Raw genomic sequence first — 288,358 nt, forward strand, 5'->3', positions numbered from 1 at the left:
TGGTTGAACCAGAGCTTTTTATGAGCCAATTATCAGTTTTTTATTTCTAAAATATACTTTTATGTATATATTTTTCTAATATTACTTCACCAACTTAGACTATTGTGTTCTGATCATTTACATATAATTCAGATTAAAAAAACATTGAACTAAAGGCTGTAATGTAACAAAATAGGTAAAAAGTCAAGGGTGGTGAATACTTTTGCAGATATGATACAAGAGATGTTCAGAGACTGCAGACATTTCACATTATATGGTCAGAGACTGCAGACATACTACAGGAGATGATCAGAGGCTGCAGACATGTTACAGGAGATGGTCAGAGACTGCAGACATTTCACAGGAGATGGTCAGAGACTGCAGACATGATACAGGAGATGGCCAGAGACTGCAGACATGATACAAGAGATGGTCAGAGACTGCAGATATGATACAAGAGATGGGCAGAGACTGCAGACACACTACAGGAGATGGTCAGAGACTGCAGACATACTACAGGAGATGGTCAGAGACTGCAAACATTTCACAGGAGATTGTCAGATACTGCAGATATGGTAGAGGAGATGGTAAGAGACTGTAGACATGGTAGAATAGATGGTCAGAGACTGCAGATATGGTACAGGAAATTGTCAGAGGCTGCAGAAAGGTTACAGGAGATGGTCAGAGACTTCAGCCATGCTACATAGTCTTAGACTGTGGTCACATTACAGGAAATGGTTGGAGACTGTTGCCACATTATAGGGGATTACCAGACACTGCAGACATACTATAGGAGATGGTCAAAAACTGAAGATATGCTACAGGAGATCACCAGAGACTGCTGACATACTATAAGAGATGGTCAAAGACTGCAAACACGGTATATAAGAAGGTTAGAGACTGCAGACATTTTGAAGGGAAAGGTCAGAGACTGCAGATATGTTACAGGAGATGGTCAGATATTGCAGCTATTGTACAGGAAAATGTAAGAGACTACAGATGTGTTACAGGAGATGATTATAGAGTGCAGACATTATACAGGAGATGGTCAGAGACTGCAGACACTGCACAAGAGATGGTCAGAGACTGCAGACACTGCACAAGAGATGGTCAGAGACTACAGACACGATACAGGGGATGATCAGTGACTGCAGACATGATACAGGAAATGGTCAGTGACTGCAGACATTGTAGAGGAGATGGTCAGAGACCGCAGCTGTGCTGCATAGTCATAGGTCATGGTCACAGGAAATGGTTAGAGACTGTTGACACATTACAGGTGATTGCCAGAGACTGCTGACATACTATAAAGCCCCATACACACTATCAGATTATCTGCTGAGTTTTTCCAAAACCATGTAGTAGAAGGGCCTGCCTGATTGCATACACATTGAAACTCCTAAGGTTTGTGCTCATTTTATATAGTTTTGGTAAATCTGAAGGAAAAACTCAGCAGATAATCTGATAGTGTGTATGGGGCTTTAGAGATAGTCACAGACTGAAGACACATTATACGAGACGGTTAGAGACTGCAGACATGTTACAGGAGATGGTCAGAGACTGCAGACACAATACAGGAAATGGTCAGGGACTGCAGACATTGTATAGGAGTTGTTGTGGCCTGGAACACGTTTCCGGAAACAGTAATATTCTAGAGACACATTACATGAGACTGATAGACATCACTGCTCTTAGGTCCCATTTACACTAAAGCAATGTAAAGCACATTAACTCTTCAGCACTCTACCACAGATTTGCTCTGTATTCTGCGGTTCCTGTTATCTGAGTGATGTGCGATCTCTTGTTGCATCAAAGAAGTACAGGAGCTTCTTTGGTGCAGAAAAGTGCTTTTTTGGCTTCATAGACTTTAATTGGAGTGGCTGAAAAAAGAAAAAAAAAAAAAGATGTACCACTCATTTTTCAGACTTAAAAACCACCTCTTCATTTTAGTAACCTGCTTTTAATTGGTCAAAACAAAATGCATTAAATGAAAAAGCCAACGCTCAAGTGTGTTCCTCACATTACAGCCCCCCCATGCGGCTTCATTTGTATTCTATAGAGGCCCTGTAAAAATGAGTTGTGCGACAATGTATATTTTTCTCAGCCAGATCCATTATAAAAGTATACCGTATATACTCGAGTATAGGCCGACCCGAATATAAGCCGAGGCCCCCAATTTACCCCCAAAAAACTGGAAAACTTATTGACTCGTGTATAAGCCGAGGGTGAGACATGGCTGTCCATCCCTGTGTGTCCGTCCATCCCTGTGTGTGTGTCCGTCCATCCATCCCTGTGTGTGTGTCCATCCATCCATCCATCCCTGTGTGTGTGTCCGTCCATCCATCCCTGTGTGTGTATCCATCCATCCATCCATCCCTGTGTGTGTGTGTGTGTGTGTGTGTGTGTGTGTGTATTCATCCATCCATCCATCCCTGTGTGTGTGTGTGTGTGTGTATCCATCCATCCATCCATCCATCCCTGTGTGTGTGTGTGTGTGTGTGTATCCATCCATCCCTGTGTGTGTGTGTGTGTGTGTGTGTGTGTGTGTGTGTGTGTGTGTCCGTGCAGCCTTGTGTGTGTGTCCAGCCTACCTGTGTCCCAAGCCTCCGTCCCGAGCCGCCGTCGTCCCGTGCCTCCTCTGTCCCGTGCCTCCTCTGTCCCGTGCCTCCTCTGTCCCGTGCCTCCTCCGTCCCGTGCCGATGGATCGCCGCTCCAGGATCGCCGCTCTTCTCGGCGGCCATTCTACAATTCAAAAGCCGCGCCTCCGTCCTCCGCCTGTGATAGGCGGAACACTCAATTTCCCAGCAGCCTGTGTTCCGCCTATCACGGACATCCTCTCATACTCGTCCGTAGTATGAGAATGAACGGATGTCCGTGATAGGCGGAACACTGACTGCTGGGAAATTCAGTGTTCCGCCTATCACAGGCGGAGGCGGAGAAGGAGGCGCGGCTTTTGAATTTTAATGTCCGCCGTCTGTCTGCTCGATACGCTGATCGAGCAGTCAGACAGCGGTGACTCGAGTATAAGCCGAGGGGGCACTTTCAGCCTCAAAAAAGAGGCTGAAAATCTCGGCTTATACTCGAGTATATACGGTAAGCAGAAAAAGGGGATGAACAGAACAAAAAAAGTTACAATGAATAAGAAATAAAAGGAGGTCCGAGGGCCACACAAGAAGTGTCAAAGGGCCACAGGTTGGGCACCTGAAGTCTATAAGGGAGAAATGACTTTACAAAATTCACTGTGTGAATGCCTCAAGCATTTGAACATCCTGGCATTGTGTCTAATATCTTTAATTCCTATGATCGTCAGCTTCATTTAGTGGCCATAATGCAGTAATTTCACAGTTGATGTATTTCTGGAAAATACTGCATTATGGACACTAGATGGAGCTGATGTTCATTTAATTTTAGTTAATTTAAATTCATTTTTTTCCTGAAATGTCATGACAGTATCTGCATGGAATTTGCATTGTCTCCCTGTGTTTACACAGATTTCCTCCCCTAATGCCGTGTACACTAGGGATGAGCTTCGTTTTCGAGTCGAACGTACGTTCCACTCGAACATTGGCTGTTCGGCCGTTCGGCGAATTCCGAACGTTTGGGCCGTTCGTGTCAAAATTCGAGTGACGCGCGCGCGGACCACAATGCACTGCGGTGGCGCAGTGCATTGCTGCCCCATGATTGGCCAAGCATGCACTGTGACCCCGCATGCTTGGCCAATCGCAGCGCCGGCAGCGAGGAGAGCCATGATGGCCAATCATAGCTCAGGCTGTGTAGTGCACGCCCCACACTATATAAGGCCGCCTTTGAGGTGGCCTCGTGTAGTGTGTTACTTAGCATTTGAAGCAGTGGGTGTTCTGTGTACCTTCAACACAGTACACACCAATAGTTTTTGGCTGATTTCCTATCTTGCTGCTGTGTAGTGGTTGTTGTCTGTGCCCTGACTGCAGTATACACCACTATAGTCACCTCACCTATATAGCTAGTGATCTAGCTTTAACCACTTAACAACTGCCCATTGCCGATTAACGGCTTCAGGGGGGTTGTTTAACTCTGAGAGGCCGTTAATTAACGGCCTCCCAGAATTCTGCTCTCGCGTGCCCCGAGGTGTGCGCACTCGAGAGCATCCGTGACCGCCGGGTCGCATCACGGATCACGGTAAACGGCCGCTCATAGCGGCCGTTTACCACGTGATTGCTCCGTCAAATGACGGAGTGATCACTTGGAAACAAACCGGCGTCATGTTATGACGCCTGTTCCTCCCTCCCCTCTCTGTACCGATCGGTACAGCGGAGGGGAAAGAGATCGGTGTCAGCAGCGATGTGGGCTGCATCTGCAGTGCCCACATCGCTGCTCACCGAATTTAACCCCTCAATTCCCTGCCAATACTCTGCAATACCAGTGCATACTCTGCAGTACCCTGCCATTACTCTGCAGTACCCGCCATTACTCTGCAGTGCAGTACCCTGCCATTACTCTGCAGTACCCCCCATTACTCTGCAGTAACCCCCATTACTCTGCAGTACCCCCCAATACTCTGCAGTACCCCCCAATACTCTGCAGTACCCGCCATTACTCTGCAGTACCCCCAATACTCTGCAGTACCCTGCCATTACTCTGCAGTACCCCCATTACTCTGCAGTAACCCCCATTATTCTGCAGTACCCGCCATTACTCTGCAGTACCCGCCATTACTCTGAAGTACCCGCCATTACTCTGCAGTACCCCCAATACTCTGCAGTACCCTGCCATTACTCTGTAGTACCCCCCAATACTCTGCAGTACCCTGCTATTACTCTGTAGTACCCCGCCAATACTCTGTAATACCCTGCCATAAATTGCCATACCCAGCCATACTCAGAGATACCCAGCCATACTCGGTGATACCCTGAAATACCCAGCCATAGACGCCCCCCACCCCTCACCGCCCTCCGGTGCTTCTACCAACTCGCCAGTACGATCAAAGCCAGAATCTTTTTTTTATTTTTTATTTCAGGCTTCCCAGCCTAGAGGTGAGATGTGGGGTCATATTGACCCCCCAGATTTCACTGTAAAGAGGACCTGTCACCCCATATTCCTATTACAAGGGATGTTTACATTTCTTGTAATAGGAATAAAAGTGATCAAAAATATATTTTTGGGGAAAAAAATGTCAAACTAAAATAAATAAAGTAAAATGAACAATAAAAAAATAAAATAAAAATTAAAGCGCCCATGTCCCCATGTGCTCGCATGTGCCACACATGTGAGGTATCGCCGAGAATGTTAGAGCGAGAGCAATAATTCTAGTCCTAGACCTCCTCTGCAACTCAAAACATGTAACCAGTAAAAAAAAAATTAAAGCGTCGCCTATGGGGATTTTTTAAGTAGCGACGTTTGGTGCCATTCCACGGGCATGTGCAATTTTGAAGAGTGACATGTTTGATATCTATTTACTCAGCATAACTTCATCTTTCACTTTATGCAAACATTGGGCTAACAAGTGGTTAATAATAGAGCTTGCAGTCAGTAGTGTTAGGAGATAGTGCGTGCTGTCTGCGTGCTCTGTACCCAGTACATACCGCTATAATATAGGGCAGGCCCCTACTTTCAAACATCCAACTTACAAACATCTCCTACTTGCAAACGCAAGGAGACAGCAGCAAGTGAGATGGAAAAAGACGGATGGCAAAACAAATTATACAGGGGTGATAACCCTTCCCTATGTTTTCCAAAAAGCTTAAAGATAGTTTTTTTGACTGGAGCTACACTTTAAAAATGTACCGGTTGAAAATGACAAACAGATTCAACTTAACACAACAAATCTACACAGTCCCTGTCTTGTTTGCACCGCCTGTATACTGCTGTTCTGAGTATATAGGGCCTGGGGGCCATACATATTTCCTTTTTTTAATATGGGTACGGGGTTCCCCTTAATATGCGTACAAGACCCAAATAGGCTGGTAATGGGCAGGGAGGGCTACCCATGCCATGTTTCTCAATGATTTTCAACCATATTGCAGGAACCAGATATAACATTAAAACCGCAAGCAGTTTTAAATGGTGTTATTTCCGTTTAATGTCATTTTGTGCAGGGACTGTTCTAAACACGGGAAACACGTGGCACTTCACAGGCATACTACAGACACCCCGCAGGCACCATATTTAAAGGAATATTTCACTTTTTTTTTCACTTTAATCGTCATTAAAATCAGTGCTCCCGCCAAAACTGCAGTTTTTAAAACTTTTTTTTGCAGTGACCCATGTCCCCTGAGGCAGGTCCCCAAACCCTTTTTAGGACACTATCTTGCATATTAGCCGTTAAAATTAGCACTTTCCAATTCGAACGTTCGAGTCCCATAGACTTCAATGGGGTTCTAACGTTCGTACCGAACGCGGGGGTCGTTCGCAAGTTCTGGTGCGAACCAAACCGGGGGGTGTTCGGCTCATCCCTAGTGTACACACGACCGGACTTTCTGGCAGACTAGGTCCGAAGGGATTAGTCTGTCGCACAATCCGATCGTGTGTGGGCTAATCCGAAAAAATGGGGGACACCACCAAGCTGGGCATTCACTATCTTTGGCTATTTAGCCTCTCAAGCTCGCATGACGCATTGCCGTATGCAGGGCCAGATTAAGAGCATCATGGGCCTGGTGCTAAGGATTTTGGTGGGCCTTTTTATGAAAATAAATAAAATGAAAATGCACACAAGGGGGGGGGGGGGGTGATACCGAGATAGGGAGCTGAAAGAGAGGGGATGAGAGGGAGGGGAAAAGAGTGAGAGGGGGTGAGAAAAGGGGGAATAGAGAGAGGATGAAAGAGAGAGAGGGTGTTGGGAAATAGGGGGTTGAAGGGGGTGAGAGAGAATGGGGGATGAAGGTGGTGAGAGAGAACAGGGTGAAAGAGAGGGGATGAGCGACAGAGGGGGTGAGGGGGTAAAAGAGAGGCGGTGAGAGTGAGGTGGCGAGTCTGTGGTGGGGGGGGGGGGGGGAGCACATCATAGTACATTACATGGGGGGGGGGGGGGGTGAGAATAGCACAGTACATTACATGGTTGGAACAACACATTACATGGTGGATACATGGATACAGCACATTTAATGGTGGGCAAAGCACAGCAAATTACATAGTGGGCACAGCACATTACATGGTTGGCACTGCCCAATACAGCACATTACAAGGTAGGCACAGTACATTATATGGTGGGCACAGCACATAACATGGTTGGTACAACACAGCACATTGCACGGTGTGCACAGCACATGCACAAGGTGGGCACAGGACCTTATATGGTGGGCACAGCACATGACATGGTGGGCACAGCTGAGCACATTACATGGTGGGCACTGCACATTACAAGTGGGCACTGCACAGCCCATTATATGGTGGGCACAGCATATTATATGTTGAGTACTACACATGGCATAGTGGGCACTGCACATGACAAGGTGGGCACTGCATGACACAACATGACATTGTGGGCACGGCACGACACAGCAGTGCACATTACATTGTGAGCACAGCACATTAAATGGTGGAAACCGCACATGACACGGTGAGCCCTGCACACCACATTCCATTGGGCACATTGTTGGGCACTGCACGACACAGCACAGGCAATTACATTGTGAGAACAGCATATTAAATAGTGGACACCACACATGACATGGTGAGCCCTGCACAGCACATTCCATTGTGGGCACTGCACGACACATGCCATGGTGGACAATGTACAGCACATTACATGGTGAGTACAGCACATTACATGGTAGGCACTGCATGGCGCAGCACATGACATGGTGGGCACTACACAGCAATTTACATGGTGGGCACTGCACATAACATGGTGGGCACTGCATGACACAGCACATTACATGGTAGACACTGCATGGCGCAGCACATGACATGGTGGGCACTGCACATAACATGGTGGGCACTGCATGACACAGCACATTACATGGTAGGCACTGCATGGCACAGCACATTTCATGGTGGGCACTGCATGGCATAGCACATTTCATGGTGGGCAATGCAACTGCACATTACATGTTAGGACCGGCATATTACATGGTGGGCACTGCTGAACAGCACAGCACATTACACAGTGGGCACAACACACTACATGCTGAGCACAACACATGGCAGGGTGGGCATAGAACAGCACATGACATGGTCGGAACTGCACATGACATGGTGGGCACTGCATGGAGCAGCACATTACATGTTGGGCACCGCACATTACATGGCGGGATAACTGCATGGCACAGCACATGACATGGTGGACACGGCAAGTTATATAGCGGGCATTGCAAGGCACAGCATATGACATGGTGGGCACTGAATGGCACAGCACATGACATGCTGGGCACTGCACATTACATGGCAGGCACTGCATGTCACAGTACATGACATGGTGGGCACTGCACATTACATGGTGGGTACTGCAAGGCACAGCACGAAATAGTGGACACTGCACATCACATGAAGAGCAATGCAATGCAACGCACAGCACATTACATGGAGGGCACTGCACATTACATGGAGGGCACTGCACATTACATAGTGAGCACTGCAAAGCACAGCAAATTACATACTGGGTACAGCATATTACACGGGGGCACTGCAATGCACATGACATGGCGGGCACAGCACGACATGGTGGGCACTGCAAGGCACAGCACAACATAGTGGGCACTGCACATTACATAGTGGGCACTGAATTACACAGCACATGACATGGGGGGCATAGCACATTACATGGTGGGTATTGCAATGCACAGCACATGACATGACATGGTGGACACTGAACACAAAAGAGAACACTACATGGGGGTCACTGGGCACAAGAGAGCACATGACATGGTGGGCACTGGGTACAAGAGAGCACATTATATGGGGGGCACTGGGTACAAGAGAGCACATTACATGGGGGGCACTGGGTACAAGAGAGCACATTACATGGGGGGCACTGGGTACAAGAGAGCACATTGCATGGGGGGCACTGGGTACAAGAGAGCACATTGCATGGGGGGCACTGGGTACAAGAGAGCACATTGCATGGGGGAAGCAGAAGTGTGTTCCCTAGCACAATAATTACATAACACCTCCCTGACAAATTGACTAACCTTATGTCAGCAGCATGGGAGATGTCCTTCCTCCCGGGCTCCTGCTATGAGGAGAACATCAGCGCCCCTCCCCCAGACAGCTCCCAGACACAGAGGATCTGTGTGAGTGTAACAGATCCTGTGATAGGAGTCAGACATCTGCAGAGACTAACACTTGTCTCCTCCATGTGTGCAGAGCACAGAGGCCTCCTCTTCCTTCAAGAAGGCTACAGATAGTGATAAGCCACTGGCATGGGCCTATATTGAGGGAGGGGCCTGGAGCTTCAGCTCCACAAGCCCCTATGTTAATCCGGCCCTGGCCGTATGGTGTATGTGTCCATCGCTTACGGTAAGAGTACCCATCCTCTTATCTGTGTGTCGTAGCAGTTTGATGTAGAAGCTATTTTGATTGCGAACCAATGGTGGAAGATAAAACCCCTTGAGTGGACTGATACCTGCAGACATTCACCTTTTGACTTATGGTCACTGTTGTTGCCCTTTTTTCACATGATTAAGGACTTGTCACTTTTTTTATTGAGCTATTATTCACAATTTTTTTAGCGCTACACTTTAACCACTTCCCGACCAGCGCACGACGATGTACGTCGACAGAATGGCACGGGCAGGCATATTGGCGTACATGTACGTCCAATATTCGTTGCCGCCGTGCCATCGGGAGCGCGCCGGCGGCGGCGCGCTCCCGCGCTGGTCGGGACCCCCGTGAGTCCGGTCGCGGGACCCGCAGACTCGATCGCCGCGGGCATCCCCGCGATCGTCTCACGGAGCGGCCGAATGGAGGAAATGCTGTATAAACAACATTTTTCCATTCTGCCTAGCAACTAGTGACGCTGATCTCTGCTCCATGTGATTGGAGCAGAGATCAGTGTACACTAAATGAAAGCCCAACCCCCCCACAGTTAGTAACACACCCCTAGGAACACTTAACCCCTACACTGCCACCCACTGGTTAACCCTTTCACTGCCAGTGTCATTTACACAGGAATCACTGCATTTATATAGCAGTGATTACTGTATAAATGACAATGGTCCCAAAAATGTGTCAAAAATGTCCGATGGGTCCCCCACAATGTCGCAGTCACAATAAAAATCGCAGATCGCCGCCATTACTAGTAAAAAAAAAAATAATAAAAAATTATTAATAAAAATGCTATAAAACTATCCCTATTTTGTAAACGCTATAACTTTTGCGCAAACCAATCAATAATCGCTTATTGCGATTTTTTTTACCAAAAATATGTAGAAGAATACGTATCGGCCTAAACTGAGGGAAAAAAATGTTTTTTTATATATTTTTGGGGGATATTTATTATTACAAAAAGTAAAAAATAATGCGTTTTTTTCAAAATTATCGCTCTATTTTTGTTTATAGCGCAAAAAATAAAAACCGCAGGGGTGATCAAATACCACCAAAAGAAAGCTCTATTTGTGGGAAAAAAAGGACGTTAATTTTGTTTGGGAGCCACGTCGCACGACCGCGCAATTGTCAGTTAAAGCGACGCAGTGCCGAATCGCAAAAAGTGGTCTGGTCTTTGACCAGCAAATTGGTTCGGTCTGAAAGTGGTTAATTTTGAAGAACTGTAATTCTTAGTATCTATTCTTATTCTGTGTGTATGGATGCTGCACAGTATTATTATTATAGACAAGACAGTTATAATACAATAAAATACAAGAAGATTAAGAGGGCCCTGCTTAGAAGAGCTTACAATCTAATAGGGTGGAGCAGTTGGTACAAAAGGTTGTAAGTGTGGGGAATGAGCTGATGGAAGTGGTAAAAGATTAGTAAGAGGTGTGATAGGCTTCCCTGAAGAGATGAGTTTTCAGGGATTGCCTGAAGGTAGCGAGAGTAGTGGATAGCCGGACAGGTTAAGGTAGCAAGTTCCAGAGATGGGAGAGGCTCTGGAGAAATCCTGGAGACAAGCATGGGAGGAGGAGACGAGAGAGCTTGAGAGCAGGAGGTCTTGAGAAGAGCGGAGAGAATGATTTCGGTGATATTTGGACACAAGATTGGTGATGTAGCTCGGGGCAGAGTTGTAAATTGCTTTGTATGTTGTGGTTAGTATTTTGAATTGAATTCACTGGGTGATTGGGAGCCAGTGTAGGGCTTGGATCGGTTGGTAAGATGGATAAGTCTGGTAGCAGCATTCATGATAGACTGAAGAGGGGATAGCCTATGGAGAGGCAGGCCAATAAAAAGGGAGTTGCAATAGTCAAGGCGAGAGATAAGAAGGGAGTGAATGAGGAGCTTGGTGGTTTCATTTTTTAAAAAGGGGCGAATTTTAGAGATGTTACAGAGGGGAATTCTACAAACTTTTGACAACGATTGAACTTGAGGCTGAAATGACAAGTCAGAACCTAGGATTACACCTAGTACCCTGGCGTGAGGGGGAGGACCGATGGTTGCATTATTGATTTTGATGGAAAAGTCCTGGAGGGGGGAACGGGTGGGGGGGGGGAATATTAATAGCTCACTTTTAGAGAGATTTTGTTTAAGGAAGTGGTGCAACATCCATGCTGATATGTCAGTTAGTAAGTTAGTAATGCGAGAGGAGATTGAAGGAGTGAAGTAAGGAGTAGATAGATAGATTTGGGTGTCATTGGCATCTAAGTAGTATTGGAAGCCATGGGTAGTTATCAGTACCACGTCTCTTGTCCTGTATGTTGGGTGTAATTCTGAGTATCTGTTCTTATTCTGTATGTATAGATTCTGCACAGTACTGCTCCTCCTGTCCTGTATGCTGGGATGTAATTCTCAGTATCTGTTGCTGTTCTGTATTTATGGAGTCTGCACAGTATTACTTTTCTTGTTTCAGTATCTGTTCTTATTCTGTATGTATGTGCTCTCGACAGTACCACTTCTCTTGCCCTTTATGCTGGCTGTAATTCTCAGTAGCTTTCCTTATTCTGTATGTATTAGCTCTCCACAGTACCATTTCACTTGTCCTGTATTCTGGGTGTGATTCTCAATATTTGTTCTGGTTCTGTATTTGATGGGGTCTGCCCAGTATCACTTCTCTTGTCTCAGTATCTGTTCTTATACTGTATGTATGGAAATTTTTATTTGTAAAAACAAACAAAAATGTAACAGACTGCAGTTGTCTGAAAATAACATGAATACAACAATTACCTACATATTCTTTAGAGCCCATTCACACAGGGGCAACTCCTGATCCGACTTCAGGTCGCCCCTAGTCGCCTCAGGTCGCCTCAGGTCGGACAACATTTAAAAAGCAATGTAAGTGAATGAGAGCCGTCTTAATGCACACTACTGAAGTCGCTCCGACTTCAGAAAAGGTTCCTGTACTACTTCTATCCGACTTGTAGGCGACCGGTACCCATTGATTTCAATGGAGATCGCCTCCAAGTCGGATCTCCGTTTATACGGAGGCGACTTTGACAGAATTATCAGCTCTCAAGGGGGAACTCCACGGCAAATTTCTGAAAAAAATTTGGCGTGGGTTCCCCCTCCGAGAGCATACCAGGCCCTTAGGTCTGGTATGGATTCCAAGGGGAACCCCCTACGCCGAAAAAACGGCGTGGGGGTCCCCCCCAGATCCACACCAGACCCTTATCCGAGCACGCTACCCGGCCGGCCAGGAAAGGGGGTGGGGACGAGCGGGCGCCCCCCCCCCTCCTGAGCCGTACCAGGCCGCGTGCCCTCAACATGGGGGGGTGCCTTGGGGGAGGGGGGGCGTGCGGCCCCCCCACCCCAAAGCACCTTGTCCCCATGTCGATGAGGACAAGGGCCTCTTCCCGACAACCCTGGCCGTTGGTTGTCGGGGTCTGCGGGCGGGGGGCTTATCGGAATCCGGGAGCCCCCTTTAATAAGGGGGCCCCCGGATACCGGCCCCCCACCCTATGTGAATGAGTGTGGGGTACAATGTACCCCTACCCATTCACCTGTGGAAAAAAAGTACAAAAAAAAAACACAACACAGGGAAAAAATATTTTATTGCACAGCTCCGGGGGTCTTCCGTCTTCGGGGGTCTTCTCGCCGGACTCCTCCGCTATCTTCTTGTAGCTCTTTTACTAGCGGAGGAGTCCGGCTTTCTTCCTCCCCGCCGCCGGCCTCTTCTCCCGACTTCGGGGGTCTTGTCCCCCTCTTCGGTTCTTCTGCCGGGCCACCGCGCCTTCTTATAGCTCTTTTACAGGCGGTGGCCCGGTCTTCTGTCGTCGCCGCCGCCGCCGCCGCCGCCGCCTTCCGTTCTTCTTCTTCTTCTTCTCCAGGAGATGTTGACACGACGCTCTCTCCGGCCGGAATGCCAGAGCCGCCCTGCGCTGCCACTTATATAGGGACAATGGGGCGGTGTCACATGGGTTGATGTCACATGGGTTGGTCACATGGGTTGATGTCACATGGTGACCCCGCCCCCTTACCATGTGACATCAACCCATGTGACCAACCCATGTGACATCAACCCATGTGACACCGCCCCATTGTCCCTATATAAGTAGCAGCGCAGGGCGGCTCTGGCATTCCGGCCGGAGAGAGCGTCGTGTCAACATCTCCTGGAGAAGAAGAAGAAGAAGAACGGAAGGCGGCGGCGGCGGCGACGACAGAAGACCGGGCCACCGCCTGTAAAAGAGCTATAAGAAGGCGCGGTGGCCCGGCAGAAGAACCGAAGAGGGGGACAAGACCCCCGAAGTCGGGAGAAGAGGCCGGCGGCGGGGAGGAAGAAAGCCGGACTCCTCCGCTAGTAAAAGAGCTACAAGAAGATAGCGGAGGAGTCCGGCGAGAAGACCCCCGAAGACGGAAGACCCCCGGAGCTGTGCAATAAAATATTTTTTCCCTGTGTTGTGTTTTTTTTTTGTACTTTTTTTCCACAGGTGAATGGGTAGGGGTACATTGTACCCCATACTCATTCACATAGGGTGGGGGGCCGGTATCCGGGGGCCCCCTTATTAAAGGGGGCTCCCGGATTCCGATAAGCCCCCCGCCCGCAGACCCCGACAACCAACGGCCAGGGTTGTCGGGAAGAGGCCCTTGTCCTCATCGACATGGGGACAAGGTGCTTTGGGGTGGGGGGGCCGCACGCCCCCCCTCCCCCAAGGCACCCCCCCATGTTGAGGGCACGCGGCCTGGTACGGCTCAGGAGGGGGGGGGCCGCCCGCTCGTCCCCACCCCCTTTCCTGGCCGGCCGGGTAGCGTGCTCGGATAAGGGTCTGGTGTGGATCTGGGGGGGACCCCCACGCCGTTTTTTCGGCGTAGGGGGTTCCCCTTGGAATCCATACCAGACCTAAGGGCCTGGTATGCTCTCGGAGGGGGAACCCACGCCAAATTTTTTTCAGAAATTTGCCGTGGAGTTCCCCCTTGAGCTCATTCTCTGCTTGGCCTCGGCAAAAGTCGCCTGGCCTGGGGCGACTTGTAAGTCGTCCCAAGTCGGGCTTGAAGTCATCACAAGTCGTTTTGAAGTCGTCCCAAGTCGCGCTGTGATCTTAACTCAAGTCGTGTCCAAGTTGCCTGACTCAAGTCGCCTACAAGTCGTGTTGCCCCTGTGTGAATGGGCTCTTAGGTCAAAAGCTCAAAATAGGTCCAAAAATTCATAAATAAAAATGTCATGGCATAAATAAACTCCATTAAATGATTTTGTATTACCTAATGTCCAGACTCTTTATCCATCTCACCTCGAATAGAACTAAATGTGCAATATTGCTGGAGAGAAGCTCTTAAATATACATTGCCACCTTAGTTCTTACATGCCCTCTGCCCATATTGTGTACTGTTGGGGGGAACGCCATAAAGCTTGTCTGAGCAGTAGACATTAGCACTGCTGAAAATTTTGCTTGTTTTAGTTTGTCGTCTTTTGTTTTTTTCAGAAATTCCAAAATTCGGAAATTCAAAAATCCAGATTTTTGAATTTTTGAAATTCGAATTTTCAGAAATTCGGAATTCGAAAATGTGGAAATTTGAAAATCTGAAAAAAAAGAAAATCTGAAAATTCTAAAGAATGAAAATCTGAAATAATAACTAATAAAAACAAACTATTAATTATTGGTATTGGAGTTTCCTTTCAAATTTGTCTGTTAGTGAATGTAGCGAATACAAATTTAACAAATATAATGGTAGAGGGAGGAATCTAGTAATGGTGCTGGCTAGGTCCATGCCGTAGGAGCTTTCGGTCTCCAATCCCCTCTAATGGAGCAGTACTAAACCTCCCATACCTTAGTCCAGCCTAGACCTGGCCCAAACCCTTGCCCTATGTTAAACCTCTCCCTGACCTCATGTGATCCGGGGTGAGGAGGCAGCTCCTTCCCATTAGTCTCGTTCGGACGGTCTCTCCCCTTCCTGCTGGGATGCGCATTGCTGCGTCGAGATGGAGGAGGTCAGAGAGTGCCTGGAGAGAGTGTGGAGATGGGGCTGAAGTGTAATTGAGGTGCTCTCCCTTCATTTAGGGCGCTGCACAGTGGCGGAACTACCGCCATAGCGACACACGCGGCCGCTATGGGCCCCGCAGCTGAGAGGGGCCCGTGGGAAGGATGAGGAATGCATACTGTGGGGGGGGGCGAGCACCTCCCGCACGGTCCCCCAGACAGTGGAAGTGAGGAGAGGAAGAGGCAAGCTGTCTGTACGAGCAGAGAGCTGTAATAGCTTTCATTTGAATGTCCTGTGTTCCCGGGGCTCACCGTCACATAGCCCCACCTCTTGGCCCGGTGCCTTTGATAGACAGAACACTGGTCCAATGCGGGACATGTGACGTCATCAAAGGCTCCGGGCCAAGAGGTGGGGCTATGTGACGGTGAGCCCCGGGAACACAGGACATTCAAATGAAAGCTATTACAGCTCTCTGCTCATACAGACAGCTTGTCTCTTCTCCTCGCTTCCCCTGGCTGGGGGACCGTGCGGGCGGTGCTCGCCCCCCCCCCCCACTCTGAGGCAGTCCCAGCAGCCATTTGAGGGCTCCAGTATGCATTCCTCATCCTCCCCGGTAGTTCCGCCACTGGCTCGCCTCTTCTTCTGCACAGGTGAGGCTGCATTGTGACTGCACATTCATTCAGCATTTCTCTAGTTGTTAAATTCTAACATTAGTCATTGGTTACATAAAGGAAAATTACCAGATCATTTAGATCTTTACAAATGCTGATCTTTTAATTCGTGCTATATCGTAATTTTTTGAATTGGCAAAGAAACCAATGTTTGAAAAAAATGTTATGTCTAAAGAACATGTAATGTATAGTGCATTTTTGCATGTAGGAATTATCTTCACTACATATTTCTGTTTTTTTTTTTTACAGCTATAAAGGTAGCAGTATTAGTGTTTGCGTTTTTAAACGATAACTTAAAGCGGGAGTCCGCCGTTTTTTTTTTTTTTTTTAAAAGCCAGCAGCTACAAATACTGCAGCTGCTGACTTTTAAAATAATGACACTTACCCGCCCAGCGATGTCGACACCCGAAGCCGATCTCTCGATCGTCTCTCGGGTGCTGCCGCCGCCATTTTGGGTATGGGAATCAGGAAGTGGAGCCTTGCGGCTTCATTTCCCGGTTCCCTACTGCGCATGCGCGAGTCGCGCTGCGCAATAAGGATGGTCCCCGCTGTCTCTGGGATCCGTATGTTTCCCAGCAGACAGCGGGGGACCTTCGGAAAGGGGCGTCGATTCTGCGGAAAGGGGCGTAGCTTCTGCAGATATCTATGCCGGAAGTGGGTGCAGATACCTGTACTGTACAGGTACCTGCACCCCCCTCCCCCCTGAAAGGTGCCAATTGTGGCGCCGGAGGGGGGGGGGTTCCAATGAGCGGAAGCTCCACTTTAGGGTGGAGCTCCGCTCTAATTTTTCATATGAATGAAAATGAGGAAAAGAAAAAAAAATCGCTAGGTTGATTGGTTGAAAAGGGACAGTTGGTAGATTCAACCTTATAATGAAAAATCTCACTTTTATTCTATCCAAGTAAAGGTATAAACCTCTGCCAAATGCAATGGGGCTGATTTACTAAATGAGTAGAGAATGTTTACTCTCAAAAGTGGTTATGCTAAGCCAGCCTTTCTCAGCCTTTTCAACACAAATGAACCCCTCAAATAACTTTTCAGTTTCAGAGAACCCCTGCTAAAAAAGGACTATATCTACAACTCATGATATACTAGTATGATGGTCAGTGGTAAGAATGCCCCTTACACTTGTGGGCATTAGGAAGAATTCCCACCTTACAGATAGCTAAAAAGATCAATGGTGTCAGTGGGAACTTATCTGAGACAGAAATTAATCAAGGAACCCATAGCAACCTCTGGAGAAACCCTAGTTGATAAACCCTGTGCTAGGCTACGGTTTAGTAATTCTTTTATTAATATTATAGTGTAGCACCCTCAACCTTAGGTAGGCATGTGCTAGGTGTAGGTTTTGTGTAATCTGCCAGCGCAGGTAAATTTAAGAAGGCCTATGCTGTGAGCTAGGTCTGTTTGATCTGGGGGCAGGGGAGTGGTTTAGTATAGCAGCAGGTGACTGATATGTGCCTCAGTTCTTGGGTGCCTCCTCTGTTTCCAGGGAGAAGGTTCTGGAAAAGGGGCATGGCAGAGGGCTGGAGTGCCATGAGGTGCATGTGGGAGCTCTGACCAATCCCCAACTAGGACTCCTTCATATACCCATGGTCAACCTGCTGTGGGAGGAGTTGTCGGCTGGATAAACTGGATGATGGAGTTTTAGACTATTGTGTCTGAGGGAACCCCCTTTCTTGGGGGGGGGGGGGTGTACCTTAGGCAGGGTGCTCGGGGCTGGGAGGGAGCCTCTCCTTACACGGTTATGGAGAGGTGTCTGGGAATAGGAGTCAGAAAGGACAGCTGGTCAGCACGTCCTGAGTAAAGTCATTCAGGAGGGATCCAGGCCAGGTATCGGTGAGTGGAAATCACAGTGGAAAGCTCTGGAAGAGACATGCCAGAAGTTGGATGTAGAGCCAGAGCCCCCCACTCTGAGGCAGTCCCACGCTTGCCAGCAGCCATTTGAGGGCTCCAGTATGCCTTCCTCATCCTCCCACGTAGTTCCACCACTGGCTCGCCTCTTCCTCTGCACAGGTGAGGCTGCATTGTGCACCGGTCACGCTGCATTGGGCACAGGTGAGGCTGCATTGGGCACAGGTGGGCACAAGTGAGACTGCATTGGGCACAGGTGAGGCTGCAATGGGCACAGGTGAGGCTGTATTGGGCATGGATCACGATGCATTGGGCACAGGTGGGCACAGGTGAGGCTGTATTGGGCACGGGCAGGCCATGCTGCATTGGGCACAGGTGAGATCACATTGGGCACAGGTGAGGCTGCATTGGGCATGGGACATTCTGCATTGGGCACAGACAGGTCATGCTGCATTGGGCACAGGTGAGGCTGCATTGGGCACAGGTCACATTACAATGGGCACAGGTGATGCTGCATTGAGCACAAGCCACACTGCATTGGGCACAGGTGAGGCTGTATTGGGCACTGGACACGCTGCATTGGGCACAAGTGGGCACAGGTGAGGCAGTATTGGGCACAGGTGAGGCAGTATTGGGCACGGGCAGGCCACGCTGCATTGGGAACAGGCAGGCCACATTGGGTACAGGTGAGGATTATTGAAGCGCTAACACCAGCTGTTTGAAGTATCTTTATCTGTTGATTGTTAAACTTTCTGGAATACGTATATTGCTATTGTGGTGTAGGATCTGGGCCTGTTGTCCCTCCATCCCTTTTCTTTGCTTCCTTCCTTCCTTCCTCATTCATCTCAGACTCGAACCACACCTCTTTGAGCCACACATTTTAAACCACGCCCACTATTTAATTTAAGCCCCACCATTTTTTGTGGGGGGGGGGGGCCCCATACAACATTTTGCTATGGGGCCCTGTGATTTCTAGTTACGCCCCCAGGCGCTGCATGTAGTGATCGCGGGTATCCGGTGGGACTCTGAGGTAACCAGAGAAAGCGAGAGGAGGCAGAAGCACTCGGGCACTCGTTTGCTCTGGGACAGTCGTGGAAATCGGGGAAAATCGGAAATAGCCAAATAGAGCCGAGTGGAAGCCCCTGAGACCTCGAGACCTGAAAGTAGAGAGAGCCCTCCATGGATACCCCACGGGGCAGAGATGTGATCCCCCACTCTTTACTGTTGAAAGCCAGGAGGAACTCGGGAGGAAGAAGATAAGCAAATAAAAAATTAAAACCTTTTGTATCTGGAAATCCTGAGACAAAAAAAAACTATATAAAAGAAAATATACAGAAGAAAATGGGAGAGGTGAGTATATCTTGTCTCTTGCATAGACTGCATGCATGGCATATAAATGAATATTCTGCATAGAGGCTCTGTACACACAGCATATTCAGGTGCATATGGTGTATCTTGAAGAAATTGCATCTTTCTAAATATGCTAATCTTGATATAATCTATATTCTTTTGTGTTCATGACGTATCTTGAGAATATTGAATGTTCTGTGGGTTCAGCAGCCATAGCCGTGAAGGTCTGATTACTAGGAGGATTTGGACAAAGACTATATAAAAGTACTGAGACTCCAAGAGACTGTAGGCTTATGGCGACTGTTGGTAAAAGGTAGAGACAGTTGAGACTCACTACTCCACCACCGTATCTTATTTGGTCCTTGTATCGCCATATCTCTGGATATATTTTATTAGAATACAGGTCCCCAAAGAAAAAAAGGAAATACATAAAAGAGAAAATATGAGGGGGAAGTCAGCAAAAGGAGGAGCAGTAGTAAAATCACCCTGCTCTAATTTAAGCCCCGGCACTGGTCTTATGAATAAATTTGTAATTCAAGGAGGGAATGGAGACAAGCAAACAACAGAAAAACAACAAGTACTAAAGGGCACCAAACTGAGACAAAGAGAAAAAAGGCCAGAACAAAATATCTCTAGAAATAAGTACACTCTCTGAATCCAGAGTGGAACAAGATTTTAACCTAGATTTGGAGGCAGGGAGAGATGAGGAACAACAGAGGAAAGCTCAACTGCCAACAAAAACACACATGTAAACTATGTTTACAGCCTTGGAAAATTCCCTAAAAACAGAAATGGCAATAATCAACAAAGATCTGGGGCATATGCTTACAAGAGTAGAGGAAGTAGAGGACGGCTCTTTTGATGGGAATTTTGCGCACAGGTCTTTTATTGTTATCCAGGTTACTGGAAGGTCTTCCTTGACATTGCTCCTCTCCAAGGGACAGCCACCGGATGCCAAATTGAGCCATCTTACTTTGGTGCGCCTTTTTGAAGGCCAGAGTCAGTCTTACTGCATGAATGTTGGATTCTGGCTCCCATGAATTGTCTTCCGGGACATACCCTTTCCATTTCATCAGGTACTGAACTTGACCATGTCTCTTCCTGCAGTCCAGGATCGACTCCACTTCGAACTCGACCTCCCCATCAGTACTGGTTCAGGCGGACTGGTGTTTCTGCCAAAGAAAGGATCTGGAATGGTGGGTTTAAGTAGAGCTACGTGAAAAACAGGGTGAATCTGGAACGATTCCGTTAGTTTCAATTCATATGTTACATTGTTGATTTTCTTTTTCGCAGGGAAGGGACCCACAAACTTAGGGCCCAATTTCTTGGAAGGACATGCCAGTTTTAGGTTCAGGGGCGACAGCCAAACTTGATCTCCAGGTTCCAAATTAAGCTCCCCCTTCTTTTCCTGTGAAAGATCTCCTTATAGTATTCCTGAGTTTTTGTCATTGTTTCTTGAAGTAATTTGTTATTGGTACTGAAAAAATTTAGAATCTCTTGAGCGGCTGGTACTGAACATTCCAGGAAGTTGTTTGACAGAAACAAGGTGTGAAACCCGTAATTTGCGAAGAATGGAGTTTGCTTGGTGGCAGAGTGGATAGAGTTATTGTATGCAAACTCAGCAAAAGGTAGGAGAGGAACCCAGTCATCCTGAGAGAATGAAGAAAAACACTGCAAGTATTGTTCCAGCATTTGGTTTGTCCTCTCTGTCTGGCCATTGGTTTGCGGGTGGTATGCGGAAGAGAAAGAGAGGTTAATCTTCAGGGAACCACATAGTGCCCTCCAGAATTTCGAGGTAAACTGTAGCCCTCGGTCTGAAATAATATCCGCGGGAATCCTGTGAAGCCGGACCAGCAGGAGAACTGGAAGCCTGACAGTGATTGGAGGTGTATCGTAGTCCAGGAGTGGGAGCCGGTAGCTGAAGACTACAGACAGCAGGGTGGTGTAACAGTGCAACAAGAACAGCAGGGAGGACTGGACTGGAAGCTGGAGGCAGCAACAACTGAGAGGTGTTCTGTAGTCTGGGATACAAGCAGGTCACAGGCAGGCTGGGTCAAACACTGGCAGGCAGGAACGGTATCGAAGCAGCAGGCAAAGCGTAGTCGTGAAGCAGGGTGGGTCATACACTGGTGGGCAGCGAGGTACCAAGGAGCAGGCAGAAGAAGCGTCAAGACAGGCCGGGATCAGAGGCTAGCAGCAATCATGGAAAAGTCAAAGACAAGTCGGGTAACAGGAATCAGATCAGCAGGCAGAACAAACAGCAGGGGGTCGCCAGACAGCTCTTTTGATGGACTCAGATTGGAGATTGGACTCAGGGCTGCTCTGCATAACAAGTGTGTGCTCGCAGTCCAAAATACTTCAGCAAGTCAGGTATGTGTTACGCTTTTTATCCTGTTTCCATTTCGGTAGCCTTATTTGATTCATTTTTGCAATTAGAATCTATATATTTCTTTTGTTTCTTGCTTTGCCTTCCTACAGCTGATCCTCCTGCCCATAATTCACCATGAGTCATTAGTCTCATAGTCAAGATCCTTTTGTATCCAATAGGTATGTGGACCACCTGTATGTGAGGATTTTAAAAAGAGTGCGCCACTGACAAACAAACTTTGTTTCAGCCCTGTTTCTTCAAAGCGGTCCAGAAAATCCTCAAGGCGCCATGACAATGACGATAGTCCTGAGCAGAAGATCAGCCGGTTTCACAAGCTACACAAGTATTGGATTTAGACCCCGACATTCCGGGTCCATCAGCTGTTAGTACTCCTTTGTCTCCATCAGGAAAAACAGCTAAACGAACTCCATCAGTAGATTCATCCGAGGAGTCCTCAGATGATAATAAACCATCTAGTTTAAATTTCTCTCTGGTTCAACACTTTGTACAAGCGGTGAGGTACACCATTGCCTGGGAAGACCCAGAAGTGCATCCTCAAAAAAACAAACTCAAAAACCTATTTCCCATTCCTCAAGAGAAGGCAAATCATTTTCCCATTATTGGGGGAGATCATAGAGGATGAGTGGAACAAAACTAATAAAAAGGTTTCTCTAGCACGTTTATCCAAACTGTGTCCACTGGCAGATTTGGATACTCAGTCCTTAAGTTTAATGCCTGTGGTTGATGCGACTATAGTGCGTCTGGCAAAAAAATTTAACGTTGCCAATGGAGGATGCAACCTCTTTCAAGGATCCCCTAGATAGGCGTATTGTCCTAGATCTCAAGAGGAGCTATCTACCGGCAGGGGCGGCTTGCAGACCAGCCGTTGCGCTGACATCTGTTTCCAATCCCATCAGGTCTTGGACGGAAAATGTTGAGACAGCCCTGCACCAAGACATTCCTAAAGATGACATAATAAAAGCTCTGGAGGTGCTTAAGTTGACTGCGGATTTTGTAGAACAGGACAATTACTGTCCATTAAAGAAAATCGCAGTAGTGCGGATCAAGTTAGTCAAGGGGCTTAGATGGCTAGGACAAATCCATCAAGGGCAGAGATTCCAGAACAGACAGATTGCACTTCCATGGACGGAACTGCAAAGGAGTCCCTCCAGAACTAACATGTAAACTACGACCTAGTCTACATTCAACACGTTGGGGCCCATTTTAAAGTGAACCCAGTGGCCTTAGCTACATTATATTTAAATCGTTAGTGGAGATAGATCTAATCCTCGACTTAAACATGTCAGCATTACCCACCCTTGTTGTCTGTTGATTTGGTACATCCCATAGGTATATGCTGTCATGCTGTGTCAGGAAAGAGGAACATTTTATACTTACCTGATGGTAATTTTCCTTTCCTGATGCTAAATACTAAGTTATGAGAATCTGGCCTGCAGGGAGGAGACTTACCTTTATAGTATAACCGGTCCTGGAATAGGGCAGGGGGCGGAGCCTACCCATACGTATATACTGTCATGCTTTGCATTAGGAAAGGAAAATTACCGTCAGGTAAATACAAGATTTTCCTCTTTATGGTCATTGCATATCTGTATTTTATTGAACAGTATATGTTGCAATCTGTAAAAATATATAAATATTTGCCATGTAAATATGGGTTTATTTGTATGTGTGGCTCTGTAATTTGTAGAATTTATTTTAACAATTCCAGTTTTAAAATGTTGGTTTTACTTTGGCACAGCCTACCACTCACCATTTTATGAAGCAACTGCTTTTTTTTTTTGGCTTTGCAGAGATTTGAATAGACCTTATCTACCTACCCATAAGTGTTAGGTGCAAAAAAATTCTAATATTGACCTCAGGTTTCATTCCAATCGTCTGATCAAGGGGCAGCACAAAAAAAGAGCTGACCCTTTAATACGCTGCACACAAGTAAACAGGTTGAGCTATACAAAAAAGTGTTATTGTATAACGCAGAGACCAATTACAGGCATAAAAAAGTGTAACAGCACCTGGAGCTCAAGTGAATAGTATTTATATGGAGACAAAGCCACACAGGTACTTTAGGCTGGCCATACATTATTCAATTTTCTTTTAGATTTATCAAAACCAGTGGCGGCCCATCCATTAGGGGTGCAGTGGGCCACCCCCCTAATCCACGTGCACAACCCCTAATCTACATGCAGGGTGCCCGACGCATGGATTTCAATGAGGGTATTATTTTTAGAGCACATGATTAGAGCCTGAGGCTCGAATTGGCTTAAAAAAAAAAAGTTGGATTACTACTTGTAGACATTCCTCCCGATTAACAAGGTGGTCCACACTCGGACCAGGTTATATGCACCCCATTGTACCCCCCCAATCTCCCTCCCCCATTTCCCCCTTATCCCTTCCCCTTTTTCCCTCCCCCCCAATTAATGTTACCCTGTTGTGAAGTCATTCTGTTTTATAAAATTTAAAAATGAAAATTAAAGATTATATATATTTAAAAAAAATAGGATTTTTAAAAACAGCTTACCTGCAAAAATCCTTTTCTTTGATGTACATCAGGGAACACAGCGCCATAGTAATTACTATGTGGGTTATATTGGACCGATAGGTGCTGGACACTGGTACGCCCCTAAAATGTGTACTCCCCTATATAACCCCTCCACCTACTGGGGGTCCTCAGTTTTGTAGCCAAGCAATACAAATGTATACCAAGAAGGGAGGGACCTCTGTGTCCCCTGATGTAAATCAAAGAAAATGATTTTAAAGGTAAGCTGTTTTTAAAAATCCTATTTTCTTTTCTTACATCAGGGGACACAGAGCCATAGTAATTAATATGTGGGATGTCCCATAGCAATGGCAACTGAAGGGGGGGAGACATAACAAAAAAGAAAGAAAGTCAGAGGACTCATACTGCAGCCTGCAGCACACCGCGCCCGAAGGCAATATCCTCATGACCTTTAATATCGATTTGATCAAATCTGGTAAACGTATGAACTGAAGACCAAGTCGTGGCCTTACAGATCTGAGCGATAGAGGCCTGATTATGCACCGCCCAAGAGGCACCAATCTCCCTGGTTGAGTGTGCTTTAACATGAAAAGGAGTAATTTTCTTCTTTAAAGCGTAAGCCTGAATAATGACTTGACGAATCCACTTGGAAATAGTGGATTTTGACGCTGCCTGTCCTCTCTTTGGACCATCTGGCAGTATGAATAAAACATCTGTTTTACGAACCTGAGCGGTCGCCTTTAAATACACTCTGACCGCTCTCATTACATCAAGGGAATGTAGTGCCTTTTCTTCCCTAGATCGAGGCTCTGGGAAGAAAGAAGGAAGAAGAACATCTTGGTTTAGATGAAAACTAATTTGGCAGGAATTCAGGATGAGGACGTAACACCACCTTATCCTTATGCATGATCAGATATGGCTCTTTACAAGACAGAGTCGCTAGTTCCGATACTCTTCTAGCAGAAGAAATGGCAACCAGAAAGACTATCTTTCTAGTCAAAAGAACCAAGGGAATTTCATGTAAAGGTTCAAAAGGCTGTTTCTGCAAAGCCGACAAGACCAAATTCAAATCCCAAGGATTTAGAGGTGCCTTGATAGCAGGATTGATTCGTGTTACCCCCTGAACAAAGCTACGCGCTAAAGAGTGAGAAGCCAGAGACCGTTGAAAAAATATTGGCAAGGCCGAGATCTGGCCCTTGATAGTATTCAAGGCCAGCTTAATTTCTAATCCCATTTGCAGGAACTCAAGGATCCTACCTATGACATATTTCCTGGGGAGCCAACCCCTGGATCCACACCAGGAAACATATGCCTTCCAGATTCTATAGTAAATGACCCTGGAAGCTGGCTTCCTGGCATTAATCAAGGTAGATATTACCAAAGGAGACAACCCACAATCCTTTAGAATGCGGGTCTCAATAGCCAGGCCGTTAAATTTAGCGTCTGTAGGGTAAGATGGAATACCGGACCTTGCGAGAGAAGGTCTGGCCGTAATGGCAGAGTCCACGGGACTCCTACTGCCATCTTTATGATCTCGGCAAACCAAGATCTTCTGGGCCACGCTGGGGCCACCAGAATCACCTCCTTTTGTTCCTGCTTGATCCTGCGTAGAAGAAGCGGAAGAAGCAGAACTGGAGGAAATGCATAGATCAGAGAAAACTGATCCCATGGGAAGACTAATGCGTCTGTTCCGCAAGCTAGCGGATCCTTTGTTCTCGACACAAAGTTGTCGACCTTGTTGTTGAATCTGGACGCGAATAGGTCTACGTCTGGAGTACCCCATCTCTGACATATCGCTAGGAAGATGTCCAGGGGGAAGAGACCATTCTCCCGGAAACAATTGTTGGCGACTCAAGTAGTCTGCCTGCAAATTCTCTATCCCGGGAATGAAAACTGCCGATAGGCAAGGGACGTTGTGTTCTACCCAAGACAGAACACGAGTCACCTATTTTTGGACTGCACGAGGAGTCGTGCCCCCCTGGTGATTGATGTAAGCCATAGCCATGGCATTGTCAGACTGAATCCTGACAGGACAGTCCCTTAGTCTGACCATCCAGGACTTTAGAGCCAGACAAACTGCCCGAATCTCCAAAATGTTGATAGGCAAGGTCCTTTCCAACTTGGACCAATTCCCCTGGACAGAATCCTCTTCCAGGACTGCTCCCCAGCCTAGAAGACTGGCATATGTAGTCACCACTTTCCAAGAGACTGGTATAAACGATTTTCCCTTTTGAAGGTTGCTGGATATCAACCACCAATTTAGGCTCTGACGCATGTCAGGAGCCAGACGAATTGGAAAATCTAAGGCCTGAACCTTCTTGTTCAAGGCCACCAGGATTGCGTTTTGCAGCAATCTTGAATGAAACTGCGCATAAGGGACGGCCACGAAGGAGGCCAACATTTTTCCCAATAGTCTCATGCACAACCGAATGGAAGGCTTTTTCTTTGCCTTGATGCGTTGAATTAGTTCTACAATGGAACTGATTCTTTTCTGGGGTAGAAATATCTTTTTCTGTATGGTATCTATGACCAGACCCAGATACTGTAATCTCCTTGATGGTTTTACGGAGAATTTTTCTAGGTTGAGAATCCAGCCTAGAGATTCCCGGTAGTTTACCGCTGCGACCAGACTGTGGTTTAGCCCTGAAACTGAATGATCTATTAAAAGTAGATCGCCTAGGTAGGCTACAACTGTTATGCCCTGAGCCCTTAATCTGGCTAAAGGAGGCGCCAGAATTTTTGAGAACACCCGTGGTGCTGTGGCTAGACCGAATGGCAGGGCCACAAATTGAAAATGATGATTTTCTACTTCGAAGTGCAGAAATTTCTGGTGAGCGGGAAATATTGGCACATGGAGATATGCATCTTTGATATCGATAGAAGCCAAAAATTCCCCTCCTCGGAGGATGGCTACAACAGACCAGATTGACTCCATGCGAAAGGATCGGATGTTCAAGTGCCAATTCAGATCTCTGAGATCTAGAATAGGTCTTACTTCCCAGTTTGGCTTTGGAACTGTAAAGAGGTTTGAAAAGTATAAAATCCTGTGCCTTGTTCCTCTAAGGGAACTTCTGATATCACTGATTTGGATAATAGATGATCCAGTGCTAGGAGAGCCGCCTTCTTCTCTGGATCCTTGGGAACATTTGACCTTAGAAACCGAGGTGACCAAAAAACTCGGAACTCTAGTTTGTAACCTAGAGAAACGTCAGAAGCCACCCATCTGTCTTGACATTGCTCCTGCCAGATCCTTGAGAATTGCAGGAGCCTTCCCCCCACCCGAGCGAGCGGGAGCGCCCCTTTCACATGGAGGCTTTAGCACTCTGTTTTGTGGGCTTTCTGCCCAAAGATCTGTCTCTTCTTTTTTTTATTATTTCTTTATTTTTGAAATTTTCATAAGGTTACAAACAGCTATAATTCCTATGTAGACCATTTCACATGATCCTAAATACAACATCATTTCTTATAAAAATTATCTCCCTTTAGCCACCCTCCCCCCCCCCCCCCCCACCCACCCCTCTCTCACTCGATCCTCCTCCGTGGGGATCCTTTCAACTAGCACTCCACCATCTTCAAATAATTTTCAGTTTTAACAAATAACACCCAGAGACGCCATTTATTCTGATACCTTTCCTCCATATTATCCAGTTTATACATTGACTCTTCGATAATTCGTATCCTTTCTAATCTTTCCGCCCATTCCCTCATCGAGGGAGGGTCAGATCTTTTCCATCTTAGCGGTATCAATGATTTGGCAGCATTCAATAAACAGGGAATCAAGGAATCCCCGTACTCTCTCTCTCCTTTATCTATATCATGAAATAAACAAGCCCACGGATCCCTTCTAATCTAATCTTACTTTATCCCAAAATGTCTGTATCTTAGGACACAACCACCATATATGAGCAAATGACCCCACCCCCAAGCAGCCTCTCCAGCATGACCGAGGGGTCGCGCTGCATATTTTATTTCCTTGTTGTGGGGTTATGTACCATCTTGTTAAAAGTTTATATGACATCTCTCGAGTCTGTGAATCTACGGCCACTGAATAGGTTCGTCTTATTATCCTATTTCTATTATAGTCATCCCTTAAAGACCCGATTTCACTTTCCCATTTTTCTAGATAGGGGGGATAATTTTGCTCTACTCTTTCTATTAGTATTTTATAAAGTTTTGAAATCCTTTTTTCTAGGCAGTGACGGTTCACTAATAGCTTCTGCAATGGTCTGAGTTGTTCCTTACCCCGTAATGGCTGTGATAAAGAGTGAATAAAATAATATAATTGATAATATCTCCATTTATCTAATGGTTTGTGACCCCATTTCCCTATAATTTCCTCATATGTGCACATCCTATTACCTTCCATCACCTCCTGTAATTTAATATTGTCTTTCTTAACCCACCTACTATAATATAAATATTCCTCTTGACCTGGGATAAAAAATTTCGTGTCCAATAGTGGCATTAATGGTGAGTTGTGTTCCCAGTTATATCGCTTATTTATTATGTCCCATATCTGAAATACATTTTTTGTGAGTGTGTTTGTGCTAAGACCTAATTCTCTGTGCTTTGCAGGGATCCATACTATTTCCCCTAATTCCCTGCTACTTAACTTAATTTCTAATTCAACCCAATCCTTTCCCTTTTTATTATGTATCCAATCTGGTATTCGTGAAATTGCTATAGCCTCATAATATTTTTGGAGATCCGGCATTGCCAGGCCACCCCTCTCTTTACTTCTTATGAGGGAATTCCGTGCCACCCTCGCCGTTTTTTTTTCCATATAAATCTATTAATCAAGATTTTTAATTTATTTAGATAGACCTGTGGTAAAACTATTGGGATCATTTGGCATGTATAGGTGAAAATTGGCAAAATGAACATTTTGACTACGTTTATTCTCCCTGTCCATGATAGGGCTTTATGTTGACACCTTTCCAAATGTTGTTTAATTTTATTTAGTATGGGAATATAGTTGGCCTCAAAGAGATTACTCATCTCCGAAGTCAATCTTATTCCCAAATATGCCAATTCCCTCCCACACCATCTAAAGGGGAGTTTGGATTGAAGGATACTCTGCTCAGTTATGGGCAGATTTAAATTCAAGATTTCAGATTTAGATATGTTAACCTTAAAATTAGAGACCTTCCCATAATTTAATAATTCTTCCATTATTGCTGGTATGGAAGACCCGGGGTTGGTGATATAAAGCAAGAGGTCGTCCGCAAATGCTGCAACCTTGAACTCCCTCTCAGCAGCCCATATCCCTTGGATGTTTCGGTTCGACCTAATGTTCAACAGCAGGGGTTCAAGCGATAATATAAATAATATTGGGGACAACGGGCAGCCCTGTCTTGTCCCGTTGAACAACTCAAGGGGACAGGACAGGGTCCCATTTACTCTTATTTTAGCTCTGGGGTGGGTAAATAGGGCTTCTATCCAGCCTCTCATCCGCTCCTTCAATCCATACCTTTCTAGGACTTCAAACAGGAACCCCCACCCCACCCTGTCAAATGCCTTTTCCGCATCAATTGACATGAGTACCGTGGGGGTCCCCCTTCTAACAGCTTCTTGGGATAGCATAATGGTCTTTAGTGTGTTATCCCGACCTTCTCTCCCTTCAATAAATCCAACCTGATCCTGCCGTATCCACTCTGGCACATGCGGTCCTAATCTTTCAGCGATGATTTTTGCAAACAGTTTAATATCTGAATTTAGTAAGGAAATTGGCCTATAGCTTTCTACTGCCGTTGGGTCCTTTCCCTCTTTCAAGATCAGGACCACATGTGTCAAGAGTGTTTCTTCGCAAAATTTTTCGCCCCTCCCTACTGCATTAAAATAGTCGCATAATTTTGGGACTAGCTGTTTTTGGAATTGCTTATAGTAGGAGATCGGGAAACCATCGGGTCCCAGGCAGCCTCCCTTAGCTGTATTTTTAATCGCCCACTCAACCTCCGCCTTTGTTATTGGGGCTTCTAGTGCTTCCATTTCTAACTGCTTGGCTCTAGGGATATTTATCTGATTTAAATAATCCTTTATCTCCACCCTAGCTCGATCCTCTGCCTTATCCTGTTGCTCGATATTGTACAGGCCCCGATAATATGTGAAAAATGTATTCACAATATCATCTGGCATATTTTGTAGGTCCCCCTCGGCATTCCTTACTTTTGGGATGAAAGTTCTATTTTTCTTTTCCTTCACCCTCCTAGCCAACCATTTACCTGATTTATTCCCCCATTGGTACCTTTCTCTTCCCAAAGTATGGTAGGCCATTCTCCTATCCTGCTCCAAGCAATCATCTAACTCTCGTCTTTTTGTTATTAAATCTTGGGAATCCCGAATCCCCCCTGGTCGCCCCATCTGTTCCAGTCTCTGAATTTCTTCGTACAATAGGGTTTTCTTCCTCTCCCTCTCTCTCTTTTTCCCTGCGCCAATCCCTATTAATGCCCCTCTAACAACTGCCTTATGCGCTTCCCATAATACAGGGCTAGAGGTTCCCGGGATATCATTCAAACTAAAAAATTGTACAATCTCATACTCAATCCTTTCTACTGTCTCTTTATCCTGTATTAGAGATTCATTCAGTCTCCAATTCCCCATCGGTCCACGGTCCCCCCCGATCTCAAGCTGGATCAGCACGGGTGCATGATCTGACACTGTTCTTATCTTTATTTCCGCCTTCCTGAGCGCCCTTAGAAATGAGTGTTCCAAAAAAATATAGTCTATTCGGGAAAAGGAACCATGGACCGAGGAGAAATATGTATAATCCCTGTCCCTTGAATGCAGTGTTCTCCAGGTATCATATAACTGATATGTAGTCAGCGCCCTTAAAAGCGTTCTCTGTTTATGTTCAGAAATCCTGGGGCCCACCCCTGTAGAGTCCATTTTAGGGTTCATACTCCAATTGAAATCCCCTGCCAGGATTAGTTTCCCTTCTTTAAAATCTTCTATTTTATTCAATACTTTCTTCAGAAATCTTCCCGTATTCTTATTTGGGGCATAGATACAAACAAATGTACATTTAAGATTAAACAGTGTGCCCTTTAAACACAGGTATCGACCCTCCGGATCCACCAGCCGCTCATCTAGAACAAATTTCATCGTTCTACTAAAGCCTATCGCAACCCCTCTCGAAAAGGGGGATGGGGAATCCCCATAAAACCACAACGGAAAACTAATCGAATTCAGTCTAACCCCAGAAGTACATGTTATATGCGTCTCTTGCAGGTATACTACATTTGCATCCATATATTGCAGTTCATCATTTATCCTATATCTTTTCCTTTTGGAATTTAACCCCCTAACATTATAAGTGATAACATTAAGAACTACCATACCTCTCTACCCCGGGGTAGTTCCCCCTCTTTTTTTTTTTTTCCTTTCCTTTCCCCCACGTTTACCTTTCCTTTTTGAGCGTCTAGTGGATCCAGTGGTGCCCATCCCCGCTAACCCCTTGGGGGGACCGAGTGAGAGTCCCAGAAAACTACCAAAAACCCTGCCCCTCCCTCTCCCTCCCCCTCCCCCCCTGTCCTATAACAAAACGTCTCGTAAGACTGGGTAGGACATCCCCCTTCCCGTTAAGCCTATGGCAATGGTGGGCCGATCTTTGTGTTCGCCTCACCCCCATAGTATCCCTGGGGCTCAGACCCTTATCCGCCCGAAGCCCCCACACACCTTCCCTCCTCCCCTCCCCCACGCTCCCCCGCTCTCCGCATGGCCTATTAATTCACCTTAAATCCCATAATCTATTTTCGGCTCCGTCTATTTGGTTGACTCTGCCATTTCCTCCCCTGGGTACTATTCCCCTCGCCCCCCAGTACATCCTCAACTCCCCATTCTATCTTCGGGACGGGGTGTATGTTTAGCTGCTCGCAAAATTCTGGGAGGTCTTCAGGGAAGCGTAGAACTGCAGATCGTCCCTCTTTCTTCCCTATGAGGCATGCAGGAAATCCCCATTGATATGGGATGTCCGCCGCTCTCAATAATTCAGTGAGTGGTTTTAGGCATCTCCTTCTACCCAGTGTCTCACCCGCTAAATCAGGGTAAATCTGCAGTTCCGTCCCCTCATAGACCACCCCAGACTGTGTTCTCCCTCTATTCATGACTTGCATTTTATCTGCAAAATTATGAAATCTCACTATAACGTCTCGAGGTGCTTCTGTTCTAATCCCCCGGGGTCGGGTTATTCTGTGTATTCTATCAATTTTCAATGGGGCTGAGTTTTCTTTGTCCAGTAGAGGATTAAAAATCTGTTGGGCTATCTCCTCAAGGGCGGACCCGCTATGTGTCTCAGGGAGACCTTTTATCCGTATATTCTTCCTTCTACTTCTATTTTCTAGGTCCTCCAACTTATATCTAATTATTCTGTTTGAACTCCGGAGGGCTGTTATCTGCTCTAATATTCCTTCCATCTTACACTCTTGAGTTTCCACTCTATTTTCTATCTCCTCCACTCTCCCCAAGACCAAACCTATATCACTTCTTATTGTTGCTATATCCGCCCTTAAGGAGATCTCCATTCTTGAGAACATCTCAGAAAGCATCTCCCCAATTTGTGGGGACTGGGGGGTCTCTTTATGGCTGTCTAAAACCACTTCTTCTGCCTCTCTATTACCCATCTCTACTTCCCCCCGAAGATTATTCTGAGCTACCTCTTCCTTCTGCGGGCTTACTACGCTTTTTTTTTTTAGGCTCACTTGACTTTATGGCGGGATTTTTTACCCCCCTACCTTCTTCCCCCTTCTGCCTACTAGGGCCCACACGAGTTAGTTTTTCTGTTCTGGGGCTACCCGACCCTTCATCCTCTCTAATACTGGAATTTGCAGCCAGATATTTTTGGATTCCAACCGGACTTGTAGCCGGGGTAATCGTCTTATTTACTTTACCTGCCTTACCCCTCATTTTGGTGAAACCAAAACCCCCCTCACCTTATCTATCAATCCCTAGGGGTTTCTCTTTGCTCCTTCCCCCCTAATCCAAGATACCTCCCACCCGAACCCCTAGAGATCTCAAGGGGTCTGAAACCACTCACAGTAAGGCCCAGTTAGAAGAAAAAAAAAGGAAAAAAGAGCAGAGTGGGACCCAATTCAACTGCTCTCCGCACCACAGGTAAATCGCTAACCAAACAATAACGTATATCACAAACAGTTCACCTATAGTGCAAAAGCATAAACAGCGCAGGACTATTAATTATTGATATTATTACAGCTGTGACACTGAAATCATTTTATATTGAAGATGAATTATCCCACTCTGACACCAAAAAAAAAAAAAAAGGGCACCAGAAAAAAAAGAAAATTTATATCAAGTATGTCCAGTCCTTTGACTATTAAATGGTAGCAAACGAAACATTCAAGCAACCAGGGAGAAGTTTTTCTTTTTTTTTTTCTTTTTTCCTTCCTCTCTTTAGAAAGGTTTTTCCTGCCAAGGTATCGCTTGCGTCAGATATCCAAAAATCAAGGAGCTTCCGATACCTATTGTTCACAGTCGCACAGCCTTCCTCCTTTGACCACAAAGATACATATCCACTTGGATTTTATATTTAAAACCACAGGAGAAAAAGAGGCAGGGAGGGATTAGCAGATAGAACAGGTTCCAGCGGCAGACAAATTGTTATTTTTCCACTTCTTATCTCTTTCCCTTCTCCTCTCTGCTTCCACCTATAGCCTGGCTACAGCCGGATTGGAGTATACGGGAGAGATACTATCCTTCAGGGTGCAATTTCAGGCACATCCAAAAACATTCAGGAACCACCTTCTTATTCCCAATGGGAGGGGGGGGTAGACACAGGTATGCCCAAACTATGATCGAGAGATATGCACCTTCTTATCTGGTATACTGTCCTGTATACTATCCTTAGCCACTTCCAGCTTTGGGTTGCCCCTACCCCCGTCTGTGCGCTTGTCTTACCGCAATTCCACCATCATAGACCAACCGCAGAACGCCACCAGGCACATACGCAGCACCACGGATCCACAGCACCTTTTCTAGCACCAGGTTCCAGATTCATCTGTCTTCTGATTAGGGGATCTCCCTCGCTGCAGGATAGGCATCTGTCAGACCTTCCACCGATTCACTGCCCCAAACAAAAGGCTGGCTATCAGCGTTCGTCCTAGCGTTCGTCCCGACTGCGCCTGCAAGCTGACTCGGGAGGATCTCGGGGACCGCCGGAGCCGAGTTTAAAACAGCGCGGCACTGCTGGAGCTCTCCGTGGGCCAATGGCGCTGAACGCAGCCCAGCATCGAGAGCGCGAGGAGAGGGAGACGGAGCGAGGCACTCAGGAGATCCGGCGTGCGGCCGCTCCTACGTCATGGCGCTCCGCCCCTCCGACAGTCCCATCACCAGATCTGTCTCTTCTGACCTTGGTTCTGCCCTTGGGGTTTTCCCCTTGAACCTGATGCTTGAGGCTGATGTCCCTGGTACAGGAGAAGAAGCCTGCTTAAAGGAGAAATGTCTGAATTTCTTCTTTACTGGTAAGAGAGCTTTTGCCATTAGAGTTCTTTTGTAGGTATTTATCCAAATCATCTCCAAATAGCCGTTCACTATGAAAAGGGAAACTGGCTAAGAGCTTTTTACATAGCGTTTCGGCTGACCAACTTTTCAGCCAAAGAATTTTGCGAGAATGCACTAGTCCAAGCATAAGCCGTGAGATCTGAATGACAGCATCTCTCATAGCATCTACTGTGAAACACAGCGTGTCTGATAAATCAGCGCAATGTTGGGCCTGTTCATCAAGCAGAACTTTAAGCATCTTCTCAAACTTGAGGTGGGATCATCAAGAGCCTGCGCTGCAGGTAGCGAAAAAGTTGAACGAACCAACTTAGTAAGAGAGTGCACAAGCAAGCTGTCTTGTGATGTTACTCCTTCTATATTAGGATCCTCAGAAGAGGATAAACCAGTATCTTCCAAATCTTTGGGAAGATCTGCCTGATCCCCAGCGTCCTGAACCTCAAAAAGAGGGTCTTGAGTACTATATGGGGATCTGCTACATTTAACCCCACTATGGAGGGGTAAAATAGCATCAATCTTCTTTTACAAATTGGCAATGGTAGAAGACAAAACCTCTCGTGTAACATACTCAGGGGTTGAAGCGTCTCATGCGACTGCAAGCACAGTTTCCCCTGACGGCTCAATCTGACTGGCCGCAACACTCTGAGGAGGATGACATTCTTTTGGAAATGGTTTTAGTTTACTGTGTAACCATTGACCCCTTAGAAGAGTTCCTGATCCCTTTGGCACTCATAGCTTAAAGCACAAAGCAGAGGCCCTACCAGCAAAAGAATGTAAACTTGCTAGGCTAAAGTACAGCACAATAGCGTCTATTAATCCCAGCTTCTTACAGTACAACGTGTCAAAGGGAAATGCCTGTGTCAAACCTGACCCAGTCAACCTCTCTGCTCTCTCCCTCCACCGCCAGGCAGCAGCTTCACTCACAGTGCTTTAAACACTTCCTGAACGTGTGGCCGGTGTCTGTTGCGGTTAGTCACGCCCCCCACACGGAATAAGGCCCCCCCTCTTCCTTTTCAAAGGATAGCATTTTCCCGTGCGAGCGCCATCTGCAGCATGGCGGGGGGGGGGGGGGTTTAAATCCTTTGAGCGGCCGCGATCTGCCCTTTGAAATTTTTTTGTTTTTTTTTCAAAAGAAAAGAGGCATGGGGCATGGGGAATAAAGCCAATCTGGGGGCACAGGGAGAGACCAGAACCCCCCTTCCTTACCAGAGGGTCTGTTCCGGCTGGAGGACAGGAGAGTGAAGGCGTCTGCTGTTTCCAGCGTCAGGACAGTGAGTGCTCAATACAGCCCCCAGTGGTGATACATAGGCGTGACATTATACATAGAAGGAGAAATTCCTGAGAAAATCTCCCTTACCTTATCCTCGCAGCAGGGTTTTATCAGAGATGAAGACCCAATCTTCACCCTTCATGGTAGGCTCCGAGACCTTTTAGGAAAGCTTCAGGAACCTGGGTACTTCAGGTTACCCACAATCCTGGACCTGCGACAGCACCCTGCCAGTAAAGACTTTATGGTCTCACTACCAAAAAGTACTGGATCACAGGGCCCAGCTCTCTAAAGAGAAGCGTTCGCAAGCAAAACCTTGTTTCTTCGGACACAAGGCCCGGGTACCATTCATTTAGCCGATGAAGACATCAGAACGGATACAGTCAGCATGGCTAGTCCTCATCAAGGATTACTACCCGTGGAGCTCAGCACAGCACATCTTTACTCATGACCAACGCCTTAGACTCTGGCGAAAAACTGAGGACTCCCAGTAATGGAAGGGGTTATATAGGAGAGTACACGCCTTAGGGGTGTCCAGTATCCAGCACCTGTTGGTCCGATATAACCCACATAGTAATTACTATGGCTTTGTGTCACCTGATGTAAGAAAAGAAAAAAAGGTTGGGCTTGGGACAGAGAGCACTGCGCCCTGAGCCCACCCAATTGTGTGACATTAGCATATTAATATTTTCTACTGTCTTCTTGTTTTTCCTCCCGGCCATACAGGAAACGGGAGTCCTAAAGCACCAATTGGCTGGGAGTCTGAAGACCCGATTGCATGAGAGGAGAAGCAGCGACCGCCAGGACACAGAGGAGGGAAGCCGGCAAGGTAGAAGCTTTGGTCCCCTACCCATCTCTTTACCTGACATTAATAAGAATCACAATAAGCACAAAGGAACCATTTTATTTGCATTGTCCTGTACTAGCATGATCCGATCATACAACTGCCTACAAGTGCATCATCCTTTGTGAAGTGACAGGTAGTTGCACAACTTTGACCACTGGCTTACTGGAGCAGCATGACGGTTGCAGAAGGGCCCCCCTGGACATCCCCTAGACTCTAGGCTCCTGCTTTGGTTGTACTGAGGACTATCTGGCTCTGCTGCAGTTGTGAAAAACAAGCTTTTAAAAAAAGGGAAAAGGCGAAAGAGCGGGATTTCCTGCCATTATTTCCACTCTGTTCATGTCTACCTGAGAGTGTTGAGTGTTCCCATTCACTTTTGTGCACTCCAGCTCCTTATCTTACATTCTTTATAAAATAAAATAAAAAGGGTCAGTCCAATTAGAACTATTTTTTAATTTGCAAGTGAAAGTGTTTCCTTCTTTCTGTCTAATGCCCCGTACACACGAGCGGACTTTTCAACATCAAAGGTCCGACGGAACGATTCCGGCGGACTATTCGATCGTGTGTGTGGGCTGCAGCGGACTTTTGATTTGCAAAAATCCGACAGACTTTAGAAATGGAACATGTTTCAAATTTTTCCGCCGGAACTCCGCGGTATCCAGTTCCTATAGAAAAATCTGCTCGTCTGTATGCTAATCCGACGGACAAACAGCGACGCTAGGGCAGCTATTGGCTACTGGCTTTAAACTTCCTTATTCTAGTCCGGTCGCACGTCATCACGTTCAAATCCGTCGGACTTTAGTGTGATTGTGTGTGGCCAAGTTCATTCATTCGCAAAGTCCATCAGAACTCCGTCGAAAGTCCGTTGGACCTAGTCCGTTGAAAAGTCTGCTCGTGTGTACGCGGCATAAGGCTTCATACACACTGGACGTTATAAAAAATGCTAGTAGCATTCACTGTAGAAAGCTGTAGAATGAGGTTTTTCAGCGTTTTTGCAGTAGCGGTTTTTAGCAAAACCATAAAAGCTTATGGCTCAAAAATGCTGATAAACACCTAATAGCCGCATTTTTACATTTTATTTTTTTTTACCGTTTTTCAGCTTTTATTAGAGTTAGAGCATTTTTACAGCTCCTCCGAAAACCCACTAGTTCTGGGTTTTTCTTCTAGCCAGAAAACACCAATGCCAAAAAACTGCCGATAACAGCCTATGTGTGCATGGACAAATAGGATAACATTCTGGGGAATTTACTGGCTGCAGAAAAAAATAAAAATTACCGAAGCTAAAAACAGCAGCTGTACAAATGTCCAGTGTTGCATGAGGCTTTAGCAACAACTTCTTTTTTTCAAATATGACATTTCTTTAAATAGAACAGATTCACTTTAACCACTTGACCTCTGGAAGATTTATCCCCTTTCATGACCAGGCCATTTTTATGCTTTTTGGCACTGCGTTAATTTAAATGACAATTGCGTGGTCATGTGACGCTGTACCCAAATAAAATTTGCCATTTTCCCCCCACAAAATGGGTTTTCTTTTGGTCATATTTGATCACCGCTATAAACAAAAAAATACAGACAATTAAAATAAATATCTATCTATCTATCTATATATATATATATATATATATCTTACTCTCTGCTATAAAACATACAAAAAAAATTGAAAGAATCAAATTTGTTAATACATTTAGGCCAATATGTATTCTGCTACATGGTTTTGGCACAAAAAATCTCAATATGCGTATATTGATTTGTTTACACAGATGTCTACAAACTATAGTGTATATATTTATGGAATTTTTATTCATTTACATTTCTATACCAGTAATCAGCAACTTACAGCGGGACTGCGATATAGCAGGCGGACAATCGAACACTAATGCCGCGTACACACGATCGGATTATCTGGCAGACAACCCGCTGGACTTTGCGGCGGAGGTCCGCCGGGCTTTCCAAACGATCGGACCTGCCCACACACGACCGGACTTTTCCGGCGGACAATCCGCCGGACTATGACGGGAGTCTGCCAGACTTTTGAAATGAACGGACTTGCCCACACATGGAGTAAAGTCTGCCGGACAATCCGCCCGTGTGTGGGCTCCGGCGGACTTTTTATTCCCAAAAGTCTGGCGGACTTAGAAAGAAGTTTTGACAATCCGCCCGTCTGTGTACTAGTCCGCCGGACTTTTGAAATGAATGGACTTGCACACACATGGAGTAAAGTGACCCCGCCCCTTGTCCCTATATATGTCGCCGCACAATGTGTCCCTGCCATTACGGCCAGAGAGAGCGTCGTGTCAACATCGGAAGAAGAAGCAGCAGCAGAAGGCGACGAAAAGCGACAAGGCCGGGCCAAAGCTAGTAAAAGAGCTGGAAGAAAAAAGCGGAGGCCCGGCAAGAAGGACCGAAGAGCGGGACAAGACCCCAAAGTCGGAAGAAGACCCCCGGACGGCGGCAGCGACGAGGGAGAAAGCCGGGCTCCTCCGCTAGTATAAGAGCTAGCAAAAGAGCAGAAGATAGCGGAGGAGTCCGGCGAGAAGACCCCTGGAGTTGTCTAATAAAGTATTTTAAAAACCTGTGTTGTGTTTTTCTTTTAATGTACACTTTTTTCCCCCCAGGTGAATGGGTAGGGGTACCATGTACCCCATACTTATTCACATAGGGTGGGGGGCCGGCATGATTCTGATAAGCTTCCCGCAGACCCCAACAACCAACGGCCAGGGTTGTCGGGAAGAGGCCCTTGTCCTCATCAACATGGGGACAAGGTGCTTTGGGGTGGGGGGGCCGCAGGGCCAGGCTTCCCCAAAGCACCCCCCATGTTGAGGGCCTGCGGCCTGGTACGGCTTGGGGGGGGGCTGCTCGCTCGTTCCCACCCCCTTTCTGGACCGGCCAGGCTGCGTGCTCAGATAAGGGTCTGCTATGGACTTTGGGGGGGGGACTTCCCCTTTAAATCCATACAAGGTGACGGGGTTCGCGAGGTGTCAATCCCACGAGGGAGGCGGCGACATAGACTTCCTTCGCTAGTTCCGTCTACCTGGAGCCGCGTTCAAAATGAACGGACTTTACTCCGTGTGTGGGCAAGTCCGTTCATTTCACAAGTCCGGAGGACTCCTGCCATAGTCCAGCGGATTGTCCGTCTGACCTAGTCCGCCAGAAAAGTGCGGTTGTGTGTGGGCAGGTCCGCTCGTTTGGAAAGTCTGGCGGACCACCGCTGCAAAGTCCGGCAGGTTGTCCGTCGGATAGTCCGATCGCGTGTACGCGGCATAACTGGCACTTTTGGGAACCAGTGACACTAAGACAATGTACTAATGACAGTGGTTGAGAAGGAGTTAAACATCTAGGACGATCAAAAGGTTAACTGTGTGCCTAGGCAGTGTTTTTGTGACATGTGTGTACTGCTTTTACTAGGGGGAGAGTTGGATTTTATTCCCTACTTTGCAGGAACACAAAATCCATCCAATCCAATGCTTATTTACATAGGCAGATCTCCGTTCTGTGTGTTTGACGCACGATCAGAGGGTGCTGGTGTTCTGTGAAAAACTGTCCGGCCATCAGATAGTGTCTGCCCAGTACTGCGCAGGCGCAGCGCTTGCGCAGTATGGAGGACAAGAAGACTCCGAAAGTCTCCAATGAAGAATGATGCCTGCGCACTGAATCCAGGTGCAAGCCCCCCATCCAAGTGGACAGACGGTAGCACATAGTGACAGGGCCCCTCGCGGGCTCACTTCGACCCGCCACGCTTCGCTTGGCTATTTTTTATTCTAACTCCATGTCCATTTGGATGGTGGGGCTTGAACCTGGACTTACTGCGCATGCGCCTGTTTATCTTCGGAGAGCTTCGGCTTCTCCTTGTCCTCTGTACTGCGCAAGCGCAGTACAGGGCGGACACTGTCTGATGGGGGAACAGTATTCGACACATCACCGGTAGACATCCAATGCCTGACACCCGCAGATCTGCTTCTGCAGTGATTAATCGTGCCCTAGGTGGAAGTGCAGAGTCATGTGTATATATACATGATTCTGCATAGGAGAGCCGCCCTGTAGCAGTAAATCTGCTATGGGGTGGACGACAAGTAGTTAAAGTAGGATAATAGCTCCCCTTTATAAAATATGTGCTGCAGCACTTGATTATAAGTGCAGCTGCATTTACAGTTTTCTCTTAGTCCCCCTGCAATATCTCACAAATATTTGTATAGCCATGGCCAAATGAGAATTTGGCCATTGAGAATAATACAAATATAAATTTTCACAAAGTCTGGTGCCTCAGTTTTTATGATGGCAATTTGCATATATTCTAGAATGTTATGAAGAGTGATCAGATGAATTGCAATTATTTGCAAAGTTCCTCTTTGCCATGAAAATGAACTTAACCCCATAAAAAAACATTTCCATTGCATTTGTAAAGAAGGCATCAGGTCCCCCAAGAAAGTCCAGCAAACACCAGGACCGTCTCCTATCGTTGATTCAGCTGCGGGATTGGAGCAATTTTCTCTGATGAATCCCCTTTAAATTTTTTGGGGCATCTGGAAAAAACCTTGGTCGGAAGAAGAAAAGGTGAGTGCTACCATCAGTCCTGTGTCATTCCAACAGTAAGGCTGATTTCACGCTGGGGCAGGCGTGGACGATAAAACGCTGCTAATTGTCGCAGCACTTTACTGTAGTTTTAGCGTCTCTATCCAGCTGCCAGTGGGGCGCTTTTAACCCCCGCTAGCGGCCGAATAAAGGGTTAAATGTGCCCGTGTAGGGCCACTGCTGAAGCGCTTTGCAGGAGTTTCGGTAGCAGTGCCCATTCATTTCCACCACCCGAAAAATGCTAGTTGCAGGACTTTTTCCAAAGTCCTGCAAGTGCACCGCCCCAGTGTGAAAGCACTCAGGCTTTGACACTGGGGATGCAGGGGAGGTGTTATTCAGGCGCTATTTAGCCCAAAAATGCCTGAAAATGCCCCAGTGTGAAAGGGGTCTAAAGCATCCTGTGTGGGGTTGCTTCCCAACCAAGGGAGTTGGCTCATTCACAATTTTGCCTAAGAACAAAGCCATGAATAAAGAATGGTACAAAAACATCCTCAGAGAGCAACTTCTTCCAACCATCCAAGATCAGTTTGGTGAGGAACAATGTCTTTTCCAGCATGATGGTGCACCTTGCCATAGGACAAAAGTGATAACTAAGTGGCTTGAGGAATAAAACCTTGACATTTTAGGTCCATGGCCAGGAAACTCCCCAGACCTCAAATCGCATTGAGAACAGTTTCCTGTGATGGTGTGGCAACAATGCTGCACTGCTCCTGAATTCAGAGCAGATTTGGCCTTTGCATGCAGCCTATGCTTGCTTGAATCGCAGTGGAATGAAAACAATTTGCAGGGGGTGTAGCTATTAGCATTGTCACTGTTAATTTAGAAGCCTGTAGATTGTCAATCAGCACCTGGCCACACCTAGTCCTGCCCACTGCTTTCTGGATGGACAGCACTGCCTCTGAAACCTTCCCACCATAAGCTGCAGCGTCTGGGAGGGGGAGCATGTGAGATACATATGAAAGAGGATTTGACTCAGTCAAGGAAGACAAAGGAAGTTCTTCATTTACTTTCCGAGACTTGTGCATCACAAAAACTGTATTTGGAACCCGTTTAGGCTGACATACAGGAGCCTTTAGTACATACATGCAGAGATTACTGACAATTTGAGTATGTTGCAATTGGTTGTAGAAATGACAATATATTGTGTTTTAACCCAGGTCAAGCTCACCCGCTACACCAAACCCAGACATCACTTCTGCCAGGAAATTAGGCCGTGGACTCTACCAAAAACATAAATTATACATGTTTTGGTGGAGTGGCCTTTGAACACACTACATATCACCCACCAAAAAAATAAAAATAAATGATTAAGAAGAAAGATGGCAAGAACACACAGACACACACAAAACACATTGGTAGCATATTACCTTATAACAGAGTACATACAAAAAAAATAAAACCGACAACTTGTTTAAAATTTATTAAAATATTCGCTCAGTTAACAATCCACACATGTAAACCAAGATATTTTCAGCTTCTAAGAGCACAACACGTGTGTGAGTGTGTTAGATGGGAAGGCCAATTGATTCAAATGGCGCAGCGATCCCACAGGATTCACAGTGATCAGGACGGAGGATTGATTGTCAGGCAGAGAGTATCGCTTTCTTGGATGGAACCAGCTGCCTTATGGATGGGTGGCTCCCAATCCATTAACTGTTTCAAGTCCTTCACATAACAAGGGCACTTACAATAAAAAAACCTTTATGGCTTCTGTAACCGTAAATTGGAGACATCATGTCAGACCTGTTAAAAAAATGCAGTGTAGTGATTTTACTTCAGGATGTATAGTCACCAAGGAAGGATGTGAAGGCAGTTTTCAGACACCTGGAGATACTCTGTATCACTATGTGGTGTGACATGGCACATGATAATGCTGTGTATTTATGTTGTGGCCTATCTCAGAGAGATGACCTAACCCCCTGAGTGCGACACACAGATACCCTTGTCTTGCAGGGTCAGTGAGGTAGATGCACTGTGATTTGTTGATTTTGGTACAGATCAGGGGATAAGTGACCTGGCATGCATGAATTCTCAAGGGAAACCGCTGTATTCCCCAGCGACTGGTGTACAGGACTGACAGCCAAGGTCCTGCAGTTACCGAGACACCAAAGAAGAAGGAAGCAACACAAAAACAGTGATTGTAGTGACTTCTTGCAGCAGCTGGGGGGATGGGGAGGTGATTCTGGGCTGGGGGCACTTTTTTGGCATACATTATCTTGTCCTGCAATGACTGAGAGTCCCTCTCTCCTCTTGGCCAGCTGCTCCTGAATTCCGCAATGATAACCAATATTCTGATCTTGATGTGGTCAACAGACCTGTCCTTTGAGCCTACACAGGTTTCAGGAGAACTGGCCTAATGTCCTTATCCAGTGGGAGAGGGGAACCAAGTAGGGGTTAGTGACCCCCGACGTTGCTTTTTCCCGTTGTCGTCCAGTCCACAATGATAAAACTCAAACTCATGATCATGAATACGAAGCCCAAGGCGGCAAAGATAGCAGCCTGTGGAAAGAACAGAAGACTGAGTTCAAGTCATGGGGCATGAATGAAGACAAGAGTAGGGGGAAAAAACAATTTACTAGCAGAAAGTGGGTATTTGTGATTCTGACTTACTGCGATAGAGAATATTGTTAGGTCCAGCAGTTTGAATTCAACTAGCTATGGCTAGAATCGGGGTGCTAACATTGCAAATTTATGTGTTCCCTAGCTGTAATGTTTATCCTCAAAATTTGCTGTTTAGCTTCAGAAAAAGTTTTCACAAAAAATGAAATGGTAAACACTGTACGACCCCCCACCAACCCCCAGGCCCCTGCTGAACTTACCTTTGTGGGTGATGAACTATCAATGCCCATGCAGCCGGTGCAGCAGTTGGGGAATTTGACATTTCCGCTTGTCTCCCTCTTTTTTCTTCAGTATTTCCAGGATAGATCAGAGCAATTCGGATTGGTCAGCACCATCACAGAGCATCGTTCTGATCGGTCCCGGAAGAGCTGCAAAAAGAAGAAGAGGGAGAAGAGCGGTGTTTTCCAATCCCTGGATGACTATATCAGCTTCTTGGATATTGACAGCTCATCACCTGCAGTGGTAAGTATAGCGAAGATGGGGAGGGTGTACCGAGTTAGTTCAGTTTTTTTTTCTGAAAAGGTGAACTAACCCTTTAGGTGGTTCAAGATACTAAATGGGGTAAGACCACATGCTAGCAATGAAAAATCTACATTAGCCCTCTGCACCTTTCTATACACCCATACATATTTCTAGCAAGCTTTTGCATACAAATAGGGATTTTTGGTTCGCATACTGTATATTGCAATAAAAGTATTTGGCATTTTGCATTTTTGTGTAAGGTAGGGTGTGGCTATAGAGAGATCACTTTGATACAGCTGACTATCTTGACAATGTATTTCAATATTAGCGAACCAAAAATCCCTGTTTTTAAGCAAAAGTTTACTAGAAATAAGTATGGTTGTACAGCAGTGTGCAAAGCATCAATTTATATTTTAGTTATAAAATATTTTTTCAACGACTGTCATACTGATCAAATGTAAAGAAATGAAATTCTTGCGAGCCTCAATCAACCCAATGCCTGATTGACACCACTACTCAGCTGCGTGCATTAAACACGTCTCAAACTCGTGCAAAAAGCAAAAAAAAAAAAATTATACGCTGCGCTAAAATGTGCTACACAATATAGGCATACATCATAGCGTGTATTAAAATGAATAAACACATGAAAATACCTTCAATAATTAATATAAAAAAAAGATAATGACAATATATATATATATATATATATATATATATATATATATATATATATATATATATATATATATATATATATATATATATATACACATATACATATACATACATACACACAAGTAAATCAAAAAATGATTGAATAAGATCTGTGCGGCACAGAAGCACTTTTGAAATGAATTTGTGCATACGCACTTTTACACGTTTTCCCAGCAAGACTGTCACATCATTTTTTTTAAAACAAACTTGCTTTACCATATGTTTGGCACAGAAGCACTTTTCTGGAATTTATCTATAGGGGGATTATTGATCATTTCCCCCACTGGACAGTACCAGAATCACAGATCACTTTGATGCACAGGAGCACTTTATTATTAATTTTGGTTTGATTTACTTGTATAAATTGTCATTATCTTTTTTATATAAATTTTTATATTAATTATTGAGGGTATTTTCATGTATTTATTTTAATACGCACTATGATATATGCCTATACTGATCAAATGTGCCCACTACTGTCTGAATCTCTGAAACTGAACCAGTAGGCAAATTAGAACTTTTCAAATTTCACTTTGACTTATTTGTAAATTCTTACACAGGTTAAGAGTCACAAGGCTACATACATTGTTAATGGTCCACTACTACCAGGAGAACAAGTTACCAGATTTGGTTCTATCTACTCTAACTTGATGCCACCTGGTAGGGTGATTTTGTCCAGGTGAAGCGTGGACCCCATTTTAATAGATATATAAATTAAGTGAACGGTAGCGCAGAGGGCAGGAGTTCAAATGCAGGCAAGGCACATGGCCACACAGACCTGAATCTTTGGACGAGAAAGCAGTGGCTCCTTTTCATTAGGAACAATTCTTATATAGAATATGCTTGGAAGGATAAAAATCAGGCTTGGTGCTGAAGTGGCTCCTGTAGTAAGAGAGAGGAAAAGTTACCAAGAGTAGTTTTTGATTCAGATGCAGCACCTTAAATACATTGATAAATAGGCTACGTTATCCACGTGATTTCCAGCAATAGCAAGGCTGTGTGGACAAGAGTTCAGATGAGCGAAAGCTGATCTGTTTTGCAGCAACGGAACTAAAATAATGGGATGGCTGTGCAGCGGCGTCTCCTGAAAAGCACACGCTATGCGTTTTTCAAAGTTAAGGTTATGCCTAAACTGCAGTTTTGTTTGGGTACAATTGTCTAAATTTGGACTTCTGCATCAGTCTGACTGGACTGTGAGATGTTCAGCCTGGCCACAGGGGGCACTGCCTCTTCTGGCAGACATGGAACTATGGTCTGGTTGGGTACTTCGGTTACTCTCTCGGAGCCCGCCCAGTGGGAATGGTCACTCTTGCTGTGCTTTCTGGGAGAAGGTACTTAAGATGCGGACGTCAGGTGGTTCGGGGTTCCGGTCCAGAATGATGTACTGACTTCATGGTCCTGGTACTCCTGACCAGCCCCCAGGAAGGCTATGGCCTGGGGAGCGGATCTCCCCAATCTTTATGTCTCGGGGCTGGCTAGCCTGAGGCAAGGAAACTAAAGACGGATTCTGAGGTGGTTGGGTGCCGTCTCCAGTTTGGGAGAGACCCAGTGACTTCAAGCATTCCAGGGGAGGACTCTTCAGAAGAAGACCACGTATGGGTTGGTTTCTTAAGTAAGAGCCTGGAAGGGCTGAAGTACCCAAGAGAATCCGGTCTCATGGATATCGCCAAGCTGGCTGAAAGATCCAGGTATCCTACAAGTGTTTTTCAAGTTTAGTTACCCTACGTGTTCTACAACAACATCTGTGGCAGAGACATTATCTTGTATGTTCTACAACAACGTCTGTGGCAGAGACTTGTTCCTGAGTAAGCACCTTGTTGGCTGCTGGGCCTTGAGAGAGGGACTGTCCAACTTGAGTGAACATCCAGTTGCGAATGGCTATTCTCTGGATGCAGTCAAAGTAAGCAAGTTCTTCAACATTTTGACTTTGGCACTAAGAGTACCTGAACTTCCTTTCCAGCCCTCTAATCCCAATTTAAGACACTGTTCATTGTCAACGTTTTGCAAATAAAAATTCATTTAAGTGGATCTGTTGTCAGTCTCTCGAGTTACTGGGCCATCTACCACGGGACACCCCTATACGTGAAGCGAGTGGAACAAAAGGTAACGGTAAGCCCAAATCTGATCAGCAGCTCCTTCAGGTGTTAGTGCTACAGCTGTCTTTAGAGATGTACACATAAAGCTGGCCATACACCTATAGATTATCTGCAGATTTTCTATGGTTAGATGGAAAAAGTGGAACAGATTTCTCCTCATGTATGCTAAACTGTGTGGATCGAGGAATCTCTCACTGGGCCAAGCTTCAGTATCTTGCTAGTTGCCCCCCCTGGCTCTCAACCTAAACAATGCCTGCACCCAATCAGAATGTTCAGGTATTGTGAGAGCCAGGGGGGCTGACTAGCAAGATATGGAAGCTTGGGCCAGTGGCAGATTCTTCCATTCACACAGTTCAATGTAGATGGAGGAATCTGTTCCACATTTTCCATCTGATCATGGAAAATCTGCAGATAATCTATAGGTTTATGGCCAGTCTTAATCACCCAATCAGTGCACCCGTCTCTGCACAGGGCACCTCTACAACTCTTTCTCTGATGTACATTCTGGCACTGAGCCTGTGTGCTGGGATGACTGCACTTCTGCGCATACACAGGAATGGCGTCATCCTGCATCATCCAATGGAGACAGCCACAAACTGACATTGGGATGAAGATGGCGGTGCCAGTGAGGGACGTTGGACCATTGAAGAAGAGGTAAGTTTAGCTGCGCTTTAAGTATTAAATCCCAACGACTAAATCACAACAGCCAAAACTTTTTCACTTTGGATAGATATGGGAAGAGTAAATACGTATGCTAGCCTATTCATTTTGTAAGAGACACCAATGGGAAAATTTCTCCACGTTTTTCTGTCCATTTTATTTACCAAAGCTGCATGGTAGCCAAAAAACAAACAAACAAAAAACACACAACTTGGAAGCTGGTTGGCTACTATGCACAGATGCACCAAATTTTGCACTCTTCAGTTTTGGTAATTCAACCCCAGGGATAAAAAGGCGCAAGCATAAAAGGCATAACAAAGCTTGTAATCTTAAATTCACTTTAAAAAATGACTTTAAATACCCAGTACAACAATAATTCTAAGAAAGTGCTTACTGATATTATAATATGCGTTCCCTGTAGGTGTCACTTCACCCCACTAGCCTTCCTTTCCACTCAAACTAAAAATTGCCAGACCTCCACTGGGTCAAAGGGTTGCCCTTCCAGGAACAAACAATACATACTTCACCTCACCTTAAATCATTAAACTATAAATGCACGCATTTTACCTTCTATGGGGAGGAAACTACCCGCTATCGTAAGAATACAGTATCTTACCAATGACGCCAAAAATATCTTTGATGTTTGGAATAAAGATCACCAGCAAGTTGACCAGAAAAAGCAAGCACACGGCAATAAGGATGTGTCTCCACCAACGAAAGTCCTGTCCTGGGCAGACTAGCTGCTGGATGGCTCTGCGGATCTGAGAAAGGAAAAGCCATAAGTTATAGGAAGGTTTGACACACTGAGCAGGAAAAAGCGAGGAAAGCTTCTCTTACCGGAAACAAGACAACTGGCACAGTGAGGGTGACGGCCACCAGTACAGCAACGCGAACACACAGCATCAGCTTGTCAAGAGGGTCCACCTTCATGTATGTGTGCAACATCTCTGATTCCACATCACCTAACAGAATAGAACACAGGCAATGTTTCTTTAATAAGACAGAGAACTTGTATTTCAACTGTTAGCCTAAAGTTCAACTTCCATTTTCCTCTAGCATTCATCCTGTATTTTCACCTGCATCTTTATTTCCTGCATCTTTCTTAAAGCAGAACTAAGCCCACCAATTATCTGTTTCCCAAACGAAAGCTCAAATTAGAAATTGCTAACAAATGTTATTACATCCTTAAAGTGGATGTAAACCTCAGACATGCAGTATGAACAAAGCATATCCCCCTATAATGTGTACCTGTTTCAATTAAGAGCACTAAGTGTAAATTCTGTCTGCTGCTTCATTCCTCTGCTATCTTCATGAACCCCTCCTGACAAGTTTTCCTGACACCAAGAGAAAAATGGTAACAGGGGAGGGATCTCCAGCTGATTGATAGCCTCAGCTCTGTTCCTGTGTGCTTTGTGAAGGTGGGTGTGCCCCTTCTCTCCAATCAGCTCTTAGAGCTCGCCACACTGAGCTCTGCACAGTGTAACTGCCGTTCCTCACCCCCTTTTTTCCGACAGCTCAGACAAGCTTTGTAAATTATGAAGCAATGTAGAGCAAAGTGCAAATAAACAGGTATAAGTTATGTAGGAGGAGGCGTTTAATCTTTGTGTATCACCTGAGGCCGGGCACTTCGCTGGGTATATGTAAAGCCTAGTATACATGGGCCAAATGTCAGGCGACATCAGCTGGTTAGAAAAAGAAAAAAAAAAAAAAAAAAAAAGTGTGCGTGGCAGCTGGGCCAGCTTCTGTTGAATGAGCATGCTGGAGAAGCAGTAGCCAACCGTCTCCCAATCAGAGTGTTCTGGCGGGGGGGCCATCCCCCTGTCAGAACACAAATGCCAAAAGATTACGTGTGCTGGCTTGTTCAAAGACTATGCAGTGCACAATCTCTCCTTCCCCGAGCCCAGCTGCTGTGGGGAGAACTGTCACTGTTTTCAATGTGCTTATGTCAGCTCTCAGTCATCTCTCAAGTCCACTCGATTGGTTCATGTCATAGCTGATCACATCTGCAGCACCATGGTAACTGCAGATCTAAATAGAGGCCAAGGTAGAACCATCCTTTACTTCCAAAGGATAGGAGGGTTTAAAGTAGTTGTAAACCTCAATGATACTAAAAACCTCACTGATACTAAAAACATTCTTGAATAACCAAATTTAAGCCTTTAATGACTCCATGTTTAGATTTTTAACCCCTTTAAGACCAGGCCTTTTTATTACATTTGTTGTTTTACAAAATTACTTACTATACTTTTTTTTTTTGCAGAGATTCTAGAGAATAAAAAGGCGGTCATTGCAATATTTTATGTCACACTGTACTTGCGCAGCAGTCTTTCAAGTGCTTTTTTTTTTTTTCTTTTTTTTTTTTTTTTTTTTTTCGAAAAAAAACATTTTAATGAATTAAAAAAAAAAAAAACAGTAAAGTTAGCCAAATTTTTTTGTATAATGTGAAAGATGTTACGTCGAGTAAATAGATACCGAACATGTCATGATTTATAAATTGCACGTGCTTTTGGGATGGCGACAACCTGCGGTACTTAAAAATCTCCATAGGTGAAGCTTTAAACATTTTTACAGGTTACTTGTTTACAGTTACAGAGGAGATCTTGCACTAGAATTATTGCTATCGCTCTAAAGATCACGGCGATACATCACATGTGTGGTTTGAACACCGTTTACAAATGGAGACGCAACTTCCGAATTTGTTCGCTTCTGTGCGCCTGCTTGGAGGGATGAGCGCTTTCCTTTTTTTCTTATTTATCTTACTTTTTATACTGTCCCTTTATTTTTATTTTTTTAATCACTTTTATTTCTAGTACAAGGAATATAAACATCCCTTGTAATGGAAAGAAGCATGACAGGTCCACTTTATTGAGAGATCTGGAGTCAAAAAGACCTCCAATCTCTCATTTACCTTTAAAAGCAAAAAATAAATAAAAAATCCCTTTAAGCACGAGAGGCGGAAGTGACGTCAGACGATGCTCTGATCCTCCAAGGGCATAGACCTGAATGGGGCTATCTTGCCCTCAATTGGCTTACTGCCTAGCCACTGATTGGACCAGATAGCTTCCAGCTTTACCAATGGCTCTAGTAAACCCGCACGACCCTGGGAAGCGGCGGGAGGGGTCACCTCTCCCGCCATCTATCAAAGTGATCCCGCGGCGAATGTGCCACTGGGACCACTTATTGGAAAGCTGGCTGTCTGCTGTAAATAAAGATACCGGGGTTATGGCTGCTGCCATACTCTGCATTTAACATCAAAGTAATTATGTATATTTACAGTTAGGCAGTCAGTAAGTGTTCTAGTATACATTTTGTGGCTGCTCAAGTGCAGGTCACATGATTGCTATTGATTCCTGAGCACTCCTCCTTTCCCCTTTGTGATGTCAGACATATCTGCCTAGCGCTATACATGTCCAACAGCAGGTCCGTTAAATTGTGTAGCAATAAACAGCGATCACGTGACCCGCTGGTGGGCATGTATGGAGTCTAACATGTCTGAGTAGAGGAGGAGCGGCTGGAGGAGAAGCTGCTGTCAGTAAAGGCAGGAGTGATGGGCGGGGGGAGGGAGCGTGGTCTACACCTCGGAAGATGCAGACATGCTCTGTGATTGCACAGTGTGTCTGCATCTAAGTGTGGAATGAAAGAGGATGTAAACTGACCACGCTAACATGTGTCAGCTGCCAAGCTAAGCATGGCTAGTTTACTATCAGAAGGAGGGGCATAGGCAGGGCCAACCATGTAATAGAGAAGAATAGCAAGTACTAATAACAAAAGCAATATGAAAAATAAAGTACAAATACATTAAAGATACAGTGCAATGATTTTTGTTATTTTTAGGTTTACAAACACTTTAATTCCCCTTTAACATAAAGCCAATGACAATTTAGGTTGAGGGTTACGCAGATCTGAGTGCCATCTTCTCTAGCTCTCAGAAGACAAATCTGCACACAGTGCAGAGTCATAAAAAGAAGCAGACGTCCCATACATAAGCACTGTGAAGAGCCTGCTTAAATCGGGCTACTTTTTGAATCACATTCACTTCTGAGAAAGCATTTTTTTTTTTTTTACTTTTTCAATGACACAAGCTGTGAAATTCCTTTTGAGGAGGTTGTATTAAAATGGTCGCTACTTCCACCACCCTTGACCCAGCCAGGCAAAAGGATGCTCACCATAGAAAGTCAAGTAGCCAAAAACTGCAGTCAACAGGTACATGATGAACATGGCAAGGATGGATACGTTGGCCACATTCTGCATCCGGGACTTGGTAGCTCTGGATGGGGGAAAGAAACAAACATGGATGTAAATATATATATTGTCTGAATATTTTGTCCTATGTGTAGTGCTTATCTATGCAGACTTATACAAGCATTTCATAACAGTGATTTTCTTCACCTACGGTGTGTTATTGCCAGCTATTGGTGTAAAAAACAAAAAAAACAAAAAAACACTGTCCAGCAGAGGGCGCAAGGTGGCTTAGAAGTAAGGTAAGTAAGTAACAAGTAAGGATCGAGGCACAAACTGTCAAAAATCTTGAAATACAAACTGCATGGTTAATCACAGCAACCAGTCAAATTACAGCCCCCATTTTTTCTAGTGTTAACGGAAATCTTTCAAAAAGCAGTATCAGAAGAAGCCTTTGATAGAAGCTACTGTTTCAAAACCATTCCACTAATTGTACCTTGTAGGTAGACTGCATAGCTGAAACTTCAACTGTAAGATTATCCCAAGTCTATTTTTAAAAATGTTCCCTCTGCCCTCCTACTTATCCTGCACAACCTGTATAAAAAATAAAAAATAAAAATAAATAAATCTGTATACTTGCCTATTTTTATCTGCACTGGAGCAGATTAAAAATAGGCAAGTACACATATTTTTATTAATACAGGTTAGGCAGAATAAGTAGGAGAAGAGCAGAGGAAATATTGTTAATAGGTAGTGAGGCTTTTCTTCCACCTTCACTATGCCGGAACAGTTTTGCAGTCTGTGAGTTAACTTCTTGAGTCAGAGATAAGCAAAAAAAATTAGATTTGTCTCGCAATCCCTTCTAAGAGAAAACTATAAAGGTTTTGGGTCAAATTATTTTTCTAGGTTGCAAATTTTTTAAATTCTTTGCTTATCATTGCTTTGCATGACAAAGGATCCTCAGAGCAGTATGGGCTTGCTAGAGAGACAATACAGCATTAATGATCTTTCAGGAGGCTAGCTCTTGTGAAAACTTTGGACAGAGCTATCTGATTAATGCAGGAGTCGTTGCTCTCACTGTTTCATTTGTACGTTTAAATCTAGGCTGTGATCAAGGCTTACTGCCGAAACGCCATTTGCTTTTACTCATGGTCATGTATCAAAAAAAAGGATTCAGAAGGATTTTTGTAGTTGCTGGCTTTTTCATTAATTTGGTGTTCTATTAATTGCTGGATGAGGGGACCTCTGAGCTTGAGCACCTGTGTGGCTTCTGTTATACATTTATCCACTCTACAGGTCCACTGTTCAGAGCTGTGCGCCTGTCTCTTCTCTTTGCTATGGGTGCACTCGGAGAAGAGGAGGAGGAGGAGTGAAGAGCGCCGGCCGGGGACCTGAGAGAAGGATCAGGGCTGCTCTGTGCAAAACCACTGCACAGAGTAGGTAAGTATAAGATGTTTGTTATTTAAAAAATAAAAAAAGTAACCTTTAATATCACTTGAATTCATTTTAACCCCTTCCCGGCCTTTTAAGGGTTCTAAAAGCTGGGAGGCAGGCATTCGGGTGATGTGACTGATGTGATTGGCTGTCACAGTGGTCACATGATCAGAAAGCTCCTCATCGCTAGTATGCATGGAGTCGTTGCTCTCACTGTTTTATTTGCATGTTTAAAGTGATTGTAAAGTCTAAAAAAATATAACAAACATGTTCTACTTACCTGCTTTGTGTAGTGGATTTGCACAGAGCAGCCCAGATCCTCCTCTTCTTGGGTCCCTGTTCTGTGATCCTGGCCCCTCCCTCCTGTTCAGTGCCCCCACAGCAAGCAGCTTGCTATGGTGGCACCTGAGACAAGCCACAGCTTTGTGTGTCCATTTAGACACAGAGCCCCAACCCGGCCCCGCCCCTATCTCTCCTGATTGGCTAGCTGACTTTTATCGACAGCAGCGGCAGCCAGTGGTGGCGCTGCTGTCTCAGCCAATCAGAGAGGGAGAATCTCAGACAGCTGAGACACTCGTGGACATCACTGGATCTAGATGGGGCTCAGGTAAGTATTAGGGGTGTTGAGGGAGGCTGCTGCACACAGAAGGCTTTTTTTCTTCATGCATAGAATGCATGAAGATAAAAAATACAAAAAAAACCTTCTGCCTTTACAACCACTGTAAATTTTAGCTTGGGCTATTGAGCTTTTTATGATGGGTCAAATAGAGATAAATAAATGAAAAGGAGCCTAGAGCTCCACCAGCTGGCATGGCTTAAAAAGAAAATCAAATACAAACTATTAATTTGAAATATTGTGTATATACCTGACTACAAAAAAAAATAAACAAACAGAAACATTACATTTTTTTTAAATTGTATGCTTTTAGTCCTTACCATAAAGCTATGTATAAAACTATTGCACATTCCCTATACATTTAATATAGCACTAAAATGAGCTGACCCCTTCTTTGTGCTTGTTTTGAGTTTCTTGGCAATCTCAAAATGCACAAAAAATAAAGCTTCAAAAGGCAGAAGCAAACATGTATAAAAGCGCATTTGCAAAGACATTGTTCTCTTTTCCTGGGTTGACACACTGTACATAAAATGCCAACCGCGCATAAAATATACGATGCAACATCACACGAATGAAACACAAAGACGCGGGTTTGTACAGCTTCACAGGAAATACCCCAGGGCGATTTTTGATGCATCCAATTTCTTTCCAAATATATGCATGCCCTCTAGCAGTAGGTAAAGGTGTACGAAGACAGCTCAACCCTGTATAAATCTGGTTTCCCAGCAACCAGCAAAATCACAGCCCTTTCATCTATTTGCAAATCTTAAAAAATAATAATAAAAAATACCCAGCAGCCCTTTGTAGGTATACATCAAATTCTTTATTAAATGAAGTTCAAAGACTATAAATAGGGAGTTTGTATATATTTCTGTCTTTATTTTTGAAGAACAAGACTAATGTAAAAAAACAAACAAAAAAAAACCCATAATATGCATTTTTTTTAAAGATAATTACATATTAAATATAGCCTCTTAATAATATTTTATGCTCTTAGTTTTAGTTAGCAGGTTCCTTTTCACTTGTTTCCCCGTCTCTTTTGCTTCTTTGTTGTAAAAAGTTGAACTTTATACACAGAAATTAAATTAGTTGACTTGCTTTATTGAATGGCTCTAAGAATTAAAGTTGAACTCCGGGTAAACTAAAAGTCTTCCCTTATCTTCTGCTCCCTAGACTGGTCCCTGTAGCCTCTTCTCCCCTGCACTCTGATGGTCTAAGGTCCATTGATGTCATCAAGACCATTGCAGGGATTGGAGGATTAGGTAAAGTGGAACTCAACTGTATCTGAGCACCAAACTGAAAACACTAAAGTGGTTGCACAAAGGTAAAAAGCTCCCCCCGAAGTCCCCCCCCCTTACTTACCAGAGCCCGATCATGATCTAGTGATGTGCACAAGAGTGGGTGCTCTCCTGGGTCTCTCCCTCCACATTGGCTGAGACACAGCAGCAACAGCCTTTGCCAATCATAGCCAGTGAGCCAATGAGGCGAGAGAGGGACAGACTGAGCCCCATTTTGTGTGTCTTATGGGGCTCGGGAGTAAGCATGCATGAGTGCCCCCATAGCAAGCGACAAGAAAAGGAACCAAGAGCGCCGGAGGAGGAGGAGGAGGATGAGGATCGGGGCCACTCTGTGCACAAGAATTAGTTAAAATCTTTGCAGTGTACAGTACATAGATCGCCCAGAGAATTTTTTTCTCTCAACAAAAGTGGAGTTACCCTTTAAGTACACTAAACAACATGAAGTCAAGGACTGGCTGTGCTGCCAGACAGAAAATTCCTGGATTAGAAAACTGGCTGAACAGAAACACTAATATGCTGGCAATAAGACAGTTCACAGTTATGCATTTCAACAGTGAATACAGCTGAATTCTGACCAGGGAATCCCACACACTCTCGCTCTTTGCATTGCTTAGGCTCCATTCACACTTGTGCGACTTGTCATGCAACGTTGGACACTATAGTTGCATGACAAGTCGCACACCATGTTTTTTCCCGCTCAAATATATGCGACTTACAAGTTGCAACAATGTTCCTGCACTACTTTGGTCTGACTTTCATGCGACTTGCCAAAGACTGCAATGTAAACCTTCAAAAGTTGCATGAAAGTCGCAGTAGGGACGTTCTACATGTGACAGTTGTGCATCAAAGCCAAAGTCGCATCCATCCAAAATTGCGTCAAAGTTGCAGTAAAGATGTCACAGGACTTTGGAGTCACACAAGTGTGAATGGAGCCTTACTCAGATAACCTCACAGAGTGCTGTTGTGTGTGTACAGAAGTTGCGGCATTGGTGTGGTGTATCACGTTAGACCATTATAGATCCACATCTTCAACACAATCAACCCATTGTCACTTTACCCCAGCTACCTACCTGCGGAGCTCGGTGTATATGGGCAGAACTTCAGGGTGGCAAACAAAAGCAAAAGCGACAATGGGGATGGCATATGCAGTCTGGAATAAAATATAGAAAAATTGTCTTACTTTGGGAAAGTAGTATCTACAGGGATATTGGGGTTTATGTTAATAATCATATCAGTATGATGTTAAAGAAAACAAAGAAAAAAACAAAAAACCCCCAAAACCACGTGTTTCTGTCCAAAGTGTATACTGTGATAAGGGCAAGAGGGCCATCATCATCATCATCTCTTTACATATACAGCCTCTTGTTTTGTAGCACCATACAATGGCTGTTCCCCATGGGTCCTCCTATCTTATTGCGTGTTTAAATGTCTGAAAAACAACAGACTCTCTAAAGTCTCTAATGACATGAAACATCCACAATGCTACAAGAAACTAGACACCAAACAATATATAGCAAAACAATATTAAGTGTCCATCCACTAGATGACAGCTGAATGTAAATAAAATAATTACTTGAGAAAAAAAAAAAAAAAAAAAAAAAAAAACACTGTGCCCCCAAATCCATACCAGACCCTTTGGTTGGGTATGAATTTTGAAGGGAACCCCCACACCAAAATAAAAAAATGGAGTGTGGGCCCCCCCCCCAATGCATACCAAACTCTTATCCGAGCATGCAGGAAAGGGGGGGCAAGCAAGCGCCCCCCACCCTCCTGAACCATACCAAGCCACATGCTCTCTGCATTGCCACCACACCATTTTTTTTTTACATTTTGGTGTGGGGTTACACTCAAAACCCATACCAGACCCAATGGTATGGATTGGGGGGGCGCACACTGTTTTTTCTCAAATGTGAATTGCCAGCATTTCTTTTGTTTACATTCAGCATTCCCAGCTGATGCGTCATATGTTAAGGATGTGGTGGCCAGCTTGCTGGCCCACTCTTTAACGGCAAGCTATTTACCGACGCCGGTGGCGGCCTGCTCCTTACCAAAACACTAGCGCTCCTAAACACTGCTAAACGTCATCAGAAAACGCTGAATATTAGCATTTCTGGTCGGTTTTTAAGCTGCTAGTGTGCATGGAAAAAATAAAAAAAGTTAGTTCTGTTTTACTTATTTTTGTGAAGTGTGATTTTTATTGATTGGTCCATTAACCATTTGTTTAGGATAGGAGTGGAAAGGATTAAACTTTATGTCAGTCTGTGAGCCCACTGGGTAGATATACCCTTGTTTCCTGTACAAAAAATAGGGAAGTAGTTGTCACAGGGACAGGAAGGAAAGGATAGCTAACAAGGCTGAAACGCACGGAGAGAATAGCAGAAATGGAAAATCTAATACACCAAGCTAAAGACAACCCAACCAAATACCGTAATACATGGGCCTGTTGGCTACACTTTAGGGATTCTCCAGAATTTAAGGCATTACTACTTGACCCATTACCAAGCCCCCCATTATGAATTGATCAACACCTCATGTACATAGTAGGCATTTGCTTATGGTTGGATTGTCCGCCATTCTTCATCCTTTATCGCTTTAGTCTCCCCTTATCCATCGCTCACCCCCCCCCCCCCCCCCCCCGAGTTCCTTGAAAGCTTAAGCATCCTGTTCTCATTCACTGACATGGTCTATACATCAACGTAGGATCATACCCAAAACTAATCGCACCCCTGGCTCTTTCCATATAACCTTCGCCACACATGTTTTGTCCCCCTTTTAACTCCTCTCTACTAGTAGAGACATAGACGCACCCTAATAGACCTAAACAGACCTGAACATTGGGCAGGGGCCAAAGGGAACTATGCCACTCCTCATAGACCAACCTTGATAGCACTTTACTTTAGGTGTCTACAATCCTCCCCCCTAGCACAGTTTGTTCCCCTTAGGGTTGCTTGGGTTGGGAGTTGATTTATACAGGTCTCCCTACCATTTCTGGATGGTTCCTCTGATACTCGTTACCAGATGACGCAGACTAGTCTTTAGATATGTTCTAGCCTTCCACAACAGTTTACGTTAAGTATAAGCTACATACCAGTGTGTTTGGTAATATATTGACCAATCGATATATGCCTACGACTAGCATCTTTTTGATACCACACTGTAATGCTTTTTTAGAACACCTTACTTTGGATGTTTAAAGGTTTTCTTGTCTAGTATGTTTTTTGCTATATTTATGTAACAAGTTACCATATACAGTATTGTTATCTGTAGGTCTCAATTTCTCATAAATAAAAACGTATGAAACAAAAAAAATAAAACAATAGCTAACAAAACTATTTCAAACGTTTCCACACTCCTACTAAAAATGTTTTCTCCCCTTCATAGATATTACCAAGTACTTCCTGTCCTAAAAGGAAGGGTAAACCTTCCCTATATCGACACAGCCAGCAACAAAACATATTACAGACTCTTGTCCTTTCCTTCACTATCAAAAGCAAAACTAACTGTTTCAGCTGCAGTTGATACCAAATTACAGTAAACCAACAGAAGCTAGTGAAAATTCATCGACCTTTCTAAACTGGGATCTTGTTTCTTCTTGCCTATAGTACTTGGTGTTCAGTCATTGATGAAACTAGCAGGGGGCGGTAAAATTAAACAGACATACCTGAGTGTTGAGAGTAAACATCTTAGCTGTGCACACCTCCCCTGTGGCAGTAGTAGTATTGTAGCCATTGGTGTAAAGGTTATGCTCTGTGGTTGTTGAGTTGCTCAAGGGACAAGGTATTAGAGACTTCTTGTATATGACCTGAACAGGATGATCAGAGGACACAAAGAGGAGATATCAATAGGCATGAAGACAAAGGGCTAAAATCCAGGAAATGTGATCCACATTTCATAATCCAGAGGCATAAGCCGCAAGTGCTGGATTTTTTTGGAGCTGGTTTTGGCCAACTACACCTTAGTCTACAACAGTGGTCTCCAAACTGCGGCCTTTTGCTTGACCTTATCCGGCCCTTGGGGCACTTTTTCTCCCACTGATACGAGGCACTATTCCTGCCACTGACACCAACAAAAGGGCATGATTACTCCCACTGATATAAATGATGAGGTACTATTCCTCCCATTGACAACAATAATGGGGCACAATTCTTCTACTGACACCACAGATAGGGCACTTTTCCTTCATCTTACAACATCTGTCTGGAGATTAGTTCTTATTGATTAGGAGAAATTCTCATAAAGGAATATCATTAATAAACACACTAATAAAGGAGGAAAAAACTTTTTTTCAAGGCATTTCTATAGCTGTCAGTAAAAAGCCATGCTCCATGGCTCCTTAGAATTTCCTGGATGGGACAGAAAGAACTGATGTGGAAGTTTAGGAAATTATAAAATACTATTTAGAGAAATACCGGAACTGCAAAGTCTGTTTGTTATAAAAGTCAAATATTTAAGCTTACCGCACACAAGAAGAAGACCATACAGCTTAGAGAGAAGCCACTTGTATAGCCCAGATAACCTGAAAGAGATAGAGAGATTATCCACATGAGGATTCGGTCACACACGTTAAGCAGAACTCCGGGAACAAAATGTTTCATTTAAATATGTTCCCCAATATCCAGCAATGATAGGAGTCCACTGTGAACATCAAATGTCTTTGTATACCAAGGTATTAAAGGAGAAATATTGGTTTAGTTCTTCACTTCTGTGACCTGTTTTCAGCTGACAGCAGGCTGAAGCCCGCATACAGCTGTGAGTGACAGTCACCAGCTCTCTGCTCACGGAGCACAGAGAACTGAGTAATCAGTGGTGTTAGATCACTCGGTTCTCAGTCTTAGAGCCATCGGGGGGACAGAGAGAGCATTGGACCAATACTGCATGCATCTAGGCAAGTATGATTAAAAAAAAAAAAATACTACACTTTAAACTTGGAAATGTGTCAGAGACATCATCACTATGCTGTACATAACTTGTGCACAGAGTAGAGCTGTGGGAGGGGCCCAGCAGGCTGCCTGTAAAAAACTACAGGAGGGGGCGGAGACAAGACCAGTCATCCTGCACAATGAGAGAGTACAGCAGCAATTGGTCTTTATTACAGGAAGCTCCCACACAGAGAGAGGAGTTGTTTCATGTGGAATTACTGCATAGATCTAAAGTAATACACAAAGGTCATCAAGATCTATGTAAGATTCTTCACCCCCCTTCTCCTTTTTCTCTTATGCCTTGAAGACCTACACACTGTGATGGTATATATCAGCACTTTATAATTTTTCGATCTTTGTTGCCTACTTTGTGACTTTTGTGTGATTTCTACAGATTGCACATTCCTATACATAACATGGTAACGTATGGTACTTGAACTGTGGTATTACTATTGTCATCTGTTGATATTTTGTACTTTGAAAAGACCGTACACCAGGTAAAACACCCAAACCAGACTGTACACCAGGTATAACAGCCAGCACAGACTGTACACCAGATATAACACTCAGCACAGACTGTACACCAGATATAACACTCAGCACAGACTGTACACCAGATATAACACTCAGCACAGACTGTACACCAGATATAACACTCAGCACAGACTGTACACCAGATATAACACTCAGCACAGACTGTACACCAGATATAAATACCCAGCACAGACTGTACACCAGATATAAACACCCAGCACAGACTGTACACCAGATATAAACACCCAGCACAGACTGTACACCAGATATAAACACCCAGCACAGACTGTACACCAGATATAACACTCAGCACAGACTGTACACCAGATATAACACCCAGCACAGACTGTACACCAGATATAAACACCCAGCACAGACTGTACACCAGATATAAACACCCAGCACAGACTGTACACCAGATATAAACACCCAGCACAGACTGTACACCAGATATAAACACCCAGCACAGACTGTACACCAGATATAAACACCCAGCACAGACTGTACACCAGATATAAATACCCAGCACAGACTGTACACCAGATATAAACACCCAGCACAGACTGTACACCAGATATAAACACCCAGCACAGACTGTACACCAGATATAAACACCCAGCACAGACTGTACACCAGATATAAATACCCAGCACAGACTGTACACCAGATATAAACACCCAGCACAGACTGTACACCAGATATAAACACCCAGCACAGACTGTACACCAGATATAAACACCCAGCACAGACTGTACACCAGATATAACACCCAGCACAGACTGTACACCAGATATAACACCCAGCACAGACTGTACACCAGATATAACACCCAGCACAGACTGTACACCAGATATAAACACCCAGCACAGACTGTACACCAGATATAAACACCCAGCACAGACTGTACACCAGATATAAACACCCAGCACAGACTGTACACCAGATATAAATACCCAGCACAGACTGTACACCAGATATAAACACCCAGCACAGACTGTACACCAGATATAAACACCCAGCACAGACTGTACACCAGATATAAACACCCAGCACAGACTGTACACCAGATATAACACCCAGCACAGACTGTACACCAGATATAACACCCAGCACAGACTGTACACCAGATATAACACCCAGCACAGACTGTACACCAGATATAAACACCCAGCACAGACTGTACACCAGATATAACACCCAGCACAGACTGTACACCAGATATAAACACCCAGCACAGACTGTACACCAGATATAACACCCAGCACAGACTGTACACCAGATATAACACTCAGCACAGACTGTACACCAGATATAAACACCCAGCACAGACTGTACACACCGGGGCGAACACCGAGCACAGATTGTTCACCAGATATACCACCCAGCATAGTCTGTACACCAGATATAGAATAGCACATATGGATTTTATATAAAGAACCGATTTCAATACAACTACACATGACATTCTTTATGAAAGTGCCTGGAAGGAGAATAATCTACTGGTACCAAACAGATACTTTCTTCCACTTAATTCGGTTGTACTGGACAGTAGAGATCCTTATTTCAGTTAGATAAATCTGGCCCATTGAGGAGCAGCCATGAGAACTTTATACGTGTTTGCAGAAGGTCCTTAGATTTGGGTCTTACCAAGATGTTTCATGAGAGCGAGGGGGAGAATGATGAGGATTGTGACAATGATGATGAGCAGGTTGCCTTGGAAATACCAAGCCCTGTGGAGAAGAAGGGATTCAGACAGTGGTAATGTATAACGGTGAGCCCAGGTAAACATGCACACGCACATGCACACAGACACACACACACACACACACATATACAACCCTTTATAATCTTACTCGGTTTTCGCAGTCAACCCCATGAAAGTCTGGATGACGAGTGGCAGCTCGTATTTAATAATGTATAAATAACTGGACATAGCTGAAATAGAAAGGAAGGGTCGGGTTACACTATTCATTAGTCATCACACAAGGTACACTTATTCCCGATTTGCAAAGATGCTGCAGAGACAATGAGGTGCATGTGTAAAACGTAATTTGTTCGGTGCAATTTAAAAACGTACCACACAATATGACTGTTTTCTGATCTTCAGCATGGCAAGTTTCACGTTCTTTATACAACCTATTTTAGTGCATTTGGAGTTATTGCAAAATCTATTTGAGCAGCTGTAACATTTTTTTTTTAATATTCAGAGTTTTGCACTTTACATAAAGATGTGTACATGCTCTGTCTAATGTTTTTTTTTTTTTTTTACCACAGGGAATTAGCATCCCTGCTTAATGACTGCAGACATTAGCCAAGTTCATCTTATGTATGTAAAGCCAAAATTTTGATTTGTCGCTGGAACAGGAATAGAAGGGAAATTTAAAACTAAGACACTTATTCAGATGACAACTGTCAAAGACATGATTTCAAAATGTTAGACAAAAATTGCAGTATGTGACCAGAAACTCCATGGCTCTCAACTGGCTAAGCCTGCCCATATACCTGCACTGTGGGTGGGGAGCAATTAAACACAATCGCTGCTCTGCACTACCGGTCGCGCTCTGTTTCATATCTATATATTTTTTTCTGCTATAAAACATATCCAATAAATAAAAAATAAAAAAATTTCTTCATAAATTTATCCCTGTATGTATTCTACTACATATTTTTGGTAAAACAAAATCCCAATAAAGCATATATTGATTGGTTTGCGCAAAAGTTACAGCGTCTACAAACCATGGGAGATATTTATGGAATTTTTAGTTATTTATTTACTTTTATTAGTAATGGTGGTGATCATTGACCTATAGAGGGAGTTCGATATTGCGGCAGACAAATCAGACAGTTTTGACACTTTTAGGAAACCAGTAACACTAATAAAGTGATCAGTGCTAAAAATATGCACTGTCGCTGTACTAATGACAATGGCTGGGTAGGGGTTAACATCAGGGGCGATCAAAGGATTAACTGTGTGCCTAGCTGGTGTTTTAGTGTAGTGTGGGAGGTGCTTTTATTAGGGGAAGGCATGGATTGCCGTTTCTGCTTTGCAGGAACACAGGATCCATGCCTTCTGTACTGACATAATGGCAATCTGCCTTGTTTACATAGGCAGACGGCCGTTCTGTCTATGTACAGAATGATCAGCAGGTGCCGGCGGTCATCGAGCCCGTGGGACCCGCTGATTGGCTCCCGATGAGTAGAATCACTGTCTGTGATGCTCACTTGTGCCCGCTACTCGGAAGTGCAGAATCGCGTATATATTAGACACTGTGGATTTTATTTTTTGAGCTATAAACAAAAAGAAGAGTGACAAATTTAACAAAACAAAAAACAAAAACAAAAAAAAAACACACACACGCACACACAAATATCTTATACTTTTTTCTATAATAAATATCCCACTTTTTTGTTTTTTGATAAAAAAAAAAAGTATTCTTCTACATATTTAAAAAAATCCGCAATAAGCGTAAATTGGTTTGCGCAAAAGTTAGTGTCTACAAAATAGGGGATAGATTTAGGGCCTTTTTATTATTACTTTTTTTTTTTTCTTTTTTTTACTAGTAATGGTGGCGATCGGCGATTTTTAATCGGGACTCTGACATTATGGTGGACACATCAGACACTTTTGACACATTTTTGAAACCAGTAATTATACAGTGATCAGTGCTATAAAAATGCACTGATTACTGTGTAAATGTCACTGGCAGGGAAGGGGTTAACACTAGGGGACAATCAAGGGGTTAACGGTGTTCCCTAGGTGTGCTTATAACTGTGGGGTGATGGGACTGTCTAGGAGGAGAGAGAGAGAGAGAGATCGATGTTCATACTTAGTATGAACATACAATCTGTCTCCTCTCCCCTGAAAGAACCGGGATCTGTGTGTTTACACACACAGATCCCGGTTCTCGCTCTGTTACGAGCGATCGCGGGAGCCCGACGAGCCCGAGCTCCGGGCCGTGCCCCTAGTGGCCAAAAGGCATAAGGCAATGGTGTTTCGCCCAGCTGTGGCATTCTGCTGCTGTAAAACTGTGGCAACTGGTCGGCAAGAAGTTAATAAGCAGCAAATATGGCTGCCCCACATTTACTGTGGTTGGGCCTGGTGACTTGCTATTTAGGAAAATTGCCAACTGCTATCACATTCATATAAACAGGGCCAAGGATAAATCAAAGGGAAAAAAAACAAGCTTATTTAACGACCAGCTCGCAGACAACTCAATCAACCTAACAGTATGTGTTAAAAGCAGGGGTTTAGTCTGCACACATTTGCAAATGCATGCATAAGCCACAGAGCCCGTTTTGTATCACTGTATATTGGTCAGGCAACACACTGGTCGGTAAGTAAGCTTGCTATCACATTCAGCAGGGAGATTTGTAGCCCTTTGTAAAACTCGAAGGCTAAAGTAGCTGTAGGGGGGAGGAACGGGTCTGTTTTTAGCATACTGGCACTCATGGGATAGAGACTAGTACAGCAGGGTATGGAGGAGCAAGGGATCTCAAAGCGAGTCAGCATGCTCTCTATGCTTCAGCATAAAATTGCATGCTGCCATCAATAAAACTATCTAGGAGTAGTTTTTATTGATATAACCATGGCACAAGGGGCAGAGCTTGTACAACAGCATGTCAGTGTTGAAGCGTGTCAAGGGCTACATGGTGTCTGAAGAGAAAACCACCTGCTTGTTCAAAGGCTGACTGGTTCCTGAACTCCTCATGCAAGAGTGTCAACCACTGCCTTATTCCTCATTACAATCAAAGATCTGATGATTCTTAACATTTCCTTTTGAAGTGGTTAAACAGAATATAGAAGAGAAATAGATTTCTTACCGCCCACATTATGAATGGTTATAATTAACGCTGCCATAACCTTCCCCACGGGTCCAAATGCTCTCATTCCAAGCTGCTCGTAGGCACGTATACCTGAGGAGGAAAGATTGAGAGAGGAAATTGGTGGGAAATGGTCACTGCATGTGTAAAACGGAGAAAAGAAGATGGTGTGAGTATAAATGGAGAGGTTGCAGGAAGCTCAGGGAGAGCAGATGAAAGAACGGATGTTGAAGAGTGATTAGATATGTGATATTTCTAAGAGAACTCCACTAAACCCTGCACATACAGGTATGTGTACCAAAAAATAAAGTTTGGACCAAACAAAGGTAAAAGTGTGAACTACAGGTATTCTGATGATCTCACTGTTGGTCAAACCTTGCTGCAGAGGTTAGTCCTAGTGTCACACTGGCACAATCATGACTGAGGGACCTGCAGAATGCAGAGGTCTCAAAAACATTAAACACTTGACCAATCCCCCCTTCCAAAATGACCAGAAGACACATGTTCTTTGGAGTCGAATTGCCATAATGGCCTTTTATTACAAAACCATTAAATATAACATTCACAAGAAAACAAGTTTAATGCATATAATTTAGTCAATGCATAACAAAATATACCAACCTCAGCTTATGCCCGATCTAAGGTCTTTGAAGGCCTATATACTGACAATTAACCGGTTGTATCTGCCACCCAATCAAAAGCCCCCAGCCGCAACTACACCAGCTCGGGGACAATTAACCACTTATGTACTACCAGCTACAACCTAATACCCCGATGTTACCACCGTATTGCTAGGAAGGGACACCCATAACTCAGATGGGCCCAACCTACAATTTTCCCCAATTTTTTTAACCAGCACCGCCTTCAAAGACCCAATAGATCTCCTGCCTGCTACTATGACATGGAAATAAAAAGGACATAGAAATTGAATGGAAAGCTAACAACATAAGACCTGAAAAACCACTACAAATACCCCATCATCTTGAGAAAGTAGGAGGCTCCATCAAACCAAAATTAACAAGGGAGGGTGTGAGAAAACCGTCTGGTGTTGTGATAAGCTTCGACTGAGCTGTGACATGATCCCCCTTCCTCTCTACCCATTGCCATGAACTCTTCATTTTGCTAAGCAGACTGCATCACTCTAAATCACCCACTAATACTCTGCCTCTTCTGCAGGCCCCAGTCATGCTGGCCCTCCTCCTAGTTTCACGTACTCAGCTCCAGGCCATATACAGTACTAATTTCGCCATTCTGGAGCATTGCTTTATGTTGTGCGTTAAAGTGGAAAGTAAACATTCCCAAACCTAAATCTCCAAAAGCAAGTTCCAGTTTGAATTACTGTAATGCCCCGTACACACGATCGGAAATTCCGACCAGCAAAAGGCCGATGTGAGCTTTTGGTCGGAAATTACGACTTTGCATATGCTCCATTCGACTTTTGCTGGCGGAATTCCCGCCAGCAAAAGATTGAGAGCAGGGTCTTAATTTTTCGGTTGAAAAATGTTCCGTTTGGAAATTCCGATCATATGTACAAATTCCGACGTGCAAAATTCCTACGCATGCTTTGAACAGAAGCATTGAACTTAATTTGCTCGGCTCGTCATAGTGTTGTACGTCATCGTGTTCTTGACAGTAGAAAGTTCAGAGAACTTGTGTGACCGTGTGTATGCAAGCTAAGCTTGAGCGGAATTCCGTCTGAAAAACCATCCAAGATTTTTCCAGCGGAAATTCCGCTCGTGTGTATGCGGCATAAGACTTTGATTTGGACTGCAGGGCACAGCTCTCTTCTGCCCCTAAAAGCCAGTGCCATCTTAGATTTTGGTGCCGCCTTCCTATGGGGGGCAAAATAGGCATGTCAAAAACACATGCTTTTGCCAGAGTGGATGCTTGGGTACCTGATGTCTTCCCTGGAAGGTGATTGAATCCTCACACTGTTAAGATGCTGGGAATGCAGGAAATAGTGTGCATACACTAGTCAACATCAGAAAGAAAAAGAGGGTATGAAACAGACTGAGGACTGATTACGGTGACCAGAATATGATCCATGGACAGTAGTTATGGTCACTTTCAGATTAAGAAATGTTTAACTGGTGAGTTTAACTCTGCTTTATGGCAGCCCATCCAAACAAATGGACAAAAACCAGACATGCACCATTTTGTTCAATGCAGCACAACACAATGTACAATGTGTTACTGTGTGTGTTGTGGTATGCTGCATCACATGGGCATTGAATGTCTTCTGGTTTTGTGTGTTGGGGTTTCACACTGTAGAGGTGTGAATGGGCCCAATGACATTCAAAAACACATCCAACCTAGATGGCAAATCTAGAAGAGTGAAAACCAACCTAATTATATACCGAATTTCTGCTTCTAATGCTACCTGTCACTTTTAGGGAGGTTTATCTTCACATCCTGTCCCAGTGATTTATGCTGTCCAATAATAAAAGTGATATTTTGGTCAGATAGGGTAGCAGGGTTTGCTCAATTGTTAGCAACCTTGGCTGGTGTCAGGGGTTCTGCTTAAACCTACTAAGGGCACAAATTGTATGAATCGTCCCTCTGTCTTTGTGATTTTCTCCTAATGACTCCATTATCCTGACAAATCCCACAAAATACAGCTTCCACCTAAAACTGCCCTTGTGCATGCCTGTGTATATAAATGTGGTGGGACAATAGAATGTGAGCTTCTTAAAGAAAGAGACTGTTAAAAATGCCTTTGATTTTTTTTTAAACTCTGTATAAATGAATAAAATATATAAAATATTGGTGACTTTCAAAAGCACTGTGTACAGGAGAGGCAGTACACAGTATAAAGAAGAAATAATAATACAAAAAAAGAGAAGGCTACTTACCAACAACACCTGAACACTTGAGGAGGAGGTGGATGGAATAAGCAGACAAGACAGCAATGCATATTAAAAGGATCCTATAGAGAAGACCAAAGACACATTTTAATGTTCAACAAGCATTTGCAATCTGCAGCTCTTTAGCTGCTGAAGAACTACAAGTCCTAGTACACCCTGCTAAACGCCGAATAATGAAGCATGATAGGGCTTGTAGTCCTGCTGGCTAAAGCAGATCTGGCCTACGAGGTCTAAGACTCTTATTAGAAACCTGTCCTGAAATATGGGGCTGACATTGCTGTCCTCTTTTTTTTTTTCAAAATTTGCAGGCTTTTTTTGATTTATTTTTTTTTAAGCAAAAAATAAAAAACCCAGCAGTGATTAAATACCATCAAAAGAAAGCTCTATTTGTGTGAAAAAATGATAAAAATTTAATTTGGGAACAGTGTTCCACGACCGTGCAATTGTCATTCAAATTGTGACAGCACCGAAAGCTGAAAATTGCCCTAGGCAAGTGGTTAAAATACATTCAGTGGTGGTGGTGCTGAAACTGCATTCTCAATGTTACCAGTGTTGAAAATGTAGAAAAAAAAAAAAAAAAGTTTCTTTGTGTCTGTTATAACATTTTGTAAATAAGTAAGGGTACTTATGGGTGGCACTGATGGGCAATGATGGGCGGAAGCACTGGCAGGCAATACTGATGGGCACTGATTGGCATCCTCTACATTCAGTGCTGGTGGTGCTGAAACTGCATTCCCAGTGTTCCCACTGATGAACAGCCTTGGAGATATCTATACTGAGTGAGGACAAGATGGAGTTTTAAAATTATTTTCAGTTTTCAGCGCTGTTGCACTTTGAATGACAATTGCGCGGTCATGCAACACTGTACCCACATGAATTTTTATCATTTTGTTTCCACAAATAGAGCTTTCTTTTGGTGGTATTTGATCACCTCTGAGGTTTTTCTTTTTTGCTAAACAAAAAAAAAAAGTTTCTTAGGTACTTATGGGTACTTATGGGTGGCACTGATGAGGAAGCACTGGCAGGCAATACTGATGGGCACTGATTGGCATCGTATATGGGCGCTGATTGGCATCCCTGGTCATCATGGGTGGCATACCAGGTGGTCATCCTTGGTGGCCCTGGTGGCATCCCTGGTGGTCCTGGATGGGCATCCTCGGGGGGGCTGTGCGGATAATCAGTGCAGACCCCCCTCCCAGGCAACCTGCTGATCGGCTCTCCTCTACTCGCAGCTGTCAGATGCGAGTGAGGAAAAGCCGATACCAGTCTCTTCCTGTTTACACTGTGATTGGACACAGCTGATCACATGGTAAAGAGTCTTCCTCAGAGACATCTGAGCATGCGCTGGCTGTTATCCTGAAAGACATCATTTGACATTCAGTCTGTATAACGGAACCACCATCATTTTGCTATAGGCCGGACGGGAAGTGGTTAATGTCTGTATGTCTTTTTCAAGGAAAGATTAATAAAGGAATTTGTAACAACACCTGTTAGGAATTGTCCAATCTAATTATCGGCGTAATCTCAGCGAAAGTGAAATTTGAATCAATATTTGTAGAAGTATAGAAGAAAGTTTAGCCAAGATCCATTTTATTCACTTTTTGAGTTATCCTGCCAGCCCCCCAACATTTTATACAGTGTGTCCAGAGGTGTCCCTGGACTTTAGAAATGAACCTACAACAGATCGTTGCCCTTCTAAAGAGCTTTGCTGTTCAAAGCTTGAATTTCTGCTTAGCGTCATGTCTCCAACCACCGACCAATGGTGTCCTGTAGCCTCATAGCAGCCAGCTGATGGAACCACGGTGGTCAGCATCTTCATTTGGGTCTTCAGAAGGCATAGCTCTCCAAGGAAACAAAGACATACGGGTATATGGAAATCAGGAACAGGTAAGTATTAATAATCTTCTATTACAGGCCTTTTTTTTTTTTTTTTTTTTTTAGGTGACAAGTCACTTTATGGTGGCCATAAAAACGCAGCGTAGAAGAGTCTAACTGTTCAGAAAGGAAGGACCAGAATCTGATATGTGCAGCTTCTCTTTTTCTCCTTACTGCTATGTGAAATATGGCAATGTAGCGTGCCAGACCATGGGTGTTCATCTCCACTTAGACTGATCCGCATTGATCTGGCTCATTGAACTGAAATCTCTAGTAAAAATGAAGCTGGTTATTCAGGATTAAGGTGAAATAGTGGCTTTAAAGTAAGCTCTACCTTATAGTTCCTGTAGAAGCACTCTGTTTATGAATGCCACATTGTATAGTCAGGCGTAGCTCTACTTAAACACGTGCATTGGCACACAAAAGGTAGCAGAAGCTGTAGTCATCTGCTTCACATGTCATGCAAACAGAACGAGCTGTGTCCAAACAAAGCAGATCAAGCGTGTCCTTGGAACGTCATTATAGCAATGGAAAAATGAAGACTTGTGCTTTTAAACACACATCAAATGTAGGAAATGGCGTCTCCAGCAGTTGGAGTATACAGAGATGTTTTTACTGCACCAATGGATTTGAAGAATAATGCACATGCTCTTTTAAATCGCTCACCCCTCTTGTGCTATATGGATGTATAGCTTAAAGCGGGAGTCCACCGCTTTTTTTTTTTAAAAGCCAGCAGCTACAAATACTGCAGCTGCTGACTTTTAAAATAGTGACACTTACCTGTCCAGCGCGCCCGCGATGTCGGCACCCGAAGCCGATCTCTAGGTCGTCTGTCGGTTCCTGCCGCCGCCATCTTGGGTATGGGAATCAGGAAATGGAGCCTTTCGGCTTCATTTCCCGGTTCCCTACTGCGCATGCGCGAATTGCGCTGCGCAATAAGGACGCTCCCCGCTGCCTCTGGGATCTGTGTGTTTCCCAGCAGGCAGCGGGGCACTTGCGGGAAGGGGCGGGCACTTGCGGAAAGGGGCGTAAGTTACGCCCCTTTCCGCAGAGAGCTATCCCGGAAGTGGGTGCAGTTACCTGGATTATCCAGGTAACTGCACCCCCCTCCCCCCTGAAAGGTGCCGATTGTGGCACCGGAGGGGGGGAGGGTTCCGATGAGCGGAAGGTCCACTTTAGGGTGGACCTCTGCTTTAAAGCCGTTTTTAACACACCAAACCAAAAACATATTACATTGCAGCTTATCATTAGATATGGTGGCTGCATTAGTTCTTTTTTTTTTGCCCTTTTCCCCTCTGTTTTCACCAGGTGACCCTTGCCAGTAATGCCCCGTACACACGAGCGGAATGTCCGTCAGAAAATGTCAGATGGAAGCTTTTCATCGTATATTCTGATCGTGTGTATGCCTCATCTGACTTTTTTTTTTTTCGAAAATTCTGGTGGACCTAGAAATAGAACATGTTTTAAATCTTTCCGAAGGAACCAATTCCTAACGGGATAACCGATCCCCTGTATGCTGTTCTGACGGACCAAAAACGAGGCATGCTCTGAAGCAAGTACGAGATGGAAGCTATTGGCTATTGAACTTCCGTTTTCTAGACCCGTCGTACGTGCTGTACGTCACTGCGTTCCTGGCGATCGGACTTCGGTGTGATTGTGTGTACGCAAGACAGTTTCAGCAGAATTTCGGCGGAACGCAGACGGAAAAACCTTCAGAGTTATGCGGCATAACACACCTCCTGTATTAGGAAGGGGGAGAGATCACCGCTCCAGGAGAACAAACAGATGGTAAACCTCTCTCTCTCGGTTTGGAAGCTGTAGGTGCTGGCAATTGCTAGTACCAATAAACAGGAACTGATTCTGGACCGCTGCACTCTTGAAAAATTGCCTTCTTTTATTTAGAAAAGTTCACATCAAAATCAAAGATGAAAATCACAGTAGACAAAAGAGCTGAAGTTTCGCAACAGTAGTGCTTATTCATAGCTATGAATAAGTGACGTTCGTCAGCTGAATGCTTACTACACATGCACAGCAGGTTTGCTGATCAGACAGAACACCTGCACTAACTCGGAAGCAGCAGCAGACATCTTACTACACCCAGCTACGTCTTGAATTTCAGTCATTTTAGCTGTAAACTGAACGGATAGAAATAAATATAGTATATTGACATCTGTGATGCTGGTGTTAATGTTACATTTTCAAAGAATCTGGATGCCAGCAGTAGGAAGGTGACAGAGGCCATCTTGGTACACCCCACGCTGGACAGCACTAAATGTTTACGCTTTGAAAATATAATGTGAAAACAGCATGATAGATCTGAATATACCATGTTTATTTATATAGGCTCACTTAATTGGTAAAATGACTGTGAAAGTCAAGACATAGCTGGGTGTGGTAAGATGTCTGCTGGTGTCTTATGACTGCAGGCATTCTGTCAGATTAGCAAACCTGCACATGTGCAGTAAAGCCCCATACACACTATCAGATTTTCTGCTGATTTTTCTTTCAGATTTACCAAAACCATATAATATGAGGTCAAACCTTACAAGTTTCGAATTGTATGCAACCAGGCAGGCCCTTGCACTACATGGTTTTGGTCAATGTGAAGACAAAAATCTGCAAAAAATCTGATAGTGTGTATGGGGCTTTAGTATTCAGCTGACGGAACATCACTTCTGTTACCTAATCTGATGGGTTGTCGATTCTGATGGAACACACTGTCAAAAGGGCCAACTTGTCAAAATCTGCAATTACGTCACTTCCGCTTTCTCTCCAGCAGCACTAATTGCAGATTTAGACGACTTGCCTGTTTTCACAGAACACCGGCAGCGTATACACTACAGGTATACGACGACTTGGAAGTTTTGATAGAACAGGTAAGCAGTAAAAAAAAAAAAAGTTGTCGCTGCCTTGGAGGTGGCCATGTTTTTGGTTAGTAGTGGACAGACTAACACTGCCCACTCATTATATTGTCTACTGTACGTCAATTGTGTCACTTCCACTTTCTCTACAGCAGCTGTAATTGCAGATTTCAATGCCTGTTTCCCATAACACAGGCAGCGTATACACTACAGTAGACAATATAATGAGTGGGCATTGTTAATCCGCCCACTCATTATATTGTCTACCGTAGTCTATACGCTGCCGGTGTTCTGGGAAAACAGGAAAGTAGTTGAAATCTGCAATTACAGCTGCTGGAGTGAAAGTGGAAGTGTTGTAGTTGGAGATTTTGACAGAACACCGACATCCGGCTCAGGCTCTCAATGACCTGCTGAGAGCCTGAGCCGCACAGTCCAGCGCTCCAGTAAGCGTGGAGGGGCAGTGAAGAGGGCCAATGGCTTACAGTCACCAGGTCTCTGCACAGAGAGCACTGAGAACTGAGCGATCAATGGCGTTTGATTGCTCGGTTCTCAGTGTTAGAGGCGCTGGTGGACAGATGCTGCATCTACCCAAGTATGATTATTAAAAAAGAAACTAAAAAAAAAAAAAAAAAAGTGTTCTTTTATTAAGAACACTTTTCACAACCTGCTTTTTGCTCCTTGGACTGCTAGTGAACATTACCATATGCACGTTCTTTTCCTCCTGTAAGCTCCACCAAAACACCCACCATTTCATCCATCAGCTAACAGAGCAGATAATTTAACTGCAAGCCTGATCTCATTTTTCACTTGGTGTGTGGTACACTCAATATGAAGAAATATTTCAATAATTAAAAAGAAAGAACTTTGCAAGAATGTATAGGAGAAGTAATTGGTGTGTTTATGGTTTACTAGCGTTGCTCTTTAATTACATAATTGGTCAGTATAACATGCTATGTAAGGTGGTCTTTGTGCATGTATATAATCCAGGCTTGTCTGTATATTGAGTCCAGGCTGTTCTCAGTGTGGGAATATGAGCCTGCAATCTCTCCAGCTGCAGCTGTTTAGGGCCATTACTCTCACAGAAGCTGTTCATGGAAAGGACTTTCCCAAACTGATAGGAACCTGGATCTGTGCCAGGAAACACTGTACGGTTAGGAGGGTAGGAATACTCACACGAAAAGAATGATTCCTGTGTTCGACATTGCATAGGCCAGGCCTAAGATCCCACTCCCCATAATGGCATTGCTCAGGTTAAACACTGACATCCCAAATGACGTCTTGCCTTCGAACTGTGGGAGGAACAACAAATGGTCAGCCAAAGAGAGAGCAAGAGCGAGGCCCACAACATATCTTTCACAACACTAGCTAGTTTCAAGTAGGCATCTACACGTTATCCATGTTCATATACAAGAGTGTCAAACCAAAAAAGGACACCACAACTTTTAAAGGGCCAACAAAAATCTACAAAAAAAAAAAAGTTGATACTGAAGCCTCTCTACACTTGGGCACCATATTGTTTAAGGTTACAAAGTAAGCCAAAAAGTTTTTCAGCATTTAACACCACTTTTCGGCATAGGCTGAGACCTTTATCCTACGAGGACTACCATCCTTTACATTGATGCAAATCAACGTTTAACAAGAACTATCGTTAAAGTTCTTTCCCCTATGAGACAAAGTACATGTAGAAGGTACTACATGTACTTTGTCCAATATGGGACAGAACATCAAAAAAAAAAAAATTAACCGATGGGACTTTAAAGAAGAACTATCGTTAATTTTTTTTTTGATGTTCTGTCCCCTATGGGACAAAGTACATGTTGGACCTTCTTCATGTACGTTGTCCCATAGGGGACAGAACATCAAAAAAAGTTAATGATAGTTCTTCTTTAAAGTCCCATGTTGCTAGGCATTTGCTAACTGCCTAGTTATTACATCCGACCTATTCCCCTCCTACTTAGGCTGATCCAACTGTCTCAGCTGTGAGCCCTTTGATGTGATGTATTGTACAATTGCTTTTTTATTCTTTTTCGTATCAAATTATAAATGGATAGCAATTTTTATACTTTTTGTAGGCACTGTAAAAGTCTGTGTCCTTGTGCTTTGATTTTTTTATATTTTTATATTTTATATTTTATATATATTTTTTGGGATGTTGGTGCAACAGGCACATTGTACAGTAGTAAAAAAAAATTACATATTATATATACACATATATATATATATATATATATATATATATATATATATATATATATATATATATATATATACACACATACACACACACACACACACACACACACATACATACATACATACATACATACACACACGTGTGATAAAAAGGCTGCAGACATTTTGGGTGTAAAAGAGGAACAAAATTTGCCTAGAGATGTGTTTGATTATTTTTTAGATAAATATGTAAAAAAAAAAAAAAAAAAAAAAAAAAAAAAAAAAAAGAGATCAGTCGGAAGCAAGTAATGTTTTTACATTTTGTTAATTTCTTTAAATTGTTATAGTTAGTAATTTTTTTTATCATGGGTGGAAGGGAAGAAAATTGCTTCCCCCCATAGTGCTATTGCCATGGGGGAATCCCTCCGACAATGCTGTTGTGTTCTGCTGGCAGGGAGTCTTCCCTGCCAGCAGAACACAAGGAGGTTGATTTGCAAAAGGCAAATAGACTGAGCACTTTGCAAATTGCAGTTGGTCCAGGAGCTTAGTAAAATGATCAGAAGCTCTGCTGACTTCAATCATCCAGTCATATGTAAGCAAAAATTGTGTTTTTTTGTTTTTTTTTTCCTTGCATATGATTGGGTATTCTTTGCAAAGTGAAGCTTTACCTCATTTACCAAGCTCTGGAGCAACTGTACTTCCAGGGGGGACAGTCTATTTGCCTTTAGTATATCAACCCCTATGATCACTGCTAGCAGCTATAGCCGCCGCGAGTGATCGCATGTATAAAATCCAATTGGCTGGTTGTACTGAAGTCGATCCCTGATCCCTGCCAAGATTCGATCCATCTATGGCTAGCTTTAGTGCCATTCTCTGGGCTCTTTCTAATTCAAGGACATCCTTTTTACCAATTAGTAACAAAAACTGCACTGGATTTTCATAAGTCACATAAGACTGAGCCAGTGTTTTATAACAGAAACAGAATAATGGATTGAGCACTTGAATATGTGCCCATTTTTTTTAAAGAAGTATTTTGCTAGCATTGTTAGCTTGGCATTGCATGCTGTTGATAAATCTGATCTACAAGTACCTCCAAATCCTTTTCCATCACCCAGGGGAGCGCCATTTATGTTCAATGTACATACAAGATATTATTGCTTTAAAGCTGCCCTTACCCCAATATCATTACAGTTAAAAGAATTCTATTCTGCTGATGCTATGCTTTTATACTAATGCTGGCCATACACACTATACGAAAAATCGTCCAAACCCGTCTTCAAAGAACGAAGTGGACATAAATGAAAGCATTTTTTTGTTCTTTTTTTTTTTTTTTTACATATACCTAGTGCAGACAGTTCAATTTATCATTCGTTAGAAAATTTCCAAATTTGAACTTTTTTTGGCTCAAGGATTATTGATTTACTGCCCAAAAAGACAAATGTACTGTCTAAATGACCAAATTTTGCCCGATTTTTTGTATAGTGTATGGCCAGCATAAGACCCACATTAATCAAAGTATTGATCACATTGCCATACAAGATGCAAACAATCGGCAATGAAATTTTTGTTCCAAATGCTACTAATCTGGAGCTTGTAACCCGTTGAAAAATGGCACAGCAAGACTTCAGCTTGTAGACAGTGAATTGGTGTATCTCCGCAGTGTGCCGTGTATGTTTATTTCTGTCCCTGCCGACTGGTCAGTTAAATAAAAATGACTGTGGAGAATTATATGTTTTTCCAAAGCTGCCTGGTGACCAGCGGAGCCGGATCACGACAGCTTTCTAGAATAGCTCTTTGTATTCTTATGATAGATGGATGCAGCATGCTGAAGTCCCAGTGGGGAGAGGATCATCAGCACTATAAAATAACTGAGCTGAAGTTGAGCTATGAATGCATGATGGGGGAATGACATAACCTTTTTTTTCTATTTATGGTTTTTATTTATCTTCCAAGAAGGTTTTGACATCTAAATCCAGATGCACGTACCAAAATTCCTGCTGAACCAGCTGAATTTCGATTTGTGTGTACCCCCCTCTGACTAACAGAAGCCGATTATTAGACCACTTTCTGTTGAATGGTCCTGCTGGAAAACAAGCATTTAATCAGCTGCTGCAGCGCTGATCAGTGGTTGGTTGTGGGAGTCCCTGCTATCACAATACAATAGAGCGGCATGGGAGACTCCTGCATCCACATCGCTTATAAAGATGCAGGAATGTGAGCTGTACAGAAAAAAAAAAAAGGTTTTTTAAGGTTTTAGGTTTAACCACCACCCCCCCTAAAAAATAAAAAAACATGAAAAAAAAATAAAAACAGAAAATCAGCACAAGGGACATTACATGACATCTTGTGCTGTCGACTTCTGCGTTAGTTTAACCGCTTGCGGACCAGTCGCCACAGTTTTGCTGCCTACGGGGATACCCGCGATCGTCTTATGGAGAGGAAGAACGGGGGAGATGCTGATGCAAACAAGCATTTCCCCGTTCTGACTAGTGACAGGACACTGATCACAGCTCCCTGTAATCAGGAGCAGCGATCAGTGTCATGTCACACACAGGCCCGCCCCCCCACAGTTAGCATCACTCCCTAGGACACACTTAACACCTGCAGCGCCCCCCTCTAGTTAACCCCTTCACTGTCAGTAACATTTAGGCTGGATTCACACCTATGCATTTTTAGTGCTTTTTGCATTTTGCAGATTTGTACTACAGTCCATTCCCCATGGTTTCCTATGGAACACGTTCTGTTGTGCAAATCTGCAAAATGCAATAAAAATGCATAGGTGTGAATCCAGCCTTACACAGTAATCCGTGCATTTTTAATCGCACTGATCGATGTATAAATGTGAATGGTCCCAAAATAGCGGCAAAAGTGTCCGATCTGTCCGCCATAATGTCGCAGTCACGATAAAAAAAAAAAATCGCTGATCGCTGCCATTACTAGTAAAAACAAAAATATTAATAAAAATGCCATAAAACTATCCCCCATTTTGTGGACACTATAACATTTGCGCAAAACAATCAAACGCTTATTTTTAGTTTAAAAAAAAAATCGCAATATGTAGAATGCCCATTGTCCTAAACTGAGGGAAATTATTATTTTTTATATATATTTTTGGGGATATTTATTATAGCAAAAAAACAAAAAACAAAACAAAAAAAACAAAATAAAACCCGCAGAGGGGATCAAATACCACCAAAAGAAAGCTATTTGTGGGGAAAAAAGGACGTCAATTTTGTTTGGAAGTCACGTTGCACGACCACACAATTGTAAGTTAAATCGACGTAGTGCTGAATCACAAAAAGTGCTCTGGTCTTTGGCCAGCCAAATGCTCCGGGGCTGAAGTGGTTAAATCTTCCATCCTCTGATCTCCTCTTCTTCGCAGTTGTAATCTTCTGGTGCAGCAGGGGATAAAAGAGCTGAGGGACTTAACAGTGAGCACTATGCCCACCCTTTTTGCCTCCCGTCTCCATTCATTGAAACCATACTACAGATTCTATGAATGAAAAACAATCTATGAATGCAGGAGGCAGATCTTTTGCTCATTCACCCATCCTCTATTTAGAAATTGAATTTTATTTGTGGAAGCTATAAATATAATACAGCTTCTATGGATGGATGGATGGATGGGAGGTGGGCAGAAAGGGCAGAAATGGTCAGGCACCCTTGGTGTATAAAATAAATAAGTATCAATACCGCTGCGGCCATTATGGGCCTTGTTTGGAAAATGCTGCTTGCTAGGCTGACCTTCTAGCCTCAGTACTTTCAAAGTCATTGATCTGGAACATGTATCCAATAAAGGCAGTCGGAGCAAACTCAGATGCTATTTACATAAGTATTCCAGATCATTGACCTAGAATAATAAAATAAGATCAGCAGACCAGCCAGACAGCCTCTGTTTCCTTTAAGGCCTAACTCTGGGCGTCTGGCTGAGTACCAAGTACCAATTTTTATTCGGTACCTGATCCCACCTCCGCAATCCTTGTCTAGGCAAAGATGATATTTCTTGTCTAACCCCCTCCTGCTGCCTCCTGGACATGTCAGATGTCTCAGAAGGCTGCAGGACCATTTATAGTGTTTCAAGCAAGCTTGGGCATGGTTCCTCAAGAAGCCATAGCCGGCTTCCATGTCCAAGATGGCAGCTCTGAGGATGAGAAGAACCAGCTGGGAAGACAGCAATGGTAAGTCTCTGATTTTTAAAAGTTAGCAACTACAGTATTTGTAGCGGCTGACTTGGGGGGGGGAAAATAAATAAAAATGAAGTTCCTCTTTAACCTCTTCCCGTCCAGCGACATACCCATACGTCGCTGGGCTTTTCGCTGGTTTGCTGGGATGATGCCTGCAGCTGCAGTATCTTTTTTTTTTGGAGCTGGCGGTTGGCTCTCTTGTAATAGCAATTGGTGTGGTTTACCAGCTGCTCAATTGCCATTACAAGCAGCGGGAGCGAGGGGACATCCCGCAGCCTTCCATGGCTCTCTCAGGCTCTCCCAGCCGATGCAAGCTGGCCAGACAGCCAAGCAAATCCAAGATGCTTTGATTGAGTGTTCATTATAGTATACCGGAAGCAATGACATGACATCACTTCCGGTTTACTCAGAAACCATCTGCGCCATTTAAAAATAAAATAAAAAATAAAAAGCATTCAGAAACTTGGCGATTTGAATGCTTTTAAAGTGCAGAGAATGGATTTGGGGTCTTATAAACCCCAGATCTCTCCATAAAGAGTACCTGTCACATGCCTATTGCTATCACAAGGATGTTTACATTCCTTGTGACAGCAATAAAAGTGATAAAAAAAAATAATAGCAACAGTATAAAAATAAAAAAAGTAATAATTAATGTGCCTCTGTCCACCTGTGCTTATGCGCAAAGGTGAACTAATGCTTTGGTCCCGCACACAAACAGCGATCGTCCCGCCCTCGTATCGCCACGAATATCAGATCATGGGCAGCAATTCTAGCACCAGACCTTCTCTGTAAATCTAAAGTGGCAAACTATAAAGGCTTTTTAAAGCGTCGCCTATGGATAGTAAAATGTACGCCGGTTGTCGCTGTTGCACGGGCGTGTGCAATTTTAAAGCATGACATATTGGGTATCTATTTACTCAGCATAACTTCATCTTTTATAAAATTGGGTTATGTATTGTGTTTTTTTGCATTGAATTGCAAAAAAAAGTTTATTTATTTTTTATTACCCTTTGACATAAAAAATTGCCAAACCCACTACTTTATTCTCTAGGGTCTCTGCTTTCAAAAATTTAAAAAGTTTGGGGGTTCTAAGTAATTTTCTAGCACAAAATACTGATTGTTACATGTGAAAAAAAAGTGGCAGAAAAGGCCCGGAATGGAAGTAGTTAAGCTACTGAATGCCCGTTCAATATTGAAGCGTGATGTAGTGGGGGTCCTAAAATGGACACATTAGGACTCTCACTGCTTTGGAAAGAATATCTCCATATACTGCCTGTTATAACAAAGAAAGTATAAAACAAAGTTTCATAACTTGAACTGATGGAAAACATTTTGTAAAAGTGATAGGTCCTCCTTAAAGACTAGGTTGTGTTGACAGCAGGGCCATTCTAATAAGTGGGGGAAAGCGGGCCACAATGACAGCTTTGGTGAGAATGCAGCTGGATGGCTGACATTGATAAATAGGCCATATCTAAAATAGTTTATAGCTCAGCGCTGGGCAATACAGCAAGAAAAAGTGATTCTGCGTTTTACAGGAGAGATGTCTCTTGCTGGAAATAAAAGGGGGAAGTATAGTATATTTTTTAGAAAACACAATCTACAGTATGTTATTATTACAATTCATATGTTAAAGTCATTACTGACGTCAACATGTTTTGCTTGTTTATCTTATTTACTTATTTATATACAGTGCCAAAGCTTAAAAGTAGTTGTAAACCTTAGACATGAAAAATGAACAAAGCATATCCCTCTGTAGTGTGTACTTGCCTAAATTAAGAGCTGTGAGTGTCATTCTATCTGCTGCCTCCTTCCTCTGCTATCAGAATGAGTCACTTATGACAAATTGTTCTGACACCAAGAGAAAAAAGGTGACAGGGGAGGGACCTCTAGCAGGTTGACAGCCTCAATTCTGTTCCTGTGTGGAGGAGGGTGTGTCTCTTCCCTCCAATCAGCTCTCAGAGATCTCGTCACTGAGCTCTGCAGAGTGCAACATCAACTTTCCACCCGCTTTTATCTGGCAGCTCAGACAAGCTTTAAAATTCAGCATTTTGAATGGCTGTAGAGGAAAGAAGGCTGCAGATAAAACACTTAGCTGAAAACAAAGCCTCTGTCACCTCTGAAGGCACTTCCATCTTCACTTAGTCTTCCTTTCGGGTTCGCCGACTGTGGCTGTGTGAGTGGCTGGAGCAGCGATGACGTCACTCCCACACATGTGCACGGAAGCCGCTGTTTACCACACAGGACTCTGAAGGAGGGGCACAGGCATCCCGTTCCTTCAGAGTGCATGCGCCGATAACATCACCAGTTCCATGTACTGTAAAGGTCTCTTAAAACGGTGCGAGTTTAGGAGATATTTACAGTACCCATTAGGGAAGCCTTAAGGGACCCTTGCTCAGCTCCTCCATCGACATATGTCCCAGAATGACTTCCGGGTACTGCTGTGACTGGCCAGAGCAGCGATGATGTCACTCCGGCGCATGCGCGTGGGAGCCGTCAGTGACGGCACAAGCCCCTTCACTAACGGCACGCTCGTGCATGCGCTGTAGACATCGTGCCAGTTTATTGGAAAATATCTGCTTAACCGTGTTGGTTAAGGAGATATTTCTTGCACCTACCTTAATCTAGACTTACCTGTAGGCTAAAGTTGTCTGTAAGGGTTTACAACCACTTTAACAGCTGTCGAAATATCAGCTTCACAGGGATTGCATTGTTTTTGATTTTTTCTTTTTAACCAACAAGTTTTGGGATGTTGCTGCAAAGACAATTTCCCTATAATAGACACAGACACACACACACACACAGACACAGACACACGAAATTGTCTGTATTGTCAAAAGTATTGAGATACCTGCCTTTACACACATGAACTTTAATGGCATCACTGTCTGGGGTCTGTAGGGTTCAATACTGAGTTGGCCCACCCATGGCAGCTTCAACTCTTCTGGTTTAGGAGTGTGCCTATGGGAATGTTTGACCATTCTTCCAGAAGCGCATTTGTGAAGTCAGGCACTGATGTGGATGAGAAGGGCTGGCTCTAATTGATCCCAAAGGTGTTCTACTGGGTTGTGGTCAGGACTCTGTGCAGGCCAGTTCAGTTCCTCCACCCCAAACTCCCTCATCCATGTCTTATGGACCTTGTTTGTGCACTAGTGCTCAGTCATGCTGGAACAGGAAGGGGCCATCACCAAACTGTTCTCACAAATTTGAGAGCATGAAATTGTCCAAAATGTCTTGGTATGCTGATACTTTAAGATTTCCCTTCACTGGAACTAAGGGGGCCAAGCTCAACCCCGCACCATAATCCCCCCTCCACCAAATGATTTGGACCAGTGCACAAAGCACATAGACACATTCCTATACCTTGTGGACAACCTTCCCAGAAGAGTTGAAGCTGTTATAGCTGCAAAGGGTGGGCCAACTCAATATGGAACCCTACAGACTAAGACTGGGATGCCATTAAAATTTGTGTGTGTGTGTGTGTGTGTGTGTGTGTGTGTGTGTGTGTATATAAAGGCAGATGTCCTAATACTTTTGGTAATATAGTGTAGCTGCCCCATATACATAAAGCTTTACAAATTATACATAGGACTAAAGAGTTTATGCATTAAAAACCGGACAGGATTATCAACATTAGGGTCATTTATTTTACTTGTATAGATAGCAAAAAGTCTGTAACTAAAGGGATATTGGCTGAATCAGTAGGATGAAAATACAGAAGTATTAGCTTTCCTGCCCTACAAAGTAACCAAATATGTATTAAAAGCTTGCTTTTTCACTTTATTGTTGACCTGGAGAAGAATAAAAATAGTCAGAAGGTCCACAGGAAGTGAGGTCTCACTTCCACAAAAGTCTACATCTTAACCCCATCATGACCCATTTCTCCCCTTAGTCCTGTGGACACTCTGTCTTTGTATTCTTCTCAAAGTCTATTGAGAGTCAGATGAGGAGCCGCAAGGGCACAGGCAAAGCTGGGATTTTATTTTGGAAGTTTGGGGCAAAGAGGGACAATTTAGGCCTGACAATTCTGAAAGGGGGATGGTGGAAAGATGGGTGCGTAGAGGGATCTTTTGGGTCAGCTGAAGAGTTTGGATTGTAAATAAAAAACCCCAAAAAACAAACCAAAAAAAAAAAAAAACACTATCTGCCCATCTGGTGGTATGAGGCTTCACCCTGGCCAGTTTTCCCCGGAGCTAGATCTTGTTGCCGCCCAATTCTGTAATGTGCTCAAGCAGGGGTGATCTTGGTTAAGGCTCGGTTCACACAGCGGGCGGCACGACTTGCAGCGACGCGACCTGCACACGATCAGCGGCGACTTGCAAAACGACTTCTGTATAGAAGTCAATGCAAGTCGCCCGAAGTCGCCGCAAAAGTAGTACAGGAACCTTTTTTCTAAGTCGGAGCATCTTGAGTCACTCCTATTAGAACGGTTCCGTAGTACAGAACGGAGCGCGACTTGTCAGGCGGCGAAGTCGCCTGGACAAGTCGCCCCTGTGTGAACCGAGCCTAAATGTTGTCTTTCTGGACATCCAAAGGCCAATTAATGGTAACCTCCTGGTAATTCTTGCCAATAATTGTTTATTTGGTTAAATATTAATTTATCATTTTTGACTTGTTAACCTCTTGGTATGGCTGTCATGGCCAAATTGTCAGGGCTGGGCTCAGCCCTTCCTTCTCAGAGCTGGCTGCTCAGCTGTCGGCTAATTACCAGCCCCTATCTCTCCACAGTTACTCAGCTGTTGATGATATCCTGCTAGTCAGTCCTGTCTACTTAAGCCGTTTAGCTCAGTAGATCTCTGCCTTCACCTTGGTCAACATCACAGAAACTATGCGATCCTGTTCAAGACTTGCTTTGCCGACATCCCTTCTGGCTCCAGATCCTGCTTGCTGTTCCACTACATTGATCCCTGACTTCTGGCTTGCTGACTATCCATTCCGATTGCTGAACTTTGGCTATGTATTGACTATGTTTGTTCTTTTTACTTTTATTCTTAAACAAGTGTGATTTACCTGTACTTCTGTCTCGGCTCAATTTCATGGTTTCTGACACAAATATAATCCATGTCACTCAGTCAATGTCATTATTTAAAGTGGAACTTTAACCAGAAAATTAAGTCCTGCTTGATCACTTCAGGCTGGCCTGTTTGCAGGTATAGGAATGCAAAACATTAAAAATAAGTGCCTATAATGTTTAAAATCCAGTAATACACCTTCTCATCCTGCTCTGCACATGCTCAGTTGCTCTCTATTTTTAGGCACTGTGCCTTATTTGTAGAGGTCTCTGGGCACTGGGCTTCAGCAAAACGGCAGCCTCCAGCAAGAAGAAACCCGGAGCAATGTTGGAGGCAATTTACAGCACACACTAATTTTCATAGCATAATTATTAATGTGGAATGTATGCTCCTTGCTAAAGAACATTATTTTTATCAAGTTGTTATGAGTACAGTTCCACTTTAAAGTTGAGTACCAAGGACCTCAATTGACAAATCCATTAGTTCTGCGTTATCCACTTAATGGTATTTTAACGCCACACTTTCTGCTTGCATTATTGGATAACCTGGTGTGACACGCAACCGGTAATGGCATTTCCAAAGTGATTGGAAAGGCTTTAAACACAGAAAATAATGATTTTTCAACTTTTACTGCAAACATAAATCCCAGGACACGGTCCTTTTTTTTTATTATCAGATTTTCCTCAGATGCTAAAAACCGAGAACAACAATGAGAAACGTTCAATATAAATAGTTTGCCCTTTAAACTCCTATTTTTGTGCAGGTCTCTTGGGATACATCATACATTCTTCCCCTGGGACACAAGTGTTTCTAAGAGCCTCTGTGACTTATATTTGCTTAAGGTGTTTGTGCATTACCATCCAAGTCTATGGGTATGCAAAAGTGTTTGAAGCATGTCAGATCCAGGTCAGAAGTTGGTCAACTGCTGGTCTAAGGCCCCTGTCAAGAATTCTGAATGAACCCAAAAAGTGACCACAGCACATTGACATAGACCCCTAGGGTTTTAGAGATACAATTTATTACTTTTGTTTGCCTGTGCCCTCTTATAAGGTACCAATTTTTTAACGAAAATTAGCCCTATGTTCTATTTGCAGACCGAAGGTCATACTGTGTCTTGTTCTTATTTTACTCTTCCTGAAAGACAGGCCATTCGCTACAAAGCGCATGCCATTTTTACTTCATAACGTATAACTGAGTGCCTGTCCTATGAGGAAATGGTTCACTTATTATACACAATGGACCAAGACATGGGTAAGATAGCCAGCTTAGTGTAGGATGGAGCTTAGGGAATGTACAGTTTTATGATCTGGGATCTTTGATAGAGGGAAAGGTCTAGGATAAGCAGTACAGGATATTGCGCCACTTACATCGGTGAAATGGGTTTTCTGACTGGAGACATGTTTCAGGAATCCCTCCTGCTCTTGGCTGGCTGGCTCTTCAGCTTCATATCTGGAATATATACAGAAATTTTACTAAACACGCAAAAACATACGTCATCCCTATCTCAGTCCATGTGCAGACTATTCACTGTACAAACCAGCCAATATTCAACTGCAAATATTAGCTCACAGACAACTTTGTTTACCAAGAAAATGAATCTAGATATGAAGGACATAACCAGTGATCCATCTTTCCCCCTTGACAAGTCAGAATTGGCAACGTCCCCTCATTTTTCCACTGCCATAGTTTACCTAGCCCAGCTTAGAAATGTATGACGATGGGACCTCCTATGTCCCAACTATAGTCAATGACCAATACATTTGCACATTATAGTATCTCCTTCTAAGCACCAGAGATTGTACTTGTGTAACTGAAAAAGTCTTAATTTTTCAGAAATGATTGCCATTTTTGCTAATTGCATTGGAATCAAAAGGGTAGGTGGATTTAAGATAGCTTTCTTGTAGTACATTATTGGAGTTTTTTCTTTAAGGTGCAATGGGCTTGAATAAGATGAATAACGATATAGATAAATGTTGGAGATGCTTTTAGGGATGAAGGAACAATGACACATATTTGGTAAGAATGTCATGTGGTGAAGGAATTCTTGTATAAATTATTGGAGATATACAAATTGGCGTCTGGAAACAAGATGCAAGCAAGCGTAAAGGTCTCGATACCGTCTACAATACCTGGATCATTGAAGTTAATAAAGATGGATATTCTTCACCATATGTTAAATACAGATAGCACAATAATAGCCCAAAAATGGAGAAAAATAAAATGGCCCTACAATAATGGAATGGCTTTATGAAATGAACGAAATACAATATATGGAAGAACAGATAAGGAGAGAAGGGATGGAAAAAGATCAAAAGCCCATAATGTGGCAACAATGGGATACGTTTCGGACCTCGATAAAAATTATTCAATTTTTGTGAATGGGAAGAGGAAACACCATAAAGAGGTGGAGGGAAGAGAAAGGGAAAAGAGAAGGAAGGAGAAATTCTTTTTTTTAATGGAAATTATTAAAAGTGTAATAGTATAGAATGGATGAATGGCGGGGATGAATGGTTGGGAAGAATAGAGTATGGACATGGTAAAAGAATATATGTCAGATGGTATAGTTTAGCATAGGTAGTATATGTCAGATGGTATAGTTTAGTATATTATAGGTAGGATGTAAAAATGATATATAATACTAGTTCTGATGAGGAAAGTAATTTATATGTATTTGTATAATTGTTTTAAATTTAATAAAGATTGAAAACAATACATTTGCACATTATAGTATCTCCTAAGCACCAAAAATTGTACCTGTGTAACTGAAAGTCTTAATTTTTCAAAAATGTTTGCAAAATTCAGCAGATTTTGCCATTTTTGCTAATTGCATTGGAATCAAAAGGGTAGGTGGATTTAAGGTAGTTTACTTGGACTACTTTTTTTGGATCTTTTTCTTTAAGGTGCAATGGGCTTTAAATGGCTTCTAAGGGTTAGAAAAGCTTCTATTCATTTATCCTGGACCGGTTCGTGTGTCAAAACATTACCCCTCATTATTTCGCAGGAGACAAAAAAACAGAGCAATAGGTGCCCCCGTCTGTGGTACCCCCCCCCCCCCCCCTTCTCTTTTTCCCTTTCCTTCTTTGTAAATACTTATTTTGAATTGAAGACTATATGGGCTTCATAGGGCCCTCCAGAAAACATACAACAAAATTCCCAATAAGCGCCTGGAATCACTTTCCCTTAAAACAAGCTTCTGGATCCCCTAACTCCTAGACTTTCCATTGTGGAATTACTTGAAACCAGGCCGGACATATGTCTGGCCTTCCACTTATTTTTATGATGTTCTATGGACTTTGTTACATGAGGCCTAATGGTCTGTTATTGTAGATGATACAATGTTGTTAGACTCCAACTGTTTTATATGGAGTGTTTTACTTTCCTTGATTTACCCATTCCCACTCTTCCTTGTATTCTTTGTTTTTCTCTGGCCTTTGTACTGAAAAATGCATGAATAAAAGAATGCAAAAAACACAATTAATTACACAGAAAAAGCAAAAAAAAAAACAAAAAAAAAAAACACAACACACAAAAACCCACTAAGCTAAATAAAGAAAAGACAGAAAGAATCTCTGCAATGTATATTATATACATATATATATACACAATTTATTAACTTGACCCTTCCTTTTTTTCTATTTTATATTCTTTTTTTGTGCGTAGTGTCTGTTCTTTGTTAGTTTTGTTTGTTCATTTTTAATACAAGGGTAAAGATAATTCCAATCATTATTTGTTGGAACATAGATATTAATTATTGACATATGGTATGGGCTAGATATACCTTACTTGGGTTCGTAGAGAGACATGAGCTTTACGGTTATAAATTTAGATTGAGAGATAGAGATAGAAAAAACCCATTCAGTTAAACTTACAAAAAAAAAAAGAAAGAGAAGTTAAATTTTAACCAAAGACAGACAGTACAAAAAGTACCAGTTAATTACAAAAAAAGGGCAACAACAAAAATACAAAAAAAACACTAAGTTAAATAAACTAAGCTATCCTAAATACACAAAATAGCACATTTTTTTCCAGCAATTTTCAACCAAGTATCTCAACGAGTAAAACAGTTTCCGCTTGCGTGAAATTTTGTAAGAATCACTCCTCGTATCCCTACTTTTCCTCAATGTTTTGTAAATTTGATCTACATGGCAGATATCTCACCAAAGGGATGGTCAGACATTTTCTGGGATCTGTGGGACACAAAAACTCACTATGACCCGCTTTTAGTTTAGCCATGCAGTGAATGTGGTGCAGGTGTGATGAGAGCTTTGTTTGGATTTCTTCATTAGAAAGGGAATTATATGCCATCAGATACAAAGAAATTTTCCAGAATTTTGGAAAAACTGAGACAAGATTAATAACTGCATTTAGTGGTTGGGCATGGTGGTCACTGCCCATCTACATTGCCTGATCATCTCAGGAGATGCTTGGTATGGGTGCATTACTTGCTTTTATGGATGCTCAAAGGCGAGAGACGATGAGGCAATTACGGTCTGAATGGAAAACAATTGCAGTGCCAATATGGTGCACTCCCTGTTCCAATGTTCTCAGAGTAAGACTCAACCATCTAAACTGGTCTTTCTGCTACTGTCTATGGTACATTATTATTATGACTAAGTTACCTACTGTACAAATGCAATAAAAAATATATTGAAAGCATCCCTAGAAAATCCCCATTGTTACTTGAATAAACATTGAAAGCTCATTGACATGACACATCCCTAGATCATTTGCAATTTTGTGGAGAGAGTTATTGTTAGCATACAACGTGTGATTCATCACAACCATCATTAGACACCTCAAAATAGGAAGAGCACAAACCCTGTGATGGAAAAGACGTTTATTGTGTGGGATTGTCAAAAAAATTGGAGTGTACCCACTTCAGCCTCTTGAATTTCTTTTAAATCTAAAATTCGATTTCCTCTTTATATTTCCTGTTTGATAACAACACCTGCATATATATAGCGGAGACAGATACAACAGCATCTTTTCCGGGTAAATACAAGGAAAGGTCCAATTCTATATCAGAATCCTGTAAACATCATCAATCATTTTGTTTAGAAAAACGTGGTTAGTCCAGCAGAAAAGATGTCCTCATATCTGTAGCTATAAATAAAGTAATACAGATGTATTAATAAAAAATAAAAAATAAAAAAATAAAAAGAGAAGGCCAAGCGAACTGATAAATGTACAGTTGCAATAGGCATGCGTGATTTGTTTTATCTGTCATAGGATCCATAGTTCGGTTGTGCCATTCTGGTAATGCACACCTGCCAGACTGTACAGCTAGGACCTAGACCTTTCTGCAGACTACACTGCATTTAAATACAATCTGATCCAGGACGTTACCTGGTTTGTGACTGGACAATACATACTTAAAGGGGTTGTTAAGGCAGTGTACACAAGCACTGCCAGCCCCACTGCTAGTATAACCTGTAGTATATACTGTATGCCGTTTTTTTAAAACTCATCCTCTAAATACCTTATTCCTTCTCCCGATCAGCAGTCATGTGACCGTCCATCACACTCTCTCCTTCCGATGTATGTACTAGGGAGGGAGGTGCCGAGCTCTCCCTCTGAGGTCTGCTGAGCAATGGGTGGTCACATGACCGTTGATCAGGGAGCAAGACTAAGGTACTAAAGAAAAAAAAAAAAAAACACAGCATACAGTATATACTACAGGTTATACACTTGTATGATTGTGAGCAGAAATGTTTGTACTGCTCAGAACAGTGCCAAAAGGGGAGCGGCAGCTCACACACAGACTAGCTGACAGGCAGGGAGGGGAGGACACAGGAGGCACATAAACGGACCATGGTGTCAGGGCTCAGCAGCCACTATTAAAACGTGGTCAGTTTATGGGGGGGGGGGGGTCAGAAACTGGCATGATCAGCCAGGTATTTTAGGTGATACAGGGGGCCATTATTACACAATCACTGTGCTGTATAGCATGCTTTAAGGTAACATAATCCTTTTTTCTTTTTTTAAAGGGTAACAAGCCACCCCAAACCCCCCCCCCCCCCCCTTCTATTGATACTGGCTGCTGAAGGATCTACTCTGCCTGGAGGGGATCTATTCTTACTGGTGGGGGACCTATTGTTGCTGGGAGTGGGTCTTATATCACGGAGGGGTCAGTTATGGCTGGGAGAGATCTACTGTTGAGGGAGGGGACTATGGTTGCTGGCTGCTGGAGAGTCTATTGATGCTGGCTGTGAGGAGATCTGTTTCTGCCGAGGGATTTTGTTTCGGGTGGCCCATTGTTAATGGGTGGGTGGGGGTCTATTGTTGCTAGAGGAGGCTTTATTGTTACTGGCTACAGGTAATCTATTTTACTGCTTTTCTTGTTATTAACAAATTCCATATCACAAAATTATACTTGGTTCTGTATTCTCTAAAAAGGGCAGTAATGGGAGGTAGGTAGGTAGGTAGGTAGGTAGGTAGGTAGAGGGTGCTCGAAGGTGGGTAGAGATGGAGAAAAGGGGCGACTCCGTAAGGGGGTATTCCAGCACCTATTCTCTGATAGTGGCTATAGCTGCTGGAAATAAGTGCATGCTAGAAATCCGACATGCTGGTTGTACCGGCGTCAAATTGATGGGTACAGTTTACCCATACATGGATTGGTCAGTCCCTCATGAAGCTGCTGAGATTTGAACCATTTATGGTCGGCTTAACTGCAAAAAGTAGCTTGTTGTTATAGCTCAAATATATATATATATATATATATATATATATATATATATATATATATATATATATATATATATATATATATATATATATATCTTGTTAGTAGTTTCCATATGGTCACGTGACAGCAATACCCCCCCACTTGTTAAAGCTGAAATAAACCCTCCCTACCCTTTACAGCCAAGGAAACGCTCATCCAAGGCTGGCCATATGCTGATGGACATTCAGCCAGTTCAGTAGGGATCAGCCGGATTTCAATCAGTGTGTGGCCAGTGTGTGGCAGTCCTGCTCGACTGATGTTGAAGGGAGACGCTAGAACATTTTCCACCAGCTATTTCATGGCTTGACAGTTTGGTTTTGAGCAGAAGCAACTGTGACAGTTTTAATTCATGGCATGCTTTGAATGTAATTGTTTTGCGACACATGTAAATCAATGGGTTTAGTTCCGCTTTAACACTGAGACAGAGTATATTGCTCCATGCGGTTGTGCAAGTTCTATGTCACCTGCATATACCATTTCTAAACAAGGAAAAGAAGATCTGTTCAGGAGAGGTTTACACAGTCAGGGTGTGTCCTCATTCATGAGAAAGCATCCGACATGGGTGTGTCACCTGAACAGGAAGAGAGAGAGATAAGGGCTCCGACAACGCTGCTAGGAAGCATTTTTAGCTTTTTAGCTGTGGCAAGCTAGTGTTATCGGCCAGAGTGGGGGCATAGATTGGAGCGGGGCAGAATGAACTGGAAAATGGTCAGTGGCGATTACATAACAAAGAATGGATATTACAAAAAAGGTGATTTATGGACTTGCGTATAGAAATACAAAAGTGAGATTTCAGTTTTTGCCTCGAATTCCACGTTAATGGCAAGTGTTTAAAGTGATCTTTTTTTGTCAAAAACAAACATGTTCTACTTACTGCTCTGTGTAGTGGTTTTGCACAGAGCAGCCTGGATCCTCGTCTTCTCCGGTCCCTCTTTGGTGCTCCTTGCCCCTCCCTCCTGTTGAGTTCCCCCACAGCAAGCAGCTTGCTATGGGGGCACCTGAGGTGAGTCACAGCTCCGTGTGCCCATTCAGACATGGCAATGTAGCCCGGCAATGCCCCCTTTCTCTCCTCATTGGCTCTCTGACTTTGATTGACAGCAGCGGGAACCAATGGTGCCACGTCGCTGTTTCAGCCAATGAGGAAGGCGAGTCCTGGACAGCTGAGTCTCTTGTGCAGCATGGCTGGATCAAGATGGATCTCAGGTAAGTATTTGGGGTGGAGGGGGGCTGCTGTACACAGAAGGCTTTTTTATCTTAATTCATAAAACTTATTAAAATAAAAAACCTTCTGCCTTTACAACCACTTTAAAATAGCATGTGTAGCTTAGCCCTGGATATGTTCACAAGTAATAGAGAAGTTATAAATGTACTGCAAAAGGGCAAAACTTTTTTTTTTTAAAGCTGTGGGTAGAGTGGGGAGGGATTAGAACCCCTGCCAGGTTTTTATTGCTGTCTGGGTCCCTCTAGCGGGAGATTCACCCTCTCAGTTTTCCTGGTGAATGTCATCACCAAGTGAAGTGAAGTGAAAGAAAAAAAAAATAAAAATCACAAGTTTTGGGTCGTCACTAGAACAGGTATAGAGGGGAAATCTTCCAATGGGGACATCTGTTATGGTGACAACCCAGGATTTCCCCTAATTTGGAGGGATAACCTCAGCCCCCATTTTGGCTATGGGATAGGACAGGAAGTGAAGTGAAGTGAAGGCAAGGCAAGGCAAGGGGAATACCTCCCCCCCTCCCCACCAATCTCTTTACTGTACCAAAAATTAACAAAAATAAATAAAATATATTGCCAGAACCCCCTCCTCTGCTCACCCTTCCTCCAGTGTTGCTCTTGTATTCAGGCTTTCCGACACACTTCCGTTCAACATATGAACATCTTCTCCATCTGCCAAGTTGTCCATCTCCATAATGGGTACACGGCACGCCTATGTGTGAGCGGATAACAGAAGCAGGAGTGTAAAGACCGCGATGTGTAGAATACTGACCTGGTACTGGAGAAGAGACAGCAAAATTAGTGAGGATCAGGATGACACCCCACTGGTCTACAGACAGAAGACGCCAATATCTTATTATATTTACAGCAACAGAACATCTCATAGTTTTTCTAATGTCAGCATTGGTTGTCCCATAGATGGATCGAATCCGGGCCACTCCCTGCTGAACATCTATGGCCAGCTTAACCACTTCACCCCCGGAAGAATTTACCCCCTTCCTGACCAGAGCACTTATTGTGATTCGGCACTGCGTCGCTTTAACTGACAAATTGCGCTGTCGTGCGACGTGGCTCCCAAACAAAATTCATGTCCTTTTTCTCCCACAAATAGAGTTTTCTTTTGGTGGTATTTTATCACCTCTGCGTTTTTTATTTTTTGCGCTATAAACAAAAAAATTGCTATAAAAATATCCCCCCCCCCCAAAAAAAATATATATATATATATATATATATATATATATATATATATATATATATATATATATATATATATAAAAATAAATAACATTTTCCCCCTCAGTTTAGGCCAATACGTATTCTTCTACATATTTTTGGTAAAAAAAAAAAAAATTGATTGGTTTGCGCAAAAAAGTTATAGCGTTTACAAAATAGGGGATAGTTTTATTTTATGGCATTTCTATTACTTTTTTTTTTTATTAGTAATGGCAGCGATCAGTGATTTTTATCATGATTGCCACAGTCACATTTATACAGCAATCAGTGCAATTAAAAATGCATTGATTACTGCGTAATTGTGACTGAGACTGAAGGGGTTAACCACTAGGTGGCGCTGTGGGGGTTAAGTGTGTCCTAGAAAGTGATTCTAACTATAGGGGGGGGGCTATGTGTGACACTACACTGATCACCGCACCTGATTACAGGGAGCTGTGATCAGTGTCACTAGGCAGAACGGGGAAATGCTTGTTTACATTAGCATCTCCCCGTTCTTCCTCTCCGTGAGACGATCGCAGGTATCCCCACGGACATAGAGTCCACGGAACCCACAATCACGCTCGCGAAGCTCCCGACACGCACGCGCCCGCAACCTGCCTCTTAAAGGGCAACGTACAGGTACGTGATTCTGCCTGTATGTGTCCTTCTGCCGCAGTAAATCTGCGTGAGGCAGTCGGGAAGCCGTTAATGACATCATGCACAGCTCTCTCTCGTGAGAGTTTGCCAGGAAGGGAGGGGGGATGAGTCACAAAGGGGCCAATGAGAGCTGCAGAGCTGGAGGTGTAAATCCAGGAAGTGAACAGGCAGCAGCTTCAGCTGCCCACAGTTAAAATAGATGCAGTCAGACTCAGTGGAGGGAGATTTCTGCAGCATATTTGGTAAGTACAGAATCACAGTATATAGAAAATAATATGCAAAGTAGTTGGAGTGAAGCTTCAGAATGGCAAAGATGTTTTTATTACAAATTATGCGAGCAGACTGCAGTTCCTCTTTAAGCTTTAATGTTGTGTGTGGCCTTAGAGTCTTCAGTATGAAGCGAAAGCACAACGTACTGCACTTGGCTGAGCAGCTGTCACTCCCCGTCTGAGCTTCCTGTGTGTGATTGGTGCACAGAGGTCTGCAGGTGTCACAGTGCGCCACTTCTCCGGGCAGTTATATGGATAGAAATAGGTTTGTACAGTACACCATTAGAGCTTTTCTCTTTTCCCCAACCACAATACAGTATTGATGAAATGTCATAACAAGTGTAAATTTGTCTCTTCTGCTTCCTGGACAGCTGTGACATGCTGAAAAGCCATCATAAAAACAAAAAACCGCTAATACTTGTTTTTATTTGATCCTACATATAAACAGTCACAGCCAATACATTAAAGCAGAACTCCTGCCAAAAATAACAATCTACAAATAGGACTGCAACTAAGGATTAATTTTTATAATTGGACTAGCTGGCCGATTTTTTTAATCAGATCACTCTTTATTATTACTTTTTAATACAATATACAAAAACATCACAGACAACATACACCTAACATACAACTCCGGACCGAAATAAGATGGGGGTGTAAAAAAAAAAAAAAAAAAAAACACCCCCCCCACACAAAAAAATAAATAAACGCCTCATAAAAGCACCCCCCCACCCTCCTCTCTCCCACTACATTATATATCCAAAATGTCCGTCCATCTTCTCCATATCTTTTCAAAGTTCCCTGGGCAACCTCTGGGTAAAAACATATACTTTCCTTAACTAATATTTCCCTTATTAAGACGGCTTTCACACCAAGCCACCCATAGCGTCGGCGGTAAAACGCCGCTATTTTTAGTGGCGTTTTACCGTCGGATTTGCAGCGAATTTAGGCTGCTTGCGGGGTGCTTTTATCCCCCGCTAGCGGCCGAGAAAGGGTTAAAACCACCCGCAATAGGCCCCAATAGCGGCATTTTGCCGGCGGTATGGCAGCGCTGCCCCATTGATTTCAATGGGGAGCAGCGGTGGAGGAGTGGTAAGCACACCGCTCCAAAGAAGCAATTTAAGGGTGGATTGCAGGCGCTATTTCTAACACTATAGCGCCTGCAAAACGCCCTCGGTGTGAAAGGAGTCTTATATCTTCCATTCCGCTATTGTAGGTGGGCTTGATGATATCCACTTTTGCGCTATGAGCTTACGCGCCTGAAATAAGATCCTAGTTAATGATATCATGTATTCCCCCGGGATATCCCACTCATCTAAGATACCAAAGGCAGCCTCCCGGTTCAGGAGACATCTTGGTCCCAAAGCACTATTAATCATTGACATCACTTCATGCCTATCGCGATGGGGCTTGGGGCATCTCCATAATATATGGATTAAGTTTGCTGGACTCCCTTTACATCTAGGGAATTGATGGTGAACCTTGGCCCCCCAGATGTTTTTGAACTACATTTGCCATGATGCTGTATCTCTATGTTTCCATTTAAATAACTTCTCTGGTGTGCAATGAGCCCTGTGTAATATGAATATGTGTGTTAAATTTTGTGTTGGGGATAGAGATATTGTTTTGATTAATCGGATAAAAACCTAAAAAAAAGTTTGCTGTATAAGTGAGTCATTATGCAAAGTTAAAAGGGGTTGTAAACCCTCGTTTTTTTTTTTTTTCCTAAACAAACGTGACACTTACCTCCACTGTGCAGTTTGTTTTGCACAGAGTGGCCCCGGCCCTCGTCTTCTGTGTCCACATTGGCAAAGTGATCGTCTAAGGTGGACACCCGTGTGGGCACGCCCCCGAGTACTGCATCTGTGACCATTCATTCATACAGAATGCAGGACTCGGCCCCGCCCTCCGGCACTGCGTCATTGGATTTGATTGACAGCAAGAGCCAATGGCTGCACTGCTATCAATGTAACCAACCAGGACACGAGACACCAGCTAGAGCTCGTTCCCGGCCAGAGGATGACATTATTCAGGTAAGTAAAAAAGGGGGGGCTGAAGCACTACAGACGTTTTTTCACCTTAATGCATTAAGATGAAAAACCATGAGGGTTTACAACTCCTTTATAAAGAAAAGATCATTTTTTCTTTGATTATCTATATGACATATATATATAAATGTAATTAGATATAGGAAATGAAGGATATTTTAACTGGGAGTCAGCCATGAAGCTATATGAAGGGTAGAGGGGGAAAATAAATCTTTTATATTAAAATAGTACTAAAGGCTGAGACTTTTTTGCATGGATATAATCATTTAAAATATAAATATACAATCCTGGTAAACTTTTACTTTAAATGTAATAGTAATGCCGTAAATTACCTCCAGCTTATCTGGGTTCAAATGCAGCTTTTCCCTGCACAAAGACCCTAAAGTGATTGTAAATGTTGGATTTTTTTTTCTTTTAAACAACAAATTTGTTATACTTACCTGCTCCGTGTAATGATGTTGCACAGAGCATCCGTGATTCTCCTTCTGGGGTCCCCTGCCGATGTATAGTATAGAGTGCCCTTATAGCAAGGTAAAAAAAACTGCCTGTAGAATCACTCACTTCTTTCTCCTGCCCAGGACTACATGTCCCAAAGGGCATTGCTCTTCACACATTCACATTCATAAGTTTTCAGTCATTTACTGCCATGTACAGACGATGTACTGAGTTGTATGTGTGCTGCATTGCATTTTCTGATTCTGTAATCAAATAATGCATTCTGTATGCAGGCCAACTAATAGATTATGAAAATAGTTGACAACTATTTTCATAATCCATTATAATCAGTTATGCCGATTAGTTGTGTAGCAAGGTCCCAGGCCTCCTTTGGTCTGATGAGAACCTCCAGAGCCAGGGATATATGGTGGGTGTAGGTTAGTTAAAGTTATTAGGCGCCAGACACTTCTTGAATGCAAAATAAAGTTTATTTCTTTAACAAGCTTCTTTACCAAGCTTGGGGGAGAGAGGGTTAGGGCCAGGACACCCTTAAATAGTTGCAAGGTTAATTGGCAGACTCTGAGACTTCAATAGGAGGACAGCCATGCAGGGAAAGGCATCCAGCAAGATGTCACATCTGCATGTGCACGATTGCTGTCTATGGCAACAGTCTTTAACGGTCCCTAACACAAAGCGTAACAGTTCCTTTACTTTCCCTACAATTGCTCCCTGTAGTTCTTCAGCCCACTGAGCTCCTGGTCTCTCACTAGACCCACTGATTCACTGCCACTGAATCCCTTGAGCGCCTCCAATCTTCACAATGGTATCTTCCACAAGAGTCATCCACGCTTCTCTGCTGGGTCCCTAGATTGACATTCTAGATACCTCTCAAGCTTCACCCCACTGGCCTGCTCAGCCCCTGGCTTGACACAAGCGGCTGTGCAAGCGTCACCTCCACTGGCTGGGTCCTTGGCTTGATTCCCACTGAAGTTTCCCGATTCTTCACCGTCCCCGGCTGGTGAGAATGCTGCTCCATTACTTGCTTCAGTTACTCACTGTGGTCCATGTGGCCTAGTCCCTTACTGGCAATAGTTTCCCCCTTTACCTCAGACCACGACAGGTTCTCCGGCCAGCAGAACCATCACTTCTGGTTGGATTGCAAGCCACAATCCCATCCCTGTGCTGCACTCTTGGTTCTGGATAGGCCCTCAGACAGCCTAGCAGCCAGACGTGCCCAGGGCAGGCCCAATCTCCGGCCTAGCAGCCTGGGCAATACGACACGCGTCCACCCAGACACCCATCCAGGTGATACAGAACATTGAACACCTGACTCCACCCAAATATATATAGGCTCTCTCAACAGCCCAAGGGATTCAAGAAAACCCCTGCCCAAAGGCTGGGATACCCCTATACCCATAACCTGACCTTGGGTTGCCCTTCTATCTAGTACCACCAAGTACCCGGCCACCTAGTGGTACAAGAAAAAAGTGCAACAAGGCCAAACTTAGGGAGAAATCAATGGATCTCTAAAAATCAACCAGGATGACTATTCCTAGTAAGTAAATTTATGAGGAGCAACCCTGCCTAAACACCAGGGTGCTACAGTTGTTTCAGCCCTATATACAAACAAATAACTAATTAAAACTACCAAAACCAGCTTTTACTGCAATTTTCAACATCAATCCAGAGATTTCACAATCCATATTCTTTTTTGGCTGCTAGATGTTCGGTCCAGTCTGGTGGCCTGCATCTGAGCCCAGGTCATTTTTGACCCACCTGAGCCTATGAGTGCACAGTGAAAGGAGAAGTAGCACAGCGATGAGCTCATCTCTCTGTCAGTTTATGCCTCCTAACCGCATGCTTCTTTTCAACATACAAACTGTTTGGCTTCTTATGCTGCTTATTCCTCTCACTCTTCAGTTCTGCTGTACAGAAACTGTAAGAGGTGGATATATGCATTTAGAAAATATATGTAATGATGTATTAAAGTGGCCCTAAATGATATCCTTCCGTAATTAATCCATACGCATCAACTACATAAAGGCCTTGTAATCTATTTTTCATTAAATCAATTCGTACTTTGTTTTTCTGCTTCCTTATAAGTTCATAAACTTTTACCATTTCCCCTCACTTTCATTTTAACCACTTCAATACAGTGCACTTATACCCCCCTCCTGCCCAGACCAATTTTCAGCTTTCAGTGCTCTCGCATTTTGAATGCCAATTAGTCATGAAACACTGTACCCAAACAAAACCTTTATATATATTTTTTTTGCATAAATAGAGCTTTCCTTTGATGGTAATTAACCACCACCGGGTTTTTTATTTTTTGCGACATAAGTGAAAAAAAAGAGCAAAACTTTTGAAAAAAAAATAACTTTTTAGTTTCTATGATAACAATTTTGCAAATAAGTAATTTTTGTTCAAATTCAAATTTGGCCAAAATGTATACTGTTACATCACTTTGGCAGCAATAATCCAAATAAGTGTATATTATTTGGTCTGTGTGAAATTTCTAGACTACAAGCTATGGTGCAAATCATTGAAAATTGATCACACCTCATTTCTTGAGGCCCTGAAATGTTAGGAAAGTAAAAATACCCCCCAAATGACCCCTTATTTGAAAAGTAATCAGTCCAAGGTATTTAGCAAGAGGCATAGTGAGTTTTGTAATTTTTTCCCAACATTTTTGGGAAAATTAAGAAATGATTTATTTTACACAAAATTATCATAACAACAAGTTATTTCTCACACACAGCATATGCATACTTCCAATTACACCCCAAAATACATTTTGCTACTCCTGAGTATGGCGATACCACATGTATGTGACTTTTTCCCAGCCTCGTCACATAAATAGGTCCAACATGCAGGGAGCACCATCAGGAGTTCCAGGAGCATAAATTACACATAAAATTTCCTAACGACCTATCAACTTTTGAAGGCCCTGGAGCACGAGGTCAATGGAATTACCCACAAAATGACCCCATTTTGGAAAGCAAACACTTCCACGTATATTCTATAAGGCATTAGGAGTCTTTTGAACGGTTAATTTTTTTCCACAAGTCTTCGGAAAACCTTGATAGAAAAAGGAGAATAATATATAAAAAAAAATATATATATATATATATATATATATATATATATATATATATATATATATATATTATCCCTTATGTCTATGTGTCTGCTGGGTCTAGCCTGCTTCTTTTAGGAGGAGGATAACCCACATAAGTACAATATCGCTGTTCATTATTCATCTCATACAGGCATGTATACAAATGGGAATGCCCCAAAAATCACTTAGCACGGGCATATACTTGAGCCATCATGCTCCACATAGGAAGGTGTATATGTATCCCTGGCATCCCAGCAGAAACAATATAAGCTGGGACTATGTTCCCAGCCGACCTTATTACTTATTATATTATTATTTTACTTATATGACTTATTACTTTTATATACAAAGCGGATTCCATTCCATGGAGGTGATCAACCCTACAATAGGGGTGTTTATTATCTCGATTTGATCACCATTCAAAATATAATTATGAAGTTATATTCTAAGACATTATCCATCAATCAACAGTTCTGATCCACTAATCCAAAGGCTTGATCTATAAACCCACAGTTCTAGTAAGCTTATACAAAGTCTTGATCTATTTACCCACAGTTCTGATCCATTCAGCCAAGAAGATGTTCTATTGGCTAACAGTTCTTAATCCCTTGCAATGGCTTGATTGATCAATACACAGTTTAATCACGTGTCCAAAGACATGATCTATCAAACCACAGTTCAGATCAATCCATCTAACATGGTCAACTGACCCAGTAATCACTTTATCCAGAGACATGATCTACGAATTCACAGTTCTAATCTACGTGGTCTGTCCACCAATAGTTCTGATCCACTTATCAGACATCCTGACACAAAACCTGATTACTAATCTATAGTCTTGATTAGTTTGCCTATTGAAATCAAGTTTTCAGATTTCCCCAGGGAATTTAAGTGATTATACCCATTCATTACTCTTTAATGCTAAGGAGGTACCGAAGCTGCAGGGTACAATAACCTACTCTACCAGCACGCACCATCCATGTGAAACTCAGTGGCCACGTGTGTGAGTCATGCCTGTGGTTCTCATAGGAGAAGATAAAAGGACTTCTATGTGAAAGTACCTGAGCCATTACTATGGAGCACACCCTTGTACAGACGCGAGGAATAATAATAAAAAAAAAAAGTGTGCATAATTATTCACGTTAATCACGCACGTACAGATTATCAGCCAAAATTTTAATTATTATTCATAAAAAGTAGCAATATATGAAACTGAAAAAAAAAAAAAAAAAAAAAAAAAAAAAAGCAGGTCACCGCAGGACTCCAAATTGCTGTTCTCTGTGAAGGTGAACAATCCCAGTAAGAGCACACCTTAGCCCCCAGCTGATGGCAACATGAAAAAAGACACCATGTCCTTCCAGCTACAAGGAGGTAGAAGTGGCACTGAGGGACCTTCAGACTTGTCTATCCCCGTGCTTCCTGTTAACACATGCCTGAACGTACATTAATATGAATGCATCAGAACAGCCCAAAAATCAGACATGCAGTGATTTTCTTATATATATATCTATCTCCCCCCCCCCCCATAGTTTGTAAATGCTATAACTTTTGTGCAAACCAAGCAACATACGCTTATTGGAATTTTCTTTTTTACCAAAAACATGTAGCAGGATATATATATTGACCTAAATTTTATGTTTTTTCTATTGGACTTGCTTTATAGCAGAAAGTAAAAAATAAATAAATAAATAAATAAATAATAATAAAAAAAAATTTAAATCAAAAATTGTCTTTGTTTATAGTGTCGCATGTCCACACAATTATCAGCTAAAGTAATGCAGTTCTGTATTGCAAAAAATGTTCTGGTCTTGGGGGGGCTTCAAGAGGTCAAGTGGTTAAGAGAGGAGCCAAAAAGCCCAAATAACTTAAAAAAAAAAAAAAAAAACCTCATGTACTGTTCGAGTGCAGGGTATGGATCATAGGGCAACATAGTGCACAAGTGTGAACAGGGACAGTCAAGCCCCATACACACTATCAGTTTTTCCTTCAGGTTTACCAAAACCATGTAGTGCAAGGGCCTTCCTGATTGCATACAAATTGAAATTCCTAAGGTCTGACCTCATATTATATGGTTTTGGTAAATCTGAAGGAAAAAAAAAAAAAAACTCAGCAGAAAAACTGTGTATGGGGCTTAAGAAAGAAGGGCATTCTACATGCTGAACATAGTCAGGCTCACGTGTGAATGGGGGGCTGAGGTGCTGCTTTAGCCCCTATAAAAAAGAATGGCATTTAGCCATACCCACCAGTTTGAAGACGGGGTGGGGATGGGTGGAGGGCTAAGCAAAGTCCTCTTTGACAAGGTTGCTTATATCAAACTGTTCATATAAATTAAAGCAAGTAAATCACCTGAGGTGTTTGGCGGGATGGAAAATAGCGAGTAGAGTAGAGTTGTTAATATTCTCTACAGCGGCTGAAGATTTTGTCCATCCTAACCTGCAAGACACAAAAACACCAAGTCATTGAGTCAGTCATTAGCACTTCACCTCCACAATTCTCACATTAGACATCTGAATGTTGCATACACATAGCAGGCTGAATGTCACATGTACACCATTCTCCGACGCTCTACATCACGCACTTATTAGATTTCATGGTATGCAATGTTCAAGCTGTCATGGAGGGCAGCATTGTGGTCACATGATTCGCCTCCTATTCCCAGTGCCAATTTGAACTTTTTAGCTGATTTTGACCGATTCTTCTCCAGGGATAAACGCTCTTACTACACAGCTGTAAAAAATGTATTATTGTGGGGAGACATGTTCCAAGGCAGAGTCAACGTCTTGTCCAAGCTCAAAACCACTATTCTGCCAACTGACACTATTAAAAAAGGAAACCAGAACATGAGACAACGGTTGTCATTTCTGACCTTCTTATGAAAATGTTCGCTGCCGACCACTGGAACAAGGATGCAGCTTGTAGAGTCACAAAAAATCCCAGGTCTGCATACGTGTTCTAGGCCAATGACTCAAAACACTGAAGCCTTTGGATTAGCAGCTAGTTTTTTTTTTTTCCAAAAGAAGAGTTCAGCAATTTCAGTTTAACTAATAATCTGCTATAGTATCCTATAGTGAGGATTGTAGCCGTATTAGTACATCTGCAACAGAAACTACTGAGTACTGTCCCTGGTACCATCTCATTTGTGCCAACATCCAATTTTGTAGGACAAGCTTTTGAGGTGTGTGCCCTTCTACTAATTGGGCCTTACAAAAGGAGACATACCCTGAAGGCAACATGAGGCAAAAAGGAAGTTCTGGACAGCCGCACTCCGGAATATAGCCTTTATTTGTAAAAAGTCCAACAGATACAAGCCACAGCAAAAAAATAAAAAAGGAGGACAAGCGAGCTAGCTCCAGTTCCAGTTCCGAGGAGAGTTGTAGATCCCCATTTCCACCCGGAGCCATCCCCTTCCCATACCCCGAAAGCAAGTTCTAAAAAAATTGGATGTTAGGCTCCATTCATACCTGAACGTATCAATTTAACTGTGTTTTTCTGGCATTTTTTTTTAAAGCATTTTAGAAGTTATTAATATTATTATACAGGATTTATATAGTGCCAACAATTTAGTGCAGTGCTTTACAACTGGAGGGTAGACAGTACAAATACAATACTTTAATACAGTAGGAATCAGAGGACCCTGCTCCTTAGAGCTTACAATCTAAGCGGGAAGCTCAAAAGATACAAGAAGTAATAAACAGTGGTGGATGTGCTGATGGACAAAATAAATGTACAGTTGTTAGGTGTGGGCCAGATAGGCTTCTCTGAAGAGATGAGTTTTCAGGGATCATCTGAAAGTGGACAAAAGTAGGAGAACGTCTGATGCCACGTAGACACGATCGGAATTTCAGCCAGCAAAAGACCGAGGAGAGCTTTTCATCGGAAAATGCGACCGTGTGTATGCTCCATCGGAATTTAGCTGTCCGAATTCCCGCCAGCAAAAATTTGAGAGCATGTTCTCAATTTTTCCGATGGAAAAACTTTCTATGGGAAATTCTGATCGTGTGTATGCAATTCCAATGCGCAAAAACTCATACATGCTCAGATTCAACTATGAGATGGAAGCTATTGGCTAATAGGTATTGAACTTCCTTTTTCTAGTCCCGTCATACGTGTTGGACGTCACCGCGTTCTTGCCGGTCGGAATTTGGTGTGACCGTGTGTAGGCACGGCAGTTTGAGTGGAACTCTGTTGGGAAAACCATCAGAGCTTTTTCCAACGAGAATTCCGATCGTGTGTACGCAGCATGACAGATTGGGATAGATCAACAAACCTAATATCTTTAAAAGCGCCCTAAGGCTCCAGTGTTATAAAGAATGCATCTTGAATCACGTTTTGCTACGTTTTACATGTGTTATGTAATTTTGTGTTGTGGTTTTAAAGGAGTTTTTTTTTTTTTGCTTTTTTTTTAATCATGGATATTAAAATGCAAGCAGAAACTTACCAAAATGGACTAAAATAAATATTAAAACCCAAAAGCAAACATATTGAAGCTTATCAATTTTTTATTTTATTTTTTTATTCTTTTTATTAGATTTTGGTGTAGTTCAACATACAACACAACAAAACCATCCAGTTTCAGGCACTAAGCCCATGCAGGGGCGCAAAGGCAGAAACGTTAGAATATAATACACAGAGGCCTTGAGGACTGTAAAAACAGAACAAAAAGAAACAAACACACACGTGGAAGGCTCCGCTAGCCATTTGGCCCAGACTCTGTCATACTTCCTTGGGCAACCTCCATGAGCATAAGTGTCTTTGTAATAGGAGAGTGCATTATTAACCAGCGGTTTCCAGAAAGATGTGGGAAGGGGCCTGTTTTCTAGCATAGCGTAATAGCTTTCCTGGCATAAAATGTGAGACCAATCTGTGTTCTCTCTGCCACTTTGGGAGCCAGATCCTCCAGCAGACCTAGCTGGCAAACCCATAGGGAGGGGGAAAATGGTGATGTTGGTCACCAATTGAATAACAGAGAACCTGTGTCCAATATAACATTATTCCTTGACAGGCCCAAAATATGTGGATAAAGTCTCCCTGAAGACAGCCACAACACCAGCATGCTGAAGAAAGGGCGGGTCTCATTTTATGCAAATTATAGTGGGTGCGATAGGCCCTATGTACCAGCCTAAACTGAATAAGGCAATCTCATAGTGAAACAAGAATCTTGAATGGTTAATTCCGTATGTCTTCCCAGTCCTCAGAATCCAACTCAGGAGCATCAATGGATCAACGCTTACGAAGCACCGATGGCTCCGGAGTGGATACCCTGAGGAGATGCGCATAGAGAATGGAGGTAGGTTTCGCTGAGCATTCATAGCATAGGATTCTTTGCAGATCCGAAAACACCATCTGAGCTCCCCCAGAGGAATTGACTTCTGAAAGCATGAGACAACTGAAGGTAACAAAAAAGGTATTGTGATTAGAGGTCGACCGATATATCGGCTGATATTTGGCGTTTTTTAATTAATCGGCATCATTCAGCGTGACTTGCAAATGCCTTCAGTAATAGAAGTCAATGCAAGTTACCTGAAGACAGCAGTGAAGCAACTTGTCTCCTCTCTGGGCAGTCTGCCAAGAAAAGATCAAATAGATACAATGTTTACACTTCTGAATGAATTCAACTCAGGGTGTAGAAGTTCTCAGTTTAACTATTTAAAGACTAAATCTTTTTTGACACTTGATGCTTACAAATAAAAATCCTGTATTTTCTGCTAGAAATTCACTTAGAACCCCCAACTTTATATTATATATATATATATATATATATATATTTTTTTTTTTTTTTTAGCAGAGATCCTAGGGAATAAAATAGCGGTTGTTGCAATATTTTATGTCACACGGTATTTGGGCAGGTCTTTCAAACGCAATATTTTGGGAAAAAATACACAGATTTAAAAAAAATAAAAACTAAAAAAACAGTAGTTAGCCCATTTTTTTTTTCACCCAAAAGTTTTGATTACCTGTTTTTGTGTAATTTAATATTAAAAATTTTTTTTTATCTAAATTATACATAAAAGTGAACTGATTGGATGTTTGTTTTGTTTAATAAATGTTTAAATGTAAGAAATTTTCTGTATCACTTAAAGTGGTTCTGCACCTAAAAAAAAAATATTAAAAGCCAGCAGCTACTAATATTGCAGCTGCTGACTTAATAAAATCACACTTACCTGTCCCAGGGTCCAGCGATGTCGGCGGCAGATGACGAGCGATCGCTCGTCTCGCTGCTGCCCCCGCCGCCATCCTCTGTCAGGGAATCGGGAAGTGAAGCATTACGGCTTCACTGCCCGGTTCCCTACTGCGCATGTCGCTCTGCGCGTCTCTTCTGGTTCCCCGCTGTGTCCGGGGAACTGTGCGTTTCCCAGAACACAACGGGGGGGGGGGGGGGAGGGGCGTCTGCGGGGGTCTGCCCGGAAGTGGGTGCAGATACCTGGATTATCCAGGTAACTGCACCCCCCTCCCCCCTGATTGTGGATCAGTGCCGATTGTGGGGGGGGGAGGGATCAGATTAGTGGAACTTCCCTTTTAGGGTGAAGAACCGCTTTAAGGCCGCTTTCACACTGGAGCGGGCAGGCGTTGATGGTAAAATGCTGCCAGTTTTAGCGGCTCTTTACCATCATTTTAGCGGCGCTATTCGGCTGCTAACGGGGCATTTATAATCCAGCTAGCGGCCGAGGAAGGGGATAAATGTGCCCGTGAATCGCCGCTGCCAAATCGCATTGCAGGTGCTTTGGCAGCAGTGCCCATTCATTTCAATGGGCAGGAGTGGTGGAGGAGCGGTATACACCACTCCAAAGATGCCGCTTGCAGGACTTTTTTTTTTTTTTTTTTTAACGTCCTGCAAGCGCATCTCCTCAGTGTGAAAGCACTTGGGGCTTCCACACAGACTGCCGGGGAGCCGTTTTGCAGGCACTTTACAGGTGCTATTTTTTGCCCAAAAGCGCCTGAAATAACGCCCCAGTGTGAAAAGGTGTCTAACTGTTAGATTTTATGAGATGAAAGGGAGGGGGGGGGGGGGGGGGGGGGGAAGGCATCATACATCGGCCGTGGCGATTTCTAAATATCGGTATCGGGCAGAGAAAAACCCATATCGGTCAACCTCTAATTGTGATTAGAAACAAAATAATCAAAAGGGTGAATGGAGAGGTCTGATGTGACCTCTTTCACTAGCTTGACATTAAATTTGGTCCATGCCATAGGCTTGGCGAGTTTAAAGATATGAGGTAGTGTGGGGTTATTCCATAGAGGGATATTAGGGGAAAACTATGGTTTGTGGATACCACTCGCAGGAAAGTCCTGCCTTTCAGGCCTTAAGCATGGAGGGCGTTAAATCTTAAAGAGGGATTCCACCTACAAAAAAAATATTAAAAGCCAGCAGCTATAAATACTACAGCTGCTGACTTTTAATAAATGGACACTCACCTGTCCCGGGGTCCAGCGATGCCGGCAGCCGAGGCCGATCGATCGCTCGGCTCTCGGCTGCTGCCGCCACCATTCTAGGTGAGGGAATCAGGAAGTGAAGCGAATCGGCTTCACTTCCCGGTTCCCTACTGCGCATGCGCGAGTCGCGCAGCGCAATAGGAATTGTCCGCGCTGCCTCTGGGACCCGTGTGTGTCCCAGCAGGCAGCGCGGCAGGACAGGAAGAGGCATAGAGTCTATGCCCAGAAGTGGGTGTAAATACCTGTCTTTGACAGGTATCTCCACCCCCTCCCCCCTGAAAGGTGCCAATTGTGACACCGGAGGGGGGGAGGGTTCCGATCAGCGGAAGTTCCACTTTAGGGTGGAACCCCGCTTTAAGGAGCTCTGGGACCTCAGAATCTAGAATCGTGGATGGGTTGAAAAGATCCAGATTTAGCCACCAGACAAAAGTGACCAACAATATTTGTGGCAATCCAGTAATGCTAGACCACCTTGAGAGGTGGGTTGCATCAATGTGGGCAAATTAAAATGAGGAGGGTGTGGACCCCGAAGAAAGAAGACAGACTATGCATCTGCGTGAAAAAGGATTTGGGAATCCATTGCGGGGAATTCTGAAACAAGTAATTACATTTGGGAAGCATTTTTATTTTCAGGTTAACACACCCTAGAAGGAACAGGGGGAGGTTCTCCCATGCTTTCAATTCAGCCTTTACAGTTTGCACCACAGGAGTCAGATTCTGAGGAATATAGCTTGTAATGCCTCGTGCAACTTTCACCCCAAGATAGGCAAGTTCATCTACCCATTGCAGATGTAAATCTGGTGAAGAACCAGTCACTACTAAAAAGGAAATCAAGACCTGCAGCACGCCCTGTAGAGAGTGACTGGCATCCTTAAGAAAAGGGCCAAGGAAGACGACAGCCCTGCCGAGTACTCCGAAAGCAAATGGAATGAAGATGACAGGAGACTCCCTAAACAAATGGCCGCTGTTGGAGAAATAAAATTACCTGCAGCCACTTCATGAAAACCAGGGGGAACCCCATTCTCCGAAGGGCCTCTCACAGGAAAGGCCACTCCACAGTAGAGCTGCAACTAACGATTAATTTGTCTGTCGACTAATCTATCGATTATTTTTTCGATTAGTCAACGACGATCCGATTATTTTTATTTTTTAATGAATCTAGTGTTTTTTTTTTTTTGATTAGCTAATTAATCCTTTGGATAACCTTGAGAGTATTGTATTGCAGAGTATTGGCCGGCAGTGTATTGGCCGGCAGAGTATTGGCCGGCAGAGTATTGGCCGGCAGAGTATTGGCCGGCAGAGTATTGGCCGGCAGAGTATTGGCCGGCAGAGTATTGGCCGGCAGAGTATTGGCCGGCAGAGTATTGGCCGGCAGAGTATTGGCCGGCAGAGTATTGGCCGGCAGAGTATTGGCCGGCAGAGTATTGGCCGGCAGTGTATTGTACTGCATTGGTTGGCAAAGTATTGTATTGCAGAGTACTGCATTGGCTGGCAGAGTATTGTATTGTAGAGTATTGCATTGGCTGGCAGAGTATAGTATTGCAGAGTATTGCATTGGCTGGCAGAGTATAGCATTGCAGAGTATTGCATTAGCGGGCAGAGTATTGGTGGGCAGAGTATTGGCGGGCAGTGTATTGCATTTGCTGGCAGAGTATTGTATTGCAGAGTATTGCATTGGCTGGCAGAGGATTGTATTGGCTGGCAGAGTATTGTATTGCAGAGTATTGCATTGGCGGGCAGAGTATTGGCGGGCAGAGTATTGCATTGTATTGCATTGGCTGGCAGAGTATCGGGCTGGCAGAGTATTGGCAGGGTATGGAGGGATGGCTGCTTCCATCCGACCTCTCCCCTCCACTGCACAGATCAGTACAGAGAGGGGAGAGAGAAACCGGCGTCATGTCATGACGCCGGTTTGTTTACAAGTGATCGCTCCATCGGAGCGATCACATTGTAAACGCCTGGGTGTAGAAAGATGGCCGCCGCTTCGGAGCTAGGCCGAAGCCGCTGCCTCTCCTAAGGCCGAGACCGCGGAGTGCTCCGCGGATCGTGGCATGTGCGCTCAGATCACGAATCGGTGGCGATCCGTTGCACCCCTAGGGACGGCGGCACGGAGGGGGGAGAAGAGAGGGAGACGGCGGCACGGAGGGGGAGAAGAGGGGGGGCGGCCCGGAGGGCAGTGGCAGATACTAAGCACTGCCCCCACTGTGACGCATCGACGCCCTGCACGCACGTCAACGTATTTTCTTAGTCGACGCGTCGTGACAGCTCTACTCCACAGTATCAAACACTTTCTCAATATCTAGAGAGGCAATAACTCTGGTGCCCTGGTTATCGTGTTTGGTATGAACATTGGTGAACAATCTGCACAGATTGATATCTGTATATTTATGGGCCATAAATCCGGTTTGGTCGATGGAGGGCAATATAGGCTTTAGCCTGTTAGGAGATTGGTTAAGATCATTGTTAAGAAGTGCAAAAGGCCTACAGAAAGCACACAGTTTAGGTCTTTAGGGGATTTATAAATAAGAATGTGGGAGGAGAGGGCACTTTCAGTTATACAATATGTGTACAGGGAGGCAAGTAGGAGGGGCCAGCAGTTCATTGTGAGCTTTATAGAACTTTGTGGGAAGGCCATCAGGACCCAAAGAATTCCCCCCCCCCCCCCCCCCCGAAAGGGTGTGAATTACTGACAAGACTTCCTCTGAGGTAATTGGGCACACCAGGTGTGACCGTTCCTCATCCGAAAGCCATAACAGAGCTACTGGGTCTAACAGGGAGGCTAAGGATTCTGGGCTAAAATCAGAGGGCAATGTAAAGTCATACAGCCATTGGTAGTAGCATTGGAATTCTTGTAGGAAACCTGTGGAGGAGATAGCCTCCCCTGTGGGAGAGGCTATCTGGGAGATTACCATGCAAGGGGTGTCGTACTGTGACATCAAGGCTACCCTTTTTATCTCCTGCTCAAAAAAAAACACTTTTTTTTAGCGTTATATAGATCTATATGTGTAATGCCCTCTTGGAGGCCTGCAGTAAATCAAAGTTAATGATCGAAGGGTCTAAGACATACTAGTCAGATTGGGTTTGAACCTCGGACTGTAAATGTACCCTTGAGGCCTGTTGGTTCAGTTTTACCGCCTTATTGTCCGATATGTAGTGGCCTCTAGTAAAAGCCTTGAAGGCATCCCAAACATTTTGGAGAGGACTCTGCATTAATGTCCCAGGATTCTTGCATGTAATTTGCTCAGAAACATCAGGGTTGCAAATCCAATGGGCGCCTAGACGCTACATGGAGCCACTATGTACTGAGTGGGAATGCAATTACAGCTAGCCTAGGATGACTATGTTTAGACAGCCCACTGGGTAGGTAGCTAGGTGACACCACATCTACCAACAGTATAGGATTAGCGAAAGCTAGATCAATTCTGGAAGAGGTTTTCTGGAAGAAAGTGAAATATAAATACCAGATGGGCAGTATGACAACACAGGTCTGCAATAAAGTAAAGTAAAAAACAAAACAAAAACCATGAACATATACAGAAATAAACATCCCAAGCACATAGTGCTATCCTGCTGGTGCCTGACACCCCCAAAAAACAAGGGGAGATCAGGCAGCGGCTTGTACCCAAAACTAGGGGAAGTCTATCCCTGACATACCAGCACATGCTTTAAAAAAAAAAAAAAAAAAAAGAGAAAGAAAGGAGGAGTGAAGAAATCGCCGGCGGACCCGATACCCAAAAATTTCAACAAAATTGCGCTCAACAGGGGAATGTGGGCATAGAAGAAATGGCCGCTTACCGCTGTATATCAGCTAATGACTATGAGCATGTAAAGTGTCCGATACGAATCTATCCAGCATTCTGATGCCTGTAATTTTTGGGATGTCCAAATAAAGAGGATTTTGATCTACAGTGGTGTGCAGCCATTTCTTCTAATTTAATTGTGTGTGGAGGCCAGCACCTGCTGGATCATTAGGCTTCCTTATCTCACCTGAAAAAAAAAAAAAAAAAAAAAGAAGTGGAAGTGTCCCCCGGCTCCCTGAGTGAGCCCAATGCAAGTCCAAAGTTTTTGGCAGGATTATGGTTGGGCCTCAGGGTAAGGTAGTGCATACCAAAACACAGAGAAACAGTCAAGTACCCAGCTGGGAAAATAATGCAATATGAAATGTATGAAGAAACTTACAGGAAAAACCGCCCATACATGCTTCCAATGTACTCAGGTTAGGGCGTCCAGCCACTGAGCAGAATCTACAGGATTCTCAAAGAACTTGATGGAATCAAGGTACTCCACGTGTAACTTACTGGGATACAGCATACTATAAATTAGCCCCTTTTTTCTGAGCCGCGTGCGGACATCCACAAAAGTGGCGATGCAGTGGAGATGCTGTAGCTCAGGCGAAAAATCCAACAAGTGTAGGGTAGTGTTTTCATAGCGGAGATCAGGACGATTCCTTGCTTCTGCCAGGATAAGGTCATAGGAGTTCAGGAACCGAACCAGGGACGGTCTAGGGGGGCACCCCGGTGGCCTGGGTCCAGTGGGCACCCTGTGAGCCCATTCCACAATGTAAGCAGGAGAGACTTGTTGCAGTTTGAGAAGCTGTTTAAAAAAGGATTCAGCAAAGGTCACTGAATAGGAGTCGTCCGGGGGCCCCACAAACCTTACATTATTCCGACAAAGCCTGTTCTCAGCATCCTCCAACTGGGTCATCAGGGTCTTAACTGTACGTGGAGCTCTGCCAGAGACTGAGCATTTGTGGCTGCAGTATCTTCAACTGTAGAGATTGAGGACTCCATCACTGACAAGCAGCCCAGAATTTTATCAAGATCTTGACGGATAAATTCCCACTCTATGGTCAGAGTGGCTATCTGGCTCATGAGTTGTGGCTAGAATCGCTGCTGTGGACTCAGAGGCTGGTGGAGCAGCTGAAGCCTCAGGCCGTTTGTCTGCCTCATGCTCCACATCCATGGAGGAGAGCGGCCAGAGATCTGTCTGGATAGAGCCAGATGCTGCAGAGCTTGGGAAATGGGGCAAGATGACCACCGCACATGTCCCTGGTGGGGAGCCTCGGGACATGGGTGGAGGTTATTTCCTATTCGAGCAACCTTTCGTAGGAATGGATGGCTCCAGGGGAATTCCCCGACCCAGCGGGAGTAATTTGCTGAGCAGGGTGGCCCGGATAGCTGCAGGATGACACAGGATTAGAGGATCAGGCAGAGGGAGCACTCACCGTGTCCTCTCACGAGTCCATCCAGCCATGCCCCAAAGCTTACAGATTCTTAGATGTGATGGCTGTATTTGTTTTTTTTGTTTTTTTTTAAGTCTGGTGATCCTGCCAATAAAGTTTTTCAACAGAAGAAGCTGTCCTACCGATGCAGCGGTTAGAGGGTGGAGACAAACTATTTACCACTGACAGGGATGCATACAACATTCAGCTTTTAATTATGCAAATCCTTTATTAAAAAAGAAAAAAAAACACACTGCTGTAATTGGTTAGGAAGTGTTAGCTGAAGTTTTTCTTCAATTTGTTAGTGTATTTAAATCTGCTAGTACATCAAACATTCTCCTCCCCGAGACGGACAAAGCTGCTGTGACAAGGTATCTCTGTTGCTCCTTTATTCAGAATGGAGGTGCTCCAGGTAAATACAGAGGTGGGGGGGGGGGGAACTATATAAAAAAAAAAAAAACACACGAATGCAGCCACCACATCCAATGATTGGTAAGCTGCAATATATATACAATTTTGAGTAAAAAAGTTTAATACCGATTTAATGCCCTCCATTTTATATTTCCTGGGCAGTATGGGAGAATTTTTTTAATAATGATTTGTTGGAGGGTTCCGCCTTTAGACACGGATATAAATGAGGCCAGTTGGTTTTATCTTATGGCTGTTGGAGGACTTATCTCTCTGCAACAGTTAAAAAATAAATAAATAAATCGTGGTGTGTTTTTGTAATCCCTTATTAGGCCTCATGCACACGAGACGCAGTTAAACGCGCGTTCAGATGCAGTTGGACAGTTTTTTCAACTGCACCTGAACTCATTCAATGTTATCCTATGTGTCCATGCACACAGTCTCGTTTTTTTGCGTTTATATGCAGTTGCGTTTAATCACGTTTTTCCAGAAGCAAAAAAATGCGTTCAGAGACAAAAATTTCTGCGTTTCAGACGCAAAACGGGGCTAAACGCGGCTAAACGCGGCTGAACGCGGCAACCGCGTTTAGCCGCGTTTGCGTTTATATGCGTTTTTAAAGGTGACCTTTTTTTTTACATTAAAAATCTCAAAAATGATTGCAAATGATGAAAAACCATTAGAAAAATATTTTAAACAATTGCAATTGCAAGTGGACAATCCACAACTTGTGGCAAGTGACGTGGCAAGTGGACAATCCACAACTTGTGGCAAGTGACATGGCAGGTGGCAAGTGATGTGGCAAGTGGACAATCCACAACTTGTGGCAAGTGACGTGGCAGGTGAAGTGGCAAGTGACGTGGAAAGTGGACAATAGACAACTTGTGGCAGGTGACGTGGCAAGTGACCTGGCAGGTGACGCGGCAAGTGACTTGGCAGGTGACGTGGCAAGTGGAAAATCAACAACTTGTGGCAGGTGACTGGCATGTGACGTGGCAAGTGGACAATCCATAACTTGTGGCAGGTGACGTGGCAAGTGACGTGGCAAGTGGACAATCCACTTGTGGCAGGTGACGTGGCAGGGGACGTGGCAAGGGACGTGGCAAGTGGACGATCCACAACTTGTGGCAGGTGATGTGGCTGGTGACGTGGCAAGTGGACAATCCACATCTTGTGTCAGGTGACGTGGCAGGTGACGTGGAAAGTGGTGTGGCAAGTGGACAATCCACAACTTGTGGCAGGTGATGTGGCTGGTGACGTGGTAAGTGGACAATCCACAACTTGTGGCAGATGGCATGGCAGGTGACGTGGAAAGTGGACAATCCACATCTTGTGGCAAGTGACGTGGCAAGTGGACAATCCACAACTTGTGGCAGGTTATGTGGCAAGTGATGTGGCAGGTGATGTGACAAGTGGACAATCCACATCTTGTGGCAAGTGACGTGGCAGGTGATGTGGCAAGTGGACAATCCACAACTTGTGGCAGGTGACGTGGCAGGTGATGTGGCAAGTGACGTGGCAGCTGACGTGGCAAGTGGACAATCCAAAACTTGTGGCAGGTGACGTGGCAAGTGACGTGGCAGGTGACGTGGCAAGTGATGTGGCAAGTGGACAATCCACAGCTTGTGGCAAGTGACGTGGCAAGTGGACAATCCACAACTTGTGGCAGGTGATGTGGCAGGTGACGTGGCAAGTGAACAATCCACAACTTGTGGCAGGTGACGTGGCAAGTGACGTGACAGGTGAAGTGGCAAGTGACGCGGCAAGTAGACAATCCACAACTTGTGGCAGGTGATGTGGCAAGTGACGTGGCAGGTGATGTGGCAAGTCACGTGGCAAGTGGACAATCCACAACTTGTGGCAGGTGATGTGGCTGGTGACGTGTCAAGTGGACAATCCACAGCTTGTGGCAGGTGGCATGGCAGATGACGTGGAAAGTGGACAATCCACATCTCGTGGCAAGTGACGTGGCAGCTGACGTGGCAAGTGACATGGCAAGTGGACAATCCAAAACTTGTGGCAGGTGACGTGGCAAGTGACGTGGCAGGTGACGTGGCAAGTGACGTGGCAAGTGGACAATCCACAACTTGTGGCAGGTGACGTGGCAGGTGACGTGGCAAGTGAACAATCCACAACTTGTGGCAGGTGATGTGGCAAGTGACGTGGCAGGTGATGTGGCAAGTGACGCGGCAAGTAGACAATCCACAACTTGTGGCAGGTGATGTGGCTGGTGACGTGGCAAGTGGACAATCCACAGCTTGTGGCAGGTGGCATGGCAGATGACGTGGAAAGTGGACAATCCACATCTCGTGGCAGGTGATGTGGCAAGTGACGTGGCAAGTGGACAATCCACAATTTGTGGCAGGTGACGTGGCAGGTGATGTGGCAAGTGGACAATCCCCAACTTGTGGCAAGTGACGTGGCAAGTGGACAATCCACAACTTGTGGCAGGTGCCGTGGCAAGTGACACGGCAAATGCAAGTGTACAACTGCTCTCTATGCTGCTGCTGCTCACTCTGATCAAAATAGCAGAAATAGTTAAAAAAAATGCTTTGAGAGCTTGGGGAGGGTCTACATGATGTTATCTTTATAAACGCGTCTAAACGCAAACGCGTCTAAACGCGTCTAAACGCGTCTAAACGCGACATGCAAACGCGGCAAAACGCGCGTTTCTAAACGCGCGTTTCAGCTTTTTTTTGACAGAGGTTTCATCTGCGTCTCGTGTGCATGAGGCCTTAGAGGAAGGAACAGTGTCTGGTCTCTGTTTGTTCTGTTATTTACTCAGCTACCTTATATATTCCATTCCCCTTCCACGTGCTTTCAGGCAGAGAGTTGGCTGTGCCAGGAATATTATTTCTTTATTGGAGACGGTGATATCCGATCACTGATACGTATGTTGGAGAGCTAAATTGTATCCATGGTCAAAACTTTTTTTTAGGTTTGGATTGAGCAGGAAATGGTTAAAACCCCTATCAAGCTTTTACTGCGTGCTGAAAAGAGCTCTCTGGTGACCATTGTCACTGAGACAAAGTGTCTGTAAATCTAAAAATTTGACAAATTGTCACCAAAACAGAAGCAATTTTCCAGAAGCAAAATTAAGAAAAATAAATGAATAAATCTTAATTACTTACAATAATAAAAAATTAAAAAGTACACAAATCCTATAAGCATTATATGCCATTGCAAATACACAGCTGCACTACCACAGAATCCCTGTAATATACGGTATAACTTCCCATACCAGAAACAATATCTGTATACGTTACGGTTTGTGCATAAGAATTCACAGAAAACATAAATTTTTTTGCAATGGTGGGCTGTATTTAGTGTGCAATGAATGAAGGTATTACTTGTGCATTTTTCTGTGAAGGCCACGTCACGGGTCAAAGTTCTAACATCCTTTTTTTGTATTATGATAGGTGCACTGGGCTGACTCACTACGAAAATGCTTTTCTTGTGTTGTGTAAAATTGTAGCTATACTGCATTTTTTTAAAACACAAGTCATCTATCAACATGGTACATGTCTTCAGCCAGTATTAACTAACACAGATCCATGAAGTTCAACGGACATGGTGTAAACAAGCCCTTACAAATGCCCTAAAGGTGGCAGGTCAAGGTAAATATAATTAGAGTTCACCAGTATGAATCACCATGCAATGGATCCGGTAATCAACTAAGTGAGGACGGGTGTAGTTGCTTGAAAGACAGGCCACCCAGAGGCCAAGTTAGGCTGGTTTCAAGCCCACGTCGTGCTTTGATTGCAGCTTTGCAGGGGTGAAACACCATGGCTCAAACTCCATCATACACTTGGACAGGTTCTAGAAAATCCTAGGCCCATGGTCGATACTTCTACATTAAGGTCTTGATTTCTGTGGTAGTTCAAAGTCCAGTCCCATCTGGGGGGCATAGAGTGATGACCCAGGTATACTGTGAGTGTGCATGGTGAACGTGCCTGGCCACTGCACTGATGAGCCCTCCATCTCCTGACCACCACTAGCTCCCAACCTCAGCCAGCTCCTAAGCTCCCTCAGGTGTTGGCAGCGTTCCTCACCTCCAAGAAGCACGTCATATCCCATAGCATTGTCACTTGTTATAACATACAGTACATTTGTAATGTAATGTAAATCTGTAATGAGGCACTACAGCAGCTTTAATGAACTTTACTGAACGTTCCATAGAGCATCTCACAAACATTCCATGGTATAGTGTACATTATTGTCCCAAACACTTGGTGACTTCCTTCCAGACTACATGGTGTAACTTCCAGTATTTGGTAAGTAATGTTTTTTAAAGTCCTGCTGGTTACAAATTAGGAAGAACTAGTTGTGGTGCTCACCTGAGGCAATAAAAAAAATATTTATTGTGTGGCATCTTCAGCATTAAGGATGAGCTGTTTGCATGATCCACATGCAGAGCCTGCCAGGAAGTTGGCGCAGCGCTGCGCTAATCACAGGCAGTGAGACATTGCCTGATTTCTGCAGCCGCGCATTGGGCAATGTCTCACTGCCTGTGATTAGCGCAGCGCTGCACCGACTTCCTGGCGGGCTCGGTACGTGGACCATGTGAACACGCCAGAGCTCATCCCTATTCAGCATCTAGGCCTTACAGGCTAGACATGTGTGATTCAATTCATCATTCAGATGTTTCCGAATCACAATAGTAACAAATGTAAACAAAGCCTCCGAAATAATGAAATTAAATTTACACGAAATTTGAATATAAAATGTAAATATATTGCAATTCTTATGCCACGTACACACGATTGGAATTTCGGCCCGCAAACGACCAATGAGATTTTTTCGCTGGAAAATGCAACTGTGTGGAAGCTCCATAGGTCTTTTGTTGGCCGAATTCCAGCCAGCAAAAGATTGAGAGCATGCTCTCAATTTTTCGGTCGGGAAAAGTTCCTATCCGAAAATGCGATAGTCTGTGGAAATTCCAACGTGTAAAATCCCTACGCATGCTTGGAAACAATTTGATGCACGCTCGAAAGCACTGAACTTAATTTTCTCAGCGCTAAGTAGTGTTGTACGTCACCGCATTGATGGTCGTAATTTCACCGAACTTTACCGTGACTGTGTGTATGCAAGGGAAACTTGAGCGGAAACCCGGCAGAAAAGCCGTCATATCTTTTTCCAATGAGAAATCCGATCGTGCGCACGCGGCATTAGATGTGAATAGTTTGTCAGCCGCATTTCAAAGCGAAGAAAATTTGAATGTCAATTCAAAAACAAATTAAATTAAACTTGACTAAACAAAAATTAGTTAATTTAAAAATTGAAAGGAAACAAAAACGTTTCATTCTCCACATGTCTATTACAGGCCTCTAGGCCTTGTAGTGTGTCTCTCCACTCCACCCCACCCCTCCCCCAGAAAGGAACGCTCCAACATTACTGCTTCTATACGACTGCTCGTTCTTTCCATCTCAGGCCTTAGACAGGCTCCTCCTCAGCCACATATAGCAATGGGGAAGGACACCCGAAGAACACTCGCCTTGTCAGACAGGGACTGTATTAAAGGGGTATCCCCCCCATGTTTGTGAAGGTGTGCGTGATCAGAGTTCACCGATATATGTCCCCATACAGCTCTGGAACATTGATAAATAGAATAGCAACTAATAGAAGGTGTTTGTAGTTCTTCATAATAAATCTCCTGGATTCTTGACTTGTCTATATGAGTGTTTATTAGTACCCTTGCAGTGAGCGTAGTGATTGTAATAGCCATAAATCTAAAATGTAGAGCTCTTCAATGTGGTACTGTCACATTATCAATCAGAAGACAATACAAAGCATTCAATCCTTGAAAAGTACAATACTTTGCAAATGTTTTAGGCATGTGTGAAAAAAAGGCTATAAAACAAAGCTTTCAGGAATAAAAATGATCATAGTTTATGTATTAAGAAAATGAGTAAAAAGGAAAAGAAAATGAACAGAAGAGAAATCCAAATCAATAATATTTGGTGTGACCGCCCTTTGTCTTCAGCCAGCTTCGATTCTTCTAGGTACACTTAGCCCTTGTACACACGGTCGGACATTGCGACAACAAAATCCGTCGGATTTTGTCCGACTAATTTTGTCCAAAACTGGTGTTGCATACACACGGTCGGACAAAGTTGTCGGAAAATCTGATCGTTCGTAACGTGATGACGTTATTTAGTTACAATGGGACTACGTTCAGGCTAGTAGCCAATAGCTTTGGTCTAGGAATTTGATCTGAGCATGCGTGGCACTTTGTCCGATGGGAATTCTCTACAAACGTTTGGACAAAGTCCGATCGGATCATGTTGCTGGAAAATTTTATAGCCCAGCTCTAAAAAACTTTGTCGGTCGGATATTAAGACGGAAAAAGTCTGATGGAGCCCACACACGGTCGGATTATCCGACAACACAGTCCGATCAGACATTTTTCCGTCGGAATGTCTGAGCGTGTGTACAAGGGCTTACACAAGTTTTTAAAGGAGCCTGGCAGGCAAGCTGTACCTGACCTCTTGAAGAACCACAGATCTTCTATGGACGTAGGCTGCCTCCGAGCCTTCTGTCTCTTCATGTAATCGCAGAAAGACTCTATGATATTGAGATCAGGGCTCTGTGAGGGCCAAACCATCCCTTCCAGGACTCCTTGTTCTTTACTTTGAAGATAGTTCTTAAAGGGCAAGTTCTCCTTTACAGAAAAATCTGTAAGGTGAACTTACACAGGATGCCCTTCTGGGCCCCCCCCCCCCCCAGTCCCACCAACCTGGAGTGTGGCAACCACCAGCACTGACACATTGGGTTATCGCCTCACCGGTCCGGGACTTAGAAATCCCCCGCAGCTTAATCTCCAAATCGTACCTCGTCAGGAGGTACATTTGGGAGCATTCTAATTGGTCAGCGCTGTCACCGCAGGCAAAAAGGAGAGAAATCCGCACGTGTCGCGGGGCGGGTTAAGTGTAAGTTCACTTTACAGATTTTCTGTAAAAAGGTGAACTTACACTTTAATGACATTGACTGTGTTTGGGGCTGTTGTCTTGCTGTAAATTACTTTTGAAACCAGTCACAGTCCTCTCTGATGGTATAGCATGATGTGTAAGTATCTGTCTGTATTTCTTAGCATTGAGGATACCATTGATCCTGACCAAATCTCCAACTCTATTTGCTGAAACGCAACCCCCAAACTTGCAAGGTACCTCAGCCGTTGCCTGCAGACACTCCTTATTGTACTGCTCTCCAGCGAACAAATGGCCTCCTGCTACAGCCAAAAATGTCACATTTTGACTGATCAGGGACAGCACCTGCTGCCATTTTTCAGACCCCAGTTCCTACGCATTTGTGTATAGTTGAATTGCTTGGCCTTGTTTCCACATCGGAGTATGGCTTTTTGGCCACAATTCTTCCATGAAGTCCACGTCTGGCCAGAGTTCTCCAAACAGTAGATGTACCTGTGTGCCACTAGTTTGCACCAGTTCTGTGCTGATGTCACTGCTGGACATCTTCTGATGTTGAAGTGAAGTAAGCATGATGTGTTGCCCAATAACTGGTGTCCTCAATGTCAAGAAATACAGCCAGATACTTTTCCATCATGCCATACCATCAGGGAGGTGTGTGATTGGCCCCAGATGTATTCTGCAGCAGGACAATGAGCTCAAACAAACATACAGCCAAAGGCATTAACTATTTTCAGTGTAAAGAACAAGGAATCCTGGAAGTGATAGTTTGGCCCCCACAGAGCCCCGATTTCAACATCATAGTCTGTCTGGGATTACAAGAAGAGGCAGAAGGATTTGAGGCAGCCTACATCCATAGAAGATCTGTGGTTAGTTCTCCAGAATGTCTGGAACAACCTACCTGCCAAGTTCCTTAAAAAAAAACTGTGTGCAAGGGTGTCTAGAAGACCTGATCCAGGTTTGAAGCCAAAGAGAAATCACACCAAATATCGATTTGACTTTGATTTTTCATCTGTCGCCTCACTTTGCATTTTGTAAACTGTACATATGGTCACTTGGATAGAAACCAAAGCAAATCAGTGATCGAATACAAAATCCCATGCATCAGTCCACAGCATAAACAGGGAGTCTCATGAAGGGTACAGATCACTAATTCCTGTGATATCAGAATTCTTCATAAACAGAGTGCAGCAAACAGAAAATTGCAGGCGCACCTTCCAAGCTCCAAGAATGGTATCAATGTATCTTCGCATTCCCTTATTGACAAAGAGCTCTCAGACTTAACTAAAAGAATATTGTAAAACACGGGGTGTCAAAACCAGCACTGCACACCTAAAGTCAACTCGAGATCACTTCAGTATTGATTAAATATGTGTGCCCAACTCCAGGAAGAATTATAAAGAAAGATCACAATGTATTTTTGTTAATCCTTACTCTCTGTAACATTGTGCAAGCTGTCACGCTCACGCATAAGCATGCACATATTCGTGTGCAGAAGCACCTAAGTGAACCCCATGGCTATGCGCATGTCATGGCATGCGTGCACATCCACCATGGATACTGGCACCAAGTGGGCTATTTTTTTATGTAATCCTTATTAAAACATATATATAGTATACAAAAACAAGGTAACCATCAGCCCGTTTGTTGATAAACAAAAGCATATAGTGATAACACGTCTCAAATCACCGCAAGGGTGCAAGAAATAAAAAATTTTAAAAAGGAGAAGAAGAAGAAGAAGAAGAAAAAAAAAAAAAAAAAAGGGAGGAAGTACCACGCAACATGGGCAGAGATGGTAACCAGGGATCAACAGTGACATTAGGTAGAAATGATTGGTAAAGGCCAGTCCAATAGAAAAGTGGGGCCATACTGGTCAAAATAGTAATCAGTGAACCGTAGGAGCCAAGTGGGCTATTTAAACCTGGGTTCTCCATTGGCTCATTGTGTAATGGTCTTTCAGTATTTGTTACCCATGACCATGGCTTCCACCTGACCTGCTCTTGGATTACCCTTAGCTGCGTCTGACTGCGGTTCTGTTGCTGGCCCCGGACTGGATGTCTGAACAAGATTATACTTGTCGACTCTCCTCATTGCCTGCACATTGCCAACCTCTGCTTGCCCGGACCTTGGTTCTGCTTACAATTTGATGTTCACCAATTATTACTGACCCTGGATTGTGGCCTATGTCATTTCATTGAAGATATTCTTTACTTTTGGACAGGTTTGGAATCCTTCTTGAAAAAAAAAATTGGAGAGTTCCTATATACCAATGTGGACGATCCTCAATTCACTTTAGAATACGATATTAAGACTTAAAGCAGAACTTCACCCAAAAGGGAAAGTTCTGCTTTTCCCATCACCCCCCCCCCCCCCCGCTTTTGGATAAAAACATTTGGGGGGGGGGGGGGAGCGAGTACCTACTCACACTTCCGATCCGAGTGGAAGTTCGGACCCCTCTCTTTGCCTGCAGAATTCTGAGACAGGTCACAGGTAAGGATGAGCTCTGGCGTGTTTGCGCACCCCGCATGCAGAGCCCGCCAGGAAGTCAGCACTGCCCTGCGCTAATCACAGGTAGTGAGACATTGTCCCAATGTGCGCCTGCAGAGATTGGGAAATGTCTTACTGCCTGTGATTAGCGCAGCACCTGTGTACGTGGGGTTTGCAAACACGCCGGAGCTCATCCTTACTCACAGGTCCCAGGAAGCTGCGAGACCATTCACAAAGTGCAGCAAGACTCGAGCATGCACAGTGGTAAGCTAGCTGTGAAGTTGCAAAGAACCGGCTTCCCAAAGTAAACATGCCAGCACAGGGGACCCAAAGTCCAGCAAAGAACCGCTCCGAGTGGGGACAGTGATAGATCCCTGGACAGGTAAGTGTCCTTTTATTATAAGTCAGCAGCTACAGTATTTGCAGCTGATTTTTAAATTTTCTTTTTTGGGGGGCTGAAGATCCTCTTTAACTTTCCTTGATGTAATCATTAGGAAGGAACCAGGTGGTTCCATATTTACTACATTATACTCGTTTCAGCCAATGCCATTCTACATGAGCAGTCTCCATCACTAGGACAGGGATCTCCAAACTTTCTAAAAAAAAAAAAAAAAAAAAAAAGGGCCAGTTTGCTGTCCATCAGACTCTCTGGGGGCCAGAATGTGGCCAATGTGAGTAGAAAACGCTTTGGCGTCATCATTGGTATTAGTGGGAGGAATAGTGCCAATTGTTGGTATCAAGGGAAGAAATAGTGCTCTTTCATTGGTGTCAGTGGGAGGAATGGTGCTCCATTGTTGGTGTCAGTCTGAGGAATAGTCCCATGTATTAGGAGGTGTAATAGTGCCAATTGTTGATAAAAGGGGAAGGAATAGTGCCCCCTCATTGGCGGCAGTAGAGAAAATGGTGCCCAATTTTTTGTGTCCAAGGGCCGAATAAAGGCAAGGAAAGGGCCACATTTGGCCCCCGGGCCACAGTTTGGAGACCATTGCTCTAGGAATTCCATTGGGCAATATCAATTTCTAGAGATTGTACAAAGGAAGAAGCTTTTGAATATAAAGTGGAACAGTGAGGATATAGGGATAAAACCTTAAAGCGAAGTTCCACCCAAAAGTGGAAGCTCTGCTTATCTGCCTCCTCCCCGTGTACCCATCCCCACTTCCAAGAGATCTCGCCGCGGCGAGACCACGCGGAAGTTTGACCCCCTCCTCCTTCCCCGCCAGACCATTCAGAAAGCGCAGTGCACTCTACGCATGTGCAGTAGGGAACCAGCGGTGAAGGCGAACGGTTTCCTCGCCGGTTTCCCGTACCACGAATGGCGGTGGCAGCACCTGAGAGCTGATGGAAACACCGGCTGGAGTGCCTGCATTGCTGGATTCCAGGACAGGTAAGTGTCCCAATATTAAAAGTCAGCAGCTACAGTATGTTTAGCTGCTAAATTTCCGCTGCTGGAGGAAATCTGCTTTAAAAAAAAAAAAAAAAAAAAAAAAAAAAAAAAATGAGAAAACAAATGCAACCACCACATCACTTGCATATTGGAAAGGTTGCAAAAAGGCAATCAAGCTAGATGCAAAGAATTTTGAACTGACAATGGTACTGGCTAATGAAGGATCCAGTAAATTACGACACGTCTGCCCTCAATCACCAACAAAATCAACCAGAGAAGTTCCGGACCATAGTCATTTTAAGAATTCAATTCCTTCTGTTATAAAAGAATAGGGATGTACAATGTGCATATATATTAAAACCTAATTTTAAATTGACTTTGAATAGTTGTTTGACTTTGAACCAAGTTGATCTAAAGAACTATTTCCCTCATTAAGCCGGCCATAGATGGTAGAAATCTCGGCTGGTTTAATGGGGACCGGCTGAGATTTGAAGACTGTATGGGCTGATTATACCAAAGTTGCAGGAAAGCAAATCGCACCATCTATGGCCGGCTCCAATCATGGACTCGCTGGGAGCTCAGTTTAATCTGTATATAGCATCATCTACATCCTGTATATGGCTCTGTATTCCGGCAGCGGTACTGGGACTTCCTATACTTATTCAAGTTGAGTCGGCAGAGGGCTGCTCAGCCAATCACAGAATGTATTGTATTTTATGAATGAATACAAGGCTTCCTCTATTTGATTGACATCACGATCTGCACCAGCTTGGTCCAAATTAACTATTCAAAAAGGTAAATCAAACCTTTAAAAGAAGGTATTTAATAATATATACACTATATTAACAAAAGTATTGGGACACCTGCCTTTTAATCACACATGAACTTTAATGACATCCCAGTCTTAGTCCTGAGGGTTCAATATTGAGTTGGCCCGCCCTTTACAGCTATAACAGCTTCAACTCTTCTGGGAAGGCTGTCCTTAAGGTTTAGGAGTGTGTCTATGGGAATGTTTGACCATTCCTCTAGAAGTGCATTTGTGAGGTCAGGCACTGATGTTGGACAAGAAGGCCTGGCTTGCAGTCGTTTTTCTAATTCATCCCAAAGGTGTTCTATCAGGTTTAGGTCAGGACACTGTGCAGGCCAGTCAAATTCCTTCACCCCAAACTTGCTCATCCATGTCTTTATGGACCTTGCTTTGTGTACTGGTCCAAATCATTTGGAAGGGTGGGTATGGTGTAGGATTTTTGTTTTCAGGGCTTTGGCTTGCCCCTTAGCTCCAGTGAAGGGAACTCTTAAGGCGTCAACATACCAAGACATTTTGGACAATTTTATGCCCCCAACTTAGTGGGAACAGTTTGGGGATGGCCCCTTCCTGTTCCAACATGCATACTAGCTCATTATGAAATGCTTACCTTAGCATGAGGACCCGACATCTGGCCCGATCTGAGGGAGCCGATATGTTCCCTCGGCGTGTCTTCCGGTATCACGGCTCCGGCGATGTGAGTGGCCGGAGCCGCGATATCGTCACTCCCGCGCGGGAGATTTCTTTTTTTTTAACCAAAATCAAGTTTATTGAGCATAGAAATAAAGAATGTCATCATACATATATATATAAACCCTGGTGCAACAAGCACCAATATACATGGTACCCAATATCATAAACATCTTACGTCTGACATACAAAAGTGAAACATATTGACTGCTGCACATACAAGCATTTTAAACTGATGTGATCAGGAACAAGTGCCCCAAGAGGCCATGGTAACGTAGGGGAGTAGAGGGGAGGCCGGGCCCCGCAATGGCACGGTAGGTGTTCTTCAACCCGAGCAGCTATCTGCATTTTCCATCCAGCTATCCCACACTTTACCAAATTTGTCTGGGCACCCCCGGTTGGCATACATTACTTTTTTAAACGGTAAGACATTGTTCACTGCCCCTCTCCACTGCTGTATCGTAGGGGGGAGTAGGCCTAAGCCACAAGCAGGCTACAAGCAGGCGAGCAGTGAAGAGGACCTCCTGCAAAAACGTCCTAAAGTATTTGTCCTCCTCCGGAAGAGGAAGAAGACCCAGGATACACTGCCGTGGGCATAGGGCAACGGGGGAGCCCATGTGGTCATGCAGGAACTTAATTACTTGCTCCCAGAAACCCTGGACAAGCGGGCAAGCCCAAATGAGGTGGTAGAAAGAGCTGTTGGTGTCCCCACAACGGGGGCAAGCAGGGTCAAAGTCTGGCCTGAACTTAGATATGCGGCCCGGGGTAAGATACGTGCGGTGAAGCATGTAGAGATGCGTGAGCCTATCTGACAGCCTCGGGGACACCACCTTAGATACATTCAGGACATCACTCCACTGGTCATCCTCCAAGGCCCCAACATCAACCTCCCAGCGTGTTTTCAACCTGTATGCTCTAGCCGTGGCCTGGGGGGTAATGAGAGTCTGGTAGAAACAGGAAATCAATTTCCTCGAGTCGTCCCCAAACACCAAATCCGCCAAGGCTGTGGATTCCAGTAGTGGGGAGGAGCGCCCAAATTGGGTCTGAGCCGCGTGACGGACCTGCAGATAGCGAAACAACATAAAATTCGGAAGGTCATACTCCTCTTTTAGCTGCTGAAAAGTCTTAATGCCCTGAGCCCCGTACAACTGGGACAAATACACTATCCCTCTGCATATCCACAGCTTATAATCCGGCACCCTCAGCATCTCGGGCAGGGAAGGGTTCTCCCAGAGAGGTGTGTGGGCATGTAGGGTGGGAGCCGCAGTCGCCTTCTGGGCCCCACTCCAGACTCTGCTATGGTGCAAAAGCATAAGCTGTCCCGACCCCGAGCGGGAAAGCCCCCGATGGCTACAAAATAGAATCTGGAAGGGGTGCGCCACCACGTCCGTTACCGGCGTACATACCAGAGTAGAGTAACGAAGTCTATCATAAGTGTTGATATAGAAAAGGTGGGACAGTTGGGAAGCCATGTAATAAGCCGCCAGGTCCGGAAGCGCCACCCCGCCCAGATGCACAGGACATTTGAGAGTCTGCCAAGCCAACTTGCGCCTGGAAGACCCCCAAATAAAGGAGTTTAAAATAGATTCCATATCACGGAACACATGGGCCGGGACAGATACTGGAGCATGCCAGAAGACATATAGTAGTTTAGGGAGGAGGATCATTTTCACCAGCCCCACCCGTCCCATAACCCCAAGCGGCAATCTAGACCAAACCTGAGTCTTATGTTTAAGGATGGGGAAGAGTGGCTGTATATTCAAACGGATATAGTCTGCAATGGAGCGGGAGCACTGTATTCCCAAGTATTTGATCCGGTCCGTCCGCACCAGGGGAAGCGCCGCCTGCACCGACGTGGGGGCAGTCACATCTATGGGGAGGATTTGGGATTTAGACCAATTTATACGTAAGCCCGAAAAGTTGCCGAATCTCTGAATCAACTCCAATGCTGCCGCCAATGAGGGGCCAGCATCCTCCAGGTACAGCAGCATATCGTCAGCGTACAGGCTGAGAACCTCTGACACCCGCCCCCTGCAGAGACCCCGGATGTCAGGGTGAGCTCTGATGGCGATAGCCAGAGGCTCCACAGCCAGCGCATACAACATAGGCGATATAGGGCAACCCTGACGCGTGCCGCGGGATAACGGGAAGGAGTCGGACATCTGTCCGTTAACCAAAATACGAGCAGTAGGGGCCTGATAAAGAAGCTGAATCCAGCGAACAAATTTAGGGCCGAATCCGAATCTGCGGAGGCACTCCCACAAATACTCCCACTCCACAGAATCAAACGCCTTTGCGGCATCCAGGCTAACCACCACCCGGGCACCAGCATTGTCATGAGGGGCCTGTAGATTCATGAAGAGCCTCCGCAGGTTAAACGCCGTGTTTTTCGTAGGCATAAAGCCAGTTTGGTCTGTGTGGATAAGATGTAGAATTACTTTGTTTAGTCTAAGGGCTAGAACTTTGGCTAATATTTTAACATCCAATTGCAATAGGGAAATCGGTCTATACGATTCAGGGTATAGGGGGTCTTTGTCGGGCTTCGGGATAAGAATAATCAGGGCCTCACTCATGGATCGGGGGAGGGAGCCGGTCTCAAACACATGGGAATAAAGCGCTTGGAGCCTGGGAATCAATACCTCTTGGAACTGGGAATAAAACTCCCGAGGGAGGCCATCGGAGCCCGGAGCCTTAGCCGGCGCCAAGCACGCCACGGCCTCCGCAATACATTCTTCAGTAATGGGTGCTTCCAGGAGCTCAACCTGCGAGTCCGTAAGAACAGGGAAATCTATCTCATTCAACAAGGCATCTAACTGCTCTCGAGAGCCGTCAGCTCCCGAGGCATAGAGATCCATGTAAAAGCGACGGAACGCACCCGTCACCTCCACGGGATCAGACAATAGCTCCCCCGCAGCCGAAGTCAACTGAACGACTACAGGGGGGCTATGGTCCATTCGAGCCAGATATGCCAATATCTTCCCCGCTCTCTCCCCATATTCATAGGTTTTTTGTTTACTATAGAATATGGACCTGTCCGATTTTTCGTAGTGAAGTTGAGCTGTAAGCCTGGACTGCAGGCGCAAACTGGCAGAGTTCGAGGGCGTAGGATTCGCCACAAACTCCTCCTCAAGCTCCCGCAGCGTCTCCTCCGCCTGTCCCAACACCATACGCGAGGAGGCCTTATGCCGGTTAATACGGGCAGACAAAATCGTACGGGCATGCAATTTAAAGGCCTCCCATACTGAGCCAAACGAGACTGAGCCCACGTTGGTATGAAAATAGTATTCCCACTCCCTCTGAATCTCGTCCAGATCCGGGAGGACCGTTAGCCAAAATGGGCTCAGCCTCCACAGGCGAACAGCGGAGCCAGATGGCACTCCAATACGGACCCAATAGGGCGAGTGGTCTGACAGGACCCTATCTCCGAAACCCACCTCCCGCAGATGCGGGAGCAGGGCAGGGGAGAGCAGGACCATATCTATACGGGACATGGCATTGTGCGCTGGTGAAAAGCAAGAATACGCCCTATCAGTAGGGTGCCTATACCTCCATGTGTCCGTCAACGCGAGCTCAGAGAGGAACTTACCAAATCTAGTGAGTGATGGACGGGACGAGTGACCGGCAGAGTGAGTAACTCTATCAAGGGCCGGATCAATCACCGCATTAAAATCACCTGCCCATATGGCAGGCAACACAGGGTGTTGCAGCATATATTGGACCCCCTCCTGAAGTACCCCAAAATGAAAGGGGGGGGGTATGTAAAAGGCCAGCAGGAGGAACTCCAGCCCCCCCACCGTGACATGCAAAAAGAGGTACCTCCCATGTCTATCCGATTGCAGGCTGTGTAGTTTAAACTGAGTACCCTTGGCCACCAGGACAGCCACCCCCCTAGAGTTGCTCGTGTATGAAGTATGGTATGCCCAGCCCACCCACGGTCTCTTGAGGGATAGCTGTAGCTGCCCCGTCATGTGAGTCTCAAGCAAAACCACTATATCCGCCCGCATCTGTTTAACACACGAGAGGACAGCCACTCGTTTCCGTCTGGTTCCCAAACCCCTCACATTCCAGGTGACCAACTTAAAAGTTCCCATCACCATTCAGGCAACTCACACAGATCCAGAGCCCCATCTGCGGGTCCCCCCACCTCGAGGCCCAGATATGCACCCGGACAGAGGGAGCTAACCATATCCTCCCCACCTCAATCTCCTTCCCACACCAGGTAAAACAACATAGCAACCACATAACACTTGAGCAGCAGTCAGATACAGTGCATAGAAAAACAAAAAAAACAGACTTATAAAATCTAAACAGTGCAAAAATATCTTTATCAACTCTGGACCGACAAAACAACTCGTGCTCCACGCCACCCTCCACCTCCGCGTGGGCCGAGGCCGGCCAGGGAAACTCATCTTGAACATGCCGTGACGCCCGCATCGGTCCACAGTGGCTTACGGGGAAAGCACCGGATGACAAATAAAGATGAGGGCCCGGTGCGTGCGCCAACGGCAAAAGGGACGAACAAAAGTTAACTGTGCTGCACAGCCGGGTGATGGCGTACGGCTCCAACACCAACAGAGGACGGGGTGCAAGTGTCCGGCTGTCAGAAACGGTTGTGAAAAAGGGGGGGACCGATTCAATGTGTAAAATTGTAAAAGTCAAATCAAAAATAGAGGGGGGGGGGGGAAGAGGATAAAGGATAAAAATAAAAACAAAATAATGGGGGAGGAGGGGGAAACAGGTAGGAGAAAGACCCCCCGCTGCCACCCTACACATAGGGCCAGGGTAAGTATCATGGAGTACGGAACCACATATGGACAGGTGGCATCAGGACCCAAGGCAGTCATAAGGGCCCGTCTCAGGGGGGCAGCAGTCACGGGTAACTTACACGGTGAGTAACATGTCTCCCCCTCCACAGCCTAAGGGCATAGTGCAGCAGACGCACAAACATCCTTCGGGGGCAGCAGTTCACTCTGGGACAGCTGCAGGGGCCTGTTCCAGCCAAGAGAGCACCGCATTGGGATCTTCAAAAAAATGCGCTTTTCCATCCCGGATGATCCGTAATTTAGCAGGGAACAGCATGGCATATACCAAATGTCGGGCTCGGAGCCGGCGCTTCACCTCTGAAAACTGTGCCCTCCGCCGCTGCACCTCGGAGGAGAAGTCCGGAAACACTGCAATGCGCTGGTTTTCAAAGGGGATATTGCCTTTCTCCCGGGTAAGGCGCAAGACAGCATCCCGGTCGCGGTAGTTAAGCATCTTCGCAATGAATGTGCGGGGGGGGGCTCCTGCCGGCGGGGGTTTGGATGCCAAGCGGTGCGCTCGCTCCACCGCGAAAGTAGTAGAGAAGGCCTCCCTCCCAAATGTGGCAATAAGCAGGCGTTCCAGAAACCCAGGAGGATCCGCTCCTTCAGCCCTCTCCGGCAACCCCACAAAACGGAGGTTACACCGGCGCAGCCTATTCTCGATATCATCTTGCTTGCTCAGTACAACCTGAAGTTGATGCTGCAGCCGTTCCGTGGTAACTTGGAGGGGGGGGATGTCATCTTCCACCTGCCCAATCCTGCGTTCCGTTTCGCTGACTCGTTCCCGCAGCTTATGTAGGTCCTGGCGGATAAGGGAGATGTCCACCTTCACCTCCTCAATTCTGGAGGTAAGAGTCGTGCGGCAGAGCGTAACAGCCTCCAGGATCCGCGCGGTGTCACCCGATGGCGCGGCGTCCTCGCCCGGGCCTGATGCGGCGCCATCTTCCTCCACGAGGTCCGGACCATCCGCCCGGAATTTCCCGAGCTTCGCGATCGCGCTCTGGGCCCTCTTGGTCGGTGACATGCCACCGGGGTATGCACCGAAGGTAAGTAGTCCAAATCGCCCCCAGGGAAATCAGAATCGGTCCTCCAGGATAATAGTAGGATAACAGGCAGCCGGAGCTCACACTAGAAGCGTCCTACGCCATGCAGCTTCAGGCCACGCCCCCGCGCGGGAGATTTCTGTCCTGCGACTGCTGGTCTTTCAGCCGAGAATCCCCTGTGCGCATATGCCACTGCAGTCAGTGGCGCATTGCGAGGGGGATTGCGAGGGGAATATCTCCTAAACACACCATCTCTCAGCATGTCCCATCAGACAGGGGCTGTGCGCTCACTGAAGGACTACATCTCCCAGCATGTCCCATCATACAGGACTACATCTCCCAGCATGCCCCATCATACAGGGCTGTGCGCTCACTGAAGGACTACCTCTCCCAGCATGCCCCATCATACAGGGCTGTGCACTCACTGCAGGACTACCTCTCCCAGCATGCCCCATAATACAGGGCTGTGCGTTCATTGCAGGACTACATCTCCCAGCATGCCCCATCATACAGGGCTGAGCACTCACGGCAGGACTACATCTCCCAGCATGCCCCATCATACAGGGGCTGTGCGCTCACTGAAGGACTACATCTCCCAGCATGTCCCATCATACAGGGGCTGTGCGCTCACTGCAGGACTACATCTCCCAGCATGCCCCATCATACAGGGCTGTGCTCTCACTGAAGGACTACATCTCCCAGCATGTCCCATCATACAGGACTACATCTCCCAGCATGCCCCATCATACAGGGCTGAGCGCTCACTGCAGGACTACATCTCCCACCAAGTCCCATCATAATGGGGCGGTGCGCTCACTGCAGGACTACATCTCCCAGCACGTCCCATCATATCTGCTTGATAAACAAGAGGAAGAAATGATATCAGCGCTACCTGCTGTGTGTTCTCAGCAATCGGCAGCTCACCATACACATTACAATCTGAACAATCTGTACAATCGCCTTTCGATTTACCAACAAGCATGTAGTACACGGGTCTGCCTGGATACAGAGTGATTGGTTAAGGCAGGTCCTCAAATTATATTGTTTTGTTAAATTTAAAGTTGATTGTATGGTCAGATTATAACGTTTGACACCATAGATGGACCAATTTTCTTTCCTGTAACTAGTCAGTGCTGATGGGGGGGAAATCGTTCCCGCAGAGCTATAACAGCCGCTGCAATAATCACATGTAAAATCCGACAGGCTGGTTGTACCCAGTTAATCGATCATCTTGGGTACAATCAGCCTGACATGGTTCGAATCGTGGTCAGTCCTTGCTGAACGTCTATGGGCGCCTTCCTAAATGATCAATTTATTTTCCTACTAACCTCTAATGGTAATAACCAATTTATAGTCAACAAGCCATTCAATCGATAAGTCATGTATGTGGGGAGTGAATTGTGCCGATAACCAAGATATGGTCATTTACCAAGTTATCGATAGTTTCTCTGTTTCCACCACACAATCTCAATCTGAAATACAATCATATTTATGAACAAAGTATCTCACTGTTGCCATTTGATGAAAATGATCGATAATTTTTCCGCCCTGGCCGATCAGTCTAGTTTTTAATCGAATCCAAATCTAAAGTTTAAAAATCAATCAGCAAGGAAGTTATGGCTATTTAATGGTTTGTTGATTTAAGATTTTTGATTGGACCACACATTAATCAGAAAAAAAAAAAAATATATATATAATAAAATAATAATAATAATAAATATGGAAGCGTGAGCGGCCACCATTAGCTAGTCAAATAAAAGGGAAAGGTATGAAACTCTCTGCAAGTTGCTGATCCCGTCCAGATCTAAGCTTGGCCATACATTATACAATTTTCTTTTACATTTACCAAAACCATATAAATAATAGGAGGTCACACCTAAACACTTTCAATTTGTATGCAATCAGGCAGGTCCATGTACTACATAGTTGAGGGTAAATCTAAAGGAAATTGAACAAGAAAATTGTATAATGTATGGCCAGCTTAATGTCCGGTACACACGATGAGATTTTTTTTTTTTATTGCATGCTAATCTCAGATCGAATCTGATGAGTTTACTAAAGTCAAGAAAATTCCCATAAAAAAAAAAAAAAAAAAAAAAAAAAAAAATCTAAATTTTATATTATATATATATATATATATAAAATTTGATTTTTTTTTTTTTCTCGGAAGTGATGTCATGTGTTGTAATGCATTCGTATTGCATTTTCGAACTATAGCTGTACTCATTAAATGAAAATCATACAACATTTTTTTTATGTGCATGTCCAATAGAATGATAGCGGATGAACTGTCATGATCGGCTCTCGAAAGCTCTGTACTAACGATCCGATTATCGTACGATCGATACGAAAGCGATATTTTTTGTACATGTATTTTCTGATCGGGGCATTAGTTGTGAACTGAAAAGCTTGAGTCCATCAATCAATCCATCTGCATTGTATAGAAAAGACAGCTCCTTGTACACTGCCATAGAGAACGATCGCTCTGCCGTCTTCACTAGGTAAATGGCATAAAGACGCCTTCGCTGTTTCAGCCAATTATGGCACAGAAAGAGATCCAATTTATTTTCCTAGCACAGGATTGGGTATTTTAACTGAACACAGCTTTATTTATAAGCTCAGCGAGCATGCTATCTAATTCCTGTATAACAACAAAAACAACAATAAATATTATTATGATTAACAACAACATTCACTTTCTAAGTCAACAGCTTCTATTCCTTCACTAATCAGCCCCTTTGTGTGAGATTGTTAGCCTCATGGTGGCCATACATACTTCAATAAATGATCGATTCCCCCCCCCCCCCCCATCAGTCAACAACCCAAATCGATCGATATGAAAACACACAGGGAAGTAGATTTGGACATTTCATTACAAATTTGTACCATTTCCTGAACTAAAACCACATTCACAACCGGAATTTTGTTCGTTCAAGAAAAACTTTCCAACTTCTTCCATTAAACTGAATCGATATTGCAAGAAAAAAATAAAAATAAAAAAAAAAACACCAGAATCATAGGTTTCTAGGAGTGGTTTCTTTTTTTTGAAGCACATGATTAGAGCCTGAGGCTCCAATTGGCTTCAAAAAGGTTGGGATCAGGGCGCAGAGCACTGCGCCCTCCGAGCCCACCCACTTGTGATATTAGCAAATCAACATTGCCTATGGTCTTCCTGCTTCTCGTCCCAGCCAATCAGGACAGGAAGCAGGTCTTAAGACAATATTGGATGGGAAGAATAGCTGAGACCTTGATGGGGTAAGTGCGGGCCGGGCGGGGGTTTGTTTGCCACCCCCCTCCCCCAAAAAAAAAGAAAAAGAAGGGGAGCACTAGCCACCACTGCACCTGAAAGGAATAAATCGATCTCTGACGGACTACCCTATCGATCGATAGAACACACACACAGAAAGTGTGGATTTGGAAGTCTCATTACAATATGTACTCCCCCCCCCCCCCCCCCAACTAAAGCCACATTACAGTTGGAAGTTTGTTCATTTGAGAAAAATTGCCCATCTTGTTCTTCAGATCTTTCTAGTTTCTGCAGTCAAAAAACGAACGTCGCTCTGACCTCAGTAACCATTAGAAAATCGAATGAATGTTCCCTTTATCTTAGATTGCTAGCTTAATGGTGGCCACACATGCTTCAAATAATTATCAATTTCTGTTCCAATCAATCACTCCCAATAGGAAAAAAATGTAATAAAAAAAATTCCCATCTTTTTTGCTTTGAATTTTCCGGTTACTCGTGTCAAATACGAACGTTGATCTGTCCCCACTAGCCATTAGAAAGTCGAACGTTCCCTTAGTGTTAGATTGCTAATCTAATGGTGGCCACACACGTTTCAATAAATGATCAATTTCTTTTGCATTCGAGATCTCCTAATGGGAAAAAATAAAATAATTTTTCAGCTTGTTTCTTCAGATTTAACCAAATGTCGATCTGACCCCACTAACCACCATAAAATTGAAAGAACATTGCCTTTCTATTGGATTGCTAGTCTTAGCCCTTGTACACACAGTCGGATTTTGTCTGAAACTGTTGTATACACACGGTCGGACAAAGTTGTCGGAAAATCCGACGTGATGACGTTATTTCGTTACGACGGGACTATGTTCAGGCTAGTAGCCAATAGCTTTGGTGTAGGAATTTGATCTGAGCATGTGTGGAACTTTGTCCGATCGGAATTCTCTACACATGATCGGAGTATGTCCGATCGGAGCATTTTGTCAGAAAATATTTACGCAAGTTGGAAAAGTTGGTCCGACGGATATTCCGACGGAAACAGTCCGATGCATACCACACACAGTCGGAATATCTGACAAAACGCTCCGATCGGACACATTCCGACGGAATCTCCGACCGTGTGTACAAGGGCTAATGGTGGCCACACACACACACACACACGTTTCAATAAATGATCAGTTTATTTTCCAATTGGCGATAGGAAAAATAAAAATAAAAAATTCCATTTCCTTAGAAGTTTCTTGTTATACTGCAGTGAAAAGCGAATGTCGATCTGACCCCACTAACCACCAGAAAATTGAACGAATGTTCTCTTTGTATTAGATTTCTAGCCTATTGCTGGCCACATGTTTCAATAAATGATCAATTTATTTTCCAATCGATCTCTCCTGATAGGAAAAAATGTTTAGTTCGTTCCTTCAAATTTTTTCATTATCTCAGTCAAAAACGAATGTCGATCTGACCCCACTAACCACCAGAAAATTCAACGAACATTCCCTTTGCATTGGATTGCTAGTCCAATGGTGTCCACACAAGTTTCAATAAATGATCGATTTCTTTTACAGTCAAGAGCCCCCAATGGGAAAAAAAATAAAAAAATATTCAGCTTGTTCCTTCGAATTTTCTCTTTACTGTAGTAAAAAATCAATCGCGATCTGACCCCACTAACCACCAGAAAATTAAACGAACGTTGCCTTTGTATTGGATTGCTAGTCTAATGGTGGCTACACACGTTTCAATAAAATTATAAAAATGTTTCCCCCCCCCAATAGCCATAGGAAAAACATTTTCATCTTTTTCCTTTGAATTTTCCTGTTATTGCAGTCAAAAAATGAAGGTTGATCTGTCCAGACTAACCACCGGAAAATTGAACGAACGTTCCCTTTGCATTGGATTGCTAGTCTAATGGTGGCCATACACGTTTTTCAATAAATGTAAGTAGGTACATTTCCCCCCCCCCCCCTTTACGTTTCAATAAATGATCGATTTATTTTCCAATATTTTTGAGCTCGTTCCTTTGAATTTTCTTACTACTGCAGACAAAAAAAAAAAAACAGACAAAAACACGAATGTCAATCTGGCCCCTCTAACCACCATAAAATTGAACGAACAGAACGACATTGGTGTTAGATTGCTAGGTTATTGGTGGCCACATATGTTTCAATATATAATATATGATACATTTCTTTTCCAATTGATCTTCCCTGATAGAAAAAAACAAAACAAAAACATTTCCATTTGAATTTTGTAGTCAAAAACTAATGTTGATCTGTCTCCAATAACTATTAGAAAATTGAACGAACGGTCCCTTTGCATTGGATTGCCAATCTAATGGTGGCCATACACGTTTCAATAAATGATCGATTTATTTTTCAATTGCCGATAGGAAAATATTTTTGATCTGGTTCGTTTGATTTTTCTTATTACTGCAGTCAAAAAAAAAAAAAACACAACACACGAATGTTGATCTGGCCCCTCTAACGACCATAAAATTGAACGAACGTTCCCTTTACATTAGATAACTTAATAGTGACCATACAGTACATGCTTCAATAAAACGATCAATTTCTTTTCTGACCAATCTCTCTAGATAGGAACAAACAAAACAATGATCAAAAACCCATTTGTTGGACATGTCAATATATCATATCGATCGTATCTCTGTTCTCCCCATACAATCTCATAATCTGAGCAAAATTCAATAAAATTCACAAGAAAAAAAAACGATTGATCGTTTCCCGCCTTGGCCTGATTAACTCAGCTTGATTGAATCTAACATCGATCGGAAAGGGATCCTGCCTATTCGATTTTAAAAGCGAACGCACTAAATCCCCTATGAATAAAATAAAGCGTGCTTGAAAATACATTTCTTTGTGAGTTTTTTTTGTGGCGGAATCACGAATATTTAAATACGCCCATTCGATCGTATGACGGTTCGATCCTGTTTAATCAAATTACACATGGATTGGAGAATAGAATCAAATGGCACGTGGCCACTATGACATGTATGTATAATACGAATGGAAACTCCCGAGCTTGGCCGTTCCAGCTGTTGGGGATTCAGGCAAACGATCGCTGTGTGTCCCTGTCCTGCTGGGACTTTTAGTTCATCCTCAGCCAGGATTACTGAGCCTGCTGCAGGGATGTCAGCAGAAGGGGACCAGACACATGGTGCTCAGAACAATAAGAGGCTCCTCTTTATATCCCAAAGACCCCACTTCCAATCAGCTCCCCCCTCCCCCTCCTACATGTCATGGGGGAGGGGCCCCTGAACTTCAAGCTCATGTGTCTGATGCAAGAGAAGCATGGAGTTTCATCAAGTCTGTAGAGGGGACCCCCCCAGCCCCTCCCCCACCTCTCACCCCAGCACTCACCCTACACATCTCAGGGAAGGGGTGCTCCTCTGGTTTGGGGGGGGAGAGTTCCTTGAAGTTTTGGCAGTAGGAATAGAAAGGGGGACAGAGAGCTGAGTGCTGTCACCCTCCACTCAACTCATAACACACGGCAAGGGGCCTGACCAATCAGGGTGAGTGTGACACAGGCCGGCCACGCCCTCTCTAGTTCTAGTTCTCTGACTGTGGGCTGGAGACAGAAGAAGAAAAAGGATACTATACTAGACACAGCCCCGCCCCCGCCCCGCCCTGCCATCTCCCTCTTTCTCTCTCTGTGTATGTATATATATATATATATATATGTGTGTGTGTATACAGCCCCACCCCCTCCTCTCTCTCTCTCTCTCTCTCTCTCTCTCTCTCTCTCTCTCTCTCTCTCTCTCTCTCTCTATATATATATATATAGTTCCGCCTAGGAATTCACCTACAACTTTACTACAAAAAAAAAAAATGCAGACGAGTGAAAAATGCAGCCAGCGCTGCAGGATCGCCGCGCCGACTCCCTTTTGGCGGATATTATTAGGTCATTAACCTGTATTCTCTATGATGCCTTTCCTCCTGGGGGGGGGAGGTTTTAGCAGCCGTAAAAAAAAGTCGCACAAGTGTGCGTTTATGTGATCCCGCGCGTCTGGCGTTTTAATGCATGCTGTAGGCCCGCAATGTACATTTATTCTGGCCCATTACAAAGTGTTAACGTGCAGACGCGCGCTCATATGCGTGTATGCGCATTCAGGGCCAGTTCACTCCGGGGGGTTCTGCATCAAAAACGCATGGAAAGTAGGTTAGATGGTTTTCAATGGCGTCGTTCACACTGGTGCTTGCAGTTTCAGAAAAGGAAAAGGACGTGCTGAATTTTTCCTGCTCTGTAACACCACAGAAATGCACTCCAGATCCATATGCATTCCGCATGCACGTTTTTACTGCGTTTTTGGTACATTCCGGTGCGTTTTTTGGTGCAATTTTGATACGTTTCCGGATGCATTCTAGGTGATTTTTTCCCTTTTTTTTTCACCATACTAGGGTCCAGTGCATTGCTAATGCGTTTTGGATGTGTTCCAGTGCGTTTCAATGCATTTTACTGCATTTCAGGGCGTTTTTGATGCATTTTACTGTGTTCCAGTACAGTCCAGTGCAGGAAAAATGCAGGAACTGAAAATCCCTGGAACTGAGTGCACTGGTGTGAACTATGCCATTGACAACCATATAACCTACTTTCCATGCATTTTTGATGCAGAACAAAAATGCACTGGACTGCATGTGGTGGACTGGCCCTAAAAAGCATCAAAAATGCACTGGAACGCACCTACATGCACCAAGGGCCAATTCACACCACATGCAGTCCAGTGCATTATTTTTTTGCATGAAAAACGCATGGAGAGTAGTTTATATGGTTTTCAATGGCGTAGTTCACACCAGTGCTTGCAGTTCCAGTGCGTTCAAGTTCCAGAAAAAAAAGATGCTGCATTTTTCCTGCATTGGACTGTACTGAACTGTACTGGAACACTGTAAAGCACATAAAAAATGCACAGAAACACACCAGAATGCACCAAAAACGCACTGCAACACATTTATTCTTATTTAAGTTTAAGAAAAAAGAGGGGGGGAATGCACTGCACTGCATCAAAAACGCATCAAAAATGCACCAGAACGCATCAAAAATGCGCATGCAGAAAAGAACCTGGAACGCATACGGACTGCGTTTCTATGGTGTGAACTGGCCCTTACCGTGTTTTGATGTGTTCCAGTGCGTTTCAGGGCGTTTTTGATGCATTTTACTGCGTTCCAATACAGTCCAGTACTAAGTCATTGGCAACCGTATAACCTACTTTCCATGCGTTTTTGATGCAGAAAAAAATGCACTGGACTGCATGTGGTGTGAACTGGCATAGTTCACACCAGTGCTTGCAGTTCCAGAAAAGAAAAAGTAGAACATGCTGCATTTTTCCTGCACTGGACTGTACTGGAACGCTGTAAAAAGCATAAAAAATTCATGGGAAAGCACCTAAACGCACCAAAAACGCACTGGAAAACCCATGTTCTTATTTAAGGTTAAGGGGGAAAAAAGAGGGGAGGGGAATTGCACTGGACTGCATCAAAAATGCATCTAATATGCGCATGCAAAAAAGCATCTGGAGGCATCCAGACTGCGTTTCTATGGTGTGAACGGACCCTTAAGCGATTTCTGCATGAACGTTTTTGGCACGTTCCAGTGCATCCCCCCTTTTTCCTTAACCTTAAGGGCTGGGTCACACTATAGAAACGCAGTCCGAATGTGTTCCAGATGCTTTGCTGCATGCACATTTTTGACGCTTTTTTGATGCGTTCCAGTGCGTTTTTGATGCAGTCCTGTGCATTTTTCCCCTCTTTTTCTTAAACTTAAATAAGGACATGTGCATTCCAGTGCGTTTTTGATGCTTTTTACAGCATTCCAGTGCAGGAAAAATGCAGCATGTTCTACTTTTTTTTCTGGAACTGGAACGCCCTGGAACTGCAAGCACTGGTGTGAACTACGCCATTAAAAACCATATAACCTACTTTCTATGCGTTTTTGATGCAGAAAAAAATGCACTGGACTGCATGTGATGTGAACTGGCCCTACTTTTTTTTGTGCTCAAAAGCTCCTCTCCTGAACTGGATTGCATTTTCCCAGTGCGTTTTGTGTTTTTTTTTTTTTTCACACGCATTTTCAATTTTGCAGAAACGCACCACCTTTTTTGGATAGGTTGATGGACTTTTTTGGATAGGTTGATGGACGTTTTCGGGTTGGGGGCTTTTCTATCCTGCAGCCGGTTGCATTTTTGGTTCTGTAGACTTCAATGGAAATGCAGCAGAAACACAGCAAAAATGCGCTTTTTGATGCATTTCTGGTGTTTTTTCTGGTCTGTCCCAAATGGCACTTCCAAAAAAACACAAAACACATCAAAAATACATTACAAACGTGTAAAAAAATGGATGTAGAAAAACACAAAAAATGCACCAGCAAAAACGCATCGACTGCAATCAGCATAGGTGTGAACCAGGCCTTATTTTTTATTATTTAAAAAAAAAATGCTATGCATTTTTGAGAGCTGTCTGTCATGAAGGGTAAAAACAGCAAAAAACACAGTGGAAACGGATAAACAAAAAAAACAGTCCCTGCATTTTTGGTGCGTTTCTGCTGCAAGCAAAAAAAATTGTGTTCCAATAAAATGCAGAAACGCACTACAGTCCATGTAACATGATTTCCTATGGGTCACATTCACATCTCTGCGCTTTCCACCGATGCATTTTTTGGAAAGGGTCAGGGGCTTTTTTTCCCCCTGCAAATTGCCTTTTTTTGGTTCCATAGACAATAGTAACGCATTAGAAACGCATCAAAAATAGATGCAAGTGGTGATGAAGTTGCCCCAAAGTAGTGCAAGAACCTTTTACCAAGTCACTGTGACTTGAGCCGCACTGATTAGAACGGTTCCATTGCAGTAAATGGAGGGGAATTGTCAAACGGCTTTGAACGCTCAAGCCGCATGACAAGTTGCGGCAGAGTGAACCGAGCCTTAATGTGATAGGAGTCCACAGTTATAATAGTGAAGTGGTAGCTAAAAGGACACAGGTGATCCGCTGTAGAGATAAAAACGCATTGGAACGCATCAAAAAAGTGTCAAAAACGCACATGCAGAAAAGCATCTGGATCGCATCCGGACTGCGTCTCTATGGTGTGAACTGGCCCTGAGGAACGCACTGGAACTGCAAGCACTGGTGTGAACTGTGCCATTGAAAACATATGACCTACTTTCTATGTGTTTTTGATGCAAGAAAAAAAACGGATGTAGGTGCATTCCACTGCGTTTTTGATGCTTTTTAGGACAAGTTCACACCACATGCAGTCCATTGCATTTTTGTTCTGCATCAAAAACGCATGGAAAGTGGGTTCTTTGGGTGCCAATGGCGCAGTTCACACCAGTGGAGTCAGTTCCGGGGCTTTCTAGTTCCAGGGAAAAAAAAAATTCCTGCACTGGAACGCAGTAAACCGCATCAAAAATGCATGAGAACGCATCAAGAACACACTGGTCACTAGCATTGTGAAAAAAAGAAGAAAAAAGCGCCTGGAATGCATCTGGAAACGCATCAAAAACACGTTAAAAACGAACAATGCAGAAACGCACCTGGAACGGATCTGGAGTGCGTCTCTATGGTGTGAAGTGGCCCTGAAGGATTCTCCTCTCACTTCCTGTTTTGGCTTTGGGACAGGAAGCCTAACCTCCCCAATGGGACACAGATGGCAGAAAAAACACCGACAGGGGTTATAACCCTCCATTACTCTATCCAAAATGCAAAAAAAAAAAAATTCCTATAGTTCTACTTGAAAGTGTAACTAGAGGTAAAAAGTGAAACATTGTGAACAGCAAGGCTTCTTATTAACCACTTAACCTCTGGAAGGTTTTACCCCCCTTCATGACCAGGCCATTTTTTGCTATTTAGCACTGCGTTGCTTTAACCGGTAATTGCGCAGTCATGCGACACTGTACACAAACATTTATATCATTTTTTTTTTCACACAAATAGAGCTTTTCTTTTGGTGGTATTTTATCACCTGTTTTTTTTTTGCGCTATAAACAAAAAAATTATTATTTTTTTAAATTACTTTCTGCTATAAAACATTTCCAATAAAAAAAAAAAATAATAATAAAAAAAATCTTCATGAATTTAGGGGCAATATGTTGTAGCGTGCTGTGCAGTGACAAGTGCATTGCAGAACATTTTTTGTGTACTGCCCCCCTCTGCATATCACACGGCGATAACCACTTTAAAACCGACCCCCCTTTTTGCTAGAAAATTATTTAGAACCCCCAAACATTAAACATTTTTTTTCTAACATCCTAGAGAATAAAATGGCGGTTGTTGCAATACTTTCTGTCACACCATATTTGCACAGCGGTCTTACAAACGCACTTTAAAAAAACAAAAAACTTTTTTGCATTAAAAAAATAAGACAACAGTAAAGCCCAATTTTTTTTATATTGTGAAAGATGTTACGCCGGGTAAATTGATACCCAACATGTCTTGCTTCAAAATTGTGCCCGCTCGTGGAATGGCGACTAACTTTTACCCTTAAAAATCTCCATAGGCGACATTTAAAAAATTCTACAGGTTGCATGTTTTGCGTTACAGAGGAGGTCTAGGGCTAGAATGATTGCTCTCGCTCTACCGATCGCGGGGATATCTCACATGTGTGGTTTGAACACCGTTTTCATATGTGGGCGCTACTCACGTATGCGGTCACTTCTGCATGTGAGCTAGGCGGGACGGGGCGCGTTTATAAAAACATTTTTTTCTTATTTATTTTACCTTTTACTTTTTATTTTTACACTGTTTAAAAAAAATAATAATACAATTTGTCACTTTTATTCCTATTACAAGGAATATAAACATCCCTTGTAATAGAAAAAAAGCATGACAGGACCTCTTAAATATGAGATTTGGGGTCAAAAAGACCTCATATCTCATATTTACACTAAAATGCAATAAAATAAAAAAAAATTGTCATTTAAAAAAATGTAAAAAATAAAATGCCCCTTTAAGAGCTATGGGTGGAAGCGACATCATAACGTGCAATGTCATGGAGACGGGCGAGGGCATCTTCCCCTCACTCGTCTCCATGTCAGCCCAGGAGAACAGACGCCATCGTCTCCGCTGCTGCCGACGGCTCCGGTAGGCAGCGGAGGGCACCGGATCATGGCGGGAGGGGGATAAATAGATAAAAGCGATCTTGCGGTAAATCCGCTGCAGAGACCACTATATCTTGTACCGGACCGCCGGCCAAACAAGGGGATACCGGGATTATGGCAGTTAGCAAAGTAAGGACGTACATCGGTGTGCAGCAGTCAGCAATTGTTTTCTATGTGCTTTAATTGGGACCTGTGTTTCTCAAGTGTGGAAAGCCAGCACACAGGCAGCACAGGGGTTTAGTGGTTAGTAATTCAGCTTAGCAGCACTAGAGTTGTTGGTTCAGATCTCAACCACGGCATTACCTGCCGGAGGTTCCACGCTCTTCCTGTGGCTGCGTGGGCTTCCTCTGGGTACTCTGTTTTCCTCCCACACTCCAGAGACATGCTTGTAGGTAAACCAACCCTACTATGTAGAAGTATGAATGTGAGTTCGGGACCTTAGATTGTAAGCTCCTTGAGTACAGGGACTGATATGTGAATGTATAACATAGATATATGCAAAATGCTGCACATATTGATGGTGCTGCTATATAAGTACCTGAAATAATCCAATATAGTGTGAATGAGCCCTTCCATTAAAAGCATGCAATAAATGCTAGCTGTCACAGTTGCTTGTGTTCTTTGTCAAGCCATTAAATGTCAGGTGCCATAACTGATCACATGTGCAGCACTATGGCAGATCAAATAGATTATAGTGGCTATAATGGCGGCTTCCTTTGCTGTAAAGATGAAAAGCCTTTAGTTCCACTTTAAGGACTGGTCCACACCACGAAACGCATTCCAGATCCGTTTCTGCGTGCATATGCCAGGTGCTTTATCTCATCTTTTTTTCTGTATTTTTCTTAATTTTTTTTCACTGGGTCCGGTGCGTGTTTGATGCGTTCCAGTGCATTCCGCTGCTTTTTCTATGTGTGTTACTGCACTCCAGTACAGTGCAAACTGACCGCACTGGCGTGAACTATGACATTGGAAACCATATGGGCCAGTTCACACCACATGCAGTCCAGTGCATTTTTTTTCTGCATCAAAAACCGCATGGAAAATAGGTTATATGGGTTCCAATTACGTAGTTCACATAAGTGCAGTCAGTTCCAGGGCTTTCCAGTTCCAGAAAAAAAAAAGTAGAACGTGCTGCATTTCTTCTGCACTGGACTGTACTGCAATGCAGTAAAACGCATCAAAAATGCACCGGAATGCACTGGAACACATAAAAAATGCACTGGAATGCACTGGAACACAGTACAGTGAAAAATAAACAGGAAAAAAAGAAGAAGAAAAGCATCTGGAATGCATCCGGAAATGCATCACAAACGCACCGGAATGCGTCAAAAAAACACTAAATACACACATGCAGAAATGCATCTGGAACAGATCTGGAGTGCATTTTTGTGGTGTGAATCAGCTCTATACCCAACTTTCCATACATTTTTGATGCAGAAAAAAAAGCACTGCTTGTGGTGTGAACTGGCCCTAAGGGCTTGTTTTAGGGATCGACCGATATAGTTCTTTTCGGTGCTGATACAATAGCGACATTTCAGACACCTCTTAATAGCTGATATTTTGTACATTTAAAAAAAGAAAAATTTACACTCATTTTACTTTTTTTTTTGCTTTTTATCATTGTTATTGCTGTCACAAGTAGGGATGCACCTATACTTTTTTTTTTTTATAGTACTTGCCGATACCAATTACCAATACCTACAGCAACCATTTTGTTTTAACTTCAGCTGTCAGCAATGGTACAAAGCATTGAAAAGTTATTTACAAATTAAATAATTTTTTTTTTAAATGTAGTGCTTTTTCAATGTGAAATGTGTAAATATATGTTAATATATGTGTAAAAATATTCACTAACAAAGCAAACAAAAAAAAAGTTTTAATTGGTTATCGTTTATAAAATAGACGTGAACAAAAGAAAAAAATCAGGAAATAATAATTAAATGGAGGAGAATAGGGAGTTAATTAAGGCTAATTAGAATACATTAAGGGTTATTAAGGGGTTAAACAGAGGAACGTTTGTTCATCCCTTTGATCTGCAGATGAAGAAACAGAAAGATACAAATAGAAACAATGTTTCTTTTTATTTTAGTTTCTTTTTAGTTTATTTTTAGTTTATTTTTCAGGGCTGTGCAATGTTGTTAATCACTTCCCACCCGGCCAATGCATATATACGGCCGGGTGGGAGCCGTCTACTCCTGATAGGACGTTCAGGAACGTCATTCAGGAGTAGCGGGATCGCGCGCGCGCGTGCCCGCGCAGTGGCGCGATCCCGATGTGCTCGTGTCACCCGGACACGGCACATCTCAGATCGGCAGGAGGGCTCTGTGATTGGCCCTCCTGATCACATGACGGCCGTGTCCAATCACGGCCGTCATGTGATGTAAACAAACAGCCGGTTGCTAGGCAATCGGCTCTCCTCTCCTCACACGGAAGTCACCGCTGAGGAGAGGAGAGCAGAACGCTGCAGCCGGCTGATGATCAGTGAGTATGGGCTGCTTTTTACAGCTTTTTACTCACTGATCATCAGTGTAGTGTAAACACACAACACACCACACAGTACAAACACAGTCCCCACATATGTCCCCAAAACACACATGTCCCCAAAACATACATGTCCCCAAATAATAAAAACACATGTCCCTAATAATAAAAACATGTCCCCCACATATGTCCCACTAAAATCACATGTCCCAATGATTATCTGCACACATATGTACGTGATCACCTGCACACATATGTACATGATCATTTGCGTACATATGTCCGTGATCACACAAACCAATTATTATACACTTAACGGAATTTTTTTTTACCAAAAACATGTAGCAGAATACATTTTGGCTTAAATTTATGACAAAATTTGATTTTATTGGATTTCTTTTCAAATAGAAAAAAGAAAATATTGTTTTTTTTCCAAATTTCCGCTTTTTTTGCGCTTATATCGCAAAAAAAAAAAAACGGAGTCGTGAATAAATACCACCAAAATAAAGCTCTATTTGTGCGAACAAAATGATAACAATTTCATTTGGGTACAGTGTAGCATGACCGCGCAATTGTCACTGAAAGCGCTAGAGCGCTGAAAGCTGAAAATTGGGCTGGGAAGGAAGGGGGTGAAAGTGCCCTGTATTGTAGTGGTTAATAAACATTGCTGGCTGCTTTTTTTTTTTGACAGCTCCAGTTATCGTAATTCTTTAAAGCGGGGTTCCAACCTAAAGTGGAACTTCTGCTGATCGGAACCCTCCCCCCCTCCGGTGTCACAATTGGCACCTTTCAGGGGGGAGGGGGGTGCAGATACCTGTCAAAGACAGGTATTTACACCCACTTCCGGGCATAGACTCCCGTGGGAGTCTATGCCTCTTCCTGTCCTGCCGCACTGTCTGCTGGGACACACACGGGTCCCAGAGACAGCGCGGACAATTCCTATTGCTCTGCGCGACTCGCGCATGCGCAGTAGGGAACCGGGAAGTGAAGCCGATTCGCTAAACTTCCTGATTCCCTCACCTAGAATGGTGGCGGCAGCAGCCGAGAGCCGAGCGATCGATCGGCCTCGGCTGCCGGCATCGCTGGACCCCGGGACAGGTGAGTGTCCATTTATTAAAAGTCAGCAGCTGTAGTATTTATAGTTGCTGGCTTTTAATATTTTTTTCCCCAGTACAGTCCCGCTTTAACACGGGGGAGACCCACTGACAGCTCAAAGAACCGAGCCTGAAAGTATCGGTTTCACGTATCGGTGCATTTGCACGAGTACCAATATTTGTGCAAATACTCGGCATCGGCACCGATACTAGTATTGGTGCAACCCTAGTTACAAGGCATGTAAACATCCCTTGTGACAGTAATAGGCAGTGACAGGTCCTCTTTATGGAGAAATCTGGGTCTATAAGACCCCAAACCCCTCCTCTGCACTTCAAAGTATTCAAAACATCAAGATTGGCGTTTTTGAATACTTTATATTTTAAAACGGGTGCCTTTAAGATGCCAGTAATCCAGGAAGTGATGTCATGATACCGCTTTCGGATTACTAGATCTGAGACCCGAACGAAACATTGGCTCTGTTCGAATCTTCGGGCAGCCGATGGATGTGCCGGCTGGTTGGTCAAGATGGGATAGCTCGGATTAGCGGCGGAAGGTTGCGGGAGGGGGGAGCGTCTCCTCCCACTGCTTGTAATAACAGCCGACCAGCTGCTGAGACACATCAATTGTTATTCCAATAAATATGATCGTCCGCTCTATGCTGCATGCATCACCCCGGTAAAACCCCTTGAAGCAATATTGGTAAAATCGGTCAGTTTTTTGACCGATATTACTAATAAAGTGAATATCGGCCACCGATAATCGGTCCCTAGCTTGCTTGCACAAAATGCGTTGGGCGGCTATTCCAGCGCAGTCCCACTGCGAGAAAAGACAAAATTCCTCTTCTCCCATATAGCCAGTTCACGCCATTGCAGTAGCGTGCGCTGGAAAAAGTACGGCAGCGATTGCTTTTTTTTTTTTTTTTGCAAGGTGGCAAACAGAACTTTATTAAATACTATATAATATTTCAATAAAGTTTGTTAAAAAGAAAAGCGTGATAGGTGCATCAGCACTGCAGTTATCCTGACGCACCGCACTGCGCACCGCACATCGCACTGCGCATCGCACTGCACACCAGACACGGCATTGTAGCGCAGAGGCTGGTGTGAACACCCTAAATGACAGTTTAATCTGCTTTATTATTTAGGGTGATGACACAGCAGCTTCTTTATTTCGGCTGATTTTATTCGAGCAATTTGTCACTTAGATTTTTTATGGGATTGCTAACAGTAACATTTTTAAAGGCATCTGTCACTCTAATGCTCAGTGATCGACATTTATCAGCGTTTGGGCTTGCAAAATTGAAAGGTTGCAGCAAATTGCAATCACTATTCTGAAGGACAGCGATTTGTAGCAGAGCACAACCCAATATTGTCATGTGACGTTGGACACATAAAGTTGCATGACAAGTCGCAGTCCATATATTTCAATGGAAGGCCTTCAAATATTTGCGACTTAAAGCGGAGTTCTGCTTGTTTGCTTCCTCCCCTCCCCCCTCCAGTGCCACGTTTGGCACCTTTCGGGGGTGGGGGGGGTTACCTGTTTTTGACAGGTATCCCTCCCCACTTCCGGGAGACCTGGCTGCGGCAAGATGCGGCAAGGTCCCCTGGAAGTTCGGTCCCCTCCTCTTTCCTCCACCGCCAGGCCAGTTAGAAAGTGCAGCACAGCAGGGAACTGGCTGTGAAAGGCTTCACTGCCGGTTTCCCTTACCACAAATGTCGACGGCAGCACCTGAGAGCTGGTTGGGAAAACGGCCGCCGTGCCGACATCGCGGTGATCCCTGGACAGGTAAGTGTCCTCATATTTAAAGTCAGCAGCTACAGTATTTTGAGCTGCTAACTTAAAAAACATTTTTTGGGGGGGCTGGAGCTCCGCTTTAAAGTCACAGCACCTTTAAAAAGGTTCCTGCACTACTTTGATGCAACTTTCCTGCGACTTGAATGCCATAGATTTCAATGTAAAGCCTAAAAAGTTACATGAAAGTCTCATCCTAATGTTATTAATACAAAAGTTCTGTAACATCCAAAGTCACACCCATCCAAAGTCGCATCAAAGTTGCATTGAGGCTGAGTTCACACTGTGAATCGCATGTGGCTTTCCTCGCATTTTTCCTCTCTATGGAGCCGCTTCACACAGCTCCGGGGCAGCTGCGGAATGAATTGCACAGGAGTCCTGTGTGTCTTCTGGTCCATTTCAGGTCTGAATTCAGCCCAAAATTCGGACCGAAACCGGACCTGAAACGGTGAACAGGGATGCCCCAGACCCCGGCTGTGCCGCTCTGTGCAGAGGTGTGAACCTAGCATGAGGTTCACATTGATGCGATTTGGCACTTGACATCGCATGCCTAATCGTCGGCTATCTGAACCATCTGAATCGGCGTGAGTGATTCCCAAAAGTAGTCTCTGTGCTACTTTCTGCAACTTTGTGTGCGATTTGTATAGACATCTGTGCAGGAACCTGTCCAGACGTCTCTGAAATTGCCCCTGAAGTCGGACTGACATGCGGGTATGAAATCGCATAAGTTCAGCTGAACTCACATGATTTCAATCCCGCAGCAGTGGGAACCTGGGCTCAAGGTGCAATGTAAAGTCGCAATAGAAATCGTACAACTTTGGAGCAAAAAATCTGCCCTTGTGTCATTAGCCTAATTACTTTTCTTACTTGTTTTCTTTGAACATTTTGTTTATTTGTATCTTTTTAGTTAAATTTTTGTTTGTTGTGATCTTTTTATTGACATATCCTGATAATTTTGTCATGTATCAATTTGTAAAGTTAACAGTTTTTTATTGACTGTTCAGTTCCATGATACAGAGTCAAAAAACATATTGGATAATGCCGGCTTGTATTCACAATCTAGGAGAAATACATGCCTTTACCTAGATCGGTAATGAGATGACAGCTCACAGATGAATCAGCTACACAGACCAAAGCCTCGTACACACGATCGGATTTTCCGCAGACAGAACCCCTCTGACTTTGCATGTGCTTGGATACAAATGGCAAGGAATTGTCAGCCAACAAACACGAATGTAGTGATGTACTAAGTGGTTTTTCAGCGCTTTAGCGCCACCCTTTGGGCTCCTTCTGCTAATTTCGTTTTAGTAGAAGTTTGGTGAGCGTTGATTCACGCTTTTTATTTTGCACTTTTCAGTTAGTTTTTGATTGCTGTTCGTCAACCAGACATGTTGTGGAATCGGAAGAGATAACGTGTTATTATTGGAGTTATTGCTTTGACCCAAGTCCAGAAACAGGAGGAGGAGGAGTTCTTGGACCAAACATTGGTTGCTTTATTAATTGTGACCAATTATGTTATATGCCTTTGCTGCGGGAGCCCCAGGAGAATAATCCAGGTGATTTTTGGAATTATCTCCGGATGACGGACCCCTGCTTTCACCAACTCTTGGCATTGTTGACCCTCTATATTAAGAAGCAGGACGCATGCATGAGGCTTTTATTTTTTTGTGGTTGAATAATAATGATTTGATTTATTATATTTTCTATATGTTTGGATGCATAGAATGCACTTTTTGTTAAGTTCTATTGGCAGATAGCGTGTTTAATTTTATTTGTTTTCTTTTTTTAATGCGCAATAAAAAAATGATGTAGAATAATACTTGGCTATGTGTTTTACTTCTAATGACAGTTTGGAAGTAGGCGGTTACATTTAAAAAAATACAATGTAAAATTAACAAGGGACACCAACATAATTGTATCTTTGATTTTAAAAACTACAGGATAATGGTGTTGTGGTAACATGCCCAAATAAAAAAAAAAAAAAGAAAAGCATAATAATATTATTCTTTATATCACTACAAAATAAAAGCCTTTTAAAATACGTTTGCCATAACTCCATCAGTATCACCAGCAAAGCAGCTTCATTATTATCCCATTAAAGAAGAAGAGAATGTGCGCTGCATTTGGAGATTTCATAATTTGCCACGTCACGAATGTTAATTCTCCATTGCGAATGCTAGTTGACAAGACCGACCGCTTCTGGCTTGTCCTTGCTTCTGAGCATGCATGTTTTTACTTTAGACTTTTGTCTGATGGACTTGTGTAAAATCTGGAAAAAACAGACATTTGTCTGTGGAAAATTTTAAAGCCTGCCATCCAACATTTTGTCTGTGGTAAATCCGACAACAATTGTCTAATGGAGCGTACAAACAGTCAAATTTTCTGCCAACAGCCTGTCATCACACATTTCCCATCGTTTGTACGTGGCTATAGGCAGGCCATAGATTTCTTTCGAAAATCTTATCTAAGAATTTTTGTTCCTATTTCGCACCATTAATGGGCTACAGCAACAGCTGATTTTCATGCAGCCATCGAATTTGAGTAATTGGATATGTTGGAAATGTTTTGACAAACGAACCCTTTCCTAATTAATGATGGGAGAATTGTGCGAGAAAAGTAATCAAAAAAGAAATGCGCATGTGCAAGAAAAGAAAACTTGCGGAAAGAAAAGAAGATTCCCGGCCACAAAAATTATTTTCTGTAGCAACATGAGGTGAAATTGAAGGCTTGGTTGGTCACATTTCGAAATCAATGGCCATCTGATCACAAAACGCATGAATTTTCTGATTTTCAAAAGAAAATTATTTTGAAATTCGACCATGTATGGCCAGCCTAAGCCCACGTACACACGGTCGGAGATTTTGCCAACCAAATCCGTCGGATTTTGCCCGTCGGATTTAGTCCGACGGATTGTGTCCGAAACTGTTGCATACACACGGTCGGGCCAAGTTGGCGAAAAATCCGATCTTTCAGAACGTGATGACGTAATTTCGTTACGATGGGACTACATTCAGGCTAGTAGCCAATAGCTTTGATGTAGGAATTTGATCTGAGCATGCGTGCCACTTGGTCCGATCAAAATGCTCTACACATGATCGGATTAGGTCCGTCCGGCCCAGTTGGTCGGGAAATATTTCCAACATGTTGGAAAATTGGGTCGGACGAGATTTGGATGGAATCAGTCCGATGCATACCACACACAGTCGGATTATCTGACGACACGGTCCGATAAGACTCATTCCGACAGATTCTCCGACCGTATGTACAAGGGCTAAGAGGGTTGTTGACTATAAGATCCCGGGATGCTGAATATATCTTTTTTAATTACAGGGTTGCTTATGCACTTGAAGAGCTCCTGGGGTTCCCGTTCATTACGACATTACGATATATGGACGGGTCACACACAGACTCAATATCAATAGTTTTATGACATTCTTCTGCAAATAATATATACCTACCTGCTGTTTTCTCAGGCACATCGCCGGCATAGTACCTGTGTGCCAGATTAGTGTGCATGAGCAGGAGTGACATCACCCAGTCAATCAAGATGGCTGAAGATTGGCACCCAGAAGGAGATGCCCTTGCCAGCGAGGTATGGGGACCGTTGAAGGTAATGTTTAGCTCTGCTTTAAGGCCTCATACACACTGAGCATTTAGCCCATGCACACTATATTACCAAAAGTATTGGGACACCTGCCTTTACACGCACATTAACTTTATAGGCATCCCAGTCTTAGTCTGTAGGGTTCAATATTGAGTTGGCCCACCCTTTGCAGGTAGAACAGCTTCAACCCTTCTGGGAAGGCTGTCCACAAGGTTTAGGAGTGTGTCTATGGGAATGTTTGACCATTCTTCCAGAAGCACATTTGTGAGGTCAGGCACTGATGTGGACGAGAAGGCCTGGCTCACAATCTCCACTCTAATTCATCCCAAAGGTGTTCTATCAGGTTAAGGTCAGGCAGGGGTCAAGTCCTGGGAAAAAAAGTGTGGGAACTCCCACCCAAGATCCATTCCCCCACCAAAAAAAAAAAAAAAAAAGGTACGCTCATATGCATATATACTTCACAGAAAATACAGTACAACATGTATTGTAAAGTGCCAGTTTACAAAAACAAAATAACGTGTCAAACAAAACAATCAACACAATGGGTGATGATCTTTCCCTCGCAGGGAATTTCTACCACAAATACACCCTGTTCCAAATTCTGTTACACAGCCCATTAGAAAATATCCCACAAAAGGAATAAGTATTGGCAGAGTATTGAAGAGTATTGGCAGGGTATTGCAGAGTATTGATAGGGTATTGCAGAGTATTGGCAGGGTATGTATTGAAGAGTATTGGCAGAGTATTGCAGAGCATCGGCAGGGTATGTATTGGCAGGGTATTGCAGAGTATTGATAGGGTATTGCAGAGTATTGGTAGGGTATGTATTGCAGAGTATTGGCAGGGTATTGCAGAGTATTGATAGGGTATGTATTGTAGAGTATCGATAGGGTATTGCAGAGTATTGGCAGGGTATTGCAGACTATTGGCAGGGTATGTATTGGCAGGGTATTGCAGAGTATTGATAGGGTATTGCAGAGTATTGGCAGGGTATTGCAGAGTATTGGCACAGGTTGCAGAGTATTGATAGGTTATTGCAGAGTATTGGCAGGTTATTGCAGAGTATTGGCAGGGTATGTATTGTAGAGTATTGGCAGAGTATTGGCAGGGTATGTATTGGCAGGGTATTGCAGAGTATTGATAGGGTATTGCAGAGTATTGGCAGGGTATGTATTGCAGAGTATTGATAGGGTATGTATTGTAGAGTATTGATAGGGTATTGCAGAGTATTGGCAGGGTATTGCAGACTATTGGCAGGGTATTGCAGAGTATTGGCAGGGTATTGAAGAGTATTAATAGGGTATTTATTGCAGAGTATTGGCAGGGTATGTATTGCAGAGTATTGATAGGGTATGTATTGCAGAGTATTGGCAGGGTATTGCAGACTATTGGCAGGGTATTGCAGAGTATTGATAGGGTATTGCAGAGTATTGGCAGGGTATTGCAGAGTATTGATAGGGTATTGCAGAGTATTGATAGGGTATTGCAGAGTATTGGCAGGGTATTGCAGAGTATTGATACTGATAGGGTATTGCAGAGTATTGGCAGGGTATCACAGAGTATTGATAGGGTATCGCAGAGTATTGATAGGGTATTGCAGAGTATTGGCAGGGTATTGCAGAGTATTGATAGGGTATTTCAGAGTATTGATAGGGTATTGCAGAGTATTCGCAGAGTATTGCAGAGTATTGATACTGATAGGGTATTGCAGAGTATTGATGAGTATTGGCAGGGTATTGCAGAGTATTGATAAGTATTGGCAGGGTATTGCAGAGTATTGATAGGGTATTGCAGAGTATTGGCAGGGTATTGCAGAGTATTGATAGGGTATCGCAGAGTATTGATAGGGTATCGCAGAGTATTGATAGGGTATCGCAGAGTATTGGCAGGGTATTTATTGGCAGAGTATTGGCAGGGTATTGCAGAGTATTGGCAGAGTATTGCAGAGTATTGATAGGGTATTGCAGAGTATTGGCAGGGTGTTGCAGAGTATTGGCAGGGTATGTATTGCAGAGTATTGGCAGGATATTGAAGAGTATTGGCAGGATATTGAAGAGTATTGGCAGAGTATTGGCAGAGTATTGAAGAGTATTGACAGGGTATTGCAGAGTATTGGCAGGGTATTTATTGGCAGAGTATTGGCAGGGTATTGCAGAGTATTGGCACAGTATTGCAGAGTATTGATAGGGTATTGCAGAGTATTGGCAGGGTGTTGCAGAGTATTGGCAGGGTATGTATTGCAGAGTATTGGCAGGATATTGAAGAGTATTGGCAGAGTATTGAAGAGTATTGGCAGGGTATTGCAGAGTATTGGCAGGGTATGTATTGGCAGGGTATTGCAGAGTATTGGCAGGGTATTGCAGAGTATTGACAGAGTATTGCAGAGTATTGATAGGGTACTGCAGAGTATTGGCAGGGTATTGCAGAGTATTGGCAGGGTATGTATTGCAGAGTATTGGCGGGGTATTGCAGAGTATTGGCGGGGTATTGCAGAGTATTGGCAGGGTATGTATTGGCAGGGTATTGCAGAGTATTGGCAGGGTATTGCAGAGTATTGGCGGGGTATTGAAGAGTATTGGCAGGGTATTGCAGAGTATTGGCAGGGTATGTATTGCAGATTATTGGCAGGGTATTGCAGAGTATTGGTGGGGTATTGCAGAGTATTGGCGGGGTAGTGCAGAGTATTGATAGGGTAGTGTAGAGTATTGATAGGGTATTGCAGAGTATTGGCAGGGTATTGCAGATTATTGATACTGATAGGGTATTGCAGAGTATTGATAGGGTATTGCAGAGTATTGGCAGGGTATTGCAGAGTATTGATAGGGTATTGCAGAGTATTGGCAGGGTATTGCAGAGTATTGATAGGGTATTGCAGAGTATTGATAGGGTACTGCAGAGTATTGGCAGGGTATGTATTGCAGAGTATTGGCGGGTATTGCAGAGTATTGGCGGGGTATTGCAGAGTATTGGCGGGGTATTGCAGAGTATTGATGAGTATTGGCGGGGTATTGCAGAGTATTGGCGGGGTATTGCAGAGTATTGGCGGGGTATTGCAGAGTATTGGCGGGGTATTGCAGAGTATTGATGAGTATTGGCGGGGTATTGCAGAGTATTGATGAGTATTGGCAGGGTATTGCAGAGTATTGATGAGTATTGGCAGTATGGATGAGTATTGGCAATTTGGCAGGGTATTGCAGAATGCAACTTACTTACACACTACTAGTGACTGACCTCCTGGTATTCTCTTCCCTTCTGTTCTGGGGGGAGAAGAACTAAGTAAACTCAAAGTGCAGCGGCTGTTTCCACAGGAGGCACTGGGTAGAGGGGAGCGGGAGGACAGTCCGGCGCGCGTGTGTCACACTGACGGTCTCGTGCCTGTGCGTGCCCACGCCGAAGTCATGTGACCGGTTGCTAGGCAGGGGCCGCTCCGCATCTATCAACCGGTCACATGACTTCGGCGTGGGCACGCACAGTCACTCGGCGGCTGAGGAGCGGCACGGACTACGCGCTGCATAGCCTTAGCCGGCCCGGCTCAGATAGCTAATGGGAACGGCGTTCCCGCTGTGGAAATAGTACGGGAACGCCGTTCCCATGCGTTCCCGCAGCACTCGAGCCCTGAGGTCAGGCCAGTCAAGTTCCTCCACTCCAAACTCACTCATCCATGTCTTTATGGACCTTGCTTTGTGCACTGGTGCGCAGTCATGTTGGAGCAGGAAGGGGCCATCCCCAAACTGTTCCCACAAAGTTGGGAGCATGAAATTGTCCAAAATGACACCTTAAGAGTTCCCATCACTGGAACTAAGGGGTCAAGCACAACCCCTGAAAAACAACCCCACACCATAATCCCCCCTCCACCAAATGATTTGGTGGAGCAGCAACGTAGCAGATTGTCACTTTGCCTGTACAGTCCACTCATATGCAGTACATTGCAGGTGAGCGGGCAATGCAGAAGTAGTTAATAAGATTTTTTCTGCAGAAAACTTAGTAATAAGGAGAACTCACATATCTATGAAACTCTTTATCGCTCAAAAAAGTGAGTACGCGAACAACACATAGGAAAAAAAAACAGATAGAGAAGTCAGAATAGCCCTTCTAGTGACGTAGAACTTGTGAAAACATCGAGATAAGATCAGAGGTCAGCAATGAAAGGTCCTGTATTGCTGTCATGATCCTTTGAAAAAGCAATTTTCAGCACAAAATTTGTCAGAGATGACCCTTGCTACTGTTCAATAAACAAGAGTTGCTGCATCCTGGAGTGCGGTGATTCATTCTCTTTTCTAGCTGATGTGCCAGAGTGCAGCGACCTGGACCAGCACCCACCACTCACTTTGGGCGCTACACATACTGTATCTTCTTGTGATCTCATGGCACCCTTACTACCACTTAAAGACCGCAATACATATAAAGTATATGTTGAGGCTATGAAGTGGTTAATAGGGGTTATGACTGAAGCTGGTATATTTTTTATTTTTATTTTCAGCCAGACATTTTCTTTTTCATAAAAGCGATACAAGCAGCTGATTAGCCACTGGATCACTTTTAGGAGCAGCGGGAAGACCCCTCCTCTTCCACTTGTGTTTATCGGGCTTGCCATTCTTACCGGCAAGCCCAGGAAATGATCCTACGGTTCATGCAGCTGGTCACAGAGGTGAGACCCCTCTAAGCCAGAGCTGCATTTCCCTAATGCCGCGTACACACGACCGGACTTTCCGGCTGAAAAGATCCAATGGAATCATTCAGATCGCGTGTGGGCTTCAGCTGACTTTTTTTTTTCAAAAAGTCTGACACACCTAAAAATAGAATATGTTTTAAATCTTTCAGACGGAATCAATTCCTATCGGGAAAACCGTTCGTCTGTATGCTGGTTTGATGGACCAAATATGACGCAGGGGCATCTACAGGCTACTGGCTACTGAACTTCCTTTTCTAGTCCCGTCGTTCGTCATTGCGTTAGAAACGAATGGACTTTGGTGTGATCGTGTGTAGGCAAGTCCAGAACTCCGTCGGAAAGACCGTCAGAGTTTATTCTGATGGAAAGTCCGGTCGTGTGTATAAGTGTAAGTTTGGATATTGCTTTCTAAATAAACTTGGTAACTTTATATTAATCTAGCGCCTTGGCTGCTCTGTTTCTCTTACAATAAAGAGAATCTGTTTCTTTTCCCATCCTGGGCAAAGTGCAATTCCACTTCAAAATCTCTTTTGGATGAATCATTTTCTAAAAATTGTGTCTTTAGGCAAAACGGCCTTTTACACCCCCGATACAGAGGAATGTATAGGAACATTCATGGGTTTGTGGTGGAAATGGCTTGGGAACTCCCATTATGGTGAGCCAAATGTAATTTCAATTGTTGAGAGAAGCTTCACAAACCAGTTCTGCTGACGGGTCATGCTGACTTGTGCGATGAATATCTTTTCAGTGACATCACCATTGAGGTTTCTCATAACACAGTCATAGTAGCTTCAGGACATGAGGAGTCCTTCCTGTGCTCATTTATAGATCCTAGCAATGTATGGCTGTCTAGTGCTTGAGGAACTACAAGTCACAGCGTTCTCCAACAGCTTGTTTGGGTACAGCAAGAGCCAATTAACCTTCAGCTGGTCAGTATCCCCTGTTCCATGATCATTGTTCCTGAAGAACTAGAGGTTGCAGACTGTCCAGCAAATGAAACCTAAATCCTGAGGAACCACAAGTCACAGACTTCCCAGCAGCTTGTTTGGGTACAGCAAGAGCAGATGAACCTTCAGCTCTTCAGGACCATCATCACTGTTTCTGAAGAACTAGAGGTTGCAGATTGTCCAGCAACCTGAACCTAAATTGTGAGGAACTACAAGCCTCAGAATGTTCATCAACCCACCCTCAGAACCTCAGGATCTCCAATTTTCATTATACATCAGTTTGTAGTGAAAAATCTGAGGAACTGCAACTGCCAACATGCTCAGCAACTTGATGCCAGTTCCTGAGGAACCACAGTGCCCAGCATGCTCTACCACCTGAGTCTACAGTACTTTCGGAGGGACATAGTTCCCAGGACATTTAGCAACTTGACCCCTGAAGAACTGCAGATCCCAGCATGCTCAGCAAAATGATCCCAAATTCTGAGGAACAACATCTCTGACCCCAGATCCTGAATAACTACAGTTCCCAGCATGATCAGCAACCCGACCCAACATTCTGGAACCAGAAAGTCCACATATGTTAAAGAATTAAAACCCACAACAGCAAAATCAGTGTGTATATGCAGTAAAGCATGCGTGTTATATACGCTGTGAAACCTAAGGGGTTAATCCTCTGCATTGTGTAAAAATGCTGTTTGATCCTGTCTTCTCTGATCCTCCCCTTCTTCCACACTCCCCAAATCATCTCCTGATACAACAGAGCCTTGGGGACAAGGTTCACATGTTCAGTTTGGTGTGTGCTGCTAGAGAGTGTGTTTTTTTCCTTTGAGAAAGTGCATGTGATCAGCACAGGGCCAATCAAAACACAGTCAGAGGAGAATTAAAACTCCTCCTACAGGCTTTACCCAGACACTGATAGAAGTCATACGATTGCTATATACTGCTGACAAGAAAAGGTAATTAGCTGTTTATATTTAGTAATATAATTGCATTTCAGTGTTCTGTGTACTGTGGGAGGCCAGATATAGTGAATGCCGGTTCTGGGTTCAGTAATACTTTAGGTTCCTGAGTGACTCCAATCCCTGTTTACTTTACTGTACATAGAGTAAGCCCTGGTTTACACCACTCAATTATGAAGCGTTAAGGATTTCAGCAAAACTATAACCTTTTCTGTAAGGCTAGGGTTCACACTTATGTGGTCCGGGAAACCCCTCGCGATCCCTGTGCGGTTGCTGCACCACGTTCAAAGCGCACTGCCCTTGTGATCTGGTGTCAATACAAAGTTAACGCTGGTCGTAAACGTAGTACAATACGACCACGCGATCCGGCTCACAAAAAAAAGGGATTGCTTTTTTCGTGCGATGCGGTATGATTTGCGCCCATTCATTTCAAATCGCTGCGTACTGAATGGCATGTGAATTGAACAGAAATGCGGTGTGATTCCTGTGCGATTTACATGCAGTTTATAGAGCTACAGGTCAGTCTTGTTACTAAAAACAAATCAGTAATGCGCTAGTAGATCAAACAAAAAGAGCCGCTAGCAAAGACACAATCGGATTGGATTGCAAACCGTGTGTGTGTACATGTGTGTGTATATATATTATATATATATATTATATCATTTTTTTTTTTTGCCGCAAGGATATGTGAGACTTTGGAATGATTTGCTAAAATTGTTATACATATTTACATGTTTGTTTCTTACATCACATAACAACACCCATTTCTGGGTTGGGTATCGCTATGGTACTGGTTATCCCAACACAAGGGTTATATTTTCTTTGTCTTTTTTCATTTCGTACAAATAAAATATATTTTTTAATACACTCAAGTCAGCTTCTTTAATCATTTCCCGCCCGGTCAATAGCAAATTGACATACAGGAAGATATACTGTTATCCTGACTGGGCGTCATATGACGTCCTTCAGGATAGCATACATGCGGGCACACATCATGGCGATCGGTGGAGCGGCGTGTCACACCGCTCCAACGATCTTGGTAAAGAGCCTCCGGCGGAGGCTCTTTACCACGTGATCAGTCATGTCCAATCACGGCTGATTATGATGTAAACAGGAAAAGTCGTGATTGGCTTTTCCTCACTCAGACGCAAGTAGAGGAGAGCCAATCAGTGGCTCTCCTGACAGGGGGGTTGATTGTTTATCAGTGCAGCCCCCCCTCAGATGCCCACACTAGACCACCAAGGAAGCCGCCTGAACCACCAGGGAAGTGGGCAACATGTGGATGGCCAGGTATGTACCCCATGGCCATCCACATGTGCAAATGATGCCCAATTTCTGCCAGACTGGCACCATCATGTAGCAAAATAAAACAGTGATGCCCAGCAATGCCACCCACCAGTGTCATCAGTGCCACCCATCATTGTGCAGCAGTGCCACCTATCAGTGCCCATCTGTGTCCATCAGTGCCCACCTATCAGTGCCAATCGATGCCACCTATCAGTGCCACCCATAAGTGCCCATCAGTGCTGCCTATGAGTGCCCATCAGTTCCGCCTATGAGTGCCCATCAGTGCCACTTATGAGTGCCCATCAGTGCTACATACCAGTGCCACCTATCAGTGCCCATCATCAGTGCCACCTCATCAGAACCACCTCATTGGTGCCACCTTATCAGTGCCCATCAGTGCCGCCTTATCAGTGCCCGTCAGTGTAGCCATATCAGTGCCCGTCATTGAAGAAGAACTTACTTATTTACAAAAAATTTGGACAGAAAAATATTCGGTCTTTTTTTATTTGTTGCGCAAAAAATAAAAATCGCAGAGGTGATCAAATACCACCAAGGAAAGTTCTATTTGTGGGAACAAAATGATAAAAAATTTGATTGGGTACAGTGTAGCATGACCGTGCAATTGTCATTCAAATTGCTACAGCGCTGAAAGCTGAAAATTGGCTTGGGCAGGAAGGTGTCTAAGTGCCTGGTATTGAAGTGGTTAAACGTATAGGGTTCCTATAGTTTCCATGTATATGCTGTCAATCAAAGTCCATGAGCCAATGAGGAGAGAGAGGGGTTGAGCCACGGCTCAGTGTCTGAATGGACACACAGAGCAGCGGCTCAGGTGCCCCCATAACAAGTTGCTTGCTCTGGGGGCACTCAGCAGGAGGGAGGGGCCAGGGGCTCCCATGAGGGACCCCATAAGAGGAGGATCCAGGCTGATCTGTACAAAACCACTGCATAGGGCAGGTAAGTGTAATATGTTTTTTATTTTTTAAACAAAAAAAAACAGAGACTTTAGTATGACTTTAACATTGACACTGGCGGCTGATCACATGAACGGAGTTGGATTTCAGTGCGGTGCACGTGCGCAAAATTGCAGCAACATTCAGAGTAACTTACTGCCATGCGTTGCAGTGGGAAGTCCGCGCTTCTTTTGTGGGATTGTCAGAGCAGCCCATTAAAATGAATATTTAGAATAAAAAGTGTGTTCCGCTGTCTCTTTATCAAAAAAATTTCAGTATAAATAATCACCAATAAAAATAAAAATAATAGCCGACATATCGCCAATCGTAAAAGATAAAACACATTAAAAAGTGCTTTGGTGGTGCTTATGTGTTTTATGTCATGTGATGTTGTACGCACTTTAACAGGCATTTTTATATTTTTCGTGGTGCTTATAAATATTGGCTTTTTTGGGGACATTGCAACACATTTTTCATTTTACATGTTTTGGGTATTATTGTATTTAGATACCAGGAGTGCTGCTGTCGGTAAACACTACTTATTTAAACTATATTACATATGTATTATTTTATTGACATTATATGCAGGGCTTCTATTTCAACAGACCTGTGCTCAATTTGACCGAATTCGAAAAATTTAATCGATTTGAATTCCATTTGCAATCAAATTTTTTTCTATTTGAAATTTGGAAGATGTTTACATTCTTTCTATTCAATTCTATTCTATTGTTTTTTCTATTCTTTTATTTTCTATTCTATTCAGAATTATAATTCCAGAAGATGGTTATATTCTTTCTATTTTATTCTATTCTATTCTATTATTTTCTTTTCTATTTTAGTATATTCTTTTCTATTCTATTCAAATTCTAATTTATTCTATTTGAGATTCGAATTTTGGAAGGTTATATTCTTTCTATTGTATTGTATTCTATTCTTTTTTCTGTTCTATTCTTTTCTATTCTTGTATTTTCTATTCTACTCTTTTCTATTCTATTCAAAATTAGAATTCCGGAAGTTGGTTATTCTTTCTACTTTATTCTATTCCGTTGTTTTTTTTTCTGTTCTGTTCTATTCTATTATTTTATTTTCTATTTTAGTATATTCTTTCCTATTCTATTCAAATTCTAATTTATTCTATTTGAGATTCAAATTTTGGAAGAAGGTTATATTCTTTATTCTATTCTTGTATTTTCTATTCTACTATTTTCTATTCTATTCAGAATTAGAATTCCGGAAGATGGTTATTATTCTTTCTACTTTATTCTATTCAGTTGTTTTTTTTCTATTCTGTTCTATTTTATTATTTTCTTTTCTATTTTAGTATATTCTTTTCTATTCTATTCAAATTCTAATTTATTCTATTTCAGATTCGAAATTTTGGAAGAAGGTTATATTCTTTCTATTGTATTCTATTCTATTATTTTTCTATTCTATTTTTTTCTATTCTAATCTTGTATTTTCTATTCTATTCTTTTCTATTCTATTCAGAATTAGAATTCAGGAAGATGGTTATTATTCTTTCTACTTTATTCCATTTCATAGTTTTTTTTCTATTCTGTTCCATTATATCATTTTCTTTTCTATTTTAGTATATTCTTTTCTATTCTATTCAAATTCGAATTTATTGTATTTCGCATTCGCATTTTGGAAAGAGGTTATATTCTTTCTATTTTATTCTATTCTATTCTTGTATTTTCTATTCTATTCTTGTGTTTTCTATTCTATTCTTGTATTTTCTATTCTTTTAGTTTCTATTCTATTCAGAATTAGAATTCCAGAAGATGGTTATATTCTTTCTACTTTATTCTATTCCGTTGTTTTTTTTTCTATTCTATTTTATTATTTTCTTTTCTATTTTATTATATTGTTTTCTATTTGAATTCAAATTTATTCTATTTGAAATTCGAATTTCAGAAGATAGTTCTATTCTTTCTATTTTATTCTATTCTATTCTTTTTTCTATTCTATTCCTTTCTATTTTATTTGAATTCAAATTTATTCTATTTGAAATTCAAATTTCAGAAGATGGTTATATTCTTTTTATTTTATTCTATTGCTTTATTTTATATTCTATTTTATTGCTGTTCTTTTACATTCTACTCTATTTTGTTCTGTTTTACTCTATTCTATTATTTTCTATTCTTTTATTTTCTATTAAATATCTTTATTTTCTATTCTATCCCCTTAATTTCCATTCTATTTTTTCTATTCTTTTATTTTCTATTCTGTTCTGTTTTTCTCTATTCTATTCTATTCTTTTGCTTTATTTTCTAATCTATTTTATTCTCTTCTGAAATTTGAATTTGAATTTTATTCAAAAACTATTCCAAAAGGATTAAAAATGTATTCAAATTTGATTAGAAAACAATTCGAATTTCGTTCTTTGCTTTATTTTCTATTCTATTTTATTCTCTTCTGAAATTTGAATTAGAATTTTATTCAAAAACTACTCCAAACGGATTAAAAATTGATTCAAATTCGATTAGAAAACAATTCGAATTTCGTTTAAAGTTTTCGTTTTGTTATTTCAGATTTCTATTCTTGTTTCTAGTCTATTCCTTTCTGTTTTATTTGAATTCAAATTTATTCTATTTCAAATTTGAATTTCAGAAGATGGTTATATTCTTTTTTTTTCATTCTATTGCTTTATTTTCTATTCTATTTTATTCTATTGCTTTATTTTCTATTCTATTTTATTACTGTTCTTTTACATTCTACTCTATTTTGTTCTATTCTTTTATTTTCTATTAAATTCCTTTATTTTCTATTCTATCCTCTTAATTTCTATTCTATTTTTTCTATTATTTTATTTTCTATTCTGTTCTGTTTTACTCTATTCTATTCTATTCTTTTGCTTTATTTTCTATTCTATTTTATTCTCTTCTTAAATTTGAATTAGAATTTTTATTTCAAAAACTATTCCAAACGGATTAAAAATTTATTCGAATTTGATTAAAAAACAATTCCAATTTCGTTCTTTGCTTTATTTTCTATTCTATTTTATTCTCTTCTAAAATTTGAATTAAAATTTTATTCAAAAACTATTCCAAATGGATTAAAAATGAATTAAAATTTGATTAGAAAAAAATTTGAATTACGTTCCAAATTTTCGTTTCGTTATTTCAGATTTCTATTCTTATTTCTATTCTATTCCTTTCTATTTTATTTGAATTCAAATTTATTCTATTCGAAATTCGAATTTCAGAAGATGGTTGTATTCTTTTTATTTTATTCTATTGCTTTATTTTATATTCTATTTTATTACTGTTCTTTTATATTCAACTCTATTTTGTTCTGTTTTACTCTATTCTATTATTTTCTATTCTTTTACTTTCTATTAAATTCCTTTATTTTCTATTCTATCTCCTTAATTTCTATTCTATTTTTTCTATTCTTTTATTTTGTATTCTGTTCTGTTTTACTCTATTTTATTCTATATGTTTGCTTTCTTTTCCTTTCTATTTTCTTATTCTCTTCTGAAATTTGAATTCGAATTTTATTCAAAAACTATTCCAAACGGATTAAAAATTGATTCGAATTCGATTAGAAAACAATTCAAATTTCGTTCTTTGCTTTATTTTCTATTCTATTTTCTTCTCTTCTGAAATTTGAAGTAGAATTTTATTCAAAAACTATTCCAAACGGATTAAAAATTGATTTGAATTTGATTAGAAAACAATTCAAATTTCGTTCTTTGCTTTATTTTCTATTCTATTTTCTTCTCTTCTGAAATTTGAAGTAGAATTTTATTCAAAAACTATTCCAAATGAATTAAAAATGTGTTCAAATTCGCTTAGAAAACAATTCGAATTTCGTTCTTTGCTTTATTTTCTATTCTATTTTCTTCTCTTCTGAAATTTGAATTTTAATTTTATTCCAAAACTATTCCAAATGAATTAAAAATGTATTCAAATTCGATTAGAAAACAATTTGAATTTCGTTCTTTGCTTTATTTTCTATTCTATTTTCTTCTCTTCTGAAATTTGAATTTGAATTTTATTCAAAAACGATTCCAAACAGATTGAAAATTGATTCGAATTCGATTAGAAAACAATTCGAATTTCGTTCTTTGCTTTATTTTCTATTCTATTTTCTTCTCTTCTGAAATTTAAAGTAGAATTTTATTCAAAAACTTTTCCAAATGGATTAAAAATGTATTCGAATTTGATTAGAAAACAATTCGAATTTTGTTCTTTGCTTTATTTTCTATTCTATTTTCTTCTCTTCTGAAATATGAATTAGAATTTTATTCAAAAATGATTCCAAATGGATTAAAAATTGATTCAAATTCAATTAAAAAATAATTCGAATTTCGTTCAAAATTTTTGTTTTGTTATTTCCGATTTGTTTAAATTCGTTATTATTGTAACGAATTTTTGAATAACAAAGAATTTGTTCCGAATTTCGATTCGGAACAAAACGAACCTCAATGTCTTTATTTCAACATTGAAATGAATAGGCTGCCCTAAATAGGCAAAAATGCCACCTGCATAGGTGTGAGCAGATCTAATAGAAGTCCAATGCATCTCCAACACATTTTGCAGCATGCCACAACCCGTGATAAAATAGTACCTTGCATTACGGCGCGCTGTGTTGCCAAAAATGGGGCGTGTCAATTTATTAAAAAAAAATATATACTACATTGCCAGTTATTTGAAAAGGTCTCAAAGAAACTCAAGTGAAAAAACGAGTGATAACGCATGTGTGATAATACAACACATTGCAATAGAAAAGTGAGAACCCAGCTTAGGGACCCGTTTGCACTTTTGGTGGTAACGTGTCGTTGTGATGCAATATTATCCACTTGACTGGCAGCCCGAGACAGACGTGTGTTGCAATGCAATACATAGTGTGGCAATGCAATGTGCGTTGTGGAGCGCTCCCGGTAAATGGTTCATGCACACTAAAAGCAGAACCTGAAAAGGGAAGTTCCGTTCATAACTCCAGCCCCCTCTCAGCATTGCAAACGTTTTTTTTTGTGGTGGGCACTTATTTCGGACAGTTCAGCCCCCCCTTCCCACCTGCAACCTCCTGGAATACGTCACTCGTCACGTGTCCCAGGAGATTGCGGAACCATGGAGAAGACGCACCGCGAATCGCATGCACGTAGTGGGACACTGGCAGTGAAACACCAGGACGTCATCGATGGTGCCGCCGGGACCAAAAGACTGGACAAGAGCCGGCCCGAGTGATAACAGCGCTCGATCCCTGGGCTGGTAAGGCTCTGTATACTGAAATATATATATTTTAAAAATCTGCACTTAGGTTCACAGCACAAAAATGCACTCTGGATGTGCTCTGGATGTGTTTTTGCTTACAGTTCCCACAATAAAAAAAAAATAACTCAGTTTCTGCATGCACATTTTTTATGCGTTTTCAATGCGTTCAGGACATTTTTTCATGCGCTTTGCCGCATTCCAGTACAATTGTGTGCTGAAAATATGCAGCTTGTTCTACGTTTTCTTTCTGCACTGGAACACTCTGGAACTGACTGCACTGCTGTAAACTATGGGGGTTATTTACTAAAGGAAAATCCACTTTGCACTGCAAGTGCACTTAGAATTAAAGTCGCTGTAGATCCGAGGGGGACATGCAAGGAAAAAAAAACAGCATTTTAGCTTGTACATGATTAGATGATAAAATCAGCAGAACTTCCCCACATTAAAGATCTACCCCTTAGATTTAGAGTGACTGCACTTCCAAGTGTACTTTGCAGTGCAAAGGGGATTTGCCTTTTGTAAATAACCCCCAATGGAACCCATTTAATCTACTGTCCATTGCATTTTTGATGCAGAAAAAAAACGCACTGGTCTGCACCCTTAGTGTAAAAAGTGTGTTTAGTTGCTGCACCCACTTACTATCTAAATACTACATGATAATAATTGTATAAACATATAATAAACGTGCATCAAACGCAAATACATTGCAATTAGCAAAATTATGAAACATCATACTCAAAGGGGTTGATTTACTAAAAGCAACTAGACTGAGCACTTTACAAAGTGCAGTTGATCCAGAGCTTAGTAAATGAGGTAAAGCTTCACTTTGCAAAGAATATCCAATCACATGCATGGAAAATTTAAAAAACAGCATTTTTGATTTCGCATGATTGGATGATGGAAGTCAGCTGAGCTTTTGATCATTTACTAAGCTCTGGAGTAACTGCATTTTTCAAAGTGCTCAGTCTATTTTCCTTTAGTAAATTAACCTCGGACTGCAATTGCTCCGGAGCTTAATAAATGAACAGAAGCTCTGCTGACTGCCATCATCCAATCATGTTCAAGCAAAAATGCTGTTTTTTTTTTATTTTCCTTGCAAGTGATTGGGTCAAATAAATGTTTACCTCATTTACTAAGCTCTGTAGCAACTGCAAAGTGCACAGTCTATTTGCCTTTAGTAAATGAACCCCATAGTGTACACTTTGCAAAGTGCAGTTGCTCCAGAGCTGAGTAAATGAGGCAAAGATTAATTTTGCAAAGAGTACCCAATCACTTGCAAGGAAGATAAAAAAACAGCATTTTGATTGGATGATGGAAGTCAGCAGAGCTTCTGTTCATTTACTAAGCCCTGGAGCAATTGCACTTTGCAAAGTGCACAGTCCAGTTGCCTTTAGTAAATCAGCCCCATAGTGTGAATAGACCCAGGTAAATCTCCAGCTGAAAATTAAGCTTATGCCCCCTACATACGAGCGGAATTTCCATTGGAAAAATCTTGGAAATTCCGCTCAAGCTTGGCTTGCATACACACGGTCAAGAACGTGGTGATATACAACACTACGACGAGCCGAGAAAATTAAGTTCAATGCTTCTGAGCATGCGTCTAATTGTTTTCGAGCATGCGTGTTCTTTTGCGCGTCGGAATTTGTACAGACGATCGGAATTTCCGATCAGAACTTTTTCAGACTGAAAAATAGAGAACCTGCTCTCAATCTTTTGCTGGCGGGAATTCCTCCAGTAAAAGTCAGATGGAGAATACACACGATCGGACTTTCTGACCAAAAGCTCTCATTGGACTTTTCCCGGTGGAATTTACAATAAAAATTCCCAAACCCACCCAATGCATGCTGTTTTGTATCTCTCATAGACAGTGCCATAAAGCCACCAATCACATTTAAAGCTGCTTTGCTTTGTAGAACCTGATTGGTTATAAATAAAGCAGACAGAGAGGAAGCTACACAGGCTTCAGGACATACACTCCCACTGACCCTGTAAGGTGCTCTCTGGAATTTTGGCTGCAGTGAATTACAGATCCAAATGAAGGTTAAAGGGGCGTTCCAACCGTTTAAAAAAAAATAAAAAAAGTCAGCAGGTACAAACACTGTAGCTGCTGACTTTTAATAAGGACACTTACCTGTCCAGCGAGTCAGCGATGTCGGCCGCCCAGAGGCCGATCCATCCATCAGATCGATGGCCGGCGCCGCCATCCTAACTAAGGGAAATAGGCAGTAGAGCCTTGCAGCTTCACTGCCCGTTTCCTATTGCGCATGCGCGAGCCACGCAGCGCATTGTGAATGGCCCCGTTGTTTCCTGGGACACACACACATGTCCCAGAAGACAAGGGGGCCGCTCGCCGAGGAGGAAGTGTTGAAGAAACAGCGCAGTGGAATAGGAAGAGGCAGATTAGCAACAGGGGTTTCTGGTGAGTAAAACATAATTTTTTTTTCAAATGTTTTTATTTATATTTTTTTAAGAATATTAATGTTTTTTTTTTTTTTTTTTTAGGGTGGCCCTCCACATTAACTGATCCCTAATTTTGCTACATTCTAGTTCTTCTGCAGCTCATTTTCCAAATGATGTCTTTACAGTTTCCTTCTTCCTAGAAAACATTTAGTTGTGTTGAATGTGGTGAAAACATTCACTGCGCTCGTGGTTTGTGCTTGCAAACCCAAATGTCCTTGTCACTGTTATCAGTGAAATGTCTGTGCGATAACAGAGTGATAATCTATGGCTACCGGGTGTGAAGGCGTGTCGCTTTCTTATAGGCCTGTGTGCAGGAAGCAGCCTGCTCTCTGTTAGGTCTGCCTATGTTTGTGATGACGATATGTGTATGCCAGCACAGCGTCTAGGTCAGCGGCTGAAAAATAAAACATTTTTGGACCTGCCAACACTCTGAGATGGGAAATAAGAGATGTCTTAACATTTTACATCTGACGCCATCACTTGCGATTTTTGCTTTCACTTTCCAGCAATTTTTTTTGACACTGAAAGTGATCAGATTGATGTAAGCAAGCCAGCAAAAAAGTATAGATATATTTTTTTACATTGTTTCAAGAACACTGTGCTAATGGTAAAGGGTCAGAAATGGAGGAGAAAATGCCTGTACTCAAATCCAAATAGCTTATATATATATATATATATATATATATATATATATATATATATATATATATATATATATATATAAACACATTAGGTGCTAAAGAAAATGATGTAACCATATGTTAACCCTAAAGCCTCATACACACTGTTCGATTGTTCGCAAGGGATTGTCCATTGACAGACTGTTGTCCTAAAATCTGACCGCAAAGCCTCGTACACACAATCGGATTGTTGGTAGAATTTTTTCAAAGCGCGTTGGCCAAAACTTGTCTTGCATACACATGGCCCACAACTGTCGGCCAACAATTATGAACGTAGTGATGTACTACGTTGTTTTTCAGCACTTTAGCGCCACCCTTTGGGCTCCTTCTGCTAATTTTTATGTTAGTAGAAGTTTGGTGAGTGTTGATTCTCTCTTTTCTTTTAGCGCTTTTCATTTAGCGATTTTCAGTTCGGGTTTTTCATTCACGCTTTTCAGTTTGTGCTTGTTTCTGAATGGCCGTTCATCAACCAGACATGTCGTGGAATCAGAGGAGATAACGTGTTATTTATTATTGGCCTTGGAGTTTTTGCTTTGACATTATTTTTTGGTTGAATAATGATTTGATTTGGTATATTTTCTATATTTTTGGATGCATAGAATGCACTTTTTGGTTAAGTTCTATTGGCAGAAAGCATGCCTAATTTTCTTTTTTTTCTTTTTTTTAATGCACAATAAAAATCGGCTATCGTTTTACTTCAAATGACAGCTTGGAAGTAGGCAGTTACATTTAAAAAAATACAATGTAAAATTGACAAGGGACACCAACATAGTTGTATCTTTGATCTTAAAAATGACGGACAATGGTGTTGTGGTAACTTGCCTAAATAAAAAATAAAAAAAAAAGCATAATAATATTCTTGATATCACTAGAAAATAAAAAAAATAAAAGCCATTTAAAATACGTTTGCCATAACTCCATTTTATATAACGACATTTCATAATTTGCCGTGTCACGAATGTTACTTATTACAAACGCTAGTTTACAAGACCGACTGCTTTTGGCTTGTCCTTGCTTTAGTACGTTCCTTTTGACAATTGTTGTCCAACTTTCGGCTAATAAATGTTGAATAACAGGCTAGTACATTTTCGGCAGACAACGGTTTGACGTCAGATTTTCATATGGTCAGTACATAAATCCGTCACACAAAAGTCGAACGTACAAGCACGCATGCTCGGAATCCATGCTCACCAAACACGAAATTAGCAGAAGGGCAAAGACCAATCAGATGCTCTGTTGTCCAACAATCGTACCGTGTGTACAAGGTTTTAGGCTCCATTCACACCTGAGCAATCCGAATCGCCATGATACAAATTCGCTGCAAATTGTGGGACGCTTGTGCAATGCCATTATTTCTTAATGGCACCCGATAAATCGTGTTGCAATCGCGGGAAAAATGGAAGAGCTTGTCGTTCAAAAAGGAGCAGGAGCTTCTTTTGAGCGACAGCATTGCGCGTTGCAATTTGCTGTGATTTTTCCACGACTATCACAGCGCAATTTATCGTGTGACAATTGTGGCAAATTAATGCCACGATTAGGGTGCCATTAAGATGTACTTGCATCGCACAAGAACCCCTGCCATTTGTTGGGATTTTGAATCGCTGGCAGAGTCGCAGAAATTCCACCTACGATTCAGATCACTCAGGTGTGAATGGAGCCTGATAATTCCGAATTAACCCTTTCCACACTCTACACCCTTAGATACTTCTAGCGAACAGATATTTGGTTCACATTTAATGCAATACATCTTCAAGCTAGTCTAATGCATTAAAATGATTCCTCCCTAGCCAGTTCATATTCCAATTATGCAAAATGGCAAACACTTTGCAGAGTAGAACTGGGATTGACCAAGACCCTTTTGATGAACATGTATTGCAATATACTGTATGTGTACCAAATTTCTATTTGATAGACGTGTCCCTATCAGAGTCCCCCTTACACCAGGGTCTCCATCAGAGTCACCTTACATCAGGGTCTCCATCAGTCAACTTACACCAAGGTCTACATCAGTCACCTTACACCAGGGTCTCCATCAGGGTCACCTTACACCAGGGTATCCATCAGAGTCACCTTACATCAGGGTCTTCATCAGTCACCTTACACCAGGGTCTCCATCAGTCACCTTACACCAGGGTCTCCATCAGAGTTACCTTACACAGGGTCTCCATCAGTCTCCTTACACCAAGGTCTCCATCAGTTACCTTACACCAGGGTCTCCATCAGAGTCCCCTTACACCAGGGTCTCCATCAGAGTCACCTTATCCCAGGGTCTCCATCAGAGTCACCTTACACCAGGGTCTCCATCAGAGTCACCTTACACCAGGGTCTCCATCAGAGTCCACCTTACACCAGGGTCTCCATCAGAGTCCACCTTACACCAGGGTCTCCATCAGAGTCCACCTTACACCAGGGTCTCCATCAGAGTCCACCTTACACCAGGGTCTCCATCAGAGTCCACCTTACACCAGGGTCTCCATCAAAGTCCACCTTACACTAGGGTCTCCATCAGAGTCAATTTAAACCAGGGTCTCCATCAGAGTCACCTTACACCAGGATCTCCATCAGAGTCACTTTACACCAGAGTCTCCATCAGAGTCCCCCTTACACCAGGGTCTCCATCAGAGTCACTTTACACCAGAGTCTCCATCAGAGTCCCCCTTACACCAGGGTCTCCATCAGAGTCACTTTACACCAGAGTCTCCATCAGAGTCCCCCTTACACCAGGGTCTCCATCAGATTTGGATCCTCAGTCTGTGAATATCAGCCAGATAAAATCTTTTAGCGGGCCGGATGTGATTCAATAGTTTGAAGATCCCATTGCTAGGGCAATACATTTTTAAAATGAATACATAGTGTTTTCATATCTTCCTGAAGTTCTGATTTCAAATAAATGTAAAAATATTTAGACACAGATGCAGTATATGAAGTGTGGCCCTATGTCCACTTATTACCCTGCAAAATTACTGCCTACTAATGCACTACTAAATGCAAATTTTTTTTTTTTGCTTTTGTTCTTTTTTATTATTGATGGTATTTATTGATTTTATGCTGCACATTCCTCTACTTAGTCCCATTCACAGCTCATGAAGTCTCTGATCACCTCCTGAAAATTGTTAGTGGTATTTGGGAAAGGGCTCAAGGAAGATGGAATCTACAATCCATTGCTATGTCCAGTTGGTGTTCACACAGAGAGGGCAATGCTTCCAAATGCTGGTGCTCCCAACTGGCAACACTTATGCCCATACACACGATCGGAATTCCGGCCAGACAAATACAGATGAGAGTTTTTCATCGCAAAATGTGACCGTGTGTATGCTCCAATGAAATTTAGCTGTCCGAATTTGCACCAGCCAAAAATTGATAGCATGTTCCCAATTTTCCCGAAGGAAAAACTTTCGGAAATTCCGATCGTGTGTATGCAATTCCGACACGCCAAAAATCACGCATGGTCAGATTCAACTACGCGACGGAAGCTATTGGCTACTGGCTATTGAACTTCCTTTTTCTAGTCCCGTCGAAGGTGTTGTATGTCACCGCGTTCTAAACGATCGGAATTTGGTGTGACCGTGTGTAGGCAAGACAGCTTGAGCAGAATTCCGTCGGGGGAAACCATCAGAGCTTTTTCCGACGAGAATTACGATCGTGTGTATGTGGCATAAGAAAGAGAAGCCAGTGCCAGGTCACAGGCTTCTGGGAAACTCTTACATAACAAAACCACTGCTACAGAGAATGACACCAAAATGCTGTTGTCACTGGCCATCTAGTGCATTTTGCATAGGAATTTAAGGAGAGCACACTTTAGAGAAAGGTGCCAGGTTGTTGGACTCAAATCAGACCCTGACTATCAAGTTTGTGATATGGGTGGGGTAAAATCAGGGCTGGTGCAAGGATTTTTGACACCCTGGGCAAAACCTAATTTTGCCGCCCACAATGGTTCCACCCCTGACTCCACCCCTTTTCCCTGCCCATGTATACCACTCCTTTTTAAATGCAGCTTCACCAGCGCCCATCAATGCAGTCTCACAAGCGCCCATCAAATGCGGCCTCAACAACGCCCATCAATGCAGCCTCAACCACGCCGATCAATGCAGCCTCACCAGCGCCCACTAAATGCAGCCTCACCAGCGCCCGCCAAATGCAGCCTCACCAGCGCCCACCAAATGCAGCCTACCAGTGCCCATCAAATGTAGCCTCACCAGCGCCCATCAAATGCAGCTTCACCAGCGCCCATTAATGCAGCCTACCAGCGGCCATCAAATGCAGCCTACCAGCACACATCAAATGCAAACTACCAGTGCGCTTCAATGAATGTTTGCTTGCTTCCATTCATTCAGGAGTCAGGACACAGACACAGTCCTCCGCCGCCAATGCGTCTCTGACACTATGTGCAAAAGGAGGGGTGGCTGCCTGCTGATGCTGAGACTTAGTTGCTTGCTGCAGAGAGAAGAGATTAGGAACACCAGTAGCCAGGCTCCCTAGGCGACTGCCTATTTTGCCTAGTGGTAGCACCGGCCCAATGGTGGGCCACTCTACCAATATATAAAAAAAAAGTTATTGGGTAGATTTTTGTTTCATGTTGACATACATTGGAAAACTCTTAGACCCTTTTCACGCCAAGGGCGTTTTGCAGGAGCTATAGCGCTAGAAATAGCACCTGCAATCCGCCCTTAAACTGCTGCTCCGTTGTCTCCAGTGTGAAAGCCCGCGGTGCGCTGGCAGGACGTCAGTAAAAGTCCTGCCAGCAGCTTCTCTGGAGCGGTGAAGGAGTGGTGTGTTTACTGCTCTTCCATCGCTGCTCACCATTGAAATCAATGGGGCAGCGCTGCAATACTGCTGGCAAAACGCAGCTATTGCAGCGTATTGCGGGCAGTTTTAACCCTTTCTTGGCCTCTAGCGGGGGGTAAAAGAGCCCTGCTAGCGGCTGTAATGCACTGCAAATCCGACGGTAAAACGCCGCTAAAAATAGCTATGGGCGGCTTGGTGTTTTTTTTCCTATTTTAAATTCTTAAGACTGCTTTATTCGGGCCACAATTGTCTACCCATAATCAAAGTGTTCGATAAAACTTGGCTATTCCTTTAAATGATCTCAGGCAAGATCCTATACAGAAAAGAAGCATTAGAAGACTCTGAGATGGTCCTTCAGCAAGACAGGGATGAAGCCACACTATGTAAAAATACATATTTCTCATTAATGTGAATTCCCCTGTGCCCTGTTATTTCCAGAAATACTGGGATATTAATAGAGGAGAGCTGGGGAGGTCAGGGTAGACTGTGCTCCCTGTGTAGGAGCCTGTGGAAATGATAGGACAATACCGCCAGTTATTTCTGGCTGGGCCGCACTGAGCCGCCTCTGTGTGTGCTTTACTCTGAGAGCCCATCTCATCAGCAACTCTTCAAACATTCATAAAAGGCTTTCAGTTCCCAGGTAACTCTCAACAAGCCGGCCAGATCAGCTCATAAAAAGCTAGAGGGACTGTCAAGATTTTATTCAGATACACATAGATAAAAGGAAATCATAGTCTTTTAGGGTGATACAGTATATACAGTGGGGAAAATTATTATTTGATTCCCTGCAGATTTTAGAAGTTTGCCCACTTACAAAGAAATGAAGGGTCTATCATATTTATATAATCAACGTAAATAATCAGCAGGGGATCAAATACTTTTTTTCCCTCACTGTAGGTGTATTTTAAATCATAGAGATAATATAAACCAAAAATCCAGAAAAAACACAAATGTTATAAATTGAGTTGCAGTTCAGTGAGCAAAATAAGTATTTGATCCCCAAGCAAAGCATGACTTATGCCGCGTACACACGGGCGGACTGTATGGTGTACTTAGTCCGTCGAAACACATTTCAGCGGACAGTCCGCTCGTGTGTGGGCTTCAGCTGACTTTTTCAGCGTGCAGTCCGGCGTACTAAGAATTTCGGATTTTTCGAAATTCTGTCCGTCATACTTTGGTTTCAGCGGACAATCCGCTCGTCAGTAGGCTAGTTCGACGGACTAAGAATGGCGAATGCCCAGAAAGGATTTACACGGCGGAAGGGTGCTTTGCTGTGTATTGGACTTCCTATTTCTAGTACCGTCGTACGTGCTGTACACGTCATCGCGCAAGCTTTCGTCGGACTGTTTGGGTATCCGTGTGTGGTCAAGTCCGTTCAGTGGAAAGTATGACGGACTGTCCGTCGGATTGTATGACGGACTAAGTACGCCATACAGTCCGCTCGTGTGTACGCGGCATTAGTACTTGGCGGAGAAACCCTTGCTGGATGTTTCTTGTAGTTGGTGACCAGGTCCACTCTTCTTTACAGATCTTCTCTAAATCCTTAAGGTTTCTTGGCTGTCTCTTGGCAACTCAAAGTTTCAGCTCTCTCCATACATTTTCTATAGGATTAAGGTCTGGAGACTGGATAGGGCCACTCCATGATCTGTGCTTCTTCTTGAGCCACCCCTTTGTTGCTTTGGTGGTATGTTTTGGGTCATTGTCATGGAAGACCCATTCACGACCCATCTTTAGTGTTCTGGCTGAGGGAAGAAGGTTCTCATCCAAGATTTTACAATACATGGTCCCATCCATTGGCCCCTCACTGTGACAAAGCCGGTCTATACCTTTAGCAGAGAAACAGCCCCAAAGCATAATGTTTTCACCTCCGTGCTTAACTGTAGGGATGGTGTTCTTATGGTGTTCTTCATAGTCATCATTTTTCTTCCTCCAAACACTGCAAATTGAGTTAAAGGGGTTGTAATGGTTTATGTTTTTTCACCTTAATGCATCCTATGCATTAAAGCAGAGGTCCTCCAATTTTGTTTTTTAAGTCAGCAGCTACAAATACTGCAGCTGCTGACTTTTAAATTAAAGCGGAGGTCCACCCTAAAGTGGACCTTCCGCTCATTGGAATCCTCCCCCCCTCCGGCGCCTAAATTGGCACCTTTCAGGGGGGAGGGGGGTGCAGGTACCTGTAGAGTACAGGTATCTGCACCCACTTCCGGCATAGCTATCTGCGGAAAGGGGCGTAGATTACGCCCCTTTCCGAAAGTCCCCCGCTGCCTGCTGGGAAACACACGGATCCCAGAGGCAGCGGGACCATCCTTATTGCGCAGCGCGACTCGATCGATCGAGAGATCGGCTTCGGGTGCCGACATCGCGGGCGCACTGGGCGGGTAAGTGTCCTTATTTCAAAAGTCAGCAGCTGCAGTATTTGTAGCTGCTGGCTTTTAAAAAAAAAAAACGGCGGAACTCCCGGCGGACTCCCGCTTTAAGGACACTCACCTGTCTAGGGCATCCATGATGTCGAACCATCCCTCGGTCCTCAGATGCTGCCACTGCCATCTTCGGCTTCACTGTGCATGCGCAAGTCACGCTGAGCAATCCGAATGGTCCCTGCTGTCTCTGGGACCCAAGTGTCTCCCAGCAGACAGGAAGGGGGGGGGGGGGGGGGCGGGAAGAGGCATAGACCTCCTTCGCGGAGGTCTATGCCCGGAAATGGGTGCAAATACCTGTCTTATACAGGTATCTGCACCCCCCTCCCTCATGAAAGGTTACAAATGTGACAACAAAGGGGGGATGGTTCCGAAAAGCGGATGTTCCATTTTTGTGTGAACCTCCACTTTAAGGCCCCCCAGCCCCCCCCCCGTTTTACTTACCTGAACCATCGAACTTGTCCCAAACGCTGTCTCTCTGCTAGGGGGTTCTCAGCTGTTGATTGGATAGATTGATAGCAGTGCAGCCATTGGCTCCCGCTGCTGTCAATCAAATCCAATGATGCGGCCACTGGAGGCGGGGCCGATTCCTGCATTCGGCATCTATGGACGCCAAATACTGGACTTGGGAGTGCGCCCACATGGTAACCCCCCGGGAGAGAGCTTCTCCTAGGGGGTTATCTGTTGTGGGGAGGAGCCAAGAGAGCCGCAGAGGGACCCCAGAAGAGCAGGTTCGGGGCCACTCTGCAAAACAAGCTTCACAGTAGAGGTAGGTATGATATGTTTGTTATTTTAAAAAAAATTAACCTTTTATGCTGGGTTCACACTGCAGCGGTGAGGAGATCAGATGTGATTCGCACCGCACTGCAGTGCAAATCACATCCAATCTCTGTGATACAGATAGTATGGCTGAATTCGCATCGCACCCGGCCCAAACTTGCACAGGACCCTTTTTTTGGTCCGCAGCAGAATCAGATCGCATGGGTGTTCACACCATGCGATCCGATTCCTGTCTGAGTTTGCAGATCGCACTGCGATATGCGAACTGATCTGGGGGTGTCATTAACGTTTCATTGACACTCCCAGCAGTTCGCATAGGGCAGTGTGAACTGCCGCCAGGAGGCATGCGATGCGGGAACCCGCAGCGGATTCGCAGCGTTCCCGCATCGCTGCAATGTGAACCCAGCCTTAGTGTAACTTTAAAGTGGAGATCCGCCCACCGCTGCAAAAATGAAAAGCCAGCAGCTGCAGTTGGCTTTTAATAATCGGACACTTACCTGTCCTGGAGTCCAGCCATGTCGGTACCGCAGCTCATGTTTCCATCAGCTGTCGGGTGCATGCCCCCTCCATTGTGAATAAGGGAACCAGGCAGTATAGCCTTATGGCTTCATGCCAGGAACCCTACTGCGCATGTTTGAGGCTCCGCTCCTCTCTCCTACTGGTGGTGGTACTGCCTACCAAACGCAACAGAGGGCCTAAGTATTGCTGTGGCTGTGCCATGTGTGCAACACTGTCCAGCCTCTGTGCTAGGTTAAGGGGGACGGTCAAACTGCAACTCAAATGCCTATTTTTACCACTCCCCCTCTCATCCACAAGTGTGGATTGGATTAGTGCAGGAAAGTGTTAAATGTTTCCCAAAACATTTTTTGTGCTTCAAAGGAATGCATGTTGTAGCCTTTTGTATCAGTGATAACAATGTCGCATCAGAGCTAACTGCTTTACCTAATAATAAAGGAAAAGCAAATATAAACATAGCAAGAGAGAAAAATGTAGATTTTTAGATAAAAGTAACCAATGTCACAGATGCAGGCATTGTATACAGTGACGGTCACATGAACGAAGTGTTCAATAGAAGTGACTCATTCACTCAGATTAACCCCTCCCCCCCCCCCCCCCCCCCACAGCCCTCAATAGTGGGAGTAAAAGTGCCTCCCGCACCATGATGTAAACCTGCCCTTTTTACGTTATCGTTATTTACTTTGTTATTATTAAAACGGAACTAAACCCATCAATTTGACTGTTTGCCCAAAACAGTTACATTCAAGGCATGCCATGAATGAGAACTTTCACAGTTGCTTGTGCTCTAAACCCAGCTGTCAAGCTATCAGATGTCTGGTGTCATAAATGATCACATGTGCAGCACCATGACAGCTGCAGATCAAACAGAGGCTAAGATGGCAGCTTCCTTGGCTGTAAAGGACAGGAGTGTTTAGTTTCATTTTAAATAGGAACTTCAGTCCCCTCTTTAGTGGCTCCACCCCCCTTAGCACTGCCATTGTGGTACAGAGGGCGGGTGCAGGGGTTTGGTGCGGGGAGGGGTTTGGCGATGGAGGCGGTTTCCACGGCCAATTAATCAGGAAATGGCTGCTTCAATTATCATGACACCATGTTTGACATGGTGTCAGGATTATTGTAGTGAAATATTTCTATTATAACACTATAAAATATAATGAAATAGTTCAACTCTCTATAATGCAGAATCAGTGGGAGCCTTTAGTGTGTACTTGTCACCGTCGCCTGCCACCAGATACAGGGTGTCACTTGTCACCCGGCACGTGTCACCAGATGCAGCGTGTCACTTGCCATCATCGTCTGCCACCAGATGCAGCATGTCACTTGCCATCGTCGCCTTCCACCAGATGCAACTTGTCACTTGCCACCATCAACTGCCACCAGATGCAGCTTGTCACTTGCCACCATTGTCTGCCAACAGATGCAACATGTCACTTGCCACCATCGCCTGCCACCAGATGCAGCTTGTTACTTGCCACCATCGCCTGGCACCAGGTGCAGCATGTCCCTTGCCACCGTTGCCTGCCACCAGATGCAGCATGTCACTTGCCACCGTCGCCTGCCACCAGATGCAGCTTGTCACTTGCCACCATGCCTGCCACCAGACGCAACTTGTCACTTGCCACCGTCGCTTGCCACCCGATGCAGCTTGTCACTTGCCACCATCTCCTGCCAACAGTTGCTGCTTTTCACTTGCCACCGTCACCTGCCACCAGATGTAGCTTGTCACTTGCCACCATCTCCTGCCACCAGATGCAGCTTTTCACTTGCCACCGTCGCCTGCTACCAGATGCAAGGTGTCACTCGTCACCCGGCATGTGTCACCAGATGCAGCGTGTCACTTGCCACTGTCGCCTGCCACCAGATGCAGCATGTCACTTGCCCCCGTCATCTGCCACCATATGCAACATGTCACTTGCCATTGTCACCTGCCACCAGATGCAGCTTGTCAATTGCCATCGTCGCCTGCCACCAGATACAGGGTGTCACTTGCCATCCGGCACATGCCACCAGATGCAGCATGTTACTTGCCACTGTCGCCTGCCACCAGATGCAGAATGTCACTTGCCACCGTCGTCTGCCACCAGATGCAACATGTCACTTGCCATCATTGCCTGCCACCAGATGCAGCTTGTCACTTGCCACCATCATCTGCCACCAGATGCAGCTTGTCACTTGCCACCGTCACCTGCTACCAGATGCAACATGTCACTTGCCACCATCGCCTGCCATCAGATGCAGCTTGTCACTTGCCACTGTTGCCTGCAACCAGATGCAGGGTATCACTTGCCACCATTGCCTGCCACCAGATGCAGCATGTAACTTGCCACCATCGCCTACCACCAGATGCAGCTTGACACTTTCCACCATCGCCTGCCACCAGAAGCAACTTGTCACTTGCCACCATCGCCTGCCACCAGATGCAGCTTGTCACTTGCCACCATCTCCTGCCAACAGTTGCTGCTTTTCACTTGCCACCGTTACCTGCCACCAGATGTAGCTTGTCACTTGCCACCATCTCCTGCCACCAGATGCAACTTGTCACTTGTCACCATCGCCTGCCACCAGATGCAGCGTGTCACTTGCCACCGTCGCCTGCCACCAGATGCAGGGTGTCACTTGTCACCTGGCACGTGTCACCAGATGCAGCGTGTCACTTGCCACTGTCGCCTGCCACCAGATGCAGCATGTCACTTGCCCCCGTCATCTGCCACCAGATGCAACATGTCACTTGCCACCATCGCCTGCCACCAGATGCAGCTTGTCAATTGCCACCGTCGCCTGCCAACAGTTGGTGCTTTTCACTTGCCACCGTTACCTGCCACCAGATGTAGCTTGTCACTTGCCACCATCTCCTGCCACCAGATGCAACTTGTCACTTGTCACCATCGCCTGTCACCAGATGCAGCCTGTCACTTGCCACCGTCGCCTGCCACCAGATGCAGGGTGTCACTTGTCACCCGGCACGTGTCACCAGATGCAGCGTGTCACTTGCCACTGTTGCCTGCCACCAGATGCAGCATGTCACTTGCCCCCGTCATCTGCCACCAGATGCAACATGTCACTTGCCACCATCGCCTGCCACCAGATGCAGCTTGTCAATTGCCACCGTCGCCTGCCAACAGTTGCTGCTTTTCACTTGCCACCGTTACCTGCCACCAGATGTAGCTTGTCACTTGCCACCATCTCCTGCCACCAGATGCAACTTGTCACTTGTCACCATCGCCTGCCACCAGATGCAGCGTGTCACTTGCCACTGTCGCCTGCCACCAGATGCAGGGTGTCACTTGTCACCCGGCACGTGTCACCAGATGCAGCGTGTCACTTGCCACTGTCGCCTGCCACCAGATGCAGCATGTCACTTGCCCCCGTCATCTGCCACCAGATGCAACATGTCACTTGCCACCATCGCCTGCCACCAGATGCAGCTTGTCAATTGCCACCGTCGCCTGCCACCAGATGCAACTTGTCACTTGTCACCATCGTCTGCCACCAGATGCAGTGTGTCACTTGCCACTGTCGCCTGCCACCAGATGCAGCATGTTACTTGCCATTGTCGCTTGCCACCAGATGCAGCAAGTCACTTGCCACTGTTGTCTGCCACCAGTAAGCCTGGTATTTTTTTACTCCCGATATTAGATCAGCATTGTGATGCGTTGGTAAAAAAAAGTGCTGCATGCAATACCTTTTTTTCAGCACACACCTCAGTAATTTGATGTGAACTGAAAACATAAGAATTAAGGCAAGTCGTCTTGTCTACGCTTCAGGGCTGAACTGGAAATAGCATCCAAGGTAGCCCCAACAAATATGGCGTGATTGGCCCTTAATGATTGGTAAGCTGCTTCTCGTTTTCTTCTTGCTGGATACCTCAGGGTTCCTTTCTCCTCTACTTACCTTTGAGGACCACCACCCTACAGACACTTTAAATTGTTTGTTTTTGGGTTTAGATATGCTATATAAAAAAACAAATAAACAATTTAAGTTGTCTATAGGGCAGTGGTCCTCAAAGGTAAGTAGAGAAGAAAAGAACTCCAAGATATCCACCGGGAAAAAAAAAAGAGTAGACGGGTGAACCCTTATTGTTTAGTGCATATTGTGTTCTGGAAAATAGGATAAATATACCTGACATTTGAAGGAGTTGCAAATAGCCACGCGTATGATAAATGCAACCTTCCGAGAACACTTGTGGAGGATGCTCCTGTCTCCACACCAGATGTGGCAGGTTGCTCTTGATGCCTCAGGAAATATTCCTGGGTCTTGGGGTAACATCAAAATGGTACGAATAGGGCCAGTTTAGACTTTGGTGGGGATCACGGTAGTTAAAGGGGCTGTAAAGTCTCAAGGTTTTTCACCTTAATACATTTAATGCATTAAGGAGAAAAACCTTCTGTGCTGCAGCTGCCCCCCCCCCCCCCCCAGATCCCCTAATTTTTCAGAACCAATTTCGTTCCAGCGACGAGCACGAGCCCAGCGACTCCAGCCAATGGCTCCTGCTGCTATCAATCAAATCCAGTGACAAGAGAGTGGGGTAGAGTCCTGCTGTCTGTGTCAATGGACGCAGCAGTGGGACTCGGGAGCGCGTTCGCACAGGTGCCCACATGGAAAGCGATGAAGAAGAGGGACCAGGAGTGCCGCAAGGGCACCCCAGAAGAGGAGAATCGGGCTGCTCTGTGCTTCAGGCACCAAAATTAGTTTTTAAATATTATACAATATATCAGTTCAGAGTAAAAACTTTTCCCGATGATGGTAGCCAAAGTATTACTTCCCAAGATACATTTAATATTTTATTTTTTAATTACAGGTACTTCTATAGAGCCATCAATTTACACAGCGCTATACTTATATATTGTACATTCACATCAGTCCCTGCCCTTACAGAGATTACAATTTAAGGTCCCTAACTCACATTCGTACATATACATACATATACATACTAGGGCCAATTTAGACAGGAGCCAATTAACCTACCAGCATGTCTTTGGATGTTGGAGGAAACCGGCATACCCAGAGAAAACCCACGCAGGCACAGGGAGAACATGCAACCTCCAGGCAGGTAGTGGCATGGTTGGGATTCGAATCAACGGCTCTAGTGCTGCTGGGTGGAAGTGCTAAACACTTAGGCTCCATTCACACCATGGCGTCCCATTTTGCAGGGTAATCAATGCGATTCTTCGTCGCCCTGCACAATTGTCGCCCAAAAGAAGTTGAACTTCTTTTGGGCGACAGGAATCTCGCGATTCTGTTTGCGTGACTTTACACCGATTAGTCTGGCGACATTCGGGGCAAAATTGCACCACGATTACGTAAAGGAGAGCGCAAGAGCGATTTACGGTGTTTTTGTTTTGCCGTCATGGTCTGAATAGAGCCTTAGTGCTGCACTTTCTTAATAAAAGAAAGTAAAATTGTATTATATATATTTTATACTTTTTATCATTATTTGTTTTGTCTTATTTTATATATTTTATTTTATATTGTTTTATATTTTTTTGTATAGAGGGTGGCCCTTTGGTTGGGGGGCCTGGGGCAGTTGGGCCTTTTGCCCCCTTATAAATCCAGTACAGGGTATCAAGAACTTGTTCATGTTAGAGAAAAAAAACTGTCAAACACTTGTATGGCAGAGGAATCAGTGTTTTGTTTTCCGGGGGTAATGAGGGGTTACGTTAAAAGGGGTTGGAGTCATTGTAGTAGGGTAATACATTTATAAGAGTATACATTTGTTTTTTGTTTTTTTTACACCAAACACATTTTTGGGTAATAAGTATAATTGTATTTTTACAACAACGCATTTCAAAGCTTTTGTAGTGGTGGTTAAAGAGGCGTTTGAGTAAATATAGTTGGGGTAATGAGCAAAAATGTATTTACTACACCACACTGACACATTTTCATAAATTCAACAGTATTACACAGAAGATTTGCAATTAACAGTTGCTGGACAATCATCAGCATGATTGCCCAGCAACTAAGAACCCCAGATGTTCTACATGACACTGATAAACTGATGAAGTGGTGTTTTAGCCACGAAATGCGTCAGCTTGATGTAATATATACATTTTTTCCCATTACCCCAACTATATCTACTCAAACCCTCTTTAACCCCCACTACAAAAGCTTTGAAATGCGTTGGTGTAAAAATAAAATTATACGTATTACCCAACTACAATGACTCCAACCCCTTTTGCTACAAAAAAAGACACTGATGCCTCTGCCATGTTCTGGTTTTGCTAATTTACTAAGCTCTGGAGCAACTGAAAACGTCTATTTGCCTTTAATAAATTAGTAAATTAACCCCTGTATCTGCTACTTTTGCTTGGCAGCTTGGCTTGGTAAAGAAAGTGGAAAAATCAAAGATCTACTGGCAGGATCAATGGATAAATAATAAACTATTAAAGGTGGAACTGAAAAAAAAACTGCAGTAATAATGCTATTGACAGACTACACTGTATTGATCATTTTTTGATTTTGCCTGTAGTTACAACTAAAGGCATACCTGTGAAATATCTATGTGGACAGGCTGATAGCAGAGCATAAGGCCCCTTTCACACTGGGGTGGTGCGGGTGTCAGCGGTAAAGCGGCTCTATTTTTAGCGCCGCTTAAGGCCCCGTTCACACTGAGGCAGTTTTCAGGCGCTACAGCGCTAAAAATAGCACCTCTATAGCGCCTGAAAAAAAACGGCCCCTTTCACTCCAGTGTGGAGTGAAAGGGGCCGTTTTTTTCAGGCACTATACAGGCGCTATTTTTAGTGCTGCGGCCCCTGAAAACCGCCTCAATGTGAAAGGGGCCTTGATGGAGGTATATCTTTATTTACATATGAAGTGAACGTAAAGGAGCGCCCAGTGTCCAGTGAATGCAGGTATTAACCACTTCAGCTCCGGAAGAATTTACCCCTTTCCTGACTAGAGCACTTTTTGCGGTTTGGCACTGCATTGCTTTAACTGACAATTGCGCGGTTGTGCAATGCTGCACCCAAACAAAATTGATGTCCTTTTTTTCCCCACAAATATAGCTTTCTTTTGGTGGTATTTGATCACCCAAAAATATATAAAAAAAACTTTTTTTTTTCCTCAATTTAGGCCAATATGTATTCTGCTACATATTTGTGATAAAAAACAAAAACCCAATAAGCGTATATTGATTGGCTTGCGCAAAAGTTATAGCGTCTACAAAATAGGGGATAGATTTATAGCATTTCTATTTATTTTTTATTTTATTACTAGAAATGGCGGCGATCTGCGATTTTTATCGTGACTGTGACATTATGGCGGACACTTCGGACAATTTTGACACATTTTTGGAACCACTGGCATTAATACAGCAATCAGTGCGATTAAAAATGCAGTGATTACTGTAAAAATTTCACTGGCAGTGAAGGGGCTAACCCCAGGGGGCAGTAAAGGGATTAACTGTGTTCCCTGGGATGTTATTCTAAATGAAGGGGGAGGGACTAACTACAGGAAGTGATGGATCATGGTTCCTAGCTAATAGGAACACACGATCTGTCACTCCTGTCAGAACAGAACAGGGAAGTGTGTGTTTACACACACTCGTCCCTGTTCTGTGTCTGGTCACAATTGCTCGTGGCCGGCGGTCATCACAACCGTTGGCCACGACCATAGGCACCTCTGCTGTGTATCATGCACACTCTCGCATGCCTGCTATCCGGACCACGCAAGATCATGTATAGTAACGTGATTTCGTGCAGGTGAGCCAGCCTGCCGCAGTAGAACTTTGGCACATAGATCGGACCGATAGATGTCCAAATGCTGACTGTGTGTTCAGAGGAGCCAAGCCACCCAGAGCTCCGAAGTCAGACCCAGGCAAGGCCTCTTGTTTGGTTAGATGGTTTGGTTTTGGGAGATTGTGAACAGGAAGTTGGAAATTTGTTGATGCAGATCAAGTTAGGTGCACCCACCTGGATGTGCCTTCATTTATACTCTGCTGTTTTGTGACGGGTCCCCATTAAAGGAAACCGGTATGAAACATTCATTCCATAGGTGAAAGATTTGGGTTTACCATTAACTTACATATACGCTCTATAGATTCTGAATGTAGCCCCTTTTCACTTACACTGAGTTGCATTCAGGGAGCTGCCATGATAACTGCAGGTGCACTCCCATATGTTCACTTTGGGTCCCATGCCCACTGTCATCATATTTGGATGCAAGTCTTTTAGCAGTCTCCCTTCCCAGAAGAAGATCAATATACATGTTTGAGGTCCATGTACACTGGGCTTAAAAAAAATGACAGTTCTTTTGGCAGAAAAAAAACAAAAACGCTCATATAGAGGGTTTTTGTACAGACGTTTAGGAGCAGTTAGCATTTTTTTCTGACAGAAATTAATATCAAAAATGCAAGATAGAAGCCGCTTTTTTCTTCCTCTAGAGCAGGGGCCTCCAAACTCTAAACAAAGGGCCAGTTTACTGTTCTCCAGACTTTATGGGGACGGACTGTGGCCATTGGGAGTTGAAATTATCCTGGCATTTGGCACAATGCATCTCAGTGGGAGGAATAGTGCCCCATCACTGGTCTCAGTAGGAGGAATAGTGCTCCATCGTTGCTGTCAGTGGGAGGAATAGTGTCCCATCGTTGGTCTCAGTGGGAGGAATAGTGCCCCATCACTGGTCTCAGTGGGAGGAATAGTGCCCCATCATTGGTCTCAGTGGGAGGAATAGTGCCCCATCACTGGTCTCAGTAGGAGGAATAGTGCTCCATCGTTGCTGTCAGTGGGAGGAATAGTGTCCCATCGTTGGTCTCAGTGGGAGGAATAGTGCCCCATCACTGGTCTCAGTGGGAGGAATAGTGCCCCATCATTGGTCTCAGTGGGAGGAATAGTGCCCCATCATTGGTCTCAGTGGGAGGAATAGTGCCCCATCACTGGTCTCAGTAGGAGGAATAGTGCTCCATCGTTGGTGTCAATAGGAGGAATAGTGTCCCATCGTTGGTCTCAGTGGGAGGGTTAGTGCCCCATAATCGGTCTCAGTGGGAGGAATAGTGCCCCATCATTGGTCTCAGTGGGAGGAATAGTGCCCCATCACTGGTCTCAATGGGAGGAATAGTGCCCCATCATTGGTCTCAGTGGGATGAATAGTGTCCCATCACTGGTCTCAGTGGGAGGAATCATTTCCCCATCGTTGGTCTCAGTGGGAAGAATAGTATCTGTGACAGAAAGCATTCCCCACACTCCGTATCCCCCACACTCCGTATCTCCCAAGTCCTGGAACACGAGTCCAATGGATCTGGCTATAGGAATCCCCAGGAACTAGACAACACCAGTCTTGGAGTACATCAGGAATATTCTTTTATTTGAGATCTTACACAAATATATACAGCAGGATGGCTAAAACCTAACCTAATTACCATTTGCTAATGATCTAATCCTTGACCCAGACTAGTTGTCTGAGAGATAAGACTTTTCAGGGTAAGACTTTATGTCTCCTATCGTTGGTGTCGGTGGGAGGAATAGTGTCCCATCGTTGGTCTCAGTGGGAGGAATAGTGCTCCATCATTGGTGTCAGTGGGAGGAATAGTTTCCCCATCGTTGGTGTCAGTGGGAGAAATAGTGTTCCATCGCTGGTCTCAGTGGAAGGAATAGTTTCCCCATCGTTGGTGTCAGTGGGAGGAATAGTGTCCCATCGTTGGTCTCAGTGGGAAGAATAGTATCCGTGACGGAACGTATCCCCCACAGTCCGCTTGAGTGTTTCCATGAGTAAACCGCTTCCTAAGTCCTGGAACACGAGTCCAATGGATCTGGCTATAGGAACCCCCAAGAACTAGACAACTCCAGTCTTGGAGTACATCAGGAATAGCCTTTTATTTGAGATCTAACACAAATATATACAGCAGGATGGCTAAAACCTAACCTAATTAGCATGAGCTAATGATCTAATCCTTGACCCAGACTAATTGTCTGAGAGATAAGACTTTTCAGGGTAAAACTTTATGTCTCCTAGCTCACTGACCGACGATTCAATACACATTACCATAAACATCAACATAGGGTTAATTAGCACAACAACGTGTGGAATACTCTTACAAGCCAGACTAGACACATTTACACAACAGACAGGTGGCTGGAATTGATGATATTAGCATCTAACAGTTTTTGTCCAAACAGTATGATTCAGTCACTATTGATAATATGGCAAATACATATCCAGAGTCTGTGTATCTTGGGGGGGGGGCATGGACCTGAATCCAAGTAACACCACCTCAGAGGTCCCCAGGCATACAGCTCACAAAGAGCACCGTTCCCCCGAAATGCCAGGGCCCATAAATGGTGGGCAAGAGGCTGGCATTCAGTCCCCTCCAAGAGCCTCGGTCCTGGCTAGGTCTGTCACAGTATCCCATCGTTGGTGTCAGTGGGAGGAATAGTGTCCCATCATTTCATTGGTGTCAGTGGGAGGCTTAGTGCCCCATCCCTGGTGTCAGTTTGAGGAATCGTGCCCCATCATTGTCACCAAGGGAGAAATAGTGCCCCATTGTTAATGTCAGTAGCACGAATATTGCCCCGGCTCCTTGTTGGTGTCAGTGGGAGGAATAGTGTCTTGTATCAGTGGGAGGAGAAGTCCCCCAAGGGCCAGATAAAGGGAAGCAACGGGCCACATCTGTCCTCCGGGCTGCAGTTTGGAGACACCTGCTCTAGAGCTTAAAGCATTTGCTACCCCAAAACTTCATATTCCTAAAATGTGCCCGCTGTACCATGTACTTGTATAAAAAAGAATCCTGCACTCTTAATATTGCTTCCTTTATGTGAAATCCCTGGTGTTCTTGCCAGTCCCTCTGCTTTACTAATAAAAACTGACCACTCTAAGCAGGAGAGCACATGCTATGCTGGGAACTCTGTGTACTGTCCTCCAATGATCAGACTTGTCCTGACAAGCCATTAACTGGGGAGATCAGTGTGCTGCTGCTTCTCATCCCCCGGCTCTTATGCAGTTGGGAACAGATGGAATGCAAGGGAAAAGGGTATTTATGATGTTTTTTTTATATCTATACAAAAATGTTTTTCCTTTCATTTCTATTTTAAACTGAATGGGTTGCTTTACAAGGTGATCATTTACAATCACTTTAAAACGAACACTTAGGATAACAATAGCTGCTTCTACAGGAAAAAAGCTAAACTCCTCTAGAAGCAGCTTTAAAAAAAAAAAAAAAAACAGTGTGCATAGACCCTTAAAAAAATGTGTGCATTTACATGCGTTTACATTTAAACCAACACTGAATAGGTCAAAAACACAACATTTTTCATAATTTGCAAGTTGTATCTAAATATTTCTATTGTAATTGTTTCTGAACTTTGAGCGGACAATTTACATAAAAAACCATTGTTGAAGAATGTTGGTCTTACAAACCTGAACACTCCGTATTTAACACTGGCGTGTATGAAGCCTGAGTGCTCAGCAACTTAAAGAAAGCCTCAAGTTCACCTTCAGATTGTTCCGACAGAAGGTCTGCCTATGCCTGTTAGTAATTCACCACCATAAATGATCAACTTCATTTGCCATTGGAATATATACATGGATAATCAAAAGATACAAATCCATCTACTTCAACCAATAGAAAAAATAAAATAAAATATTGAATAAATAAATAACCTCTATTAAAAGAATCCTATACATACAAATGATCCAGAGGAAGGCAAAAAAAAATCCTATAAAGAATTGCCCAAAATAAATTCCATTTGATCCCCCCGGAAGGCAATTGCATTTAACCTGCACCAACAATCTCTGGTGTTATTACCTATAAATGTTAATATTCTGTTATACTTTATGTATTTAGGAATGCATCCAGGTGGCCAGAACTACTTTTTTCTGGGGGGAGTCTAATGTACATTTTTCCAGCTCTTAGGGACAGTTCACACCACATGCAGTCCAGTGCGTTTTTTCTGCATCAAAAACGCATAGAAAGTAGGTTATATGGTTTTCAATGGCATAGTTCACACCAGTGCAGTTCCAGTGTGTTTCAGTTCCAGAAAGAAAAGTTGAACATGCTGCATTTTTCCTTCACTGGACTGTACTGGAACGCTGTAAAAAGCAAACAAAACTCACGGGAACGCACCAAAAACGCACAGGAACACCCATGTTCTAATTTAGGTTGGATTCACACTTATGCAGTTTTAGTGCTTTTTGCATTTTGCAGATTTGCAATACAGTCCATTTAACATTGTTTCCTATGGAACACGTTCTGTAGTGCAAATCTGCAAAATGCAAAAAGCACAAAAAATGCATAGGTGTGAATCGGGCCTTAGGGCCAGTTCACAACAGATGCAGTTCCGTTCAGTTCCCTGCGCTTTTTTTCTGCACAAAATGCATGCACAGTGTTTTCCATGTATTCCAATGGCTCTAGTTCAGTTCACGCAGTCAGTTTCCGGTCAGTTTCCAGTGCAGAAACTGATTGCATGGTGTGAATTAGAGCCATTGGAATACATGGAAAACACTGTGTATGCATTTTTTGTGCCATTTCACACCAGACGCAGTTCCGTTCAGTTCTGTGTGCTTTTTTTCTGCACTAAAAATGCATGCACAGTGTTTTCCATGTATTCTAGTTCACACCATGCAGTCAGTTTCTGGTGCAGAAACTGACTGGAAACTGACTGGAACTGACTGTATTGGTGCAGAAAAAAACTGAACTGCACTGAACTGCATGGAACTGCATTTGGTGTAAACTGGCCCTTAGGCTCAATTCACATCTATGCATGTTGCTTTTGAGCGTTTTTGCAGTGCTTTTTGCGGTGCTTGCCGCGTTTTTGGACGCATGTTTTTACTGCAATTTTGCCGCATTTTGCTGGGGTTTTTTTTCTTTTTTTTTTTTACGCTTAGCAACTAGATATATACAGTGAAAAAAAATGAAAAAAAATGCAAAACGCAAATCGCTGCAAAATTGCGGCAAAACGCGGTAAAAACGCGGTACTTGTGTTTTTGATGCAGGTCCATTGACTTCTATTACATGCAAAATGCTGCATTTTGCATGAAAAAAAGTCCCCGACCCTTTCCAAAAACGCAGAGGCACAAAAATGCATTGATGTGAACATGTTCCATAGGAACCCATGTTAAAAAATTTCCTTGCATTTCTGCAAAATGCAAAATGCATCAAAGAACGCGCTAGTGTGAATCGAGCCTTAGTGCAGAAAAAAGGCGCACGGAACTGAACAGAACTGCGTCTTGTGAAAAATGCACTGGACTGCATCAAAAGCGCATCAAAAATGCACTGGAACGCATCAAAAATGCACTGGAACGCATCAAAAATGCACATGCAAAAAAGCATCTGGAGTGCATCTGGACTGCGTTTCTATGGTGTGAACTGGCTCTTACTGTAAAGAAACCTTTACATATGTGAAGTTACATTTCTTTTCCTCCAGACATACAGAGTACCCCCTTGCCCTTTTTGTAATGACCTGGAAGTGAATAACTGTACACAAAGTTCACTAAAGCCAGCCATACATGGATCGAAAATTCAGTCGGTTCAGCAGGGACCAGTTGAATTTTGATCCATGTATGGGTAGGCTGATTGTACCCAAGTTGATCCAACGATCGACTTGGGTACAACCAACCATTTCCGACGGCTATAGCTACTAGCAGTAATCATTGTGTTCTGCCAGCCGGGAAGGCTCCCGCTGCCCCCTGCTGGCAGAACACAATAGCACTGCAGAAAGTATTCACCCATCAACACATTCAATTGGAATCAAGCTATTGTCTTTCCTTCCACCTGTGTTGGAAGGAAAGAAAATCAAATCATCTATGGCAGGGATATGGACCTCCAGCTGTTGCAAAACTACCCATCATGCCTCTGCCTCTGGGTGTCATGCTTGTGGCTTTCAGAGTCTTGCTATGTCTCATGGGACTTGTAGTTCTGCAACAGCTGGAGGTCTGCTAATTGCATATCACTGATCTATGGGCTGCCTAAAGCCTCGTACACACAATGCGATTGTTGGCAGGGAATTGTCTGTTGAAAGACTGTTGTTCTAAAATCTGACCGTTAGTACGCTACTTTTGATATTTGTTGTTCAACTTTCTGCCAACAAATGTTGGATGACAGGCTAGCAAATTTTCGGCAAACAACGGTTGGCTGTCAAGATTTTCGTATGGTCAGTACACAAGTATGTCACACAAAAGTTGAAAGTACAAACACGCATGCTCGGAATCAATGCTCACCAAACAATAAATAAGCAGAAGGGGCCCAAAGGGTGGCGCTCAAGGGCTAAAATTCCTCATAGTACATCACTACGTTTGTGTTTGTTGCACAAAAATTGTGTACCTTTAGTATGCAAGACAAGATCCAGGCACATGTCCTTAAGACAAAAATCTGACGCTCGGCTGGCCAACAAGTGTGTGTACGAGGCTTAAGACCGAATACACAGTATACAACTTTTGTCATCCGGTTTCCTTTAGATTTACCAAAACCAATGCGCCTGCCTGATTGCATACAAACTGAAACTCTTAGCCCTTGTACACACGGTCGGAGATTCCGACGGAATGTGTCCTATCGGAACGTTTTGTCGGATATTCCGACTGTGTGTGGTCTCCATCGGACTGTTTCCATCGGAATATCCGACGGACCAACTTTTCCAACTTGCTGGTAACATTTTCAGACAAAATGCTCCGATCGGATATACTCCGATTATGTGTAGCCTACTCTGACGGACAAAGTGCCACGCATGCTCAGATCAAATTCCTAGACCAAAGCTATTGGCTACTAGCCTGAACATAGTCCCGTCCTAACGAAATAACGTCATCACGTTAAGTACGATCGGATTTTCTGACAACTTTGTCCGACTGTGTGTATGCAATAGTTTTGGACAAAATCCGTCTGACAAAATCCGTCGGACAAAATCCGACGGATTTGGTTGCCGGAATGTCTGACCATGTGTACAAGGGCTTAAGGTTTGACCTCATATTATACGGTTTTGGTAAATCTGAAGAAAAAATCTACAGAAAATTGTATAGTGTGTACCCAGCTTAAGGCTGCCCATACATGGATCAGTTGGTTGATCGAAAAAACTGAATGGATTCCCCCATTTACACATGTGACATGAGTGGAGGAATCCTCTCTGCTGTGTTATTGTATTCTGACAGCAGGTGCTACTCCACTGTCAAATACACTGACCTACAGCTGCAGTGCCCATTGAAATTTTTTTTTCCAACAAGCTTGCTCCTAAAAAGTTGATCATTAGACTTCTAACAAACGGGAACAGCCACAGATGGATCAAAATTTGATGGTTCCTGCTGAGCTGACTACATTTCTGTCCATCTAAGGTCAGCTTTAAAGAGAGGCCTGGAGTAAAGGCAAAGACTAGACTGAGGGCCAACATGACTGGGTCAGAAGGGGTTTGAGAATAGAAGGAGTAGTTACTAGGTGGGGAATTCAAGTGTGGGCACTTACCTGGTTGGTAGAGTGGTGGTCAGGCACTGGGTCAAGGCCTCTTTGGTACCCTAGTCATGGACCACCTATGTATTTATACATGACAATCATATTCCCCCTTAATCCCCACTTCTGAAAAGAGAACTACAAGACCAAGGATGCCCATGTATGCCTCGTATCTCTGCAACATCTGTATTGCATGCCAGCTCTGCACGGCTGCGCAAAAAACAACAGAAAACCAAATTTGTTTGAAAATGCAAGGCTCACCTTTCTCTGAGATCCTACAGATGAATCAGATCCTGAGAACAGTTCTCATCCACACAGTAGCAGTAATCCAGGACAGCAGGGAAGGCTATTTAGCAGCTGGAACTGTTGTACAGGATTGTTACAGTGCTTGTGCAAACTTTTAGCACGTGTGCCTGCAGACAGTTCTTGATGACTTTACAAAGTGGTGGGAGGGGTTTCCTGACCACATGGGGCTGCTGGTGGGAGTGGGAAAACAAAAACCATCTGATCTAACCAAAGCCGTTACAGCTCCACGTAGGTATACAGCGGGGAAAATTATTATTTGATCCTCTGCAGATTTTGTAAGTTTGCCCTCTTACAAAAGAAATGAAGGGTCTATCATTTTTATCATAGGTGTATTTTTTATGCTAGAGACAGAATATCAACCAAAAATGCAGAAAAAAAACACGTGATACAAATGAATTGATTTGCAGTTCAGGGAGTAAAAAAAGTATTTGATCCCCAAGCAAAGCATAACTTAGTACTTGGTGGAAAAACCCTTGTTGGCAAGCACAGAGGTAAGACGTTTCTTGTAGTTGGTTACGCGGTTTGCACACATCTCAGGAGGGATTTTGGTCCATCTTTCTTTACAGATCTTCTCTGAATCTTAATGGTTTCCTGGCTGACGCTTTGCAACTCAAAGTTTCAGCTTACTCCATAACTTTTCTATAGGATTAAAGTCTGCAGACTGGCTAGGTAACTCCATGACCTTAATTTGCTTTTCTTGAGCCACTCCTTTGTTGGATTGGTGGAATGTTTTGGGTTATTGTCATGCTGGAAGACCCATCCATGACCCATCCTCAGTGTTCTGGCTGAGGGAAGAAGGTTCTCATCCAAGATTTTACAATTCACGGCCCTGTCCATTGGCCCCTCAATGCAACAAAGTCAGTCTGTACCTTTAGCAGAGAAACACCCCAAAGCATTATGTTTCCACTTCCGTGCTTGATTGTAGGGATGGTGTTCTTAGGGTCATAGTCAGCATTTGTTTCCTCCAAACACAACGGGTCTCATCTGACCACAGTACTTTCTCCCAATTCTTCTCTGAATCATTTAGATGTTCATTGGCAAATTTCAGATGGGCCTGTACATGTGCCTTTTTGAGGACCTGTGGTCCAAACTGCCTTGAGATCATTCAGAAGCTCCTCCCTTGTAGTTTTGGGCTGATCCCTTACTTTCCGCATGATCATTCTTACCCCATGAGGCGGAATCTTGCATGAAGCTCCAGGCCGAGGGCAATTGATAGTTATTTTGTATTTAGTCCATTTGCGAATAATCTCTCCAACAGTTGTCTCCTTCTCACCAAGCTTCTTGCTGGTGGTCTTGTAGCCCATTTCAGCCTCGTGCAGGTCTATGATCTCGTCCGTGATGTCCTTTGACAGCTCTTTGGTCTTGCCCATGGCGGGTTTGAATCAAAGAAAGAGATTCTGTGGACAGGTGTCTTTTATACATAGTCATTAGGAACACCTTCTTAAATTTACAGGACTAATCTGTGTACCACATGAGCACATACGGTAGCCAGTCTATGGGAGCCAGAATTATTGTTGGTTGGTAGGGGATCAAATACATATTTTACTTAGTGACTGCAACTCAATTTATAAGATTTGTATTGTGTGTTTTTTCTGGCTTTTTGGTTGATATTCTTTAAAATGTGCCTATGATAACAATCATTGGCGGTGCGTCCATAAAGGCGCACGGGCGCCAACCCCTCTCTCCAGCCACCCCCTCTATGACTAATGGATAGATTTTCCCTACAAATTATTTATTTTTTGGTGGTATTTGATCACCGCTGCTTTTTAATTTAATTTGTTTTGGTGCTATAAACAAAAAAAGACAAACAATTTAGAAAAACTTACTTACTTTCTACTATAAAACATATCCAAAAAAAAAAAATCATAAATTTAGGCCAATGTGTATTCTGCTACATATTTTTGGTTAAAAAAAATCCCAATAAGCGTATGTTGATTGGTTTACACAAATATTAAAGCGTCTACAAACTATGTGATATATTTATAGAATTTTTCATTTTTCATTTTTTTTATACTGCAATATTGCAGCGGACAATCAGACACTAACTGAAACCAGTGACACTAATACAGTGATCAGTACTTGAAGTATGCACTGTCACTGTACTAATGACACTGGATGAGAAGAGGTTAAATATTTACCGCTATCAAAGGTTTAACTATGTGCCCAGCCAGCGTTTTTGTGTACTGTATGTGCTGCTTGTATTAGGGGAAGAGATGGATTTTATTACACAAAATCCATCCATTCCCTGTCAGAACGGAGATCTGCCTTGTTTACATAGGCAGATTTCCTTTCTGTGTGTTTTACACACCATCAGCAGATAACAGTGGACATCCAGTGCCTGGGATCCAGTGCACACGCCCCCTGCAGGCGGAAGAGCAGAATCCCATATATATATTATATATATATATATATATATATATATATATATATATATATATATTTATTTATTTATTTATACATGATTCTGCTAAGGAGAGCCGCACTGTAGCAGTAAATCTGCTATGGGGTGGACGGCAAGTGGTTAAGTTGATCAAAAGCAATAGGTTACTTTAATACTGGTCCAGCAGAAGCCATCCTTTGCTCCCCTGATGAACAAGAAGTTCAGAGAAGTTCAGAGTCAATTCTATTTACAGCTTACACAGGGCCAGGGATATCCCCGCCCCCATATAACAGTGCTAAGCCAATCACTAAACACCTGTGTATTCACACCTGAGGAAGGAGAGTAGGCCACATGCTTCTCCACATTCATAAGTCCAAGTATTTGGAGTTTATAGTACTTAGTAGTAGGTAAATAAAGTGCATGGAGCAAATGTAAGGTGAATATATTTTGAAGGGAAGAAAAACATTTGGCAACTCATTGTTTTACCACGCAATACCAAAAAACAGGTTCAATTTGAAGGGTCTGTCCACAACTAACAGTTGCATTGTGGGCAGTGGCGTCGCTAGGGGGTGGCTTTTGGGGCTATAGCCCTGAATCTGTGCCCATAGCCCTGAGTCTCTGCAGGGGTCTCCAAGGGGAGGCTCTCTGGGGGCCCTGATGTAAGTGGGGGCCTCTCTGGGGACCCTGATGCAATGGGGAGGCTCTCTGGGGACCCTGATTTTAAGGGAGAGGCTCTCTGGGGACCCTGGTTTAAGGGGAGGCTCTCTGGGAACCCTGATTTAAGGGGGGTTCTCTGGGAACCCTGATGTAAGTGGGGAGGCTCTCTGGGGACACTGATGTAAGGAGGAGGCTCTCTGGGGACCCTGAAGTAAGGGGTGGCTCTCTGGGACCCTGATGTAAGGGGGGGCTCTGTGGAGATTCTGATGTAAGGGGGGCTCTCTGGGGATATATATACACACACATCTATATTACTGTATATACATGTGTATGCCTGCCCAAACGTATGACTTTCTTTACTACGCTGCTATGGGCTGTAGCCCCAGATCTTTTGTAGACCTAGCAACGCCCCTGATTGTGGGTAAAGAAATACTCTGACTTGAGATCCCAACTCCTCCCACTTGATGCAGTATTTAGAAGGGATCTAGCTTTACCTGTTGGATTTTTCATTTATGCCAAGTCATGGGGAACTGAGCAGGAAACAAGATAGGCAGGAGTCTGCTGTTGCAGTGCCAGAGAAACAAAAGCCCAAGGGAGATTTAGGTCTGTGTGCTCCACCGATAAACAAAATGTTAGATAAATTAATGATGTCACTTCTATGTAAAACTTTATTCAGCCACAGTTCCATCGGGGAACTGTCCCTACTGACGCATTTCACTGGAATGGGATCTTAATTGAAGAGATAAAGATAAAGTTGTATCTAGCAATGATGTCATCAGTGTGCGTCCTTCGATTTACTGTAGTCACAGTATTAGGAGTGAGGATAGGCTCCTTGGTGGGCACTTCAGTGAAGGACAAGGGTTGTTTAGCGTCTGGTGTGGTGCCGTTCTCCTTGGATGATCTAAGAATTAGAAAAAAATAAACTACAGACCACATAAATCCTTTCTTTGTTTATCCTTTATTAAAACAATTTCTTATTTAATCCATCTCATTCCCTGGAAAGTTCATCTCCGTAGGGCACGGTTTTATTTTATCAGAATGATAAGTAAATTTACTTATGAGGCCATTTTTCGCAAAGTAAATATTAATCTTTAGCTTTCAACCTTTCGAGTGGGAATAAAATAATGGTACTCTGATAAAACTGAAGCAGGAAACAATCAGCCTGGGAGGACAAATTTGTCATCTGAGTGCGTTTTATCAAATTCAAGGCGGACAGCTGTGCAGCCTCTCGTCACATGACTCTGTCCTTTCTTGTTTCAATTTGTACAGGGAAGCTACCAGGGTTTTAGAGATAACCTTAAATTTTGATAATCATATTAATTTTACCATTCTGGTCGGGTTTATGAATAAACAACTTTTTATTTTCTGACAATTTTGGTTAGAAAAATGACTATTAAACAAGTTAGACAAGTCCTGATTATCTTTAACCATTTAAGGATCGCCCGCCGTCATTTTACGTTGGCTGTTTGAAGGGGAATACCACTGCTATGGCAGCAGCTAGCTGCCAGTATCCTCTTCATCAGCGGGCAGTGCTTTTTCAGATAAAACTGGTCTCTGCGGTATATTCGCTACGAGATCACTTTTATCGTGGGTGGAAGAGGGGCCCCCTCCTCCGGCTCTGGTGGTCTCTGCAGCTTACCGGAGCTGTCGGTAGCGACGGAGACGATCAGGTCCTCTTCCTTGACAGGCATGGAGCCGAGTGAGGGAAACATGGCCCCTATTCGGCTCCACACCATTCAATGGCGGAAGCGATGTCAAATATCACTTCCGCCCAATAGTCTTAAAGGGGAAATATTTTATATTAGTAGAAAGGAAATACTGGAAACCATGTGATGAAGAGTGTTTGAGATTTCATGTATAGGAGACTAGATAATCTGGAAATAATATTTCCAGAAGGAGAGGCCAACAGTGGCCAGAGTCCATTTAATAGTAGTTTTATGTTGGGAGCCAGCTGACTGACGCATGTAGATTCTGATATGCTCTGACACAGGTGTATGGAAACTCAGGCCGTCACATTTGTGTATGTTAGGGTGGGAGGTCTCTCCCCAAACCGGTCTGTCCACTTCCTTATCAACCACTGTCGCTGATTGACTGCTTAGGACAACCTGATGACATGGAACACTGGAGGGGGGTGGGTGCCGGAGCTGGGTACACGTGGTGAGGAAAGCACCACTTTCTTGTGCACAAAGGTGTGGAATGGTGGAAAAACCAACAGCGAGCAGCCATGACAGTTCAGCAGCATACCTACAAAATAAATAATATATAAGTAACCATTTCCACTCGTAAATCTAGAAACCAATGTCCGCGTGGGCCAGTGACATTAATTAAGTGGCTACTTAGGTGTTTGATATGGTGATCGCACCCGGCGCTATTGGCTGAGCATATCTTTACATCATATTATTACTCAGGGTGGGCTCTCCTCTAAATTATATTTTTACACAGTATGGGCTATTTTCTCAATGATTTTAGTTTGCAGTATGTTATATTCTTTTGATTATATTATTGCAAAGTGTGGGCTATTCTCTAAATTATAGCCTGTCCTCTTAATTATTATAATTTATTATTACATAATATCATTCTCCATATGGTATTATTACATGGCATGTACTGTTCTCTATATAATAATATTACATGGTATAATAATCATTTTTAGGAGCTATTCTCTACGTGACATGTTTAAATAGTATGGACTATTCTCATTATTCATTATTAAACAGTATTAATTATTCTCCCTGACATTTTATCACACAGTATGGACTATTTTCTATATGATATTAAACACAATAGGGAATATCCCTTATAAATTATTGCATAGCATGGGCTATCATCTAAATATTATTAACACGCAATAGAGACTATCCTTTATATGATCACTGTACAGTATGGACTGTCCTCTATATGATACTATGAGATGGTAGGGGCTATATGCCCTGTACACACGATCAGACTTACCGATGGAAAATGTGCGATCAGATCATGTTATTGGAAATTCCGACCGTGTTACTTTTTCCGTTGGAATTTCCGACACACAAAGTTTGAGATCTGGATCTAAAATTTTCCGACAACAAAATCCGATTGTTTAAATTCTGATCATGTGTATACAATTTGGATGCACAAAGTGCCACTCATGCTCAGAATAAATTACAAGACGAAAGCTATTGGCCTCTTTATAGACCTGTGGCATGTGATTTACATCACCTCATTCTGAACGATCAGATTTTCCGACAACTTTGTGCGACCGTGTGTATGCAAGACAAGTTTGGGCCAAAATCCGTTTGAAAAAATCTGACGGATTTTGTCGTCGGAATGTCCGACCGTGTGTACAGGGCATTACTCTACATCAGTGGTCTCCAAAATGTGGTCGGAGGGCCAGATGCAACCCTCTGCTTCCCCTTATGTGGCCCCTGGGGCACTATTCCTCTTATTGATTCAAGGGATTATTTCCTCCTACTGACACCAAAGATGGAGCACTATTCCTGCCACGGACCAATGATGGGGCACTATTCCTGCCATGGACCAATGATGGGGCACTATTCCTGCCACTGACACCAATGATGGGGCTCTATTCCTCCCACTAACCAACGATGGGGTACTATTCCTCCCATTGATACCAATGAAGGGCACAGTTCCTTCCACTCACACCAATGAAGGGATACTATTCCACTGACGTCAATGATAAAGCATTATTTCTTCAATTGCCAACAACAATGGGCCACTATTCCTCCCAGTAATACCAAGGATGGGGCACTATTCCTCCCAGTAATACCAAGGATGGGGCACTATTCCTCCCAGCATTACCAAGAATGGGGCACTATTCCTCCCAGTAATACCAAGGATGGGGCACTATTCCTCCCAGTATTACCAAGGATGGGGCACTATTCCTCCCAGTAATACCAAGGATGGGGCACTATTCCTTCCAGTAATACCAAGGATGGGGCACTATTCCTTCCAGTAATACCAATGATGGGGGAATACTCCTCCCACTGATACCAACAATGATGCACTATTCCTCCCAGTAATACCAATGATGGGGCACTATTCCTTCCACTGTTACTAACGAAGGGACACTATTCTGCCTCCTACAGACCATGGGCACAATGTCATTTTTTCTACTCCCATTGACCATGAAGCCGGAGGCATTTCCTACTCCCACTGACCCATCTAACATCTATATGATATTATTGCACAGTATGGGCGGTTTCCTATTTGATATTACACAAAATGTGCTAAATTCTATATGACTTTATTACAAAGCAGGGGCTAGCCTCTATATTATTATATTACAAAGCGGGGGCTAAGCTCTATATGATTTTATTACAAAGCGGGGGCTAGGCTCTATATGATTTTATTACAAAGCGGGGGCTAGGCTCTATATGATTTTATTACAAAGCGGGGGCTAAGCTCTATATGATTTTATTACAAAGCGGGGGCTAGGCTCTATATGATTTTATGACAAAGTGGGGGCTAGGCTCTATATGATTTTATTACAAAGCGGGAGCTAGGCTCTATATGATTTTATTACAAAGCGGGAGCTAGGCTCTATATGATTTTATTACAAAGCGGGGGCTAAGCTCTATATGATTTTATTACAAAGCGGGGGCTAGGCTCTATATGATTTTATTACAAAGCGGGGGCTAGGCTCCATATGATTTTATTACAAAGCAAGAGCTAGCCTCTATATGATTTTATTACAAAGCAGGGGCTAGCCTCTATATGATTTTATTACAAACCGGGGGCTATGCTCTATATGATTTTATTACAAAGTGGGGGCTATGCTCTATATGATTTTATTACAAAGCGGGGGCTAGGCTCCATATGATTTTATTACAAAGCAAGAGCTAGCCTCTATATGATTTTATTACAAAGCAGGGGCTAGCCTCTATATGATTTTATTACAAACCGGGGGCTATGCTCTATATGATTTTATTACAAAGTGGGGGCTAGGCTCAATATAATTTTATTACAAAGCGGGGGCTAGGCTCAATATAATTTTATAAAAAAGCGGGGGTTAGGTTCGATATGGTTTTATTACAAAGTGGGGGTTAGGTTCGATATGGTTTTAGTACAAAGCATGGGCTAGGCTCGATATGGTTTTAATACACAATATGGGCCCTCCTCTATATTATTCTATTACACAGTAAAGGATGTCCTCAATATGACATTATTTCAGAGTATATGATATTCTATATGATATTATTACGTTCTTCCCATATGAAATTATTAAAAAAAATGCTGTTTTCTGTATCATTTTATTACACAGTAAAGACTATCCTCTATATGATATTTTTATATAGTATGGACTGTATATAATAATATTACATTAGGCCTTAGGCATCTATATGTTATATTATAAAGTTACGCATATAGCTGTGGGCCCCCTGCATCTTTGAGGCGTCACCCCCCATAGTCCTGCTGTTTCCCATTTTAGCACTTGGCACTGGAATAAAGGGATCTGGAACAATGCTCAGGTGTCCTGGCCGAGGTCAGCGCTCAGCATCAGTCCTTTCTTATTTTTTTTTAAACCTTCCTTTAGCAGTGGTGTTCTGCACTGTTATGTATATATGGCGTGGACGTGGATGTCATACGGGTCACCAGCCCATGGTATGCATTGTGTGCCTGCTCTATATAATATTACACGGAAATTTACAAGGATATTTGCATCGTTTACATTCTTCTTTTATTCCTGGAAAAAGCTCTTCTGTTACACTTGTAGGTATTCAGACTAATCAGTTGCATTCATCTGATTGATCATTTTCCCTATAAACTTAATGGTATTAAACCCGAAACCAAACATTTTATATATCACAGCTTATCAATCATTAGATGCAGTGGCTGCTTTAGTTTTCCTTTTTTAAGTTTTTTCCTTCTGTTTTAACCTGGTTACCTGGCAGTATCACAACTTCTGTATTAGAGTGCCTCCACTCTGGATGAAGGAGAACAGGAGGCACAGTAGACAGTATAATTGTTTATTGAGGGGGAGGGGGTGTTAAATGAATTATCACATTTAAATACACTATAGCTCGCACTTTATGAGCAGTTACAGCAACATTTTTTTTTCTTTTGGGATAAAAGTTTTACATAAATTAATAAAAGCTGATCATTGTAAGAACCACTGCCAGTGTTGAATGGTTTGTCTCATAATTGTAAGGCCTCTTTCACATGGAGCTGAATTAATCCAAGCAGATTCTCCTGATTCGGGGGGATCTCTCTGCTGTTCCCTGCTGAGCAGGTGGATGACAGATACGTTTCTGCTCTGCTATGCAGAGCTGACACCAACACAACCCGCTGTTCTCTATGGGGTGGTCAACTGTCATCCGATCCGCCAGACGTATGGTGAACGTATCCCCATCTGTCTGATTTTAGTGGACCAGATCGGATCACATGCCGGCGGGTGACAGCGGACACATCTCCACTGACATCCGCCGCCCCATAGAAAACAAAGGGTGGTCTGATCGGGTCCGCCTGAAAAACAGACAGGCGGACCTGATCGGTCCATGATGTGAAAGGGGCCTTACTGATAACTCTGCTGAGGAGCTGGTTCTTTTGGAAAACAGCACACTTACTGACCAGATCACCAGATGAAAATAGAAGAAAGAAAGCCTAAAAAAGAAAATGAATGCAGCCTTGATATTTAAGAAATGGTGAGCTTCATTATAATAAACCGTTACTTTTAGTTATAATACTGGTCTAAAGTGGTTTCAAAGGCTCAATGTTTTTTACCTTCATCCATTCGATGTATGCAGGTAAAACACCTTCTGTCAGTGGCGTAACTAGAACCTTCAGGGCCCCAATGCAAGAAACCATGAAGGGCCCCCCTGAACCCCAGCCAGGGCCCTTCCCTCCGAGTCCGGCGGTGGAACTCCAGGGCGTGGTCACAGGTATGACCTTTGTGAGCCCTGTAGTTCCACCACTGGTATCAGTATTTTTATTTATTTTTAGGTGCACCATTGGGCGACTGTCCCTAGGCAGGATGGGGTCCCCGTCCCCAGAAGAGATGAGGTCCTTTTCTCCAGGGCAGATGAAGTTACTGCCCCCAGGTGAGAAGGGGTCCCTGTCCCCAGGGGAAGTGGGGGTCCCTGTCCCCACGTGAGAAGGGGTCCCTGTCCCCAGGGGGAGATGGAGGGGGTATGTAATGGTGTGTGGGGGATGGGGTCCTCTCACTCACCATGACCAAGCTGTAGGCCATGCACTCATCCATGTTAGCCTGGGCTCCATCCAGTGTGCTGCACGGGCGATCAGCTTATCTCCCAGAAAGACCTTTCATCATCTATGTATGACAGGGAGGAGGGGGGGCTGGCAGACAAGCCTGCAGTGTCCTCCGGGGAGCCGGCTCTCATAGGGCTGCACTGCATCTGTGTGCTTAAAGTTTGTTTACCCGGAAAAAGTTTGCAGTGCAGAGTGGGCCGGACTCGGGGTGGGCGGGACTCTGGCTGGGGAGAACAGACATCGGACTGAGCAGCAATGCATGGAGCAGGAGAGGGGTACTCTGAGGAGCCGGCTGAGGTCACAGGTCATGCGGGGAATGCACAACTAAAGAGCAGCCATATGTAGAGGGGGCTGCATGGGCCCCCTGCATCACAGGGCCCGGTTGCGGTCGCAACTGTTGCACCCCCTATAGTTACGCCCCTGCCTTCTGTGTGCAGCACCCCCCCCCCCACCTATTTTTGACACTTTTTTTGTGAATTGGTAGGGGTACAATGTACCTGTTACCAATTCAGATAGGGAGGGGAGGGATCTGGGGGTTCCCTTGTTAAAGGGGGCTTCCAGATTCCAATACCCCACAATCACCAGGCAAGGGTTGTGGGGATGAGGCCCTTGTCCCCATCAACATGGGGACAAAATGCTTTGGGGGGCTGCTCCAAAGCACCCGCCCCATGTTGAGGGCATGTGGCCTGGTACAGTTCAGGAGGGAGGGGAGTGCCCCCCTGTCCCCCCTCTTTTCCTGCAGCCTGCCAGGCTGCGTGCTGGGATAAGGGTCTGGTATGGATTTTGGGGGGACCCCTACACCAGTTTTTTTTATTTTGGCATAAGGGTTCCCCTTAAAATCCATACCAGACCTGGCAGGGACCCCTACGCCATTTTTAAAAAAAATAGGCGCAGAGTTTCCTTAATATCCATACCAGACCTGAAGGGCCTGGTATGGATTTTGGGGGGGATGCCCCACGCAATTTTTTTTTTATTTGCCGATTAGTTGCTTTTGCAATGACTTTTTTTCCTTTAGAAATTTTGCATTGGTACTGTACTTTACAGGCATACTATAGACACCCCCAGGCACATTTAAAGGAATATTTCATTATTATTGTTTCATGTTAAGCACTATTAAAATCACTGCTCCTGAAAAAACTGACATTTTTAAAACTTTTTTTTTGCACTGATTCATGTCCCCTGGGGCAGGACTCAGGTCCCCAACACTTTTTATGGCAATAACTTGCATATAAGCCTTTAAAGTGAGCACTTTTGATTGTTCATGTTTGTACCCTATAGACTTTAATGGTGTTCGTCCGAATTTTTTTGCCTGTCCGCAAGTTCTGGTACGAACCGAACCAGGGGGTGTTCGGCTCATCCTTACTTGCCACCGGTCCCGTCACCAGATTCAGCATGTTACTTGCCACCAGTCCCCTGTCACTAGGGATGAGCTCGATGTTCGGGTCGAACATAAGTTCGACTTGAACACCGGGTGCTCACCTGTTCACTGAAGAGCGAACATTATGGGGCGTTCTCGGGAAATTTGAGCGACGTGGAACGCCCCATAATGCACTGCAAGATCGCAGTGTGTTGCTGTATGATGATTGGCCAAAGCATGCACCTGACCTGCATGCTTTGGCCAATCACAGCACACTCTGTCTTTGGCCAATTATGGCTCAGGGGGATTAAGTCCATGCCCCACACTATATAAGGCTGCCTACACGGTGGCTGTGTGTGGTGTTGTTGGCATGGAGATAGCTTGAGTTAGCAGGCAGGTTATTCAGTTATTGGCAATGTATTTGATATATATATATATATATGTCAGTCTAGCAGTTGCGGCTGGTGCTCAAAATTTTAGGGGGGGGGGATGGCGCAAACAAACTGAAAAATTCTGAAAAAAAAACATCAATTGCAGCCTCACTGTACCATCAACCGCCGCCACTGTGCCATCAATCACAGCCACCATGCCATCAATCGCGCAGCCACTGTACCCATCAATTGCTGCCACTGTGCCATCAAACGCAACCACTGTGCCATAAAATGCAGCCATTGTGCCCATCAATTGTCACCACTGTGCCATCAAACGCAGCTACTGTGCTATAAAATGCAGCCACTGTTCCCCACAAAATGCCATTGTGTCCATCAATTGCCGCTACTCTGCCCATCAAACGCAGCCACTGTGCCCATCAATTGCCACCACTGTGCCACCAAATGCAGCCACTGTGCCCATTATTTGCCACCACTGTGTCCCATAAAACGCAGCCACTGTGCCATATCAAATGCTGCCAGGGTACCCCCCGCCTTCCCGACATCTGCATTTACCTGTGTCGTGGCTGTCAGAAACCATGAACCAGACCGGGACAGAAGTACAGTAAAATCACACTTGTTTATTAATAAAAACAAAAAGGTAAATAGAGTAAGCGTAGTCAAGCATAGCCAGAGTCTAGTAACCGGATCGAGTAGTCAGCCAAACCAGAGTTCAGTAGCCAGATTGGGTAATCAGCCAAGCCAGAGTTCAGTAACCAGATCAGGTAATCAAACTCATGGTGCACAAATAAACCGCCCCTCCTTGTGTACCCCACTGCGCTTGTGGACAAGTGAAAAAATTCTAACTATAGCCGCCACTTAATAAATCAAAAACTGTGAACATATATATATACCTAACTCCCAATAAAGAAAAGATATATGGTGCTAAATAAAAACATAACCTAGATGGTAATTAAATATAGAACCAATACATGCTGCTAAATTAGGTGCAAAACCACATAGAAACAGTAAATGCAGCTAAAGCCACATCTCACTGTATCATGGAGTGCATACAAAACAAAGAAAAAATATGTAGTGCTGAAATATAACAATGTGCAACATAAATATCAAATGGTGTTGACAAATAAACTGAAACAATGTGTTAATGCTCTTAGTAAAATCACCCAGTGTACAACAAGTGACAATATTCCAGTCTCTTATATGTAAACATTAGTATCCCAAAAAGCTGGTGACCAGAACATATGAAATAAAAATAAATATAAATAAACAGTCCGATGAATGGTGAAAAAACAGATGAATGATCTGGCTATAATTTCCACCACACCGCTGTGCTCGTGCTTCCACTCTCCTTGTCCAATCACATTCACCAAATCAATTTGCCTCCCACTCTCGTGTTTGGCTTAATGAATATTCATCCACTCCTGGCCAAATGTGACACACTGCCCTAAGTGTCACACACCAGTTTGCTCCACATGTGAAAAATAAAGAAATGCTCCAATAGTGTAACAAAGTCCCACACCACTTTATTAAAAGCACTCTCAAATATTGCACTTGTGTCCAAAACAAACAGCGTCAAAGACATCACAGCATAACCAAACATTGGTGATTAAATTAGAACCGGTCACGGCGGACCCAGGGGGTGCGGTAAATCTTCAATGATCTCACCCACTCCTTGTCCCCATGAAGCACAAGCCGATGCAGCAGATAGCGTCTACCAATCCTACACTCCACTCAATAGATTGCCATGAAGCCACCCCCGGACATGTTTCGTCATAGGAAACTAAGGGAGGCGCTTTTCTAACACAGCTGACTGACTTGTGAGTGCCCAGCATGGCGCTCACAGGTCACCTTTTTTGACGCCTACTAGAGCCTATGGCTTTAATCAGGTGCATCGAAACCACCACCCCTACCGCTGTAATTCAGACTCCCCTGCGCCCGAAAAGGGGCTGGGTGCCTGAATAGGGGGTGTCAGTGGTGGCCATAGTTAGATTCATGCAATGCATGAATCTATCTATTGGTGCTAGAGGAAGGTGGGGGCAGCACCCGTTCGCCCGTAATGCACAGGCCGCCACTGCAGTCTAGTGTATTATATACATATATATATATATATATATATATATATATATATATATATATATATATATATATAGCTATATATATATATGTATATATATATATATATACTCTGCATTTAGCATAGACTATATATTTAGTGTTTACTCGATATTCAGTCAGTGCAGGCAGTGTATTAATATATATACTCTGCATTCAGTTTAGCTTATATCTACAGTGCATTCTGTGGTGTACTGTTTCTAATACACTTCAGGTGGTGTATTAATATATCTATCTATCTATCTATCTATCTATCTATCTATCTATCTATCTATCTATCTATCTATATATATATATATATATATATGATCTGCATGCAGTGTAGTCACCATTCTGTGGTGTACTGTTTCTAATACACTTCAGGCAATCAGGCAATGTACACAGTATCTAATACAGTGTGTACAGTCTCTATTACACTTCTGGTGGTGTACACAGTATACAATACAGTGCAGCCATTGTACAGTTGCTAATACAGTATGTACAGTTTCTAATACACTTCTGATGGTGTACATAGTATACAATTCAGTACAGCCGTAGTACAGTTTCTAATAAAGTGAAGGTGGTGTACACAATATCTAATATAGTGTGTACAGTTTCTACTACACTTCTGGTGGTGTACACAGTACACAATACAGTGCAGCCGTAGTACAGTATCTACTACTTTTCTGGTGGTGTACACAGTACCTAATACAGTGTGTACAGTTTCTACTATACTTCTGGTGGTATACACAGTATACAATACAGTGCAGCCATTGTACATTTGCTAATACAGCGCAGGCAGTGTACACATTATGTAATACAGTGTGTACAGTTTTTAATACACTTCTGGTGGTGTACACAGTACACAATACAGTGCAGCCATAGTACAGTTTCTAATAAATTGCAAGCGGTGTACGCAGCATCTAATACAATGTGTACAGTTTCTACTACACTTCTGGTGATGTACATAGTACACAATACAGTGTAGCCGTAGTACAGTTTCTACTACTTTTCTGGTGTACACAGTATCTAATACAGTGTGTATAGTTTCTAATACACTTCAGGTGGTGTACACCGTATCTAATACAGTGTAGTGTGATGTTGCAAAACAAAAAATACATTGTGTCCGAAAGGCCACCAAGGAGAGGCAGACGCTCACATGCCACTAAAAGAGGACAAGCATCCTCTGCAGGTGGACGTGGGGCACGCTTGTCCTTTTTTTCTGCTGCTGGCTGTGTTATTGAGCCAGAACATGCAGAAGAGTTGGTGGAGTGGATAACAAAGCTGTCCTCATCCTCCTCATCCTTTGTCACCCAGGCTCAGAGTAGTTTGCCTTCCAACGCAGTTGCCAAAGTGGCTTATTCCACTGGGTCCTTGTCCACAGTCACTCCTTCCATAGTCCCATTATCATGCACAGAATTATTCAACCACAGTGTCGGGTACATGCTGCTGGACGATGAGCAGCGATTTGAAGGCTCCAATGTTGGTTCCCAGGTTGAGGAAGGGAGTAACGTGAGCCTAGAGAGTGGGGGAGCCCAAGAAGGACAAGAAACTGGCAGTCATGTTCCCCCAGCTGCAGCATACTGCCAAGTTTGCTCCACTGACAGGGAGGGGATGATGAGGTCACTGGCTGTACTTGGGTGACTGAGAGAAGAGAGGAGGAGGAGGAAGAAACACAACTCCAACGAGGCAGGATGTCCTCTAGGGGGCAGCTTAAGGGCAGCCACCCTACTGCATCACACCGCAGAACTCCGCAGGTGCAGGGCGCTGCTGACTCCCCTCTGACTTTTAAAAGTTCCTTGGTGTGGGCCTTTTCAACGTGTGTGCAGCAGATCACACCGTTGCTGTTTGCAACCTATGTCTGAAGTGGATCAGGTGTGGCCAGAACAGCAGCCGCTCGAACACCACATGCTTGACCAGAAATACGACGACCTGCAATGCAGTCCATTGACAACAGCACTTGAAGGACCCACATAAAAAAAAGGTGGACTTCTCCTTGCTCCTCATCTGGGATCTCCAACCCTACTATACATCCAGTCCTCTCAAAAACATGCACTGAGAGGAATGAAGGTATAGTAATAGGTGTCCCAAGTACTTGCAGCCAATCTGCTAGCAGTACACCACTATCTGATTTTAGCAGGCAAATTTCCCTACCCAGTTGTTGAACCATAAAAAAAATTTGGTCCCAACCATTCACATGCTTAGTGTCGAAATGCTAGCTTGGCCAAATTGCTAGCACTGCAACTGCTGCCTTTTCAGCCGCTAGGCTCTGCCCCCTTTCATGAATTTGTGGTATACTGTAAGCTGTACTTACAGTGGCAGGTTCCAAAACACCATTTCTTTTCACGGAAGGCCATTCCGGCTCTCTACCAGCATGTGAAAGGCAATGTTTTGGCCTCATTAGACAGGGCGGTCAGCAGTAAGGTTCATATTACCACTGACTCATGGTCCAGCAGGCATGGGCAGGGACAGTACCTTTCCTTCACGGCGCACTGGGTAACTCTGCTGGCAGCTGGGAAGAATGCAGGGCAGGGTTCATTGTTGTTGGAGCTTGTTCCGCCACCACACCTCCAAAATGCTAGCGGTGATTCTGCCACAGCTCTATGGTCCACCCCCTCCTCTTCTTCTTCCTCTATGGCCTCTTCTACAGATTTGTCCTCTGAACCAGTGGTGCTCCGTAAGCGTTCAAGGGGCTACGCAAGCAGTCAGGCTAAAAGATGCCATGCAGTGATTGAGTTGGTCTGCCTAGTGGACAGGAGCCACACTGGGGCAGAGATTCTGTCAGCTCTGCAGGGGCAGGCTCAGAGGTGGCTGACACCACGCCAGCTTCAGCCAGGAATGGTTGTATGCAACAAGGGCACCAACCTTCTCTCCACCCTCCAACAGGGACACTTGACAGGGACACTTGACCCATGTTCCATGTTTGGCACACGTCCTAAATTTCATGGTGCAGCAGTTCTTGTGCAGGTACCCAGGTTTACAGGATCTCCTGGGGCAGGCCAGAAAAGTATGTGGTCATTTTAGCCAGCCATACAATGCCAGAGCTCGGCTGGCTGACATTCAAAGGAATGCTACCTGCCCACCAACCGCCTCATTTGTAACATACCCACCAGGGGTAACTCAATGTTGGCAATGCAGCAGCGGCTGCACACACAGCAGAGGGCCATCAATGAGTACCTCTGCGAGTATGGCACCAGGACAGGGTCAGGAGAGCTTGGCTACTTTTCGCCACGCCAGTGGCTACTGATCAAGGATGCATGCACTGTCTTGTCACTATTTGAGGAGGCCACAAGGATGGTGAGCAGTGACAATGCATGCATGAGTGACAATGTCCCTCTAGTCTTCCTGTTGGAGCACACGCTTCATGGAATCATAGACAGGACACTTGAGGCAGAACAGCGGGAGGAAGAGGAGGACTTCCTTACCTCTCAAGGCCCCCTTTATCCAGATAGCATTCCTGTGGGCCCGCCAAACACACAGGAAGAAGAGGAGGAGGAGGAGGAGGAGGATTGTCTCAGCATGGATTTCGAGGATAACACTCAGCAGCAGTCTTTAAGGGATGGTTTTCAGTCCCCAGAAACCCAAGGAGTTGTACGTGGCTGGGAGGAAGTAGTTCTTAACAATGCCATCCTCAGTGACCCAGAGATCTCAGAATCTAGTGCCTCTGCAAACTTACGCTACAAAGACTTCAAAAGGACCCTAGGATTCATGGTATCAAGTAAAGGGATCATTACTGGCTAGCAACCCTTCTTAATCCTCGTTACAAGGGTAAGGTTTCAGAACTCATCCTGCCTTTGCAGAGGGAGCAGAGGATGAAACATCTTCAGGAGGCCTTGAAGAAAGGTTTGTGCAATGCATTTCCAGACCCTGGGAAGTTACAATTACCAGGTGCTAGTCAACGTGTTGCTGAGGCTTTGTTCAGTCAGAGGAAGAGCAGTGGAGAAGGCTGACCGGTGCCTTTAAACAATTTTTCAGTCCTCAGCACCAAGGTCTGATCGGTTCAAGCAACCATCGCTAGCATCTGCATTACATGGTGCAGGAACATCTTAGGGGCAAGAGCAAACTTGGAGGCCTTTCCAACAGAGCATCCACTGGGTTACTGGGTCTTGAGGATGGACTGCTGGCCAGAACTTGCTCAGTATGCAATTGAGCTACTGGCCTGTCCTGCATCCAACGTGCTTTCTGAGCGCACATTCAGTGCTTCTGCAGGGTTTGTAACGGATCAAAGAGTGCGCCTGTCCACAGACTCCGTCGATAGGCTCACATTCATACAAATTAATCAGTCTTGGATCAGCATCTATCAAGCACCTGATACTGATGTAACTGATTGAATTTGCTATGGATGTGGGATCCCTTGAAGGCTGCCTATGCTGACTATCCTATTCCTCCTCAATCTCGATGATGCTAGCTTCTAACAATATTTTTGGTTTACGGCACCACAACCACCACCCAAGGCCCAATTTTTCTGCCCCTATTTAATAGGGGCTTGTAATTACATTTTTAATCTAATATTTCACAGCAGGGCCTGTTCCTGCACCCAACAAGAGTATCTGTGAGGGGTTACAGTGTTGTGGCACAACCACCACCGCCCAAGGCCCAATTTTTCTGCCTCTGTTTAACAGGGGCACGTAATTAAATTTTTTTATATATTTCAATACATGGCCCGTTCCTGAGCCCAACAAGAGTAACTGTGAGGGCTTACAGTGTTTTGGCACCACCAACACCACCAAAGGCCTAGTTTTTCTGCCCCTGTTTAACAGGGGCATCTAATTCCTGCGCCCAACAAGAGTAACAGTGTTCATTGTACCACCAACACCTATGCCCATTTTTCTGCAGCGTATATAGGGCAGGCCATATAGTATGTATACTGCTGTTCAGAGTATATAGTGCCAGGGGGCCTAGGGGACCCCCACACCATTAAAAAAAAATTGGGTGCGGGGTTCCCCTTAATATCAATACCAGACCTGAAGGTCCTGGTATGGATTTTGGGGGTGACATCCACACCATTTTTTTTTGGTATTTTTATCTATATTGCTGGGTAGTGATGGACGAACTTCCGATGGGACGTTTTCGCGAACGCGAACCGCGAACGCGGCCGATAGTTTGCGAACCGTAACGTTCGCGGCGGGCCCCACTGACTTCAATGAGAGGCGAACTTTACAAACCTACAGGTCAAATTTGCAGCCACAAAATAATTACTAGCTGTGCATACATAGTCCCACCACATGGCCAATGACATAACACATGTATGAGGTGAATATGGGATCGACAACTACAAGCATTCTTTTTTTATATGTGAAATTGTGACAATTCAGGACTGTGGAGCGCATGAAGGCAATGGAGGAGAGGGAAGGTCAGGGACCAGGGTAGGCAAAGAAGAGGGTGGAGGAGATGATCAAGCGCACCATGATAGAGAGCACTGACATCAGCAGCGTAACATACAGCAATGACACCTGCACCGTGATAGAGTGATCTGACACCAGCACCGTGATAGAGAGCACTGTCATCAGCAGTGTGACTAACAGCAATGACACCTGCACCGTGATAGAGTGATCTGACACCAGCACCGTGATAGAGAGCACTAGAGGTCGACCGATATATCGGCCGATATTTGGCATTTTTTAATTAATCGGCATCGGCCGATTGTGCTGATAAAAAAGCCGATTACATGTTCAGCGTGACTTGCAAAAGACTTCTGTAATAGAAGTCAATGTAAGTTGCCTGAAGACATCAGTGATGGACTTTCCTCCTCTCTGGGCCGGCTGCCAAGAAAAGATCAAAGTGATACAATGTTTCTTCTTCAAGGGGCTGAACTCCCTGTGTAGAAGTTCTCAGTTTAACCATTTAAAGACTAAATCTTTTCTGAAACTTGTTGCTTACAAGTAAAAATCCAGTATTTTCTGCTAGAAAATCACTCAGAAGCCCCAAAAATTATATATATTTTTTTTAGCAGAGACCCTAGGGAATAAAATAGCGGTTGTTGCAATATTTTATGTGACGCAGTATTTGCGCAGAGGTCTTTCAAACGCAAGTTAGCCCTTTTTTTTTTCGTCCAAAAGTTTTGAGTGCCTGTTTTTGTGTATTTAATACATTTTTTTTTTTTTTTTTTAACAAACCAGAATGTTTCTTTATTGCAAACAATTAAGGCACGTTACATCAAATTAGTCCAACATGGACCAAATCCAAAGAAAAGAGAAAAAACATAATACGTGTACAGTAGGCAGACATAACATGGAAATACACAACAGAAAAAAGAAGGTTACAAGGAAAAAGGAAGAGAGGGGGGAATGAAGACACCAGTTCACATCCATATTTATCCGGATTCGGCCCACCCTCCCACATATATCCACATTCCCCCTGCAAGAATTAATTAGAAGGATGTGGGGCTCCCACGCCCCCACCCTGCATCCCCACCTGCTAGCCCGTCCATGCCATCCATACCTTGGAGAATTTTTGGGGACAGTGTCTGTTCATGTAGGTGAGTTTATATAACGGGAGCACTTCTCCCACATACCAACCGTAGGGGGGGAAGGGGTGTGCCATCTCAATATAATTTCCCTTTTGGCATAGAACAGGAGGTAAGTCAGCAGCAGTTTGGTATATCTGGGCCTTTGATCATCGTCCTGAATCCCCAGCAAAGCCAGCTCCGGTGATAGGGGGAGCTCCAGCTGGAGACGACCATTAATAGAATCCATTACCTGGGCCCAGTACTCAGCGACTTTGGGACAACCCCAGAACATATGTAGATACGTGCCCACAGACTGTTTGCATTAGGGGCAGTCCCGTGATCGCTGGGGATACATTTTATGAAGCCTTTGGGGGGTGTAGTAGACCCTGTGCAGGAATTTAACCTGAATCAGCCTTTCCCTGGAGGATATCAGGATAGCAGCGCTATCCGCCAGACAGTCCTTCCAGTCCGATCTATCCAGGCCAGGTAAGTCCGCCTTCCACAAGTCCCATAATTTGTGCACCTTAGCAGAGTCAGTCCGCAGTAGGCCAAGGTACAGAGCCGAAAGGGGCCTATCCACCCCCTCCTGCACTAGCATCTCCTCAATAGGGTCCATCCGCAGTCTAATCGGGGAGGGGAATTGGGCCCTGACGGCATGGCGTAGCTGGAGGTATCGGAACACCATCCAACCCGGTAAGCGGTACTTCTCTTGGAGAGCTGAGTAGGAGAGCAAGACTCCTTCCACGTATATGTTCCCTAACGTCCTGACCCCACATCTAACCCAAATCCGTGGATCCGGTACCCTCTGCACATGGGAAAGACTAGGGTTACCCCAGAGAGGACAATGAGGGGACCAGTCCTGTGGGCCAACAAGCCCCCACCTGGCCACCATCCATGCCCTGAGGGTAGTTTTTGTAGGCACCGGGAGCTCGCTGTGTGCCCGCCTCCCCTTATATACCAGGTCGCTCAGCTCAGTAAACGACCCCACGACCTCTGCTTCCAAGCACACGGCAGCATTCCCTCTAGGGAGCGTGAGCCACCACCGAACCGACACCAACACCGCAGCCCAAAAGTACGCCTGATAATCCGGTAACGCCAACCTCCCACAGCGGGCAGGGAGCATCAGGGTGGACCTAGCCAGCCGGGGGGTCCCCCCTCTCCAAATAAAGGAGCCCACGCATTTGTCAACCTCCACAAAAAAGGAATTGGGTACCCAGGTAGGCCTTTGGCGAAAGACATACAAGAACTTGGGGAGGAAAATCATCTTTAGCAAATTGATACGGCCCATAAGGTTCAGAGGGAGGGTAGCTCATGCCGCACACCTAGTCCGAAGCTGGGATAGGACCGGCTGTAGATTAAGCTCCCCAAAGCTTGACAACTCCCTCCCAACCTGGATACCCAAGTACCTGAATTGATCGACCCAGTGAAGAGGCATGTCTACATTAAGGTCCTGGACTTGCGGGTCAAGCAGAAATAAGTTGGATTTTGACCAATTGATGCAGATACCTGAAAATCTACCGAAGGTGTTAAAAATCTCAAGAGCCGCTGACAGGGAGTCATCTGCATCCTGGAGATACAGAAGGGCATCGTCCGCGTATAACGAAATTTTTTCTTCTAGCGAACCCATCCGCAACCCCCGCACCCTCTCCGAGGCCCTAACCATCACCGCCAGAGGCTCAATCGCCAGTGCAAATAGGGCCGGGGAGAGGGGGCAACCCTGCCTTGTGCCCCGCTGTAATGAGAAGGATGTCGAGAGTCTATCGTTGGTCCGGACACGGGCCCGAGGCTCCCGATATAGTATCCGTATCCATCTGAGAAATCTAGGCCCAAACCCAAAGCGACCCAAGAGTTCCCATAAAAAGACCCATTCCACCGAGTCAAACGCCTTTTCGGCGTCCAGGGAGGCGATGACCCATTTCCCGCTATTACTATGCGCTATGGACATATTAATAAAAAGGCGCCGAAGGTTGATGTCGGTTTCCCTTTCCGGGCACAAACCCGGTTTGATCTGAGTGGACCACCTCCTCTAATACCGTAGACAACCGGTTAGCTAGGATTTTCGCCAACACCTTGACATCCACATTCAAGAGTGATATTGGTCGGTAAGAGGAGCGGTCCTCAGGATCCTTACCCGGTTTGGGCACCAACACCACCACAGCCTCGTACATAGATGCCGGTAGTGCCTCCAAACGGAAGCACTGAGCATACAGGGACACCAGCCGGGGGGCCAGTAGATCTGGATACTGTGAGTAGAATTCCTTAGGCAGGCCATCTGCCCCAGGGGTCTTCCCTGCCTGCAATTGCGACAGGGCAGCCTGGACTTCCTCCAAAGCAATATCCCTCTCCAGTACCGAGCATGCCTGAACACTAAGGGTCGGGAGGGGAATGCCTTCCAGGTATCCAGACAGCTCCTGAGAGCTGTAGTCCACCCTGGTCGAGTAGAGGTGCTGATAGTACTGGGCAAATCTTAGATTCACCTCATCTGAGGACCGCAGCAGTGTCCCGTCCAAAGCCCGCACCCCAGTGATGTGGTTTACTGCAAACTGTCCCTTAGCCAGTCATGCCATCAGGCATGCCATCAGGACTAGCAGACTGTACCTCAGTCCCTATACTGATAAAGGACTGCTGTAGAATTGGGCAGCAGTCAGCAGTAGTGCACCTCAACCCTATATATTGTGGACCTATACCAGTCCTTAAGGATTAGCAGACTGTACCTCACTCAACCCTATATACTGTAGTACACTATACCTTACCAGTCCTTATAAGGACCTTTGTGGAACTAGTAGGTTGTAATTAGCAGACTGTACCTCAGTCCCTATACTGATAAAGGACTGCTGCAGAATTGGGCAGCAGTCAGCAGTAGTGCACCTCAACCCTATATATTGTAGACCTATACCAGTCCTTAAGGATTAGCAGACTGTACCTCACTCAACCCTATATACTCTAGTACGCTATACCTTACCAGTCCTTAGAAGGACCTTTGTGCAACTAGTAGGTTGTGATTAGCAGACTGTACCTCAGTCCCTATACTGATAAAGGGCTGCTGCAGAATTGGGCAGCAGTCAGCAGTAGTGCACCTCAACCCTATATATTGTGGACCTATACCAGTCCTTAAGGATTAGCAGACTGTACCTCACTCAACCCTATATACTGTAGTACACTATACCTTACCAGTCCTTATAAGAACCTTTGTGGAACTAGTAGGTTGTGATTAGCAGACTGTACCTCAGTCCCTATACTCATAAAGGACTTCTGCAGAATAGGGCAGCAGTCAGCAGTAGTGCACCTCAACCCTATATATTGTGGACCTATACCAGTCCTTAAGGATTAGCAGACTGTACCTCACTCAACCCTATATACTGTAGTACACTATACCTTACCAGTCCTTATAAGGACCTTTGTGGAACTAGTAGGTTGTGATTAGCAGACTGTACCTCAGTCCCTATACTCATAAATGACTGCTGCAGAATTGGGCAGCAGTCAGCAGTAGTGCACCTCAACCCTATATATTGTGGACCTATACCAGACCTTAAGGATTAGCAGACTGTACCTCATTCAACCCTATATACTCTAGTACGCTATACCTTATCAGTCCTTAGAAGGACCTTTGTGCAACTAGTAGGTTGTGATTAGCAGACTGTACCTCAGTCCCTATACTGATAAAGGACTGCTGTAGAATTGGGCAGCAGTCAGCAGTAGTGCACCTCAACCCTATATATTGTGGACCTATACCAGTCCTTAAGGATTACCAGACTGTACCTCACTCAACCCTATATACTGTAGTACACTATACCTTACCAGTCCTTATAAGGACCTTTGTGGAACTAGTAGGTTGTGATTAGCAGACTGTACCTCAGTCCCTATACTGATAAAGGACTGCTGCAGAACTGGGCAGCAGTCAGCAGTAGTGCACCTCAACCCTATATATTGTGGACCTATACCAGTCCTTAAGGATTAGCAGACTGTACCTCACTCAACCCTATATACTCTAGTACTCTATACCTTACCAGTCCTTATAAGGACCTTTGTGGAACTAGTAGGTTGTGATTAGCAGACTGTACCTCAGTCCCTATACTCATAAAGGACTACTGCAGCAGAAGGGAAGCAGTCAAGTATAATATTCTTTCTACATTTGGAAGAAAGAATATTATACGTGTACAACCCTATTACCATACCAGTCCTGAAAAGAACCTTTGTGGACCTAATAGTAACAGCTACTGATTAAACTGACTGTCCCTCACTGCCACACACAGCTTCCTGTTTGTCCCTATTTAAACTGACAAAACACAGGCTGCTGCAACAATAACTTGAATAGCTGTCACGTACCTTCTAGTAGCGAGCCCGGATTGCGGAGAGAGGCCTCCCTTACGACTCCCACTACCGGTTTCCTGACAATGTAACAGGGAACACAGGAGTAAGGAGGGGTACAGGTGCCTGGCAGGATCAACAGATGGGTAGGATGGGTAGGTGGAGTTCAGTGGAGCAGGTAATCACAGTGAATGGATCAGCAGGTAGTTTATAGCAGATAACACAGTTCAATGGAATAGGTAACTTGATGATAAGCAGTGCAAGAAAGTAGGCAACTTGTAGCAGATGAACAGTGCGATATACACAAGTACTTGCAGCAGATAAACAGTTCAATATGAGCAGGCACTTGCAGCAGGTGAACAGTTCAATAAGACAGGTGACTTGAAGCAGATGAACAGCGCAATATGACAAGTGGCTTGAAGCAGATAAATAGCGCAATATAAGCAGGTACTTGCAGCAGATAAACAGTTCAATATGAGCAGGCACTTGTAGCAGGTGAACAACTCAATACAAGCAGGTTACTTGCAGCAGATGACACAGTTCAATATAAGCAGGTTCACCTTTAGCAGACGGATGGTCAAAGCAAGCCGGGTCGGATATCAGAGAGGAAACGAAGTACAAGGGAACAGGCAGGAGAATCGTCACAACAAGCCGGGGTCGGGTGCAGGCGGATAGCAGATGGGTCACAGGCAGGCCGGGTCAAACAGGAACAAACACTATGGATCAGGTCTCACAGGTATAACGCTGTAGAGCAGACAGCAGAGACCATTAGCCAGAGGCTAGTTTAAATAGGCCGTTTGGCGCCAACACGGACGCACGCACGCGACCACGTACGTGCCCGCGCACGCGCACCTGCGTACGAACGCACGCATGGTCTCTTCATGCGATTTTCATGACATTGCCCCCTCCCAAGGGGCAGCCTCCGGATGCCCCTTCGGGCAAATTTTTCCGGATGGGCCCTTTTAAAAGATTGAATTAAGTTTTTTGCATGAATGTTGTCCTCGGGCTCCCAGGAGTTCTCTTCGGGACCATATCCTTTCCATTTGATTAAAAACTGGTTCTGGTTTCCTCTTCTTCTGAAATTTAGGATGGCTTCTATTTCAAATTCTTCTTCACCATCAACCAGGATCGGATCAGGAGGAGCGGTCTTTCGGTTAGGAAATGGATTGGGAGTGAAAGGTTTCAATAAGGACACATGGAACACCGGATGGACCCTTAGTGAGTCTGGAAGTTCTAGTTCGAAAGCAACTTCGTTAATCTTCCTTTTGACTGCGAAAGGTCCTAAAAACTTGGGACCTAGTTTCCTTGAAGGGCACGCCATTTTCAAGTTTACCGTGGATAGCCACACCAAATCACCAGGTACCAGTACTAACTCCCCTCGTCTCTTCTTGTCAAAGGTTGCCTTGTTGTGCTCTTGAGTTCTAGTCATTGTTTCTTGCAGAAGTTTGTTGTTGGTTGAGAAAAAGTTCATCTTATGCTGGACTGCTGGTACTGAGCATTCAGGAAGGGAGTTGGGTAGAAACGAAGGGTGGAAGCCATAATTGGCAAAAAAAGGGTGTCTGTTTGGTGGCGGAATGGAGAGAATTATTATACACAAACTCAGCTACTGGAAGCAGGGAGATCCAATCATCTTGTGCAAAAGAGGAAAAACAGCGTAAATATTGTTCGAGAGTTTGGTTCGTCCTCTCAGTCTGCCCATTGGACTGAGGATGATAGGCGGATGAGAAAGACAGTTCAATATTCAAGGCCTTGCAGAGGGACTTCCAAAATCGAGAGGTGAACTGTACCCCTCGATCCGACACTATATTGGCTGGTACCCCATGGAGCCTAATGATTTCCTTGATGAACACTTGTGCAGTTTCAGAGGCTGAGGGGGTACCCTTCATGGGAATAAAATGTGCCATCTTTGACAGACGATCAACCACCACAAAGATAGTGGTATGATCGCCTGCCGGAGGCAATTCAACAATGAAGTCTAGAGACAGCAGTTTCCATGGCCTTTCCGGAACAGACAATGGTTTAAGGAGGCCCCAGGCCTTAGTTTTACAGTTCTTACTTCTAATGCACGTAGTGCAGGTGTTCACGTATTTCTTGCAATCCTCCCGTAACTGAGGCCACCAAAAAGTACGCTGTACCAAATCAATAGTTCTAGTGATACCAAAATGTCCGGCGAGTGCGTGGTCGTGACACAGCTCAAGGATAGATACCCGCAGAGTTTCGGGGATGTAGATCTTGTCTTTATACCACAGTAACCCACCTTTGGTTTGTAGTTCTGGTTCTGAAAAAGGTCTTCGTCCCATGGAGGCTTGTCTAAGCCGGGAGAGAAGATCTTCCTGAAGCAGAAGGAAATTCCCAGGAGCGAGAATGGTATCTGGAGGAGAAATTTCCTGGGACTTGTGGAACATCCGTGACAAGGCATCTGGTTTTATATTCTTAGACCCTGGGTGATACGTCACATGATAAGAGAACCGGGAGAAAAAGAGTGCCCACCTGGCTTGTCTTGGTTTTAGTCTTTTTGCAGATCTTAAGTACTCCAGGTTTTTGTGGTCGGTAAATATTAAAATTGGATGAGAAGCTCCTTCCAACAAATAGCACCATTCCTCTAATGCAGATTTAATTGCCAATAGCTCCCGGTCTCCAACATCGTAATTTTTCTCGGCTGCTGATAGTTTACGCGAAAAGAAAGCCACAGGATGGAGCAGGGCCTTAGTTCCTTGTCTTTGGAATAATATAGCTCCTACGGCGATTTCGGATGCATCCACTTCTAAAACAAATGGCAGGGAGGAATCTGGATGTCTTAAAATAGGAGCGGAGGTGAAAAGTCCCTTGAGAGTCTCGAATGCTTCTTGAGCTTCAGAGGTCCAATGAAAACGGGTTCCTTGTCTGGTTAGTTGTGTGATGGGTGCGACAATAGCCGAGAACCCCTTAATAAATTTGCGATAGAAGTTGGCGAATCCAATAAAACGTTGGATTCCTTTCCTGTCTACAGGAGTTGGCCAGTCCAAAATCGCAGCGATCTTCTGGGGGTCCATTTTTATACCCTTACTAGAAATGATCAGCCCCAAGAATGGTATACTTTCCTGTTCAAACAAACACATGTCTGCTTTTGCATATAGTCCGTGTTGGCGGAGCCGACCCAACACGCTTTTGACGTGCTTGCGTTGGGCTTCAAGGGAGGAAGAAAAAATTAAAATATCATCTAAGTAAACGACAGCGAATAAGTCCAGAAAGTCCCGGAGCACATCATTGATAAAGTATTGGAAGGTAGCGGGGGCATTACACAAACCGAAGGGCATCACCAAATACTCAAAGTGTCCAAATCGGGTACGGAAAGTGGTCTTCCACTCATCTCCGGCCTTGATACGGATCAAGTTGTAAGCCCCGCGGAGATCGAGTTTAGTGAAAACCGTAGCAGTGCCCAGTCTTTGGAATAACTCTGGAAATAGAGGAAGAGGGTACCGGTTCTTTATAGTGATGTTTTTTAATTCATGGTAGTCCACGCAGGGTCGGAGAGTGTGGTTCTTCTTCTCAACAAAAAAAATACCCGCACCTGCTGGGGACGTAGACGGGCGAATGAACCCCTTCTTTAAATTTTCTACGAGGCATTCTTTGAGTTTTTCCTGCTCTACCTCTGTTAAGGGGAAAACCCTTCCAAACTGAATTTTGGCTCCAGGAAGTAACTCAAAGGGGCAGTCATAAGCTCGGTGGGGCGGGAGCACCTCTGCCTTTTGTTTACTGAATACGTCCAGGAATTCATGGTAGACTTCGGGAATGGCCTGACGTAAATCGATCTCTGAGTCAATAGATAATAAGATTGCTGGTCTCAGGAAACCGGAGGAACCACAGAACTTCTGGCAATAGGGTGAAGAAAAAGTAATTTCTCCTGTAGCCCAATTTATGGTTGGATTGTGGGCCTGCAGCCAGGGCATCCCAAGTATTACAGGAAAAAGTGGGGAGGTGATAATGTCCATCCGGAAAAGTTCTCGATGCAAACCAAAGATAACAGTAGATAGAGGTGCAGTTTCTTGAGTTACAGGACCAGATTTAATAGCGGAGCCATTGGCCAAATGAATAGAGAGTCCACTGGTCTTAGGTAGGAGAGGAATTTGATGTTGGGCAGCAAAGGATGAATCCATAAAACAGCTGCATGCCCCGGAATCAATAATGGTGGGCGTCTGTAAAGTCTTTCCTGGGAACTGGAAGGAGACAGAAATGATAAGGTGAGACGAAAACTTTATTAAAGAGTCTGGGAGATCAGGAGGCATAGATGGACACTTACGGAGCTTAATAGGACAGTTCCTGACGTAATGTCCAGATTCCCCTTAATAGAGACATAAATTGTTATTCCGCCGACGTTGACGTTCTTCGGGGGTAAGAGATGGTCGCAAGACCCCAAGTTGCATAGGCTCAGGTGTGTCAGACGTGGCCCCCGGGTCGGGCGGCAGGTACTGGATGTAAATGGCTTGGGGCCTTTGGAAGCATCCAGGTTGGGCGAGAGAAACCTGTGGCCCTCTCGGCTCTCCTCTCTCTCAGACGACGATCGATCTGTATCGCCAAGTCAATTAGTGCGTTTATGGTCTGTGGAACACCGACTCTAGCAAGCTCATCTTTCAAAGAATCAGAGAGTCCCATGTGGAACTGATGACGAAGGGCAGCATCATTCCAGTTCGTATCCGCGCCCCATCGCCTGAACTCGGCCACATAATCTTCCACCGCCCTTCGTCCCTGCTGGAGGGTCCGCAAGGCGGTTTCTGCAGTCGCTGAAAGTTGGGGATCTTCGTATATTTGAGCCATTGCATCAAAAAAAGTGGTAAGATTAGCCAACGCTGAGTCCTTCTGTTCTAATAGGCGGTGGGCCCAGGTCTGGGGGTCTCCAGAGAGTAAAGATACCACAAAACCCACCTTGGTAGCCTCTAGAGAAAAGGTCTGTGGTTGGAGGGCGAAATATAATTCGCAGGAGTTGCCGAAGGCCCTGAAGCCACTGCGATTCCCAGAAAATCGCTCGGGTGTGGGAACTTTAGGTTCTGGTGGTAACATCACAACTGTAGGTGCTGGTCCTGCTTCAGCTGAAGAAACTGATGGTTGAGTTGCCCCCAAGGATCCGGAGGGGTTGGAAAGAGCAATCACCCGTTCTTCCAGCCGGGTGTAGCCTTGCTGGAGGCCCTTAACTGCCTCAGAAAGTCCTGCCAGGTGCTGACAAAGTTCTTCCATGGCGGAGGCTCCCCGCTTGGGCTCAGACATTGGCTGTCTGCTACTGTCACGTACCTTCTAGTAGCGAGCCCAGATTGCGGAGAGAGGCCTCCCTTACGACTCCCACTACCGGTTTCCTGACAATGTAACAGGGAACACAGGAGTAAGGAGGGGTACAGGTGCCTGGCAGGATCAACAGATGGGTAGGATGGGTAGGTGGAGTTCAGTGGAGCAGGTAATCACAGTGAATGGATCAGCAGGTAGTTTATAGCAGATAACACAGTTCAATGGAGTAGGTAACTTGATGATAAGCAGTGCAGGAAAGTAGGCAACTTGTAGCAGATGAACAGTGCGATATACACAAGTACTTGCAGCAGAAAAACAGTTCAATATGAGCAGGCACTTGCAGCAGGTGAACAGTTCAATAAGACAGGTGACTTGAAGCAGATGAACAGCGCAATATGACAAGTGGCTTGAAGCAGATAAACAGCGCAATATAAGCAGGTACTTGCAGCAGATAAACAGTTCAATATGAGCAGGCACTTGCAGCAGGTGAACAACTCAATACAAGCAGGTTACTTGCAGCAGATGACACAGTTCAATATAAGCAGGTTCACCTTTAGCAGACGGATGGTCAAAGCAAGCCGGGTCGGATATCAGACAGGAAACGAAGTACAAGGGAACAGGCAGGAGAATCGTCACAACAAGCCGGGGTCGGGTGCAGGCGGATAGCAGATGGGTCACAGGCAGGCCGGGTCAAACAGGAACAAACACTATGGATCAGGTCTCACAGGTATAACGCTGTAGAGCAGACAGCAGAGACCATTAGCCAGAGGCTAGTTTAAATAGGCCGTTTGGCGCCAACACGGACACACGCACGTGACCGCGCACGTGCCCGCGCACGCGCACCTGCGTACGAACGCATGCGCGTTCGTACGATCGTGCGCACCTGCGACGATCGTAAATCAGAAGACCTGGAGGTCAGTCTCTTCATGCGATTTTCATGACAATAGCACTCAAAACTATATCCTGTACTACTTTACCATACCAGTCCTGAAAAGGACTTTTGTGGACCTAATAGTAACAGCTAATGATTAAACTGACTGTCCCTGCTGCACACAGCGTCCTGTCCCTCTCTGCACTGACAAAAGACAGGCTGCTGCAACAATGACTTGAATAGCAGTGCCTCAAACCTATATCCTGAACTACACCTATACCATACCAGTCCTTAAAAGAACTTTTGTGGACCTAATAGCTAGCGATTTGAGTCACTGCAGTCTCTCCCTGCTCCACACAGCAACCTCTCTCTATAGTGACATACAAAAGAATGTAAAATGGCCGCCGGATCTGATCTATTTATAAGTTAGGGGAAATGTCCAAGTGTCCATGTGCTGTAATGTCTCCATTGGCTGTCCTGTACCAGATGATGGATGTGTCATCATAGGTCAAAGTTCTTTTACACAGTAAACACGTAAGTCCGCTGGGCGAACAGCGGCAATAGTCCGCCGATCGGGCAGACCGCGGACAGCCGAAATTCGCCGCGAACCGACCGCCGGGCAAACCGTTCGGCCATCCCTATTGCTGGGATCCAACCATACATTACATCCGTGAGCAGTTTGAAATTCTAATTTTTCCTTTAGAAATGTCATTTTGCTGTGGCACTGTTATAAACATGGCAACTTTACAGGCATACTAAGGACACACCCCAGGGATGATATTTAAAGGAATATTTAATTTTTTGTTTCATTGTAAGCATTATTAAAATCACTGCTCCCGAAAAAAGTGAATTTTTAAAACTTTCTTTTTGCATTGATACATGTCCCCTGGGGCAAAAGCCAGGACCCCAAACAGTTGTTACGGCAATAACTTTCATATAAGCCTTTAAAATTAGCACTTTTGATTTTTCATGTTCGTGTCCCATAGACTTTAATGGTGTTTGTGTGTTCGAAATCTTTTTTGCCTGTTCGCATGTTCTGCTGCGAACCGAGGGGGTGTTCAGCTCATCCCTACCTGTCACCAGATTCAGCGTGTCACTTGCCACCTGTCCTCTGCCTCCAGATTCAGCGTGTTACTTGCCACCATCCCCTGTCACCAGATTCAGCATGTCGCTTGCCCCCTCTCCCCTGCCTCCAGATTCAGCATGTTACTTGCCACCGTCCCCTGCCTCCAGATTCAGCGTGTTACTTGCCATGTCCCCTGTCACTAGATTCAACGTGTTACTTGCCATGTCCCTTGTCACCAGATTCAGCATGTTACTTGCCATTTGCCCTGTCACCAGATTCAGCATGTCGCTTGCCCCCTCTCCCCTGCCTCCAGATTCAGCATGTTACTTGCCACCGTCCCCTGCCTCCAGATTCAGCGTGTTACTTGCCATGTCCCCTGTCACTAGATTCAATGTGTTACTTGCCATTAGTGATGGCAGAACGGTTCGCCCCCGGCGGTCGTTTCGCGGTGAATTTCGGCTGTTCGCGGTCCGCCTGTTCCGTGTTTACTGTGTAAAAGAACTTTGACTTATGATGACACATCCATCATGGGGTACAGGACAGCCAATTGAGACATTACAGCACATGGACACTTGGACATTTCCCCTAACTTATAAATACACCCGATCCGGCGGCCATTTTACATTCTTTCTTCTGTCACTATAGGGAGAGGTTGCTGTGTGGAGCAGGGAGAGATTACAGTGACCCAAATCGCTAGCTATTTGGTACACAAAAGTTCTTTTCAGGACTGGTATAGGTGTTAGGTGTAGTTCAGGATAGGCAGTGCTGTGCTAGTGATTGTTGCAGCAGCCTCAGTGTTTTTTGTCAGTTTAGAGAAAGGGACAGGACGGTGTGTGCTGTAGGGACAGCCAGTTTAGTCATTAGCTGTTACTATCAGGTCCACAAAAGTGCTATTTCAATTATTGTTCCAGTAGCCTCTGTTTTGTCAGTTTATATAGGGACAGGCAGGAAGCAGTGTGTGAGGCAGTGAGGGTCAGTTTAATCAGTAGCTGTTACTATTAGTTCCACAAAGGTTCTTTTCAGGACTGGTATCAGTGGTATGGTAATAGGCTTGTACACGTATAATATTCTTTCTTCCAAATATAGAAAGAATATTATACTTGACTGCTGCCCTTCTGCTGCAGTCTGCTAATCATTCACAACCCACTTGTTCCATCAAAGCTCCTTATAAGGACTGGTAACTTGGTCTGTCTAGGGTGCTACAGGAAATAGGGTTGAGTGAGGTACAGTCTGCCATTCTATAAGGACTGGTATCGGTCCACAGTACATAGGGTTGAGGTGCACTACTGCAGACCGCTGCCCTATACTGCAGCAGTCCTTCATCGGTATAGGGACTGACGTACAGTCTGCTAATCACTCACACACAACCTACTTGGTCCACAAAAGTCCTTATAAGGACTGGTAAGGTATAGGGTGCTACAGTACATAGGGTTGAGTGAGGTACAGTCTGCTACTCCATAAGGACTGGTATAGGTCCACAATACATAGGGTTGAGGTGCACTACTGCTGACCGCTGCCCTATACTGCAGCAGTCCTTCATCGGTATAGGGACTGACGTACAGTCTGCTAATCACTCACACACAACCTACTTGGTCCACAAAAGTCCTTATAAGGACTGGTAAGGTATAGGGTGCTACAGTACATAGGGTTGAGTGAGGTACAGTCTGCTACTCTATAAGGACTGGTATAGGTCCACAATACATAGGGTTAAGGTGCACTACTGCTGACCGCTGCCCTATACTGCAGCAGTCCTTCATCGGTATAGGGACTGGCGTACAGTCTGCTAATCACTCACAAACAACCTACTTGGTCCACAAAAGTCCTTATAAGGACTGGTAAGGTATAGGGTGCTACAGTACATAGGGTTGAGTGAGGTACAGTCTGCTACTCTATAAGGACTGGTATAGGTCCACAATACATAGGGTTGAGGTGCACTACTGCTGACCACTGCCCTATACTGCAGCAGTCCTTCATCGGTATAGGGACTGACGTACAGTCTGCTAATCACTCACACACAACCTACTTGGTCCACAAAAGCCCTTATAAGGACTGGTAAGGTATAGGGTGCTACAGTACACAGGGTTGAGTGAGGTACAGTCTGCTACTCTATAAGGACTGGTATAGGTCCACAATACATAGGGTTGAGGTGCACTACTGCTGACCGCTGCCCTATACTGCAGCAGTCCTTCATCGGTATAGGGACTGAGAGTTTTGTCACAGGGTCATTTAAAAAATGACAGGCAGAGGAAGAGGCAGGCCCTTCCGCAGGGGTGGTAGGGGTAGGGCAGGAGCAACAGGCTTGAGCCAAAGTGGGAAGTTGCAGAAGGTGCGTTCAATTACTTTAAAGGACGCACCAGACTTGGTTGAGTGGCTCGTCAGCCTTACTCTTCTGCACCCTCCTCATCCTCTCGATCTGCACCCTCTTCTTCACTCTCTGCTATGTGCACCCCCAAAGACACTACCACCAACAACACCACCACCACATACCTTCCGCTTGAGTCACAGGAATTATTTTCCGATCCATATCAAGACATTTCTGATGTGCAGCCACTCTTGGTATTGGATCAGGAAGAGGAGGCAGCAACAACCGCTACTCAGCAGTCTGACGACAGTACCCAGATCAGCCCAAGGAGGAGGTTGGTCCCCGGTGTTGCTGCCTACTCCGAGATCTCTACTTATAGCGGTGGGGAAGGTGACGTTGATGATGACGTGTCTAGTGATGTCACGTGGGTGCCCACAAGAGAGGAAGAGGAGGGGAGTTCAGAGGGAGATATGGACCAGCAGATAGGGAGGAGAAGCAGGAATAACTTACATTGCACAGGAGGGACAAAGCAGACTGCAAATGTATCAGGAGCGAGTCATCGACCATGTACGGTCACATCTGGCGCTCCCAGGACACCGGCACATGGCTCCGCAGTGTGGGCTTTTTTTAACGTGTCCGTTGCTGACAATAGCGTTGCCATCTGCAATCTTTGCAGTCAACGTATTAGTCGCGGTAAGCCCAACACTCACCTAGGGACGACGAGAAGGCACATGAGCAGCCATCACCGAGCCGAGTGGGAGCAACGGAACACACAAAGCCACACTGCAGGCTCTCACCATCCAGCCTCGTCTTCTACTTCTCCTTCTCCTCTCTCCTCACAATTGTCCTCCACTCCACCTTCCATCACGCCAAGCTCAAGTTTTTCTGCAAAAAGGCAGGCTTCCATGGGCCTAATGTTCGAGCGTAAAAAAGTGATGACGCCGGATAATCCTCTTGCCCAACGGTTGACGGCTGGCTTGTCAGAACTGATAGCCTGCCAACTACTGCCATATAAACTGGTGGACTCGGAGGTCTTTTGCAAATTTGTGGCCATTGGAACACCACAATGGAAGGTCCCAGGAAGGAAGTATTTCTCAGAGAAGGGCATCCCAGAGCTATATGGCCATGTTCAGCAGCAAGTGAATGTATCTCTGGCACACAGTGTCGGTGCCAAGATACATCTGACCACAGACACGTGGTCTAGCAAACACGGGCAGGGAAGGTATATCACTTTTACTGCCCACTGGGTGAACCTTCTGACGGCCGTCAAGCATGTAACCCGTGGCACCCGTGTAGATTTGGTTTTACCGCTACGGATTGCATGCAGGCCTGACTCTTCTTCTCCTCCTCCTCCTACTCCATCCTCCTCCCTCTCCTCCTCGGCTGACTCCTCCTTTTCTGCTGCTAGCGTCTCTTCCACTGCGCCGCCCAAGCTCCCCAGAACCTATTCGACATGCCAGGTGAGACGTTGCCATGCTGTGCTGCGTCTGTTGTGCCTGGAAGCCAAGAGCCACACTGGCCCGGCACTCCTTTCAGCTTTGCGTTCACAGGCAGATCAGTGGCTAACACCGCTCAATTTGACAGTTGGTAAAGTGGTGTGTGACAACTGTGCCAATCTGCTTAGCGCATTGAAACAGGGAAAAATCACGCACGTGCCATGCATGGCACACGTCTTAAACTTGGTCGTGCAGTGATTCCTTGTCAAATACCCTGGGGTCCAGGACATCTTGCGGCAGGCAAGGAAATTCTCGGCCCATTTCAGAAGATCTTACACGGCCATGGCTCGCCTTGCTGACATTCAGCAGCGACACAATCTGCCGGTCAGACGTCTTATTTGCGATTGCCTGACGCGATGGAACTCAACCTTCTATATGCTTGATAGGCTGCTCCAGCAGAAACGTGCAGTTAACGCCTACCTGTATGAACTCTGCGGCAGAACAGGTTCTGGGGAGCTGGGTTTTTTTTCACCGCGCCAGTGGCTGCTCATGCGCGACGCATGCAGACTTCTGCGCCCATTTGAGGAGATCACCAAACTGGTCAGTCGCAGCCATGGCGCCATCAGTGACATGGTACCTTTTGCCTTCTTTATGGAGCGTGCATTGCATCGTGTCATTGATCAAGCTGTGGAGGAGCAGGAGCGGGAAGATGAGGAAGTCGCAATGCTGGATGAATTCCCCGGGGGGGCTACTCTATCTGAGACAAGTGAACAACAGGAGTCTGAAGAGGAGTCAGAGGAGGATGGTGCCGGGGCGGATGAGGAGGAGCAAGAAGAGCATGCTTTAAACCTTTCTGGGATCCCTGTTGTGCATGGATGGGGAGAGGAGAATGAAGAGGACGACATTATCCTGGATGATGAGCAGGAGCCAGGCCACCACACCGCTTCCACTTTAGTGCAAATGGGGGCCTTCATGCTCCAGTGTTTTAATAGGGACCCCCGTATAAAAAGCATAAGGGTCAAGGACCAGTACTGGGTGGCAACGTACTTAGACCCCCGGTACAAACACAAAATGGCGGAAATGTTACCGCCGTCACAGAGGGCTGTCAGAATGCAGCACTTCCAGGCCTTGCTTCGAGAAATGCTGCATTCTGCTTTTGCGTGCGCTGGCAGAGGAGCAATTCCCACTCCCAGAGAAGGATTTGCGGGTACCAATCCAACAGCGCCTGCAAGAAGAGGCCGGTTTGAAGATGTGTTGGTGACTTCGGATATGAGGTCATTCTTTCAGCCGACCCATCGACAGGTGTCATCCGGATCCAGCATCAGGGAACGCCTAGACCGTCAGGTGTTCGACTACATCGGGTTAACGGCTGATGTGGACGCTCTGAGGAGTGATGAACCCCTGGACTACTGGATGGGCAGGCTTGACCTCTGGCCAGAGCTTGCCCAATTTGCAATCGAACTGTTGGCTTGCCCCTCATCCAGTGTCCTGTCCGAAAGGACGTTCAGCGCAGCAGGGGGTATTGTGACCGATAAGCGTACTCGCCTAGCTCACGACAGTGTTAACTACCTCACATTTCTAAAAATTAATGAGGCATGGATCTCGGAGGAATTCAACACATGTGACCAGTAGACCATGTATATGTCTATAAACAATTTTTTTAATCGAGCACAGAGACCTTCTTTCTTCATTTGGCTCACTTCCTTGTCCGAAAAAAGCACACCGTACTATATGCCCGTACCCTCCTCTTTGAAGAGGTTGAGCGGTGCCATATTTCTACTGGGGCTGCTTATTATGAGGGGCTCCCACCATCCCTGTGCTGTGCTGACATCCTCCTGGGGCTGTACCTCTGCTGTGCATATTATGAGGGGCTCCCACCATCCCTGTGCTGTGCTGACTTCCTCCTGGGGCTGTACCTCTGCTGTGCATATTATGAGGGGCTCCCACCATCCCTGTGCTGTGCTGACATCCTCCTGGGGCTGTACCTCTGCTGTGCATATTTTGAGGTGCTCCCACTATCCCTGTGCTATGCTCATTATGAGGGGCTCCCACCATCCCTGTGCTGTGCTGACTTACTCCTGGGGCTGCTTATTATGAGGGGCTCCCACCATCCCTGTGCTATGCTGACATCCTCCTGGGGCTGCTTATTAGGAGGGGCTTCCACCATCCCTGTGCTATGCTCATTATGAGGGGCTCCCACCATCCCTGTGCTATGCTGACTTCCTCCTGGGGCTGCTTACGGTGCAGGTGTCAGTGCTGTATATCACGGTGCTGATGTCAGTGCTCTATATCACGGTGATGATGTCAGTGCTCTCTGTCATGGTGCTGCTGTCAGTGCTGTATATCACGGTGCTGGTGTGAGTGCTTTATGTCACGCTGCTGATGTCAGTGCTCTCTATCACGGTGCTGCTGTCAGATCACTCTATCATGGTGCAGGTGTCATTGCTGTATGTCACGCTGCTGATGTCAGTGCTCTCTATCACGGTGCTGCTGTCAGTGCTGTATATCACGGTGCTGGTGTTAGTGCTTTATGTCACGCTGCTGATGTCAGTGCTCTCTGTCATGGTGCTGCTGTCAGTGCTGTATATCACGGTGCTGGTGTGAGTGCTTTATGTCACGCTGCTGATGTCAGTGCTCTCTATCACGGTGCTGCTGTCAGATCACTCTATCACGGTGCAGGTGTCATTGCTGTATGTCACGCTGCTGATGTCAGTGCTCTCTATCACGGTGCTGCTGTCAGTGCTGTATATCACGGTGCTGGTGTTAGTGCTTTATGTCACGCTGCTGATGTCAGTGCTCTCTATCACGGTGCTGCTGTCAGTGCTGTATATAACGGTGCTGGTGTGAGTGCTTTATGTCACGCTGCTGATGTCAGTGCTCTCTATCACGGTGCTGCTGTCAGTGCTGTATATCACGGTGCTGGTGTGAGTGCTTTATGTCACGCTGCTAATGTCAGTGCTCTCTATCACGGTGCTGTTGTCAGATCACTCTATCACGGTGCAGATGTCATTGCTGTATATCACGCTGCTGATGTCAGTGCTCTCTATCACGGTGCTGCTGTCAGATGACTCTATCACGGTGCAGGTGTCATTGCTGTATGTCACGCTGCTGGTGATCATCTCCTGCACCCTCTTCTTTGCCTACCCTGGTCCCTGACCTTCCCTCTCCTCCATTGCCTTCATGCGCTCCACAGTCTTGAATTGTCACAACAATTTCCCATATAAAAAAAGAATGCTTGTAGTTGTCGATCCCAGATTCCCCTCATACATGTGGTATGTCATTGGCCATGTGGTGGTACTATGTTTGCACAGCTATTAATTATTTTGTGGCTGCAAATTTGACCTGTAGGTTTGCGAAGTTTGCCTCCCATTGAAGTCAATGGGGCCCGCCGCGAACGTTCCGGTTCCAAACTATTGGCCGTGTTCGCGGTCCGCGTTCACGAAACGTCCCGTCGGAAGTTCGTCCATCACTACTTGCCATGTCCCTTGTCACCAGATTCAGCATGTTACTTGCCATGTGCCCTGTCACCAGATTCAGCATGTCACTTGCCACCTTTCCCCTGTCTCCAGATTCAGCGTGTTACTTTGCCACCGTCCCCTGCCTCCAGATTCAGCGTGTTACTTGCCACCCATCCCCTGCCTCCAGATTCAGCGTGTTACTTGCCACTGGTCCCCTGCCTCCAGATTTAGCGTGTTACTTGCCATGTCCCATGTCACCAGATTCAGCGTGTTACTCGCCATGTCCCTCGTCACCAGATTCAGCGTGTTACGTGCCACTGGTCCCCTGTCACCAGTCTCATCGTGTTACTTGCCACCGTCCCCTGCCTCCAGATTCAGAGTGTTACTTGTTATGTCCCCTGTCACCAGATTCAGCGTGTTTTACTTGCCATGTCCCCTGTCATCAAATTCAGTGTGTTACTTGTCACCCATCCCCTGCCTCCAGATTCAGCGTGTTACTTGACATGTCCCCTGTTACCAGATTCAGCATGCTACTTGCCATGTCCCCTGTGACCAGATTCAGCATGTTACTTGCCACCGGTCCCCTGTGACCAGATTCAGCATGTTACTTGCCATGTCCCCTGTTACCAGATTCAGCATGTTACTTGCCATTGGTCCCCTGTGACCAGATTCAGCATGTTACTTGCCACTGGTCCCCTGTGACCAGATTCAGCATATGACTTGCTTGCCATGTCCCCTGTCACCAGATTCAGCATGTTACTTGCCACTGAATCCCTGTCACCAGATTCAGCATGTTACTTGCCGCCGTCTCCTGCCTGCAGATTCAGCGTTACTTGCCATGTCCCCTTTCACCAGATTCAGCGTGTTACTTGCCACCCGTCCCCTGCCTCCAGATTCAGCATGTTACTTGTCATGTCCCCTGTCACGAGATTCAGCATGTCATTTGCCACCCATAGCCTGGCTTTCTCTCCCTCCCCTTCAGCTTGGCATGCTGGGGGCTGCAGTTTCCCTCATAGGATTGTTAGGGCTTGCCAGTCCTCGGACTTCATGTCCCATGATCCTCCTTTTTTATTTTTTTTACCTGGCTAATAGGAAGGAGAGGGCTCCATCCCTGAGTACAGCAGCATAAGGAGGAGAGGGGGGGGGAAGAAAAGCCCACAGCCGCTCTCCCCACTGCTGACAGAAAGAGGGATGAGGATGGATAGGCAGGAAATAGAGCCCTCTTCTGACAGTGGCGGCTCGAGAGGGGGGGGGGGGGGTGGTCGGGCATGGCAGCACAGTTTCTTTTCCTCTGACCCACTTGCCGCCAGCACTCCTATTATTTGCCTGTCAGTGGGGAGAGCACACGGAAAAGGGATCCGCGGCACTTGAGCCCCTCCTCTGCCTTATCACTAGGGATGAGACCAATGTTCGAGTCGAACGTAATTTCGGCTTGAACATCGGGTCAAAGTCATTTAAAACTACTGACGGCTATAATGAATTGTCGGGTCTCAGCAACACAGATAAAAGTCATTGACAAAAATGGCATGGGAGTCCCCCCAAATTCCATAATGGGCCCTTCAGGTCTGGTATGGATATTAAGGGGAACCCTGTGCCAATTCTTTTTTTTAAAAATGGCGCAGGGTCCCCCTCAAAATCCCCTTAATATCCATACCAGACTTGAAGGGTCTGGTATTGAATTTGGGGGGACCCCCATACAAATCTTTTTTACATTTTGGTTCGGGGTTCCCCGATTTTTGGGGGGATCCCCATGCGTTTCTTTTCAATGACTTTTATCTGTATTGCCGAGACCTGACAATTCATTATACCTGGGAATAGTTTTAAATTACTTATTTTCCTTTCGAAATGTCATTTTGTGCAGGGACTGTTCTAAACACGGGAAAAATGCGTCATTTTACAGGGCATACTATAGACACCCCCAAGATACGAAATGTAACCACCCAAAAACTGACGTTTTTAAAACTTTTTTTTGCATTGATAAATGTCCCCTGGGGCAGGACCCCGGTCCCCAAACCCTTTTTATGACAATGCCATGCATACAAGCCTTTAAAATTAGCACTTTTGACTTCTCCCCAAACACTTTTTATGAAAATAACTTGCATATTAACCCTTGAAATTAGAAAAAGGGGAGAAGAATCGCGCTACAGTGGTTGCAATAATTTCTATGCACAATTAACAAAGAGATTAATAATAAAATCACTCAATTCATATGAGGGCTGCAGTTCTGTTATGTACCAACTATACAAAAAATAAGAATTAAATAGAGAAGAACCGCGCTCCTCCCAAAATGATCAACATAAATGATCCAAAACCTCCACCCCTTGGGTCTAATATCCAAAAAAGGGGAGTTGTATCGAATGGTCACAGCATACAAAGGATAGAGCCAAAATAGTGAAAGTTATACCCATTAACCTTTTATGAAAAATTCAAACTTCAGTGACTTACTATAATAAAATATACTCTACCATATGCTGAAATTATGTAAAAAAATATATAAAAGTGAAATATTAGAAAAGCAAAAAACCTGTGAAGAAAGCAATAAGTTAAATAATTCATATGCAATAGTCCTCAAAAAAAGTCCAACTTTGAAAAAAATCCAAATTTAAAAAGCACCACGTAGCAAATGGGTGATTGAAGAAGATAGAGTCCTTCACTTCATATTCCTGTTGTTATTGTGAAACGTGCAAAATTTCACCACCACCAAAAGACAAGATGGCTCCTTACCAGATACTTTAAATCAATTCACGAGACGACGTGAATTGTCACGAAACGCGTAGAGCGGTGTATCACGCTGTTATCACCTTGGAAATTCTCATTCGTACGGTTTGGGGAAGATAGGTTTGTGAAGTTGTGCGTATGGCCGGCGCTACCTACCTGAATAGCCATATCTTGTCGCATGTCTGTAAATGCAATTTTTAATTTTCTTTTTTAATTAAATTAGTGATTTTACACTATTAGAGCGTTTTTCTCTTTTATGGTGGAATATCAGTCAATATAAATTGGGATCTGTGTCATTGAGTCACTGTTTGAAAGCTCTATTGCCATTGGAAGATTGGGGAGTGCATACAGGCTCCCTTGCCTATACATGCAATTTGATTTAAAGTATCTGGTAAGGAGCCACCTTGTCTTTTGGTGGTGGTTAAATTTTGCACGTTTCACAATAACAACAGGAATATGAAGTGATGGACTCTATCTTCTTCAATCACCCATTTGCCACGTGGTGCACTATTGCATATGAATTATTTAGCTTATTGCTTTCTTCACAGGTTTTTTGCTTTTCTAATATTTCACTTTTATATATTTTTTTACATAATTTCAGCATATGGTAGAGTATGTTTTATTATAGTAGGTCACTGAAGTTTGAATTTTTCATAAAAGGTTAAAGAGGAAGTAAACCCTGATGGGTTTACTTCCTCTTTCATTCCCTGCAAAGGCAAAGCATAATGGACAACTATGCATCGCATAATAGCCCATTATGTGTCACTTACCTGACACAGGAGCCAGCGATGTCACCGCTGTCCCCTGTAGTCCGCCGCATCCATCTTCTCGGTGGGTCTCGCAGCTCCGCTGCTGTCATTCGGCGAAGCCGCGATGACGTCACTCCTGCGCATGCGCACGGGAGCCGAGACACGCGGCATTGCGCGGAATCTTCGTTATCGAGGATGCCACGCTCAGTGCACCTGCGCCGCTGTCTACGGCGCATGCGCCGAAGACAGCGGTGCCCGTCTTCGGGCAAATATCTCCTAAACCGTATAGGTTTGGGAGATATTCCTTGGACCTACAGGTAAGCCTTAATCTAGGCTTACCTGTAGGTGAAAGTGGTTTGTAAGGGTTTACAACCACTTTAATGGGTATAACTTTCACTAGTTTGGCCCTATCCTTTGTATGCTGTGACCATTCGATACAACTCCCCTTTTTTGCATATTAGACCCAAGGGGTGGAGGTTTTGGATCATTTATGTTGATAATTTTGGGAGGAGCGCGGTTCTTCTCTATTTAACCCTTAAAATTAGCACTTGATTTTTCACGTTCGTGTCCCATAGACTTTAACGGTGTTCGTGCAAATGTTTTGCCTGTTCGCATGTTCTGCTGCGAACTGAACCGTGGGGTGTTCGGCTCATTCCTACTTATCACGCATTGCCTGGGCTTTTTGCACCCACCCAGGATCGGCCCTGCCTGGATGGGCAGCAGGTGGAGGCGGAGCCGTCAACATTCAGCAATGATTCATTACAGACACAGTCACTCAGGGAGGCTCAGGAGAGGTGGTGACAGCCAAACTGGCAGGCGGAACCAATGATGCTGCCGCCGCTGGACTGCCCTTGCCCCACTGCTAGTGCTATTTGTCCAGCTCTGATGGGGCACCATGTGAACCTGGGGACCCCAGGCAGTGTCCAGGGGCACATGCCCTCTCAGTAAGATGTCCCTGTATATAGCTGTATACCTGCAGTGTGAGATCATTTAAGACACTGCTGCCTCTGACTGCCAGTGTCACCAGTGCAACCCACTGCAGTGTCAGAAAATACTATCTGCCTTTTTTTCTCATTTGCATGTCAGTGTGAACTGACACTACAGGAAATAAAGAGGTTTGCCTTGATCATGTGCTGGAACAGTATTTAGTAGCAGCCCAATGCAGGTCCTGGGAATGAGCCCTGAGGGCTTCAATCTTCATTTTCATACAGGAAAATCCACACATTTTTTCTGAATGAATGAAAATACATTTACCTAGAAATCCATTTCTTACCTCTGTGTGTTTGGTTAACATCCATGCATTGTGTTTAGTGTGTTTTGGAAAGGGAAAATACACTATATTGTCAAAAGTATCAGGACGCCTGCCTTTACACGCACATGAAATTTAATGGCATCCCAGTCTTAGTCAGTAGGGTTCAATATTGAGTTGGCCCACCCTTTGCAGCTATAACATCTTCAACTCTTCTGGGAAGGCTGCTCACAAGGTTTAGGAGTGTGTCTATGGGAATGTTTGACCATTCTTCCAGAAGCGCATTTGTGAGGTCAGGCATCGATGTTGGACGAGAAGGCCTGGCTTGCAGTCACCTCTCTAATTCATCCCAAAGGGGGTTCTATAGGGTTGAGGTCAGGACTCTGTGCAAGCTAGTCAAGTTCCTCCACCCCAAACTCGCTCATCCATATCTTTATGGACCTTGCTCAATAAAACTGCGGCTGCTGGTCGGCAAGTGGTTAAAGTAGAACTATAGGCAACACTTTTTTTTTCATTTTGGATAGAATGAGGGAGGGTTATAGCCCCTATCAGTTTATTTTTTTTACCATCCCTGTCCCATTTAAGAGATTTTCCTTCACTTCCCCCATAGCCAAACAGGAAGTGAGAGGAAATATATGCAAATTAAGGCACTCCATCAACCCCCCCGCTAGGCCCTCAGAACCAGGGCCAGATTAGGAGCATCATGGGCCTGGTGCTAAGGATTTTGGAGGGCCGTTATTATATTAACTGTGTGGGAGGTGCTTGTGCTATGGGAAGGCAGAGATCCATGTTTCTGCTTTGTAGGAACACAGGATCACACCCTTCCCTTCTCAAAGAATGACAATCTGCCTTGTTTTCTGCCTGTGTTCTTAAGTAGTGGTCCCGGCAGACATCGTGTCCAATCAAAGCCGACCGCCAGCGGCACGTGTGCACACCCCAGGCTCGGGAGTGCAGAATCACGTACAGGTAAGTGATTTTGCACAGGAGAGCTGCCTTGCCGCTGTATATATACAGTATACGGTTGGCAAGCGGTTAAAGGGACAGCACTTGGCACTTCAAAAATTGCATGATTGTTTATCACATTCTGCATGGATGAAGATACAAGAATATGGACTAATCTATGAATGACACATGTTTATTTACAGTGCCTTGAAAATGTATTTATACACCTTGAAATTTAAATTTTTGATTGTAATATAATAAAATGTGGAAAATTTCAATGGCCATTGATCGGGCTGCATTGATGGGCATTGGTGAGGCTGAGCTGATGGGCACTGATGAGGCTGCATTGATGGGCATTGGTGAGGCTATGCTGATGGGCACTGGTGAGGCTGTATAGAAAGGCACTGGGGAGGCTGCATTGATGGGCACTGATGAGGCTGCACTGATGGGCACAGGGGAGGTTGCACTGATGGGCACTGGTCAGGCTGCATTGATGGGCATTGGTGAGGCTTTGCTGATGGGAACTGGTGAGGCTGCATTGATGGGCACTGGTGATGCTGCATTGAGGGGCAATGATTAGGCTGCAATGATGGGCACTGATAAGGCTGCACTGATGGCCACAGGTGAAGTTGCACTGATGGGCACTGGTCAGGCTGCATTGATAGGCATTGGCAAGGCTATACTGATGGGCACTGGTGAGGCTGCGTTGATGGGCACTGGTGAGGCTGTATTGATGGGCACTGATGAGACTGCTCTGATGGGCACTGGTGAGGTTGCATTGATGGGCACTGGTATGGCTGGATTGATGGGCACTGGTGAGGCTGGATTGATGGGCACTGATGAGGCTGTATTGATGGGCACTGATGAGGCTGCTCTGATGGGAACTGATGAGATTGCTCTGATGGGCACTGAAGAGGCTGCGCTGATGGGCACTGATGAGGCTGCGCTGATGGACACTGATGAGGCTGCGCTGATGGGCACTGGTGAGTATAATACACTTTTCAAATGTGCTTTAAAATGAATGGTTTTCCCTTTATGAACAAGAAAATAATGACGTGATGCTGTTGGGCTGGTATAATAATGCTATGGGACTGGTATGAAATTATTCCCAGGGCTGTTTTTTTCCCAGCCTGGCCCTGGAGCTATAGTATGCAGTTTGCAACATCACTGCTCACTCACCAGGCAGTTTCTAGAACGAGAATAGCAGAAACCATATGAATAATTTAGGGGGGGGGGGGGCGGCTTTAGTGTGGCCTCCATCCAGTTCTGGTTCCTGGGTCTGTTTTACATAGTTACATAGTTAGTAAGGTTGAATAAAGACATCAGTCCATCCAGTTCAACCTGAGTGAGTGTCTACAATTGTCCCTATCCCTTTACATTGCACACTCACATTGGTCCCTACCCTCAAGGAGCCACAATCCAAGATCCCCAGTTGTATACTAGGGCCAATTTTAGACAGAAGCCAATTAACCTACCTGCATGTCTTTGGAGTGTGGGAGGAAACCGGAGTACCCGGAGGAAACCCATGCAGGCACAGGGAGAACATGCAAACTCCAGGCAGGTAGTGTCATGGTTGGGATTTGAACCAGTGACCTTTTTTACTGCTAGGCGAGAGTGCTAACCACTACACCACTGTGCTGTGTTTAGAGCTCTCCCCTCCGCATCTGCTGTGCTGCGGTCCTCCCCCAACAGGACAGCACAGCGGGCCGCAGCAGCACACATTCACAGCCAACTCAAGTGAGCCCTCAGCCCAGACTCAGTGTGCTGCTACTGAGATCCCATGGAGAGCCCTGGAACAAGTCACAGCCCAGCCCAGCCAGGCAGCAAGCAGCAAGTGAGCCTAGCCCCCCCCCCATGATGCCGGGCTTGGGCTGGACTGAGATTTCCGCCAGCTGGCCCTGGATCGTGATTATAAAAAAATAATAAAAATCACGGCTTCCCAGCCAAGGCGCCAAGGTTCATTTGAATGCAGAGGCCCGCCGTGACGTCATAACATCGGGCTCAGCCTCTGAGCGATCATAGAGACTCCGGCCATGATTGTTATTATTATTTTTTATTTCAGGCTTCCCAGCCTAGAGGTGAGAAGTGGGGTTTTATTGACTCTATATCTCACTGTAAAGAGAACCGATCATGCCATATTCCTATTACAAGGGACGTTTACATTCCTTGTAATAGAAATAAAAGTGATCAAAAAAAAATAAAAAATTTGTTTTAAAGTTTCAAGCTTTTTTTTTTAAAAACGTCCCTGTCCCCGTGTGCTTGCACGCAGAAGTGAATGCATGCGTAAGTCCCGCCTACATATGAAAACGGTGTTCAAACCACACATGTGAGGTATTGTCACGAACGTTAGACCGAGAGCAATTATTCTAGACCTAGACCTCCTTTGTAACTCAAAACATGTAACCAGTAAAAAAATTTAAAGCGTCGCCTATGGGGATTTTCACTTACCGAAGTTTGACGCCATTCCACGAGCGTGTGCAATTTTGAAGCTTGACATGTTAGGTATCTATTTACTCAGTGGAACTTTATCTTTCATATTATGCCAAAAAATTGGGCTAACTTTATTTATTTATTTATTTTTTTAAAGCATGAAACTGTTTTTTTTCCCCCAAAAAAACGTGTTTGAAAAATTTCTGCACAAATACCGATAAAAAGTTGCAACCACCGCCATTGTATTGTCTAGGGTCTTTGCTAAAAAAAACATATATAATGTTTGGGGGTTCTATGTAATTTTCTAGCAAAAAAATTATGCATTTTACATGTAGGAGAGAAACGTCAGGATTGGCCTGAATGGGAAGTGCTTAAGGGGGTGTGGCAGGGGGCATGTCCTATGCCTACATACATTTGTTAGTAGGTGTTCCTCATTCCCATCACAAAATGCTGGGAGGTATGCTGACAGTGACAGGACAGGGCTTTGCCTTGTTTACATTGGCAGAGCTCTGTCCTGTGTGCCTAACTTCTGGACAACTGGCGGGTGCCAGGGGTAATCTATTGGCCAGCACCCGGTGATCGACATCTGCTGTGTAAAATCACCCGGAGGTGCCAGATCACGTACTAGGTACAGTATGTGATCTGGTGCAGCAGAGACACCTTCCTGCCATATATATGTATGTTATACGGTCAGCAAGTGGTTAATGGATTCCTCCATCCATACAAGTGAAGTGGATGGAGGAATCCTCCCCAGTCCCAGCGGGGACTCTGATCGCCTGCAGCCACTGATTGGATGAAAAATCTCCAACATTTGTTAGATCAATTTCTGTTGAGTGGGAACAGCCATAGATGGATAGAAATTTGTCTGGTCCCTGCTGAACCAGTTGATCATCGATCCATATATGTCCAGCTAAAAACTGTTTAAGACAAGAGTGCGGCTGGAGCACATGGCCGGGCTCTGCTCCTCCAAAGCTATGGGTGGAGGCCTCTGTGCAGGTGGTTTGCTGCCAACCTATTTGTAAGCAGCAATATGTAAGTCAGTGATTCATAAAACGCTTTCCAATACACATTTTTATGTGACTGTAACTGCTGGATGAGTCATAAGAAGTTCAGAGAAAGCGTGACGTTTTTTTGTGCTTGTTATAGGAACAGTCACTGACATCTCTTATAATAATGTATCCATTTTAAAATATGTAATTCCTTGATCATTTCAGTGCAGAATGTATCCATTTCTAACTGAATCTGCTGTTTTCACAGCAATCTGTTTTCATAGATCGGTTCCTACATTTGCCAAGCTGACGGGAAGATAGAATAGGTGGCCTCCTGGGAGGCTTCAAAGACCAGCAGCCTATACTCCTGCGGTAGTTGAAGCTCATGTACAGTGAGGGAAAAAAGTATTTGATCCCCTGCAGATTTTGTACATTTGCCCACTGACAAAGAAATGATCAGTCTATAATTTTATTGGTAGGTTTATTTTAACAGTGATAGACAGAATAACAACAAAAATATCCAGAATAACACATTTCAAAAAAGTTATAAATTGATTTGCATTTTAATGAGTGAAATAAGTATTTGATCCCCTATCAATCAGAAAAAATTCTGGCTCCCAGGTGTCTTCTATACAGGTAACGAGCTGAGATTAGGAGCACTCTCTTAACCACTTCAATACAGGGCATTTATACACCTTCCTTACCAGACCAATTTTTAGCTTTCAGCTCTCTCACACTTTGAATGGCAGTTACTCAGTCATGCAACACTGTACCCAAACAACATTTTTATCATTTTTTTCATACAAATAGAGCTTTCTTTTGGTGGTATTTATTCACCACTGGGTTTTTTATTTTTTGCGACATAAGTGAAAAAAGAGCGAAAATTTTGAAAAAAAAAAAAAAAAACACAGTCCAGCCCAAGCCTGGCATGGTGAGTTTTTTGAAGTTGTCATTTTTTCCCACAATTCTTGGGAAAAAGAAGAATGTTTTTTTTTTTTTTTTTTTTTTTTTTTTATAAAATTGTCATAATAACAAGTTATTTCTCATACACAGCATATGCATACTTCCAATTACACCCCAAAATACATTCTGCAACTCTTTTTCCAGTATGGCGATACCACATGTGTGGGACTTTTACACAGCCCGGCCACACAGAGAGGTCCAACATGCAGGGAGCACCGTAAGGGGTTCTAGGAGCATAAATTACACCTCTAATTTCCTAACGACCTATTACATTTGTGAAGGCCCTGGAGCACCAGGACAGTAGAATTACCCACAAAATGACCCCATTTTGGAAAGCAGACACACCAACGTATATTCTATGAGGCATAATGAGTCTTTTCAACAGTTAATTTTTTTCCACAAGTCTTCGGAATACATGGAAAGAAAATGAAAACATTTTTTTTTTTTTTACACAAAGTGGTCAGTTTATAAGATATTTCTAACTCAAAGCATGTACATAGCAAAAATTACACCCCAAAATACATTCTGCTACTTATCCTGAGTATGGCAATGCCACATGTATGTGACTTTTACACAGCGAGTCCACATACAGAGGCAGGGAGCGCCGTCAGGTGTTCTAGGAGCATGAATGGCACCTCTAATTTCCTAATGACCTATGACATTTGTGAAGGCCCTGTAGTACCAGGACAGTAGAATTACCCACAAAATGATGCCATTTTGGAAAACAAACACCCCAAAGTATATTCTATGAAGCATTATGAGTCTTTTGAATGGTTAATTTTTTTACACAAGTCTTCAGAAAACGTGGAAAGAAAATTTAAAATCTTTTTTTTTTTTTACACAAAGTTGTCCATTTATAACACATAGCATTAACTTAGCAAAAATTACACCCCAAAACACATTCTGCTACTCCTCCTGAGTATTACGATACCACATGTGTGAGACTTTTACACAGCCTGGCCATATACAGAGGTCCAACATGGAAGTGGTACCTTCAGGTGTTCTAGGAGCATAAATTACACATCTCATTTCGTTCCTACCTATCACACTTTTGAAGGTCCTGGACCACCAGGACAATGGAATTATCCACAAAATGACCCCATTTTGGAAAGCAAACACCCCAATGTGTATTCTCGAGGCATGGGCTGCAAATAGGTACTAGGGTACTCTAACGGGCTGGTGACAGGTACTCTGTTACTCCGACGGGCTGGTGACAGGTACTCGGGTACTCTGACGGGCTGGTGACAGGTACTCGGGTACTCCGACAGGCTGGTGACAGTTACTCGGGTACTCCGGCGGGCTGGTGACAGGCATTCGGGTACTCAGATGAACTGTGACAGGTATTCGGGTACTCAGATGAACTGTGACAGGTACTCAGATGAACTGTGACAGGTACTCGGGTACTCAGATGGACTGTGACAGGTACTCAGGTACTCAGATGGGCTGGGACAGGTACTCGGGTACTCAGATGAGCTGACAGGTACTTGGGTACTCAGATGGGCTGCGATGGGTGATGACAGGTACTTCGATGGGTGATGTCAGGTACTTTGATGGGTGGTGACAGGTCCTCTTTATTGGGGGGGGGAAGTAATCAGTGTGATTAGTGTGTACACTAGGCGGTAACTAAATGTTACCGCAATCTCCTCCTCACACACGATCAGTGTGATGAGGAGAACCCAGTAACATCTCGTTACCGCGGTTTGTTTACATTCTGTGACCGGCTGTGATTGGACACAGCCGGTCACATGGTAAAGAGCCAAATTTATTGGCTCTTTACTGCGATTGGGGTTGGGCTGTGTCAGGGTGACAAGCTGCATCCCCGATCGGCGCTCTGCAGTGCCCTAGGCGCGTGCACGAGCACTGTAATGGCACAGTACATGTGACCGGCTGTGATTGGACGGCCAGTCACATGTATGGGGGGGGTGGATGGGGATGAAAATCCTACAGATCGGGGATGGGCTGTGTCCGAGGGACACACCTCATCCACGATCACCGAGCAGCGAAATACCGAGGCCATCCACCCAGGATGTCCCGAGGACGTCCACCCAGGATGGGAGATCCCATCTGTGGACGTTGTATGACTATGGCCGGGTATTGAAGTGGTTAAAGAGTGGACACCTGAATCAATTAATCAAATTACAATCTCTCCACCATGACCAAGACCAAAGAGCTGTCCAAGGATGTCAGGGACAGGATTGTAGACCTACGCAAGGCTGGAATGGGATACAAGACCATCACCAAGCAGCTTGGTGAGAGGGTGAAAACAGTTGGTGCGATTATTCGCAAATAGAAGAAACACTAAATATCTGTGAATCTCCCTTGGTCTGGGGTTCCATGCAAGATCTCACCTCATGGCATTTCAATGATCATGAAAACGGTGAGGAAACAGCCCAGAACTACACGAGAGAATCTTGTCAATGATCTCAAGGCAGCTGGGATCATAGTCACCAAGAAAATAATTGGTAACACACTACGCCGTTGTGGACTGAAATCCTGCAGCACCCACAAGGTCCTCCTGCTCAAGAAAGCACATGTACAGCCCCCTCTGAAATTTGCTAATGAACTGAATGATTCAGAGGAGAACTGGGTGAAGGTGTTGTGGTCAGATGAGACCAAAACCAAGATTTTTGGCATCAACTCGACTCACCGTTTTTGGAGGAGGAGAAATAATGCCTATGACCCCAAGAACACCGTCCCCACCACCAAAAACATGGAGGTAGAAGTATTATGCTTTGGGGTAGTTTTTCTGTTAAGAGGACAGGACAACTTAACCTCATCAAAGGGACAATGGATGGGGCCATGTACTGTCAAATCTTGGGTGAGAACCTCCTTCACTCAACCAGGGCATTGAAAATGGGTCATGGATGGGTATTCCCGCATGACAATGACCCAAAACACATGGCCAAGGCACAAAAGGAGTGGCTCAAGAAGAAGCACATTAAGGTCCTGGATTGGACCAGCTGAGGATCATCATTTCAACAGTAAATATTCGCTGTCGTAACACATCTGGATGAGCTTCGTTTGCACTCTTTGCGACCCGAGCCCATCCTATTTTAAGGCCTATTAGAGGCTCTGGCTCTAATCGGTGCTTCAAAAAAAAAACCTGGCCGTTGTAATTCATGTACCTGGTGCCCTGAAAGGGGCCAGACGCATGAATAGAGGGGCCCCCGGCAACCGTGGATAGATTCATTCTATGCATGAATCTATCCATTGCATATAGGGAGGGGGTGAGGTGGTGAGAGGGAGCGGCTCTGGGCGCCCCTAATGGACAGGCCGGCATGGCTATTCGGTGCTTTGTTCCTCCTGACTCCTGCAGGAACAAAATTGAATTGTCCTGAATGCTTCTAAGCCTTTCATGAGAAGCCTTATTCTTATCAATTAATGCAAGGCTTCCACTGATTGGTTGAGGTGGGCATTGTGACATCATCCGCCCATCTCTCCATCTCGACCAATCTGAGGACGCCTTCCATTCATTGATCCAGACTGATTCGATTTTGTTTCGGCTGCAGATGGGAAGTCACTGGTTTTGCTACAGAACACAGCACAGGCAGTGGCAAAATCACTTAGTAATGGAAATAGTTTGTTTGGGCCAGCTTGACTGAAATAATTTAAAGTGACAAGAAACATTTAATTCATTCAGATTCAGAATACTTTATTGATCCCAAAGGGAAATTACTGCAACACATGCCACACTCAACAAAGACAAAAAAAGATCACAACAATGAACAGAACAAGACATATAACAAAATTTTTACTAATTAAAACTACCCTCTAAAAAAAACTATACAAATAAAATACAACGTAGAATAAATAAAACAGATTAAAAAAACAAAAATTCAAACCGTTCTGTCTAGCATTACCCCAAATGATAATTAACATAATACCAACATACTCTAAAAACTATATAAAAATACTGATCATAAACCATTTTTTAATTTTCCCCTCCAGCCCCATATAAGAATTGTATAATTTGATGGCCACAGGCAAAAATGATTTCCAATGTCTTTGTGTTGCATCGTGGTTGTAGCAATCTTTCACTAATGGTACTCCGCAGACTGGCCAGCATATTGTAGAGCAGGTGGGAGGAGTTGTCCAAGATTGAACATACCTTAAACAACATTCTCCTCTCTAACACTGATGTTAAAGGGGTTGTAAAGGTAAATGTTTTTTCACCTTAATACATCTCACACTGCCAGCGCCCCCAGTCCCCCCGTTTTACTTACCTGACCCCTTGAAAGTCCCGCGCTCGCCCCCGCCCCCGCCGTCCTCTTTGCCGCTCAGCCTGGCCGCTGATTGGCTTGCGCTGCTGTCAATCACATCCAATGACGCAGGGCGCCGGCAGTATCACAGGAGCGCGCCCACGGGTGCTTCTCACCATGCGAGGGAGCTCGCATGAACGTGAGAAGTACCTGCGGGAGGAAGCCGAGACAGCCGCCGAGGGATCCCAGAAGAGCAGGTTCTGGGCCACTCTGTGCAAAACGAGCTGCACAGTGGATGTAAGTATAACATGTTTGTTATTTAAAAAAAAATTACTTTACAATCCCTTTAAAGACTCCAGCTCCAATCCAACAACATCACTGGCCTTGAAAATCGGTTTGTTGAGTCCATTGGTGTCAACCACCCTAAGCCTGCTTCCCCAACATGCCACTGCATACAGGAGAGCGCTGGTCACCACAGACTCATAAAACATCTTCAGTATTGCCCAGCAGATGTTAAAGGATCTTAGTCTACTCAAAAAATAGAGGTGGCTCTGACTCTTCCTATAGAGCACCTCAGTGTTCTTGCTCCAGTCCAGCTTATTATCTATGCGCACACCCAGATACTTGTAACTCTATTGTACCTCCACATCCACTCCTCGGATGAATATGGGGGTCACTGGTGCATTTCTCCTACTCAAGCCCACAATCAGCTCCTTTGTCCTTGTCACGTTTAGATACAGATGATGATCCCCACACCATGTGACAAAGTTCTACACCACAGTCCTATACTCAGTCTCTTCCCCATCCTTGATACATCCCACTAGTACAGAGTCATCAGAAAACCTCTGCAGATGGCAAGACCCTGTCTGTTAACTAAAATCAGTAGTATAGACAGTAAAAAAAAAGAAGGGAGAACTGTCCCCCCCCCCCCCCCGTGGAACCCCAATATTGCTGATCACCCTATCTGACACACAGTCTTGCAAATGCATACACTGCAGTCTTCCCGTCAGGAAGTCTACAATCCATGACACAAGGGAAACATCAACCTGTATCGCTGTTAGCTACTCGGCTAAAAGATGCGGCCTGATAGTATCAAAAGCACTGGAGAAGTAAAAAAAACATGACTCTCACAGTGCTTACAGTCCTATCCAGGTGTGCATACATGCGATTTAGCATGAAGTTAGCGTCCTCAACTCCCAGTCTCGGCTGGTAAGCAAACAGCATGTCCATATCCCCGGCTATCCTTTGACCCCTATGTAAGTGCAGGATGCATCAGGGAACCTTCCTTCATGATTTTCTTTATAAACATGACATTTCACTATGAGTTACAGACACATCCAGAGAAAAGTCAAAATTCCTCATTTATATGCCTGTCAATATTCTTCAGAAAGCACTGAAGCCAAAACATTAGCATGACAGACAGGCAATTAGCATCCTCATGGGAGGTCTATAATATGTAATAATACATTGCACAGGAAAGAAAAGTGAATTGTCCTGAAATGGGCCTTGTAGACCGAGTTTCAGGAAAGAGTCAGGATGACTGTTTATATGGGGCCTCTAAAATGAATCAGTTTTTGTAAATAAAGTTAGAAGTTTTTATAATTGCAACAGACTGATTTATGAACAAAAGTAAAAGGTCTTCTATAAAGCAACCCTGTCAGGTAAATCGGTGCTAAAGTGCAGGCACCAGGTAGCTCCCATAATTCTCCAATCAGTTTTCTGGGCAGTCCATGGATCCTAGGCACACATTATGTAGAGAAATTTCACCACTGTCTAAAATGGAGCTAAGGCCCTCCCCTGCTGAAGAGATAGTCTGCCCCCGCAGAGCAATGTTTTATTGTCAGGGCCCTTTCTGCCCACTAAAGCTTTGGCAATGGACTGCTGAATGGGGAGGCTAAACTTTGGGGGGTCTTTAACTTCAATGAGTATTCTGGTGCACAAAAGCTGCATGTTAATTGAATAAAAAAAATATATATACATACATACATATATATATATATATATATATATATATATATATATATATATATTTTTTTAATTATTTTTTTTTGTGGAACATTATGCCCCCCACCTCTTAAAGAGTTTATTCACAAGATTTGGGAATATCATAATTTCCAGGATTTGATCAGAGGGACTATGACATCACCCCCTTCTAAGCACTATGGTCATAAAGCAAAGGGGAAAGTAGTTTTTTTTATGTGGGACATTATGTAATAAGTGGACTTTGCTTTTTTATTTGCAAGAATCAGGAGAACAAGCCGCTTACTAGACAGCTTTTTCCCAAAATAGAGATTTGGGTCTGGCTCCGGTGTGCAAGTTTGCTTTCCAATATGGCGTCAGGAGCACGAGCACACATTGCTTGTATAAACATTTATAAAAGATTTGGCAAGATGGTGCTGAATATGCTTCTAAAACTTTAATTTTGCCAGAAACATCAAATAATTAACCACTTAAGGACCAGACCTTTTTCTGACACTTGTTGCTTAAAAGTAAAAATCTGTATTTTTTGCTAGAAAATGACTTATGCCGCGTACACACGGTCGAACTGTTTGACGTACTTAGTCCGTCATACAATCCGACGGACAATCCGTCGTACTTTCCACTGAACGGACTTGACCACACACGGATACCCAAACAGTCCGACGAAAGCTTGTGCGATGACGTACAGCACGTACGACGGGACTAGAAATAGGAAGTCCAAGACACAGCAAAGCACCCTTTGGGCTCCTTCTGCTGACTTTGCGTTAGTGAAAGTTTGGTTAGAGACGATTCCCGCTTTTCAGACTTCAGCTTAATTTGTCCGTTTTCTGCGGCGTAGTCTGCCTGTGAGGTTTGTATCTGTCTTTCGGTACGCGTGGATCAGTTGGTACCTGTTGTTAGGCACTTCTGGTCCGCTCGTTTCTGGGTTTCAGGTCGTTCTTCATAGGTCTGGCTGTTCTTCAGTGCGTTCAGTTAAGCTTGTTTGTCCAGCCGACCGTTTCAAAGCCATGGAGAGTGGACGTACTCGTTCGCGAGTTCGTGCTATATGGGGGCTTGGTGTTGGGGTTAATACTTTGACCCGAGCCCAGTCTGTCAACAGGGCGAGGAGGAGTTCATGGACAAAGAATTGGTTGCGACCAATTCTCGCATATGCCTTTACTCCGTGAGATCCGTGAGAATAATCCTGATGATTTCAGGAATTATCTCAGGATGACGGACCCCGTTTTTCACCGTCTGCTGGCTTTGCTGACCCCTTATATCAGCAGGCAGGATACCTGCATGCGGCAAGCCATCACTCCGGAGCAGAGGCTCGTCGCCACGTTGCGCTACTTGGCGACAGGGAGAAGCCTTCAGGACCTCAAGTTCTCTACAGGCATCTCCCCCCAGGCTCTGGGGATCATTATTCCAGAGACCTGTTCTGCCATTATTCGGGTCCTGCAGAAGGAATATATGAAGGTAAGTTTGTTCTTTTAATATTGCATTATATGCATTGTATGTTTGTATTAATTTCATCATGACTTTTAATATCCATGACAGGAATATGCTGTGAATGTCCCCTTTATATGAATACATGCAATTGTTTTTTTGATGTATTTATTTATTTTTTTGGTGTCATTTTTTTATTGCTTTTACCTTTTTGTGTCCCACGTGCATATTCGCTTTCACTAACGTCCCCAGCATGCAATCCTGGGCCCCTATACACCCACAGCCGAGACTGTTTTTCTCTAATTCATATTGTCAGCTCCATTGTACTGTTTTACTGCCCCCCACCCTTTTGGAATTGGTTTCAGGGATTGTATGCTCATTAATTAGGCCCCCACCCCACTCAAATTGGTTTCAGGGATTGTATACTCATTAATTAGGCCCCCACCCCACTCAAATTGGTTTCAGGGATTGTATACTCATTAATTAGGCCCCCACCCCACTCAAATTGGTTTCAGGGATTGTATACTCATTAATTAGGCCCCCACCCCACTCAAATTGGTTTCAGGGATTGTATACTCTTTAATTAGGCCCCCACCCCACTCAAATTGGTTTCAGGGATTGTATACTCATTAATTAGGCCCCCACCCCGCTCAAATTGGTTTCAGGGATTGTATACTCATTAATTAGGTCCCCACCCCACTCAAATTGGTTTCAGGGATTGTATACTCATTAATTAGGCCCCCACCCCACTCACCCACATAACTTATGTCCCCTGGTCCATCAGAGTGCTGAGTAATCTGGGAATTGGGCCGTCTATTTGTTTTTTTTGCAGAAAAACATTTTCAATATTCATGTTTAACTGCTGTTCCAAAATGTTTTTGAGTTTTATTTGTTATAAATTGTTTTGATTTAATGACAAATTTTTTTTTTTTTTTACCTGTGTTTGACTCCCCAGTTTCCTTCCACGCCACAGGAATGGCAGACTGTGGCTTCCCAGTTCGCTGCCCGTTGGGACTTTCCCAACTGTGGAGGGGCGATCGACGGGAAACGTGCGGATTGTGCCCCCACCCCATTCGGGGTCCTACTACTGGAATTATAAGGGGTTCCATAGTGTGGTGTTAATGGCGGTGGTGTCAGCAAAATATGACTTTCTCTATGTGGATGTGGGGAAGAATGGCCGGATGTCAGACGGAGGAGTGTTTAGGCAGACCGAGTTCTGCCACCGTCTCATCACTGGTGGCCTGGACTTGCCACCAGATGCTGATAATGTGGAGGGTCTACCTTTTGTTTTTATCACTGATGAAGCGTTCGGTCTGAGTGACCATTTGATGAAGCCCTTCCCCCAAAGGACCCTCACCCCGGAGAGGAGGGTTTTTAATTACCGGCTGGCCAGAGCAAGAAGGGTTGTGGAGAATGCCTTTGGTATTATGGCCAGCCGGTTCCGTCTGTTTTTGACAGCAATAAACTTGGCAGAGTACAAACTGAACTATGTCATTCTCTGCTGCTGCATTTTACACAACTTTTTAAGAAAACATTCTGGAACCCATTACCTGCAGCCAATTGGGCCTGAGGCCGGACTAATGTCAGAACTCACAGGGCTGGATCATGCCCATCCTGGCTTAGCCCCCCAAACAGCATGTGAGGTGCGTGACCAGTATGTCACCTATTTTAATGGTAGGGGGGCTATTCCAATGCCAGCTGAGCAATAAAGATTTCCTTTTGTTTAAATATATATTGTCTGATCAAATTTTTAAGTTTGGTTCTTGTTTGCTTTTCAAGGTGGTTGTCTCCTACATTCTCCTAATTCAGGGATATGCAATTGGCCGACCTCCAGCTGGTGCAAAACTACAAGTCAATCATGCCTCTGGGTCTCATGCTTGTGGCTGTCAGTCTTGCTATGCTTCATGGGACTTGTAGTTCTGCAACAGCTGGATTTCCACTAATTGCATATTCCTGTCCTAGTGCATTTGTATTGCAAAGTGGTTTTTGCCAATAGTAAATAAGGCCCTTTGTGACAGAAAACACAAAATGACTTCCCAAACTGGTATTGAGTATTGAAAGAAGGAGACACACACACACACACATCTTTTTTTAAAAATTTTAATAGTGCACATTCCAACAAGTGCCTCTTTTTTTTGGTATTTTTCTTTTTGTTTTGTTTTGTTTTGGTAAACAATTTTTTTTGTAAACATATATATATAGGGGGGGTTGCAAACACAAAATGCGTACATTGCGATCCTCTGATGGCACATAGCACATGTTGACACACACACCGTGTGCATCTTCAAAATTTGGCCTCTAAAAACACATAAAAACAATGTTATAAAAACATTAAAAACTTTTTTACAAGGAATGAGGAACATGATCTTTCGTTTTAGGGAAAAGGGGCTTAGATTCTCCCTAAAACATCGATCATGTTCTTCATTTCCTGCTCCATAGTGTCCAGTTGTCGTTGCATGTTTTGCATATGGTTCCGCATGTGATCAATCTGGCCATTCCAGGCCATGATCTGACCAATCAGTCTCTGGGCACTGTCTGAGGAAAATGGCTCCGCGGCTTGTCCTTCCACAACCAGATCATCACCTAAAAACATGTGTAGATAAAAAATTTTGTTAAAATATACAGCCATTAATTGTTTACCTTAAGCTGGGTTGTCAGACACTCACTTTGTGGGGTGCGTATCTCCACCACCTCTTCCTCCTCCACATCTAGCCCTGGGCTGGGCTGCTCCAGCTCTGGCAATGGGCTGGGTTGCTCCAGCTCTGGCACTGGACTGGGCTGCTCCAGCTCTGGCACTGGGCTGGGGCTAACTGCCCAATCAGGCTGGTGAGGTCGGGGGGTCCTGGGCTGCTCCGACTCTTGTCTGAGTCTTTGTTCCCCTATGAGAATGAAAAAACAAAAAAAAAGGTATACTTTTAAGCACAGTGATATTTGAGTTCAGAAATTGGAATATGAAACATTGGTTTGAAGTGGTGTACAATTATTAGCTGGTTGTTACAAGATCCTAGTTTAATACATCATTTAAATCAGGGCTCGACAAAACCCGGTCGCCAGGTCGCATTGGCGACTAGAAATAGCGACCTCGCGCCTGGGGCAGCACAGCTGGGGGTATCCTGTGTCTGTGGACCCCCCCAGCCTGATCGCGTCGGGCCGTTCCGCCGGCGGCCGAAAATTTAGGCCGCGGCTTTGAGGCCTTCTGCGGTCCTATGATTCCTTATGGAATCTGGCGCCCTCTTGTGGTCGCCGTTGGTATGACAAACCAGCAATGTTAATGAAGATTCCTCTGCCTGTATTATATTACCTGCCTCTTCTTCCCTTTATTTAGAACCCCCTAAACATTATATATATTTTTTATTCTAACACCCTAGAGAATAAAATGGTGGTTGTTGCAATACTGTCTGTCACACCGTATTTGTGCAGCGGACTTACAAGCGCACTTTTGTTGGGAAAAATAATTTAGTTAATAAAAAAATAAGACAACAGTAAAGTTAGCCCAATTATTTTTTATATTGTGAAAGATAATGTTACGCCGAGTAAATTGATACCCAACATGTAACGCTTCAAAATTGCACCCGCTCATGGAATGGCGACAAACTTTTACCCTTTAAAATCTCCATAGGCGACGTTTAAAAAAATTCTACAGGTTGCACGTTTTGAGTTACAGAGGAGGTCTGGGGTAGAATTATTGCTCTCGCTGTACCGATCACGGCGCTACCTCCTATGTGTGGTTCGAACACCGATTTTTATATGCGGGCAGGACAGGGCGCGTTTAAAAATTATTATTTTTTCTGCTTTATTTTAACTTTTTTTTTTTCCACTGTTCTTTTAAAAAAAATGTTGTGTCACTTTTATTCTTATTACAAGGAATGTAAAAATCCCTTGTAATAGAAAAAGCATGACAGGTCCTCTTAAATATGAGATCTGGGGTCAGAGAGACCTCACATCTCATATTTACACTAAAATGCAATTGAAAAAAAAATTGTCATTTGAAAAAAATAAAATGTCCCTCTAAGAGCTATGGGCAATGACTTGGAGACGGGGGGGCGGCGACGGCGCTGCTATCTTCCCCTCACTCGTCTCCATGTCAGGCCAGGGACAGGTCCGGATCGTCGTCACGGACCTGGCTCCTAACTTTTTAAGCTGGCTCCTAGATTCCAAGCAAATTTGTCAACCCCTGATTTAAATGACATTTTTTTAGTTAGGCTGTGTTCAGACTGCTGCGATGTGCGAACGCTGCAAATCTACTGTGGTTTCACGCATCGCATGCCTCCCGGAGGCAGTTCACACTGCCCTATGTGACCTGCTGGGAGTGTCAGTGTAAAGTTTTATTGACACCTCCAAATTAGTTCTCATATCACAGTGCAATCTTTAAACTCGGACAGGAATCGGACCACATGGTGTGAACACCCATGTCATCCGATTCTGCTGTGGACTAAAAAAAGGGCCATGTACAAGTTTGGGCCGGATGCGATGCGAATTCAGCCATACTATATGTATGGCTGAAATCGCATCACACAGAGATCACATGTGATTTGCACTGCAGTGCGGTGCAAATCACATTCGATCTCGTACATTGCAGCAATGTGAACCTAGCCTTTAACCAAACTGCGATACTTTATATCTTTTGTCCAAGTTTCACAGACGGACACACTCGAATCATCCCCTGGAGTACCTGTGTGTGATTATGTCAAAAAATGTTCTATGATGTCCCAAACTACACTAAATGATTCCCAGTCCAGATGTTGAACCAGCATTTTATCTATCTATCTATCTATCTATCTATCTATCTATCTATCTATCTATCTATCTATCTATCTATCTCATTTTTTTATTTAGACTACATTACACTGAATAAATTTATGAAACAGCTGCAGCTATAAAGACATGTACACAAGGATATCCTAAACTGAGTGTGACAATTCAGTTTATCATGAACAATACAAACAAATTAATAACTAATTAAAATCGAATCCAACACCAGATAAATTTACACCATATACAAATGCACGCTATTTACGTCCACATATACGAACGAGCATATTCGCTCATTACATGAACGATTAACCACACAAACGATCAAATTCGCCAGATTTACAAATATATCGTATACACCTATACGAACGATTATGTACGACCGTCACGATAAGCGCAGAGTACTCACTTTTTTTCAGTGCCTTTTTGATTCTCCTTTATTGGTCCGGCTCCCTGAATTTGATGTCGGACCATCGTTTCCGGAGCTGATCTTTGGCTCTTCGGACCCCAAATTTGCTCTCCAAAGTGCTCACAACTGTCGCCATGATGCGATCTTTTCGGATATTGGGTTTGGGATACGGGCCATTTTTCCCATCGTAATCCTCCCTTCGAAGTATATCCACCATCTCCACCATCTCTTCAAAGGCCATGTTTGTGGCCTTAAACCTCTTCCTTGCTCCGGAAGCATGGGGTTCAGGGCTTTCCTCCGCGCTGCTAACTGAAAATCCGTCTGCCATCTTTATCTATTCAATCTCCCACAGCGGAACGTGGGGAAGAGGGGCGGGGAAATTCGGGCACAAGGAACGTCAGGGGCGGGCGACGTGGGCGACGCATGCGGAGCTTGACGCATGCGCTGTATATAAAGCGTTACTGCGAGGCCTTACGTTTGTCCGAACGGAAGCAGCGAGTGATACACGCGACGGTAAGATGGTTATCTTTTTATTTTTAGGGTTTTAGGCCTGCATTAGGAATGTATATAGTGGGATTTTACCTTGTGGATGGTTAGTTGATTTTAATGTGGGTTGGTGATTGAGTGGGGTTGGTGTTTTGTGTGGGTGTGTGTGGGGGTGGGTGTGTGGGGGGGTAGTGTGTGTGGTAGTGTGTGTGTGGGGGTGGGGGTGGGTGTGTGGGGGGGTAGTGTGTGTGGTAGTGTGTGTGGTAGTGTGTGTGTGGGGGGGTAGTGTGTGTGGTAGTGTGTGTGTGGGGGTGGGGGTGGGTGTATGGGGGGGTGGGGGTGGGTGTGTGGGGGGGTAGTGTGTGTGGTAGTGTGTGTGTGGGGGTAGTGTGGGTGGGTGTAGTGTGGGTGTAGTGTGTGTCTCGCCTACATTGTCACAATATAAATAGTGTGCGTTTGGTCTGACATTAGTATTTATGTAATTTTTTTTTTTTTTCAGAACTAAAAATGCAAAAGTACAGTCCAGACCCCTTTAAGGAGGAGGCATTCCTGGCAAAATTCATAGAGATGTTTGAGATGCACAGGAACCTGTGGGATGCCAAGCACCCACTATATTCAAGCCGTCCTGCCCGGAGGAAAACACTGGGGACACTTTTGAAGTTTGTGAAAACCCGACTCACCCAGGCAGACCTTAAGTTTGTGAGCTCCAAAATTCAGGTCCTGCGTTACATGTATAGGCGGGAGCGCAACAAGATCCTAGACTCCCAAACATCAGGAGCAGCAGCAGATGAGATATATGTACCTAGGCTGTGGTATTACAACAGGCTGCGTTTTCTGGATGACCCGTCAGAAGCCAGGCAGTCACTTTCCACTCTTCCGTCTACCCTTCCCTCCACCCTTCCCTCCACCTCAGGTGAGCCACCCCAGGAAGATCCAGACCCTTCCTTCCTGGAAGAAGTTGATGCGCCCAGCTGGAGCCAGGTATATTTTAGTTTATAAAGTTAGGATTGCTCAAATATTAATGATGTAAAGTTCAATGTTTGAATTGCTTCCAAATCTAGGATTTCATCACAAATTAAATTAGATATAAGGATACAGTAGTTTCCACAAATGTGGCTCAAATCTTGGTGAACTGATGGAAAAATGATGGTGTCAAAATGATAGCCTTTTGTATTTCAAGACAAATGTATTTGCAAGTGAGAACTGTAAAATTGTCAGTGATTGATGATTTCAAAATATATACATATTTTATTATATATACATATTTTATTTATTTATTTTTTACACAGGATGAGCTCACCCAGGAGGAGGCCGGGACCAGTGGTATGGAGGAGGAGGAGGCCGGGACCAGCCACACGCAGGAGATAGCTGGGCCCAGCAGGAGTCGGACAGAAAGTCAGGTCCCTCCCCTCCGCCTAGCCAGCAAAAGGCCCAGGAGGATGACACAGACAGAGGAGGAGTCATTGGCGCTTATACGTCAAGCCAGCCAATTGCTTAGTAAACCCCCCAATCCTGAAGAGGCCTACACTACTTATTTGGCCAGCAAGTTGCTTGTAATGGAGAAGGGACAGCGCAACTTGTGCGAGGCTATTTTCTTCGATAGTATTCAGCGGGGTCTGAAGGGTGAGCTAACACCAACCACCAGACTCTACAACACAGACCCTACTGCTCCTCCTCCTCCTCCTCCTCCTCCTCCTACCACAAGTCCACCACCAGAGGCACAGCCTCCAGCGAAGCGTGGAGGGAAGGCTACACGGAAGAGTCGGAAGTGACTGCCTGGCTTCAGTCTGCTCTGAAAGAAGACGCAGGCTGTTGTAGTACCACAGTCTGGGGACATAGATGTCATCTGCTGCTGTTCCTGGTCTGTGGGATTCTAGGACTATGTTGTGCTCCCTATTTTCATGTTTACACAGGATCTGAATTTTGGTGGCCACTGACTTGATGTGTGCTTGGGGGACAAAAGGCTTCACAAACTTCAAAAGTGTCTCCAGTGTTGCCTCCTTCTTGATTTTGTTTTGTACAAACTAAAAATAAAGATTTATTTTTTCCAAAAATATTGTAATTTTTTTTATTTTGGATTAAAAAAACAGAGTTTATTTGGGAGTAGGCAGGTACATGTCAAAAGACTATGGGGGTTATTTACAAAACACACGTTCATGTTAATATAAATATGCTAACTACAAGTGCAATTTTTAAAGCACTGCAAGTGCACTTGAAAGTGCAGTCGCTGTAAATTTGAGGCTAACATTTGAAATGAGGGGAAGCTCTGCTGATTTTGAACATTCAATCATGTGTAAGCTAAAATGCTGGTTTGGGTATCTATCTATCTATCTATCTATCTATCTATCTATCTATCTATCTATCTATCTATCTATCTATCTATCTATCTATCTCTACTTACATAGTCTGCTTGGACAAAAAAAACGCAAGTACATCTAGTTTAACCCCCCCCCCCCAAAAAAAAAGCAAAATAAATAAATAATTTTAAACTAACAATAGTAGTTCCAAAAATATATAGTAATAGATAAATTATAAAATTAAATATATATATATATATATATATATATATATATATATATATATATATATATATATATATATATATATATATATATTTTTTTTTAGTTTTTATATATATAATATATATTATAATATTAATCATAGGATGAGGATGAATAAAAACATTTGTGATAACTCAACAAAAACACAAAATTAGCAGCATGACGAATATGCTAGCTTCAATACGAACACTAGTTTTACAAGACAGAGTGCTTCCGCCCTGTAAATCCTTTCTGGGCATGCGCCATTCTTAATCCGTCGGACTAGCATACTGACGACCGTATTGTCCGCTGAAACCAAAGTACGACGGACAGATTTTTGGAAAAACCGAAAATCTTAGTACTCCGGACTGCACATTGAAAAAGTCAGCTGAAGCCCACACACGAGCGGATTGTCCGCTGAAATGTGTTTCAACGGACTAAGTACGTCAAACAGTTCGGCCGTGTGTACGCGGCTTTAGAACCCCCAAACATTATATATATTATTTTTGCAGACCATAGAGAATAAAATGGCAGTTGTTGCATTTTTTTTATGTCTCAAAGTTTTTGCGCAAATGCTTTTGAAAAGAGCAGTGAGAGGAAGGGGTGAGGAGCGCCAACGGGGGACCTTGAGAAGAGGAGGTTCAGGGGGCGCTCTGCGCAATTCCATTGCAAAGAGCAGGTATGTATAGACATTTTCGAAGAGCAATGCAGGCACAAAATAAGCCTAATATTGATTTCTAACACAGCATCTATTCAATTCTACCTTAACCAGTTTCTCCCACAGCTCATAAATATACTCTGTTCATAAACAGGAATATGTTTGCTAAAATATTAAGGGAAACGTATTTGCAAAAAATCACATTACTGTCTTCAGTATTTCCAAGTTGGAATTTCAAATGTTCACTTCAGTAATTGTAGCAGAAAAAGCATTTAGATCATTCTTATGTGTGAAAAATTTATAGGTAAAAATAGATTATCTGTCTTACCTGATTTTCATACTTTCTGGAACAGCATTTCAAGACTTTACCAAAAATACTTGTATATACCAGACTCAACAATAAGGGCTATCAGTCAGACTATCCTCTACTGCCATCTAGTGGACAAATTGTGTCAGGACTCCAAAGAGCCACTAATAAGACATACAGTAGATATAATGACTGATTATTGGAATCCTGGCTTGATCCTTTGTATAGTTTATAGTTATATAGTTATATCGTTTATAGTTATATACACTTTTAGCACTTAACCCCGAATGTGCTGTTGATGTATTGGCCCTCTAGCTGCAGATGACAACAAACTTTCTGGCAATGCCACATTTTTTTACACACAAAGGCTAAATAAGGAAGATTATTTGGGAAATACTCCCAACAAGGCAACAAAACAGTATGACAATAGCAATAAAAACAGGGTTTGTTTACGCCAGATGCATTTTTAAAAATGTATTTTAATGAGCCTAATTTACACAATTGCAGTGTTTTCATGTGCATTTAAAAAAAAGTACACAAGGGAAGAGAGAAACAACAGGCACAAAGGCCACCATAGTGTAGTATTAAAAAACAAACACTTTATTAAAACATTGCTACAAGTTACACTCACAACAAGTAGGAGACGGAAGTGACAAGATTGACAGCACTGGGCCTCAGTGGTGATGACTGATGAAGAGGCAGATACACCCGGAAACACGTTGAATGACTCTGCATGCTCCTTGTCAGCCCCAGGCGGAGGAGGCCGTTTCCTGTCTTTCCCGAATGGATGAGTCTCGGCTTTTATACAGTAACACCCGGTGCCCTACGCCCTCTCTTTGATTGCCCTGTGTCAGCTTCCCTCGTGGTCAGGTGCTGAGCCCCGGTGCTGCAAATCTTGTCACTTCCCCCTGTCTCCTAAATGCTCTTGTGCAACTTACAACATTTTAATAAAGTTTTTGTTTTTTTAATACTACACTATGGTGTAATTTGTGCGTGTTGTTTCTCCCCTTGCATACATTCTAGATGGAGTATCTCGTCCTGATTTGCAGGCTGCAGCACCCACCTGTTAGTGTAGCATTTATTTGTATAGTGTTGGCTACCCACTCAACAGAATAAAATTATGTATTAACTATATATTGATTTGTGGTATCGCATTCCCTTTTTGAAATTTTTATCCACTTCAATACTGAACACTTTTACCCCCTTCCTGCCCAGGCCAATTTTCAGCTTTCAGTGCTGTGACACTTTGAATGACAAATACAGGGTCATGCAAACTGTACCCATAAGAAGCTTTCTTTTGGTAGTGAGTGTAAAGCTTCCTTTTAAAAAAAATAGCAAACATGTTATACTTACCTCCTGTGTGCAAGGGTTTTTCACAGAGCGGCCCCAATCCTCCTTTCTGGGGTCCCCTGGCGGCGCTCCTGGCTCCTCCTCTTCGAGTGCCACCATGAAGAGCCGCTTTCCATGGGGACACTCGTGCGGGCACACCCCCAAGTCCTGCTGCTGCGTCCATTGACACAGACAGCAGAACTCGGCCCCACCCCTCAGCTCCAGTGTCACTGAATTTGATTGACAGCAGCGGGAGCCAATGGCTCCTGCTGCTATTAATCTGTGAGGACACGAGACAGTGGCTGAAGCTACTGGGCTCGTTCTCGTCACTGGAATGATCGGGTTCAGGTAAGAAAAAGGGGGCTGGGGGGGGGGGGGGGGGGGGGAGTGCTTGGCGTACATTGCCTGTTTAACCACTTCAGCCCTGGAAGTGGTTAAAGGGGCTACGGCGATTCGTGCATTAGAGCTGCCCTGCCGCTGTATGATTGTGGCGGCTGGTCGGCAAGTGGTTAAAAAAATTCTGATCTCTTTTATTGCTTATTGCTTTAATGTAAACATCCCTTGTGACAGTAATAAGCAGTGGTAGGTCCTCTTTCTGGATGGATCTGGAGTCTATAAGACCAAGTTTGGCTGTTTTGAATTCTGTAATTTTTAAAAAATTTGACGCCTTTAAGTCTTCTGTAAACCGGAAGTGATGTCATGACATCGCTTCCAGGTTACTAGATCCGAGACCAGATCAAAGCCAATTACGGCTTTGTTCAGGTCTCTGGCCAACCGGCTGACGTGCCGACTGGTCACTCAGGCCTCCCGGTGGGACGGGAGAGCCTGGGCGAGCCACAGGAGACATCCCCTCTCGATGCTTGGGATAACATCTTCTAAAACAATCCTTTAGAGCAGGGGTGTCAAACTCAATTTATTTGCGGGTCGCATCAGTATTATGGTTGTCTCCAAAGGGCCAGCTGTATAAGACCAGATGTCCAGGGCAGCCCACCCCCCTTACATCAGATGTCATTAGCCCCCCCACCATCAGAATTTAGGAGTTCCACCCTCCCTTACATCACAGTGTACCACCCCCTTACCTTGTGCTGCTGCCAGGAAAAAGTGGGGGCAGAGCTGGGAAGCAGAAAGTGCAGGGTCTGGAGGAGGAATAGAGGAGGGCTGGAGTCAGCTGCCAAAGTATGTTGACTGCTGAGACCAGTGGATTCGGAGATGAGGGGGTGCTGCAGATGGACAGAGAGGCACAGGATAGGTAGGATGGGTTCTGCCCTCCTCTCTGCTGCCGACTGCTGAGCTAAGGGGGGGGGGGGGGGGTGGAGACAAGCCTCTCCACGCAGTTGCACAGAGAAGCTCAGGATCTGGCAGAGGAGTTCTGTCCTCCTCTCTGCTGCCGACTGCTGGGACAAGCTGGGGGCAGAGATGAGGGGGTGCAGGAGAGGTGCAAAGGGAGAAGAATTGTGGCAACTGCCACCCATGTGAAAGAGGCCATGAAATTATGTTTTCAGTTCAGTTAGAGTTTTTTTGTGCAACTTTATTGAATGTATTGCATGCACCTTGCTTTATAATTTTTGTAAATGTAATTTCATAAAAAATAATCACATCTTCCCCTAATGCAGTGGTCATCAACCCTGTCCTCAGGGCCCACTAGCAGGCCAGGTTTTATGTATTACCTTGGGGAGATGAAGACTAGAATACTGCAATCACTGAGCAGCAAATTATATCACCTGAGATGTATTTCAGTTATCTTGTAAACCTGGCCTGTTAATGGGCCCTGAAGACAGGGTTGATGACCACTGCCCTAATGTAATCCAGTTTTCCAATCCTTAGATTTGATTGCCACATACATTTTATTTTGTAGGCTTTATTTCCTTTATTTTCTCCTACTGATCCTAAAAGTAATGTTATGCCATGTACACACGACCGGACTTTTCGACGGACTAGGTCCGATGGTCTTCCCGACAGACATTCTGCGGAGGTCCGACTGACTTTCCGAATGAGCTGACTTGCGTACACACGAACGGACTTTCCGGTAGACTAGGTCTGATGGACTTCCCAACGGACTTTCAAAATGAATGGACTTGCCCGTCCATTCATTTTGAACGTGACTCCAGGTACGACGGGACTAGAAAGAGAAGTCAATCTCGCAGCTTTCATCCGCGAGATTGACACCTTGCCCATTGAAAACACCGGGGCAGCGCCACCAAACCGCCGGCAAACCGCTACTGCAGCGGCGCTTTGTGGGAGCTTTGCAGGCACTTTGCGGGTGGTTTTAACCTTTTTTTAGCCGAATAGCCTAACCGAAAATACCTAAAATGACGGTAAAGCGGCACTAAAAATAGCGCGGCTTTACTGCCGACTCCTGCCCGCCCCAGTCTGAAAGTAGCCAGCGCATCGCCTCAATGTGAAAGCACTCTGGCTTTCACACTGAGACTGGAAGGGAGCCGTTTTCCAGGCGCTTTACAGGTGCTATTTTTAGCCTGAAAAATGCCTCAGTGTGAAAGAGGTCTTACAGGTTAGTGAATTGGGCATTTCGTTTTTAGGAATTAGTGGGCCTGATGGAATTACGTAATTACATAGTAGATGAAGGTCGAAAAATTACACAAGTCCATCAAGTCCAACCTATGTGTGTGATTATATGTCAGTATTACATTGTATATCTCTGTATGTTGCGGTCGTTAAGGTGCCTATCTGATAGTTTCTTGAAACTATAAATGCCCCCCCGCTGAGACCACCACCTGTGGAAGGGAATTCCACATCCTTGCCGCTCTTACAGTAAAGAACCTTCTACATAGTTTAAGGTTAAACCTCTTTTTTTCTAATTTTAATTAGAGTGGCCACGAGTCTTGTTAAACTCCCTTCTGCAAAAAAGTTTTATCCCTATTGTGGGATCACCAGTATGGTATTTGTATATTGAAATCATATCCCCTCTCAAGCGTCTTTTCTCCAGAGAGAATAAGTTCAGTGCTCACAACCTTTCCTTATAACTAATATCCTCCAGACCCTTTATTAGATTTGTTGCCCTTCTTTGTACTCGCTCCATTTCCAGTACATCCTTTCTGAGGACTGGTGCCCAGAACTGGATAGCATACTCTATGTGCGGCCGGACCAGAGTCTTGTAGAGCTGGAGAATTATCATTTTATCTCTGGAATTAATCCCTTTTTTAATGCATATCAATATTCTGTTTGCTTTGTTAGCAGCAGCTTGGCAATGCATGCCATTGCTGAGCCTATCATCTACTAGGACCACCAGGTCCTTTTCCATCCTAAATTCCCCCAGAGGTTCTTCCCCCAGTGTATAGATTGCATTCATATTTTTGCCACCCAAATGCATTATTTTACATCAATGTAGTTGCCCACCCCATTAATTTCTTTGGATCTTTTTGCAAGGTTTCCACATCCTTTGGAGAAGTTATCGCACTGCTTAGCTTAGTATCATCCGCAAATACAGAGATTGAACTGTTTACCCCATCCTCCAGGTCGTTTATGAACATATTAAACAGGATTGGTCCCAGCACAGAACCCTGGGGGACCCCACTACCCACCCCTGACCATTCCGAGAACTCTCCATTTATCACCACCCTCCTAATTAGCCCTTGTAGCCAGTTTTCAATCCATGTATTTACCCTATGGTCCATGTCAACGGACCTTATTTTGTACAGTAAACGTTTATGGGGAACTGTGTCAAATGCTTTTGCAAAATCCAGATACACCACGTTTACGGGCCTTCCTTTATCTTAATGGCAACTCTCCTCCACATAGAAGGTTAATAGATTGGTTTGGCAAGAACATTTCTTCATGAATCCATGTTGATTACTGCTAATACTGTTCTCATTACTAAAATCTTGTATATAGTCCCTTATCATCCCCTCCAAGAGTTTACATGCTATTGGTGTTAGCTTAACTGGTCTGTAGTTCCCAGGGATGTATTTTGGGCCCTTTTTAAATATTGGTGCTACATTGGCTATTCTCCAATCAGCTGGTACCATTCCAGTCAGTAGACTGTCAGTAAAAATTAGGAACAATGGTCTGGCAATTACTTGACTGAGTTCCCTAAGTACCCTCGGGTGCAAGCCACCTGGTCCCAGTGATTTGTTAATGTTAATTTTCCCAAGTGTAATTTTAGTTCTGTCCTCTGTTAACCATGGAGGTGCTTCCTGGGATGTGTCATGAGATAAACACTGCAGTTTTGGTTACTGAAGCCCCTCAATTCCCTCGTGAAGACTGAGGAGAAGAATAAATTCAATACCTTCGCCATCTCCCCATCCTTTGTAACCAGATGTCCTTCCTCATTCTTTATGGAGCCAATATGGTCTCTCCTCCCTTTTTTACTGTTCGTATACTTAAAGAATTTCTTGGGATTTTTTTATTTTCTCCCCTCTGCTATGTGTCTTTCATGTTCTATCTTAGTCATCCTTATTGCACCCTTACATTTCTTGCTGCATTCTTTATAAAGTCTGAATGCTAATGATGATCCCTCAACCTTGTATTTTATGAAGGCCTCCTCCTTTGCTTTTATATGCATTTTTACGTTGGAGTTAAGCCATTCAGGACTCTTGTTCGCTCTTTAAATTTATTACCCAATGGGAAGCAAACCCATCTCTCCTCTGTGTTCTTTGTTCCTAAGATTGTATCCCAATTCATGCCTTCTAGCAAGGTTTGTAGTTCAGGGAAGTTGGCTCTTTTGAAATTCAGTGTCTTTGTATTCCCCTTATGTTTCCTTTTTGTGTGATATATACTGAAGGCAATTGACCTGTGATCGCTGTTACCTAAATTGCCCCGTATTTCCACATCCGTGATCAGGTCTATATTGTTGGTAATCAGTAGATCCAGTAGCGCTTTATTTCTAGTTGGTGCATCTACCATTTGACCCATGAAATTGTCCTGCAAGACATTTAGGAACTGGCGAGCCTTAGATGAAAAGATGAATTGGAAGTCTCTACCTCACCACCTAGTGGTCTCATATCATACTGCATTATTTTCAATATTTTTCAAATACTGGTAATAGTGATCTGCAAAAGCAGCAGCGATGGTGACAATTCATGCTTAATAAAATAAATTAAATAAATAGCTGTGTGAGGTATTTTTTTTTACACAATTTTTTTTTATTGAAAATGTTTTAGGTAATGCCTTAGCAAAAACAGGCCAAAATATACAAAGAAAAAAATGTACAGAGGAAAAAAAAAAAATTCAATAAATACAAAACAAATGTAATTAGGTACAATGATATACAGATGCATAGCAAGCTCTGGCATTCCTCTGTCCTGTCCCTGCCTTTTAGAATAACACAAAAATAGTTTCTCCAGCGACACAATAAAGTGGTAAGAAAATGGGAGGTAAGGCCGGCCATGCACAGTTCAAATCAGCTGAAAATTGGAGATTGGAACCATTAATAACTAGGCTGAATGTACTAAGTTGATCGATCAATCAACCAGCCTGCTGGATTCTACACCCCCCACCCCCGACAATGGGAGAAGAAAATGACCCAGCAGGAGGGATTACCGCATCAACACAAAGGAATTTGCTTCTTGTATTGTCTAATGGGTTAAGGAGGCACATGATAAAAATATGATATTCACATTTTAGGTGATTATACTGTCAGTTCAAAGGAGTTTCTCAGGAGATGCATTTTGTCACCAAGCACATACTGTAATTGCATTTTTAAATATTGTGTATTAGACATTGGTAAAGTCAGCATTCATCACTTAAACACAACCCATTGTCCTGTATATTTTCCATATCTTATTACTTTTACTAACCATTAATAGATAGCTAATTTGGGGTAACTGTAGCTTGCAATTTCACAAATAATTTCCTTTCCTGGCTGACAAATTGTAGTGACCAGCTGCTATGTGAGTAAAGTGTATTTTGAGCATTTGCTTGACCTATGTTCCTATGGGGGGAGATTTCCCCCTTATTTTTTGTGACAAGACAAGAAATAAGGGCAAATCTACTCTATAGTGGGGACACTGACTGTAATAAAAATTGATATAGGTATTATCCCTTCTAAAAGTTAGGATTAACCACTTTCAGACCGGACCATTTTGCTGGCTTAAGACCAGACTACTTTTTGCGATTCGGCACTGCATCGCTTTAACTGACAATTGCGCGGTAATGCGACGTGGCTCCCAAACAAAATTGACGTCCCTTTTTCCCCCACAAATAGAGCTTTCTTTTGGTGGTATTTGATCACCCCTTCGGTTTTTATTTATTGCGCTATAAACAAAAATAGAGCGAAAATTTAGAAAAATGCATTATTTTTTACTTTTTGTTATAATAAATATCCCCCAAAAATATATAAAGAAACATTTTTTTTCTCAGTTTAGGCCGATACGTATTCTACATATTTTTGGTAAAAAAAAATCGCAATAAGTGATTATTGATTGGTTTGCGCAAATGTTATAGCGTTTACAGAATAGGGGATAGTTTTATGGCATTTTTATTAATCTTTTTTTTTTTTACTAGCTATGGCGGCGATCAGTGATTTTTTATTGTGAATGCGACATTATGGCAGACACATCGGACATTTTTGACACATTTTTGGGACCATTGTCATTTATACAGCAATCAGTGCTATACAAATGCACTGATTCCTGTGTAAATGACACTGGCAGTGAAGGGGTTAACCAGGGGGTGGCAGTGTAGGGGTTAAGTGTTCCTAGGGGCGTGTTACTAACTGTGGGGGGCTGGGCTTTGTGTTAGTGAACATTGATCTCCGCTCCAATCGCATGGAGCGGAGATCAGTGTCACTTGTTGCTAGGCAGAATGGGGAGATGCTGTTTACAACGGCATCTCCCCGTTCAGCCTCCCCGTGAGACGATCGCGGGTATCCCCGCTGCGATTGAGTCCGCAGGACACAGGACCGGACTCACGGGGGTCCCGACCGGCACGAGAGCACGCCGCCGGGGGCGCACGTGATGGCAGGGCGGCATATAGAAATGGATGTACCTGTACGCCAATATGCCTGCCGTGCCATTCTGCTGACGTACATCGGTGTGCGCCGGTCGGGAACTAGTTAAAGTACATTGATGATTTTCATTTCTTGCTACTGGGAGATGTAACCACTTAGTGGTCCTCACTACAATGGACTTGAGCTACACAAGAAATATTTAGGAGCTCAGTGATTCATTTCTATATAGCCTAAACAGGAGGATGGGGCTCCCGCCAATGCATATCTGTTCTCAATGTATTCATGACCATATAAATCCCAGGTTGAGAGCTTGCTTAGACTAGAGCCGCAATCTCCAAACTACAGCCTGGGGGCCAGATGCGGCCCCTTGCTTACTTTTATTCTGCCCCTGGGGCACTATTCTATTCACTGACTCCAACAATGGAGCATAATTCCTGTTGTTGACACCAACAATGGTACACCAATCCTCCCACTAACACCTTTGAAAGAGCACTAGTCTCCCACTGACACCAATGATGGGATACTATTCCTTCTATTGACACCAACGATGGGACACAATTCCTTCCACTGACACCAACAATGGGACACTATTCCTTCCACTGACACCAACAATGGGACACTATTCTTTTCCATTGATACCAACGATGGGGCACAATTTCTCCCACTCACTTCAATGATGGGGCACTATTCCTCCCATTGATATCAACAATGGGGCATTGTTTATCCACTGGATGCTGGGACAGTTTCTACTCCCACTGCCTCTAGTCCGGCCCCCCTAAAGTCTGAACTAAATTGGTCCTATGTTTAGAAAATTTGGAAACCCCTGGACTAGAGATAAAGACCACACTTGTTGAATCAGTGTTGACTCGCTGGTAAGTACACTGGAATTTTTTTCCATTGTGTTTCCATTGTTCTGTGTACAGTCTTGCCTAGGTGTACCTTTATTTTGCTAGTTATAAATTGAGTGGTTGCCATTTTTGTTTTGCTTTGCTGGATTTGGTGCAGATACACACTGGAGGTTTTCCATTGCCATCAAACAAGTCTGGATATCTGTCTCGGGAGGAGCCCTTGAAGCCCATTTCCAGGCATAAATCTTCCTCCTTCCATCACTCACTTCCTATCTCTCTAACCCATTTAGCATTTGTTAAAAAAAGACCACATAAAGCCCCTTTTATACTCACCTAACTTTACCCTTTGTGTCTTTCGATGGTGGCCCTTCTGACAAGTGACAACCAGAGGATCCAGCACAGCAATCTGTTCTCACATTAACAAGCTGCCTATCCATGATATCATCACATGCTGCAGTCTTCTGGATCCTGGTCCTGGAGTAGACCAGGATCCTGGATCCTGGATCTTGGTCTACTCTGCAACTGGACAGCCAATAGAAAGTGACAATGCCACCCAAAGAAGTACTCTATCTCCTCTGCAGAGAAGACCTGGGAAATGGGACATCATCTAACCATGGATTTAGGGGAGTAAAATGAAGTTCTAGCTACATTTTTTTAACTAAAGCTGGCCATACTGGACATTAATAGAATCTCATAAAAAAATCTTATTTTAAGAATGCCTGTTGCATTTTTTTAATCGCTAGTGGGGTCAAATTAATGTTTGTTGTTGATAGCAATGAGAAAAAAACTTGAAGGCACAGAATGGAAATTTTTCCCAAATGAACACATTTCTAACAGTGAATGTGATTTTCATTCCGTAAAGTCCATTCACTCCAAAATCAAATGTTAAAACTTACTTTAAGTACTTTTGAATGCCATTTGTCAAGTCAGCGAAAATACCTACGAGAGTTTTCATACTAATGTTCATTTGAATATTCATACGAACATGGATTTGAAATTCCACTAATGGCCAAATTAACTCAGTGATTAGTTGGGGAGGGATCAGGGGATGAGGGGAGTATTAAGGAGGATGGGGTTACTTCAAAGGCATGCCTTCTTTCAATTGATTCATTGTCATATACACTATATTGTCAAAAGTATTGAGACACCCGTCTTTACACGCACATGAACTTTAATGGCATCCCAGTCTTAGTCCGTAGGGTTCAATATTGAGTTGGCCCACCCTTTGCAGCTATAACAGCTTCAACTCTTCTGGGAAGGCTGTCCACAAGGTTTAGGAGTGTGTCTATGGGGAATGTTTGACCATTATTCCAGATAGCACATTTGTGAGGTCAGGCACTGATATTGGACGAGAAAGCCTGGCTTGCAGTCTCCCTGGTAATTCATCCCAAAAGGGTTCTAACGGGTTGAGGTCAGAACTCTGTGCAGGCCAGTCAAGTTCCTCCACTCCAAACGCACTCATCCATGTCTTTATGGACCTTGCTTTGTGCACTGATCCAAAATCATTTGGTGGAGGGAGGATTATGGTGGAGGACACACTCCTAAACCTTGTGGACAGCCTTCCCAGAAGAGTTGAAGCTGTTATAGCTGCAAAGGGTGGGCCAACTCAATATTGAACCCTATGGACTAAGACTGGGATGCCATTAAAGTTCATGTGCGTGTAAAGACGGGTGTCTCAATACTTTTGACAATATAGCGTATATGACAATGAATCAATTGAAAGAAGGCATGCCTTTGATGTAACCCCATCCTCCTTAATACTCCCCTCATCCCCTGATCCCTCCCCAACTAATCACTGAGTTAATTTGGCCATAGTGTATCTTCCAGATCAGGAGGTCTGTTAGACTAGAGTTAGGAACCACAATTTACAAGGTGCCTTGGCATGGTAGTGCACAGGGGAATTGTTTTATTTATTTTTAATTATGGATCTGTGTACAACCTTGCGCATGTGCACCGTTCTTTTGCAAGTTATAAGTTGACCTGAGTGTTGGTCATTTTTGGTCTTTCTAAGGAGTAAGCCTAGACCTACATCAGAGATTTAACTGTTTATTGACAATTGTCTCATTAGCATTACTTAGTTTTAGTGTTCTGCAAATCAAGTAACTGCCAATAGGTGGTAGCAAAGAGATTCAACCCACAGAGTTGCCCTAGTCAAAGCTACACAAGTGGCATGCAATAGAGATCAATCACTTGAGCTCTACTATAATATACTGGTGTAGCTGGTGGTAACATGACTGAGCTACTCTAAATCTCATGTGTAGCTTCAGCCTATTGAGAAGTCCTTAGGTTTTTATTGAGTACAACAGACAGTAGAACCAGGTTTTGTTGATTTTTTGCTCTTTTCAATGTAATGCGGCCGTAAATTGTTCCATCTGGTTAATTTTGAGAAGTCCTTCTTGCCAGAGTTCTGCATAAACATGAACTCTTGGTTTGTTTGAGGATGACTAGGCACATCTTGATGTTGTTTCATCTTGAACAGCCGAGGTCGATCAATCTACTGCCTGCAGTGGTGTTTGCGTAGGGGTGTTGATACTGCCACCATAGACAGGGATTTGGTCAAAAACAGCCAGAATGGGCTATTCATATCCATACATGCTCCTAATACCAGTTTGCACTGAAATATTGTGAACAATGAAATAGTGCAGAGAGCTGTAATCTTGCATGAGTAAATCAATTTTGTTATTGGCTGGGGAAAGATGACAGAGAGAGGCAGGCAGATCAGACTGTACTCTATAAAAATATAAACTGACGTTGTATTGTTCCTTGGAGGGCAGGCAAAATTACTATTCTCATTTACATACATAAAATATGGTTTTCATTTGTGGCTGAATGTAATTGTAGAGAATACCAATGTGTTTCAGTAAGATTATTTCTCCTTTAACCACTTCCGGACCAGCCACCACAGTTTTACTGCGGCAGGTTGGCTCGGCTGGGCAAATCGACATTACCTTACGTCGCATTTCCTTTTGGCCACTAGGGGCGCGTGCGAGCGTGCCCGCAGCCCATGCGAGTGCCCAGCGGGAAAGATGACCACCGGACCTTCGCAGTCGCTCATGACAAAGCGAGAACCGGGATCTGTGTGTACAATCAGCATTTTTTTCAGGGGAGTAGAGACAGATCATGTGTTCATACAAAGTATGAAAAAAAAGAGCACACACATACAAAAAGGACATTTAACTGCTGCAAGGCTATTTAAATACACCTAAGCATATTCAAAAAAATGTGGGGATTTAATTACACCATATGGCCATATAGTGCTAAGCCCACTAGTATGTCAAAGTACCCCAATATCAGTGGGTCCTATGCTATCCATAGAATGGAAGATCCTGCTTCTCTGAACCATGTGAGCATACACTCCTCTAAATGGGAGAATTACAAAGTATGAACACTGATCTCTCTCTCCTCCTAGACAGTCCCATCCCCCCCTACAAATAGAACACAGTTCAACCCCTTGAACAGTTAACCCCTTGATTGGCCCGTAGTGTTAACCCCTTCCCCGCCAGTGACATTTACACAGTAATCATTGCATTTTTATAGCACTGATTGATGTATAATTGTCAATGGTCCTAAAAATGTGTCAAAAGTGTCCAATTTGTCTGCAGCAATATCGCAGTCCAGATAAAAATCGCAGATCGCCGCAATTACTGGTAAAAAAAAAAATAATAATAATAAAAATGCCATAAATCGCTAAAATTGGCCTGGTCATTGAGCAGCCAAACTTCCCGGGGCTGAAGTGGTTAAAATATATAATTTTTTAATTTTGGAAGTTAAATGAACAGTTTATTAGTTATTAATTTTCCTTTCTCATTTAGTTTCATACTTAAATGTTATGGGACCCCCTGCTGCATTCAATATTGTTTTATAAGTGGTTTGTTGGATATGAATAGGAAAGATAAATAGAAAGATATTAAAGAGGTTGTAAACCCTGGTGAAAAACAAACAAACTGTGAGACAAAAGCATAATGAGCTAGTGTGTATTGCATACCAGTAGGTACAAGTAAAACATTTAAGGTTACTTCCTCTATAAGATGAAAATATTGTATATAATAGACATTAATACAATGGATAGAGAGACAGATAGAGAGCGAGAGAGAGAGAGAGAGAGAGATAGAGTATGAGATAGAAAGATAAATAGAGAGGTAGATAGAGAGAGAGGGAGAAGGAGGGAGAGAGAGAGAGAGAGAGAGAGAGAGAGAGAGAGAGAGAGAGAGAGAGAGAGAGAGAGAGAGAAATAGAGAGATAGATAGAGAGAAAGAGAGAGACAGATAGAGAGAGATAGAGAGAGACAGAGAGCTAGAGAGACAGATAGATAGAGAGACAGATAGAGAGACAGATAGATAGAGAGATAGAGAGACAGATAGATAGAGAGATATAGAGATAGATAGACTGAGAGAGGCAGAGAGAGAGAGAGAGAGAGAGAGAGAGATAGCGTAAGATAGAGAGATAAATAGATATAGAGATAGATAGATAGAGAGAGATAGATATAGAGAGACCGAGAGATAGATAGACAGAGAGAGAGATAGCGATAAATAGAGAGATAAACAGAGAGAGATATAGAGATAGATAGTGCTATAGATAGATAGATACAGTGACTAATTGGTTAGCACTTCTGACCAGGGTCATCGCTTCGAATCCCAACCATGGCCCTACCTGTCTGGAGTTTGCATATTCTCCTGCGTCTGCATGGGTTTCCTCCCACACTCCAAAGACATACTAGTAGGCTAATTGGCTCCCTTCTAAACTGCCCCCTTAGTTTGTGTATGTATGAATGTGAGTTAGGAACCTTAGATTGTAAGCTCCATGAGGCTGATGAGAATGATGCTGAGTCTCCATGAGACTGATGTGAATGTACAATATATACAGTATATGTAAATTGATGGTGCTATATAAATACCTGTAATAAATAAATAAGGAATAGATAGATATTAACAAGATGAAAATATATAATAGACAATAATACAATAGAAAGATAGATGAACATTATTTGATAGATACTAGATGGATAGATATTACAGGATGGATTTATAGTTATTAATATGATAGATAGATAGTGTAGCACTAACCTCCAAGGGAGCTGCTGGTTATTTTTGGGCTTACCGTTACCTTCCGTTCTCCTTGTGGCATGTCTAGGGGATGTCCCGTGGTAGGTGACCCAGTAACTTGAGACTGACAATAGATCCACTTGAATGGATTTTATTTGCAAAACTCAAACTACTGAACAGTCTTTCAACTTGGGATTAGAGAGTTGGAAAAGGAAGTTTAGGTACTCTCAATGTCAAAGTCCAAAAAAACATTAAAGATCTTGCTTACTTTGACTGCATGCAGAGAATAGCCATTCGCAGCTGGATGAACACCAATGTTGAACAGTCCCTCTCTCAACAAGGTTCTTACTCAGGAACAAAATCTTTGTCACAGATGTTGTTGCAGAACATGTAGGGAAACTAAGTTTTAGAACACTTGTAGGATACCTGATAAGGCGATATCCACAAGACCAAAATCAAACAATTGGAGGTATCGTAGGTACTTCACTCTTTTTTTGTAGCCAACATCCCAACATGTAGAAATTCTACCAAGAAGCAAATTTCTCTCCTTTTCTGAATCGCCCAGCCACAAATGTGACAAGGGGCAGCAAGACAACTCATGTACCAACCACAGCATAGATGAAAGTACTATTTCTTTGGTTCATAATCAAAGAAATATAATAAATTTATCTTCTCAAAAATTAACTAACTTTGAGGTGGACGTTCTCATGAAGGGATTGGGGTTCTGTCCCAATGAAAACTGTAACAAGTTTGATTTGGTGAGGGGCTTAAATCTCTTTGCGAGAAAATTACTTTTGAAGAATATGTACAGTAAAAGTTTTGACCCTAACACACTTCTGAGCAAGGAGGAAGAGACAGCAATTGACCAACTGGTCTCCCTCCTTGATGAAAATGATCGATCAGATCTCATTGACAGTATTGACATTGAGAAACTTTTGACAGAAGTGGGGGCTAAAACTAAGGAAAAACCAAAAGTACAATCTTTACTCAAGAAAAAATCAGATCATTACCCAGCACCTAGCTCTAACCCGAATGTGGTAACTTTTCTAAAACTAGTATCCAGGGATTTGAATAAACTTAACAACAAGGAAATCTCTGTGGATAATATGACATCAGGGGAAAGACAGGCCCTTAAGAATTTGTCACAGAACAGTGCCTTGGTTATTAAGCCATCTGACAAAGGTGGGAACACCGTTGTCATGGATAATAACCAATACACTGCAATGTGTAAAAAGATCCTTAGAAATAGGAACTGGTATAACCCAATTCCTAGTTATATGATCAAAAAATTAAATAGGGAATTTTATGAACTTGTAGACTCAGCAGGCCAAAGAGGCATTATCAATGCAACCACATGGAAATATATATGAACGAAGTACCCCAAAACTCCTACGTTTTACTCACTTCCAAAAGTCCACAAAAATGAAAGGGATCCCCCAGGTCGTCCCGTTATTTCGGGAAAAAGTTCAATTTCGGAAAATCTTAGTCGGTTGATTGATGAACATCTTAGACCATTTGTTATTAGTCTGCCATCATATGTAAAAGACACAACATATTTCCTTAAAATTTTGGATGATTTGGTCATCCCGGAACACTCCACGCTAGTAACTATAGACGTTGAAGCACTGTATAGTTCCATACCGCATTCTTTGGGTTTGGCGGCGATACAACATATTTTATCACAGCAAATCGAAGAAAAATGGCCATACTGTGACTTCATTGTACAATCTTTGGAATTCATTTTGAACCACAACGTATTCTCCTTTGATGGCTCCCACTACCTCCAGGTACAGGGTGTGGCGATGGGGACGTGTTGTGCCCCATCGTACGCCAACCTGTACCTGGGGGAGTGGGAGCGGTCTCTGATGGCAGATGAACAGATGGCGATGTACACTGACCACATCTGGATGTGGTCAAGGTATATCGATGATGTATTTTTAATCTGGGACGGGCCGGTGGAGCTGCTGACGGAATTTTTGACAAGATTGAATAATAATTCATTCAATTTAACATTTACAATGTCCCACCACTCTAATGAAATAACATTTTTGGATGTTTCGGTCATTCGCGGCGCGGGAGGTACTATTCAAACATGCCTTTTTAGGAAGTCGACGGCTGGAAACACAATTCTCCATGCCTCAAGCTTCCACCCCCGTCCCCTGATTTCGTCAATACCCTTTAGCCAATACCTACGTACAAGAAGAAACTGCTCAGACGATCAAAGCTTCCGAGAGGAAGCTAAAAAATTGCAGATTAGATTGTTGGAAATGAGGGTATTCTAAGTCTTCACTAAAAAAGGCTTACAAAAAAGCTTTGATGAAGACAAGACATGAATTATTGTATGGCCAAAAACCGAAAAATTACAATCAAAAAGAAAACACTACTAGGATCATAATATCGTATTCAAATCAACATAATAAAATCCGGAATATCATACAAAAATACTGGCATCTCCTATCTATGGACTCCAGTTTGAGCAGATTCATATCTAAAAAACCACTGATTACTTTCAAGCGGGCCACGGCGATAAAGGATCGCATTGTACAAAGTGAATTCAAGGCGTAAAATCGTGGTGATCCTTGCAAAACCAAAGGCACGTATATATATGTGGGACCCACGTGTGTACTGCCAGATGGTGAAAGGTTTAAGGCAGCCCATTTTGCCAATTGCAAAACAAAGGGGGTAGTCTATTTATTAATGTGCGACTATGTAGTGTGAGGGGTTAGCTCGGCAGCGGGTGTGTGTGACCCCCTGGATGGGTTCACAACACAAAATCAGGCACAGCAGACAGCGTTGTAAGTGGAAAAAACAAAAGGTGCGGTTTATTCATGCTACATGCAGTAAAAAATATAACAGCCAAAACAAAAGAAAAACATGAAAGTAAATCCTGGTCAGCTTGACCTCTAATTACACACTTAGTTTCCCTGTCTAACAACTGAGTGCAGCCTTGTGCTGCACCAGTCCCTGTCTCTGTTGTAGAGGTTTGCCACACAGGCGTTAACTCACCGCACAGAACAGGTGTCACACTCCCCAGTCTATACACACAAAACTGGTTCCAGGATGGAGCATCTCCCTAAGCATGCTGGGGTTTTTTGTAGAGGTCTTAATGAGCCCACTTACTTCATCTGGGCTCATTAACTCTTCCCCTCTAGTTGTACAAGTCTGCATAAAGCCTGAATCTAGGGCACACATATTTCCCATCCTGGATACAACCAGGTGACTTTACCTGCGTGCTGCCACATACCCCCCCCCTCTTGTTTCAACCTTGGGGTTGTAACACAAGCAGTCAGACACGCATGTATCCGAGACAAAGCATCCACATTCCCCATTTTAACACCAGGGCGATGCTTAACTGTAAAGTTAAATTCCTGTAGGGCCAGGAACCACCTATTTACCCTTCTATTGGTCTCCTTGTTCTGAGCCATCCACTTTAAAGGAGCGTGATCAGTCACCAGGTCAAAGTGCCTACCTAGCAGATAGTACCGAAGGGAATCTAGAGCCCACTTCACTGCTAAACATTCCTTCTCAATCGTGGAGTAATTTACCTCATGGGACTTCAACTTCCTGCTGAGATAAATGACTGGGTGCTCTTCCCCGTTCCAGACCTGGGATAACACTGCTCCTAACCCAACGTCTGATGCATCAGTTTGTACCACAAAGTCCTTAGAGAAGTCTGGTGAGTACAACACTGGCTGGCTACATAAGGCTGTTTTTAAGGACTGAAATGCTTCTTCAGCCTCTGGGGACCATTTAACCATGACCGACTCTTTCCCTTTTGTCAGGTTGGTGAGGGGCACAGCCTGAAAAGCAAAATGGGGAATGAATCGTCGATAATAGCCAGCGATTCCCAGAAAGGCTCGTACCTGTTTCTTGCTGTTGGGACGTGGCCAACTCTGTATGGCCTCGACTTTATTGACTTGGGGTTTTATCACCCCCCTCCCAATAGTGTACCCAAGATATTTGGCCTCCTCCTGTCCAATGGTACACTTCTTTGGATTGGCCGTAAACCCAGCTTCCCGGAGTCTAGGACTGCTTGTACTTTTGGCAAATGTGAGACACAGTCTGTGCTATGGATAATCACATCATCCAGGTAAGCTGCAGCATATTTCTGATGGGGCCTCAGAATCTTATCCATTTTCTGCTGGAATGTTGCCGGTGCATTCTGTAACCCAAACGGCATTCTCTTATATTGGAATGCCCCATCTGGGGTTACAAACGCAGTTTTCTCCTTGGCCGACTCGGCCAGGGGAATTTGCCAATACCCTTTGGTGAGATCAAGAGTTGTCATATATCGGGCTGTTCCCAGCCGGTCAATCAACTCATCTATACGCGGCATGGGGTAGGTGTCAAATTTTGTAACTTTATTCAATTGTTGAAAATCGTTACAAAACCGCCAGCTCCCATCAGATTTGGGCACTAGTACGATAGGACTGGACCAGTCACTCTGGGACTCCTCTATCACACCCAATTCCAACATCCTTTGAACCACCCCACGTATTGCCTCCCGTCGGGCCTCTGGTATTCTATAAGGTTTTAATTTTACCCTTTCTCCTGGCGGGGTGATAATGTCATGCTCTACGCCAGATGTTTGTCCCGGCAACTCAGAGAAAATCTCTTTGTTACGAAGTACAAACTCTTTAACCTCCTGTTGTTGGGCTTTCGATAAGGTGTCTGCTATTCCAACCTCAGGAACTAAGCAATCAGGCTGTGCTTGTGACAAAGTCTCTGCGACTAAGGATTCCCTATCCCTCCAGGCTTTCAGCAGATTGACGTGATAGATCTGCTCCGGCTTTCGCCTTCCTGGCTGTCTAATCCTGTAGTTCACCTCACTAATTTTTTCAATTACTTCGTATGGACCTTGCCATTTGGCCAGAAATTTGCTTTCAACCGTAGGGACTAGCACCAAGACCCTATCCCCCGGGGAAAAAGTACGGGTCTTGGCCCCACGGTTGTACACTCTCTGCTGTGCTAACTGCGCTTGGGTCAAATGTTCCTTTACGATTGGCATTACCTGTGCAATTCTATCTTGCATCAGGGCGACATGCTCAATCACGCTCCTGTGAGGAGAACTCTCATTTTCCCAAGTTTCCTTGGCGATATCCAGCAGCCCTCTTGGGTGTCTCCCATAGAGCAACTCGAAGGGTGAGAAACCCGTAGAGGATTGGGGTACCTCCCTAATGGCAAACATCAGATAGGGTATTAGACAGTCCCAATTCTTTCCATCTCTATCCACCACCTTCTTTAACATTTGTTTTAGGGTTTTGTTGAATCTTTCAACCAACCCATCTGTTTGGGGGTGATACACAGATGTACGCAATTGTGTCACTTTGTACAACTTGCATAGTTCTTTCATAACCCTGGACATAAAGGGTGTACCTTGGTCCGTGAGCAGTTCCTTACAAATACCCACGCGGCTAAAAACAAGAGATAGCTCTTTGGCTATGGTTTTGGCCGAGGTATTTCGAAGAGGAATTGCTTCCGGAAAACGGGTAGCATAGTCCAATATAACCAAAATGTACTGATGCCCCCTAGCAGACTTCATTATCGGACCTACCAAATCCATTGCGATCCTCTCAAAGGGGACCTCAATGATAGGAAGAGGTACCAGCGGGTTTCGGAAATGTGGCATAGGTGCCGACTTCTGACACACAGGGCAGGAGGAACAATAACTTTCTGTTTCCTTCATGACCCCAGGCCAATAGAATCTCTGCAGTACCCTCTCTCTGGTTTTCTCGGTCCCCAGATGACCTCCCAGAATGTGCCCATGGGCCAATTCTAACACCAACTTTCTGTAAGGTTTGGGCACCACAAGTTGCTCAATGGTTTCTTCTGCCCTTTGAGCCACTCGATACAGCAGGTCCCTTTCCATAGTGAAGTACGGATAAGTGCAAGTCTTATCTGGGTTCACTAACTCGCCATCTATTTTCACCACATTTTCCCGTGCCTTTATTAGGGTGGGATCTTTTAACTGTTCTGTGGCAAAATTTTCCCTGTGAACCTCAAGATCTGAAAACTCCACAGACGGCATGTTTTCATCTGAGGATGTTGGCTCCTCCCCAGTTTCTCGAGTTTCCCCCGCCAATACCGACAAGGGAAATTCAGGAGAGTCCTCACCACTCCCAGAGGAATTCTGGTCATCTTCCTGGTTTATAGGGGCACCAGTGGGGGGCTCAGGACAATCCCAGAGTTCCCAGAATTTTGGAAAATCCCTTCCCACAATAGCATCATGTGGTAAGTGAGACACTAACCCCACCTGATGAGAGAGGTTACCTTTGGGGGTCTCAAAAAACACTGAAGTTACAGGATACTCTCGGGTGTCCCCATGCACACAAATAACAGCCACCTTGTTCTTCCCAGAGACCTTTGTAGTAACTAATTCAGCTTTTATCAACGTTACCAGGCTACCTGAATCCAGCAACACATCAACATTTCTACCATTAATACACATTTTACATAAATGTTTCTCAGGTCCCCGAATGGCAGTGCATGCAACTGTCGCAAACAGCGACTGACGTCTCTCCCTTATAAAGTCACATTGCATAGGCTCATCCACAACTGGGCAATTGGCTGCAATATGTCCGTCTTGCCGGCAGCGGTAGCAAATAATCTTTTTCGCTGCCTCTTGCAGCCTGGGCTTCCTGGGCTGCTCCCGCCAGACCTTAGGTAGAACTCCCACCCTCTCACTCTCTCCACCCTCACCCCTTGGAGTCATCTTACCCGCCACTGGGGATGATCTGGTCTTAGGGTAGAAAGTCCGTGAGTCCCTGGAAGAGGTGGTCAGGTTCTCTGTAACCAAGTACCTCTCAACCAGATCCACAAGTTTGTCTGCATTTTCTGGGTCTCCATGGCTTACCCATTTTTGGATGGCAGTCGGAAGAGCTCTCAGGAAACGATCCATGACAACACGTTCCACAATGTTTGGTGCGGTCAAAGTCTCTGGCTGCAGCCACTTCCTGCTCCGGTGAATGAGATCATACATTTGAGACCTGGGAGGTTTTCCAACCTGAAAAGTCCAATTATGCACACGCTGAGCCCGGACGGCCAGGGTGACACCCAGCCGTGCCAATATTTCTGTTTTTAGTACCACATAGTCTTTTGCTTGGTCAGGCTCTAGGTCATAATAAGCTTTCTGCGATTCCCCAGTTACCAGAGGGGCCACCAGTCCAGCCCATTGCTCCTTAGGCCACTTTTCCCTTTCAGCAGTCCTTTCAAATGTGGTCAAAAACACCTCCGGATCATCCTCTCCAGTCATTTTTGTCAGTAAACGGCTCACACCAAAGGATGCGGTATTATTGTAACCACTTGCTTCATTGGTCTGCCGACATTGCTGTATCAATGTCTCTATTTGCTGTTGAAAACTCTGCTCTTGCTTCTGCAACAGGTCTATGAAGCGGGCTTCAGATTGCTGCTGGGCTTGTTGCTGAGCTTCCAGACTCTGCTGCAAAGTTGCATTTGTCTGCTGCTGGGCTTGTTGCTGAGCTTCCAGACTCTGCTGGTGAGCCTTCTGCTGAGCTTCCAGACTCTGCTGCAAAGTTGCATTTGTCTGCTGCTGGGCTGCAAGGCTCCTTTGTAAACACGCATTTGTTTGCTGCTGATTTGCATTTGCTAGAGCCAGCTGTCTCAGTATCTCCTCCATGCTGGCCTTAAAAAAAAATAGAAAACAAAAACTGCCCAAAATTCTCCACCAACTGTGAGGGGTTAGCTCGGCAGCGGGTGTGTGTGACCCCCTGGATGGGTTCACAACACAAAATCAGGCACAGCAGACAGCGTTGTAAGTGGAAAAAACAAAAGGTGCGGTTTATTCATGCTACATGCAGTAAAAAATATAACAGCCAAAACAAAAGAAAAACATGAAAGTAAATCCTGGTCAGCTTGACCTCTAATTACACACTTAGTTTCCCTGTCTAACAACTGAGTGCAGCCTTGTGCTGCACCAGTCCCTGTCTCTGTTGTAGAGGTTTGCCACACAGGCGTTAACTCACCGCACAGAACAGGTGTCACACTCCCCAGTCTATACACACAAAACTGGTTCCAGGATGGAGCATCTCCCTAAGCATGCTGGGGTTTTTTGTAGAGGTCTTAATGAGCCCACTTACTTCAGCTGGGCTCATTAACTCTTCCCCTCTAGTTGTACAAGTCTGCATAAAGCCTGAATCTAGGGCACACATATTTCCCATCCTGGATACAACCAGGTGACTTTACCTGCGTGCTGCCACAGTAGGAAAAACAAGGGTTGAACTACGCTCACGCCTGTCCAAACATATTTGGAGCATGAAAAAAGCCGTCCCTGACCTCCCATTGGGCAGACATGTTCTGTCACTATATAATAGCATTTTTCCTAAAATAAAATGCCTAGTTTTGTATCGAGTGCACCCAAGCATTAGAGGGGGGGATTGGAATAAGATTCTCTTACAAAAAGAATTAAAATGGATTTTTCAATTAAAAGCTACGATCTTTCCAGGTCTCAATGAAGCTGTCAATTACAAACTTTTTCTGGAGGGGTTTGTATCTGGGGGAACAGAGAAGTAATTTAATCAAGTCTGCGGTTTAGTCATGTCTGCGGTAGGTTATTTTTTTATTTTTTTTGTGCAACGAGGCAAACTGAGGGGCTTTTGTATATGGAGGTTGTTTTTGGGGGGGTCCGCTCTGGACGCGATCCCGGCACGCGGGGGGGCCAATTTGTGCAGTTATACTGCGTGGATGCGATAATTATTGACCCATGCATTTTTCTGCCGGTCCGGCCCCCTTTTTTTGTAGCAGCCACGGCGTGTCACTAGTAAGTACAATTGTTTCATCAGGGGTCAAATTGTTGGTTTGGCGGATCATCTATGACCGACACCCCTGGGGGGTGACCCGGGAGGTTTTTTTGTCGATCAACATTGGGAGCAAATGGCAGGTGCCAGCCGTTCGTCCTTCTCCGACTTGCGCGGGGCACTATGGGGGATGTAGTCCGATAGGTACGGCTCTCCCCTTATACACATCCTGTATGTGCTTTGGATGCCGAGGCTGCGCATGCGTGCCAGTGGGAGCGTGACGCATGACGTCACTTCTCCCGCACGGCCATTGACAGTGTGGGCGAGGGGGTGGCGCGGTGCGCCGCGCACTCGGGGGACCGCCTCTGTGTATGTTAGGATCAACAGGTGGGAGCAACAAATATTGCCCTCACCTGGTGGGGGGGTGGCGGCGAGGAGGGATCACCTATAAATGGATGGCTGGACGTCAGGTAGGGAAGGCCAACACACTCCAGGTACACGTGGGTGGAAGTAGGAAACTTTTCCTGCCCTGTCTCCTTCCAAGTGGCATATTGTGCTTTTGGTACAGTTCTGGAGGTAAGCTATTCATTGTATTGCTGTCTGGCTGCCTCCTCACTTTAAAAGAGACGCCTATACATGGGGGTATGTGGGGTGGTATATACCACCAACAGTACTAGTTTTATTTTTTTGATTTTTTGATTTAGGGACAAGTGAATGGATGATCCTTGGTGGGATCTTTCATACCCTGCTTCAGCGCACGTACTCCTTTACAACATAGATTTCCCGGACTTTGGGCAAGACTCCTAGGGAGTGGATAGTCCACTGAATACAAGGTAGATAGAGATACACCTATATATATGGAATATATGAGTGCTTGTATAATTTAGTGAGAATATACATATTTAGGTTTTAAATTAAACCCTTGATCAAATTCCCTCTGTGCTATACAATTGTTTTTTGTTCTCTTTCTCTTCCCTCTCCCTCCCCCATCCCGTATAGATTCTAGGTCTTTATTCATGCGGTCCTGGTTTGTGTTTTTTGGGGGGACCCTGAAACACATTTTCCATCGCTCCACACATGGCTTAGAGAAGAGGGGAGGAGGTTTCTCCTCATTACCCTCAACTCTACCCTCTTATGTCATGGTTTGCCTCTCGACCCTCATTACAGAAAAAGCTTGAAGGTCCACAATCTATATTTGGAATATACTCCTTTGTTTGTGAGTATGATTAGATATAGAATTAGCACAAGAGATGTTGTGTGTTTTTTTCCCCTCCCTCATATATGTCAAAAAGGTCTAGATACATGTACATATGTGTTTTTGTATTTATTTATTATTGTAGACTAAATCTTTGAACAATACAGAGCTGCACAAATGATGGATCCCTGAAGAAGGAGAATATTCCGTAACGCGTAGGACACATCAGATGCAGAGTATTGTTTCAGTTATTTGTGCATACATGATTATATAAATGGATCACACCTGTACATGAAAATAACTATTTCTACTTTTGGAATAAGTTTAGAGGCAAATACATTTGTTTGTATTTTGTTTTATTATGGTTATATATTTTTTGATGAAATTGTTATAATAAAGTGATTGCAGAATTCTTTTATACGTGTGTAAGTTCTACAATCTATGCCTGAAAAGTCCTGCCATTTTGAGGGGATTTGCTTCTTGGTAGATATCCACAAGACCAGATTCTCTCGGAAACTTCAGCCCTTTCAGGCTCTTGTTAAGAAAACCAACCCGTATGTGGTGTTCTTCTAAAGAGTCCTCCCCTGGAATGTTCGAAGTACAATGGGTCTCTCCCGAACCGGAGATGGCACCCAACCACCTCAGAATCCTCCTTTAGTTTCCTTGCCCTGGGCTAGCCAGCTTGAGGCATTACAGTCGGGTGGATCCGCATCCCAGGCCATAGCCTTCCTGGGGGATGGTCAAGAGGACCAGGACCATGTAATCAGCACATCATACTGGACCGGAACCCCGAACCACGTGAGGTCCGCATCTTAAATACCCTCTCCCAGAGGGCACAGCGAGAGGGCTACTCCCACTGACCTGCCTCTGAGGGAGAGAGTAATTTAAACACCTGACCAGACCATAGTTCCACGCCTGCCAGAAGAGACAGTGCCCCCTGTGGCCAGGCTGAACATTTCACAGTCCAGTCAGACTGATACAGAAGTCAAATTTAGACAAATGATACCTGCGCTACCTCATAAATAGTCATATGTCTTATATCATAAACTTTTTAGTTAAAACACAGTGGAATTAAGGGACTCATCTATTTGTTATTACGTGATATAATCCCTTCATATACCTATACTAGGTCTGTATCACAATGGTCATATATATAAAAATTAATGACCATACGAAAAAAGTTAAATAAAAATAATAATAAAAATAAAAAAAGAAATAAAAATAAAAATAAAAATGAAAATGAAAATAAAAATAAATATAAATATAAAAAAAAAAAGAAAAAAAATTGATAATGAAAAAGGTGAATCTGTGAAATAAATCAAGCTATACAAAAAAAACCCAAAAAAGATAATAAAAAATCAGCAAGCAAGTACAAAATAAATAAATGAAATTAATGTCCAGAAAAAGGGGGGGGGGGTCTCCCTCTCCTCTTCCTTCTCTCTTTTTTCTCCCCTTGTTCCCCGTTTGTTGTGGGGGATACTACTCCTTGTTTTGGGTCGTATCGAGTCTGATCCAACACCAACTCATTTTGATAATGTTTTAATACCAATTAAATAGATCTAGCCAATACCAACCCCTACAGAGAAAACATAAAGTCATCTTGCGTATATGCCTGTACCCCTGGCCCATTTTGTAAATAATGAAAAAAACTGATCTGTAAATTTTTTTGATCAGTTAAATATTAAGCCAATTATTGACTTTCTGTGAGTTAATTATACTTTGGCTCCTCTCTGTGAATATATACCTTCTAATCTTCCCCTTTGAACTCAGTGATTATATAAAATTAATGTTGAGGTACATACCCTTGCATAATACATGATTTAAAACCTTGATTTTTAACTGAGAGCTTCACCTGGTGATTGTAGAATTGACGAGTGTTGAGGTTTGAGTTATTACGGTAGTCATAATAAGGATAAAGTAACTACAGTATGTTTTTTCCAAATTAATGCATGTGGCTATACACTTTTGAGCCGGTTTTCTTTCTTTCCCTTTTTCTGTGTTTGTGTGCCCGGTGGTTCAGGTGCACCCATTTGTACATAGCAGAGGGTTGTGTGCGGGGAATGCGCTGGTGCGGCGGGTGCACAGACATAGAAAACATATGGTATATAATATGCACAAAAAAAAATTGAATGCAATGTGGGAAATTTAACCAGGCTCTCCTATGTATGACCAATGAATTGTATGATGGAGCGATTTGATCCGATTGGGTATACCATTCACCTCCTCTGTATAGATGATATGTTTACATACTTCTCTACCGTGCTTGTTCTCTAAACCCTGATTGGCTAATTTAGGGGGCGTGAGCTGTATACTGTGATCTCTTCTTCCTTAAAAAACGTAATGTGTAGTGGCGTGGCACCACCGCTGAAGACGTCTATGACGAAACGCGTACGACGGTGCCACGCACACTATGTCACTTCCGGGTAGCTCGAGCATGTGAAACCCAGCTGGACCACACGCTGCATATCCGCTGGCCGGTGTTCTGGCAGATAGTGTCCTGCCATCATATAGTGTCCGCCCCGTACTGCGCATGCGCAGTACGGGGCAGAAGAAGCTTCAGAAAATCTCCGAAGCTGAACGGCGCCTGCGCCGTGAGTGGAGGTGATAGCCCCACCATCCAAGTGGACATAGCGTTGTGAAAATTAGAGGGCCCCTCGCGGGCGAGCTTCGCTCGCCACGCTTCGGGCTCGGCCTCGCTGCGCTCGGCTCTTTTTTATTCCTGCTCTATGTCCACTTGGATGGTGGGGCTAGAACCTGGACTCACGGCGCAGGCGCCGTTCATCCTCAGGTATTTTCAGAATCTGTGTTGCTGTGTACTGCGCATGCGGGACCTTATATGATGGGACACCGGGCTCTGAATAGACACATTAACTGAAGTGACTATATTGAGTTTTTTCCTCCTCTGCTTCGGAAAACTGGTATCTAACTCATTATAGATATATAAATCATCCGGACTGTGTTTAATAGAATAAACAGCGCTATTCTGCAAATGGTCATTAATTTCATATATATATATATATATATATATATATATATATATATATATAGATATATATGTATATATATATATATATATATATATATATATATATATATATATATATATATATATATATATATAATTTTTTTTTTTGTGGCCATTTGACATTAACGGTCCAGATAGGGCGTATTATAATTTAGCACGTATAGGGTCCGTAGGCACTAATTGCACTTTCTCACTGGGCACTTTATTATTATTATTATTATTATTATGTTGCACTTTATTCTGAAATATTATTTATAACTATCCACTTTAATTGAATACCACTGACCTTTTTTTATATATATGACCATTGTGATACAGACCTAGTATAGGTATATGAAGGGATTATATCACGTAATAACACATAGATGAATCCCTGAGACCCTTAATTCCACTGTGTTTTAACTAAAAAGTTTATGATATAAGACGTAGGACTATTTATGAGGTAGCGCCAATTACCCCACTCTAACATAATACCAATTTTTTTGTAGAAACTCCATTGGGGGTTTTTTCTTTGGGGAGGCTGCAACCAATTTTGCGTGACCTAAGAGCGGCTTTATATAATATTAAAACCACCAAAAGAAAGCTCTATTCGTTGAGGAAAAAAGGACATAAACTGCATTTGGGTACAGGTGTTGTATGACCGCGCAATTGTCGTTTAAAGTAATGCAGTGCTATATCGCAAAAGAATGGGATGGTCATGTAGCGGGGAAAATCTTCCAGATGTGATTAATATAGTGGATAGTGAGATAGATAGATAGATAGATAGATAGATAGATAGATAGATAGATAGATAGATAGATAGATAGTAATTAAATATATGGATAGGTATTATACGTTAGATAGATAGAGAGATTCTGTAGGTAGAAGATAGATATTAATATGGTGAATATAGATGAAGAGAGATAGAAAGATAGAAATAAAATATATGAATAGGTATTATAAGATAGATAGACAGATAGAGAGAGAGCGAGAGAGAGAGAGAGAGCGATAAATAGAGCTAGATAGAGAGAGAGAATTAGAGATAGATAGATAGATAGATAGATAGATAGATAGATAGATAGATAGATAGA

At 43.9% G+C, this 288,358-nt stretch overlaps 1 protein-coding gene across 3 annotated transcripts; it reads right to left on the minus strand.

Moving 5' to 3' along the window:
- Positions 1-42,748: 42,748 nt before the first annotated feature.
- Positions 42,749-194,280, minus strand: SLC38A5 (solute carrier family 38 member 5). Of its 3 annotated transcripts, none has more exons than XM_077476626.1 (18): positions 194,127-194,280; positions 102,685-102,771; positions 93,199-93,377; positions 88,040-88,096; positions 86,028-86,109; positions 74,469-74,584; positions 68,548-68,621; positions 65,696-65,788; positions 62,728-62,809; positions 62,522-62,604; positions 59,879-59,937; positions 59,083-59,223; positions 56,492-56,571; positions 52,061-52,161; positions 48,732-48,856; positions 48,511-48,655; positions 45,917-46,020; positions 42,749-43,842 (listed from the first exon to the last, which is right to left on the minus strand). In XM_077476626.1, the coding sequence occupies exons 3-18, from the start codon at positions 93,291-93,293 to the stop codon at positions 43,738-43,740; spliced, it is 1,542 nt and encodes a 513-aa protein (XP_077332752.1). In that variant the 5' UTR covers positions 93,294-93,377; positions 102,685-102,771; positions 194,127-194,280; the 3' UTR covers positions 42,749-43,737. The 3 variants fall into 3 exon arrangements, with proteins under 3 accessions (XP_077332752.1, XP_077332745.1, XP_077332760.1); XM_077476619.1 differs by lacking the exon at positions 194,127-194,280 and adding an exon at positions 138,145-138,307; XM_077476634.1 differs by lacking the exons at positions 88,040-88,096; positions 194,127-194,280 and adding an exon at positions 138,145-138,307.
- Between the last annotated feature and the right edge of the window lie 94,078 nt (positions 194,281-288,358).

This window comes from Lithobates pipiens, unplaced genomic scaffold (assembly GCF_037356315.1).
Source record: "Lithobates pipiens isolate NorthernLeopardFrog02 unplaced genomic scaffold, aLitPip1_a1.2 Scaffold_1, whole genome shotgun sequence".
NCBI classification, from domain to species: Eukaryota; Metazoa; Chordata; class Amphibia; order Anura; family Ranidae; genus Lithobates; species Lithobates pipiens.

Excerpts from the sequence above, each read along its gene's own strand:
- SLC38A5 (XM_077476626.1), bottom strand. The coding sequence starts at position 93,293 with ATGGAGATGGACAACTTGGCAGATGGAGAAGATGTTCATATGTTGAAC. Across the intron at positions 68,622-74,468 it reads ACAGGAATCATTCTTTTCGT|GATCCTTTTAATATGCATTG; the intron begins GTGAGTATTCCT and ends TCTTCTCTATAG. Across the intron at positions 48,857-52,060 it reads TGGCTACTTGACTTTCTATG|GTGATGTGGAATCAGAGATG; the intron begins GTGAGCATCCTT and ends CTATTCTGTTAG.